This window comes from Camelus ferus, chromosome 12 (assembly GCF_009834535.1).
Source record: "Camelus ferus isolate YT-003-E chromosome 12, BCGSAC_Cfer_1.0, whole genome shotgun sequence".
NCBI classification, from domain to species: Eukaryota; Metazoa; Chordata; class Mammalia; order Artiodactyla; family Camelidae; genus Camelus; species Camelus ferus.
Genome location: NC_045707.1, coordinates 6,323,166 through 6,582,737, shown reverse-complemented (window position 1 = coordinate 6,582,737; position 259,572 = coordinate 6,323,166). Strand labels below are relative to the sequence as shown.

Here is a 259,572-nt window from a genome sequence, read left to right as displayed (position 1 = left end):
ACAGATCCTTACAGTAACTATAACACAGCAGTGGTGGTAGACATCCTCCAGCCACTCACCCTGAGCCAGGAACTAGGCTAAGCATTCTCCTGGCATCTCCTGTAATCTTCACCTTGTCACTTGCTTTTTGCTGCTGAGGACATCACAGCCCACACAATGCTGTGTGGTCTGGTCTGTTTTTCTCTGTGTTGCTCTCCTGAGCGAGTAAGCTTCTGGAGCTGCACTGGCCAATAGAACCTTCTGTGATAATGGAAATGTTCTGTATCTGTGCTGTCCAATGTCATAGCCACTAGCCACTGGTGGCTACTAAGCACTGACATGTGGCTACAGTGACCAAGGAACTGAATTTTAAATTTTATTTAATTTTAATTTGTGGCTATCTTATTGGACAGCACCGTTCTGAAGGGCCTGGATTTTCTTCTTCTCTGGGTCCCAGGGCCTGGCAAGAATTAGCCTCATGTGTTTCTGTAGAATGAATGAATGAAAGAAAAAAAAGCCTGAATGAATGGTAAATATGTGGGTCTAGGACCTTCCCCTCTTCTTATGCATTCTCTCCCCTTCAGACTACAGATTTTCAAACTCGCAGTGCTCTGGTTACCAGGGCAACCTGCTGGAAGTCCCTGTGGGTGGGGGAGGGGAGCTGCCTGGAGTTCTTGCCTCCTTGCTTTGAGGCCTGAGGGAGGACCAGTCTGACTGGGGGAAGCACAGAGGTGGCTGAGGGTGGGATGGCACTGTACTCCCTGGACAGATTGGGCGGGGGAGCCTTTACTGCCCACCCCTACTCCTTCATCTGTGAGATGCAGAAACTCTGAGCTGAAGTCAGAGGTCCTGGCTTCTCTCCTTACTTTGGCCAGTGATTCATTGTGCAACTTCTGTCAGGTCTCTTGCCCATTTGGGCCTCAGTTACCTTTTCAAATAGGGACTAGATACCTTCATGTGGTCCCTCGAAGGTCTAGAATTCCTCCATCCCACTCCCTGCCAGGCTGTTAGAGCCTTGAGAGGAAGGAATGAGAGGAGTCTCATTCATCTCCAGGTACCTGCTCCCGTTGTTGAGAGGCCCACCCAGTAATTACAGGCCTGGGTTCTGCTGCCCTCTAGTGGCCCAAAGTGGCAATGACCTCCTTGTGTCTGTACACATGGTTCTTTCCCACCAAAGACTGACAAGCCTGAGAGTGGCCTCAGAGGACAGACGGCCACCCAAGCAGAAAATCATTGTGGTGCCCCCTAGACAGGTGGCACAGGCTCTAGAGTCTCAAACCTGGGTTTGTTACAGTTATGTGCTTTTGAACAAGTCACTTAATCTCTGTGAGCTCCAGTTTTTTCATCTGTGAAGTGGAAATAGTATCAGTCAGGATGGGTTAAATTATGTTGCAGTAACAATTCCAAAATCCCAGTGGTTTATCATAACAAAGGTTTATTTCTGATTCATGCCTCATATCCACTGTGGTCTGGGTCCACTGAGGCTGTGTTCCATGTTATCTTCACTCTGGGGCCCAGGCTGATGGAGCAGCCACCTTCCGAGCCCTGTTGGTCACTGTGGCAGAAGGAGGGGGACAGTGGTGAATTGTACACTAGCTATTAAATGCTTTGGCCTGGACTCACTTCTGATCACAACTCATTAGCAAGAACTGGTCACATGGCTCCAGCCACCACGAGGAAGCAGGGAGGTTAACCCCACCACGTGCAAGAACTGAAGAGCCAGAGATATCTGGTGAGCAGCACTGCTGGCCCACTTGCCTGGCTACAAGGATGCAGTGAGAAGTGCCGAGCACTGTCCATCATGCAGTGAACTCCATCCACGTTAGCCATTGAAATTACCATCTGGTAATTCTGATTTCCTCCTTCCTTTGCCCTTGTGATGTCCTGTGACTTCCACATCATTTCCAGCTGTTTACAGCTGCAGATACAGAGAGGGAAATGGACTTGCCAAGATTCTCACAATGAACCAGTATCTGGACACCCACGTCTCCAGGCTCCAAATTCTGAGCTCCCCCGCCCCCTGCACCTGATGGGGTGGAGAAAGGGCTTTACTCTCCCAGGGTTCTCTGTAAGGGTGTTGACTGACAATGTGACAGTCTTCTGAGGGAGCCTATAGCATCTGCCCTCCTCCCAAAGCTGGTCTCTCAGACTTCCCAAGCCATTTCGGCTCAGTCAGAGTGGAGAGCCGAGGGGGTGGAACAATGAGAAGGCTGTGCCACCCTCTGGGGCCAGAGTCCGAACATTGCAGCCGTTCCTACGCAGGGACCCTGCACATTCCTGCCCCCTGCCCTCCTGTTCTGGGCCCAGCCCAGACACACCCACCGTATGCTCACAGATCCCAGATGGTGGGAGAGGAAAGCCCCCAGGGCTCTTCAAAACCTCCCAAAGCATTTAAAAACCTGCCGAACAGTCTGAACCCCAGGAAGCCTCTGAGCCTCTCTAAAATCTTTATCTCTAAGCAGATGGGTAGCCCCTGGCAAGACTTCCAAAGAGACAGGCCCCATTCGTCCAACAAGCATGCTTTCATGGAGGCCCTGCATAGCGCCAGGCAGGCCATGGACTGAGATAAGAAGATGCCATTGCTGCTCTCCACAGACACATGAAAAAAATCACAACACAAGACTAGGGCTGTAATGGGAAAAGCTGCTGGTGAGGTCAGGGAAGGCTTCCTGGAGGAGATGGCAACTAGAATGTCATCAGATTCTCTCCCTGGATGTAAGCCTTACTTGAAACACAACTTCCTGGTTGTTCAGTCTCCTCTTCCACCACTTACTCACTATGGTTTTTGCTGCAACCACACGATACCACTAACAAGTCTCAGAAAGGACTGGATTCTCCCCAGCCTCCATGGCTTTACACTGGCTGGCTCCTCCTTCTGTTTTACAGAGAAAACTCTTATTCAGACTTCAAAGCCCAGATCAGTAGTCATATCCTCCAGGAAGCCTTCCTTGATAAGCCCCTTCCCTGGGACCTCTTCAGTTCTATTTTCAGTTTCTCATACATGCTTCTCTTGCTACAATTACAATGTTGTAATTTGTCTGTTTACATATCCATCTGCTCCTCCAGTTTGTGAGCTTTTTTCAACTCAGGGACTGTATCTTCTTTGTCGTTGCATTCTTGGTGCGAGACCTAGTGTGTGACATAGCTCCGTAGGGTTCAGAACAGCTGTAGGATGTGTAGAATTTATACAATACTTTTTTTAAAATAGACTTTATTATTTTAGAGCAGTTTCAGGTTCACAACAGAATTGAGCAGAAAATACAGAGTTTGCACATAGCCCTCCCCACCCACACATATATACTCCCCCACCCTCAACATCCCTCATCAGTGTGGCAATATCTGGTACAATCAATGAACCAACGTGGGCACATTATTATCAACCAAAGTCCATAGTTTATATTAGGGTTCACTCCTGACGTTGTACATTCTATGGGTTTTGACAAATGCGTAATGACATGTAGCCACCACTATAGTGTCACACAGAATAAAAATCCCTTGTGCTCCATCTGTTCATTTCTCCCTCCCTCCCTTTCCCCAAACCCCTAGAAACCACGATCTTTTTATTGTTTCTGTAGCTGTGCCTTTTCCAAAATGTCATTTGGTTGGAATCGTACAGTTTGTAGCCTTTTCAGACTGGCTTCTTTCAATTAGTAATATGTCTTTTAAGTTTCTTCCATGTCTTTCATGGCTTGAGTTTTTTTTTTTTTAACAGCACATACATTTTTAAATTTACATTTATGTACTTTATACAGTACTTTCTTGCCAACTATCTCCTCTGACATTTGCCACAACCCAGCCAGACAGGTAGGGCAGGACAGTATAAAAACAACCAGCTCGCTACAAGTACCTGACATGAGCTGAACACCATGCCAGGTGCTGGCAGGGGACATTTATCTGGGCTTTAATCATCTGTGATTCTCAGTGCCTGGAACACAGAAATGCTTGGTGAATTCACCTGGGTGTCAGAGCAGAAAACGTGCCCGAAGAAATGCAATTTAAATGAACAATTTCATAAGATTTATTATTGTCAAGCCCTGACCTGAAGTTGCTCCCAGTACAGTCCTCTGGTGTGCCCTGGCAGATGGAAAAATCTGCCTCCATTGGTCTGTTTCTCTAGGCTCTGCTATCTGGGTCAACCCTCCCCCTTGTAAAACATCCTGAGGTCACAGTCTATTGTGTTACTCTTAACATCCCATTTGAGACATTTCTTTTTAGTATTTAGAATCAGAAAATATCTTTCGTGAAGAGTTGATCTCTCCCTTCTATCACCTAACAGGGATAAAATGATCTCTTTGTATTTCCCCTTTCCCTCTGGCTGCCAGGAAGCTCAGAGACAAGTAATAGTATTATAGCAGGAGTCAGAGTGGAATATTTCCTTTCCACCCCCCATGTATGTGGCTCCTTCAGCTGAAACTTTCTTGGGTCCTTTGTGGGAAGAGCAGGTATAAGTAAACATTTATGTAATAAGCCCTGGGGAGATGACTGGGAAAGGATCCAGGTTTAAGGGCAAAAGGCTTGGGTAAATCCTTTACCCTCTCTGAGCCTCAGGTTCCTCCTTGGCGGCCTGGGCTGAGAGGCCGTGCTGCAGCTCTTGGACAGAGGCAGCTCTCTGTGAGGAAGGCTGGCCGCTGCCCAGGCCTCGGGGAGGGTCACAGCCAACATCCTCCCTGCCAAGGCTGTGACACTCATAACCTTGAATGCATTCACACTTGAGACCCAGAACAGCCAAAATTTTTAAAGAGGAGTCAGAAAAAGAGATTTTCATGTGAAATCTCCTGACTTGTAAATATTGCCAATTAATTTGCGCTTTTTTGAAACACTAGGTTGGACAAACGAAACTTGGCTGCAGGCCAGCTCTAGTCTGAAGCCTTCCCTGGCTCAGCCAGTTAAGCCTAATACATCTCCAGTAGAGACTGTCTGGTGTGTTCAGGCTAGGGGTAGGGGAGAAGTTTACATCATCTCTTCTGAACCCTACCTTCCTTCCACAACATCCCAAGAGAACTGACAGAGGGAATCAGAGTCAGCTTCCGAGATGACCTGAGCCCAGGTCATGTTGACTGGTCCAGATGGACCCTGACCCAAGCTGGACTGTATATAGGACTCTGCCCTAGCTGTGGGTGAAGGATTTTAAATGGGCACCTGACCTAGGCTGAGCAATGAATCCCTCCCCGGAGATATTTGTGCTTGCAGCCAGAGAGAGCAACAGGTACCTCTCTCTCCAGTGGCTGGAGTGGTAAGACGTAAGACCTAAAACTCGCCAGCAGTTGGCGTTACATTTTCCATGATGGGAAAGGGGATGGCCAAAGAAGCAGGTGCACAGAAGCAGGAATAAAAAATGGTTTGAGAAAGAATCCTGGTTCCAGTTGTCCTGAGTCCCTGCTACTTTCCTGTCCTCCAGGGCCAAAACACCCAACGTCTTCGTGGCAACTACCCCTTCTTACCCAGCTAATTGAGTCAGGGTTTCTGTCCCTTGCAATCATGTGTCCTAACTCACATATGTGGCTTCTGCTTGAGCCCTTTCCAATTTTCTGATAAACGGGCAGCACTGAGCTCCTGGTCCTGGCCTCCCAGCTCTCTCCCTCTCACCTCACACCTCTACTTACTTAGGTTAGCACTGAAATCCAGAGCCTCAGAATGTAAGTTTATCCCCTCAGGGAAGGGAGCTCAGACTCTATGGGGGCTGGCACTGCCAGAGAGACTGAGGCAGTGAAGGACTGGCTACTCAGTGAGGTGCTGCTTCCCCCCGTTCTCGTGCAGGGTGCTCTGAAAGGCACTGAAATTGTCCCACCCTCCAATAGATCCTTAGGGACCCCCACTCATCTGCCCCCCTACCTCTCCCTCACCCTGCCTGCCCAGGCAGCCTGTACTCAGAGCCCCAGCTCACTCCTCTCCACACTGGTTTCCTCCTCTGTAAAACAGTGACCTCCATCGCTCTTGTTTTCAGCCCAGCATCCCTTCTCCGCCTTTAGGTAACAGCTGCTAACCACCCCCACCCCCTCAGACCACGTGATCAGTAGACCAGACTCCACCCCTGGACCCCTGGCTCCCACAGCGGGTGCCAGAGCCGCCAGGCAGTCAGGGCACCCCATCCGCTGAGCTCATGAGCCCTGGGGGCCGGCGGGAGTCCACCCCCTGAGGTTTTGCTGGAAGAGAATGCAGGCTCTCTCCCGAAATCATGGCACTAGGGCTCTGTGAGCCTTTACACCGCGGGGAGAAAATCCACCTGAATGAAGCTCACAGGGCTGGGCAAGATAGAAGGAAAGATGGAGAGATGGTGTGTCCTGGTGACAGCCTTGAGTCCTCAGGTCCAGCCGAGCCTGAGTCCAGAACTGGACCCTTTTATTGCAGTTGTTTCCAGTTTGGACTCTCGTGCCTGCAGGAGTCCTGGGTGGTTGTGAGGGAAGCCACCTCGTGTGGGAGGGGTGTGGGGAAATCTCTGAGAGTTGCAAAATGGTCTGTTGGGTGAGAGGTCGGGGCTGTGAGACTCAGAAACAGGGTGGGGCCTAGTGTGAGGCAAAAGAGGTGCAGAGAATTGAAGGAGGGGCCCCGGTGTGACCCTGAGGGGCTCCTCCTGCCTCATCCTAACTGGGCTCTGCAACACAGCCCCATGCAACTCCCGGATGGGCCCCAGTGGGGAAGAGCAGCCCCAGCCCTCGAGGTGAGAGAAGGCAGCGTTTGCCCTGGCTAACTCCTCAGATGGGGCATGGAGATTGGGTCCTGCGGCCTCGGCAAATCCCTATGAAAATGGAAGGGCAGCTGCCTCCATGTTTCCACTTCAAGGAGGGGGACTTTTTAAATGGACACACAGCCTCCCAGCTCCTCCCTGCCTCCCTTGCAGCTAGGACTAGCCATGTGACTAAGTATTGACCAGTGAGATGTAAGGAGTAAGGGGTACAGCCAGCAGGAGTGTCCCTCAAGGAGGCTGGCAGACCCTCCCTCCCTTCCCCCACCCTGCTGCTCAGGATGCAGAAGAGCCCCCTTGGACGGCACCAACCAGGACAACATCCTGGGCACAGCGAGTCAGCCGAGCCAGCCACCAGACCAGCTCTGGACAACCTCCCTACAAACTGTACCATGAGAAAGAAAGAACATTCTATTTGGTTTAAGGCCCTATTATTTTTGCTTCTCTGTGCCTGAATTTATATCCTGACTGGTTCTCAACTCCAAGGATTCCAGTTAGCATTTTGGGGGAAAGGGGATGCATGCTACTGGTTTCCAGTGGGTAGAGCCCAGAGATGCTCAGCATTCAGCAATGCAAAAGACAGCCTCCCACAGTGAAGGATGAGCAACAGTGCCACTGCTGAGGATCCACTCTACCCACCTGGAGATTCTGTGTTCCCATCCCTAAAATGAGGGAATATTGAGCTATCACGTTTTTTATGAGGACCCAGTGAGGTGACAGACACAATCTTAATTTTAGGAAAGGAGGTAGTCCTGCAAAGGTACTCATGAAGTCTTTATTACTGCAGTAAATTAAGATGGAAGCCCCAGAGGAGAGTGAGGCAGGTTGCCAAGCTATGCCCAAAAGGAGGTGGTGGTGCTCGACTGAGGAGGAGGGCTCCAGGGTGGGGTTGGGGGCCCAGGGGGCCTGGCTCGGTGGGAAACTGAGATTGTCCCTGGAGGTGCAGTAGGGACCAGGAGGGGAGGGCAGGGGCTCCTGCCAACTGCAACAGCCTTGGGAAAGGGGAGGGATAGGGAAGTCCAGCAGAGGAAGGGGGGGTGGGAATTGCTGCTGGTGGCCCCCACACAGCCCAGAACACGCACCCCGTCTCCACCACCTCCCATCCTGACCCGGAGCCCCCACTCTTCCTCTCAGACATATATGCATCTCCTCCCCTCTCCCTGTCTGCCAATGTCCCCAAAGTCTATCACACACACACTTCCTTCCTCTATTGCCTTGCCCCTTGCAAACTCCTCGCACACACTCACCAATGCCACACCTGGGTCCAGAGTGGTAGGGCTGGGCTGGACTAAGCTGACATTCCTCCAAAGAGGGCCCTTTCCTTGGGTCAGCGTTGAAGCCCACCACATGAAGCTGCAGGGTCGGTGTCATTGGCTGGAGTGGGGAGCCGAGTGTAACTGAGGATCCGACAGGGAAGTGGGAGATCTGGAGACTCAGGACAGGCCGGGGCAGCTGCCCGTGACTCCAGGGGGAGAGGCAGGTGTGCTAGGAGGACAAAGGCACTGGGGCCATTGGGGGTGTCTCCAGAGCTGGGGAGGACAGGTGTGGGGTGAACTGGCTTGACAGGGATAGCAAGCCCTGGGCCATCAGCAGCCACACCTCAAGGCACCCGGGTGCCCCATCTCTCCGCAGCCAGGGTCCTCCCGGATCACCTCTTCCTGGGAGGACTCAGGCTGCAGACGGATGGAGTGGAGGACGAGGGGTCGTCCTCCCTCTGCCCCTGGACCTCCTGGCTGGGCGGGGATGGAGAGGGAGCCCGGTGCCTGCCCCCTCAACCACTGTCAATTCAGACCTCGGGGCTCCCAAAGGCCAGGTTGTCGCGGACCATCAGCGTCTTGCGGAGGTCACGGTCCACCAGGGGGCGCTGCATGCGCCACTTGTGTGCCTCCTGCAAGCCGGGCTCGAAGTAGTAGATGCAGGCACCGAAGCCCACCAGGATGAGGACAGAGATGACCAGGTAAACAGGCACGAACCAGTCCAGGAAGTGTGGCATCGCGGTGGCCTTGGCTGCTGAGACACGGTTGATGAGAGCCAGCAGAGGTGCCACTTGTCCCACCCACCCTCCCAGAAGCCTGCATGCTGGCTTCACAGAGGCAGAGGGTCAGAGCATCACTTTACAGATGGGAGAACTGAGACCCAGGAGAGTGGAGAGCTGTGACTCAGCAGCTTGGGCCCCCTGACCAAGCACAGAGCTGCCCCGACCACAGGGGCCCACCTAGCTCCTACTCACCCTTCTGGAAGGAAGCTAGGGCAGCCCTGGCTCAATCCCTTTCTAGTACGTGAGCCCTCAGGCAAGGTGCCTAACCCCTCTGGGCCTCAGCATTGCCCCTGCAGAAGGGGAAACAAACAGAGCCTTGGGGGATTCAGTGAGGTGACTGATCCCTCAGTAAAGGACAGCTTGGGCTGCACCTCGTGCCACTTGCCAGGTGCCTCACAGATGAGTGGCTCTCGGCTACCCACACATCCTGGCCAGGTGTGGCTTGGTGAAAGCCTGGTGAACAAACATCTATCCCCAGGGGACCTGATTGAAATCAGTAGTGTCTGCACCAGCTCCCAAATTCAGGCTCATGCCCAATTTGTAACCATAAGAGTATGGACACAGGTTCCAGCCCAGAAAGACCTGGATCTTGATTTCCACATCTGTAGAATGGGAGTGAAAGTCGTACCTAGGTCAGAGGGCTATTGTGACCATCAAAAGAGTTAATTTACACAAAATGCTTAGAACCCGTGCCTTGTGCTTATTAAGTGCTACATAGTAGTTTGTTCTTATTCTCTGAGCTTCAGTTTCCTTATCTGTGAAATAGGCATAGAAGCAGGACCCACTTCTTAAGGTCTCTGTGGATGTTTAACAAGACAATGCTCAAACAGCATTTAGCATCATGCTGCCTGCTGCAGAATCAGCACTCAGTGAATAGTATCAGCTATTGCTATTCCCAGTGAACCAGGAATGGGGAAAAACGGGAAGGTGGAAGCTAGCAGGATGAAGGTGCTTCACAAACAGCCAGACTCCCTAGAATGGCCCAAAGATGCCCACATCTGATCTCTGCCAACCTTCCCAGCCTCCTCTCCCACACTACGTGCCATCGTATGGAATTGCTTGTCAGTCACTTAGGTGCACCTGCATGTTACACAGACTCCATCTTTGAAAATGCTTTTATTTTCCTTGGAATGTCCTTTGCATTTGTGTTCATGTGGCAAACTCCTAATCATACTTCAAAAGCCACATCACAGATTATCTCCTCCAGAAATGGGAGGAAGCAGGACCCATTTAACCCACCCTCAAACCCTTCCTGTGGGTGAGGAGCCCCACCTCTGCTTGCCAGGCAGCGAGAGCACTGTCAGAATGCAGTCACTAACCTTACAACAGGCCTATGGCATAGGTGTTACTGTCCACATTTTACAGATAAAGAAACTGAGGCCCAGATAGGTTCACTAATTTGCCCTGAGTTACCAACTGGGAAGTGACAAAGCTGGACCCCAACCCCTGAGTGATGTCCTGAGATTTAATGGGGAAAGATTCCTGAACAGAATGAAAAAAGCAGAGGTTCACTATGGCTTCCAGGGAGGGAAGAAAGGGGATGAATGAAATGACCTCTGGCGTAGACTGAAGAGAGACCCCAGCTTCTTAGACCTCTGTCTCCAAACTCCAACCCTCTCTACTTCCAGGTGGTCTGCGAGGTTGGCTATGACCCCAGGGGAGGGAGAGATGCTGCTCTCCCGTCCTGCATCCACCGGGAGCTCCTCCCCCACTCGCCACTTCTGAAGCACAGACAATGTCTCAAGGTGCCCTATTCTATTCATGGAAGAAAAAATTTAAGAGTGTGTCAATGGCCCAAAGTTAGGGTTAGAGTGGTGCCCTCTTAACCATCTGCCTTTCTGGAGAGCCAAAGAGAGGATTCAGAATGGCTTGGTGCTGCCTGGTTTAGAGGAAGGTGGGGAAGGGGGCCTACAAGCAGAAGGCTGCTCCAAACTAGCCTGAGTGAGGCCATGTGATTCATACCCTCTCCTCTGGCCCCACCCAGGACCCCAGCTTCCTTTTAACTTAAACGTGAGAATGGGGGACTTGGGCAGAGCAGAAGCCATTTCAACTGCAATGCTCTGGGTCTGTGGAGCAGAGTTCAGGGTGTCCCAACCCTTCCAGCCGTATGAAAAAAAATCCTAGGCATTCAGTCTGGGCAACTGAGAACCCCAGACCTTCTCCTGGCTTCTCAGAGGACTGGCCTAGCTGAAGCGTAGCACTCACTGGCCTTCTGTGTGACCTTGGACCACTCTCACCCTCTCTGAACTTCAAAGGTTCCTTGCACAGTGATGGGGTGGGAGTGGGGTTACCAGATCATCTATAAGGAATTTGCTAGCCCTCATTCCAGATAATGTCCCATCTAGGGCAGTGTGAAGGTTGCAGAGCCCCTTTCCCTGCCTCCCAAGCCGTTGGCACCACTCGATCCCCCACCCAACCCCATGTGCCAGCAGACCCACCTCAAGCCCTGCAGATGCCTGTTCCGGGAGCTCTGGACTGACCGCACCGCCTCGGCCTAAGCAGCTCAGCGTCAGCCCGTGGACTCAGTCGCAGCTGCTGTCCCCACAGATTCTGCCATCTGCAGCCTCCCTGGGTGCTGGAAGCCAAGAAAGAGTGAGGCCAATGCCCCTCCACGAAAGACAGTGTTTCTCAAGCCCAAGGGCTCTGACTGGGCCAGGAAGGGGCAGCCCTGGGTTGGCTCCGGCAGCCTGGTTCCTCTCACTGCCCATCAAAGACCCTTCCCTCTGCCCCTCACCCTCAGGATGGCAGGAGGTGGGACCTGCCTCAGCCAATCAGCAGCCTGGCAGAGCCAGGGCTTTATCCTCCGTTGCCCTGGCAACCAGCCTTCTCTTCTGAATCCCTCGCACTGTGCACGTGGTACAGAGATGATGAGATGACGGGCAGGGCAGGGTTGGGGAAATTCAGGGAGGGATGGGAACCTTGCAGCAGGCTGCTGGGCCCCATGGCTAGTGGGCCTAGAGAGGAAGTGGCCTTGACCAAGATAACTGTGAGGGTTTGGAGCTGCATCATTTGAGGGTAGAGAGAGTGGGGTCCCTGTCATGTGGGTAGGGACACAGAAGCAGTGACCAGTAGAGCCAGTGAGGGTCATATGTTATAGAGGGAAGAGCCTAGACTGATACTGAGTCTGGATGCATTGGTCCAATGTGGCATTTGTCACAGGCCAGACACTGCTCTCAGTGCTTTATTTATATTAACCCATTGATTGGTCATCCAAGGTCACACAGCAAGAAAGTGGCAACGCCAGGCTCCATTCAGGGGCTGCCCCTCCTGGTTCTCCCTCACCAGCCCCAGAGTCCCCCTGGCTGGAATATGGACTGAGATAGTCATGGCTTCTAGGCACTGAGCCCCCCATATGCCAGGCATGGCCCCCACATCACTTCATCTGGTCCTCCAGCTGGGTAGGTGCTAAAGCCCATGATGCATTGAGGCAGCTGCAGCTCAGAGAGGTGAAGCTGCTTACCCTCTTCTCCTTCAAGGTCACTCAGCTTCTCAGTGACAAAGCCAGGGGATTGGAGCAGGGGTGAGGGGTTCACCTCCCAAGCCCACATCCTCCCTCCTGTGCTATAGACAGGGCCTGCAAAGTGTCAGGTGCCCAGTGACCATTCCATAAACAGCAAGAGTTATTGTCTCAGGAGGAGAGAGCATCCCTGGAGGCCCATGGGGTGGGGAAAAGACTTCAAGGAACCACCTCTCCAAGGAGTCCATTCCCAGAAACCAAGCATGTGCAGGTGGGAAAGGCAGTGGGCGAAATGGCTTCAGGGCCTGGGTCCCCCCCACCCGACCCCACAGATACCCTGCCAGGTTTAGGACCATCTGGGAGTGCTACAAGAGTGGTGGGGTCCTGTCCAGCATATATGGGGAAAGGAGAGTGAGTTCAAGTTCACAAAGGGGTTTTGTTAAGATATAAGGTACATACAATAAAATACAAATCTTAAGTGATGAGTTTTTACCTGTGCATACACCTGTGCAAACAAAACCCAGATCATGTCTAGAATATTTCCAGCACCCCAGACAATTCCCTCCTGCCTCTTGCCAGTCAATACCCCCTTCCCAAAGGCACCCACTGATCTGATCTGTGTCACCATAGATCAGTCTTGACTGTATTTGTATTTCACATGCATGGAGTCGTAAAGCACGTGCTCTTTTGTGTCTGGCTTCCTTCGCTCAGCACAATGCTTTTGCTCTCCATTGATGATGCTGCTCGTATCAGTGCACCACAGCTTGTTTATCTGTTCACCACTGAAGGACATTTGGGTTGTTTCCAGTGTTGGACTATTACGTGCACAGCCGCCCAAGTGCTGTTCAACAGCTTGGAGTCGGAGGGCAGAGGGGAGTTGGGGGAGGGAAGAGAAAGGGGCACAGAGAAACTTTTGGAAGTAACGGACATGTTCATTATCTTGACTGTGGTGATGGCTTCCTGGCTGTACATGAATGTCAAAACTTACCAAAGTGTACACTTTAAATATGTGTAGCTTATTACATGTCAATTATACCTTAATAAATCTGTTTTTTAAAGTGTTCAGTGACCCTTAGATATTGTTTTAGTCTCTTGAGGCTTTATTCACATGAAAGTTTACGGGAAATTCAATATGTATAGAGATAAAGTCAGAGTTGATTCTGTTAAATGGTGATTAAATGGTGAGTTTCTGGGCCCCACCCACTCAGCTTCCTCCTGCCCCGCACAGTGCCCCTGAGCCATCTTCCCAGGGTTCCACAGAAGCCAATTTGAAAAACACTGGCCCGGAGGGTCTCTGATGGCCCTGCAAGCTCTGTGTGTTGATGGAAGAAGAAACTCCAGGCCTGGGTCTGGCCTTCCTGCCAGTTTCTAACCTTCCTCACAGCATGGATCTTACACACAACTATTTTCTATTGCACGACCATCGGACAAGCACCAACTCACCTTGACACCTCAGCCAGCAGTCACCTCCCCAGTAAAGTGTGGCAGGAGCTCCACAGAGAGTCTTAATGCATCTTCCTCGGGCTCCAGCTGCTTCCGAGGGTGGCTCTCACCCACTGTGCTGCCTTTGGTCGTTGTTATCTGCCCGTCCACCACTGATAACTTGCTGAAGCATGGATGACATTTCCGTGCCTGGGTCACAGTGCCCAGCACCCAGCCCGGCCCAAGGTAGGCCATCAGCTCAGGTTGATCGAACGCATCTCAGCTCAGCCCTCCTGGAAAGTGCTGACCAGAGCCCAAAATCTTTCCTTGACTCTCTAAGGGCCTCAGTCACCAGGCCCTCGATTGCCTCTCTAGCTTCATCCCCTCCACCCCTCACCCCACCTGCTTCAGCCACTGGCCTCCTTGCTGTCCCTCAGAAGTGTCAGGAATGCCCCCCACTTGGGGTCTTAGCGCTTGCCCAAATCCCAAAAGGGTTCTGTCCAAATCCTCTTCTTCACTATATTTAATTGGCTCCTCTCTCACTGCATTCAGACATCTGCTCAAACATCACCTTCTTAGAGAGGCTTCCTCCAATCTGAAGTAGCTCTTCCGACACATCACCATTTGTCCCCTACCCACCTTACTTTATTTTCCTAGGACTTACACTACCTGACTGTCAAGGAGTCCCCTCCACACCCCATGACATAGGGAATCAAAGCAGCCGTTGTGCTGCGGCAGGGGCTCCATAAAGCCATGTACTTCCTGCTCTTTCTAAGCAAGATATAGTTTGGTCTGCAATGAGAAGGATTTAGGTCAGACAGGGAGTAGGCCTCTGTTGTCCCAGATGTCATACCAGCGAGCACACTGTGTGATCGTGGTCTGACACCCCCACCACACTGAGATGATCAGTGATGTCTGGTTCATCTGGTTCTCAGGGTGGGGCACTGGATCTGCCCTAGGAAATGAGGAATGAATCACTGCTGAGAACAAATGGATGGATGTAACCAATTCATTCATTCACTCAACAAATATGTATTGAGCAACTACTATGTACTACGCACTTTTTAAAGTGCTGGACATACAAACTGAGAAAATCTTTTCCCTTGTGTATTTTATGATCTAGTTGGAGAGACAGACAATAAGCAGGTAATTACATAACTGTTGGGGAAGCAAACTGCCATGGGCCCTGAGTCCCTGCAAGTTCTTGCTGGGTATGCCAAGAAAGCAAGGCCCTGAAAGCTCTTTACCCAAGACATTTCTTAGGGTTGTGTTTACAGCAAGCAACCCTGAGGGATGAGGCAACATCTCCCCCCAGACAAAGAATAGGCATGCCTACCACTCACCATAAAAGCAGTGAATCTCTCATTTCTGTGTTCCTCTCCTATAATGCCATCCATGAGGTATACAGGCAAATGTGATGGGTTCTTTGCAGGGCTTGGGGGACACGGGAAACTGACAAAAACAAATGTAAAGCCCCAGCTACTGCTTTTACCATGAATAATAATGTCCTTTGTCCCTTTCCCAGGAGTTTCAAGACTTCTGCAGCATCCCTGAAAAGGTAACAAACTATTGTTAAACAGAAATAAATAGTAACAGTTGATACTGAACAGTTGATTAGTTTGTAAAATCTCAGATGCTGCAAAGCTCTAGACAAGATGTGAAGATTAGTGCTGTTGAGAAAAATGAGCCGAAAAGGGGAGAATGAGATGATGGGAAGGCTTGCTATTTTAGATAGAGTCGTTAAGAAAGGCCCCTCTGAAAAGGCGATATTGCAGAAGACACATGAATTAAATAAGGGGAAAAGCCAGGTGACTATTCGGGAGAACAGCATTTCAGCCAGAGGCAACCAGAGGGGCAGATGTCCTAGAGTGGGTGACAGAGGCAGAAGAGCAGAAGATGAGGTCGGAGGGGTGGTCAGAACACACAGAGCTTCAAAGGCCATGTAAGGCTTTTGCAATGTACTCTGAGTGAGAAGGGAACTCTTGGTGGGTTTTGACTAGAGAAGTGTCCTGCTCTGATTTCTGTTTTAAAAGGCTGACTCTGATTGCTGTGTGGAGAATAGCTGGTAGCCCTGGAGACCAAGGTGGAAGCAGGGAGCTAGTGAGAAAGCTGTTACAACAGACCTGACTGAGAGATGACAGCGGCTTATCCTGGTGGTGGAGTGGAGGTACTGAGAAATGGTCAGCCTCTAGATGCATTTTAAGAATAGAACCTGCAGGCCTGCTCACGCTTTGGTTGTGAGGTGCGGAGAAGAGGAGACAAGAATGACCCAAGCTTTTGTTCAGCAGCTGCAAGGACTGAGTCAACTGAGATGGAGAAGATGTGGAGGGACAAGAAAGGAGTCAAGAACATTGTGAATGGGCATGAATGAAAGAAAATGACTGAATGAGTCACTGATCATCTTCTTTGTTCCGGGAATGAAATAAAAGTCCTGCCCCGAAGGCACCACCTTATGTGCCTAGGATCAGCGCTGGAACCTCTCCTCAGAAAAGGAGGCAGCGGTCCCTTTAAGAGAACGTCGCCCCGCCTCCACCAAGCCCCGCCCAGGCAGTGTCACGTGCCCCGCGATCACGCAAAGGGGGCGGGCCACAGGGTAGTTTGAAAGCCCCGCGCGCGTCGCAGGAGCGGTGGTTTGGCCTCTCGCTGGGATGTCGGTGTTGCGGCCGCTGGACAAGCTGCCTGGCCTGAACACGGCCACCATCTTGGTAGGTGTCAACAGCCCCGCTTCCCCCGGCCGCATCTCCTCCTTGACTGCGCCCCGGCCTCCGGGTAACCAGGTCTCTCTCAGATGCTGGCGCGGGCTATCTGAAGAGTGTGGTGGGCGGAGGAGCCATACTCCGAACCAATCGGAGTAGCCGCCCTCTTTAGGCTGAAGGACGTCTCCACCAATACGTGCGCGGCGGGCTCTTTCCCAGTTTCTGATTGGTGGGGCGGCTGGGCGGGGAGACCGTGAGCCGACTGGGTGCCGGGTTTCCGAGATTCGGTTTTGCCGCTTCTTAGGGTCCGACCTACCGGAGAGACAAGGCTGTCCCAGGGGAAGTCCGGGGAGATAATGAGTGCTGTCCGAACAGGACCGGAGCGGGTGCAAATCTCAGGCTCTCACCTGTGCCTGGCGGAGCCCTCTTGGTAAAGGGCGACTCGCGTGCTGGAGCCGAAATCTGGAGTCGCAGCCGCCTTGGGTCTGTGGCCTGATCCCCAGGCCTTCCAGCGGTTCTACTGTGCCGAGGTGTCAGTCGGCTGCTTTCTCTCTCTGGGCAGCTGGTGGGCACGGACGATGTTCTTCTGCAGCAGCTGGCCGGTTCGATGCTCAAGGAGGACTGCGCCTCGGAGCTCAAGGTGTAAGTAGTCTCATGCCCAGGGTTGGGGGGTGGGATGGGGACTGTAGCCTGGGCGGGGCGGGGCGGGGCGGGGTGCGGGGGGAAGCGGGCCGCTAGAGAGGCAGGCATAGGTGTAACTGGCAGGGTGGCCAGCCCCTCGGAGTCTCTGTCCTAACGCTTGATCTGTCCCTCTAAGATATCCTCCATCACTCTGCAACATGCTTGTTCTATTTTCCTCTAGGACTTGTCACCATAAGAAATTTCCTTGTTCACATGTTTGTTTACTTGTTTCCATTCTGACACCTGAGGGCCCCAAGGCCAGCCCCTTGAGGGCAAGGACTTTGACTTTTGCTCAATGATGTATCCCCAGTACCTTGAGCAGTACTTGGCACAGAGTAGATGCTCAGATACTCCCAGATTTGGAGAAAAGGTGACTAAAAAAGTCTGTTTTCCTTTCTTTTTTCTAACTAGTGGGGAGTAGAAGCTGCTGGCGGGAGTCAAGTGACTGAATATATGTGGGTATCATTCACCATAATAGATAACTCCAGGGGTCCGTGTTGAAGGAGAATGATTCAAATCTGAGGATATTTACCCCATGGGAATTGGAAATGCCCCTTAGTAGGTAGAATAAACCCTGGTTGAGCACTTTAACGAATCTCTGATAAGGGAACATAATCTTTCCCTCGAAATAAAGCTTGTTCATAGGTCCATCTTTGCTCTTCCTATCTTGCCAGGCTCTTAGGCTATAGAACGTCAAACATAATAACCAATAATTTCAAACCCATAGCTCAAAAGTAGGAAAGGGTAAAAAAATGATTCATTTAATTAACATCAGAGTAAATGGAAAATGTGGACAAAATTGCCTACATTGAGCCAGACGGAAAGAAGTGTCATGGAAACCACTGCCAAAAAAGAGCAAGTCACATGACATGCAAAAATCTGATGAAGAACCCACTCTGGAAAAAGGAGAAGAAATCTCTTTGTTGAGTGCTTTGTGCCATTGAGAAATTTAATAATAACATGGATTTTTAAAAAATGCATTCAGAGACCAAATGATAAAACAACAGAATGAGAGGAAAGGGAGGTTGCAGAGCTAAGGCAAAAAAAGGTCAAAAATTAATACCATATGAGATCTGTCTAGTAAATACAGAGGAACAGCAAGATCAGAGTAGATGTGCTTAAAATTTTAATTCTTTACAAAGAAGAAAGATTTGAAAAAAGTCACAGCAGAAGTGTTCAAAATGTAATAGAAGAAAACTTCCCTGGAGTGAGTGAAGAGTTGAATTTGTTCATTAAAAAGGGTACATATATCTTGCTCCAGGAAAAATGGGCACAGAACACTTTATGTCAAGTTATATCCTAGTTAAGTTATTGAACGTTAAGAGTAAATAATTCTTCAGACTTTTTGGCAGGAAAAATAAATCACCCATATGGTCACCTGTTTATTCTATTGCCAAATATTTCCAGCTCTCTGAATTTGGAGCATTTAGCAGGAACCAGGATTGCTGGTTTTGACCTTTTGTGGTTGTATTGGGTTGTATGACCTGTTGTGGTTGTGTGGTTGTGTGTGTGTGACTAGTTCTGGCCAATGAGCTGGAAGCAAAAATGATTGTCTCTGTATTGCTGAAGTATTTAATTGCCAGTGGGAGACCTTCCTCAATACCCTCTTCCTCTCCCGTGGCAACCAGCAGTGTTCTAGAGCGACAGCTTCATCAGCTGAGGTCCAAAGTTATGGTTAGAGCAGAATACAAATCTGTATCATAATAACAATAATAATAATACAAATGTGTGTTTGTAAGTCTTGTTCAAATGGAAGGATAAATTTATAAGAATGTTAAATTTCTCACTTTCCTTAATAGAGAATCAATCCAGTATAGATAAAATTAAAACATATAGTTAAAAATAATACCAACGTACTAATTTTTTCATAATCTTTTTAAATTGGATTCTTTCAGGAAGTAATTCCTTATGAATAAAAAATAATTTATCTAAAGTTCATCTTTTTTTTCAGTTCTACTTTAGTTATTTTGCTTCTACTAAATTCAAATAAAATTAATACTATTATCCTTTTTAAAATTACGTCTACTGTATTCTGGTATCTGAATGTGTATATGTTATGTACATGGAGAGATGTTTAGAAAAATGTTCTAATGTTAACAGTAGTAGTATCTAGGTAACTGGACTTTTAGGAGTATACTTTTTTTAAACTTTCCTGGTTTTTATACTTTTTGGTATTCTTGAATTATAAGCTGAGGGGTGGGGGCAGATGGGTAATAGGAATATGTGGAAATGGGGAGAAGTAGAGGGTTAAAAAAAAGGACTTTCAGGTGGTATTCAACAATCTGAAACCAAGTCAGACAAGAAGGATGAGGGTAACTTGTCTGAGGTCACACAGCTGATCATTGTCAGATCTGGGATTTGACTTCTATCTGACTACAGAGGGCTTCAGTCTTAACCCCTAAGTTTCACAGTCCAGCATCCCCTCTTCCAAGCCTGGTCTCCCTTGCAGCATGCAGTGTAGATGGCTAGCCTCCTGCCATCTTCTATCCCAAACTCCCTCTTGCCAAGGCAGTTAACTAAACGTCCTGGCAGGGGAGTAAAGCAGGAGCAATCTGGATGGGACCAGCTCTGCTCTGCCCCTGTGCTCACCTGAGGAGTGTTGACCATAAGAGCTTCAGCTGAATAGGTGAGGAGCGCTTGGCAGCCTCTTCCCCAGTGAAGGGTAGCATGTGAATGAATGCTGCTTATGATGTGGGCACATATATCTTTAGTCCTGCAATTTCTTGTTTTCCAGCCACTTGGCAAAGTCCCTCCCGCTGCCCTCCGATGTGAATCGGCCCCGAATTGACTTGATTGTGTTCGTGGTCAACCTTCACAGCCAACACAGGTGAGAGCCAGAGGATGTCAGGGCTCAGGCAGACCTGGCTTAGGGATGTGCTGGGATGGTGACCTCACTTGTGATGGGAAGGAGAGAAGACGAAGAGGTTGCCTGGAGTTAACCTAGAGAGTGAGGAGGGGGGAGCCAGTGGCCAATGCAAGATGTTTAAAAGACATTGATAAATCCCCGCAGTGTCATCTGTCACTTAGCTAAAGCTCTCTGAGGTCACTCTGTGTCCCTGATAGCAGGCACAGATATAAGTGAAACATAAGGTGCTCCTAGTCCCTTAGGGGAAGAAGCTAGACTTTTGAGCAGACAGTTACAGTCCCTGGGATATGTACTGCAAAAGAAGGAAGCATTGGGCTGTGTGAGCCCAAACAAGACTCTCAGGATTTAGGTCAGGGTAGACTTTCTAGTGGAGGTGACATCTAAATAGACACCTGAAAGATGAGATGGCTCTTTGGCCAGGAGACAACAGATTCCTTCATCACTCCCTAGACACCGTTGAATGAAATCCTTGACCCAGAAGGTCAGAGTACCCTTGCTGAGGGGAAAATAGTGTTTTCATACAATTGATATGACCGAATCACTGTAACCTTATTGGAAAGCAATTTGGCGATACTTAATCTACACTGAAAGAAGTGTAGACATACTATGACCCAGCCATTCCACTGCTAGCATCTGTTCTGCAGAAACATTTGCTTGAATGTGTAAGGATATGTGTAAAAGAATGTTCATGCACACAAATGAGCTTGTTTACAAAACAGAAAGACTCACAGACATAGGAAACAAACTTATGGTTACCAAAAGGAAAAGGGGGGGATAAATTAGGAGTTTGGGATTAGCAGGTACAAAGTACTATAGACAAATAGATAAACAACAGGGTCCTACTATAGAGCACAGGGAGCTATATTCAATAGCCTGTAATAACCTATAATGAAAAACAATATATGTATGTATAACTGAATCAGTATGCGGTACACCGGAAACTAACACAACGTTGTAAATCAACTCCACTTCAATTTTTCTTTTTCTTTTTTTTTTTTTCTTTTAAGTTTTCTTTTTTTGGGGGGTGGGTAATCAGATTTATTTATTTATTTTTTTTTTTGGAGGCAGTACTGGGGATTGAACCCAGGTCCTTGGGTATGCTAAGCATGCACTGTACCGCTTGAGCTATACCCTCCCCGCTGCACTTCCATTTTTCAAAAAAGAAAGGGCAAAAGAATGTTCATGCAGCATTCTTTGTAATGGTGAAAAACCATTTAAGGGTCCAACACAGGGAAAATAGTCAGTTTGTGGTTCTGTGTGGTCATTCCAGAGAATGTAACAGGACGTCAAACCCAACTAGACCCAACTAGATGCTTATACATATCACTGTCTGTATTTTCATATGAAAAAAATTCCAGAAGAATTACACAATTAAACAAACTGTTGGTGGCAGTTATCTCTGGGGAGTTGAGACTGGAGGGTGGTGCTGGAGGCCAGGGACTTTTACTTTCTACTTACACACCCATATTTACTATTTGATTATTTTACAAACGAGTCACTTTGTAATTAAAAGTAGTTTTAAGAAATGAAAGGACAGTTGTGTGTGGGGAGGTGGTGTAGTAGATCAAAGGTGGAGTATGTGCTTAGCATGCAGAAGGTCCTGGCTTCAACCCCCAGCACCTCCACTAAAAAAATAAGTAAGTAAAAATGAGTAAGTAAGTAGATAAATAAATAAATAAATAACTCCTCCCCCCAAAAAAGTTATTTAAAAAAAATGGAAGGACAGAGTATGCCTCTAGGGCTATTTCCCATCACCCTCATCTCATCCTCTGGCCTCTGTGGGATCAGAGTGGGGGCCTCTGCTTTCCCTGTTGGAAGATTTGTCCTCCGGTTTGTTTTCTTGCCCTGGCCTGGCCTCCCAGCCTCCGGAACGTAGAGGAGTCCCTGCACCACGTGGACTCCACCTTCTTCCTGGGGAAGGTGAGCTTCCTCGCCACAGGTGGTAAGTCCATCCCTCTTCTCCGGCGCTGCCCACCTTGACCCAGGGTGAGCCGTGGCTGGACCTGTGGGAGGCCCCTCGCTAAGGCAGCCTGGGTGATGGAAAGAACATGGGCTTTGGGATCTGACCTGTTGTTGGTCTTTATAAAGCGAGTCTGAGCTGATCATTCTCCCAGGTTAATTCTGCTGAGATAATTGCTCAGAGGTGCCTAATGGCTCTCTCTGGCTTTCAGAGTAAAATCCAAACTCCTGTAAAGGCACAGAGTATTTCGCAGTTTGGCCTCTGCCTTCCTGTCCTGTCTCATCTATTACTCCTCCGTTCTTTGGTTCAGCTTATAGTTCTCTGAACAAGTCCTGCTGTCCCTGAGACTGTAATGTTAACAAGGGAAATGATACTAGCTCACCTGTATTGAGCACTCCGTGCACCCCAGATACTGCTTTGTTTCTGTATCACTTAACCTTCACAACAAACAACCCTGGGAGGTGGGTACCATTTTCTCTATTCTACAGCTGAGGAAACTGTGGCCACGAGGTTAGGTAACTTGCCCAAGGCCCACAGCTAAACGGGTAAGAGCAGAGATTCACACCTAGAAGTCATATTCCAGAGCCTGTGCCTTTAATGGTTATATGGTGTGGCTTCTCTCAAATACTTTTCCTCTTTGTCTGCCTAACCACTATCTTCTGTCTCCTGGGGGATGCCTTCCTGACCAGCCCTACAGTCTGGGCCACTGGGGCTTCCATCCTCCACATGTCTCTGCCAGAGACTCCCCACCCTTCTGCCTCCACTGACGGCGTGTCTGCCCCCCAGCTGCACTGTGACTCCTTGGTAAATGAATGAACGCCAGGTCATTCCTATATATTAATTCATTGAATCTCTATAGTAACTCAGTGGGGAAGAGGCTGTTACTAACCTCATCTGAGAGGTGAGGAAACTCGTATTTTCATAGAGGACTCTATCAAAGCCCCTTCAGCCTTATTTTCTGATTTGATGATCTTGACTGTCCCTGAAAAGGTAGAACAGGATTGCCCCCCCACTGACTGGTAAGAAACTGAGGCCCAGAGGAGGGAGGTGAATTTCTTCACCCAGTGCTCCCTAGATTACAGCCATGCGGGTGGAGATTATGGGCTGTGTCTTCTCTGCAGCTGGGCAGGAGAGCCACTGCAGCGTTCACCGGAACACCGTCGTGAAGCTGGCCCACACCTACCGCAGCCCCCTGCTGTTCTGTGACCTGGAGGTGAGGACGCTGCTCACATGGCAGGGCCGGGGCAGTCAGCACACAGTAGACATGTCAGGAATGATGCTTCTTGGAGGGTCGCCGAGTACCTGAGTGAAAGGGCACTAGATGTGGAGACAAGACCCCTGTTTGAATCCTGGCTTTTGCGCTCACTGTCCTTGGGTGGGTCACCGTGAGTAAGCCTTGGGGTGCACACACGTAAAGCAGGGTGACGCTGGTTGGATACATAGGTGTCAGTTCTGCCCTGCCTCGCTTCGGCTGGTGTTTCGCACAAGGTGAATCCTAATTGCGCAGGTAGCAAAGCAGATTTCTATTTTGCTGATGAATTTTGCTCCTCAGCCTCTTTCTGCAGCATGGATCCTGGTGACTTTCTGCTAAAGGGTGCTCAGCAGGAGTTGACGCTGCTCCCTCTGGGAGGCCAGCTAAGGGTTCCCAGGGCCTGGGCTGCCCCATCTGTGCACCAGGCATTGTCAGTTGGTTTTGGGGTCTGTCTGTTGGTTTTGAGGTTCATTTTAAAGATTTGTGTTTCTGTTCTGTTCTGGATCTTGCACCTGTTCCCAAAGGCAAAGTGATAACCTTCGAGGGAACTGAGTCAGCATGTGGTCCCTCAGCACCACCTAACCAGGAGTTCTTACTCTGGGGTCTGTGGCCTCCTCTGGTCTGAAGGGAGAAGAATTCAGGGTATTTGTGAACTTGGACGAGAAAAAAATTACTTCTTATTTTCACTAACCTCTAAGTGATATTTAGCATTATGAATGTAGGCAAGAGATGTCAGTAGTATTAGCAGAACCTGTGACTCTTAGCAATAGAAACACAGGCATTGCCACAGCTCACAGGGATGGGGGCAGCTCTCATTGCTATTCAGCAGTGCAGAAGTCATTAGACTGAGCTAGATGCCTTCATTCAGTGCATCGGTAAAGATGCACATACCACTCCATCACGAGTTGGTGTTTCATATTTGATGACTGTTTTAAGAACCCCGACCAGACCAATGCTCTGATCTCACAGATAGGACCTGAGGTCCCTGGCATGCCTGAATTACCTGCCCCTGCCAGACTTTTCTCGTATCAGAAGAAGCGGAGGAGAGGGCATAACTTAAGCGGTAGAGTGCATACTTAGCATGCACCAGGTCCTGGACTCAATCCCCAGTACCTCCTCAAAAAATAAAAATAAATAAGTAACCCTAATTACTTGCCCCACCTCATCCCCGCAAAAAAATAAGAGGTGACTTGCTCACAGTCACACAGCTCGTAAGTCAGCAGAGTCAGGTTGGTTGGCAGCTGTCTCTTTCCGTCTTAGCGAGCTGACTGTGTGTCTTTGAATAAGTCACTACCACCCACCGAACCCCTCCTTCCTTTTCTTATCTCTAAAAGGAAATCCCACTCTACTCCAGCTGAGGTGCCACTTACCTTTGTGATGGGTGGCGCAGTTCTGCACTTAGCCACGAGGTGGCAGTCTGTACCTCGTCGTGGGTTGTCCTCTAGCCCAAGAACTTCTCTCAAAAAAGGTCTGTGGCGGACTTCCTATTTCCAGCCAGCAGCAGGCCTGCTGAGAACCTAGACCCAGCATTCTCTCATAAGAGGCACCCAGTGTTTGGACAGTGAACATTCCTCGTATCTGTTTTGTCCTTTTTGGGGTGCACTCCTCTGTAGAATCAAATTTGAGCCTGGCCATATTTTGAGGCCTTTGCATGGCAGAAATAATTGGCTCCTTTTTAACAGATGAGGAAACACACCCAAGGAGGTGTGGGATTCGCCCAGTGAAATTATTCCCCAACGCCATTGATAGGGCCCTGTGCTGGTCGCTGAGAACACAGATGCCTCAGACATTGGCCCTGCCTCTCAGCATGGAGTGTGATAGCTGATAGCCTGGCGTGTGATAAATGCAGCAGCAGAAGGGTCTACAGAGCTTTGGAAGCCTGGCAGTGGAGTTCAGTCTTTTCTTCCTGGAGGTGATGGGGCAGTTGTGATGTGGTCAGATGTGGGTTTTGGGGCCACGTCTCTTGGAGTATGATGTGTGGATTGGAAGAGGCCTGGCCAGAGGCAGCAGCAGCTTGTAGATATGTTTTGGAGGCTATTGCCAAATCCGGGCCTCTGTGCCCCAGTACTGAATTGAAATCTGGAGACAGAGTCTTGGGTGAAGTAGAAAAGAATAGCTTTATATCTTGGCCAGGGAAACGGGATCACAGGAGGCTAATGCCTCAAGACTGTGAACCCATCTTGGAGAGGGGTAGTAGGGAGTTTCAGAGTAAGAGTCCAAGGAACAGAGCTTCTGATAAACATCTGTGCTGGGCAGGGGCTGCATTCCTTCCTTCCAGATGCCTTTGGTAATCGCTGTGCTGGCATCACCGTCACTGGGGTCTGGAGACAGAGCCTCCCGCCCTGGGGGTTAATCAAACAGTGATTTCTCTATCTTGGTGTCTGGAACAAAGGGTACTCAAGGGGGAGGGAGAATGCTCTAGGCAAAGGGAAATATGTAGTTTAGAAGCAGGCTAGAGTGTGCTTTAGCATGAGGGAAGCCATTTTAGGTTACTACTATGCAGTTACAAATATTGTATGGTTGCAAATGCCCCACTGTTAATCTGCTCCTTCCATCTGATGGTGGTGTTTTGGCATCTGTAAAACTCAGGAAGTATGTATGAGATACTGTTATGTAGGTACTTCTGAGAGAAGCTACAGCGGAGCCTAGGGGGGAGGGATCCGTCCCGGCAAGGCCTTATAGGGTCCTGCGTGGTCACAAGGCAAAGGCCACAGAACTTAGAGTAAGAAGATTTATTCAGCAAGTATTTCTTATATAATCTAAAGATTTATTCAACAAGTATTTCTTAAGTGCCAAGCATTATTCTAGACACTGGAGATGTAAGAGAGAGCAAAACAGGTTTAAAGCTCTTACCTGTGTTCTAGTGGAGGAAACAGTAGAGGTAGAACGTGTGCTGGTTAGAGAATGGAGACTGATGTGTCAGGTGGTGGTGAAGCACTAAGATTTAGATGGGAGTGGAGGAGGGGGCGCACTAAAAACAGTGATCCTTATGTAGACGTGAAGGAAGGTGCCATGGAGCCTCCTGGTGGAAGAGCCCACTAGGCTGGAGAAACAGCAAATGCAAAGGCCCTGAGTTTGGAATCTGCCTGTTGTGTACAAGGTCCACAGGGAGGCACGGCACCTGGAACAGAGCTGGGGGAGATGAGTCAGCGTGACAGTGGGGCCAGATCAGTAGGGCTTTGTGGGTTTTAGTAAGAATAGTGGCTTTCGCTGAGTAAAACTGGAACAGTGGAGGGTGTGGGGCCAGGAAAGGATGCAGCCTGACTTGGGTTTTTATGGGTCCCTCCACCTGTTGGGAGGAGAGTACGCTGATAGGGAGGCAAGGGCAGAAATAGGAAGATAGGCCTGGGGACTGTATCTGGAAGAGTTCTGAGTGGCCTGGACTCAGTGGTGTCCAGGGAAGAGGAAGATGGGATGGTCTGTGATGCTGGGTGTTTCTAGATGGGCCCAACAGATGTGCTGGTGGCCTGGATGCGAGATGTGGGAGGAAGAAGGGTCAGGGTCGTCTCTGGAGTTTTCAGCCTGAGCAACTGGAAGGACAGAGGTGCCTGTGGCTGAGACGGGGACGACTGCAGGTTTGGGGACTCCCAGGAACTCCGACTTGGACATACAAAGACGGAGGTGTCTGTTAGACATTTACACAGAAACAGAGCAGGCAGCGGCATACGTGTGTCTGACATTCAGAGTGTCTGGAGATGCAGTTTGAGCATCATCCTGGAGGTAGATGAGGTCACCCGGGGACTGAGTGTGCAGAGAAGAGCTGCAAAGGCCAAGCCCTGGGGCCCCAGCACTTAGATGCTGGACAAATGAGCAAGCGGCCTGTGAGATAGGAGGAAAAGCCGGGTGAGGGTGGGGTCCTGGGAGCCAGGCAGAAAAAGCCTTTCAAGGAGGGAGGAAGCAGCTGCATCAGATTCTGCTGAGAGGAGAATCTCAGGGAGAATGAGGCCAGTGTGATGAGGACAAGGTGTTACCTCTGGATTTAGAACTGAGGACGTCATGGGTGACAAATGGTGGAGTAAGAGCAGGAGGACTTGAGGATGCCTGGTCTCTGGCTTGGGTGACTGGTGTTGGTGATACCCCTTCCCCAGTTAGAGAGCGAACAGGAGGAGGCCACCCGTTCATCAGGGGAGGACATCTGAACATCATTGTTTGTTCTTCAACAAACATTCATGGAGCATCTCATTTGCCCGCAGTAGCTGGTACCGAGCCCTAGGGTGGTCTTGCCCTGCCCAATCCCACAGCTCCTCTGGGCCCACCAGCCCTTCAAAGGCCCTGACATGGGAACTGTTTGTTGATAGTGCCTCCCTGTCCCCAGTGAGGCCACCCTCTGTCCATCCCTCCTTTCCAGCCCTGTGAGTGTCCTTCTCAGGTTGCTGGTAAGGGAGTCTTTGGAGCCTTTGGAGCCTGTGCTCCCAGGCGTTGGTTGAGACTAGCCCCTGCTCACTGTGTGCCTCTGGACAGTTCACCTAACCTCGCCAGCCCTTCATTTCTTAAGGAGCCAGGGCATGGCCACGATGGCAGCCCCGCCATCCAGCCCCCAGCCCCGCTCTGGAAGCCCTCGGAACTGCCCCGAGTAAGGGAAGCAGGCCGCCTCACCGCTTTGCTCTGCTCTTCCCCTGCAGGTAGAAGGCTTTCGAACCACCATGGCGCAGCGCCTGGTCCGCATGCTGCAGATCTGCGCAGGCCACGTGCCCGGCGTCTCCGCCCTGAACCTGCTGTCCCTGCTGAGGAGCACTGAGAACCCCTCCCTGGAGGACCTGTGAGGGCCACGAGCCCCCGCGGCTGCCTGTCCCCACAGCTTGGTGCCTGACTCAGTAAACATTCGCTCGCTGTGGCTGGAGAGCATGCCAGGGTTTGACAGGCAGCTCCCTGGGGACAAATTCCTCCCTCCCCGGCTGGGCGTGCAAAGCTGGTGGGACTCCAGCCTCCCTCCCACTCCTGCCCCCACGCCCACAGAGCCCAGTGTCTCCATCCGACATGTGAATCTCCTCTTAAGACTGCGTGTGAACAAAGGGTCTGTAGCTAAAAAAAGTGAAAATCCCTGGCCTCGTCTACCACTTTGATTTCGTAGATGAGGAGACTGACTCAGAACAATTAAGAACCTGGGCCGGGGGAGTAGGACTCCCGATCTGACCCCACATCCTGGCCTCGCTGTTCTTACAGGACCTGGTTGTGGCCTGCTAGAGCCTCGGTTTCCCCAAGGTTTAAGTGGAGGTTGTTCTCCTCACCTTGCTGCGTTGTGAGGACTGAGTGCAATGGCAAAGGTGGAAGCCCGAGGCTGTGCCACGCCTGTGCTCGTTGTGTGCTTGAGTGTATTTCATAATAAGTGTGTTAATGCTTGGACAGTGCCAGGTTGCTACTCAATAAGCAGTGATAAGAACTATTTGAAATCACACAGAACTAAGTTCAAAAGCTGGTGTAAATCCAGGAATTACACTGTGAATCCTCAAATTTGTGAGAATCGAGAGAATCTGGCTGGAGGCCTGGTTTCTGGGTTGGCAGCTGGAGATTGTGCAATGACTTTTGCTTTCCTTCTCTTTTGGGTCTAATTAGAATTTATGGAAGTGCCGGGGTTAGCATCCAGAAATCCCATCGGCCAGGTCTGGGCTCAGGCTGCTCCCCTGTAGCTGGGCAGTCACACGAGAGCTGGGGGGAGCGGAGGCCTGGTGGGAGAGGCCTCAGGATCTTAGAGAGCCAGGGCCTGGCTCCTTCCACCCCACCCTGCTTGTGCCCTGGCCTCCATCCTCAGGCCTCAGGGCCATCCCTGCTTGATGCCCTGGACAGTGGCAGCACCGCAGGGCCCCTGCTTTGACGTCATCATGGCAACCGCAGCTCACGGCCTTCACTGAGGATGGGCCAACCTGGAAACTCGGTGCAGGTGTCATGAGGGTAGGGCCTGCCTTTCTCTCCTTGGGGTCCTTCCAGTCCTGGCCCAGCTGCCCCGCTACCAGCGCTCAATAAGGGTTGCAGATGCCTGGCTGGCTTCCAGGCAATCCCCAGGCCCTGCCGAGAACCTCAGCTTTGGGGATTCCAGTTCAGTCCGGGCATCACCTGATGTTCTCAGAGCTTCATGCCTCACTCCTGCCGCCCTCCCGGCAGACCTGTGAGGTTGACAGTGTTTCCTCATTTCAGTTGGCATCAGAGGTGTGCCCACACTCACGTAGCTAATCGGAGGCAGAGCCAACCTCTGGCCCCAGTTCTCTTCTTTATCTCTCTGGTCTTTTCATGCGTCTGATCGTTGAACCAAGGTTTGGGCATCTCTACTGGGCAGACCCTGAGCTGGGAACACAGAAATGGTGGACACGTGCCAGAGAAAGCAGCCATTTGGAAGGGCAGTCCCTTAAAGTGCCATTCCCACCAGTTGGGGTCCCCTTAGCACAGGAGACTTCATGGAGGGGAGGGCGGTGAGCAGGGTGAGAGCACTGGGAGGAGGATGGTGTGGGCCTGGGGCTGGAGCAGGCCTGGGGCCAGCACAGGGGCTGCCCAAGAACTCCCTTGGTATTTGGGAAGAGAGGCCAGCTTCTATGCTGAGGTTGGGGGTGGGTCCGGGCTAAAGGAAGAGGCTGGTGGTGAGCATCAAGGTGTGCACTGGTCTCAGGGGATGGGCAGGATCGGCAGAGGTCCAGAAGGCCCGCCTTCTCCAAGGACCTGCGGCTCCTAGAAACCAGCATTGTTTTCAGCCCTTCAGGAGCCTGGGCCATAAAAGGTGGGGCTTTGCAGGGCCATGTGGAGGGCAAGTGGAGGGTAGGGTAGGTCTTTGGAGCCTGGTGTCCAAGAGTCGTGTGGGCACAGCCTGCCTGCCTGTTCTGGGCTTGTTACTTTTGGCTGGAGACAAGGGGGGGGTCCTTCCCATACCCCTCCTCTCTCTGCCAGCCAGCATGGGGCACTCTCTCTCTCCGGTCCTTGTGCCATGTTTTCTTCACCACCTGGTGCCATTTAACAAGAGAAATGGCATCACATTCTCCAGCCAAGGACCTGGGAGCCTTCCAAGAGCTGGGGGAGCACGATGCTGTCACTGCTGCCAGCTCCAGCGAGCTTGGCAGGGGCCCGGCAACTGAGAGGCCGCCTCTGCCTCACAGCAGAGCTGAGCAGCCCCTGAAGGGCTTCCGGCCATCCTCAGGCCTGCTGCCCCAGCCCGGGAGTGGAGGCCAGTGACACCATCTAGGAGACAGTTTGACTGAGGGGAGTAATGGAAGACCAATCTTTATGCCCCGTGGAGCTCAGAATTGGTGCTGGGTGCTGTGGTGGGTGGAGGGAGACGGGAGAGGCTGTGGTGGGCTGCTTACTGATCCCACGACCTCAGGCGGGTCACTTATCCTTGATGTTCCTCAGTTTCCTTGTCTGTAGAATGGGATCAGGCTAACTGATACCCTTTTTCCCAGCTGGTTGTGAGGACTGAGAATGAGAAGCTGTTATTTTAAACTTAAAGCAAATGTAAGACTTCTTAGGCTGGCAATGGTTACAGGGTGGGCACTTTGAAGGCAATTACTGAGGGTAGGCACCATCCCCTAGGCTGCAGATCCGAGTGGATGGGCAGCCTGAGGCTCCTGGGGGAGGTGCCCTTCAGCTGGGCCTGGGAGCTGCCGCATCCATGCTCTCCAAGAGCACAGAGAAGAGTGGGATATTTGGGCCCCCACCGCGTGGATAAGACATCGAGGCTTTCAGAGGGGCAGGGCTAGTTCAAAGTTACAGGTTCTTTTGTGCCCTCAGGCCACCTGGTTGTGGGCAGCCACTGAGCCCAGGCCCAAGGAACTCACATCTCACATTCAGACACAAGCGTCCTGGCCCCAGTTCGACGTGTCCCAACCCTGCCCAGGAGGCAGGGCCTCCCTGCGAGGAGAGGGCTCGGCAGCATGGCACCTGTGTCTCCACCCCTCAGCGAGCAGAAGCAGGGGCAGCCTGGGGCCGTGGCTAAGGCAGGGCAGCCTGGCCACAGAGGGGAAGTGATGCAGTGGGAAAGGACCCGGCCTTTGAGTCCCACTGACTTGGAGTCTGCGGCCAACATGCAGTGTGACCTGGGGCGGCTCACTTCCCGTCCCTGAGCCCCACAGCCTGCTCCTCTTGAGATTCTTGTGGGGCTCAGAAAAACCAAAGTGCCCGCCACCGCACCTGTCCCATGTAGGCCCTCCACAGACGGTGGCCCCTAGGGTGAGCTGGCTGTGCCCAGGGGTGTGGTGGGCGAGGGGAGCGCGGGATGGTCTTGAGATAAAGCCCTGCCACAGCTGCCCCTCCCCCCTGCTGGGTCTGGCCTACCTGGCAGGACTCCAGCACCAAGGGACCCTTTCCAGAAGAAACCTGCTGCCTTAGCCCCTCTCCCCTCAGTCTCCCCTGGAGCCACAAGGGCACAGGCAGAGAATCACTGTGAAAGAACCTCTCACAGACACTGGAAGAGGCTGAGGGAGACAGTGTGGTGGGCTGCTCAGCCCTCTCACCCCAAATCTGTGAGTCCTGCCTGAATGTGACCCTATGGAATGAGGACCAGCTCTGGGAGGGAGAGTGGGTGGGCAGTCCCCAGTGCCCCTGACCTGGACAGAAGATAGCCTTCTTTGGGGCCCTCCGTTACATCTAGGGGAGCCCTGGGAGCTAGCATTCGATGGATGCCTGGTCTGAGTGAGTCACAGCCCTGTAAGGCCGGGCTCAGAGCGGGGGCCCCAGCACTTGGTCCTCTTCTTGCTGGATCTGACACCCACCCCTCCTCCAGTGTCATCAGCCCACAGATGTTGTATTGTAGGAATAGGAGCGCTCAGGGGCCGAGGGGCTGCCTGGCTTGTCCCTTTTCCTTCTGACCTTGCTTTGTTCTTTGTAAGGTAAGAATCACGATGCCACCTCCCCCACAGGGTTGAGGCAAGGGATGCGGGTGACAGGCAGGGCCCAGGGCCAGGCAGGCGCTGAGCATCTTCTGCCATCTTCCCAGTTGCTGCACTGGTCCCTGGGCCTTGCCTGCTCCTCCCCAGACATCTTCAGGGATCACTTGCACCTCTGTCCCTCGGTTCCAAGACCTCACCGGGCCTTTCCCAAGTCCATGGCCCTCCCTGCCACCCTTCCCTCCTGAATTTTTTCCCCAGCACGTCTCACCTCCTCACCTACTATATGGTTTTACTCTTTGGGTTTTTTCTCTGTGGTTCCCTGCTGTCTCCCCAGATCCTAGAACAGTGCCTGATGCATGGCAGGTCTCAGTGTCTGGAGAATGAATGGAGGTGTCTGCACATGGAGTCAGCCTGTGCACTCACACAGGGCCCAAAGCCTGCAGGAGCCCAGAGCCAGCGGCAGCCTTGTCCCTCCTGTGTGGTGCCCTGAATGATGCCTGAGGTAGGGGTGGCCCTGGGGAGGTTCCCTGCTCCTCCCCCTCCTCCCCACCCTGGCCTTATAGCCTCCATCCACCTTGCACACCAGCAGACCTGGCCCCCAAGGAAGTGGGGACTCCATTCCCTCTGGCTGTGGGGCTAAGGAGCTGGGTCTCCTTTCTGACCTCGCAGAGAGGGCGCACAGTCCCCTAGCCGAGGGTCAGGCCAAGAGAACTGCTGGGGCTGCTCTGGCCAGCATCCTCTCGGAGTGCTGGACTGTGAGTGTGTGTGTGTGTGTAGGGAGAATGGGGACCAGAGGAGAGGCAAATGGGGCTTGGGTAAGCCTGGGCAAGGATTTTATAACTGCTTCATGGAAGGGCATGACCTGCCCTTGTATAGCGTGGGTTCAGAGGGAGAGGGGCCACTGGGCTCTCTGGCCTGACCAGGATTTTGTGCTGATCTTCCTGCCTCTCCCACCCCGTCCCAGTGTCCCGAGGCCCAACATCAAATCCTTCCCACTCTCCCCGGTGAGGGGGACTTTTGGCAGTGTCCTGTATGTCAGAGCTAAATACACAAGAAAGGCAAAGGGAATCATTACTTTGGGGGCTCCAGGCTGCTATGACAAAACAAGATGAAGTGAGAGAGGCAACAGAAGCACTCAGGACAGGCCGGGGTTGGGGGGTTAGGGACAGGCCACCAGGACAATTCACACCATGGGGCCCCCTCTACTAAACGCAAACCCTGCCTTTCTGTATGCACGTACACGAGAATGTAAAAGCGAAATAATAAGACTGGGATGAAAGACTGAAGCAAAAAGAGACTCCCTCTGGGGATGAGAGGGAAAGGCCACTGCTTACTCACAGATTTCTGTATTGTTGGAGGGTTTTTTCACAAGACTATGTTCAGGTATTACTCACAAAATTACAAATAAAACAAATTTCTAAGTACAGAACGCATGCATCCCGGGTCTCAGAGCACTTTCACATCCAGATCTGGGGGGCTGGGTGTCTATGCCCCAGGGACTAACCCCCCGCCTCAGCCCTCCATTTGACATCAAGCTTGTCCAACAGGGTTTCCTCACTTCCCCAACCTTGTCCCTGAGGCATGAAGGGCACAGGCCACACTTCATAGCTGGCTGGACACAGGCCCCGTCCAGGCCCCCTCGTACGTGCTGGGTCATCCCTTTGCCCCTCCGAGCCCCTTCTTCCCATCTGAAAAAGTGACATCATTACAGCACCTGTGTCAGAGTCATTGGGAGGGTGTTTTAAGGGGTATTTTGGGGACAAAGATCAAGGAAGGCTCCCTTTCCCTGACAGACTCAAATTAATCACCTTTCTAAAAAAACTCATCAATGAATAAAAACTTGAGAACACTGAGAGAGAGATTCAGTTGGAAGGGTTTTTCAGCACAAAGTCCCTTATTTTCTGCTTGAAAATACATTGAGGCGATGATAGCAAATTATTTAAAGTAAAAACTATTGAAAGAACAAGGACAATTGTCAAGAACCATAATGATTTTAGAAACTTAAACTCCTCTCTCGGTCATATCTCAGTTAAGGTGATGTAGAAGACTTGAATTTAAAAAATCAATAAACTTGGGGGTGGGTATAGCTCAGTGGTAGAGCACATACTTATCATGCACAACGTCCTGGGTTTAATCCCCAGCACCTCCACTAAAAAAAATAAATTAAAAAATAAATTAATAAACTTGACTTAAGAGCTATGTTTGAATGAAAAAAAAAGAAAGGAAGACTACATTGAGGAATAACCTAACATTTACCACACTGGTCTGATGGTGAAATTTCGCTTCTTAACAGCTAAGTCCAAGCAGAGATTCGAGGCCTACTCCTTCTCTGTTCAGGAGGCACAAGTGGGAAGGTTTGTCTGGAGTCAAGCACCTGCACATGTCGTCCAAGGTGCCTGCTGAGTCCTCAGGACCTGCCTGGTGCAGGCACGTCGGAGGCACCCAGTCAATGTGTCAAGTGAGTAGCTCCGCTTCTCCTTCGAGGTGGCCAAGGTACATGACTGGCTCTCTCCAGCTGGCTGGAGGCCTTGAGGGCCACCTCCTCTGCTCTCCACCAGAGTCAGAGCGGCCACCAGGAGACAGGCCCGGGGCAGCCCGTGCAGAGGTGGCTCGTGTAAATGAGCCCAGACCTGGCCCCACCCTCTCCCAGGGAGAGGTTCCCCCTGCAGTCTCCCAAAACCCAGCCAGCATGGCCTGAATGTCTGGCACACAGGTTAAGAGATGCCTGGTCCGTACTAAGGGTACTGCAGGGCTGAGGTTACAGGTCACAGCACCGCTGGTGATGGGCTGAAGACTGCGGCCCAGTCTTCTGGCCTTGCCCCCACCCCTCTGCCCCATAGGAGGGCTTTCCCTGCCCCGGCTCCTCTCCAGGCTCCTGGCTCCCCCACCCCCTCACCATACACCCACACCTACACCCACACCCACCACCCCAGACCCACTTCTCCTTTGCAGATGCCCCACCGCCTACACCTTCCTGCCACAGAGTTGCTGGCCCGTGAGCAGGGGGACAGAGAGGCAGTGGGCCACGGCTCCTCAAGACCAGCCGACTCAGGGTTCTGTGTGAGTTCTCGGGGCCCTGGAACCAGAAACCTGGGGGCCAGTCTTGCTCCCCTTACTCCATAGCATCACCCTCTCCACCTAAACACCTACTAGCTTGTTCCCTCACCCTGGACCATGGCGCCAGCCTCCTTGCTGCTCTGGTGGCCCTGTCCAGTCTCCAACCCCACAGCAGCCGGGGAGAGGGTCCCTTCTAAAGCACAGCTCAGAGAATGTCTCCCCCACTCAGAACCCTCCTTGCCCCAGGCCTGTGGTTGAGGCCTGACTCGGCCCATCTGCAGCCTCAGTCTCCCTCCCTCTGCAGCATCCCCTGAAGCAGTGGCCATGTCTGTCCCCAGAGCAAGCTTCCCCTTTCCCCTCTCCATGCATTTGCCCTTGCCTGTCCTGTCACTCTGCCTGGAAGTTTTCCATCCCCCTTAAGCTGCTAAAGATCTACTCCTGCCCCTAAGCCCCTCTCTGTCCTTCCTCTGTGCACCCCCAACCCTGAGTGCTTATGGGTCTGGCATTGCCCACCCTGAGGCACTAAGCCTGAGCTCCATGCTGAAGCTCTCTGCCAGCTCCCGCCCGCAGGGAGGGGACAGCAGATGCCAAGGAAGATTGAGGGGGCTTGTGTGTCTGTCTGAGAGACCTGGGTGAGAAACAGGTGGGGCTTCCCCAAACATTGAGGAGTAGGGACAGTGCCTCAGTGAGACACAGAGCGGAGCAGGCCAGGACACACACAGCCTTTGGAAAAAGGAATTGGGGTGGGTGGGCTTCCTACTACCTGTTGGGCCTTGGTCTGTCTGTCAGTCTGTCTCTTCGTCTGCTGATCTGAGTCTCCCTCCTGCTTACCCTCTGGAGACCACCCCATCCCCAGCCCTACCCCACCTGTGCCCTCCACTCCAGCCAGTGGTTCCTCGCTAACAGGCAGATCTGACTTTGACACTCCCAGTTTAAAGCCCTGCATGGCTCCCCAGTGCCCTTCCGGCCAGTGTCTGGGGTTCTCTCACTCAAGGCCCCAGCCCAGCCCTCTGGTCCCAGCACTCTCTGGCCTTCGTATTTGGCCTCAAGGCCTTTGGTCACACTGGGCACTCCTTTGGCCCTCTCTCCATCTAGTAAACACCTGATCACCATCTCCTCCAGGAAGCCTTCCTGTCCCCTCCATGGTGATGGCCTGGTCTGATACTGCTGCTGTATGGGAGTCCCCTGGGGCCTGGTACAATATCGGCACCTCAGGACTGTGTTTGATGAACTGACCAGCTCTGCCTGAGAAGGGCAGGAGGGCTCCCCAGAAGAGGCAGGTGGGGGGAGATGGCGGGTGGGGATCACCTGGGACAATGGGCTGGCCTTTGGGAGCAGGACAGAGGAGGCCACCCAGAGGTCTGTGTCCTGATTAAGAGGCCCGTCCTTTGCTGCCTGGAGCAGGCCCTGGTCTGAGCTTCAGCCTTGTCCCTGTGCCCAGCAGACGGCCCGCCCAGTGGTTGTCTAGGGGTGATGGTTGACCGGTTGAATGGAGGAACCACAGATAGAAGGTCTGGGGGGCTGAGGCCCTGGCTAAGAGTGGTCCCACCCGGTCACACCCCAATAGTCAGGAGGGCGGGGCCATGGAGTGGGTGGTGGCCCCTCCCTGTTTCCTCCTGGTGGGACAGCAGAGGTCAGACTCAGTCTCAGCCGGGTGTGCAGTGGGAGCATGGGCTTCGGCAGCATGAGGCGAGGGGCGAGGGGTCTGAGGGGCAGGGATGGGCCGGCACCCACGCAGTGCCTGCAGACTCAGTGCTTCGACGTGCTGGTCCGCAACTGCGTGGCCTGCAGTCTCCTCCGGACGCCGGAGCCTAGACCGGGTAAGAGTCGACCGCTGGGACGACTGAGCACAGGGCGGCCCTGGAGAGGGAAGAGGGTCCTGTCACAGAGGCCTCCACCCTGCCAGAGTCTCAGGCATGGCCTCCACCTGCCCCAGGACCTGGGAGGTCACCTGATTAACGGGAGTGTGTGGCCTGGGGATTGGATGGGGACCAGCCAACGCTGCGTGGCCCTCACCGTCCCTTCTCTTCACTCCCCTCCCTCCCCTGTCCTCCCCCCCCCCCCCCGCCACCGTCGGGCTGTCCCTCCCCTCCCCGGCCCAGCCTCGCCTCCCTCCGACCCTTCCCCTCCCCGTTCGTCCCTCTCTTCTGCCCCCTGCCCTCCCTGCCCGTCGCCTCCAGCAGCCGGCCTGAGCAGCCTGGCGCCCGGGACGGCGCTGCAGCCGCAGGAGTCGGTGGGCCCCGGGGCGGCGACCGAGGTCGAGGCGGAGGCCGCGCTGCCGCTTCCCGCGCTGCTCTTCGGCGCCCCCGCGCTGCTGGGCCTGGCGCTGGCCCTGGTCCTGGTGGGCCTGGTGAGCTGGAGGCACCGAAGGCGGCGGCTCCGCGCCGCGGCTGCTCCGGAGACCCCAGAAGCCCCGGGCAGCGACGGTAAGTTCGGCGTCTAGGGGGACCGAGAGGCACTGCAACGGAGGGGGTCAGGGCGTGTGAGGCTGGGAGCCGTCGGAGGGGAGACGTGGCCCTTGAGGCACACTGCCCTTAGGGGCGTGGGGACCTCTGAAGGGGAGGCAGGGCTCGGTGAGTGACGCAGGCAGAGGGGGCAAAGAGCGCGCTCCTAGGCGCTGAGGCTGAGCCGGGAGGTCGTCCCGCCCGAGACACCCGTCCAGGTGAGGGACACAGCTCTGGCCTCCCAGACCCGTGTGAGGAAGAGATCGGAGGCTGGGGAGCCTGGTGGAGGGAGGGGGTCTGTCCTACCCTCTCTCTGGGACGGCCAGACTGGCTCCCACAGCTCCTCTCCCTTCTGTCTGCACTGCCATTTTACCGGACCTCTCAGAGCTTCCTGTTCTGAGGGCCCATCACGTGCCTCCCAACCCCCCATCCTTGCAGTGGGGCTTCAACTGACTTCTCTCTCATAAGTCAGAAGGCTGTCCCTCCAGGGGGGCTTCCAGAACCGAGATGCGGGAAGTCTGTGACCCAGTCCTGACCCTGCATTCCCCCTAACCAGAGCCCCTGGACAATGTCACCATCCTCTCCCCTGGAACCCTGGATGTCACAGCTCCTATCTGGCTTCCACCCAGTGAAGACCCAGCCACTACCCCACCTGCCCACAGCATCCCTGTGCCAGCCACAGAGCTGGGTTCCACTGAGCTGGTGACCACCAAGACGGCCGGCCCTGAGCAACAGTAGCAGCGGAGGTGGGAAGAACATGGCCCCTGCCTTCCCTGTGGGCCGTCAGCCAGGAGCTTGGAGGTTGGATTCGGTTCTTCACCCCAGCACTCACCTGCCCCTTTTCTGGGAGCCAGGCTGCTCCCGGGCTAACCCTACAGAACCACAGGCACCACAGACCACCGAGTTCAGCCTTCCTGGCATCGTGTGGAATGTTACCATTTGGCTTCAAATCATGCCATCTTTGGCAGCCCTCAAAGGTTGTGGCTGAGCTCTGTGCTTTTGAGTGGCTGGGACACTGAGTAGGAGTTTTTCTTTAAGCATGGGGAAGCCACCATAAGTCAGAATGAATCTAGGAGAAGGATCAAGTGGGAGGATGCTTAATTTGTAACTGGGTGTTGCCTTTCTTTAATATTTGCTCTCAGAGCCATCCCGCTTTGAAACTGATGTAAATTGCAGCAATGAGTAAACAACTGACTGGTTTGCTTTGGGACTTATTACAAGATGATTTTAAGAAATAGCCTGGATTATGCTGATTCTCAGATATCTGTACCCTAAGGTCAACCCTGAGCTTGGCCCAATCTGCTAGGACCTGTGATGCCATTTTCAGCCTGGTGGCAGCTTTCAGAGCTCCAGTGTCACACTTGGGAGGAAGTCTACAGCCTCTGGGGCTGGACTGCAAATTCACACTGAAGGCACAGTGGCAGGCATCTGTGTTGGAGGCCACGTGGAGTCCCAGCTGTCTCCAGGGCACACTATACAAGGGTAGGGCCCAGGATCTCCAGGAGGCTCCTTTGTTCAGAGGCCAGGGCAGGCCTGCGGCCTTGAACCAGCTGGACCTGATGTCTCTTCAGCCCCCTTCTCTCTGGGGCCTGTCATCTTCAAGTGCTTGGATCACTTGGCCATTCTGTGCTGGCCCCTGCAGTCACCTATCATCTCAGTAGAACTGTTCCTCTGACGGTGGTTCCCTTTGCTCTGGGGCCTGGAGCTGAGACCATCTCTTCCACTCCTGGACCACACTGTGCACTCAGTCACCCACCGACTCTCCTGCCAACCCTCCTACTCAGGGTTAGAACCTCCCGACCTGGACTCCACCCCGGTCAGTGTCCTTGGAACTTGTCACAGCTTAGCACCTTTGGAAGGGGCACTGGATTGGGAGTCAGAAGATGGAGTTCTGGTACCATTTGTCCTACTTATAAGTCCTTGACCATGTTCTGTTCCATGCATCAGATGCTTTCTGCCCACCTCTCCTTGACCTACTCATCAGAGCTGCCCAGCAGACACCACCCTTCCTGCCCACCCCTTTCCCAGCTCAAAGACAGTCAGTGGTGAGCAGCATTTGGAGCCCCCAGGACCTGGACACCCACATCTACGTCTCTTCCTCTCCCTCCTGAACCCATCTCAGATACCCCTGCCCAGGCTGCCAGGTGGCTGGGGTGAGGTCAGGGGGCGGCCAGTAGGCAGGAAGATGGGAGGCAGACCCAGAATGGACCCAGCTCTCCACTTCCTTCCATCTCAGGGTGGAGGGAATCTGAGCTGTTCCCGACCACTCCTATCTCCCACCCAACCTTTTGCACTACAGCCAGGGGGTGAGCCCTGGAGGTGAAACAAACCCCCTGGGGCCCAGACATGCAAATCTCTGGCACCACTGTATCCCCACTCAATCCCTGGTCCAGTCTGTTTCCTTTTCTGAAAAGTGGAGGGTTGGATACAAAGTTCCCCTCCTGGCCTATGGCCCTCAGAGGAGAAAGACTGGAAGGAAACTTAGAGAATCCTCACTCCCCCGCCTCCACTTTACAGATGAGGAAACTGAGGCCCAGAGAGGGCGAAGACTTGGCCTTGTTGTCATCCAGCAAATAGCAGAAGGGAGGTTCCCTGGGGAGGAACCAGGAGCAGAGGCCAGGAGAGAGGTGGACAAGGAGGGGTCAGCCTCCCCTGAAAGGGGTCCCCCCCCCCAGGGGCCTCCAGTCTCCAGCCCTCTGTCCTAATGCTGCTTTCTGAGGAGACTTCAGGAGGTTAGAGCATTTGATGTTCACAACAGGAGGAGGGGCGTGGGTGTCTGTGTTTGCTTTAAAAAATGTTTTTTATTAAAAAAAAATCAAGACATGTGTTTTGTAGACACTTTGCAAAGTTCTGGACAGTAATTCAGGGTGGAGTCTATGGAGAAATGACCCCAAACCCAGCAACACCAGGCCCCTGAGTAGTGGGTTCTCCTACGTTCTATACATGTAAATCCACACCTTGACTGTCATATTTGGTGTTTTCTTTTGTCTTTAAACACTTCACAAACAAAGTTTTCAACATTTGTAAAGATTCCCACTTGAGTGTGTGGTTGTTCTCAGTTTTCACTATTATTGTAACTGAGGCAGTAATGTCTCCTGCTTAAATCTCTGCCTGAGTCTGTTTTCCAGGAGACATTGCAAGCAAAGGCCCTGACCTTTTTTTTTTCAGTTGAAATATAGTTGATTTACAATTTTGTGTTAGTTTCTGGTGTACAATATAGTGATTCTGTTATACATAAATACATACATACCTATTCTTTTTAAGATCCTTTTCATTATAGGTTATTACAAGATATTGAATACAGTTCCCTATGCTATATGGTAGGACCTTGTTTATATTACATACAGTAGTTTGTACCTGCTAGTCCCAAACTCCTAATTTATCTCTTACTCCCTTCCCCTTCGGTAACCATAAGTTTGTTTTCTACGTCTGTGAATCTGTTTCTGTTTTGTAAATAAGTTCGTTTGTATCATTTTTTTAGATTCCACATATAAGTGACATCATATGATGTTTGTCTTTAACTGACTTACTTCACTTAGTATGATAATCTCTAGGTCCATCCATGTTGCTACAAATGGCATCATTTCATTTTTTATGGCTGAGTAGTATTCCTATATATACATATACCAAACTTTTTTATCCAATCATTTAGTTTGCTCCCATGTCTTGGCTATTGTGAACAGTGTTGTTATGAACATTGGGGTGCATGTATCTTTTCAAATTAGAGTTTTTTCTGGATATGTGCCCAGGAGTGGAACTGCTGGATCATATGGTAACTCTACTTTTAGTTTTTTAAGGAACCTTCCTACTGTTTTCCATAGTGGCTGCACCAAATCACATTCCCACCAACAGTGTAGGAGGGCTCCCTTTTCGCCACAGCCTCTCTAGCATTTATTGTTTGTGGACTTTTTAATGATGGCCATTCTGACCAGTGTAAAGTGATACCTCACTGTAGTTTTGATTTGCATTTCTCTGATAATTAGTGATGTTGAGCATCTTTTCACATGCCTGTTGGCCATCTGTATGTCCTTGTTGGAGAAATGTCTATTTAGGTCTTTTGCCCATTTTTTTGATTGGGTTGTTTATTTTTTTGTTATTGAGTTGTATGAGCTATTTGTATATTCTGAAAATTAAGCCCTTATCAGTTGCATTATTTGCAAGTATTTTCTCCCAGTCTATAGGCTATCTTTTTGCTGTACAAAAGCTTATAAATTTGATTAGGTCCCATTTGTTTATTTTTGCTTTTATTTCTATTGCCGTGGGAGACTGACATAGGAAAACTGCTACAACTTATGTCAGAGAATGTTTTGCCTATGTTCTCTTCTAGGAGATTTATGGTGTCCTGTCTTATGTTTAAGTCTTTAAGCCATTTTGAGTTTATTTCTGTGTATGGTGTGAGGGAGTATTCTAACTTCATTGATTTACATGTGGCTGTCCAGCTTTCCCAACACCATGTGCCTAAGAGATTGCCTTTTCTCCATTGTATATTCTTGCCTCCTTTGTTGAAGATTAATTGACTGTAGGTGTGTGGGTTTATTTTTGGACTCTCTATTCTGTTCCATTGATCCATATGTCTGTTTTTGTGCAAAAACCATGCTGTTTTGATTACTGTAGCTCTGTAGTATTGTCTGAAGTCCAGGAGGGTTATGCCTCCAGCTTTGTTCTTTTTCCTCAGGATTGTTTTGGCAATTCTGGGCCTTTTGTGATTCCATATAAATTTTAGGGTTATTTGTTCTATTCTGTGAAAAATGTCCTGGGTAATTTGATAGGTATTGCATAAAATCTGTAGTTTGCTTTGGGTAGTATGGTCACTTTAATAGTATTAATTTTTCCAATCCAAGAGCATGCAATATCTTTCCATTTCTTTAAATCATCTTCAATTTCTGTTATCAATGCTTTATATTTCTCAGTGTATAAGTTTTTCACCTCCTTGGTCAGGTTTATTACTAAGTTGTTTGTTTGTTTGTTTGTTGATGCGATTTTATTTTATTTTACTTATTTATTTTTTAAGAGTTATGTTTTACCCGGCAGACATTTCTGAGGGCTCAAACCCCTTCGAGCCTGGGATGACAGCCTCTCAGATTGCTCTCTGATGTGATTTTAAAGGGATTTTTTTTTTTACTTTCCTTTTCTGATATTTCATTGTTAGTGTAAAGAAATGCAACAGATTTCTGTATGTTAATCTTGTATCTTGCTACCTTGCTGAATGCATTTATCAGTTCTCATAGTTTTTGTGTGGAGTCTTTAGGATTTTCTATACATAGTATCATGTCATCTGCATACAGTGACAATTTTACCTTTACCTTTCCAATTTGGATCTATTTCACTTCTTTTTCTTGTCTGATTGCTGCGACTAGGACCTCCAATACTATGCTGAACAGAAGTGGTAAGAGTGGGCATCCTTCTCTTGTTCCCGATTTTAGTAGGAAGGCTTTCAACTCTTCACCGTTGAGAATTATGTTGGATGTGAGTTTGTCATAAATAGCTTTTATGATGTTGAGATATGTTCCCTCTATACGCACTTTGGTAAGAGTGTTTATGATGAATGGATGTTGAATTTTATCAAATGCTTTTTCTGCATCTATTGAGATGATGCATCATTGAGTTGAAGGTTTCTGTCCTTCATTTGGTGATGTGGAGTATCATATTGATTGATTTGCATATGTTGAACCATCCTTGAGACCCTGGGATGAGTTCAACTTGATTGTAGTGTGTGATCTTTTTAAGTGTTGTTGGATTCAGTTTGCTAACATTTTGTTGAGAATGTTTGCATCTATATTCATCAAAGATATTGGAAAGGCCCTGATTTTTTTAAGGCTCCTATTGGTAAAATTGCTTTCCTGAAAATCTGGACCGGTTCATGTCCATAATCAGGGATTATTATATGGCCCATTCTGCAGATAGGAAAGAAGAGGCCCAGAGAGGTAAAGGGATCTGGCCCAAGATACAATAAGCAGTGATGCTCCCTCAAGAGTGGCCAACTCCAGACATTGATCCAGGCTTTACTCCTTGTTTTTTTCACTACTCAAAGATTTTCCTCCCGACGGGTCTCTTTTTGGAGTGAGAGGTATCCAAGATATACTGGAAGAACTACTTGTTGGGATGGGAAGCAAGGGAAGAAGCCCCCCTCCCCATAGCCTGTTTTTGGCTCATTTTTCCTAACAGGGGGTCAGGTTTCCCCCAGATCCCCAGGGCCCTGGCAAGTGGGGGCGGGGCCAGCTGAAGTCTCAGTTCCTCCTGGGCTTCCTGCAGGCACCTTTCACTTCCTGCCTGGTAGCCCCAGCTTCAGGCTCAAGGTGGGGGTGGGGAAGCCCAGCTGGTGAGACCAGGCAGGAAGGACCTGACTCCTAACCTCCCTGTGTCTCAGTGAGGATGGCCGCACACAGCTCTTACCTTTAAAAGCTGCTGGCATCTCTTCAGGCCTGTCTCCCATATTCAAAACGTAGCCTGAGGGCCAACCAGCTGTCCAAGATTAAAGAGATCGTGCAGCAAGTACAGTATCCCCCTCAGGAGTATCTCGACCTCCTCCCTTTCCTAGGATGCAGACACTTTCTGCCCAAAGCCCCCAGCCCTCAGAAATTCCCCCTAGGAAGTGAGTTTCCCGGAGCAGACCTGAGACGTCTCAAGAGTCACCACCCGCATCGATCATTTATTTACTGCCCCATCATCACACCAGATCTTGGTAGGCCTGCTTTGCCTCAGGGCCATTTTGGTCCGTGCCAGGAGGTCAGCCTCAGGCCCTGCCATTAGTTCCTAGTCCAGTGGGAGAGACAGAGTGGGACACAAATGAGGGTGACCAGGGAATGCCCCAAGCAGGAGGGTGACTAATTTAGCTTCCAGGGAGTGCTTTGAAGAGTAGGAGGTTTGCCCTGAGGTCTTCGGAGTTTTCCTTTTGGAATGGAGCAGAGAAAGGGCATTCCTGGCCCTGGGAACTGTGTGCACAGGTGCAGAGAAGAGGGGGCAGGACGTGGGTGCCTGGAAGATTGGGCAACATGCCCCCTGTGTGCCAGGTGAGGCTGTGTCAGAACCCTCCCTGTGGCCATTCCTGCCCCATGGCACACAGGAGCACCCACCTCAGGGAACCTGGTGATCCTCCAGCTCCACTATTTGGTCCCACCCTTCCCTGTCACCTCTGAGAAGCCACCAGACCCCTCTGACCTTCCTCTGGGCACAAGGAGGGTGGGAGCCCACTCCCATGTGCTCTGTTATAGGTGGCTTAGGCCAAATTTTCCCTCACTCAGAACCTAAATCTGACCTCTCTCCAATCTGTGCCTGGGGGTCCTGATCTGGGGGTGGGGAAGGGGGCGGGGCTGCGGAGGTACGGACAACTGCCCAAGGTCACACGGAGAGTCAAGGAGCCAGGAGGACGCAGACGACCATGAGCCGGTCTAATGCTCTTTGCAGGGACTCTGTGGGGCGGGGAAGCTGCCCTGGTGTGAGGCGGGAGGTGTACTCAGGAGTCCAGGGACCGAAAGGGCCTCTGAGCATCTCCTCACTCCCCTCAGCTGCAGAGAATCTGAGGACCAGCCCCGGGCGTCCTGCCCGGATCCAGGACGCTGACAGCTACTCAGGGCAGGTGAAAGTCTATCTCGGCAGCTCCTGCGGTCAGGGGGAACTGTGGCACCTCCACTGCCAGCCTACAGGCGCCGGAAGGCGGGTCTCCGGGACGGAGAGGGTGGGGCCAGGGCGAGGGGCGCGGCAAAGGGCGGGGTGAAGGAGAGAGGTGGGGCTCAGGAACCTGAGGCTACAAGGCAGCAGGAAAGGGGCGGGGCCAGGAGCAAGTAGAGGGATGGGTTCAAGGCCCACCCACAACGAAAAAGGGACGCAACAGACGAGCGGCGGCACTAAGAACAACTGTAGACCCTCCAAACTCTGGACCTCACATGGGGTCCCCGTCCTCACGCGCGGCCCGAACCAGGAGGGTTCAAGTGCCAGGCATGGCCCGGACTTTGGGGAGAGCTGGCCTTCCCCCCACCGCCCCCACTCTCCGGCTCCGGACTCGGAGCTGACCTCGGAGTTGTGTCGCAAGAACCGGCAGGCTGGCGGGACAGGGCGCGCCTGCCCTGGACGGACCCGCTGTGTGGCCTCTGCCGAGTACTGTCCTCTCTGGGTCTGTTCCCGCGCTACAGTCCTGGTGGGCAGCTCCTGATTTGTACCTTCACTGGGTGCATGAGGAACTGGGAAGGGAAGCTGAGTCCCAGCTCGCAGCCCTACCACTCCTAACCGCCTCTTCCTCACGACCTCAGGAGTCCTAGCGCCCCCTCCCTCCCACAGGCAGCTGGAGCCTGAGTCACGAGCTGCCTCTTAGGGAGACAAAGGAGCTGCGGGCCCTTCCCTCCAGACCCCCCTCCCGGTACTTAGATGGCATCTGCACTAGCAGGGAGCCTATAGTCCCCTAGAATCTCTGCTACTTGGGTAACCCTCCACCATGGAGGAAATGGAAGCGAAATGGGCTTGGAAATGAGGACTTTGAGGCTTGTGGATGGCACCCACGGTGGCAATCACCATCTTAGCACCGCTGTGGTAGGGACTCCCACGAGGCTGCATGTTCCTGGATGTTTCTCAGTCAGAGCTGTGCTGGCTTCTCCCTGCAGCCCTACTAAAAAGGAGCTAGCAGCCCATCTTATGGATGAGAAAACTAAGGCCTAGAAAGGTTGATTGGCCTTTTTAGAGCAGGAATTCCAACCCACATTAGTCTGGCTTCAACATGAAGAATGAGTAGGAGCTCACACTGGGAGGGGCTGGAAAGGCTTTCCTGAAAGAGAGCCCAGCCTGTGGGAAGACCTGGGGGCTCATGGAGGAGTTGGCATGTCAGGCATTAGTCAGGCACTGGGTGTGCTGTCAGTGGGTAGGAACACTTCCCTGGCCTCTAGGCTGGGGTCCTCCAGGTGCTCTCTCTGTACTGAACTGGCCAGAAAGTAGGTTCACAGTGTAGGTTCCTGGCCAGACTCTGGCCCTTCCAGGCTGTGTGCCAATCACAGCAAATCACTTCCCCTCTCTGGGTCTTGGGTTTCTCTCTAGGAGGGCTGGGCAGACTGGTGAGTTACCACCTAAAACACAGACACTGAGGCCCAGGTCAGGCTTCTTAAATGTCCACGACCTCCCAGGACCCTGAGTCTTATCCAGGCACCAGGTGAGGACTCAACAGTGAGGGAAGAACACGTTTGCGTGGGTGCATCCACACCGACACACACATACACACATGCTCACGTGCGGGAAAGGCCCTCACAGTCACACCAGCCCAGACATGCACACTCACTCACACCGTGAGCACACTCAGACACCGGCACACTCCAGCTGCCGGCTTTTGGAGCTGGGGGTGGGGCAGGTGCCCTTCAGGAGCAGAGACACAGCTCCTCTGCCCGCCCCGTGGGGCTCGCTGCAGATGCCAGGGGTTATTTTAAGCCTGGATCAATAGATGATTTTTGGTGACACAGGCTTGGTGGCGGAGGGCAGTGGAGATGAGGGGCAGGTGCTCTGGTGCCTTGCTATGGAGAGAGACCCCAGAGTCCAGGGAGGGCAGCCTGGGCAAAGGGGTCCCTCCTCAGCTGCACTGCTCTATCTCTAGATCCCCTTACCCAGCACATAGCTTGGCACCTGGGGGGCAATGTCAGCTGAATGGCTGTGGTCTGTCTTTACATTTGCCTTTTCCTGCACCCCTTCCCTCCAAGGCTGTGTGCTCACATGGAGAGGGCACTGAGTGCCTGGCGTGGACCTGCTAGATGTGGGCATCTATGGTTCCTTGCTGACCATTGAACCAGACTGAGATGGGGAGGAAGCCATGGGTGTGGGGAGGAGCTGGAGGTTGGACAATAGGTCAATTCTCCCCAGGTGCAGGATGGACTGGAATATAGCTCCTTTATTGGGTAAATGGAGATATAGATATATATCCTGATTGCAGTCAACTTGGGGTGTAAGTTGAGCAGAACACTCAATGATGCCAGGACAGTGGGAGCAAGAGAAGGGCCCAGGAAGGGGTTGTAACCAAGAGGAGAGCATTGGAAGACTTGTTCTGGGCCCAGTAGGGTCATTCTACCTGGAAAGTGTCCACAGTCCTGGGGGGGTGGCGGGGGTCAGAAACAAGTCTTTTTAAACCTAGTGCCCAGCAATAGGATGAGAAAGAGGGGAGAAGTAGCCACCATCGGAGCCCCAGTAACCTAGAGGGCTGCTTGGCAGAGTATTGTGTGGGCATTGATACAAAGTGGACAGTTTGTGCCATGGATTCCATTTCTAGGGATACCAGCTAAGGAAGCAGAAAAGCATGCACAGAAAATATAGTTACAAAGTTCTAAAGCAGAATAACAAGCTGAAAGTTTGACAGCAAAAAGTAAACTAAAACCCAGTTATAAAACAGTATGAAAATCATCAGTTGTCCTTACTGATGAGATTAAGGCAATTTCATTTTATCCCTTTGCTCATCTATTTTCTTCTCTAAAATTGTAATGAAGTCTTTTAATGGGGTGGGGTCTTCTGGGCTGCATCAGAAGCATGTTTGTGAGGGGGGAGGGTATAGCTCATGTGGTAAAGCACATGCCTAGCATGCCTGAGGTCCTGGGTTCAATCGTCCACTGATAAATAAATAAATAAACCTAACTACCTCTTCCCTGAAAAAAAAAAAAAAGTTTTTTTTTAAATTAAAGAAAAAATAATAAGAAGAAGTGTATTTGTGGGTGGAGGAGGGAGGAGCAGATTGTCTTTGGCCAGGGCATGAGGAATCACCTGATGAGGGAGGGTGTTGGGGGGAGGTCACACCCTTCCTGTCAACCCACTAATACCTGAAATTAGTCTGTCAGCCCCTCATCTCATCAACAGAACTTGATCCTCCTTTAAATGTAAATCCTTCTCCCTCTTCCTCCCTCCACCTCCTCCATTTTTATAAGCTGATCCCAGTTGCTGAATGAAGAGAGGATGCAAAAGAGAGCAGGAAGGACCCAAGGAGCCTAAATTCTTCAACTAAAACTGGAGACTAGAGTCACTTCACCTGATTCATTCAGCAGATATGGCCGAGGCCTGTGCTATATGGAAACGCGTGAAATGGCCCCAGGAGCCCTTGCCCCCCCTGGTGCTCCCGTCTAGACAGTGGGAGCTTCCATATTGATCTCAGCCTCCTAGAAGGGAAGGATCATGAATCTGCCCTCCAGGAACAGTTTTTGATGTTAAAATGAGAAACTAAGGCAGAGAAAAAGCAAGGCACCCCAGCTCAGTCACATTTCCCAGTTAAATCCAACTTCAAAAACGCAGCTGAATAGTGTTCAGAGTAGGTTCCGTACTTGCCCACCCCTCTTACCCTCCTCCCCTGGGCTTGAGAAAGGAGACAAGGGTCCTGTGGGGGCCCGGGTGAAGGGTATGCCAATGGCTCTGCCCCCAGGTAGGGCTCCCACTGTCCTCATCCAAGGCAGGGGCTAATCCAATCTTCTCTCCTTCACACCTAGGGAGGCAGAGAGATCCCTAGGTGGACAGCACTGACCAGGCCATACCCATAGTCCATAGTTGGGGACTTCCTAGGACCCCCGAGGGGCCTGCAAGAAGTTCTAGGACCAGAGCGCGCGCCCCAGGGTTAGCGCAGCGCCCTAGGCTGTGCGGAGGGGACCCATAACTTGGTCCTCTGCAGCGGTTCTGCTGGGGGTTTCCTTCCTATTTGACATGCGAAAAATCGAGGCGCAGACAGGGGAACGGCCCTTACTCATGTCACACCTCTGTCTCGATCAGAACTGACGGAGGGGACGGGGGGGGGGGGCGACAACGACGCTCCGGGGCTGCTCGATCCCTTCAGTCCCCGCACCTGTAAAACAGAAGGGCTCCCGCCGCGGGCCTAATGTCCGAAGTAACAGTCCCGAGGGTGGTGAGCTGAACCCCCTGGAGCTCCAGTTCTGAGGAATGTTTAGGGCAGGCCTTCGGGGAGGGTCCCCGGTGGGGCGCCCCGGCTATGCGGGCCCTGCCGCGCTCCCTCCCCTCGCCGCGGCCGAGCTCCTCCCCCGGCTCTGCCTCCCTCCCGCCTGCCCTCCTTCCCCCGCTCTCCCTCCCCCGCCAGCCCGAGCCCGCGCGGAGCCGGAGCCGCAGCCAGAGCGCGGGTAGCGCGGAGCGGGCGACGGGAAGGCATTGGTATCCAGTGGTCCGCGGCCCCCGCTAGGCCCGGGACCCCGACACCCACCCGGCCGGGAAGAGGCCGGGACCGCGCGCAGACGAGGACCCGCCGCCCGGCCCGGGGGAAGTCCCAGGGCGCGTACTGGCCGGCTCTGGTCCGAGGTGAGCCCGGGAGGGGGACGCGCCCACCGGAGGCGCGGCCCCGCGAGCTCCTGACCAAACCCACCCGGGTCTCGGGTCCTCTCTGGAGGCTGACGGCCGAAGAGGTGTCCTCCAGGAGCCAGCTCCAGGGCGGCGGGGCGGGCGCAATCCCTGCGGTCGCGGAGGATCCGGCCAGTAGCGGGGCGGGGGGGAGCCGTGGCGCGCCGCCATGCGCCGGGCGCTGTAGCCGAAGGCGCCGGCCCGATGGAGCGGGCCCGGGCGCGGGGGCTGCGTGGCGGCCGCGGCCCGCCGGGGCTCGGACTCGCGCTCGGGCTGGCGCTGCTGCTGGCGCGGCCGCCGTCGGGCAGCGCGGGGGCCCCCGAGGCGCAGGAGCCGGAGGCGCCCGGCACGTCGGCCCCGGCCGGGGGAGACCGCTGCCGCGGCTACTACGACGTGATGGGTCAGTGGGACCCGCCCTTCAACTGCAGCTCGGGCGCCTACAACTTCTGCTGCGGCACGTGCGGCTACCGCTTCTGCTGCCACGACGGGCCGCGGCGCCTCGACCAGAGCCGCTGCTCCAACTACGACACGCCAGCCTGGGTGCAGACGGGCCGGCCGCCCGCGCGTGCCCGCGACGCCGCCGCGCCTCGGGACCCTGCCCGCGAGCGCAGCCACACGGCCGTCTACGCGGTTTGCGGCGTCGCCGCCCTGCTAGTGCTGGCCGGCATCGGGGCGCGCCTGGGCCTGGAGAGGGCACACAGCCCGCGCGCGCGGCGCACGGTGACCAGGTGAGCGCGCGCCGGCCGCCGCCGGGGCCGGGGATGCCCGCCCGACCCCCTGACGGCCCGCCTGCTCGGTGGGCGCCCCCTCGCGACCCTTCACCCTTCCGGACCTCCTTGAAACTCGGGTCCTCTCAGCAGCCCCCTCCTCCTGGGTTTTCCTCCTAGCCTCTGTCTCCAGGTCTGCCTTCCTTCCACCCCCACTTCACGGAGGGAGACAGCTGATACTGCTGTCTCTCCTTGACCTTCTGGCGGGAGCTGGGTGCTGGGCCGCCTTCCCCCGTGGCTCCCGCCTCCTTCGGAGGGGGCGGGGAGGGCAGGTCACCCAACAGAGGGCACAAGGTTCTCGCCCAAGGGAAAGGACCTGAGGCCCGAGCTGGACTAGCACGGGGTGGGGGGCGTGGGTTGATGTACGTCTTAGGTCCCTAGGGAAGGGAAGGGACATTTTTAGTAGCTCTCTTGGCCCCCTCCCCTCCTGCTTCTATCCCACACTTTTCCCTCCCTCCTTCCCCCTCTTCCCCCCACCCCAGCTCTGACTCAGGCCTGACCTTATTTCCCTAGAATTTTCAGAAGGCCTCCCCTACTCACCCCACTCAGTGCCCTCAGGTGAGGGTCAGTGTCTCCCTCTGTGTAGAAAGAGACCTGAAGTGTGTAGGAGGGGAACAGATTCATTGTCGCTGAGGCCAAGATAGGTGCTAGCTGAGTTCTGAGTTTCATGTGAAGTGGGGTCCTCAGCTGGGATAGGGACTCTGGGGTTTTGTGTCCTGACCCTGGAACCCTCACCCACACCCTGACACTCACATGCCCCCAGCCACCCCCATGCCCTGGGGCCTGCGCCCTCCTCACTCACTCACCCAGGACCCTGCTCCTTTGGGTGTGCGGGCTGCCGATGTGGTGTGCGACAGGCTGGTATTTAGAAATGACAGTGAAGAGAAGCCCAGGCCTGGGGTGGGCTGGGTGTGGATGCAGCCCTACTCCTAGACCTCAGGGGCAGGAGGGCTTCCTTGGCACCCCGCAGCACCGATTGTCCCCCAGACCACTTAGTCCATCCCCTCCAAGACAGCTGTGGGGCAGAACTGGGGCTGGAACCCTGACCTCAGCTACTGTGCTGCATCCGCGACGTGGTGGCTCTCCCCTTGGGTCCTGGATGCTGCAGGATCAGGGCCCGGGCCTCCTGAGCTCCGAGCCTCACACTGGGTGAGGGGGAGAGGACAGGGCATGTCCTTGGGTAGAGTGGGGCAGCAGGATCTGAGGGCCATGATGGTGTAGTAGAGGGTGGCTGGGGCAGCCTGGTGACACTTTCACCTGGAACCCACTTCATCCCCAGGGGACTGGGAAGCCGGTCTAGTCATGCTCCAGGAAGAGCTGGGCCACCCTAATGTGCTGTGTGGCCTGGGCCAGTGCCTTCCTGTCTCTGGGCTTTAGGTTCCCATGTGCCCTGACTCCTGTTTCTTATCTGGGGAGACCTGGAACCTAACTTGAACTCATGTGTGGGTGTGTTCTGCACTCCTGCCCTCCCCTCAAGTCTCACCCTTAATTCTGCTGGGTTGAGGTTGATGGTCAGGGAAGGCTTCTCAGAGGGCTTGATGGGGAGTTGGAGTCTGTCTTTGGAGAAAGTTTGTGCAAAGGCTCAAAGGCATGAAAATCGCTCAGGTGTTTGGGAGAGCTGGTTGGTGGGTGCTTGCTCAGGGATGAGATCACAAGGGTGGGCAGCCAAGGAGTGGGCAGGGCATGAAGGTCAGGTCGGCTCAGGCAGGTGCTCGGAGACTTTCAGACCCTGCTACACTGCAGCCAAACTGCGCCCACTCCAGATGTCCCACCTCCAGTGTGCCTCCTTCCTCATGAATCAGTCATTTGAGGCTCCAGCTCCAGGAGAGTCAGACGAAGCTAGGAGAAAATCATGGGTTCTGGGTTCTGAAGGCAGCTGGGCTGAAGGCTGCGTCTGGCTCTCTGTGGGGAAGGCTCCGTCAGATTCTGTCACAGCTGGTTGGGGGCTGGGTGTCCTGGTACCCACAGAGGCGGCTGCCCAAGGTCACATAGCCTTTGGTGCGGGGCTGCCACCACCACTGCAAGAGCTCCTGGCTCCTCCCTGCCCTCGTTTTTCCCTTCTCTGTGCTGGTGCTGGCAGCTTTGTCTCAGAATCCAGCAGAAGCCCCTGCTGTAGAGGTGGGAGTTAGGTAGGCAGGTAAAAAAGGCTTCCTGGTAGAGGAAGGAGTCTGGTGGGGTTTAAAGAATGAATAGGAGTTTTACAGGAGGAGATGGAGGAAAATAATTGATGCCAGAGGGAGCAGCAAAGTCCAGGGTCCTGATGCACCCAGAGCTTGTGTTGAGAGAGGAGGGTTAACATGGAGGGTCTTGAGGAGTGGACTCTAGAAAGAGGAAGGGAGCCCCTGGAAAAAATGGTGGACCTGGTTACAAGTGACCCTATTCGTTCCCCTACCTGCTCTGAGAATCGGCCCTATTGGGGCAACAGGTTGTGCCTGGGAGGGGAAACTACATTTGTGAGGTCAACCACAGGGGAGAAGGGAGGCCAGAAAGGTTGAAAGAGCGGCTCAGGGCCACACAGTGAGAAGTGATAGCTGGGGCAGGCCTCGGATAGACCGGAGCTGGTGGAGGGGGAACAGGAGGCTGGGAGGGCTGCTTGTCACCACTCTTTCCCCACAGGACACTTACAGAACTTCTGAAGCAACCTGGCCCCCTGGAGCCACTGCCTCCACCGCTGGGCCCACCCCTGGGTAGCTGTGTCCAGGTGCAGATGGGTGATGGCCTCCCTCGGGGCTCCCACCACAACAGCACCGGTGAGGAGGCTGGTGGGTGGGCCTTTGCTGATCTGCAGCGCACAGCCTCCCTTGTCTGAGGTGCGCCTGGGAGCAGGGGAAGGGTGTGCTGAGGCTGTGAGCTGTTTCTCAAATAGAAGTGAGCTGCTTGCCTCTGCAGGTGTGTGAGTGGGGGTGGCCAGCTCCTCTTGGTTGACAGGGTCCCTTGAGGGGTCCTGCAGCCTCCAGCCTCAGGGGCTCTGTGAGGAAGGTTCCAGATTCAAGGGTCCCCAGCTCAGACTCGAGTCTGCCTGGCCAGAGTCTGTGGCCTCCTGTAGGGCTTTTCCTTCAGGCTGGTGCCTTCCTTTTTGACTCCTGCTGACGAGGCAAGGTTGACAGCACCTCCCCTCCCCCCAGTATGGGTTCTAATCCTCAAACATTCTTCCCATTTCAGGGAGAAGCAGGTCCTGGGCCTCGGTGCCCGGCTTAAACTGAACAGGCTGGCAGGTCATGCATTAGGTTAGACCCACTCAGGGCTGCTGCTATTCATGTTATTCTGAGCCAAGTCCTGTTCCAGATACTGGAGAGTCTGTCTTCATGAGACAGATTCTGCTCTCAGCCTCGTAGGAGTAAGTTCATAAGCCATCCTACAAGTTCTCATAGAATTGCAATTGGGGAGTGAGCAGCAGAGAGGTGGTAGAGCAGGTGCAGGGTGGCCTCTTGTCAGGGGGCCGAGTCTCATCTCTTCCCTCCTCACCTCCAGGCAAGAAACGGCACAACAACGTGCCCCTGGGTTCGGCGACACTGGGACCCCAGTGCGCCCCACGGTTGCAGGGCGGCGGTAGCATGACGCTGCAGACAGACTACGCCAAGTACGCCACTCTCAAGGCAGCCGCGCTCAAGGCCACAGGTGAGTGTCCTGGTTTGTACCGGGAGTGCAGGGCCCACTACACTTCGGGTGTCCACGCTCCTAGATAGCAGTGCTCGAGGGTCCCAGGTCTAAAGTTCGCAGCGCTCCAGCCAGCTTCTGCATCGCGCCTGCGCCAATCGGCTCCCACGCCTCGGCCGTTCGACATCCCCTGATCAGGCCATCAGGCTGGGATTCTATCCTCAAATCCAGAGCCCGGGGCGTTAGAAACCGCGTGAGCAGTGGCCTGTCCGCCCCCCCAGCCCCTCCTCCGTGGGGCTGAGGGCCCCCCTGTGGCCTGTCCCCGCCCAGTCCCGCCCCAGAGGCGCTGAGGCCCCGCCCCGGGGCCTGACCCCGCCCCCGACACACCGACACCTGTCCCCGCAGAGGCCTCCCCTCAGGACTTCTACCAGCGTTTTCCCGCGACGGAACCTGACCCGCTGACCCGCCCGGCGCGGGCCCGGCGGTCCCCCGAGGACTTGCCCGCGCTGCTCGACACCTGCCCCTGGGCTCCACCGGGCTACGCGCCCCCCGCCGGCCCCACCCCATCGGGCCACTACAAAGCCTGGACAGCCGGCCGCCCGGCCCGGCCCGTCCCCCGCGGCCACCTGGCGGCTCACGCCTCCCCCGCGCCCCGGCGGCCGGGCCAGGCGCCCCGGCGCCAGTTCAGCGTGGAGAAGCTGCCCGAGGCCTTCAGCTCGCAGACCCCCGGCCTTTATGGCAACGCCAGCCGCGGACCCAGGCACTTGAGCACCAACAGCAAAGCCGAGGTCACCGTGTGAGGACAGGACCGCTGGTTCTCCAGAGACAATGCATTGCGGGGAGCCCTGTTTCCCCCTGGGGTTTGTCAGCGATTGGTGTGGGGGCCCAGGCCACAGAAAGGAGGGGTGCTGTGGGAGGCCAGCCCTTCTGCCTGCCCAAACTGGACTGGGAGCCTGCAGGGCTAAGAAGAGGCCTCCCGGGTAAGGCCTGTGGTTCTGTCCTGGGGGCTCTAGGGCCCAGTTTCCTTGTGTAAATAAACCCTTATCCGTGGCTCCCATCCCTGAGAATAAAGGAGTCCCAGCATGGCTCTGAAAGGCGCTGATGGAAAGAGGCTTTGGTCATTGACTACACAGACGGCAGCACCAGCAGAGGGCACAGCGTGTGCAAGAGCAGAGGGCTGCTCCCAAAAGCTGGCGGGCAAGTGTTCTGGGAGCCAGGGAGAAGTGGCTGGAGAGGGTGGTCAGGGCTGAATGCCAGGCTTAATGTCCACACCAGTAGGAGCCATGGGAGAGAGGGCAGTTAGGCCCCAGCCATCTTGAGGCTAATTAAGTACAGGAGAGAGGGCTGCTGGGTCCCTGAGGGTCCATGTCCCTTACCAGTGCTGAGCCCCTCTAGCCGGTCACCCACTCTCCAGCTTGAGGTGGTTGAGCCTGGCTGATCCTGACACTGTCTGGCCCTGGGCCGGCCCCTGGCCTGCAGGCCACTTGGCTAGCTTGGCCCAGGGCCACCCTCCTGATGGATGTGGGCAGTGGGCCGGATGGACAGCTGGTGCTCGGGATGGGGGAGCCTCCTCCCAGTAGCTACTCTAGGGGAAATGAGTATAGGGATGCTGGACCCAGAGCCTTGGCAGTGCCCCCACTGGGGTGCTCACCCCACAAATGCTTGGCATTGCCAGCTCTCCTTTCTGCCAGGCAGGCTCCTAGCACCTGGCAGTGGCCCAGGGCATTGGCAACAGCCTACGTGCCTCAAGTTTCTGTGCACCAGACACTGCTGGGGAGGTCGAGGGCTGGGTTATGCCCTCATTGTGTGACCTCAACAAAGCCACCCAGTTGGGCCTATCTCCCTCCTGTGAAACCTAGGCACGGTATGTATACTGGTTCAATACCAGTGGCCACCATTTGCTGCTGTTTCTTCCACTTAATCCTCACTGAAGTCCCATGGGTGTGTGGCTTTACAGATGAGGAAACTGAGGTCTTGAGACCTAAGTATCTTGCCAAGGTCACCCAGCTGACTCCAATTTAGGACTCTTCCATATTCCACTGCCACAGTGAATCTGGTGGTGAAATGGCAGCCGCGGGCAGTCTCGGGGAGGAGGGAAGGTTATGAACATGTCTGTTGACAGGGAGGAGCCCCTGCTTCCCAGGGCACAGGCAGTCTGACTGCCCTCCTGCTGGCTGGGCTGCCCTGAGGGTCCCCAAACCCACCAGCTCTTCACTGGTATGAGGGTCCACCTTGCTGTTTCTTATGGCTATTGAGAAAACCAAGGCCCAGAAACCCCAGGACAGAACAGAGCCCAGAGCTCACGGCCATGCCTGCAGTGAGGACCCCCATGGCTTCCAGGGGAGAAGGCCCTCACACCTTCAACCCAGGATGGGGGTGGGTGCCCCTGGGACTATTCTGCAGCTGTACAGAGCTGGGGGAGGAGGGTGGGTGCTGAGTCATGGATCCTGCAGAGATTCACAAAAGGATTGGGTTCCTGGGCACACATCAGCTACCCACAGCCACCCACCCTGGTGACACAGGCCCTGGCTGGGCTGTGCTGGGAGGTAGACGTGACCTCTTTGCTCATTCTGAGTCCCAGGGGCCCTGGATCTCCATCCCAGGGGGCCAGGCTGAGGCCACAGGTATGGCCTCCACTGGGAATGCTGCCATAGTAAGTGGACAGGCACCAGCTACAGCTGCAACCCGCACTTCCCCCCGGGCTGCTCCGGCCTTGGGACAGCGTAGCCTGCTGTGAATGCCCTTCAGAGAAGGGAGTGGTGGCTCAGAGAGCTGAAGGTCCTTGGCCCATTTCTCAGCCGGGCCAGATCACGGACCACATGCACTTCAGCCCCCAAGCTCATCCCCACGTGGCACTCCTGACCCCACCTCCCCACAGGGTCCAGCACTCTCCCATCCCAGCACTCCTGGTGGTCTGGTTCCTCACTAGCCTCACAAGGCCCTCACCATAAACTGGCATTTTATGCATGTTGTATCATTCAAACTGGCCAACAGGCCTACAGGGACTTGGTCAAAGGCAGGGGCTGTCAGCCCCATTCTGCACACAAGGAAGTGGAGGCTGAGGGGCTGCCCTCTCCCTATCCCCTACGGGGCCCAGCTGGGAAGTACAGGAGCTGGACTTGGATGTGACTTGCAGGCCACATCCTCAGTTCCAATGCCTCCAGGGAGATGGGGAAACGAAGGTGTGGCCCTCCCAGTAGGGGAGAGGTCTCTCTCTAAAGGGTGAACACAGAAGGGCTTAGCACCCCAAATCTCAAAGAACTGCTGCTGTCTGCTCAACAGTCAGCTCTATGTCCTGCATACAGTGACCTCTGACCCCAGCAACACCACCAACACCCCCTTTATCCTAGGCCCATCCCAGCCCTGGAGTGTTAGCCAAACAGCTGGCATTGGAAGGAAGGAACCAGGTGCGTGGGCAGGCAAGGAGGGTCCAGCGGAGTGAAGCCTCCCAGGGGCCTCTCAGCAGAGGGAGGAGCTGTCCTCAGTCCCTGACCCACTGGAGGCCAAGGCATGCAGCCACCTGGCTAGTCACCACAGCGGTCACGCCACAGACCCGCACACACCTCACGCTGGGTGGTACCAATCTGTGTTTATTGAATAACCTACATCCAGGACACAGTGAATGATTCCACATCAAGGAAGCCATAGGTGTATCCCCCTTTTTAGTGAAAAAAACAAAACAAAACCCTCCCACCCCTAAACAATAAGGAGAAAAGGCACAGTATGTACACGTGACACAAAGGCTGGCTCGCCCAGCGGGCAAGGGCCATAAATGACAGTTGTGGGGGGGAGGGCCAAGCCAACTGTTCCAGCTTACACTCAGCATCAGGGGAGCCCCTGTTGTGTGGACCCCCAGTCTGGGCTGGGGCCCTGGCCCACTTCCTATCCCAAGCAGCCTGAGGGGCTGAGAAGCACAGGGAGGGAGGGAAGACAGCCCCTCTTAGCCTCTCAGCAGGCTCCGGGGCTCAGGCAGTCCTCATGCCCTAGGAGAAATGGCCTCGGGGAGGCACCAAGCCAGGGGACCCAGAAAAGTGGGACACTTTCCTTTCCAGGACCCTCTTCTAGGCAGGGGGCTTCATTCCTAGTGCCAACCTTGGGCAATACTGTGCCCACCACCAAAAGGGACTTGTCCCTGGGGAGGGGTTGGGGGCTGGTCCTTGCCATCCTGGCTTCTTTTCAGGTCAAGAATTAGGGGTAAAAACGGACTATGGAGGTAGGAGTTGGGGTGGGAGTGGGCTGAGGACCCATACTGAAGGCCCCTGGTCCCCAGTCCCAATGGGTGGGTTCATCTCTCTCAGCCCCCTGGGCCTACCCCGAGCTTGGGCTGACATCCCAGGGGGCAGGGGAGTGGGAAGAACAGGACAATTAAATAAGATACCGTTTATTTTTTAAAAAATTAAAAAATAATGCCGACATTATTTCATCCATCCCCAGGCCTGCCCCCTGCCTCCCACCCGCCTCCCCAGGGCTGGGCTCCCTCCTTCCCTGGCTGTCCTGTACAATAAAGAGAAAACAATGAACTGGCTTTGTCAGGCACAGGGGAGGGGGACAGAGACTCGCGGAGAGAAATAAAGATGCCACAGCAGCTTAGCCCTGCACCACGGCAACCCCAAGCACACTGATATAAAAACATTCGTATAAAAAGGGGGGCATGCTGGGCACAGTGCCAAGAGTGAAGCACTGGTGCCCAGAGACCTATGTTCCCCAGAGGGAAAGCCTGATAAAAAACAAGGAAGCAGGAAAGGGGGGAGAGAAGTTCAGCGGAGAGAGCGTCTTGGGAGGACTGGAGGTGGGGCTGAGCAGCTTGGGAGCTCCCCCTGCTGCTTTAAGTGAGGGCACCCCCAATTCTTGCCCTGCCCTGTCTTTCCTCAGGCCCACTGGGCCCTGGATGTGGGCATCTGCCCACAGTAGCTTTAAGGGGCTCTTTCCAGGGGCCCACTAGCCTGAGGTGGTCCAAAAACCTCGGCAGGCGACAGCTCAGAAGACAAGGCTCATCTCATAGCTCCCAGAGGGAGGAGGGAGAGAGACCAAGAGACAGAGGGAGGAGGGAGAGAGACCGAGAGACAGAGGAAGGAGGGAGAGAGACCAAGAGACAGAGGGAGGAGGGAGAGAGACCGAGAGACAGAGGGAGGAGGGAGAGAGACCAAGAGACAGAGGGAGGAGGGAGAGAGACCGAGAGACAGAGGGAGGAGGGAGAGACACAGAGAGGCAGAGGGAGGTGGCGGGCCTGGGTGGTCAGGAGGCGGCGATGGCAGTGCCACCACCCAGCTTGACAATCATCTGCTGGCAGTCGTTGCACGAACGCCGGTCGCCCACCTTCTCCAGCGTGCGGGCGGCCTCGGCCAGCAGCACTGCCCGCTGGCCCGGGGAGGAGAGGAAGGAGAGGGGAAGGTGGCGGCAGGCCAGCAGGATGGCGGTGGCCCGCTCTCGCTGGCCGGGCCAGGCGTCCACCTCTCCTGTGGGAGCAAAGAGACATATGTAGGAACTACTTGCTGAGCGCTCGCGATGATGCAGGCGCTGTTCCCAGGCTCGGTGGGAATTTATTTAATCCTCACACCCACTCAAGGGAGGTTCTGGTGCTCTCCCTGTTCACAGCCGAGCTGCTTTGGACCTGGCGGGCACCACAAGGCTATTGCTCTGTGGTGGGGCTGAGACGCAATCCATGCAGTGGGGCTCCGGGGCCCCTGGTTCCTTCAGACTCCAGCACTGCAACATCCCCACCCTCCCCTCCCCACTCTGAGGCGGGACCCACCAAAACCCGACCAACACCACCCCCGCCCCACAGCACCTTCATGCCCCCCCCCACCCCGCCCCCAGCAACCCACCAAATCAAGCCTAGGTTGCTTTCATTCTCACACCACTTCTGAGAACACTGCAGATGTCAAATAAGTGCTGGGCTGGGCTTCTCCCCTCCTTTCCTCCCACTCTGACCCCTCCCCAGGCAGGGCCCACCCAGGCCTCCAAGCAGGGTGCCGCAGCTAGGTGCTGGCGGGCTCACCGTGCTTGGTGTTCGGAGCCGTGCGCCTTCGCAGGCTGTGCTCCAGCAGCTGGTGGGTGCGGGTGGGGCTGGCTCCTGCCATCAGGCGCACAGTGGCTTCATGCAGGAACACCTGGGGGGACACATGGTTGAGCCTGGGTCCTGACCCATCTGTGCCCGTCGGTACCTCTCCCTGTAGCATCTCGTGTGCTACCCAACAACACCCTTTCTCCTCCCACCACACCCTGCCCTACTTGCCCTAAAAGCAACCTCTGTTGTCCTCACTCTGAACCCCGACACAGCACAGGCCAGCTGGTGGGGCAGGAGGGAGACAGCGAGCTGAGAAAGAGGATAAGGGCTGCTTCCTCTACGGGTGACCGACGCGCCCTCTGGGGTTAGAAGACAAGTAGCCTGGGTGTGAAAATAGGACAGAGGTGATGCGGGGACAGGCGGGGACGGGGGACAGCTGGGCTGGCACAACGGAGGTGCAGGGTCCTATTCCCTTCTGTTTCTTCAGCAAGGAATAGAGTCCAGGTTCCCAGGTGAAAGTCTACAGCTCTGCTGTACACGAGTCACTGGGGATGGGAGGGCCAGGCTGAGGTCTCTAATTTCTTAAAATCTCAAGGTTCCTTTATATCATAACATCTCAGTGTGTGAGGAGGGTCTTGAGTGCCACCCTGGAAGGCAACAGGGGAGGCAGTGAAGGGGTAGCAGCAGGGGAGAGGCAGACGGAAGTGTTTCCGGAGGAGGCTGCGTCCGCAGCAGACTAGCGGGCCCGAGCCCGAGGCCTGCTTCCTCTTTCCCCTGGTAAGCAAGCAGTGGTTCTCACGTGATTCTATTTTGTCCGCTGGGTCTGTCCCGGCTTGTTGCACACACAGGCCACAGTGTAGCCCTGTAGGGGTCCCACAGCACCCTAGGGTGGGGGCAGCCTCACCCGAGGTCTTCTCCTGTTTTGCACCCTTCCAAACATGGCCCTTCCCTCCTGACACTTCTAGCCTTCTCACTTGAATTTTTGGAAAATAATTTGGTGGAAATATGTTGAGTATATACTCTAATTAGCAATAAAAATAAAACAAACAATGAAATGATTTGAGTCCAGTCAGCCCAGTTATTCACCTGCCCTCAGAGCCTCAGCTCAGATCCTGTGGCCACCACTGGGCGTGTTCCGTGGAGAGTTGTGCAGCACAACCAAAGCCCACAGTGGCTCAGAAAGAGAACTAAATGCAGTTCTAGGGAGAGTCGCTCTGAGGCCAATTGTGAAAGCCAGAGGAGAGCTCCTGAGTGTGTTCCCGCCCCTCTCCACCCCGGGCTGGGAGCACCCCTGTTCCCTTGTGACTGGTGAGGTGCAACCGTGCTGGCCTGTGTGGCCTCCGCTCAGCACCCGCTCCAGGGTTAGGCACACAGCAAGTACTTAACCAGCATGAGCCAAACAAAGGGATCTGAGGCACCAGGCCCAGTGCTTGACAGGTTAGTTGACCTCAGAGGGCCGACTCCACGACCCCACGTGGGTGCCCTGCCGGGTTCTGGGGCCCCGATCTGCCTCACCTTGCGGTAGGCTGGGCGGAAGCTGTGGGCCAGCCTGCGCAGGCTGCCCAGGTCCCGCTGGAAGCCAGCCAGCTCAGCACCTGATGCATGGTAGGTCTCGCCCAGGGCCTGGCTGGCCCCTGCCTGCTTTTGCCAGAGTGCTGTCCGCAGCGACAGCAGCAGGTCACAGGTCAGCAGCTGGACCACCTGTGGGGTGAGCCATGAGGGAGGAGGCAGGTGACCAACTGATCACTGGGGCAGGGATCCCAGCCTTAACCAGGCCCTCCCCAGCTCGACACCTGGCAGTCCCAGGAGGAAAGGGGGGAGCCCCAAGTGGCGCGGCCTGGAAAGCACCCCACAGGAAGCAAAAGAACAGCTGAAGAGCAAACACCAGCTCATGGCCTCTAGTCCTTTCCACAGCCCCAGGCGGGAGATCTGTTCTCCCACTTGGTGGGCGAGGAAGCCCAGGCTCAGAGAGGGGCAGCAGCTCATGTAGGGGACACAAGTGGCAGGAATAAAACCCTCATGGGTCTGACAGGAAGGTGCAGGTTCCTCCCACCTCACGGGTGACCCCCAGGGCTGCCCTGGGGCTGAGATGCTCAAAAGGTGCCATGGCCCTGTCCTTCCAGTGGAACTGAAAAGCCTGAGGTAGCAGCATAGCCCAGAGATGGAGGAGTGGGGAGGGAGGCTGGCCTTAACAGAGGGCAGCTGAAGCCCGGCCCAAGTGGCCTGTGGGGTGGGGGAGACAGGAGCCCAAGGCAGAGCTGCTGAATGCTTGGGTTTAGAACCATTGACCTTCATCTGCCACGGTTTTCCCATCGACTGGCTACACAACCCTGACACAGGACCAAATCTCTCTGAGCCCGTTTCCTCAATCACAAAATGGGCATCACCGCGCTGCTGTGTGTGTCACATGAGAGTGCTGCGTGCAGGCACCATGCCCAGCCTCAGAAGCACTGGCCTCAGTCCACACTGGCGCCATGAGGCACGGATGCGGCTGGGTACCCACAGGGCTGCGCCACTGGCCTCGCTCCCAAGGGTCCCCAGCACCAGGGAGCCAAGAGCGCGTGAAGTGCTTCTTGAGATGGTGCACATGGTCTCCCCAGGCCATTCCTCTTCTTGCCCAGTCTGGCTTTCCCCTTCTCCAGGGTGTTGGACCTGGGGAGGTCCCAGTGCTGCCCCAAACCCCACCCCAGACCTGCCCTGGAACTGCACGTTGCCCTGGCCCTGGGCCACGGTTTTTTAGCTGTTGACAGCTTCAGGGGGACATGGATGAGGATGAGGCCTCTCTCCTCAAATAAAGGTGGCACCTTCAAGAGGACAGGTAGCAGCCTGGGGCTGGATTCTGCTCTCTGAGGGCAGCCAGCCTCCGTGGGGTCCCTTCTGCTAGGCCCATTCTCCCACACAGAGGAACCCCCGTCCCCAGGGTGCCTGTGGCCGCTCTCGTTCCTCACACTCAGCTGAGACAGTGTGGTCCTCTCGTGAAGACAGGCAGCACCGGAGACCAGCACAGTTAGGCCCAAAGCATGCTGTGGCTCCCTAACGAAACTTCGGTCTCAGGCCCTGTCGGCACACCGCCTGTACTGCCTGGGTTCACCCCAGGGTCTGGGGACACCCCAGGGTCTGGGGACACCAATGACCTCTAGCCAAAAGTGCCAGTCTGGCCACCTGGGACCAAACCTGGTGAAGGGCTGGGAGTCTGACCCTCAAGAATAAACCTCCTGCCTCCCCTTCTGGAGTGAACCCACCCTCCTGCCAGCGAAAAGACGATGCTTCGCTTTCAGCTGCAGGCACTCTTCCCCTCCCCTCTCCTGATGGCCGTGCCTTGTGACCCAACAGTGACAGCAGTGCCCCCTAACAAGGCATAGGTGGAGGTCTCTCGTGGGCCGGGCAGGCCTCTGTGATGCACTGTGGAAACATTGCACGGGTATCACCAGAACATGCAATGCAACTACAATGCACCACAGCCGCCCGCTCGAGGTGTGCAGCCGGCCATGGGGGAGCCCAGGGCACTCAGTCGGCTCAGGATGCGCACGCCAGGGGGCGAGGGCCCACTTCAAGGCTGCCCGCGAGGGCCTGGGGAGTTGTTCAAGCTTGCCTGGAGCAAATACAGAGCCCTGGCCAGCTAAGGTTCACCTGGGGCTGACCAAGCTGAGGGCCAGTGGGACCTGGGACTTGGGTAGAAACATGCTGGCCCCACGTACTGAAAGGGAGCCCACCTGGACCAACAGGCCGCATCCTGGGGAAGGGGGCTGCTTGCGGGTCAGGTTGCTCTTACCCAGCAGAGCCAAGCACCTCCCCGAAGGACAGCCCCGAGGGAACAGATAAGCTCCCACTCACATGGTTGAGGGCAGGGTCACAGGTGGCCCCACTGACATTGAGGCTGCTCCACAGGTGGCCACTGGCCCTTTCACAGTGGCAGAAGGAACTCTGCTGCCCATCCACCTTCCCGGAGAGCGAGGCGTGCATGGCTCTGCAGGTGTGGAAGACAGCCTTCACCAGGGGGCTCCTGGGGGGTGAGAAGGAGGTAAGGCAGTGCGTGTCACCTAGACAGAATGTCACCCCCACATTGCCATGACACATGGATCTGTTAAACCAAATGCTGCCATAATGGTTCCAGGTCCCCAGCTCCAGATCTGAAATGCCAGCCCTGAGTGGGGTGGGCTCCCCAACCCTACAGCACTGTCCTCGTTCAAGGGATGTTGACAGTATTCACTTTCTAAGAAGGGAGTCTGATAATAAATGCATTAGACGCTGACTAGATAATGCCAGGCGGTGCAAGTGCCATGGAGGAAACTCATGCAAAGGAAGAGGGTGGCATTTTATAAAGGAAGGTCAAGGATGTCCTCTCGAAAGGTGACACTCGAGCAGAGACCTGAAGGAACTGGGGGAACGGGCACGTGGATTTCTAGGGAGGAGGGTTGTGGGCAGAGCAGCAGCACATGCAAAGGCCCGGAGTGCCTAACACACGTGAGAATGTCCAGGAGCCAGCGTGGCTGGAGTAGGAAACGAGGATAGTAGGGGGAGGGCAAGCTGCAGGGTCAGTTATGGCCACACAGGCCCTTCCCAGCCTGGCCATGGCCCTGTCTCCCCGTCTGCCTCTGACCCTGCTTCAGGTTCCAGGCCCTGAGCTCACGCCTCTCCCTTCCCCATTCCCTGCCTCTGCTGACATGGGTGCCTTTGCCTGGAATACCCTTTCTCACCATTTTCCACTTGTCTCTTGAGACTTGTTCCACCTGCTGGTCCACCTTTTCCTGTCCTGGCTGCTCTGTTTCCTGCCCTTCTGAGCCTCCTCTGGCTGTCCCGGGGTCAAGCCCTCTGCTCCCCCAACACTGACTCTTGGTTTATGAACCTCCTCCCCTCCCCAGGTGCTGTGTGAACTCTTGGGAGGCTGATCTGCCTCTGGCCCGGACCCCTCCCAGTGATGAGATGTGCTGGCAGCTTCACAAGAGCCAGTCGGCCTGGCAAAGGCAACAGCTCCCACAGGAGAGCAGGACGGGCCACTGTCTACTTGCTGATGGCCATAACCTGCCATTTTGTTCACTGCTGCCTCCCAGAGCCTAGAACACAGTAGGCACTAAGTATTCACTGAATGGATGAAATCGTGTAAGGGGTGCAGGTGACCCCAGAACGTGACACGCGGCCGAGAGGAAGGGATCAGAGACCCGGGCTCAACCACCAGGGCCGCCACCGAGAAGCCACCTAAGGCAGTCATTCAAACAACCTGTGCCTCAGTTTCCTCATCTGTAGAGTAGCCAATAATATCACTTGCTGCTCCTGTGGTGACATGCAGTACTGGCCCCATTATTTGCACCTGCTAAGGGGCCATTCCCCCAGAAGCCAGGCGTTCGGCTCTCTTGAGAAACTTAGTCTCGTTTCACAGAGCAGACTGGGGAGAGAATGGGGAGGGCGGTCCCACAGCAGCATTATCCCTAAAGAGCAAAGGTCCCCAGAGTGGCTGAGTTCAGGTGGAAGAAAGGCCTGCTGAGGGTCTGGGCTGCACGCTACGGCTCTGTTTTTAGAAATGAGGTGACTTTAGACAATTTACTCACTGGGCCTGTTTCCTCAGATGCGTTAGCTGGGAGACCACACACATAGGGTGGGCACTCACTGGTCAGGATGCTTAAAAATGGGTTATTTAAATGAAATTGGAGTCAGACAGACCTTAGGAAACCTGCCTAGACCTGATTTTCTCAGCTCCCTCCTGCCCTCCTGGTTAAGGGTCTGGTTGACTGGAAATGCGACAGCCTTGGCTCTGAGGAAAGCCCTGGTGAGGCCTTTCTGCCTTGGAGCATTTTACAGTTTCTCTCAAATGGCAGATGATGTCAGGGACACTCAGGTCCAGTCAGAAGCAGCCAGGATGTCGCTGGCTGCCCATCACTACAGGCCACGTGCCCCCAAGAAGCAGGCATGAGCCCCCAGGGAGGAACGTCTAAAGCTCTCTGGCGATGCCTTGTGCTAAGGGCCTCCTCAGTGACAGGGCTGACGGCGGTGGAGGGCGGCGGAGAGGAAACTGGATACAAGGCTGGCACACGAGGGAAGGGTCCTCAGGCCCTCACAAGCTAGCACTGGCTGCGAGCCACCACCACACTGCCTGGCTCCACCATGAGCTTCTGAAGAGGCTGGGATCCAGCCTGTGGCTCTGCGGAGAAGGGGGGAGGCTCCGGAAGCAGCGCGGACAGCTGCCGGGGTGACACACACAGACGGACGTGCTTGCGGGGTTAGGTTCCTCTGCGGGGCCATGTCCCTGTGTCTCGCTTTCTCTCTCCATCTGTGTAGCCCCCGGGCTGCCAGACAGACCCTTCACCCTGACAGCCACCCAGACCTGCTCCTTCCACGAACCCGGACAAGCAGGCTCGGCACAGCCGCGTTTGGGATTCCCCTGGAGAGAAGCAAGTGGTCAAGGAGGGCTACGCACTCTGTCACCTCCAGGGCCTTGGGGACACGCTCTACTTCGGTTAAGTGAGCACGCACAGCCACGTCGTCTCCCTGGAGCCAGCTGATGGCCATGGTGATCGCCGATGTCCACCAGCGACAGACAACGTCTGGGCCTAGAGGCAAATAGAACCAAACACTGCTCCGGCACCCACTGAAACCAGAACCTGGCGCACTGGACCTGGTTCCTACGCACAGGGTGTCACCTCTCCCTCCTGGTGGCGGGCTGGGGCCTGTGGGCTGCCCCCGCCAACGTGATCCCGGTGGAGCATCGACCAGCACAACCTTAGAACGCACTTGGTATTTTGCATTTAGAGCCTTAAAAATGTTCACGCCCATTAACATAGTAATTCCATTTTTGGCAATCCATCACAAAGAAATGGGCCTAAATAGAGACAAAAGTTCAACGAAGACGTTCACCGTGGTGCTATTTTTAAGTAAAAAGCTGGAAGCAACCTCAGCTCCCCATAGTTGTAAAAAACGTTGTTTCCAAAATATTTGCAGTAACAGGCTCATGTTAGAATCTTTTTAGTTTTTCCTCTCTGAGGCTCAGTGAATGGACATATAAAAGGCCAAACAGCACATTCTTTTCTGAACTCTGAAATAAAGGCAGGCCATGAGGTCAGTGGTCACGACAGGGCAGCTGCTTCTCTGGGATCCTTCCCCTCGTCGGGAGAGGGGCCAGAAGGGAGCTCGACACCCCTCCCTCGGCAACCTTAGAAGCCCGGGAGGTGGCAGCTCATGTGCCATCACCCTGATGGCACTTCAGAGACAGAAGCAAAGAATGTCCCAGAGCCAATTCAGCCGGCGGGCTATGCTGTGTCACCCAAGGCAATGGGCAGCTGGAGCAGCAGAGACGCCAGATGAAAGGCCTCTTCAGTAGAGAGGGTCAGACACAAGAGCAGCCCGGAACCACTGTGTACTAAAGCTGAGTCCCCAGCAAGCCCCGCTGCCCGGGCCACTTGCTGCCCATTCCAGGCATCTGGGAGAATTCCTGACCTGGCCCCCCAGCCAGGGCCCAGGGAGGACAGATATTCGCTCACCATCTCTCTTTTAGGAGAATCATTATTTCCTACCCCCAAAATGCTGCCCAGCAGCGGGGAGCTGGTGGGTCGGGGCTACACGGGGGCTGTAGATACACACCTTAGGTACAGAGAAGATTCTAGAATGTACATGCATAACCCTGAACCCCTGGGACAAAGGGGCTGTGAGGGCCTGAATCAAGCAACCTGAGCCTGTGGCGCCCCCGGCGAGATGCTTACCAAGCGCTGACTTGAGCACGGAGCTGCTGGAGAAAGGTGGGGTCACAATCCCCACAGAGTCCACAAAGGAATTCAGCAATTTCAGGTACTCCAGAGCACTGGAGAATTCACTAGAAAGAAAAGAAAGGGTCTCACATACATCAAAATGTACACAAGGACCACACGCACGGCCTGGCTGTTCTCCAGTTCGAAGACTCAGGGCACATTTTGGCCCCTTCTCCCACACTATGCCAGGCACACCCTGAGCTCTCCCCCTGCACCCCCCACCCCCTTCACACTCTCCTCAGGCCTTCCTGACACTCTTCCCTCTGCTGGGAGAGCCAGCTTTTCTCTTTCATCCCTCACCCTTCAAGACCCAATTCAACTGTCATCTCCTCCTGGAAGTTGTCTGATCTCCCAGGCAGATCTGCCCTCCCCTCTTCACTCAGGTGCACTCCATTCAGGACCTGGGCCTTGAACGAGAGTGACACTGGCATCTGTCTGCCTCTCAGGTCTTCCTCTGTGAAGGAAAGACTGTGCTCACACTAAGAATAAGAATCGCCTGACACTCAGTACTGGTCTGGGTCCCCAGGATGTCTGGGCAGAGGTGTCTGCTTTCTGCCACACCCTCCACGCTCCATTCCCCCCTTCAGCGGGCCGCCCCTCCCACCCGCAGAGCAAACGACTCAAATCCCTGACGTGCTGCAAGAATGGACTCCACTTGGTGAAGGGTGGGTAAAAAGGAGAAAAGCGGGGAACATGACATACTTGGTCTGGGAGTAAAGGGCAAAGAGGCCACGTCAGCGTTCATAAAGGGCTCTCGTGGGGCTGCCAGGCTCGAGAAATAAATGCGAAGAATCACTGGGTTTCCCTGCAGACCCCACACTAGGCACTGTTCCCTGGGCTTCCCGGGCAGATGGCCCAAGGCAGGGGCCCATCCTGGGGTCGTTACCAGCTCTCTTCTTCCTGGTCTCCGGCTTTCTTCTTGGCCTGAGGTTTCACCAAGGACTCCACAGCTCGCTCCAGCAGGTTCTTGCAGAAGGCCTGGTGCACCTGGGCGATGGGGTCCGCTGGAGAAGAGCAAGGCCCGGAGGCGGGGTGAGTGGGTCTCCCTCAGGAGCTCATTTTGTCCCACAGAGAAAACAGTGGGTGGGAGGGGTGCCCAAGGAACCTGTCCCCTCGGAATGGGCTCAAACCTCCTTCTCAAACCCCGAACTTCTTGTTAACATGGTCAGAAAGTGGGGGTGTGGTGGGAAGGTGGTCAAGTCCGATGCTACGCGGCCCTGGACTAGCGCCGGTGGGGGTGGGTGAGGGGTGCCGTGTCTCTTGGCACAATACTCACTTCTTCCATTCAGGGTTGGGAGCTGGAAGATGGTGGCCACAAGCCTTGTCAGAAAACAGAAGATGGGAAGGTGGATGCTTCCCCAAGTCTCAGGGGCCACCTCTTGTGGCTCAGGAGGACAGCCAGCAGAGACAAGGACCCAGCTGCTGCCTGACATGATTAGGAAGACCCTGCTCCTGCTTACCACAGCCTTCTCATGGGACACGTGGCCAGCGACAGTCTGGCTGAACTGATTAAATGATGCTTGTGACAGCTGACTGTCACGGACAATTTCCCCTATTGGCAGGCCCAGAGCAGGGCGTCACCAGCCCCTTCCTCCCCTGACACGCCACAGAAGTGTGGGTTTCAATTTGACAAGGATGGAGAAGCAGGATGCTTATGAACATTCTGGAGACAAGAGCCTGCAAGAGGTGAGAGCCAGGGGCAGTCCATGACAGAGACCTCCCCCTACAAAGGGTCTGACACACACCCCTGTACCTACAGAACACGCCTGACTCTCCCCAGACCCCCAGCTCAGAGAGGAAAAGTGCAGAAAGCCACTGGCTGCTCGAGTCTGAGTCAACCCGACCAGGCTCTCCCGCTCCGAGACTGGGCGAGTCGACTCCAATCACTGTCAAACACCAGCGACAGAGAGCCGGCATCTCCTCCCGACGCCTGGAGCCCTGTCCCCGCCACCACTCTGAGCACTTGATGACCGTCTGTCGCCTGTTGTTCCCTAACTGCTCCGTCTATGTCTGTCTGCTTTCCAGTGGGAGCGGGAGAGTGGAGCCAGCAAATTGCAACTCCACACATCTTCTGAGTCTCCAAAGCGCCCAGAACAAGGGCAAGATTACAGCTGGTGCTCAGTCACAATTTAGTAACGTGTGGCAGTGTGACTGGTGTCAGGACCATGGGGCTGGAATGTCAGAGACAGGCGAGCTGCAAACCCGGCTTAGCTGCTGACCAGGCCCGTGACCTCCCTGAGCTTCAGGGAGAGCAAGACTGAGGCAGCCCGTGTCTCCACGTGTCCGCAGCACAGGGCCTGCAGTACCGGCGGCTCTCATGGCTGCGAAGGTGTCCTCACCTGGGTTCCTCTGGGCACAGTACAGACTCTCCTTGGCAGCTGACTTCACCGACCAGCTCCGCTCCATGAAGAACTTCTGGCCCAGTGGGTGGCAGAGCCAGCGCAACGAGTCGGGAACAGCGCTGCGCTCGGGGCCACACAGGCTCTGGGCTCGACTGAGGAAGTAGCTCTGTGGAAGGACAAGGACCACGGTGACGCCAGGGTGGCAGGATGCTGGCTACAGCCTCCTGAGGCCATCAGAAAGCACCACCATGGTGGAGGCGGGCTGGGGCCCTCACTTGCCTGGAAGTAAATGTCACCACTGAATCCAGGGCCTGCCAGGCTCAGTGACCAGGTACAAGCCCCAGCAGGAGGGGCAGTGGGGCCTCAAGGCACTCATGGAGGCCCTGCTGCATCTTGTCCTGCTGGGTTGGCCTAACTGATGGGGACCTTGTTTTGGCCAGGCTAGTATTCAACCTGCAGAGCTAAGGGAGGCTCTCACAGGCCCCCACCCCCGCCAATGCAGCGGCACCCCAGCCAGCAGCCCCCTGGATCCTGGGACATATTCTCATCTGTCATTTTAATTACATATCTTTTAGAGTATTTTTAGGCAAAACTGTATTCTGTTTTGACTAATTTTCATCTCCTTTACCTTTGAGTGTAAGTTCAGGACAGGCACACAGCAGGTGTTAGTGTTATTTACTATCACTCTCACGCTAGAAAGCACTAGAGTAAAAGGGCATCCCTGAGGCTGGTCCAGGACCCGTGCCCGATGCCCTTCCCTCCAAGGCTGGCCCTGCGCGGGCTTCGTCCAGCCCCCTAAAGAGACCCCCAGGCCATCCCTGGACAAGCTCCTGACGTGAACACTGGCCTAGCGAGGAAGACTCCCAGTCTCCCGGGCCCCTCTTCCGCCCACAGGGTAACATTGCGCCAGGGCCCCAGGAGGAAGAATTGCAGGGACAATGCTGCCTATCCATGTTTTCAGGAATTGTGCCATTTTTTGAGTAAGGATATCTTTACTCTAAAACCCATGATTTCCAACACATAACCCCCGCCCCGATACAGGCCAATCTGAGTGAGACGCTCAGCCAAGAAGGATGGAGGGAGACAGAAGCACTAGATACAGGAGCTCAGGATGCCCTGAGAAGGGGCCGCTGGGCCAGGCAGTGGGCCTCACTCAGCCTTCACACTTCAGCCCTTGCCTCCACAGGGAGGGCAGCTGCCCCCTTGTCTGGTTCCGTCTGACGGTTCTGACCTTTACTGGGCTGTAAGTAGCCATCAGCTAACGCAATGGCTTCACAAGACCTGAATGCCAGGGTCAGAAACAGCACTGCCAAAGCGCCACCCGAGCAACATGGACCAAGAAGACTGCCTCTCTTGGGGGAATCTGGAGACTAGTGCCTGAATCCAAAAGAGAAGAACCCAGGTGGACTGCTCTGTAGCCACACCCTAACGTTATCAGAGCATTTACAGGACCAGGTGGGGCGCGTTTCACTTAAACCTCTAATCACAGGGCTGGCAGCACTAATTGGCTTTCCTCCCCTTTGCTGACCCCCCATACTTAAAAAACGGGACTGGAGAGCGAACAGAGAGAATCCTATGACTTCTCCTGACTCTCAACAAAGCCTTCACAGAATGTGAGCTTGTAACTGCACGGTCAGAGCTCAGCAGCTGAGGAGCTTGCAGGGGATGGAGGTTGGGGGTGGGGTGGTGGCAATTCCAGGCCCTCTGAAGTCTGAGAACCGGCTAACAGTCACCCCCAACTCTCTCCTGAGAGCAACACGCCTGGTAAGCAAGAGAACTTGAGGTCAGCTCCAGGCGAAACCGAGGGCCACAGGTCCCTAAGAAGGGCCCAAATGTCACCAACAGAAGCAGAAACAAAGCTGGGTTTGGTGATACTGCAAGAGGAATCCAGAGAAGCCATTTAGAAAATCATTAAGTTAAAATATGTTTTTTTAAATAGACTTTTTTTGGGGAGGTGATTAGGTAAATTTATTTTAACAGAAGGTACTGGGGATTGAACCCAGGACCTCGTGCATGTTAAGCAAGAGCTCTACCACTGAGCTATACCCTTCCCCACTAAGACACATTTTTAAGCTTAATTCTTAGAAAAGAAAAACCTTGGTTATAATACATCTCAGTGGGTGGGGGAGCTTGAGTTTAGTGGTCTGAATTAATAAGAAATTTAAATCCTAGCATAGTCACCCACAGGATGGCTTCTAGAAGGGAAATGAGAAAATAACTTTCCGTTGCTCTTTTAATTTTCTTGGCATTATCACCCTATGATCATTTTTGTAAATTTCATAGACACCAGAATTCACTTGAGCTGGGGCCTAGGAGCCGCCTTCCTGATAACTCACCTGCTAACTGCTGAACTGAGCAGCTGTGGCAGGAGACTCAGAACTGTCTGATCCCGAGGGCCACCCTGTACCCCTGGGCCGGTTCCAACTCCAGGTTAAGTCCTCCCATGCCAGTCTGACCCTGTGGTTCTCAAACTGTCTTCCAAGGCACCCCAAAGCACCACAGTGAACTCCCAAGGGTGCAACTGGATGTTACATTTTGGGAAATACAGCATTGCTCAGCATGAGTCAGACACCACACAAACTGCACACTGAGAATGAACGCCATCTAGCAGTGCTGTTCATGATCATCACAACCAGGAAGCAACTCAAAGGTTCACTTATAAGCATCAAGTCATTCAGTGGAATACATAAAGCAAGGAGAGGGGCAACCTGTAACTACATGCAACAGCCTTATGAACCTTACACGACACTGAGCGCAAGTGGCCAGGCGTACACAGACGTGCTGTACGACTCTCCTTATGTAAAGTTTACTGCGGCAAAACATCGGAGGTCATCGGGAGGCTGAATATACCGGCTGGAGGGCTTGAGGGGAGGGGCAGTGTATCGACTGCAAGGGGGCCCAAGGGAGGCTTCTGGGGTCTTGGTCATTTCTTGATCTGTCTGGTGGTTATAAGGGTGTGTTTATTTTGTAAAGTCACCGACCTGTGTATTTATAGTTTGTGTACTTTTCTACATGTATATTGTGCTTCAATAAAAAGTTTACAGGAACAACAAACAGCAGATAGATTAAACTACGGTGACAGAATTGAGAATAATGGTTACCTCTGTGGGGGAGAGCGTGGGTGAAGGCCTGGGAAGGCTTCCGGCGGACAGTGGGAGCGTTCTACTTCTGGATCTGGGTGGTTGTTACGTGGGAAAGTTCACTTTGTGAAAATTCATCAAGCTGTTAAAATGTGTGCGTTTTTCTCTATGTATGTTGTATTTTGATCTAATTAATGCCTTCAAAATACTTTTTAGGGGCAGAAAAGTGACAGATGTGATGACACTGGCGCAGAGCAGTAGGACAAACAAACGGAACACGGGAGCAGCCTGACCAACGCCTCCTGCTCTCAGCCTGGACTCACTTTGCCCAGAAAGCACACCTTGACTACCCTTAAGGGGTCAGGAGCCCCATCCTCACGCTCATCCTACTGCCCCGAAGGCCCGGTCCTTGTCCGGATTCCCTGCCCGACTCCGTGCTCCCCCTGGGCAGGGCAAATGTCACTGCTCACCGCTTCATTTCCTCTGGGAAGTGCCTGACCCAGCACAGGGACTCAGTAATATCTGCTGAATGAACGTCTTATCCAGGGTTTCAGAAACAGGGCTGAGACACAGAAAGTACACTGGGCTCTACCCTGGCCTTTGTCACCTAGATTATGGTGACACACTTCAAGAAACATTATCAGTGTCACCACAGGGCATGTAATTGCTCATTCTCAGCTCTCAGTGCTAAGAAGGAAACGAACGGGGAGATGTGGTCATTCTACTCTGAACACAGCTGATGTATTTGGCAGCCTACCCAAAGCAGGCGCTGAACAGAACATGCCTGTGTCTGCTGGAGTAAAAGAGAGCCTGAGGTCAGCAGATGCTGTGAACTAGTTGGTAACAAGGACTGAATTACCCAACCGTGAGCTCCTGAGGCTGGCCCTGGGCCAGGCACACTGGAGGCACCTGTAACCCCAGTTCCCACCCAGGGTGGTCTGACCTGAGCTCCTTGCAAGACATACACTGTTTTCCATTTCTGGGCCCACAGTGCCACGATCAACACAAGGTACAAAATAAAATACCTTTGGAGTGAATAAAAGAAGGAGACACAACCCGAAGATTCCAAGAAGAGTCACACATTAACTCCTGAGTACAGCTCACTCTGTACCACTGACTCCATCTTCTTACGCCAAGGGCACTAGAATACCTTGCTTATGCTTGTAAGGGCCATAAGGGAGGAATTTCAGTCTGTTTTGTTCACTCCCGTAAGTATTTGTGGCATGAAGGTCTACCCCTCCAGGTGGTCAGCCCCCAAGGGCAAGGCCCACATCAGTTTTTGCATCATGGATCAAGCTGGCTGGGAAGGGCACCCAGTGAAGGTTCACAGAGGGAACTGAGGACACTCACCGCCAGGAAGCCCAGCCGGCCTCCGCACCGCGTCTGCAGCCCCATGGCGGCGGTGAGGTGGATCTCAACCAGCGTGCTTGGCGGGATCTTCTCCTCGGCACACTCGGCCAGGTTCACAGCGCACAGAGCCATGTGTACATCGGAACAGGCGGATCCCGCAGGAAGCTTGCCTGTGGTGGCAGAAGTGGACAACTAACGCTGACAGATTCCCTCAACCCAAGCTTCTTCCTGCTTTCTTGAGCACAATCAGAGCAACAGCAGAACTGCAGAAGAAAGTATGTGAACTCTGTGACCTGACAGTCCCAGACAGGGTGCCAGGCTCTGCGATGTAGTAGCTGTGTGCTCCTTTATACCTCACAGGTTGTTAGGGACAAAAGAAAATGCACATCAAGCCCCTGGCAAATAGCCCCAGCCCTGTGCACATGGGGGTGGTTATCACTGCAGGTCAATGGACATGACTCAGAGGCGCGCACTGCAACATTTTCCAAAATGGTGTCAACAGCATGGCCACATCCTGCTAATACAGTTTAACGTCACAAGAGAGGAACTAACAGAAAAAAACTGATGTGAATTTATTTTCATTCAACAAGACCCCACAATATATAAGCACAGACCCTTTTGAGGGAGGGAAGTAACAAAACTGAGTGATGTCGGCCGGACACATGTTGGGTGAGGGGGTGAAGGCCCAGAGAGGCCTCACCATCTGTGAGGGCTGCACAGCTCACCTCTGGTGACCTGAAGTCAGGGGCCAAAGTGCCCTTGCTCAGGAACGGCTGCCCATCGAGCCTCTGAGGCTTTCACACTGCTGCTTGCTTTGGTCCTCACTACAGGGCCGGGAGGTGGCCAGGGCACCCTCCCTCACTCTGCTGATGGGCAGTCCCCTCACTCTGCTGGAGGGCGGAGACTGAGCCTATGGATGGCTCCATGTCATAGGTCCAGAAGGAGGCCCAGCCAGGCCTCCCGCTCCTTGCCCCCCAGCCTCTGGTCTTTTGTCAACCCCCAGATCTCATTCTGCACAGATGTTAGGTGTCAGTTTCCCTCGGAAGCACCACCAAGCTTTCTCCTTTAGTGGGAGGGAGGGCAGGGTGGGGACCATGTTGTAGTCACCTCTGTCCTCTCAGTGCCTTGCTCAGGGCCAGGCCCACACAGTGCCCAGTGAACGGGGGGGAAGGGTGATGTGAACCACCCCAGCTGAAATTCTCCTGAACCTGAAGCAGCCTCCTGATCAGAGACCAGGGATGGAGCTTGTTTACCCTCCACAGACACACTGATGGGACAGGGAAGCAGGGAGATCTGCAGGCAGGGCCCCTCTGCTGGAACTCTACCAAGACCCCACGTGTTCAATCCCCACAGCTGGCCCCAGTGTCTCTTCTCCCATCCGCTCCTCCACCCCTGGGGCCTGGTACTGCCCCACCTCTGATCTCAAGGTCCCTCAGCCTCCAGGGCCTTCTGTCACCTTCTGGTTACATCGTCCCACTGCTGCTTTCTGGTCCTCATCTTACCAGCCTCTTTTCTCAAATCCTCTCTGACTTTGCTCCCCCTATACCAAGCCTCTTGTCTTCTCCTGACCCTCCATCTGCTCCCCCTCAGGCAGCCTCCCCCTGACTGCCTGTCCTTGGCCTGCCCTTTCTGTGAGGGTCTTCTTCTGGATGCCCTCAAGGGGCCCTTTCACCATAAGCCTCTCATCAGCTCCCCTAGTCTTCATTCTCTCCTGCAGGCCAAACCCAGCTCCTTTCCTTGGACTACAGATCCAGCAGGGCCCCCCGCCACTGAATATTTCCCCTCGGTGTCTCACGGGCAAGTGTCCCAAGTGGAACTTCTCACCTCCTCCCTGGAAAACTGCTCTTCCTCCTGTTCTCCTCACCTTTGTTGGTGGTGACACTTGTTCACCCAAACTCTCGAGCAAGAAACCAGGGAACCATCTTACTGGCTCCTTTCCTCACCCTTCACATCCAATGAGTCCCCAGGCCCTGTCGGTCCCACCTTCTGTCTGCCTACCCTCTTGGCACCTGCCTTAGCTCCTACCTGGCCTCCCTGAAGCTAAGTCTCAGTCCTCTCGATCCACTCTGCCTGCCGTCAGGGTGAACCTTCTCAACCTCAGAAGCACGGATCTGATGACGTCCTCTCCACCATGCTGCCTCCATCACTCTCCCCGTGCGCAGCCCACTTGAGGACTACTGACGTCTTAAGAGTCACCCAGGTGGGGCTCCTCCTGCAGAACATCCCTCTGCCTGGAAGGCACATTCGCTTCTGCAGAGCTGGTGAACGCTACTCATCCTTCCATGCCAAGCCAGGACTTTCCAGAAAGCCCTTCCTGAAGCCCTCCCCAACAAGGACCCCTTCCCTCCCAACTGAGACTCAATCCTTCTGCTACCTCTGCCTCGCTGAACTGTAATTCACTTGCTGATCTGTCTGCTTCTCTATTGGAGCAGGAGTTTGTTGAAGGAAATAAACAATCATATTTCATTGAATCTAAGATGCCATCAATTTTAAGTTTCACCATTAATTTAAGTACCACCAAGGGAGAAACACTGCCAACTCAACCATGACATTCATTGTGTAGAAGACACAGCCAAGTGCAGAGATGTTAACATGAAAAAATGTATGTCTTAAATTGACGGACTACAGAAATGAATCATCTTTACAGCCATGGCTGTGGGTGGAAGGTTTGTCTACCCATCCTAAAAGAGCAGTGTAAAGCAGACCTCTTTCAACTGGAGCAGTAAATTAGCGAAGCAAGCCCGGGTGGAGACATGGCACGAGACACTTGGAGGCAACCCAGGCAGTGGTGGCCACCCCTCACCTGTGATGTGCAGCTGGTGCAGCCTGTGATAGGCCAGGGCTGCATCCCGGGCGCTGGTCTTCGCTTCATCCTCGAAGCCTGCCGCGGTGGCCGGGGTGGCCCGCCGATGCTGGAAGACCTTCTTGAGCAGCCAGCGCACCAGACGCAGCTTCTGCAGGCTGTAGCGGATCACGTTCCAGGAGAGGCTGCAGGCCAGGTCCAGGCGGGAGGTGGGCAGGGCCCGGCCCAGCACTGACAGGCAGGTCTGCAGGTTGGCAGCGGCAGCCGCAAAATCCCCCTGGCAAGTGGCAAGAAGGTGTAATATTCGCTTGCCTTGCTGTGGCCTTTTTGTTTTGCTTCAATACAAACTCTTACTTTCTCTTCACCCCTCCAGGTTATCAGACTATAATACATGCTCACTGAAGAAAATCTGGGAAAATGCAGAAAGCTACAAAACGTGAAAAGAAAATCACCTGCAATCTTATCCCTCAGAAAGAAGGACTGCCGACATTTTGATATATTTCCTCCCAGTCTTTTCACTAAATTGGGATTGTTCTGTGTTCTATCTTTGAGCAAATGGCATTCAGAATTTCCCACAGCAGCTTTTATACATTAGCTGTAACATGGACTTAGATGACGAACCGTGTGATCTTTTGGGCTTCCAGGTTCTCAAAGTGTGCTCCCTGGAGACCAGTGGCATCAGCCCCTGGGAGCTTGTTAGAAATGCAAATTCTGAGTGTCTCACCCCTCCCCTCCCCTGACCTACTGAATCAGAACCACAGGGGTCGGGCCCTGCAGGTGATCCTGATGTCTGAAGTTCAAGAGCCATGGTTTTCAGCAAATACACAGCTAAACTGCTCTAACCAAGGATCTGGATGAACAACTCTCTGCCACTGGAGAAGGTCTAATGGAGATACTACTGCCCTGTATTGAAGACCCTTCTCATTATTAGAGGCTACACGGTCTTGAGAAACTGAAGCGAACAATCTTCTCCTTTCCCCTGTCCTGCAGTGGGTGTGCTCCCTGCACATTCCTGCCTGCACCATTACAGAAAAGGGCCTCACTACAAAGGAAAGTGAAGACAATGCTCTGAGAATGACACTCTCTAAAGCAGCGGTGCCGTATTTCCAGCCAGGAGAAGCACCTTTGTTTACAGATTCTGAAGGAGGTGGGTTGCACCCTGCGTCCCCTGGCTCCTTGTCTCCGTCTTTCCCACGAAGGTTGGCTGCTTCCAAGGCTCAGGCTTTGCCTTTTACCTCTTCCAACTCACCAACCCAAGCACTGTCTCCCCAAGCACCATCTCCCAGCAGACGCACATCTTCCAACACACTCTGTCCCGACCTGCCTCAGCCCCCGCAGCCTGCCTCCTGGTCGAGAACTTCTTCCTACCGGGTCCTATTACCGTACTTCCAAGCAACACGGTTAGACAGAGCCCACCATGGCTTCCAGCCTCCCCCATCTTTGAGTCACTGTCATTGTCACTGTCACTTTCCCTCCATATCACATCTGAAATATTTCTTCAGTTCATCTTTTCTTTCAATTCCAGGTCTTTGCCACCTCTCACCCGGTCAATTCTGAGTCCCCTTACTTGCTCCCGTGCGTTTTGTGTTTCCCTCCCCTAACCCACCCTTCACACAGCCATCCAGAATGACATTCGTAAAACACAGACCTGAACCTGCCTCTAGGGTATACACCTTGGGATGCTTTTCTCAGGAACAGGGTCCTGTTTAAGGGGCAGGCCCCCAGCAAGCACATCTATATTCCAGTAGAGGAGACGCAGCCACGGACACAGCTGGCAGTTCCACTGACAGGCTGGTCGGCCAGATTCTGCCTTGTGGGCACCGCAGCCTGCAGGAGGGGCGGGCAGGCCCGCGGCCACCTGCTGCTGCGGGGTGTCCTGGTTCTCGTCCCTCCTGAGACGTGGATGCCAAATCTTCTTGCACTGCTGGGAGGTGCCCCAGAATCCTTCCCATAAACTCTTTTGTTGATTTCAAAAGAAAACTTTCAGCTAATTTTCCTGCTCAAAAACGTTCCTGGTTCTCCAGAGAACTGGGGGGAAAGCCCCAAATCAGTTGCTAGTCAAGCATCTCTCAGCTCAGGCCCGAGCTGCACCACAGCCTTAGCTCTCATCCCCAACATGCCCTCCACTCGACACCCATCAACTTGCCAGTCCCCAAGCAGCCCACCTACTCATGCCCTCCTCTCTGCCTGCAGGGTCCTTCCGGCCCCTGACCACTCTGCTCACGCCCCGGATTCCTTCAGTCAACACTCGTCTCTTCTGCCCCAAACTCTCACAGCACTTCAGCCCTCTCCTGTCACATTACAGAGCCCCTGTGTCCCTGGAACTATTTCCACAGAGGCGCCCTCTCCTCTGCCGCCCCTGGGGTATCTCTATACACGGGGTCTTGGATACAAGTGGCTGAGCTGCGGGCCAAGCCCGGGGGAGGAAGGGGAAAGGCGGCAGCAGAACCCACCCTGGCGAGGTCCAGGTCTGCCTGCTTCCGGTGCCTCCAGAAGGTGACTGAGGAGCGCGAATGTGGCCGGATCACTGGCTCCCCGTGGACCAGCAGTTTCACAAAGACGCTCAGGACGATCACACCATTCACCAGCCACAGGAGCAGCGTTGGCATCATCCAGTCAAACCAGCCCCCAGAACCTAGGGAGGAGCGTCTCCGCTGAGCCCAGGAGGGAGGGCCTCCCAACGCAGCCCTGGGCGACGGCAGGGCACCTGACTGACACAGCCCTGTGACAGCAGCACTGTGATCGCAAAGAGCCTCCTACCTCACTTTCCGAAGAAAGGGCGGACGTGAAGGTGGCTTCATCTAAGTGCTTAGGGTAGAAGTAATACACACACCCTAATCCACACTATAGGCAAATCTGGGATACCACAACCTCCTCCAAACACAACACCCCCAAGCCCCTCTCAGTTACAGCAGTGCAGGATGCTGATTTGTTTTGCTCTTTCTGACTGAGCTTGGGTTTGCCCTGTTACTTCCCAAATGTGACTTATGCCAGTCCCATCAGAAGCAAGCAGGTGGGGGCCCACTACAAAGGCCCTCCAGGACCTGGTGGACAAGCTGAGGGACCACACACAGGGCCCTTCCCCGGCCACAGCAGACCACCCAGCCCGGGGGGGGACGACACAAGGGGCCCTCCACCTACCTGACTCGAGCGACAGCATGCTGCGGCTGGAGCCTGCATGTGGGTGCTGGTCCAAGTCGTGGGCCCCTCCCCACTGCAGCAGGGCAGTCAGGGGGTTAAAGGAGAGGCACAGGAAGGTGAGGACGCACAGCAGGATGCGCGAGCGGTCCACCATGCCCAGCGCTACTGGGGGAGAGTCTGGCTCATCTTTGACCTTCAAAACAGGGAGCCGCGAGGTGAGGATGAATACTGCGTAGGTCTTGGCAGCATTTTACTTGTATATACATCAGAGTCAGACCGTGAAATTTAAATCCAAGACTACCAAGCTGGAGGGGAATAAAGCCAGGCGGGAACTAAGAAGCCCACGACACTCCCACTGCTGCTCAGACACCGGGGCTCTGGCCCTCCTGCCACTGGGAGAACACGTTCTCAAGACCAAAGGTAGATGAGCTTGGCTTTTAAAACACAGCTCATCACTAAAGAGAGCACTGCGTGATTCTGTTCCTGTGTAATTTCACAACAGACAAGCTAATCTAAGGTGACAGAAAGCAGACCAGAAGTTGTCTGAGGCTGGATAGGGCTGTGTGAACTTCCTGCAAAGGTACGTTCATGGCAGATAAAAACGTTCTATATCATTTTTTTAACTAGAAGAGATTCATTTAATGTTATTTTTAATTGAAATATAACTGATCTACAACACTGTGTTGGTTCCAAGTGTATGGCACAGTGACTCGATATTTTTATACACTGCAGATCTCCATGATACATTGAGTCTGTCACCATACAAAGTTCCTACAGAACCACTGACTAGATTCCCCTGTTGTGTATTTCATCCCTGCGACTCATTTATTTTGTAATTGGAAGTCTGTACCTCTTAATTTACCTCACCTGTTTCACTCACCCTCCTGACCCCCTCCTCTCTGGCAGCCACCCATTTGTTCCCCGTATCTGTCTGTTTCTGTTTTGGTGTATTTGTTCGTTTGTTTTTTTTTATATTTCACATATAAGTGAAATCATACGTTATTTGTCTTTGTCTGACTCACTTCACTTAGCATAATATGCTCTAGGTCCATCCTGGTTGTTGCAAATAGCAAGATTTCATTCTTTTTTTACGGTTAATATTTCACTGCATATATACACCATATCTTCTTCATCCATTCATGTGTTTATGGGCACTTAGGTTGCTTCCTTATCTTTGCTGTTACAAATAATGCTGCATTGAACCTAGGGGTGTATATATCTCTTCGAGTAAGTGTTTTTGTTTTCTTCAGATAAATACCCAGAGGTGTAATTGCTGGCCTGTATGGTGGTTCTATTTTTAATTTGAGACATCTCCATACTGTTTCCCATAATGGCTGGACCAATTTATATTCCCACGAATAGTGCACTAGGGTTCCCTTTTCTCCACATCCTCACTAACACTTGCTATGTGTTGCCTTTTTGATCAAAGCCATTCTGACAAGTGTGAGGTGGTATCTCTTTGTGGGTCTGATTTGCGTTTCCCTGACTGGTGACACTGAGCATCTTTTCTGTGCTTGTTGGTCATTTGTATGTCTTCTCTGGAAAAATGCCTATTCATGTCCTCTGCCCACTTTTAAACTGTTGTTTGTTTCTCTGATATCAAGTTGTATGAGTTCTTTGCACATCTTGGATATTAATCCCTTATCAGATATGTTGTTTGCAAATATTTTCTTCCATTCAGTAGGCGGCCTTGTTTTGTTAACAGCTTCCTGTGCTATGAAAAAGCTTTCTAGTTTGACGTAGTCCCATTTGTTATTTTTGCTTTTGTTTTCCTTGCCCGAGGAGACATATCCAAAAAAATATTAAGACCGATAACAAAGAACGTACTGCCTATGCTTTCTTCTAGGAATTTAATGGTTTCAAGTCTTAGTCTTCAAGTCATTTTGAGTTTATTTTTGTGTATGGTGTGAGAAAATGGTCCAGCTGATTCTCGTGCGTGTAGCTGTCCCATCTTCCCACTGAAGAAGCTGCCATTTCCTCTTTGCATATTATTGCCTCCTTTGTCATAGGTTAATTGACCATGTAAGTAGGGGTTTATTTCTAGGTTCTCTATTCTGTTCCATTGATCTTTGTGTCTATTTTTGTGCTAGTACCATACTGTTCTGATTACTGTAGTTTGAAATCAGGGAACATGCTACCTCCACCTTTGTTCTTCTTTCTTAAGATTGTTTTGGCTATTTGGGGTCTTTTCTGTTTCCATATAAATTTCAGAATTATTTGCTCTAGTTCTGTGAAAAATGCCATTGGTATTTTGATTGGTATGGTATTGGATGTGCAGACTGCCTTGAGGAGTATGGTCATTTCAAGAATATTAATTCTTCCAGTCCATGAGCACAATATATCTTTCTATCTGTGTCTTCTTCAATTTCTTTCATCAATGTCTTATAGCTTTTTCAAGTACAGGTTTTTTATCTACTTGTTTAGATTTATTCCTTGGTATTTTATTCTTTTTGATGCAACTGTAAATGGGACTGTTTTCTTAAGTTCTCTTTCTGATACTTCGTCATTAGTGTATAGAAAAGTAACAGATTTCTGTACATTAATTTTGTACCCTGCAAATTTACTGAATTTATTTATTAGTTCTAACAGTTTTCTGGTGGTGTCTTTAGGATACTCTATATATAGTCATCAGGTCACCTGCAAACAGTGACACTTCTACTTCTTCTTTTACAATTTGGATTCCTTTTATTTCTTTTTCTTGTCTGACTGCTGTGGCTAGGACTTCCAATTCTAGGCTGAATAGAAGTGGTGAGGGTGGGCATCCTTGTTCCTGATCTTACAAGAAATGCTTTCAGCTTTTTACTCTCTATCTTGATTGTTATGAGAGTTACAAAAATGTATACATTTGTTAAAACTCATCATACTGTATGATACTATAAAATAGGTATATTTTACCACATATAAATTATACCTCAAAGTTGATTAAAGACCATACTTTAGCATGAATCTATCTGCAGGAGCTTGCCTATTCTAAAACCACACATTATTTTGTTTTCTCCCCATTTTACGGAGGGAGAACTGGAGGCAGAGGCCCTGCCTGCCTGGGGAGCCCAGGGAGGGAGGGAGATTGGAACCAGATCTCCCCTGACCCCCAGGGTGTACATCCCACATCCCTCCTTTCCAATATTTTAAAACCATTTGAAAATTCCTTCTGATGATTCAGACACCCAGCTAATTCAATGTCTATGTCATATGGCTTTTTGTTGTCAAACAGAATCACACATAAAATATTTCAAAAACAGAGCTGCCTTAATAAAATTAAGTACATGATACAATAAACGGTCTGATCAAAAACTTACACTAGAAGGGAATTCTGCTTTTGAAGTCAGAAACCGCCAATGTCAAATTACCTTACAAAACCCAGGAGTTTCCACAGGTTCCTAGGAGGGTCATTAGGAGCCTCTCCTAACTAATTTCATTAAAAAACAATTGCCAGGGGCTTCCTTCCCTGATTAAAGGCCCTTGGTAGGAATGTTATCTGTTAGACTGCAAATCATAATCATTTCCCGAAGAGGACCCAGAGGCAGCCTCATCCTAAACCAGCTGATCAGCCTCCCACAGTGGTCTTGCCTGGCTCATTATGGCCAGGGAAGCAATGAGGCGCCGCCAGCAACTGCCGGCTCTCGCGAACACGGCTGTGTGTTCCCGTCCTGGATTTGGCCCTTATTCCTCTCTGATGGGCCCTTTCAGTGAGGACCAGCCAAGCCGGAGGTTGTCTCCCCACAGAGTCAGTTTTCTTTTCCTTTATTCTCTAAGACCTGGCTAATTTCACAAAATTCTTGTTTTTCTCCAGCCCAGGCCCGGACAGCTGGCCTGGACCTCCGCTGTCCCCTCCCCACTATTACCTCGGGGGAGATGGGAGAGAGTCCAGGGTCAGGGGATTTCAAAAGCTCCTTACCTTCGCATCATCTAGTAGAGGGCTTCCTGGCTCAGAGTCGATGGAGTAGGGGGAAAAGCCTGCCTGGGACCCGGAGTCGGAGGCCGGAGGTGACATCAGAAGGACATTCTGGTTGAAGTCATCGATCTTCAGGTCCACATCACTGTCGACCAGGCTGCCCAGGTCAATGCCCTTTAGGAGTTCTGTAAAGAAAACCCCGCCGGCAAGTGGCCTGTATTACAGGCCCCACCGGGGCGGGGTGAGGGATGCACAGCCCCTGCTGCCACTTCACCCCTGCAGGCACTTCACACACGTCAGTGGGCCCTCCCCAGTGCCCAGCACAGGACTTCTCCTATAACCGGAAGCTCTGAAACCCTTTTCTCAATGAGCACACTCACTGTTTTTCTGATTTGCCAGTTTCAACACCATGTTCTCCTGGCGCAGTTTATGATTGACCTGCTGCAAATATTTGATGTAGTCGATGGCCTTCCTCAGAACACCTGACTTGTGCATCTGGGAAGGAAGACAGGTGAAAAACACAGTGGCACCAGACCACCCTGCACAGTGAGGAGAGCAGAAGCCCAGAGCTCAGGTTCTGGAATAAGAGGTGCTGGGTTCAGATGTTGACTCTCCCACTAAATAGCCATACAAAAGTCACTCAACATCTCTGAAGTCACTTTCCTCCTTCATGAAACAGGGATAATGATAGTACATGAGTCACAGGCTTGCCATGAGGGTTAACGTGTAAAGAGCTTAGCCTCTGGCCCAGTGCACAGTAACAGTGAATACTAGGTATTATTCCTACTTCCTGTGATAATCCTAGCATCAAAACAAACTTTAAGGAAAACAAATGGCAAACAAAAAACCAGAGCATTGTTGGATGGTTATCTTATGTAAAGGTATATCAGCACCTTTCAGATTTAAATAGGCTACAAGGCAAATTAGAATTTCTTTCAATACAGAGGTAAAGATAAACAGATAACAGATGTAAAAAATCCCCTATGTGCCAAAGCCAAAAGATACATTCATTGAAACACCAAAAATACATGAAAAACCAATTTCCTCTATTTGCTCTTGGTCAAAGACTCAATCTCCACTTTTTCTCCTCCCTAAAAGGTTAAAATATCATTAGCCATCCCTGAATACAATTAAACATTTGCCAAAAAAGTCCTTGGTCACCATAACTGCAAAGCAGAGTCAAAGGTCCAGGCAGGCCACTCCTTGCCAACTCCCAGCAGTTAATATTTTATAATCTTGGAATTTCAAAACACCAAGATGCTTTAATAAGAAAGCACCTCTAACTATTCTTGCCTTCACTCAGCTTGGTCCTGGATCTTCCTAAACTCCTGCAGCAAAGACAGAGGGGAGATGACGGGGCAGGAAACACCATTCTGTGTGGTGCCTACCTTGGCATCTGTTCCCATGACCAGGTCCTTCAACTCGATGATTTTGTCATTGATGGAGGAACGATACCGCTTCTCAATGATGTTGTGTGTCGTCCGCCTTTCTCCTTCTTTGGGGGGCTCGAGCTGCTTGACTCCCCCGGGTACTTGCTTAATGGGCACCTTCTCTTGCCCCATCATCACAGGCATCGTGGTCAGAATGGTCCCACTGCTGCCCACCAGGGTCTAGAACAGACGCAGGGCAGAACGACCACTTGGTCAGCCTGAGTAAAGCAACCTCACAACGTGAACCTGCTGGCCCTGGCCATGTGGTGTCACCTGAAAACTGTGCGGTCTGACACGCTTCCTAGGTTAATGAAGTCCAGAAGCCTGAGGAGCTACGGTACTTCAGGAACTAGGCCCCTTCCAGAATCACTGTTGATTAATCCTGTGCCACAACAGCATTAATGTGGACAATACGCTAACCTTGATGCAGCGATGCCAGAAGCATGTCGAATGATTTCTGCTTTGCTGTCAAACCCTTAACCACCTCCGAGCCGGCACACAGTGCACCCTGTCACTCTGGTCCCAGGGAAAACTCTCTCCTGGTGCATGATACATTTTTTTCCTCTCACATGATGGTGAAGTAACTTACTGCATTTCCTTTGGCCATCAAGAAGCTCCAGGGCAGAACTGACCATCAGAGCCATTTTATTAAATAAACAGACCAACTACAGAGGCTTTCCCCCTGCCTTCCTCTCAAATCTGCTTTCCTTTCTTTTTCTCTTTTTCTCTTTCTACTAATTTTAGTTTTATTTTTATTTTCTTCAATAAGTAGCCTCAATATCCAAATGGCTAATGAATAAGCTTCTCAACTTCATTAGTCATCAAGAAATAATTCACACATAGTAAAAAGCACATGTTTTAAGTGTACGGCTTGATGGAATCGTTACGTACGTATACTGTGTGTAACCAAGATAACCCAGACGAAGACACAGACCATGTCTACCCCCTTAGAAAGTCCCCTTGTGCCCCTCCCCGCTCTTTGTAATCACTGCTCTGACTTCTGTCACCGTCTTCTTGAACTTCGTAGGAATGACATCACTGGCATGAGCTCTTTTGAGACAGGCATCTTTTGCTCAACATACTATTTTTGCGGTTCATACAGTTGTATGTAGCAATAGTTCTTTTTGGATGGATATTTGGGTTGTTTCCAGTTCTTGGCTTTAATGAACAATGCTTGCTTTTGAATTTTGATCCTTTTTTCCACCAGACTCTCTTGCCACAAGATGCTGACAGTGGCTGAGATCCTACAACTGAAGTATGGGTGCCTTCCATGTCCCCACCTTGGAGCCCCTCCCTGCCTGGGGGGCCGAGGGTCCTTCAGAAGCTAACCCTCCATCAGCAGAACCCAAGAGGCAGATGGTCCTGTGTGAAGCTGCTGCCCAGAAGCTGGGGCTCCTCTGCTGCTCCCCTCTTCCCCTCACAAACCCGCATTCTCCCATATAACAGCACATCAGAGCTGGTAATTCTCAAGGGGAAAAAACTAAGAAGGGGTGATTTTGTAATTTGACTGACACATTGCATAGAGCTTTCGTGTCTATTCAGCGTCTGGAAGCTCTGTTAATGTCTGAGGCCGAATATCCCCAAGAAAGGAGGAGGAGGTTGGGGCGCGGGAAGCAGCTCCTACCGGTACTTGAAGGGCGGCTGTCTGGATGGGGGTGGTGAGGGCAGTGAGGGCTGGGTTCTGGACTGCAGCCATGACAGGGCTGCCATCTGTCTTCAGTGTGGTCAAAACAAGGGAATCTGTCTTGATGATCTGAGGCTGGACCAGGACCTGGATAGAAAAGGAAGAATGGGAAAAGGAAGGTAGCATTATTTTCTATTTTGCATTACTTCTAACTGCATAGACCCTTCAAGAAAGAATTACAAAAGATTCATCAAACTGAGAATATAGCATAATTACTGGGTTGAGGGGGACAAAGAGTACAGCTAAAGGGGGCTCTGGGTTGTAAGGTTGAAAGGCTTGGAGCAGAGCAGTGCCAGTGGCCTAGCAGGGGCCAAGCAGGCATGGCTTGGGGTGGAGGGCGGAGGGGAGAGAGATCTGATTTTGGACAAACTTAGGAATGCCAGGAATATGGCTGAGAAGCAAAAATGATAAACCTGTCTTTTTTTTTTTAAAGATAAATTACTTCATTAGTTAGAAATACAGCCCACTACAATACATGATTTTAAAACATTTTGGTACATTTCCTTCCAGTTTTATACCCATTATATGTGTAAATGAGCCAATACACTGGCATTTACTGAGTTAATGTGAGTGCCAGTGTCCCTCTACAGATGTGATTTCTGCCAGGTGTCTATACGCAATGCCTCGTAAGGTCCAGGCACCCTACCTGCCCTACAAGCTGCTCCCTTACACCCCGCTGGTCCTTCTTAGTATGCAGACATCTCCAACCAAAAACCAGCCAACAGCCCCAACCAGAGCCTCCCTGAATCCTTGTCGGCCACCTACCGGGACCTGCTGCACCTGGGGCGCGGCAACTGTCTGCACCGTGGCCGGGGCGAGCGTCTGCAGTGTGCCATTGGCCGTCTGCGTCAGCACCCGCTGGGCCTGCACCGTCTGCACCTGCTGCTGGATGGTGACCGGCTGCACCTGGGAGGATGTCACTAGGCTTTGGACCTGAGGCTGAAGGACTTGGGAGAAGAGGAGAAAAAAAGTCACGTGGATGAGGAATGCCTTCTGTCACTGTAGCTGGAGCAATAACCAAGGATGGAGTGCCTCATAACGATCCCAGCCCCCCATCTGCTGCTGCAGAAGACGTGCACGGCCATTTACAAGCTAGGCTGGATGACAAGAGCATCCCATAAGGGCTGCATCAACTTCTGAGGGGACAAGTACAAATTATTTTAATACTCTGGGTGCTGGGGTGGAGGTGAGGGAAGCTAATCAGCAAATGACTACAACCAGCAAGGGAGTTAATGGAGGGCAGAACAAACAACACCCTGGGGCTTCATCTCCTCCCATGAAGCCAATGGAATGTGTACTTTGAGATGACTGTCTCAGCTTTTTGCTGTCACCTCCCCCAGCCCCTGAACACTTGAAGCCCACTGAAGTACCATCAGATCCTCTGAAATTAGTAGAGCAATACTGATCCCACCCAAGGCTCCCCATAGTCAGAGGGAAATCTGATGAAAAGGTGCCGGGACACGGCACAACACAGAAAGTCCCTCATTCACTCAGCCCTCACCGAGGGTCTGCTGTGAGGCCTGCTACTCGGAGACTTGGCACCTGTGTTAAAAGGCGCCTTCTTTTCCATAGTGGATGCTCAGGAGGTGTTTGCTGGATGAACAGTTCTCAACCTACACATGCTGAGATCTGCCTGGTGCCTGGATAAGTTTCAAGACTAATTTTATTCAAGTTTCCACCTCTAGTTACCAGGACAGCCCTGTGTCCACTGTGCTTGTTGGATTCTTTGACCAAGTGTTCTTGAAGCAGCCACAACAGATATGAAGGTAATGTGTTAAGGCTGAATGTGAACGGTTCCTACACCACCGAACTTACGGCCAGGTGCTGAAACCTGCTTCATACAGGACCAGATGGATAGATTCTGTCATCCCCAAAGAGGACAGAACTATTTACAGTCTACCTTGGAAGTGTCTGCAAATTGGCGCATAAACTTTTGAACTAACCAATCACTATCAGATCTGAGTTCTGAGTCACCTTGAAAGCTGGTAGCAGCATTCTGGTATATCAAAGGCTGCTGGATGATCCTCGTCTGGGGGGCGGTGCTGAACGTCGGGGTGATCATTACTGTCTGCTGCTGCAGCTGAGCCTGGGGCTGGGGCTGCGGCTGCGGCTGGGGGCGGGGCTGAAGAACGGGAGTCGCCCTTGGTGGAGTGGGAACCGTGGTCGGGGGGACCTTGACTTGTAGGGCTGGGGTCGGGGGGGTGGCGGCCGAGGGAGAGAAGGAAGGTAAGGGGGCTTGGCTGAAGGGTCGCTGCACTGAGGGGTCCCCAGCTCCAGCTCCGGCTCCACCACCACTGCTCCCGCCATTGCTGCTGCCGCTGGTGCCACCACCGCTGCCGCCACCAGGGAAGGAGTTGCACAGCTGCTCTGAGAACAAGTCGGGGAACTCTCCCACTTGATTGCTGACAAACTGCAGCATCTCTGTGAACACATGGAAAGGGTAATTTTAACTGCCATCCAAAATATCTATTAACTTTCAAATTTGCCTAAGAAACTGAGGCATGAAAATCCAATGGTTTTTCCAAGACCACAGCAGAAATGGGTCACCTCTCTTCTCGTGCAGGGAATCAACTGGGCCAAGAAGTCTAACCATGTAAGAGTGTGACAGAACTTCATCTGTCTGATGTTCTTCTCTCCCTCCACCTCCAAGCCACCTTTCTACCCACCTTCCTGATGGTCTGTATCAGACCTAACAGGAGCTACCTCTGTGCTACGTGAGTGTTGCTTTTGGAGAGGACTGTTGGTCCCATTCTACAGTTGGGGACCTGGGGCAGAAAGTGGGTAGTCGCTGCCCTGAGTCTTGGGAGCTCTGTAGCCTTGCACTGTGAGGCCACCTCCAGTCTCAGTGCTGTTCCCGGTAGCAGAGCAGGAGTCACGTGGGTCTGGCTGCAAAGCTGTGCCAGACCCTAACTCTCCTCGCCATGGGCAGCCTTCCCTCCTCACCACAGGCAGGTTCTGGGCCTTCTCTTCAAGACGAGCATATCCCTGGGCACTGTTGGTGCCCTCAGGAGCACTCAGGGATGACAAAGTTGATGACCTCGGAATCATGGAACTTTCAGGGTGGAATGAATGGAAAGATCACATGTGAAGTCCAGGACAGGGAAATCACTTGGCCAAAGTCACACAGCACCTCAGGGCACAGCGGGATCAGAAACAGTTCTCTGAACTGCAGCTTCACGGCCTTCTGTTGAACCTCAGTGCATTCACTGTCAGAGGTCAAGGCAGAACAACCTGGGCCCTGGACTCCCCTGGCTGTGCCCCCTCCCTTTGGGCAAGAAGTCTCTGGGGCCAAAGGGATGTGTCCACCTGGAGGCCATGTTCCCTTCCAGATCATGCTCCAAGTACCTGTCCAAAGGCCTTCAAGCCTACTTCCAGGGCCTCTTCCCCTGATTCATCCTCCCAAAGATTTACTGCACCTAATCCACAATGAACAACTCACTTCTCATGCCCTCTTCCTCCCCAGAGGGCTGGTCCCCATAAGGAGTCTGGGGCCTCAACTCTGTCCCAGGTAATTTTACAATTCTCTACCCTGTCCACATTCTCTCCCCCTTTCCTCTCCAATAAACTCCCAAGAAGCTACTGCTTGTTCCTAAACTGTGGCATGCTCCTCTCAGAACACTGAAGGCCACAGGATGCTCTGATTTGGTCACCAAAAAGAAAAAAAACAAACAAAACCCCCAAACACTATCTCCATTCATTCTCCAAGCCTCTACCAGCAAGTCATTCCTACATCTCCAGCATCATGAGGGGTGGGGGGGTGGGGGCAATCTGGGATATGAAGTCTTACATTAGGCAAGCAGAAAGCTAGTGCTTTCTGCAGGATAACCAGAGCTTAGCAGCTCAGCACGTTCAGTGTTTAGTCAGTTCAACGTACCGGCAAAACAGCATCTCACTAGATTAAATGACTATACAGTGGCATTACTTACCAACACCTCGACACTCTGCTCTGTCCTCACTCAGTCTGTTGTGTGTGGGAGGGAGAAATGGGCAGAATGCCACAGATATTGTAACTCGTACCAACCAATTCCAATTTCTTGTGCATGATTAAACTAAGAGCTATCCTCAAACTCAGCACAAAATTTAAACAAAACAAAATTTAGTGCTGACACATTCCAAGAACAACACAAGATTATAAAACACTTTAAGAAAGTGATTAAGAGAAACCCAATAATTTGTCGAGCTTTCCAGAACTCCCATAAAATCCCGACTCTGGGGAATCAACAACAGAGAACTGCTTTGTGAGCCAAAAGAACATTACTCCCTGGTTGATTGTTCTAATCCATGGAAAGCAAAGAAGAGCAAAAGACAAAAGAGACCTGGTAGATGGACAAAGGCTTTGGCACAATGTGGGTCTCAAAGGGCCCATCTGACCAGATGTGTGAAGGCTTGCAAGTCACTTCTCTTTACACCCAGGTTCTCACAAGTGGCTGCCCTGAAAAGACTCACTTGGCTTCTTTGTTGTGAGGATTAATAAGATAATTCACGCAAAGCGCTTGGTGAGGGGCCGACCCTCAAAAAGGTCCCTCTTAGCGGTGCTTCTAGGGCATCCCTACACGGGCACTTGGCTCCACTTGTCTGTCAAGTGCTCTCCAAAACCTTTTGTGGGGGAAGATATGGGCTGGCTGGTGAAGTAGCCTGAAGAGGTCACGAAGCAGGTTAAGTGTGTTGTATGTAGGCAGATGGATTGCGACTGCTTAAGTTAAAAAAAAATCCTTTTCAACCCACACATGATGAGCTCCAGTGGTGCTATCTCCAGCCACGCAGATGGCACCGGGCTGAGCGGCTCGGAGGGGCTGTTAAGACTGAGCATTTGAAGGAAGAAGTAAGGAAGAGGTTCTAGGAGCCACAGCTCCAGCAGAGCGCACAGAGCCCTGGGTCCCCATCTGGCCCGCAGTGACAAGGTGTGCAGAGGCCTGCTGAACAGAGGCGCGGGAGGCCGCCCCAGGCGCGGTTCCGCTCCGCACATGCCAGCTCTACCCCGTGGGAACCCTAGTGTGTCTGTGCCTCCCCCGCTCTGATTGCTCAGCGCTGTGATCACACAGGCTCTCATCTCTGCAGACAGCCAGGAAGCCTGGAAAAGGGAGGCCTGGGAGGAGGCATAGTCTTTATGGAGCTTTGAAAATGAAGTTCTGGTTCCTGCGTGATGAGCGGCGGCCCTCAGAGCGCAAGGCCAGACACAGGCCTCCTTGGAGCTGGGCTGGCAGCCCCAGGCCTGCAGACCCCAGCTCACCTGGGAGGGGTGCCCCTGTCAGTTACCACCCCACCCCTCCCACCCCTCCTACCCCTCCTATCCCCCTCCAGCCACACTCCTGTGCTTAGCTGATTCTTAAACTAAGGCTGGGACAAAGAAAATAAATCAGGGTCTTTAAAAGCAGGTAACCAAAATTAGAGGCTCTGGCCCCTGTCACCTGTGCCTGACAGTCCCAAGCTTCATCCAGAGACCCCAAGTTCACATGCACTTTACAGAGCTTATGACCTGGAAATAACACAAGTCACTGTCTGGCTCAGTCTACTGGCATCTACTTGAGAATGAGGCAATTTGAAATCTGGTCAGATTAATTATGGTCAGGAATAAAGAATCTGAAGCCCCAGTTGGGGTAACATTGCCTCCAAACTGTAGTCAAAAACTCTTTCTTGGGTGTTTGTTACATATAGCCCTGTTAGGTGCTAGAAGAACTATTTCACAAAGGTCATTTATTCTTACATTTTCTATTTATTATGGACCTTGTGTTAGACAATGTTTTGAAATATTTTCTTTTTTAAATCATAAAAGTAACATTCACTACAGAGAAATCTAGAAAAAAGTTATATGAAAAAACAAAAAATAAAAACCATCCAGCAATTCCACAGTCCTGAGACCTCTCCTGTCAATGTTCTGATGTGCGTCTTTACAGACTTCTTCTACCTGGCTTGCTGCAAACACAAGCTTGCACATGTATGCAAATTGTTTTACCAAAATGGGATCATGCTGAAGATACTATCCTGTCTTTGCTCCCTTTGCTTAATAAAACATGAAGAGTATCTAGGGTCAACCATCATGGATATAACATCACTCTTTTGGGGAGTCCCACGTGTTACACTATGTTGTACTGTGTCGTAATAATGCACTAGAACTTAACCACTTGGTGATGGTGGGTAAGTGTTTTCAACTCGTCAGCATTATTAACAACTCTGACAAAAATCTTGTACAAGAATCTTTTCCCACTTACCTGATTACTTTCTTAGGATAAATTTCTAGAAATTAGGTGGCTGGGTCAAAGGACAGGTATGTGTATTTTGGAAAGGTTGTAACAATCTATGCTCCTGCCAGTGTTCCCCCACATTTATTCCTGTCCATTTGATGGTAGGAAAAAATGACTTCTAATTGTTCTGACTTACATGAGTGAGTAGTAAATGAGGTGGAACACCACCCCTCCCCATTTTATTGGCCATTTGTATTCCTTCTTTGTAAACTGCCTGCTTTTGACCTTTGTTCATTTTTCTATTGGGCATTGTCTCTTTTTACTGATTTGAAAAACTTTCATATATTATGGATACTTGCTCTTTCTTATATATTTGCAAATATTTGCCCCACTTTTTTTGTTGTTGTTCAGGAAAAAGAATGACATAATCATTGTGAATTACCCTGTCCTTGCCTTGTAACTTGGGGAAAGTTTTACCTCTCTGAGCCAGTTTTCTAATCTATAAAATGCGGCTATCAATCATACCTAACTTGTCATGTTCTTGAGAGATAATTCACATAGAATCTACGGCATGGTGCAAGGCACTCGTATTAGCTAGTACATGTTTTATATAGTGGGTTTTACAAGTTAGTTTTGCTTTGATTTTTTTTTTAATTCAAATTTGTTCCAATACATTGGACATATCAGGGAACAATATGCACATAACATGAATTTTGTGCTTATTTATGTGTGAAAGAAACACTAAAAAATGCAGAAAACCCTACCCAGCTCAAATGAGCCACACAGGAAAACAAAACAAAAAAATGCACACACCTCAAACATCCACCAGCTCCGTCAGGTCACGTGCATGTGTTATGAATTATAACCACATCTGGGATCTGAAATTCCCATCTGACTTCAGATAACCCTCCTTCTATCACTTCACAGTAACTGACAAGCCGAATCCTTCCCATGCCCACTTCCACAAGCAAACCTCAGATCTTTTAAAAGGTAGGGTGCTATATTTATTATAGAATTTATGTATTACTTAGCCACTTAACATCTGCAAAACTATGCTATTTTTAGGTTTCTATCTGACATTTACTTTTAGAGTTTAATTTTTATTATAATTATTTTTATTGGGGTATAGTTGATTTACAATATATTAGTTTCAGGTGTACAATTAGTAATTCAAAATTTTTATAGATTATACTCCATTTAAAGTTATTAAGTATCAGTTATATTCCCTGTGCTGTACAATGTATCTTTGTAGCTTATTTATTGTACACATGGTAGTCTGTACGTCCCTATCTTTTTTCAGAATATCTATTTATTTTTTCTCTTGTCTTTTTTTCTCTTATCTGTGAAGTTTTTGAGCGTTGTGACCCTAACCCCATTTTCCCCATAAGCCCTGTGGTTTTTATTGCATAATTTTGCACAGGGCAGTGATTTTTAGGAATGTGTATGTTGCATAATTTTAATACTGCGTAGTAAAATTACATGGTTTCCGTTCCTCATCCACAAGATTATAAGAATGCTGACCTAAACATTCTTCACTTACTTTTGTTCATTTCATCTTTGACATTAGATCTGCCCAACAAACATAAGAACACAGAAGCATGGTGTGTAATGTGTACAGATCGTTGGGAATGAGATGGACCACAACGAGTCAGGGGGAGGGGAGTAAACACAAAGTCTAGTCCTCAAAAAGTATCCTTCTTGAGCAACAACTATTCTGCTTTCAAGATGATGATTCTATCTTCCCTCCTAGGATATTTCTTTCTAATAATTAAAAAAAAATCTTAAAATTAAAAAAAAATCAAAAGTAGACTTGTATGAAACTTAACGATCAATGGTGAGACAACTTTCCACTTTTCCACCATTTTGCTATTTGTGATCATCACTGCTTTCTCAGCATTTAAAAGTTATTACCATTCAAGTCACCAGAGGAGACGTTAAGGAGCTGGGCTGTCAACCACACCCTTCAACATAGAAACCCTGGAATGAAAGCAATAACATAAGGCACAAAAGGGACAGTTGTAACACTGGTGCCTAAAATCGCTCCACTCAAATACCAGCAGGCTCCTTCATTTGGTAAGAAGCTCAGAGCACATGGACAGCATTATGTACTTTGAGGAGATTCTGGGTCACCGTCCTGGGGAAAGGGAGTCTGGAGGAGGTGCCAAAATGACACAGTATGGCAAACTAGTGACTCAGGCATCCTATATTTTAAGCAAGGGATGAGTGAACTCTTTTTACTAGCAAAGAAACCACAAAGGAAAACTGGGTGGGGAGGTGGGAATTCTCAAATGCTTGTGTTTCATAACACATACAAATGTGTCATATATTCCTTTGCACATATCAAGTATTACATAATAAAATAAAACATTTGAAAATTAAGAGAAAAACAAAACACACAGGAAAGCCAAGTCATTCTCAAATGGTCTCTAGTCTGCTTGGTCGGGCTCTCTCCCCACCTGCCCAGGTTGGGTATCAGAGGCAGCCCCAGAGGGCCCCAGATCAGCTGGCCAGTCCTGGCTTCGTTACCCGAAAACTGGGTTCACTTTTTGTTGGGTGTCCAGCCACAAGATACAACCAAGCCAGAGTAGGATACAGAAGGATTTATTATTACTTGCAGCAAGTAAGGATCTTTCCCAAAGTAATCTCTTCCTGAACAGCAAAATTTGGGGAGTTTTAAGCTAAAGGTACGTGCCTATTCATGAGGGGGCTTGAGCAGAGGAGAATTCAGCATAGAACTGGGGCAAGGGTCCTTAGTTCCAGCAGAACTCGAAGATCTACTATTATGTATATCCCTTGAGGAGGCACTAGGGCTCTGCTTTATCACTGCAATACTGTTTGCCTTTTCTCTGTACTTGCATTCCTCTGTTCCCTCAAGATCATTAATTACTAAGACCTGATCAAGGGCAAGCATTGCAGTCAGGCTTAGATCACAAAATGGCTTAGGCCAAAATGGCTTCTCATGTCAAGAAGGCCACTCCTGGTTCTATTTCTTAGGGACCCCCTGACTTATCTGCTTACAGCTTCTCTGATCCAACACGCAGGGGACCTGAGCCAGCTCTTGTGTTGCAATCAGGAGAGTGATCTTCAGCACTACCTTCAATTGCTCATTCTTCCGCTTCCCTCTGCCATGAGTTCACTATGAATTTCTGGCAGGTCTCCTTCCAGTATCACAGTTAACTCTTTGCTCTACGTCCACACCCTGCCTTGATTTCAACTGCAGCCTCCAACCCAGTGACAATCGTCTTCTTTGAGTACCTTGTTGGTCTAACAGACTTTCAAAGCAAATCAAATTTCTTAAACACCAGCTTCATAGTTTCCTACCAATTGCTCCCTCCTACTCCAAGGGATTTCACTTCTCACTCACCTTAGCTCATCATCCACCCGGAAAAGTACCCACCACCTGCCTTTGGGGGTGGGGAAGGTGATCTTGCCTCACCCTTTCTGCTCGTTACCACCCTCTTCCTTAATTGCACAATTCCATTTCAAAACGACTTATAATTACTTTCACCAAGGACTCTTTTCCACCTCAGATCCAGCCATCTTTTAGCTCTTGAACCCAACTGTGATAATTATTTGCTAAAAAAAAAAACCCAAAATTTGAAAATAAGGAGTAAAAAGTACTGTGTCTCTTTAAAGTCATACCAGAGCACTCTCTAACTTGCCTACCTCAAGGTCATCTGATGCTCTACGGAAACATAAACTTATTTGACTTCATATTTACTACGGATTAGTGCACATTCTATAAAATTTGATGTTCATCTGTAGAAAATTAACAAGTTGCAAATGATTTCTGTCTGGTGAAAAAGATAATTTGAAAGCTTTGTTTTTATTGCCCTGTAGGACATTAACCAGTTATGCATCTAAATTTGCAATGTTATTCCTTTTCTACCACGTAAGTATCAGTTTCTTGCACCCTCCTTGGATCTAGCTTTGTTATCCTGCTGGTTTTCTCAATAATGTTAATAAATCTTTGACATGTGCTAATGATATATTAATATAAAAGTATGTTTTTAACTTTAAAATTTTTTATTTTGCCACATTACATACAGTAAGATTTTTTTTTAATGCTTTTCTTATATCTTGTGTTCTACAAGTGCATAGACAAAATCTTCCACTCCCAGGTACCACAACAGGCATAAAGCACTCTGGCTGTTAGAAAAACTGGCATCGATTCACTGAGATGCCCTCAAATGCAACTTTCATGCAATCTATGGAAACATGCTTTCTGAACCAAAACTGGAAGGGACACCACTTCACTATGGGACAAATATTTTCAAAAGTTGGGTTATCCTGGAAAATCTAGACAAATCTATGCAATTTCTACAGAGCTTCCACTTTTGGTGAAGCAGGTAAGTAAATGCAAAAGGTTTTAAATGTGTTGAACATCCACTGTGTGCCAGCCCACAGAGATGACAAAACACCCCTTCACCTCAAGAAGTTAGTGAAAGTGACACAATATGGCTGTGGTGATTGTCACAGCAGACAAGGAGGACACAGGGGACCTCCTCTGTGACTCCAGCAGGTCAAGCACCTTCCTGATGAAGCTGGACTGAAGGCTGATCAGGATGCAAGGTGCATTCCAGGCCCAGGGAATCTCTTAAGCCAAGGCTTGGAGGCCTGGAGCTGCATGGCAGGTGGCTGAAGCAAATGGGTCACTGGAGGCCACCAGGCGAGCACGTAGTCAGAACAAAATCACAAGTTCTGCAGCTCATGGTAATGAACTTGGTCTTTCTCCTTTAAAGAAGGAAAAGCCATAGAAAGTTGTCCAGCTATAGGATGGGGAGCCCCGCAGCTCAGCAGTTGCTCACCCTAGTTTGTACAGGGGGCTGCTGGCCTCCCCCAAGGGTCCCAAACATCATGAGCTCATTAAGAATCATTCTGAGCATATAAAAACAAACAACCCAATCAAATTGGACAAAAAACTTAAATAGACCTTTCTTCAAGGAAGACATACAGATGGCCAATAGGCACATGAAAAGATGCTCAACATCACTTACCATTACCAGAGAAATGCAAATCAAAACTACAGTGAGGTACCTCACACCAGTCAGAATGGCCATCATTAAAAAATCCACAAATGATAAATGCTGGAGAGGGTGTGGAGAAAAGGGAACCCTTCTACACTGTTGGGAATGTAATTTGGTGCAGCCACTATGGAAAACAGTATGGAGGTTCCTTAAAAAACTAAAGATAGAGTTACTGTATAATCTAGCAACACCACTCCTGGGCATATATCTGGAGGGAACTATAATTTGAAAAGATACATGCACCCCTATGTTCATAGCAGCACTATATACAATAGCCAAGACATGGAGCAACCTAAATGTCCACCGAGATGACTGGATAAAGAAGATGTAGGGTGTGTGTGTGTGTGTGTGTATACATGTATACACACATACCATGGAATACTACTCAGCCATAAAAAAAGAATGAAATAATGCCATTTACAGCAACATGGATGGACCTAGAGATTAAGTGAAGTCAAATTAAGGTAAATATCATATGATATCACTTATATGTAGAATCTAAAAAAATTATACAAATGAACATATTTGCAAACTAGAAATAGACTCACATAGACATAGAAAACAAACTTATGGTTACCAAAGGGGAAAGGAGGGAAGGATAAATTAGGAGTTTGGGATTAACATATATACACTACTATATATAAAACGGATAAACAACAAGGACCTACTGTATAGCACAGGAAACTATATTCAACATCTTGTAATAACGTATAATGGAAAAGAATCTGAAAAAGAATATATATATATATGCATTTATAACTAAATCACTTTGCTATATACCTGAAACTAACAACACTGTAAATCAACTATACTTCAATTTAAAAAAAAAGAAATCATTCCAAGCAAAAACTTAGGGCTAAATTCTGACTTGAGAGAACATCAAAATAGCTGAAACAAAAACTTCTTCAACTGATGAAGAGATTCTTCTGAAAACTGATTACAGAAAAGTCCTGGTTATGTATGAGACTCTAAAAAATCATCAACACTAGGAAACAGGCCATCTCTTAGGGACTGTGTGAGGGAAGTGTGGCGAAGAATCATATTAAAGGAGAAAAGCAGAATCTCAAAAAGTTACACCAAGAACTAACTGGAAGGCCAAACAGAATGAGGATTCTCAACTTAAAATTAAAAAAAAAAAAAGAGAGAGAACTGGCTGTGGAACCAGCAAGGCCAGGCTGTGAATCTAGTAACATAATTGCTGTGTTGCCTTTGGAAAGTTAATTAATCTCACTGAGACTCAGATTTTTTACTTATAAATACGGGAATAATCCAAACTCTGATGGACATATATTAATATATAGGAATATGTCCAGCACATAATAAAATGTATTTGATATTTGATTCTTTCATAGTTTTTTTTTTAACATAACTTGAAAAAGAGATCTCTCCAGGTTGGATTCCAATTTAACCTTTGAACAGAAGCCAACAGTCATACTATTGATGTTTAAAAGCAAAAACAGCTCAGTGACAAAGCTAATAAACGTATTTTCTAATTAGAAATCATATTTATATTTTATTTAAATGTACAGAGATGGTTATGACTGAAATTAAATCCATTTCATATTGATTCTATGCGGACAACATAATGGTAACTACTAACACCTACTTAGTACTTTACATAAGCCCAGGCTAGTATTATTATCCTACTTTATAAGAGAGGAAAATACGGTTCAGAAAATTACTTGCCCAAGCCCCCCACATAAGCTACAAAGTGGCTGAGCTGAGATTTGAATTTATATCTGTATTTAGTTTCTGAGTCTCTCCTCCATGCACACTATTTCCCCTACAAAACAAACACTGCTTGGATTTTACATTTACTCTCATCACAACTTGGAGGAAAGATGCAAGACAGATCTCCAGTGACAGAAAAGTGAGGAGAACCTAGGTGTGTGTGGAGGGGGCACTTACGTAATCCATCTCATTACCTCCGATATTAAGTTCAATGCTAATGGAAGAAGATTCATCTCAGGGTAACATGCATGAAACTCACTCATGGGGGAGTAGGGGAGAGAGATTTTTGCCTGGCTGTATTTCACAAGTATAACTTCCTCTCAAATTATTAAATTATTCTCCAAATGAGAACTTGTGCCTTGAAAAGATGCTCCTTTCTAAAACAGCATCTCTCTTTTTTCAAGTAAAGACAAACCAAAACAGACACATCCCTTAGGACGTGCATTCAACAAACAGCCGAGCCTACTGTGTGCCAGATACAGAACTGAACACCTTCAAAAGGCACATGTTCTGGCAGAGAAACCCTGTGCAAACACCTGCCAGGGCCAGGTGCTGAATGTTAGGATGAAAAAAGGTGCACGATGCAAGAGGAACTTGTTGGAATATGTTGCTTAAAAAGCTTTTGTTGTTGATTTTTACTGCAATTTCTCTCAAGTGTGTGTATGAGTATATGTGTGTATATAGACAGAATTTAAATGTGATTTTTTTTAAGCTGGAAAAGAGCTCATTAGCGTTGTCACCCATTGTTTCTGCTTTTAATACCTTGTTAGCACATCCACACTCGAATCACCCTGTGAGTGCTAATTCAAGCACTCTTTTGAATGAGTTAATATGTGCACAGCACTTAGAACAATGCCTGGCACAGAAGTGCTTTAAAGTGGTGGCGGTGGTGACTGTTACACAGGAAGAAACAAGTCCAAGTCCAAAGAGGGGGTGACCTGCACGCAGTCTTAGGCAGGTGAGTCCGTGAGCAGCAGACTGAGGTAGGAGTCCCCTCCACCCCCACCCTGGCCCCGTGCTCTTTTCGAAGCACCCTGCTCCAGAAGTCACCCCAACAACCACACTGGGGGGGCTTCCTCACCTCACAGTGACTGAGCTCTAGAACGCTGCCACACCTAGAGCCCCACCCCACATCCACCCTGCACTCCAGCTGGAACTCAGACCTCCAGTCCTTACCCAATACTAAAGTAGAGGAACCAGATCTGTTGTCACCCCCATGTTTAGAAGGCTGTCCATCTTACTCTATTTATTACTTTGAAATGCTTGCTCTTAGAAAGAGGTCAAGAATAGACTTTGAGAACAATTAAGAAAAAAGCCAATTAATAGTAGTAATAATAAAAATAGTACAGTATTGTAAACATTTACTGAGCTTTTACTACGTGTCAACAATTACGTTAAGCACTTTGCAGCGAATTCATCATTTAATCGCCACAACACTTTGAGCTGGGTGTCATTATCACCTCTACCTCACATATAAGGAAAATGAGGCACAGAGAGGTTAAGTAACTTATCCAACAACGCCCAGTCAGCAGGTGGTGGAGCTAGGATTTAAATTCAAGCTCTGAGCCACCACACTGTACAGATGCTTTGTTTCTATTATTGCATTGATGTCACCAAACAGAGCCTGGCATTAGGCAGATGCTCAGTAAGAGCCTTGTTCTCAAATGAGAGGGAACATGCCCAGCTCAGGAAGGGAAGGTGTGTCATCCCAGGGGCTCCTGTATCTCCCTGTTCCTGCCCTGCATCACACTGTTCTCTCCCTCCCCTGGAACAAGAGACTACAAGTGGAGCAACACACAGAGAGTAAGTCTCCAAGGATTGCTCCTGCACAATTCTGCTCTGTGATTCGAGAGCCTCAAGCTGCACAACACCAGGTGACTGAGTGTTGACAAGTCAGGCACAAGCCACCTCACCCCAACGGTCCTCCTCCTGGGGGCAGTCTCTAGAGCAGGGACCTCAACCTTTTTCAATCCTTAAGGCATCCAGGCAAAACTGAAAGATCCCAAAGGCCCAGCAACCTCCCCTTCCATTCATTACCACACCCTAAATCTCTCTAAGACTATGGACAAAAATAATACTTGCAAAGCCAGTCATTAAACCATGCTACAAACAGCCACCCAGCATATGCACACGCTGTGTACCGTGGTGCCGGAAGCTGCAGGACCCTGAGTGCCCTGCACAGGACCCAGCATAGAGCAAGGGCTCCAAAGTGATGGTTCTCTTCCCACCTCCCACCTCCCAGGGAAGACAGAGAAGCCCAGCCAACTCCATAAACTGTGACAAGGGAGAGAACAGACAAGTGCCTCACAAAGAAAGGGCTGTCAGAAGGCAGAGAAAGGACTGCTCCATTCTGGCAGGCAGTGAAAACTGAGCCTAGAAGGAGGAGAGTTTTATGAGTTAGAAGAAGGATGGGTATTGCAGGCAAAGGAGGCAGTCTAAGCAAAGCCAGGGCACCAGGAAATGTCCTGTAGTCACTGCAGTGGAGAGCACGGAGAACAGAGTGGCGAGACGGAGCCGCTTAGAGTTAAGTTGTGAAAGGCCTTATTGGCACCACACCGCCATGGCCTGGAAAACTTAGTGGACATCTGCCACTTTGGTTTTGTCTATCATCATTCGACCGACCCGCCCATCAGCACCCTGATCTTCCTTTTGGTGAACTCCCACCGGGTGGTCTTGGCGGTAAGGCTTCCTGCCAGTCAGCTCTGATGAATGCATGCTCCCACAAGGAACGTGACTCTTGCAGGAATGACCCCAGGAAGCAGGGACAAGGCAGAGATCACCTCCTGAACAGATCGCTCTGGGTTACCCTCAGCTGAGCTCTGCTGCTGAGCCTCTCTTGGCTCTGGCCCATTTTCCAAGTCTGGCTCTCCAGCTTTTCTGATCAGTCTGTGCACCATCCTTTCAACAACCTCCTTTTCTGTTCAAGCTAGCCAGGGTCAGTTTCTGCTGCTTATCACCAAACTCCTGACTGATACAGAACACACTGAAGCAGGAGAGAGACTTGATCAAAATTGTGTCTGAGAAAGATAACAAATAAGTTATCAAGAGTGTAGCCTGCAAATTACCCCTACAGCTGAGCACAGTGGGCAAGGCTTTCAAAACAGCTGTTCGCCCAGCCTGGACACCAATTCTGCCTCCCGCAGTAGTTAGGTGCCCCTCCTAGACTCTATTTCCACATTTGGATCTTTGGGGGTGTACCCTGGTGGACTCTGAGGTACAGTCAAGCTCCAGAACCTCTGTCCTACACTGTACTCTGCCCAGTGACTCATGTATTCCCAGAACAGGCCAAATTATTTCCAACTTTGGTTCAATTCTATTAAAATGAATACCTTGCCTTTCTAAATTCTCCTTTCTAACATTCTGTTCACTCACCCTTCACAACTCAGCTCAGAAGCCATGAGAATATTCCTGCTTGCCTTCCGTAGTGCTCCAAAAACTTGGAGTTTGTTCCTCTGTTGTATTCTGCTTTGTATTCTGCCTGCTTGCTTAGATGGCAGCTCCCTGAAGCTTGAGGCTGTTTCATTCATCTCTAATACCCTGGAGTCTAGCACTGTGCTGAGAATACACTTGATACTCACTCCCGCTGAACCGGAATGAACACATTTTAAAAATTAAATTAAAAATTGAAGAAACAACTTCTGACCAGAACAGGGGCTCCTAGACAGGCTTCCCGAGTCAGAGCATCTCCCACCTCATTCCCACAGGGTGGGGAAGAGTGCGGGAGCCGATGTTAGGGGCCCAAGTTCAACTCTCGACACCACTTTATCAGCATGGGAAACCTCAGGCAAACCATTTTTTTCTCTATGTCTCCATGTTTCCATCTGCAAAATGGGAATAAAAATCAAGCACCTACCCCACAGCACTGTTAGGAAGACAGTGTTATCAGAAGGACCTGTACAAATCTAAGGCCTCACAGGAATGTTCACACTTAGAAGCATTACCTCCACTTGTTGCTATGGATGGTGAGGGCCTGAGAGAAGCAGATGCTGGTTTAATAAGGCAGTTCCATATCTGGTTCAGCAGCCAGAATTTCATCACTTTTCCAAACTAAACCCCGAACCCAACAGACCAGTTCCACGGGACCAGACGCAGAAGCCAGATTACAAGATTCATTTAGACATGTATTCATTAGCAATTCCAAAGGCCAGAGAGATGCAGAAAGAGCTGTTTTCCAGTTTCCAAGCCCTTCAATGGTTTAGGATTAGTTTCTAAACAGAGGTTCCCCAGAGAGCCTTACTCTGTGGCCCAGGCTCTGGGATCCTGCTACTCTTTAAAAAATTCCATCATGTCAACAAAGTTTAACCCTTGAGTCTTGTGGTCCCAAAATGGAACACTTTACCCTGTACTCTGTGACTAATCCTTTGTGTCCCGCCCCCCCCATACCTACAAAAGCCCTTTCAAAAGGAGAAAATAAACATTCTAAAACTGTATTCTAAAAAAGGCCCCTTGGTCCTAAGAGTCAACTTGCAACTTGTAGTTCCTCATTTATTCTCAGATAGCCAAGGAGAATGTTATCATGTTTCAGCTCCCTCAAATCTTACAGCACTTGTGGTGTAGACATCCCCCAGCCCCACCTTGCAGCAGAAACTAAGGCTCAGAGAAGTGCTGTAGGACCCAGGGGAAACCGCTTTAAGTGCTCAGCCTGGAGCAGATCCTTTTTGATAAACACATGTGGACTGAGCAGAGGATCCTGGTTCTCTCTAGCCTCAGCCCACCACCCCACCTGGTGTTCACAACCCTGAAGACCGCTTACATCAGACAGGGATTTGGCATGAGGTAGAGGAAAAGTACATGGGTTTTGGAGCTGGACTCGTATGGTTTGAGGTCACCATTCTATGACTTACTAGTTGTGTGGCCTGGGCCTCAGTTTCTTCATCTGTAACATTTCGTGGAATTGGAGAAAGAATTAAAAGCAAAAGCGAATGATGAGACAATGTAGGTAAAGGACCACAAACACATGAGGGCGGGAACCCTGCTTACCCTGCTCATGCTGTACCCAGAGCCCAGCCCAAAACAGGCCCTCCATCAGGGTCTCAACTGCAGGTCTAACCTGACACGGTGCTGGGCACATAGCAGGGGCTGCCAACAGTGTGATTTCAAAACCTCCAGTGGTCTCAAGTACAGAAAAGTCAAATGAGGAAGTGGGAGGCCAGGACAGAGGGGTCTGTCTACGTGCAACGCTGGGGGGCTGCGGTGGCGCCAGCTCTAAGCTGGCAGACATGTGGCAGAGACGGGCAGAATAAAAGGACTAGAGTTCCAGACTCTGGCTGGGAGCTGGGGGGACAGACCCTCTCCTCCACACTGGTGAGGGAGCAACTGCCACATCCACTGGGGACAGCAGTTTGACTGGATCTGTTACAACTGCAAATGCACAATGAGCCAGAAGAGAATGTTAGTTCCTGCCCCTTTCTTTTATGTTTTCTCTCATTTGATTCTTGCAGCATTGACAGTGGAGATACCACATCCCCACTCTGACCCAGCAACCCCACTTCTGGGCATTCTGCACAGGTGTGAAATGAGGAATTTACAAAGCTATTTACCACAGCATGCTTTTAATAATAAGACTGGAAATACCGTCAAATGTCCATCAAAAAGGGAGTGAATGAATGAATTAGAGCATCCACGCAATGAAAAAACATGCAGCAGTGAGAAAGGGGGCTGGAGAGCTCTCTGACGTACACTGTTAGTGAAAAAAAGGGTAAGCTGCAGAAGAACAAAGCTGACAGCATGCTAGCTATTTGCGAAAAATAAAATGAACAGCAAAGGTGAAAATCATACTTGTTATTTCCTTCTATTTGCATTAAGTAAGTTTTGAAGGAGGTGAAAGAAATGAAAAAATGAATAACTTGGAGATTGTGGGCCCTAAGCAGATAGTGACAGGGCTGGGGCAAGACATTTCACATCTTTTTATATTTCTCATTCTTCATATGAATGTGTTACATTTTTGAAAAAATTAAAATATTTTCCAAGTGGTCCCAATCACCACAGTAATTTTTTGTTTTTCTGGCAGGAGGATGTAATTAGGTTTTATTTATTTATTTATTTTTAGAGGAGGTACCGGGGATTGAACCCAGGACCTCGTGCTTGCTAAGCATGCACTCGACCGCTTGAGCTATACCCTCCCCCGCCTTACAGTAATTTATAGCACAGGAAAAGTCTTAAAAATGAAAGGCTATAGTTGGCAGTGTGTAAAAGCTGTCACCCAGCTGTTCACTTGAAGAGTCCTCTTTGGGAAACAATGTACCAATGAACTAACTCCAAAATGACTTGCTCATCCGAGTTCAGGGCAACAGTACTTATGCTAATGAAAAACTGCAAATGATGCAAATGTTCCACAGGGAGGTGGATAGGTGTTTCCCTCCGCAGACGGATTACACTGGATTACATGGCAATTCCTCCTCCACTTTCAACATACAGCAGTCTGTAAGTGAAGATGTAACAATCTGTGTGCGCATTAATAAAGTTCAGACAAGAATCCAGCAGGAGAGAGAATCTGATATTCAAGAAATGCTATCTGATAAAGTTGCTTAAGAATTCCCTTTTTTTCCCTTTGTGTGTGTTTAATGTTTACTAAGCAGCTATTTTATTTTATTTTTTAGGGGATGGGGGAGGAGATAATTAGGCTTATTTATTTATTTAAATGGAGGTACTAGGGATTGAACCCATGACCTTCACTGAGCTATACCCTCCCCTCAAGAAATCCTTTTTTAAATTACAAAGTTGAGCAAAAAAAGACCTAGTTGAGATATAAGCAAAAATATACTTTTAAAAAAAATGCCAAGACATCAGCTGAGTATGAGAATGACAGAAAAGACTGTTCAGTGAAAGATAGGCAGCTCAAGAACTCAAGAACACTGGGCCAAAGGCCTGAGTGTGAATGCAACATTTGTCAAGGGCGAGGGCAAAAGACCCAGGAAGGAGGAGAAACCCAAGGAGACTGACTCAGTGGTCTCAGCAACTCCAGAAGATGGGTTCTGGGAAACAGAACTGGGTGAGGTCAGGAGCTAAAAACTGGTAGAAAATAAATAAGCTACGAGCAACAGCAGCTCTTTCAACCCAAACATTAGTGACAGTGATATACATTCAAATGTCAAGACAAAGCTTTTAAGTATCACAAAGGTAAAAAGTAGACCTATGCTTCACCTCACTGAACAGTTTTTCCGAAGTATGACTCACTGGAGAAACATGAAGTCAGTTTCCACCCCTCCTACTCACCTCCCTTCCCCAGTGTTGTGCTGGCCACACCCTCCCCAATACCGGGTTGACCACTCCAACCTTCCCAGTGACGTGGACACCCAGGCCAGGGGCCCACCCAACACTCTGAATTTTCCTTTCCTCATTAGACACCTTTACAGAGCCAGGTACCATCAAAGGACTCTGCCAAAGATGGAACTGACTGCTGGGAGAAGCCAGCAGAGGCCCAAGACTAGGGTGCGGGATGGGGTGCCAGCAAGAGGACCACATGAATGCAGGTATCTGACTTCGTAGGCCCTTCAGAGCCCACCAAGCAAGGACAGTGCTGACAGCTTGGTCACATTAGTGTACATCATCATGGAACTCAGAGCACCAAGGATAAAGACAAGATCCCACAAGCTTCCAGAGAAAGTATGTCACACACAGAGGGTGAAGAATCAAAATGGTATCAGATTTCTCAAGTAGTAGAAGCTAGAAAACAACTAGGCAGTGCCTTCAAAATTCTGATATAAAATCATGTGCAGCCTAAAATTCTAAACTCACCCAAACTAGCAAATTGGAGAGGTTAGAATAAAGATGTTTTCAGAGAGGCAAGGCCCTTCCCTAAACTCACTTTCAAGGTACTTTCTTAGGAAGCTACTGGAGGATGTGCTCCATCAAAACAAGGGAGTGAAAAAAACAAGAACTAGGGAACAGGGGCTTCAACATCACCCCCTGGGGTGACGGTTAAGGGCAGTCCCAGGATAAGTGGGGAACAGCAGACCTGGACAACCATAAGATGGGGCAAAAAGAGGGAAAGCTCCAGAACAGACATCAACAAGGGGGATAAAAGGAACTGACCACCATACTGAGTTTGTCACAAGATTTAGGGCTGATTTAGTTACAGGAACATGGAAAGTAAACAACTGAATAAATGGGGCTTTTATAAGCCCTAGGAAAAAAACTAACAGCAACAAAAATGTAGAGGATCTACCAAAGAGTAAAGAAAACACATGTCCATAGAAAAATCTGTACACAAATTTTCATAGCAGCTTCATTTATAAAAGCCAGAAAGCGGAAACAACCTAAAGGTCCAACAACTGATGAATGGTAAACAAAACATGGTGTATCCACATAAGGGAACACTGTGCTGCAACCTGGGTGAACTTCAGCATTATGCTAAGTGGAGAAAGCCACACAGTGTATGATTCCATTTATATGAAATATCCCGAACAGGCAAATCCGTAAAGACAGAAACTAAATCAGCTCGCTGCAAAGTGTCTTCGACCTTCTCCAAAGAGAACAGCTGCCTCTATGTGCCCCCCACCTGCTACTGTCAACTTCCTTCTGGGTTATCTAGCCTTCGATGGCTTCATCCAACTGCTCTGTCAAAGGTGGGCCTCCTAGCTGCCGAATCCCATGACTCCTTTCATGACCTTGTCATCCCTGCTGTCCTCTGAGCACTGCCTCCATCATCCACTAACTGCTCCTCGTTTCCAAGGTGCTCATCTCCCCTAGTTTATTATACTTCCTTCACCTGATCTGACCTTTGGTTCCATCCTCCTCTCTCACCTCTATCCTCAACTCATCAATGGGTGACTATGCCTCAATCTCCAACCCCAGTTTTGACCTTCTCCAGAGTATCTGCCTCCCTTTTCCTACTGGCACCTCAATTTCAGTCCTTTTAAGACAAATTTTTATCACTGCCCCCAAACCAGCTCTTCCAGCTGGCTTCTGAACCCTCCCAGGATCAAAGATTTAATGGAATCTTAAAACTCCACCTCTGCTCTGCCTTCAGGGCCAAGCTTTCAATGAGGCTCTGTCCTGTCATGTCCAGCATCTTGCACAATGCCACTTCCTATTCCCATCCCGTCACCCTCTCAGTATCATCATCTCATACCCAGACGGCTGCCTCCTAGAGCTCTCTAGGTTGCAGGTACCCTCTCTCCCCTACCACACTTACAAAGGAAGCGTATGTATTCAAATCCACAGAGTCTCTTCTTCTTCACCCAAATGGCTCCTTTCTAGGCCAGTCATCTGGGCTGGCCAGCCCTGATCCAACCCAACACCAAGGGCTGGGTCTAGAACTACTTAGAATCCTGCCTGGCTCAAGGTCCCTGGATTCATTTGGGCATTCCACAAATATTTAGTTCTAGATGACAGAAACAAAATGAAGGCTCTGCCCTGAGGGGCTGACATTCTGGAGAGGGGATGGATGGATGAGGAAATATTCAGGGATATTTGTATCTGTAAACCATAAGCCTTCAGCCTGCCCAACCCTTCTTTCCTCCAAGGCCTAGGTCAAGAGCCATCTCCTTGGTATGGTCTTCTTGGTAAGCCAGACCTTACCAAGCTCCCTAGATGCTGACTTTTACTTACTGCTCTGTGTTATTGTGGGCTGTTCGATACTCGGGCCTACGGTTTTATTACTCATCTCGAGCTCCATGAAGCCATAAAATTCTATCTTTCCTACCTTTTCATGCCCCATATAGCTCAGAAAACACAGGTGGCACTTGAATACTTGTTGACCAATGAAGACAAGGAGCCATTTTTCCCCAAATCTAATATGGAGCCCCTGTGAAGCCACTGAATCACCGTAGTAGTTTCTAGAATGTACATTTTACTCAGAAATCTATGGGGATAAGGTTAATACTTAACCACTAGGCACTTTAACACATTACAAATTAAGACAAATAGGAATCAATTTTAGAATACGAATGCAAAATGCACATGAATTTCGTTGTGTGAGGTTGTTTGCAGGCAGCTTTGGACACACTCCTTACTGGCTACCTATCCTCGGGTAAGTGAATGAACTAACCGGAGCCTCAGTTTCAGGATCTATGAAAAGGGGATGAGTGTAGTATAACCATTAGTCTCTACCTGATGACACTTGTTCAGATTAAGAACATTAATGCATGAGTGCTTAACACGGTGCCTGACACATAAGTACTCAAAACATGTTAGCTGCCCTTGTTAAGTTTCAAGAACTTTCCTCCCCTCTTTCATCAACACATCTCAGTATTTAGCAGGACTCAGTGGAAAAGTCTGTGGTTAGACCTGGGGCTTCATTTAAGGGTCTTACCACACTGCCCGGATGACCAAAATCAGAAAACAAGGTCAGGCCAAGGGGTGAAATGTTACAGAAGCAAAATGGGAAACAGATCCCTTTCAATTAGCTGCTGCCATTTCTCTCTTCCCCTAGAAGAGAATCTTCTGCTGTTTTGGTTTCTTTACCTGTATAGATTGTAACTATCCTACCTGCCTGTAAGCCTGTAGTAAGACCTTGGATATGAAAGTACTTCGTAAACTCAAGAGCACAATGCACCTGAGTTACTGATTAAGAGTATGGGTTCTGGACAATCTAAAGTGAGTGACCTTAGACAAATTAACATCTCCTGGCCTCAGTCACCTCTAAAATGGGAGCAATGAGAATATCTATCCTCAAGAGATTGCAGTGAGAAATAAGTGAAACAATATAAAGTGTCTGGGGCCTGGAATACCAGAAGAGTCCAACTATTATTCAGAGCTGTTATTATGACAACTGACCTATTTTTTGGAATCCTCACCCCCAAGCATCAGGTGAAAGCTTGATGTAGCGACACCAACACTGACCCAGGAACCATGCTCCGTAACCAGCTGGGTGACCCTGGGCAAGTCGCTGACCCTCTCCAAACTTTGGGTTCCGTGGTCACAAAATGAGAGGACTGCAAGAGAGGATCCCTGGGTCCTACCAGCTCTTCCTCTCAGCTGTTAAGGTCGCCGGAACAAAGGCCACCCGCTCCCCAGTCTGTCCCCGAGGGGCCACAACTCAAAATTCCTGCTGCTCAACTCCCTCTGCAGCGCGACAGCAGGAGCGCCCAAATCTCTATCCCAGAGAGACGCGTCCACACTCCGCCGACCCCGCTCTCTTCATCAGCAACTTGCTTCCGCAGCCGCTCGCTGCCCAAAGTTTCCCCAAGCGCCGGGAGCCTCGGCCGTGGGTCAACCCCGGGAAGATCAGGGGTTAGGGAGCAAAGCCTGGAGGCCCGACTCCCGGAATCCCAAAGCCGCCCACGCGGCGATTGACAGGTGCGACGCGGAGCCGCTGGGCGAGCTAGCGGGACCTCCCGCGGCTCGTGTAGGCGCGCGAGGGAGGCGGCGGCCGCGTGCTGTCCCAAGGCCGCTCCCGCCGGACACCCGCGACGCCCCCGGTTCCGCGCTCCTGGCCCCACGACCCTCGCTTCACTTCCGGACACGAGGCGCCCCACAGCAGATCCCACGGCCAGCCGGAGCGGAGAGGCCGGACGGGACTCAAACCCTCAGCTCCCGGAACGGCCGTGGACCCACGGGGCGACCGCGCGTGCCGGTTCTTCCCGCGCGAGATCGGGCTGCCAGGGGTGGGCGCACGCGCACCCGCGCGCGCCGCCGTAACCCCTTCCTCCCCGCGCGCCCCCGCACTTCCCCCCTCCACCCACTACTCACCGTCGATGTCCCCCAGGGTCAGCTCGTCGCCCAGCTCCGTGAGCGTCTCCATGGTCTCCAGACCGCCCAGCTCGCTGCTCTCGTCCATCGCCCGGCTCGGCACAGAAGACCCCCTGCCGTCCCGCTCAGGGAGACGTGGGGGTAGTGCCGCCGTCACCGCCCATGACACCCAACAGCCCCTGCCCGGTACCGCCTCACCGGCCGGTGCTAGCCGCCGCCATGTTTGCGCCGTGCGGGAGGGGCGGGGCGGGATTCCCCCGCCCCGACCCGCGCCCTCTGTGGTCCCGCCCCCAGACCGCGCACCCCCTTGTTTGTTGTCAATGGGACCAGGCTGGTCACGGCCAATCCGCGCGCGAAGCGGCGCGTGGGGTGATGGCGCGTCAACGATCAGCAGCTCAGATTTGCATAACGAGGCCCTGCCCCTGGCGGCCTCTTAGCGAATGCGGAGAGAAGCCTCCGAGCCCTCAGCCCAACCTCCTTCCCCTTGTTTAAAGGAGCCTCTCCTTTTTCTGTTGGTTCGGATCCACAAGCTACTCCATCCACCCGCTGGGGGTGTAAGGGTTAATATGTTCCACTCCCGCCCGCTGGGCGACCCCAAAGCAAGCCGAGAGCACATTACGTCATCTTCCCAGCTGTTACCCTCCCCTGAACCCCGTCCAGCCCACATGGGAGAGCCGGTGGAATCAAATCTGGACCCCCAACACTGGAGCCTGGCGTCTGGAGATCGTTCCAGTCGCGTTCATCCCAACTCCGTTACAAAGGCGGCTACGAAGTCTCGCGAATTGCCTAAGTGCAGAGCGTATTTTACAATCTCTGCGCCTTTGCACCTGCCGCGACCACATGCTTACTCCAACCGCCTGAGCCCGGTACCTCAGAATCTCCTGCAGTCCTTTAAAATGTCAGTGCCCGGAACCACCACAGGCCTGAGCATTTTAACAAAGTTCCGCAGGGATTCCGAGGTGAAACCCACACACGGAGTCCCACTCCTTCAACCACCTCACTTCCCCGTCTTGCAGCTGGTCACGATGTAAACAAATGTGCAAGTTTATAGGAATATACACTAAGGAATGAAAAAAGTACAAGTGCTCAGAGAAGTACGCAAGTATGGTGTTCAAAAACGTTCATCACAAAGTCCAGTGTAACTGGGAAAAACTGGGAAGCCAAATAAGGACCCAATGAATAAATCACCTCCACACAATGGAATACCATGGCATTAAACATTACATACAGAAATGTGTATCTGTTGGCAAACAATTTCACAATATATTGTTAAAAGGGAAAAGTATGTTTCCTTCTAGTCTGTGAGAGGCAGCTGTTGCTTGGTAGTCAAGACTTAAATGTTCACAGGCTGTGTGGAAGCAGACATGTGGATGAACTTAGGCACGGTGTGACTCTGCTAGTTAAATAACTGGTCTGAGCCACAGTCTTCTTACCTCTAAAACGGGGGGAATAGTGCCCCTCATAGTTGTGAAGATTGAGAGGTCATTTGCACATTTATTTGACAGTATTTATTGAATATCTCTGTGGCAGGGAAAGAGTTCCTGCCCTCTAAGAGCTTCCAGTCTGGTGAAGAAATCAGACATTGATATTCAAGATGAAACCTAAAATTATGAGAACTGTGTCTTGTATAGCCAGCAGAACAGACAACACAAAGGCCCTGAGGCAGGAGCTGATGCAAGCCAACACTTGGCATAAGGCCTGATGTACAGTTAGTACAAGGTAGCTATTGTAATTGAAAAAAATAGGGATCTGTGTGTCACACGAAGGACAAAAAGGATGGAACAGCTGAGTGTCAAGTTATGGTTATGGGAGTGGTGGGATTTAGGATGAATTTTCCTTTCTTCCTGGTATTTCAGTATTGTTTAAATACTTTTATAGTGAAGATGTATAACACAATAAATAAAGTACGTTATTCTGAGGGAAAAAAAGACAAGAATGTCTTCTTGTTTACATGCAGGAGAGTAGCTATAGATTATACTAGTCTCACCCTGAAACAAAAAGCCAAACCCTGCTGCTCTGCTCTGGACCAGGCACTGAGCTGGACAGTGCCACCCTCAACAGCACCATTCAGGGGCTCTCACAGGGCCCCCCTCACTGTGGGGGTGACTATCTGCTGGCATACCATATGGCTCACTTTCACTTGGGTCTAATGTCTTCCCATCCCAGAGTCTCAGTAACCTTCTATAGAGGGCTGCTTGAGTACCAGGAGATCAGGAAAGTGGGCACAGTGCCTCCCACTCTGCAGCTGTTCCCACGGCTCCCAGCTGGACCTGCCCTGGAAGGAGAGCAGAGTGGTTCTGTTTGTATCTTTGAAGGTGTCAGATGGGAAAACTTTTAAGTTTTCACCCATTTAAGGGTGAAAAGGAAGGGATCAAGATGGAGAGAGGTAAAGGTGTAGAAGGAAGAACCCAGGAAGACAGAGGCGCTAGATGGGGCAGAGATGAAGACAAGTAGGATCAGGCCCCTCTCTTTGCTGTGCATACAGGGGGTGCCCAGCAAATATATAGGATGAACAAAGAACCACCAGAGAAGGGCACTTGTCACTGAGAAGCCAGGCCCAACCTCAGAGAAACAGTTTAGGGCTTAGCAGAGGGGTTCAGACATTATCAAATTCATTATGTCAATGAAGCCACAGCACAGGGAAGGGATGGGCCAGGGTCACTCAGCAAGTCTGATGGGCTGAGATAAGACTCTAGGTTTCCCTTGGGCTCTGTCAGTGGTGGGGGGCTGGGGATAGTTGCATGTCTCCCCTTTTCAGAGGCAGACCCTGATTGGCAAAGTCAAAGAGACAAAGCTAGAATTCCTATTAGAGCTCCTCCCTCTGTGCCTGGGAGGGACATGACTAAAGGGCAGCTGCCCACTGCCCCGGTCATGGGTTGCACACCTCCTGACACAGGGAGCTTACTGTCTGACCAGTCCAGCTGAGGGCAGCCCTACCATCACAAAGCACAGCCTTCTGCAGAACTGCAGCCTGTCCCAGAACAGCCCCTACCCACAGACCAAGGGTTGCCCAGCACTGCCAGAGAGAACAAGTCAATTCTTCCTGCACATGCTCAATGACTGTCCCTGGATATCTGAGGACAGAGATTATGTTGCTCCATGGCTGTCTTGGGCTAAATACTCTCCCAGGAAACTTTGGTCCCTTCCCAACACTGACCCGTTGTCAAGGACAGTACTGAGAAGGGAACAGGAGGCCAAAGCCAAGTCCCTGCTTCACTGCCAGGGCCTGAGGCTCATCCTGATGAGGAAGGAACATCCTCTAAGCTGGTCTGTACATCTGAGAGCCCCTGATCCCCCCACCCAGGCCCCTCCGACCTGCTCCATGAAGGGGCTCACAGCTCCCTGAGGCCCAAACCAGCCTCGGTTAGCCCAGAGGGTTTGCTGGCTTTTATTGTGTCTCTGTAGGGGGCTAGAACCTGTGCGGGCAACTCAGCGACACACAGAGGCCGGCAGCAGGCAGGACACCTCCACACACAGCTCAGAGCCCAGTTCTGCTGCCTCCCCACACAGGGCAGCAGCTAGCTGGCCAGTGGTCCTAACCCACCGGGAGAGTCCAGCCCAGGATTCCTCCTGCTTCCAACATCTCCACAGGGTTAGGTCTGCAGCATAGCGCCCTCTGAAGGCTCCCTTGGCACCCCTCCAGACAGATCCCTGGGAGGAAATCCAGCCCTCTTCAGCCCAGTCTCTTCAGCTGGGGCTCAGAGCTGGCTTCAGGGGGCCGAGCAAACTCGACCTCTCCTCTCACAGTGGCCAGCTCTCACCACCAGTTGATGCCAAAGCATTCTCCTCTTCCTCCTGACTGGCCCCTTGAACCCTGGGCTGCTCCAGGGCTATAACTCAGACTGGGATCTCGAGATCCGAGGGCCTTTTCGGATCTCTTTCCTCTTCTCCTCTTTCTTCCGGCGTTTCTCCTCTTCTCTCAGGGCCTTCTGGAAAGGGTCAGTGCTGGAGATGAACTGAGGGAAGAGCAGAATGGTCTGATTAAGTCTAAAGGGTTTGCTCTGAGCCAGGCTGCTGTGGGCTGTGGGGACAGGAAGGTCATTTAGACACAGGCCTTGCCCTCGGGGAGCCCGCACACATGGAGATAGTTAAATGGGCTTGGGGAAAAATGCCAAGTGAGTCTTGAAAGATAAGCAGGAGCCTGCCAAGCAAACAGGGTGAGGGAAAAGGACACTCCAGGCGGAGGGACAGGTGCTGAGGTGTGAACCTGCATGGGGCATCTGAGAAACAATAAGCAGACTCCACTCATGGTGAAGGGAATGAGTGCTCAAAACAACCGTTAACAAAGAGGTTAAACTGGCAGACCCTGAAGAAGAGGTGGAAAGAAGACACGATGGTGCCCAGGTTCATGGTTTCCATAGTGGGTACCTGGTGGTACCCAGTGGGGAGATGGGAACACAAGGCGAGCTGGGGAGGAGGACTTCAGCTGGGGCCATCCCCAGGCCCTCTGCTTCTCTTCCTCCATTCTCCAGACCAGCTCATCTAAATCCATGGCTTTTGTTATGCCTCTCTGGTCAGATTCTCCCTCAAATTTGCATCTCCCTATCTAAATGCCTGACACCTCACACGAGGATGTGCAAACATGTCCCAAACTCGGCATGGGTGGAGGGGATAGCTCAGTGGTAGAGTGCCTGCCTAGCATGCACAAGGTCCTGGGTACAATCTCCAGTACCTCCACTTAATAAATAAATAAATAAATAAATAAATAAACCTAATTACCTCCTCCCCTAAAAAAAGGCAAACAGCATGACTCCATCACTTCCAGAGTCCCTGTCCTCATGAACAGCAGTGCCCCACATCCCAGTCTAGGCAAGTAGGGCAGAGACCAAGCATCCTCTCCACCACCCCCATCCACACAGCCCTTTTGCCAGGGCCTGGCCCATTTTAACCCCTAAGCCTCAAACCCATCTATTTCTCTCCATCTCTCCTATCCTATCACTACTACCATTCCCACCCCCACCTCTCTCCTGATAACTCTGGGCACCTCCAAGAGTCTCTCCACACCCATTTTGGTCCCTTTTACGCCATTCTCCTCACTGCAGTTAGATCTTTTCAAGACATAAATCTCACTCCTGTGTAAACCCTTCCACAACTCTCCATTACTCTCAGGACAAAGTTCCACCCAGCTGAATCTGCAGGCCCACCCTGCCCACCTCTCCTCCTCCCTCACTTCTGGTTCTTGGATTCCTTTGCTCCCACTTCCAGGCCTCTGCACATGCTGTGGTCCAAGCCCAGAATGCTCCTCCCAGCCCCCACTCTCTCTGCCACGTAAGCTCCAGTTCAGCTGTCACCATCCTTAGGAACCTGCCCTGACTCCCAGCTGACGCTGCCTCCTCTGTTTTTTCTCAGTGTTTCTCCCTGTGACCTCCTGCCCTTTGTGATCACCTGCTTCATGCCTGTCACCCCTATTGGATGCGACTCTCCGCGAGGACAGGCAGATCATGTCAGGTGTTGCTCACTGCCACAAGCCCCTAGTGCAGGGCCTGGCTGGCTTATAGACGGCAGTCAGTATATATTTTTTAAATGAATGATGTTAGAATATGAAATACAACAGTACCCAAAACTCAGGTAACTGTTGTGAAATGTGCCCATTTTATTTGTTCATAGGGTAAATCAGATAAATGTTTCATCAAGGTAGACATTTAAAACAAACTAGGAGCTCCACCTTGTGGAGTAATCCACCTACCTCGTAGGTTAGATTGAACCACAAGGCTGGAAGATTAGGTGAAGTCAGAGAAGTTCAGCCCAGAGGGTAAGTGGTCAGCTCAAGTTACACAGTAAGTGGGAGGCCCACCTGGGACTGGCCCCAGGCCTCCCACCTCCCTGCCCAAACCCAGTGCTTTCCCTACCACACTCTGCCTCCTATCCCTATGAGTTAATTATGATCCTCTTGGGAGGAACGAGGAGCCAGAAGACTGCTCAGGTCACAGAGAACCCCATATTTTCTGGCTCTGGCTGAAGAAGGACAAGTGAAGAGATCCTGGCCCCTCCAGCCTCAGCTAATTGGGTCAGAAGAGAAACACTGCTTATTCCCTTTCTAGGTCCCTTCCCCTCTAGGCCTGGCTGACGCCTACTTTAAATTCCTGATGCTAACCTCGGGCAGGCCCTTCATGCTGCCTGGCAATTCAGGATGTTTGCCTGGCCCACTCCCTCCTGCTCTTTTAGACATACCTTCTCCTGAGCCTCCATCACTCCTCCCTTCCTCACTCGAAGACCAAGGCCTTGCTTCCTGTTTCACAGAGAATGGAAATACTCCGAAGACAACTTTCACAAGCTCCCACTGTCACACCCACCAACCTATTTGCTTCTGTGCCCACACTACTACTCCAGGCAAGGCCATATCTTCCCCTGGGCACCAGGCCTTCCCTCTCTCCTCTCTTCCCCAGGGATGAGGCTCTAGCAACTCTCCTACCCTTGCACCATCTTCCTGTTCTTCGTCCCCAGTGGGTGTATACTACCAACATGCAAATGTGCTACAGTCGCTCCCACCTGACTAAGTTTCCCCTGGAACCCACACCCTCCTCCAGCTATTCTCCTGCTGGTTTGTTCCCCTTGAAAAAAAAACTCTTCATGATAAGCAACAAGGATACATTGTATAGCCCAGGGAATTATAGCCATTATCCTGTAATAACTTTTAATGGAGCATAATCTGTAAAAATACTGAGTCACTATGCTGTACACCTGAAACTAACATAAAAAAGAATGTGAAAAGGAATACACGTATGGATACGTATGACTGAAACATGCTGTACACCAGAAAGTGATACACGGTAAACTGACTATACTTCAACTTTTTTTTAAAGGCAAAAAATAAGTAAATAAATAAGAAAGAAAAAAGAAAAATTCTTCAAAGAGTCTGAGAGTTCACCTGTACTTGATATATCCTCTTCCTTTCCTCTCATTCTCTCGAAACCCAGTCTTCTGTCCCCACCACTCCACCAAAACCACCAAAATAGCTTGTATTGAGATCTCTGATGGCCTGTCTCCATATTGCTAAATCCAGTGGCTGATTCTCAGTCTCATCGCCCTTGACTCTCAAGCAGCGTTTGACAAACAGATCACTCCCTCCTCCATGTTACTTTTCTCATGGCCTCTGGGAAACTATTCTCTCTTGGGTTTGCTACTATCAAACTGACTGATCCTGGGGGTGGGTGGGTATAGCTCAGTGGTAGAGCACATGCTTAGCAAGCACAAGGTCTTGGGTTCAATCCCCAGTACCTCCATTAAAAAAAAAAAAAAAAGGAAGAAAATTTAAAAACAATAAACAGCCTGATCCATCTCTGGGTGCTTTGCTAGTTCCTCCCCATTCTCCCATCTCTAACTTCAGGCACACCCCAGGCCTCAGTCCTGAGACCACTGCTCTATCTGCCCTGTCCTCCCACCTCCAACATGATCAGTACCCTCCTCATGGGCATGACTTTCACATTTATAGCTCTAGCTTCAACTTCTCCCCCAAAATCTAGTCATATATCCAGTTACCTCCTTGACATCTTCATTCAGACACCCATCAGGTCCAGAAATAAGGCCTTGAACCTGAGCCAGCCCTCAACCTGGTCCCACCAGTTCGCCCATTTTGGAAAATGATAGTCCCATTCTTCTTCCCATGCTCAAGCCGAAAATCACTGAGTCATCCATCTGTCTCAGTCCACATCTGCTCCCTCAGTAAATCTTACTGGCTCTACCTGCAAAACAGAACTAAATTCTCACCATTTCTCACCAGCCCCACTGTTGTCACCTGATTCAAGCCACCACTAACTCCTAGACCAGCACAGCAGCTGGTCCTCACCAGTGTCCGTCTCCACGCTGGTCCCCAGACTACTCCCCATACAGCAGCCAGGCTGATCCTAAAAAGAGATAAATCATAGTCCCTCACCCTGCTATGTGTCTTGGAGTAAATGCCAAAGCCCTTGAGAATACCTGCAAGGGTCTTGGGATCTGGCCTACAACTCTGACCTCACGTTCTCACACTCCCCACCCCTCCAAATATGCTCTATCTCAGGGCCTTTGCACTTGCTGCTCCTTCAGCCTGAAATGTTCTTCCCCTAGAGGCAGAGCTGGCTCCCTTGCTTCTTTCAGGCCTTTTCAGTTAGGACCTTCTGTGTCCAAGTCACATGAAACAACAACTGCATCCCGGCCTAATTCCTGAAATACCTTCCCAAATTCCTCTGCCTTTTTCTCCACAGCCCTTGTCACCACCTACCAAATTATATGTATTTTTATTGACTGTCTATCTCCTCCAACTAGAATGCCATTCCCAGGAGGGTAGGGCTAGAGAGCTTCTCTAGTGGCTGGGATTCAGTAGACACTCACTAAATGTTGAATGAATGCATGTGCTATGTCTCTGAGACTTTGTGTAAGTTAGTCCCTCTGCCTGAAAGTTCTTCCCTGAGCTGATTCACCTGGCAACTCTTACTTATCCCAGAGCCTCCACCACCTACATCTGCAGACTCCCTCTCACGGGTCCCCTGGCTCATCGGGCTTCCCTCTTCCACTGGCAGTGATCACGCTGGATTGGGACTATGTTTCCCAGCTGTCTTTCACAAAAGACTGTGAGCATCTGAAGAGTGGGAAGAGGGCCAGTTCCGTCTGGACAGGGACAGTAGCCAGCGCAAAGCCTGATACAAGTTAGTGATGGGTATATTAGTAGGAGAGGACTCCTGGAACACTCACCAGTATAGAAGGAGTGTACCAGGGGAGCTGAGCAAACCTGGGCTATTGCTGGTGAACAGGTCCATGCTAGATACCAAAAAGTGAGTGAAATCTTGGGACTGTCCCCAGCCAATAAGAAGTAAGGAAGTATGTTGTATCTGTGGTTATCTCTATAGCACATTATGATGAAGCTAAACTAAATCTATCCTAGAAACCATTCTCTCATGTAGCCCATACTCTCACCCCACTCCTGTGTGAGAGGCATTAATGACTTTCAGGGCAAGGAGAGTGCCATAGCAAAAAGAATTATCTCCACAGGTGCCCCCTCATTGGGAAAGGCAATCTGCCATGGCCTTGGGCATCCCTGAGTGTTCTCACCAGGTACACCAAGAACTCAGCCCTGACTGTTCCTACCCGGGCCACTCATTTATCAGGGTTGTGACTGCAGCAAGTAACCTTGCATGATGTGTCATCTTGGTTTTACACGAAGGTTTGTTTTTACATTTTGGTTTACATGAAGGTTGGTTTTACAGCTATGCTAGTGTGGAAAACTGTATCCCCAACTCTGCCACCTGAAGCAAAGCCATTAGCTCAACAGGGCCCACAGAGGTGCCCCTAAATACTCAGGCCAGTCCACTGATTAAGAGCTAATGGTGCTGTGCAAAAGAGTTAATTTAACATAGCCGGGCTGACTGCTGTTCTTTGGAAGGCCTGCTTCCGTGGTTGGCCCTTGGCTGGCATCTGGGAACCTGGATTCTGGGAGGGCTCACACCACCCTAACTGATAAGAGTGGCGCACTGTGCCTAAACTGTTTTTGTAAACAATGTGGTTTATGCTAAACACTTGCTTTCCTTCTGGAGTTTGGAATTTTGGTATGTCCTAGGCAGAGGGTGCCTATGTGACCAGTTGCCAATAAAAACTCTGGGCACTGAGTCTTTAATGGGCTTCCCTGATAGACAGCTTTGCATACATGTTTTAATAACCCGTTGCTAGGGGAATAGTGTGTCCTGTGTGACTTCACTGGGAAAGACTCGTGGACATTTGTGCCTGGTTTCCTCAGACTTCACCCCAGGAGGTCAATTTTACTGTGTATCCTCTCACGGTGTAAACCATGGCCCTGAATATGACTACACACTGTGAGTCCTCCTAACAAACCATCAACCTGGGGGTGGTTCTGGGAACCCTTGACACAGGTTTCTATGGGCAGCAGCAGCCATCCAGCCACAGTGATGACGCTGGAAGACCAACTGCCACAAAGGTCAGTAAGATAACAATCAATTAAAAGCCATCACTCTTGCCTAGATGATACTCCTAATGACCAGGCATGTTATATTCTCACTGACTGTTGTCAGTGTCCTAGCCATCTGGTCTGCCAGATGACTAGGCTACAAACTGGCAGATCAAAGATAGCCATCCTTCTTCGGGGTCATGATCTGTGGAAACAAATTGTGGTTGACAACTGAACAGTCTGGGTCACTCATTTAGATGCCCATAGCAAGACCGATTCTCTGATGAGACCAACCAGAATCAAAATGCTGACTGAGCCTACAATGCCCAGTTGACTGGCTTTGCTGCCTACATGCATTATTGTACTAGATATGGCAATAAACCCGCCATGGTGTATTGTCATGAACTGAAACACAGCAGAGGACTCTGTATTTCTGGTTCAACTACCTAGAGTCCCTGGGGAACAGTACTGGCCCAGGAGCATTAGAATAATGACCCCTTAGTTGAGTATAGTGACTCACGTCCATGATGGGAGACACAATGTGTGTCTGGAAATTTTGCAAAAATGACCTTGTCCCATTCACATCTAACTCTTCTGGATAAAAAGCCTAGGTCACAGAAGGGAATAACTAGAGAAAAGTGAAATTATAGGTCATAGGATGTGACACATTGATTTTGTAGCAATAATCTGGGGAGTGAATGCTCTAGATCCCAGAAGGTGCATGGAACAATGAATCTTCTTTGTGCCTTAGATCCAGCACTTGGCAAAACAATCCTAGGGTCCGTCCAAGCAAGTGGCAGCTGCAGCTGACAATCAGGCCAGCTGCTCGTTGTGTCATTCTCAACCATGCAACAGGAAAACTCACATAGACACTGTCAGTTCTGAACTATTCCGCTGTGCCTGATGCCATCACGGGCAGCTCCTGAAGTCACTCTGCACAGACACACAGACCAGTACAACCTTGTTTCAATCTGACAGATACAAATCCATCTGCTTCTCCTGATCCCGAGCAGCCTTGGGTTATGCCATGTGGGGAACTGAGGCTGCAATGCTGCAGTAACGTTCCCCCCCAGGGCTCAGCCAAACAATGTAATGGTGACCCAAATCAAGTGGTAACATGTGGAGACACCGGGCATGGAATGCCTCTCCACTGGGGATGACAGATGCCTTGGGTCCATCTATTGGCCCCTTTAATCACTGGCAATGACATCAAAGATCAGCAGATCAGTCTAAACTTTCGTGTAGGTGGTAATGAGTAACAGATTGGCCTTAGACCATATTCTGATTGTCTAACGTAAGGCCCACTGGCCCCCGCAGGACTTACCACAGCTGGCTGAGGCCAGGACCCTAGAGTATGTGGCTGAGACCAGCACTGCGGTGGGCTTGTCCTGATGCCTACAGTCCTACTGATGGCAGTGTGAGACAAACTCGACAAATCTGGTCCCAATCTCCACCAATCAGATTAATCAGATGGAATAGGATATTCATGCAGGAATCTGAGTTAAGCTGAGACATGTAGGGCTGATGGACAGAATGTGGGGGAGGCGATCTTCTCTGGCCCCAAGCGTCCCTGCACATTCTTGCTGGGTACACCTGACCACTCTGTACCTGGGCCATATCTCAGTTGTGCTTGCAGGGGTAATGTCTGTCCCCAAAGTTTGCTTCTGCTTCACTATAAAGGTGGTGAATTTCCCAAGCTTGGTGTTCTTCAACTTGATGCAAATCCACTGCACGCACAGCATCTGCCTGGGCCCTTCTGTGTCACCCCCTGGGACTTGGGGAATAAGCAAAACCCACATGGCCAAGTCAAAGCAACTGCTTTTGCTGTAATAAACTCAGATGTCTCTGACCTGTTAGCATCCATGAAACAGCAGCAGTCTAGCTTGTTATCCTGAAAGCTGGGTAAAATCCTCCCCATCTCATGGACCCTGGTGCTCCTCCCTAAACCTGGGGAGAGCCAGTCCTCTAGCCTTTCCTTTCTGCCCCTCTGTCCCTGCTCTGCCACTTCTGATCTCTTCCTTCCCTCTACTGTGTGTCCCCTCTGTCCGGCTACCCTTGTAGCCTCCAGCCCTCAGAGACTACACCACTTCAGCCCCCAGGATGAGAACATGTGCAGAAATACGGGGCAGAAGCCCAGCTGGGTGCTCTGAGGCTCAAGGGCAGAGAGGCATGGCCTGACCTCCCCTGGTTTTCCTGACATTCACCTGCTGTGAATCATGCCTATTGTGCACTGGTATGGATGTATTCACAGCCTCTGACCGCCCCTCATGGCTGAGGTCCACACCCCATGAACAGACAGGGAGCTGAGGCTAAAACAAAGCCAGTAGCTTGCCCGAAGGCATCAGTGAGTGAGTGACAGTTCCTGGACCCAGATACAGGCATGTCTGACTCCAAGTCCGCCCTCACGCTCCACCCCAGGTGCCCCAGCCCCTGCAGACCCTGGCCTCCCACAGCTCAGCAGAGGCAAAGCAAACATGGCCACAGGCCCCAGCAGCTCACCTCTGTGCGGTCTACTTTAAATGGGTTCTGGAAGTCAGAGTCTTTCTCGCTGATCCCCAGCTCCTGGGCCATCTGCGGATGAGGAAAAGCTAGTCATCCTCTGCCTTCTCCTGCCTCCTGCTCACCCACAGGCCACTCCCTCCAAGCCTTAGGCCAGGTGATGACCCCTGGGTACCCAGGTCAGCACAGAGCCCCTTGAAATGGCACCTCAAGGAGACTTTTCACAAAAAATAGAACCAGGGCCAACATCCAGGCCCCACTGAAGGCAGATGCATGACTCATGGCACATTACCAGAGAGAGGGCTCCCAGATCTCCTTCACCCCAGTCCTTACCAGGCTGAGGATGGGCGAGTGGGGCCCCTGGTCAAAGACGCCCGACTGGTTGCAGAAGCTGATGCCCCAGCGGATGAGAAGGTTCCAGTTGGAGTTGTGGTCAAAGTAGTGGTGCACAATCTTTGGGAAGCGCAGTACCACATCACCGAAGAAGGCCGTGTTCTCCACCACTTGGGAGAAAGCTGGCGAGAGGACCCTGATGAGTGGTCAGGGGAGGTGCCCTTCTACAGCCTTCCTAACCAGCCCTGTGCACCCTCTGGAGAACAGAGGCAAGACCACTAATCAGGCTGCTGACTACATGTGCAGTGCATGCTAAGGGCTTTATGTCCACCACCATCGAATCATCAAAACCACCTTTAGAGGGAGATGTGGCTGCTATGCCCATTTTACAGACAGGAAACTGAAGTTGTCAGCTAGTGAGCAGCAAACCTCAGCTGCAAACCCAGGTCTGTCGGACTCCAAACGCCATACTTCTTCCCCTGTACCTCACAGATTAGAAGTCTCGTTTGCCGTGGGGACCAGAGAGGTGGGTATCATTTTGCACATGGAGGCATATGCATCTCATGAGGCTTTGCTGGGCCCAACCTCCGCAACTTGGTATCCTAATGTCCAGAGCTGGGCCCTGGTGTTAACCACAACTACAGGGTCTATGAGGGGTCAGTTCTGTTAGGATGGCCAGGGAACATGGCCAGGGGTCAGGGTTTGTTTTCTTTTTAGTATATGTCCAATTTTATTTTATTTTAAATGCTTAAGTTCTTATTTTGAAATACTTTTAATACTTTTAGACTTACATAATACACCACAAAATTCCTTCACTCAGCTTCCTCTGTTATCATCCTACATAACCACTGTACAACTATCTAAACCAGGAAATTAACACTGATACAATACTATTAACTAATCCATAGACCTCATTTAAATTTGGCCAGTTATCCCACTAATATCCTTCCTCCAGTCAACAGATCAGTGTAGACTGAGTTTAGTGTCCATGGTGGTGGCAGGTCCCCCTGACCCAGGCTAGCATAAAGAATAGTAACTATACACCCACCCCTGGTGGCAGCCCCTATTTGAGTGACTGCTATAGATAAGGCCCAGTCAGCTCTCACCAGCAATGGCCACATCAGAGAGAGAAGTGGGCTCCTCCAAAGATACACCAGGTTAGGGCTAAGATAAGTAGGGTTGGGATCCCTGGCTTCAGAACAATCTTGAACTGCAAAGAATTCAGGAATTCACTTGGTTTATAGGTAAGAGCCAGGGCAAACCACCTGTCCTCTTTCATCTGGAAACCAGAGGTAATAATGCCTTCCTCAGTTATAGTGGAGATTAGAGATTATATTTGTAAAGCGCCCAACACTCAGTATGTAAAGGCTACTTTCGTCCTGTCTTAGACAGTGTAATCTAAAAAATCTTGTTAGAATATAACCAGTTAATGGGGAGAAATTACCACTGGAGAGAAATTCTTGGAAGAAAGGATGAAGGAACACAGGATAGTCTTTTATTTATATAGGTCCCATCTCGTCTCAAAAAGATTTAAGGGGGTTGAGGCTTTTAGAACAGTAGTAAGGAGTGCTGTTAACTACTCTCGTGGGCCTGACAGTTCAATAGCCCTCAGTTTTTTCTCCTATAAATGGGAACAACCCTTGCCTTCTCTACCAGAAGGGTCAGAGTGGTGAAGAAGGCAAGGATTCCTGGAGTAGCAGTGGGCAAAGGCTCCTCCCTGATTCCCCTGCCCCAAGCATAGGACAGCATTTTAGAATATATCTGTGTCAGGCACATAGAAACTGGCTCTGAAAGGAGCCCAGAAACACTTGGAAAATCATATACTAAGTGCCCATCCACCCAAGGGGACCGCTTGGAAGGTGCCACAAGAGGGTACTTCCGGAGGAAAAAAAGTGACAAGAACAGGAGGGAAGAAGCAGCTAGAGAATATCAAGGTGGTGGAAGGGAAGAGGGCAAGATCAGGAAGACCATACCATCTTTCAGTTTCTCGTCCTGGGGGAAGGGGCCATCTGGGAGCACATCTGCAGCAATGAGCACTGTCCGGGAGTCCTCCAGCACCTGAGGGAACCCCACCTGGGCTGAGTGGCTTTGCAAAGGTCTTCCCAGACCGGCCCCAGCCCCATTTACTTAAACACTACTTCAAATCTTCTGTGCATGCAGTTCCCCTCATTGAACACTATCCCCTTAGGGAACTCCTACTCATCCATCAGTGCCCAGATCAAAGACTAGGCCTGCTGTGAATTGCACCCCCTGCCTGCATGCACCTTAAAGAGGCCCCTGAGCATCACATCAAGGATCTTGTACTGCTGGTAGACATCATTCAGCTGTGCTAGATTTTTCAGTGCCAACAACTGCTCTCGTCGCTTCACCTCAAACATCTTCTTGTCTGAGCAACATTAAGTTAAGGAGCTGGCATCAGTTCTCCTGCCTGGATAATCTAGTGGTTCTGATTCAGAGGGCCCATTCCTGGCAAGCAAGTATCTGCAAGGGGCATAGATGTGCTTGTCTGGGAACCTCCATCCCCTTCCCCCCAGGGAAGGAATAAACTGCCTGAGAAGCATATGAATCCTTCAACATATCATTCATCCATTTTGCAGAGGATTCCATACCCAACAGGCTGAATACAACCCTCAGGATCTGGCTCCCACTCTCCCCTTCCCCTGGTCTTTCCACCATCTCCAACAGCCATTCACTACTCCCAGAACCTCTGCTTCTCTCCTCACACTGTACACTCTACCTGGGATGCCTCTCACCATTTTCCATGAGTTTCTATTCTTTCAAGACGCAGTTCTTGAGTAGGAGGCCCAGTATGTCAGGGCTTGGTCTCCACCCAGGATCTCACCCACAAGGTGCTAGGCACATGTACAATCTTCACAGTCCTCATGGCTCTGAGAGATGTGCCTTGCCTTCTCAATTTAACGTTTGGGGAAACTGAGGCTCAGAAGAGGACTGACTTGATCAAGGTTTGGTTGGAGCACTTTACCTCTTCTCCCCTGTTCCCATCATAGGGTCTGCTCCATCCCTGGAATCCTGCAAGTGGCTACGGGTATCCAGAGACCTCATTTGTAGACCTTTCAGAAACAGCTCGTTAATACTACCTCTAACCTCAAAGGATACAGATCTCCAGGCTCGGGTCCAGGGAGGTCCTCAGAGTACCTGTGACTCCTGTTCCAGACAGAAGCAGGACAGAGAGGAAGGCCAGGAACTGCAGAAAGTCCATATCCAAGACCCTAGAGCTAGGGGAGTAATCCAGAGAAAGAAGGTGAGATTCAAAGCTTGGTGTTATATAAAACAGAAAGTGAGGCGAAGAGCAACCTCCCCTGACATGGCACTGACTCCGAATACCAAGAACCCAGCTTTGGGAATCCCTGTTTTCCATCCAGTCCCTAGCCCAGGGCCTGTGACCAACAAACACACAGTAAAGACGTGGGGTGGTAGGAAGGAAGGAGGAAGATAAACGTCAGCAATGGGAGCATGTTTAGGGAACAAGGATCAATGTCTGGAGCTCTGTGCTGGAGCCCTGGCTCTGCTTTATTGCAGGATCTCCAGCAAATTGCTCAGCCTCTCTGAGTCTCATCTTCCTCACTGCAAAATAGGAATAAGGTCACCTCCCTGTTGCAGGGAGGGAGGACTGGGTGAGACACTGTGCCTGGGGAAGGAGGGCCTGGTCAATATCATTCCCTCTCAATTCCCCCATCCTGGCTTCCCAGGAAGGTACCTAGTTAAGGAGGCCCAGGCAGTCAGAGATGTGAAACTTCTGGGGTTTCCCTCATCCCTGACTTCTGTCATCAGAAAGGAAGAAGGGATGCAAGGCGGAAAGGGAAACAAGGCAGTCTTGGGGTAAGAGGGCTGCTACTCACTCTCTTTGGAACCAGAGGCACCACAAGCAACAACTGTGCCTATTCAGGCAGCATTCCCCAATTATTTGAGTACCTATCATGTTCTAGAGCTTGGAGTACAGCAGTGAATCAAACAAACAAAATTCCCTGCACCTATAGGTTAAGAGACAATTAATAAACTTGTAAAACAAGCACAGAAGGATGAGGAGTCAGCGAGGTGAAATGTTAAATACAGTAGTCAGAGGAGGCCTCAACTCGGATGACAGCTGCCCAATTTTACCAATGTGGAGACCAAGGCACAGAAAAATGAGGTGACTGCCCAAAGACACTCATCGATTCCCAGGCTAAACCAAGAGTCTGAATGCACATAGGCTATCTCAGAGCTGGCCACTGTTCTACCAGGACATCTGCCCCAGGGGAGACATGCTCTGTTATCGACAGTGAGATCTCGCAGAGGTGAACAGAGGACCGCCTCTACCCAACGCAGATGAGACAACTGAAGCCTAGAGAATGGGAAGTAGTTCAAGTTCACCCAGAACCCCTACCTTCCAATGTCACACTCCAAATACAACAGAACCAAACCCTGGTTAAGACAGAACTTGGGGGCAGGGGTTATCAGACAGCCGGTAATGACTGAAGCAGGGAAGAAGCGGGTAAAGAAAGCCGAAAAAGACTGCGTGGGGGCAGATTCTGCTTCCTCTACTGTTACTCCCACTTCTCTGGCCTCTCAATCCCGCTCCCCTCCCGATGAATCCCCAGAGCTCTTCTCGGCTCGGCATGCGACTCTGAACTTATTCTGCAGGAGTGGCGCGGTGGTGGATCCTGAGCTGGGTACCTGGTCTCGAGGACCAGGGTTGCTGCCCCGATCCTTTAGGGCACCGGGAGGAGAAAGAGTCTTTCCAATGAGGAGAGGTGTCTAGCTAGGTCTGTCAGTACCACCTCCCATCCGCAGCAGCCGGTTCTGGTCCCTCGGTCCCTGCCCACCCCACCCCCCACCGCCGGGTGCCTGCCAGGCCGGCGCCCCCGCCTACCTGGTCAGGCGAGCAGGTAGGCAGACGGTCGGTGTACAGCGCGACTTCAGGATGCGCGACCGACTAGCAGAAGCGCGGAAGCTGAGTACCGTGAACAGCGGCTCAGGAACCAACGAGTGCCGCCCCGCCCACCGCGCCGCCGGACCAATGAGCGCGGGCCGCGATGGCCGCTCCCTGGCCTCATTTCCGGCCCTGCCCCGTAGGCTCCGGCGCGGATCCTGCGCGCTGTCGGCGGGAGCCTAGTCCCGCCCACCCTGCGGAGAGACTCGCGCACGTGTTAAGGTCGGGTTGGAAGAGTCAGCCTGGAGTCTCTTCCTAACGTAAAGGTCGCGTCAGTGTACTGGGGCTTTGACCCCTGTCGGCCGGGCGACCTTCCCCGCAACTGTTTAGTCAGCTGAGTGTTTTTTAAACTGCAGTTGGCAAGATCAGTTTAGTGGGTAGTGACTAACATTTTTTTTTTAAGTAACGTGCAGTGCAGAGTTGGGGCAATCCCTGCTGCTTGCCCCTCCGGCCCACAAAGTTCTAAACCAAGTTCATCGGGTCCTTCCCTGTCCAACCGTTAGGATGGAGTTCAGCCCAGTTTTGTGTAGGGTCAGTAGAGCCAGACCCGAGGAAGGGCTAGCCAGTTAAAGGCACCAGGGCCCTGGCAGACAGGCGGGAAGGCAGCTAAAGGTTCCTGTGAGCTGAGCTCAGCACAGGAGCCGACCGCTGCGGAAGGCAGACATTAAAAGAACCGCACATGTGGGTACACAAATGCAAGGTCTGAATAGGACCGGGAGGGAAAGAAACACAGGGGACCAACTTTATTCAGGGGAGGGCTGCACTGGAACAGTTCCCTCAGCTGGGAAGGCTGAGACGGTCTCGACCTGCTCACCTTCCTTGCCTGAAAACTGTACCTCTCTCCACCTTCACCTGAGGTGAGGTAGCAGGTAAAGTAACTCCCAGAGCACTTGGATCACAGCAGCACCTTTCTCTGCCCCTCCATCCAGGAGGATGGCCTTATGGGTGTTTTCAACTTAAGCAACCAGCTGGTGCTGGTGTTACCAGAACAAGTCCCATGCCCCTTCTCTTCTTGAGAAGGCCATCCATACTGGCTGAGGAGCCAGCTAGAGGGAGCCAAGTTGAAATGTTTTTGGAGAGCTCACACAGGCATGTGAGTGTATCATTTTATTTCCTGATTCTATTTCAACAATGGAGAAATGGCTCCAGATGAATAGCTGCAATTGTAATCCATTTTCCTCAAACCATTGTGCCCAGACTTTGTCTTCTCCAGGTCTCAGTTCTCTCCATTTCTGGGCTTTCAGTTCCTGAGGGTCAGTCTCTGATGTGGGACAGGGATACAGCCACCCCTCCTAGGCAGCTGGTAGCAAAACATGAGAGGAGAACAGCAAAGAGGTGGGACCAACCATGGGAGAACCACATTCCCAGGGCCCAGAAGGGACAAAAATGGTCAGACAAGAGCAGAGGTGCTCCTGAAAATAGTGGGATGGATATTAAAATTGGGACCTGAACACCTGGGCTAGGTAGTTGCTATACTTCAGGGAACTGTTTCATGGAAGGAGGAAGAAGTAGAGCCAGGGTGGCAGCTGGTAGGGGTGGGGAAGAGGCACCCTCCCCCCAACACACACATCTCTACACCAAAGGGTCTCTGGAGCACCACAACAACCCCTCAGAGGGCCTGTGACCACTGCCCACAGCCCCAGGCTTTCTCAGAGACAAGCCAGTCACCCAGCACCCACTGGGGTCAAATCCTGATGCTATCACTGTGATTCTGGGCCCTTCATTTAACCTCTCTGGTCTAAGTTACAGCTGTCTTAACACTCCTAGCTACAGTGAAGATTAGATACAGTGCATGTAATGTGACTAGCCCTTGATAGGGACTTAATAAACAGAATAAGTCATTGTTATTACTACCATTGTTAACTATTCTCACCATCCCCTGCTTGCTTTAGAGGACAGGGCGTAGACAGTGCACTTCTCTATCCTGAAGCATGATGCCACAGCCTCCCATAGCTGGGTGGCCAAACCTCCCAGATGCAAGAAAGGATACAGCATGTCCTGCAGGGGTGGCGGGGCCATGGAGGCCCTCGGGGAAAGGCCCTCCAGGGAAGCCTGCAGGGTCTGGGCCATGCTGTGATCAGCCAGAAGGCCCATGCTCTGGACCTGAGGGGAGAGGAGGGTAGGGAAGGCTTTCTCAGTGCCCACTCCATACAGGCCCTCTCTACCCTCCACCCCCTGCGCTCCTGACTGGCTGCTATGGCCAGAGTTCCTACCCTCCACAGAGAAGATGGTATAGAGGGATCAAGCCTCACAGTGGCTAAATGGCATCCCCTTCCCACCCACCTGCAGGAAGAAGCCACGCAGAGCCTGGAGTGTGCTGTTCGAGAGGGTAGAGAGGTCAGCCAAAGCCGCGCCATGCAGAACGTGACCCACCTCTTCACAAGAGAGGATGCTGCTACTCCAGAACCGCATAAACTAACCAAGGGAGAGAGGCCCCAGACATGCAGTGATTTGGCATTGCCTTCATTCAGACATTTCTTGTGTCCCTGCCATGCTCAGCACTGGCCTGGGGACACAGATCTGAAGCTCACAGAACCCTGCCTTCAAGAAGCTCAGAGTTCATAGGCAGGTGTGGGGTTGTGACACAGACGAGTGAGGTAAATGAGGACTGCAGGACATTGAGAGCTGGCCCTGCTGACCCCTTCAGTCTCCCTACCTCCCTACCCTGACCCTGACCCTGACCCTCAGCCTTGCACCTCACACTAGACTATGTGTGGTTATCCAAACATACCACCATATGCTTGTATACCTGCTGTTCTCACTTCAATACCTAGAAACTTCTTTCTCTGCCTATTAATCCTCTAAGCCTCAGCTAATATATTACCTTCACTGCTGAATGTTCTTTCATTTTATTAAAGAAATACAGGCATTAACTGAGTACTTACTACATTCTTATTCACCTCCCCCTCCCAGCTCTGGCAGAAGCAGTGATTCTTTTCTGTGTTCCCACACCAACCATTGATTTACTCATTGATCCCATTGATTGTCATTCACAGACTCACCACTTTGTTGTTTGTTCAATAGGCACTTAGCTATCTTCTACTCTTCCATTAGTAACATCACATTTTAACTATTAGTTTCCTTGTCTATCTCCTTCTCTAGACTGAGGGACCATTAAAGCAGAACATGTCTCAGTGACGTCTTTGGTACCCAGCCTAAGATCTAGCATGTGGCAGGCAGCCCCTGGTCAATGTTTCATGAGTGAGTGTATACAGAAGAATGTCCGGGTCTTTGGAGCTGAGGAGATGTGGGCACTTAGAGGAATTCACTGATCTAGCCTCTTGTAGGGTAAAGGCCCACCTAGCCCCTCTACCTTCTTAGATTAGGGCTACCAAAAGTAAAGTTTCCCTGGCCACCTCAGGACTACCCAGCTCATGACATTCTTCAGACCACAAAACCATCCTTTCTGTACTTACCAGGGTCATGAGCCTCAAGATCTCAGGTCTGAGGAAGGAATTCTCTCCAGCATCCAGGAGGGTAAATAGCAGAAAACGATTCCAGGGCTGGGAGGCCACATGGAGTGCTGTGGGAAATACCAGTCACCCTGGGTTATTAATGCTACTTTTCTAAAGGCCTTGGAACATTGATAAAGAGGACTTTCTCTTATTGGCTCAAAAAAGGGTTGCTCAGCTAAAGGTAGGGCATTGGACAAGCTGACCCCAGAAGGTTTCTTTTTTCCCTGGGCTTCTATCCACCTATGCTGCCTGGCTCAGGGAGACCACATATCCCACTATTGTGGGAGGCAGGCAACAGGAAGAGCCCTGCCACTTAAGAGCTTTGTGACCTTGGTTGGGGCAAGTTGCTTGACCTCCCTGAACCTTATCCAGTGTCCTCGTTTGTATGACGAGCATGGCAGTGCCCTTGCAGTATTGTTAAAAGAAACAAAATGAATGTGAATCACAGAACAGGGGATAGGCATCTGGGGTGGGAGGGTGGCAGGTGCTGGCCCCCTCCAATATTCTCCAGGGGAACAGCAGAGAATGGGGAGGGTTTCTACCGACGTCTGGGCTCCGGGCATGGAGGTAGTCAAGCAAGGCCTCCAGGCAGCCAACACAGGCATAGGACAACAGAGGGTCCTTCTGCAAGAAAACAACAAAAACAAAAAGCCCACAGAAGTTTATGTCAGGTTTTGCTTCCGATGGGTTTTGATGTCAACCAAGGAAAAAACATTTGGTTTTTAAAATAATTTGGATTTCAGAATTTCAGATTTGGGATTGTGGCTCTGCAGATAATGAAAAAATGTTTGTTGGTTTCATCTCACCTACACACATGGCACAGTGCTTCTCCTGATGCTCTATCTACCTCTGAGAGACTGTTTTGTTTCAGAAAAGGGTGGGCCCTGGGCCCTAGTAAGAGATTCACAGATTACAGACTCTGTAAGAGCCCCACAGTTTATCTAAGCCAATGTGTGAAGATCTTTTTTTTTTAAAGCAGCAGAACCTTTCATCAAATGAAATTTTATGCTCTAATAAGCACATGAAAAGAACTTATTAGTTATTAGGGGAATGCAAATTAAAGCCACCTTGAGATACCACTACACACTCACCGATAGCTAAACTTGACTGGCAATATTGTGTCCAGAATGTGAAGCAACTGGAACTCTCATATACTTCTGGTGGGAAGGCAAAATGGTGCAGCCAGTTTGGAAAACAGTTTGAGATGGTTTCTTATAAAGTTAAACATACATACCATATATGGTAGGCAGAATTTTAAGATGGTCCCATGAACTTTGCTCCCAGATGTTAAGCCTGTGATTAGGTTACAATACATGGCAAAGGGAGACTGAGTGGATCCAATCTAATCACACCAGTCCTTCAAAAGCAGAGTTTTCTCTGGCTGGTGGCAGAAGACCCAGAGAGACTACAAGTGTGAGAAGGACTCAACAGTCATTGACGGTTTGAAGATGGAGAGGCCATGTGAGAAAGAATGTGGGCAACCTTAGAGAGTTGAAAGAGGCCCCCAAGGAAGAAGTGGATTCTTCCCCAGATCTCCCAGATAAGCACCCAGCTTTGCAGATACCTTGATTTCAGCCTTGTGAGACCCTAAACAAAGAACCTGGTCAGGCCCACCCAGACTTCTGATGTAGAATATTGTGAGATAGTAAATGAATATTGTGTTAGGCCATTAAGTTTGTGGTTATGTTGTTACACAGCAACAGAAAACTAATGTTATTTGACCCAGCAATCCCACTTCTAGGTATTTACCCAAGAGAAATGAAAGTGTATATTCACACAAAGACTGTATTTTAGTCTTTATTCATAATAGCCAGAAAGCTGTAAGTCCCAAATATCTTTAAGTAGGTGAATGGATAAACAAATTGTAGTACAGCCCTATAATGGGCTACTACTCACCAACAAAAAGAAATGAAGTACTGATACACACAACAATGTGAATAAATCTCAAAAGCATTAAGTTAAGTGAAAGACACTAGACACACAAGACCAAATATTACATGATTTCATTCATATGGAATTCTAGATATGGTAAAACTGTAGTGACAGAAAGCAGATCAGTATTTGCAAAGGGTCAGGGATGGGGAGAGAGGACTGACTACAAAGGGACATAGGGGAACTTTTTGTAATGATGGAAATGTTCTATATCATGATTGCAGTGGTATTTACAGAGCTGTATATTTTTGTCAAAACTCATCTAATTGTACACTTAAAATCAGTGAATTTTATTGCATGTAACTCTTACCTCAATAAAACTAATTTTTTTAAATGTAAAAGCAAACAAACAAAACAATCCTATGTTGTCCTCATGCTGTGCTTTGGAAGGCAGCAGCCTGGTGGTTGAGATATGGGGCTGACTTGGGTTTGAATCCCTGCTTAGTCACTTACTACCTGTATGAACCTAGCCAAGGTTACTCAACTTTGCTAAGTGGAATAAAAAGATTACTTGGGTTGATGAGAGGGTTAGATTAGAAACGGATATAGAGTGTTTATCCAGTGCTTGGCATAGGGTTAACACTCAAAAAATGGTGAAAGGCATTAGGCAGAGAAAACACTCTCCCTCTTTAACAACCCCTAAGTCTCCTTCACGGAACACCTAGGGCTTTTAAGACACATAATTTGAAGTGATTGAGCTAATCTACTCGTCTCATTTTACAATTGAGAAAACTGAGGCCCAGAGAGAAAATACTTGACCTAAGGACACCTGGGTAGTAGGTGGCAGGTCCAAAAAAAGATCCTAGGCCCATGCCCTTTCTCCTTCTCCCATCTAAAATTAACTCAACCAGTGGGCACTTCCAGCCTCTTCTCAGGTACTTGAAATCTGGCTAGTTCAAATGCAGCCTTTCCTGTGGAGTCTTCCTTGATTCAAGTAATAGGTCATTTTGCCATTAATTATAATCTTTTGTGTTTCCTACAATCTGTGAGTGCTTAAATGGCCGGCACTGTGTCATGTTCATTCCTGTGTCGTCATTCATTCATTCAACAAACATTACTGAATACCAATTCTACGCCAGGCTTTATGCTGGGTATAAGGGAATCATTTTCCCCCTCTCTATGTTCTGAATGCTAAAACAAGAACTTCAGCTCTTTCAGAAACATGGGAGAGAAAGCATTTGCCCTTCTTCCCACCTCTAACTGGCTCTTCCTCACCCAAAGAGAGATTTATCTAAAGGTGAGATGCTAACATAACACCTACTGTGCCAGCAGGGCAGGATTAAGATATTAAAGGTCCTGCTCCCATGAACTCAAACTCTTAATATCTTGGCCAGCTGGCTAAGTGTCCCACATGGACATTATGGAAATGCAAACACAATTTCCCTGCCCATGGGCTTCTGGTCTAACCCAGGGGAAGGAGGGTAGTTTAAAAATCCTTTTGGACCAATAAGCTAAAGCAAGTATAGTAAAACATTAATGGTAGAATGTAGATGGTAGGTATATGAGTGTTCACTATAAAATTCTTTCATCTCTGTTGTAAGTTAAAAAAATCTCAGACTAAAAAAAAAAAAAAAAAAAAAACCCTTCTGAACTTAAGTCCCAGCTACATTCTACTATGGTGTTTGTCAGCAGTAAATCTGATGCTTTGGTTCTCATCTGATTCCTAATTTCTCAACTGGATTTGAACCCACAAGGGGAAGGAGGCATAAAGATTAACCAGACACAGTCCCTACCTTTGAGGACTCACAGCCTGGGGAAGACTGATATGAAAATGGGAACTTACAACAGAGAGAGATAAATGCTACACATGACAGAGGTTTGGTCCATCAAGAGCACAGAGCCTTGTACATAGATGAGCTGACAGGACAAGACTCAGCAATCACAGAGCCTGCCCAGGGCCCACTTCTGGAACATCTTCTGTCTCCTTGCATTTCCCAACTTCCCCCAACATGTGCACAGGCCCAGTGGGGGTCAATCCTTGAATATAATCTCCCACAATCAACAGCCATATCATATATGTGCTGTAATTATCTGGGCACCAAGGAGAGTCCACTCAAATCAAGGTCCCCCACCCCTCCCCCCAGGAAGTCTCTGCAACTCCTCTCACTCATTTGCTGGCTGCCCCACGATGCCTGGCCATCAGATCAGACCACATGGATCTGTGACCATCTGTCTTGGTCAAGCTCCAGAGGGCAGGAAAAGAGAGTCCAAGTCTAACAGCATAAACATCTGGGGCCTTGGTCACCCTACAATGACCAGCTCATATTTGAAAACAATAGACAATAAGCTCCTTGAATGGAAGAAAATCTTGGGGAATCATGGGTGGAAATGGGCCATAAGGCCAGGGACAGGAAATGAGTCCATATCAGAGAACAAAATTGTGCTGCTGTCAAGATCAGTCCCTTTCTGATGCCCCCAGGCCCCGAGGACCTACGACAAGTCACTTGATACTTCCAGCCCAGCTCAAGCACCTCCCCCAGAAAGCCTTCCCTGACAGCCAGCCTCGCACTCATCCTACACTAGCCTGTAAGGCACGTCCTGTGCCCTTACTGTGCAGTACTTCCCTTTAGCCCAGCACTGACCACACCGTGTCATCACCTGTTATCTACATGATACCACCCACCAGCCTGAAACTGTTTCAAAGGCAAGAATCTGATTTATCTCCATACTCTCACCACCTTTCACAGTATGTGATCCCTGGACAAACAATGATCTCCAAGAATCCTCTAAGGTGTAAAACACAAAACCCCTCTTAGGTGGGCATCTACTATTTTTGCTTGTCCAGGATCCATTCCTCCTTCTTCTGAGTTTTCTTTTGCAGAACCATTCCTCTCTTACATTCAGTCCATGTGAGTTATGGAGAGCTGATCATATGCCCCAGCCTCCAGGAGAGGGCACTGACCCAAGCCAGGCCAGTTAGAGCATCCCATGTCTCGGGCATAGTGATTGGTACATTACCAAGCCAAGCTAATGAGACTCAATTCTGGGGAGTACTAGGAAGGAGAAGCTTTCTTTCTGCTGGAAGGATATAAGCCAGGAGCTGCTGTTGGTCATCCTACCGTTCCATAAGAATAAAGCTGACAGAGAGAAATTCATAGACAAGAGACGGAGACAGAGTTGTGATGACATTGCCTGAGCCTCCGGGATCCAGCTGTGCCTGAAGCCAGTACTGACCCCTGAACTTCTCAGTTATGAACCAATTTAAGTTTCATTTCTGTCACTGTAACTTTAAAACCAATCAATCCACTCTCCAGGCCTTGGTGGAAATACCAGGCTCTTGACAGGCAGCCACCCCTTCCTGCCGTCACCCTGGGAGAAGCAGGCTCACTGCCAGAGTCCACTCAGCAAGAGCCTTACCTGCACCAGGAGGTTCTGCAGTCCGATGACCAGGGACAGAACTTGTGATGCTCTCAGTGGAGCTAGGACAGTGTCCTCAGGGGCTGGCTGTGGCTGGGCCTCTGAGGGCACTAGGGCCACCAGGGCAGAGGAAAAGCTTTGTTGCAGGGCTGTCCGCAGGAAGCGTAAGATGGCAGCTGAAAGTAGGAAACTCCTTAGACTCAGTTCCTGTCTCCTTCCCCACCTCCCACCCAGCTCTGTCACAGAGGGAACACAATGAAGATAATAATGGGGTGACCATAGGCTAGTCTGGGTGGGATGGTCCCATCTCAGAATCTAGGGGCAGGGTTTTTATCCTCCTGCTAGAGGCCCTTGGCACATACCTGAGAGCAGTGCAGTCTTTTTCTTTGGAAAGCTGAGAGCCTTCAATACTTGGTCCAGTTCCACAGACAGTGTCTGGTGAACCTGGCAGGGCAGAGGGTAAAGGGATAACCCTCACATTCTGGGAGCTTGGGCAGAAAATAACCTGCCACATTAGTTCTTCTACCCTGACACATACACCCTGCATCCAGAAGGACAGAGGAGGCTACACAGAGTATTGTGTCTCACCAGTCCTGGATTCAGGAGCTTGAACAGGAAAATAAAGCCCATACCTGGAGAACCTTGCTTCTCCCAAATTTCCCCCATCCTGAGAGTTCCTGCACCAGGGAGTCTTTTCTGGCCTCATCTGTGGGTCAGTCTCCACCTCAGCCCACCATCCACCTAACTCAGCCCTGGAGTCAACAGCTCAGAATAAAAACCCTGGCTCTGCCACTTGCCAGCTATGTGACTGTGGGCAAGTCACTGCACTGCACCTCTCTCGGCCCACCTTACTTCCATCATCTATGAATGCCACCTGCTTTTACTCCCCCCACAGCTATTGTAAAGAATAGTTGAGGATCAGCATTGTGAACGTGCCCCTTAATGTCAAAGCAATGACCAAACTGAGGGGTTAGTTGGCGTTGCAGGTTCAAAGCTGTGAGTCTGCTCTGCTTTCCTTACCAGGAACACAAGCTGCCTAAAGGCAGCTTCTCTGCTTGGATTTGTCATATTTTGGCACAAAGCAATTTCTCAAAAATACTTGTTGACTGGTGGAATCAGCACGTTCCAGGGAGAAGAACCAACTTGTACAAAGGTATGGAGATATATGTAAGATGTTAATAGAGGAAGTTGTGTGTGAGGTTATGTGGGAACTCTGCTCAATTTTTCTGTAAATCTAAAACTGTCCTAAAAATAAAGGCTATTACAAATCAACCAAAAACAAAGGAAAAAAGGTATGGAGATGTGAAAGAGCATAGTTGACTGGGAGAAGAGCAAACACTTGGTCAAAAGACAGGGAAGGAGGGTGGAATGGCAGAAAGTAAGGCTGCACAGGGGCCTATAAGCAGGGTCTCAGCAGCCATGAAGAGAACAAAAAGGCTGCTGAAGGATTGTGGGCAGAGAGGCAGTGTGGACAGACTGTGGCCACTGGGGATAGGAGAGGTGAAGGAAGGGGGAGCCGGAGGCCAGGAGATTGTGAACAGGCCACATTAGTGGTGAAGATGAATGATCAGACCTGAACTAGGGGGAGAGGAGGACTTAGAGTAGAGGTAGTTAGGTTATTAGCTTGGTGTGGGTTGAGGACCAGAGTAGAGTCAAGGACAAGGTGCAGGCTTCTACCCAGACAGGTGGCTGCAGGAGTATGGATGGGCCCAACACTCTCCCATAGAAAAGCAGGAAAGATTCCTGTCCCAAGTCGACCCCATTGGCAACTACCTCAGGAGCTATTATAGCATAGATCTGCCACAGCTTGCTGCCCACCCTCAAGGCCAAACTTTAAAACTGATTTCACTTCTACACAAATGAGTGTGCGCCTGGCTCTACAATGCAAAGACACCTCAAAGGCTAGAAGATGGTTTCTGTCTACCAGGAGCAGCCAGCCTTAGGGAGGACACACCTGAAGAAGGAAGCAGCCCCCAGAGGAGCTCACGCAGGGCAATAGGAGGACAAAGTCGTACAAGGAGGAGGGGCTGAGAGGAAACGAGGTGCTCTGTAGATATGTGCATGGCTCTCCTGTTCCCTGCATCACCTTCTCGAACAGTCACAATAACAGCTTACACATGTATGGCACTCCACAGCTTGCCACCCACCACTTCAAGATCACAGGCTGGATTCTGCCTCCTGCCCAGTCTGACAGTCCACTCCCCACACTCTGCCATGCAGTACTTCAACACTCTTCAAACGTATATGCCACATCTTAAGTTTGTGCAGCTTTAGGCCTTTGCTCATATCAGTTTCTTTGCCTAGAGTGCCTTTCCCCACTATCTTTGCCTGGTACAGTCTTATTTTCCTTTCAAGGCTTTGCTTAAAGACTACAACACAAGTTCCCCAAATGTGGGGTACACTGATTAATGTAAACTAACTTGACAACAGCTCTGCATATTTTCCCCCGTTTTGTAGGCAAGGAAATTGAAGCTCAGAGAGTTAAATACCTTGCCGAGGTTACACAGCTAATAAGCCACAGCTGGGACCAGAACTCAGGCTCTTTATCACTCCTTTGAGTGCCACTCATGCCCCAAAGTCACAGGAGTTGGAGACAAACCTGCAGACTGCCGTCGTGCTGCTGGGCAGAGCAGGAGGCAGTGAGCAGCCAGGCAGAGCAGAGAAGCGCAGTCCCAGGAGAGCCAGCCTTGACCCAGGTGAGTGCCAGCATCTTCTCCAGAAGCTCCATCAGGGTCATGCTGCTCAGGAGCACTGCAGCAGCTGTAGAGGGTTCAGCAGGGCAGAGGACACATGAGTTAATACAGAACCCCCAGCTCAGTGCCACCATGGTGCTTAGTTAGCACCTGATGGGTGCTTCATACACACACAGTAAATAAGCAAAAGGATGAGCTTGAGGCTCTAAGGGTCCCAGCTTCATTTCAGAACCACAGGTTAACAGAACCAGAAAGACCTTATGACCAACCAGTCCAGCCACAAACCCCCTTATTTATTTTTTTAAGAAGAAAAAACTGAGGGCAGCGAGGGCCACAGACACTACCTAGCACCCTTCCTCTTTATTATCCCAGCCTGGGCCCCAGCACCTCTTTTCTGACTGCCTGGTGTGGTCTGATGAAGGCTCCAATACAGGAAGTTGAAGGAGGGCTGTAGGATGTCGGTGTCAGTGGGGCTGCATTTCCCACACAGCTTGCTCACTGCAAGAGAGAACAGTCCCCAGGAGCCCCAACACTCAGCACTCCACAGCTTCAACACACACCAGCACTTGCACATTCTTCTCACACAATGGTCCCTCAACTGGCTAATTTCAGATGTCAGTCTTGGGACCAAGCACAAACTAATTGTCCCTGATATTACCAATGGAAAGAAATACAGTGACAAATGAGAAGGCATGTTCATACCGTCCATCTGAACAGACATCAGGCAAGCAGCCCACAACTGCACATTAGAACAGGCTGCACAAGTTTAGGTGGTCAAAAGGCATCCTGTGACAGCACTTGTGCCAGTACAGACTCCAGCCTGGAGAGTCTCTCCAGGTCATGTAGGCCAACCTACCACCCTTAACAGAAAGAAGATCCAGTCTCTGAATTCTTCCAGCAACAGGGCACTCACCACCTTCCCAGGGGAGCTCTGTAACCATCAACACGCAGTTCCCTAAATTTGCCATATTCTCTCTCTCATATCACCTCCACTTGGCTAACCCCTTATCTCCTATTCAGCAATCAAGATTCAGCTCAAAGTTCACCTCCATCATGAAGCCTTCCTTAATCCCTCAAGGCAAGATTAAATGCCCCTTCAAGCTCCCCCAGCCTTCGTCATTACAGTTACTACACTGTAGAGTAGACGTCTATAGAACACATCTCTTTCCTCCTGGGAACGACAGCTCCTTGCTCCCCCACCCCCACCCCACAGATATGAAGCCTCCCTAAGTCTTCATTCCCTTATTTTGACAGCCACATCACACTTTACTTGGCTTGTGGTCAACCAGACAAGCAGACCCCCCACCATACCCTCATCCCTGAACTATAGTCCTCTGCCCCCAGTGCTCCTAAGTAAAAGTACTCAAGGGTTATATTACATTTCACATATGTTTCAGCCCATTATTCCTCCCTGTTAGAGGCCCTTTTGATGACTGTTTTTGTCACATACAGACCTCCCTCCCAGCTATCACACTTGGCCTGATAGGCTGGTGAAGACCAGTACTAGGCCAGGCCTGGAGACCCTTTTCAAGTCTGACACTGATCTTCTCATGAGAAAGCCTGGGTTCCAGGCAGGGAAAAAATCATCCTCACCTGTGGCCACAGGACCTGACAGTCCACAGGTACTGAAGACACAACTATTTTTCCTATTAACTTCAACCTTTCCTCAACAAATCTCCCTGAGGGTGCTGCCTATGAACTGGTGACTGCATTAATGAGCAATAAAAGGTCCTACTGAGGTGTGAAAAGAGGGCTAGAGAACTGTAAACTGGATCATCAGATCTTGAGTCAGCTGTGGGGTAAGGTGGAGAACTGAGCTTGTGCCAGGAAAAGTGAATCTACATGGCCTGTATCCATTGAAGGCCTAATAGGTGCCAAGCACTCTGGCATTCTACGTCTATTGTTACTCCTTACATAAACTCTAAATCAGGTACACACTATTATTTTACCTATGAGAACCAAAGGATCATAGAGGCTAGGTGATTGCCCAAAGTCACACAGCTAGTGACTAAAATGAGAACAAATCCAGCACTCTTGGAGCTTGTCACACAGTGATTTTTTTTTCTTTTTTTAGTTTCCCAAACATTTCCAGAGAACAAGCACAGAAAGATCTGGAAGGTCCCTTATCAAGAAGCCCACAGGAACATACTAACTCACTAGCTTCTTCCAAAAGGATGAAAGGATAGAAGGAGCAAGGCCCGTGCTACTGAGGGAGCACCCACAGCACGCCCAGCCCAGGGCCCTAACGCACTGTCCCAAGAGGCCAGGGCACCTTGGTGAAGGAGCTTCATGGCCATGCTGTCCAGTTCTTGCTCTGACTCGTTTCTCAGCTGCACTAAGGAGAGAAGGCTCAGTAGCAAAGGCAGGTTACCCGAGGCTGTGAGGAACAAGGAAGGCTCGTCAGGGATTTTGACAATCAAATCACCTTAAGGTCAGACAGACACCCCACCCAGATGTAAATGGTTTGCTGGGATGTACCCCTACTCCCTGTCTTCCTCCTTCATTTGGGAGAGGGACAACTGATGTACCGAGTGCCAACTCTGGGTTGGGTAACCAGGAATTCATTATTTCACTTAATCTTCTTAAAAATCATGTGAAGCGGGGATTGTTACTCCTATTTTGTGGTTAAGAAAACTGAGGCCCAGGGAGACTGACTGACATCTCCAAGGTCCCACAACAAGTAAGTGGCAGGGCCAGGACTTGAACTCAAATCTGAATCCAATGCCCATGGTCTTTCCACTGTATGCTTCCAAGAAATCTCATGGCTCTTAAACACTATTATCAGTTAGTTGTGGCTTATCCTTCCCTGAAAAGGAAGTACTCAGCTCCACCAGATACCCTTACACATACCCCCATCCTCAGTCAGGACTGGACCAAGTGAGCCACAGCTCTCTTCCCACTTCCTTTTGATTACTTAGAAATTTAAAAGTACAACTTCCTAAAAATAGGAAAAAACAAACCATTCCCAACCTTTCAGTGTCTGCATACTGTACCAAATATCAAGCCTCCTTGACTCCAGGAAGTCCAATTCCAGATTTGGAAACCATCCTTCTGGATTTCACCAGGAGCTTCCAATACATCACAGATCCACCCCCTCCCCAACCCCTGCTGGCTGCTGCTGCCTCCCCAGCGTTTCCTGCTTTCTATTTTTCAACTGGGGCTGCTGTTCTTGTGACAAACAGCTCTGAGCACATGCTGCACAGCGTGGGGACACGCATGCATTAAACACACCCACCCATGCTAAACACACAGAGACATTAAACACAGCACACTCACACTACACACCCCAAACCAAATATTTTCAGCACCCACTCTCCAATGAGACAAAGAAAATAAATTTTAGTTTGATGTCACACTGGCCTGACTTTTCTTTTGCAGAGAAAACTTTGATTCTCTCTCCTAGAGCAGACCTCATCAGGGCAGAGATGCCCACTTCTGTCTGACCTTCAGGTCAAAACATGCCCTCAGCAGCTGCAGACTGACCTCCCGAGGGGGAGGCCCCATGTTCCACCAGCAGACGCTGTAAGATCAGCAGGAAGTGGCCTCGAATGAGACCACCCACTTGGACATCCTCATTCCTCCTTAAAAAGGTCCTCAGGATGATCAGTACCTTGCGGGCTATGTCCACGGGGCTGGAATAGATGAGATCCTGAGTAGGAGAGAAGGAAGCCAGAGCTCAGAGGGCATTATGGTTGGGACAGATGGACAGTGATGAGGAAAGGGGCTGGGAAAGGGCCCTAAATGATGGTGTCACAGAGTCTAAGGAAGGAAGCACTCATTCAGCACCTACTATGCACCATTCTGTCAAATAAGTCTATACTAAACACGAGAAAATAGAGACTCAGAAAGATTATGTAATGTGCCAAAGTTCATATACGCTAGTAAGTGGCGCAGGTAGGATTTTAATGCAGGTCTGCTAACTCCAAGTCCAAAGCTCTTTCTACTTCCCAGGATGCCTCTCACTTGCAAATAGAAGTATTAGGGTCAAGATGAGGGTATTTCAGAACAGGGGACCTTAAAGTGTGCCTTAAAGGAGAGGAAGGGGGGATGGAGATATCACAGGGCAGGGAGAGGATGGATTAGGACAGATTCAGGGCACAGGAAGGGAAGCAAGGATGAGGTCAGACTCCTTTTCTGCCATGGCATCTGGCTATTTCTGCCCCAAGCTTTAAGGGTTTGGTTTCAGAAGGTGGGAAGATCATTGTTTTTTGTTTGCTTTCAGAGTTATTTTAATGAGTATATGTTAAAGGCAAAGCCAGCAGAAGCCACACCAGAGGCTACCCCACTGATCGCTCCTGGCACCTTCCAGCTCAAACAAGCCAATTCCTTTGGACAGGTTAACATGCTGGACCAGTTAGGGCTGGGTGCCGTGAAATCAAGGTCACACACAGACTCCTTTTCAGGCAGGACAATTTCTGACACACAGAGAGACATGTTTACAGGGCACCCAGCCAGACAGATCTAGATGTTTGATCACTGGGTAGCACAGGGACATCTGGGCTGGGTTCTTCATAAACCTCCATAGCTGCCAGAGAAACAATTATAATATTGATAAAATAATTCATATTTGATGGTAAGATGAGAACAATTTTAACATAAAATTCTTCTTGCCCGTTTGGGCCTCCTGCCTCACTTAGTATATATTAGGCATCTGCGTTAACCAGACCTCCTTAGGAGATAATTCCTTCTTCATCTAGTAAGGGGCCATGATGACCCATGACCCTCTACTCACATTGCACATTTAGATCTGGATTGTGTAAATACTCAATAACACGTCATTTGATGTCTCAAAAACATATCACTGTGCTTTGACTTCTAAAGGGTGGTATAACCCTCAGAGCTTTCTGAAAGACTATATCCAGGTTATAATCTTCAGGTTGGCTCAAACAAAATTTTCCATTTCTTTGACTGACTATGGATTATTTTTTGTTGACATTATCGTAGCAGTCACTCAATGAGAATCTAATAATATCAGGTACTGTATTATGTTTAAACTGTAGCTATATGTTTGTTTATACATTATCTGTTTCTTCATAATAACTCTTCCAGGTAGGTGTCACCCCGATTTTTTCAAGTGAGGAAACTGGGACAGATTAAGTAGTTTGCCTCTCAAGAAAGCAGTGGCATTGTAAATTCTACTACATTATGAGTTAACGAATGGCAGGGATGAGATTGGCTTCATCTCTGTCACCTTGTAGGGACTCAGAAAACATCTCTGGAAGGAGAGAATCACAGAATGGGAAGCTAGAGGGAATCTCAGTTCATTTCCATCAGTCTTTTTACTTTACAGAGCATGAAGCTAAAGCCCAGATGAGGTGTGATTTGCTCAAGGTCACAGGGTCCAAGGCCAAACCAGTCCTGCTCCTTCACTGGCACATGGCTGCTTGACTGCCAGAGCTGGTCCCTTAGAAACCTGAGTTAGTAAATTTTAAAAGTCCAAAAATAAGGGGGCTACTTAGCATTTGGTGGTCATGGTAAATGCCAGGGGAAGGTGTACACCTCACCATATGAGTCACTGGGAAGGCTCTGGGTAGAGCATGGCCCACACTGGAGTCTCTCCTGCTCACAGCTGCCCAGAACTCTCTGGGACTGGACCGACCACAGTGACATGACCAAGCATGGAGCAAACAGAGCTTCTGTGATATCATTGTTTTTCACATCTAAACAACTCACATGAAAGGCCATCCATTGATAAGAGTGGCGATTAACAGCTTTGTTTTCAGCTATTAATTACCCATCTCAAAGACAGAAATTGGTATCAACACATATTTTTAGACTCTTTGTCCCTTCTTGTGGCTAGAAGCTGGGGAGAAATGGTAGGAATTATATACATGAACAGAAAACAAAGTTCCTCCTATCTATTCTTTTTTACCACTGATGTTTCTAGGATTTAATTTAGTGAAAAATTCATTAAATTAGGCTCCAGTCATAGTCACGATCTTTATAGTTATATGACCTTGGGCAACTCAATAAACCTCTCTGAGATTAACAAACTTTATCTGGTTCAGAGTTAGTCAATAATCAGTGAATGACAGTCTACCCTGCATAGCATACTGAGTGTTCCTACATACTCTTTCATTTGTCCCCATGTTATCTCCATTTTACATGTAAGGAAACCAATGCTCAGATAAGTCTTCATTTCCAGGTGCTACTGGTTTGTTGTGTCTGAGTCCCTCACTGGCCCATGGGACAGAGACTAGGTCTAATTCTTCCCTGTATCCCCAGTGCTCAAACAGCTCTCCCATTAAATGAAACATTGAATCAGGGTTGGTTTCTCTCTTGTTCTGAGAGTTAGCTAGGTTTACTGGAAATAACATTAGACAGGGAGTCAAAATCTGGGTTTTAATCTCAACTCTTGGGACCTTGGATAAATCTCTCTAAATCTATTTCTTCACCTATTTAAAAAGAAAAAATAAGATATCATCATTAATATCTTTCTCAGAAGATCTGAATTCTTTTTTTTTTTTTTTTGAGAGACTTAGATCTGTCTAGACCCCTAATTCAATAGGTCAGCAAATATTTATAAGTACTTATTGTGTGTGAGGAACTGATTCTGAAAACTTTATCTGGCAAGGAAAATCCAGTATCTTAGCTTTGTCCCTTGCTACTCTGCCTGGCGTCCCATCTTGCCTTCCTTCCCTATGCACTAATGCTTAATTTTTAACCCACTCCTTCTTCTCCATTACTCCTTCTACAAGGACGAATTTGAGCCAAAGCAAGAATGTGGCCCCTATCAAGCCAACATGTGTGTGATTTCACAAGATGACAGATCTCAGGAATGGAAGGTGAAGGTTTAAGTCTGAGTGAGGCATGTGTGCATGTGAGTGTGAATACGGACAGACGTAGGTACCTAAGGATGTGAGATATATAATATGCAGGTGACCGCAGTTACTTCAATGAAGTCAGGGAGTCATGTTTATTGATGATAAGAATATCAAGGGAATACCTACTCTTCTCTAAAGGGCTGTGTCATTCTTCCTGGACTAGGGAGGGGCCAAGTAAGTGAACCAGCATTGAAGGCAGGGGTTCTAAATCAATTGTCTCATATGCTAGTGTGCTCAATCAGTTTAAGACCTGCCACTAGTAATCAGTCACTAAATACAAATTGTCTAATGTGTAAATATATAAATAATAATGAGAGGAAAAGAGACAAAATTAAAGACAGTGTGTTAGAAACTGCAGACAAGCAGCAGCCTACTTATATAAATGATGGACCTGATATAAATTATAGGAATGTCTTTCCTCATAAAAAAAATTGGAATATGCAATAAATTTATGACATAAAAAAAATTCTGGGTATGCCCAAGGGAGTGTGCTGCACATGTAACATTATGACAGGAAAGAGGCTGAGTCCCTCTGCAATCAGACATCTTCATCTAGATGCCCCAGGGGTCCCCTTTGACATCAAATCTTTGTGAGCAAAATCTACTTAAGAGAAGACAGGGATGTGAGAAGGAATGGTGAGTGAGGTCAGCATTTCATAGTTATATTCCCTGAGGACTACAGAGGCACATATCTCTTAGTGAGAAGACCTCCATCAGACTTAGGAAAGGGTATAGATTTACAGAAACCAGGTACCTGCCAGCCTAAAGGACCCCTACTCACATAAGAACAGTGATAAGTCCAGAGGCGGGTGCCTCGCCTCAGTAAACCAGCTCCCAGAGAGAGCGGGCCCACCATCTCTGAATGTAGAAATGAGCAAGTGGTCACCTACTAGCAAAATGAGTAGGATGCTGGGGCTGCTTCTGAGCACATGAAACAGAGCTGCTAAGCTGGCAGGAAGGGTGGGCTGCCCAGCAGAGGGGGCATCTTCGAGCTCTTCATAACTGCTCTCTTCCCAGGAGAACCAAAGTTCTAGGACACGGTGCCCAAACCTACTCATCAGCTCTGGATACAACAGGAATAACCTGAGCAGAAGGGGATGGTGGGTGTAGATTAGGTGCAGGTCCGGGAAGCCCTCTAGGAATTTTCTGATGGCGCCAACCACAGCCTGGAGGCAAAGAAAGAAAGGGGCTAAATACACTTTGCAGAGGACCCAAAGGACTCCAATCGCCAACAAACAGCCAAGACATAACTGGGAAAAATGCACTGGCTTTTCAGTGCACCAGGATATCTTCACTGGCTCATCCCAGCGCCTGCTAGTTAAAAGAAAACCCCACTGTGCTTACCTTATAACAGCAGTCCTCAGCTGTGGGTGGTTTTGCTCCCCAGGGGGCATTTAGAAATGTCCAGAGACTTTTTTGATTGTCTTGATTGGGGAAGTGCTACTGGCATCCAGCGGGAGAGAGGCAGGGATCTCACTAAATATCCTACAATGCACAGGACAGCTTCCCACAAAAAGGAGTTAAGCTGTGCAAAATGTTAATAGTGCCATGGCTGAGAAACCCAGCTCTATAATGATACTTAACACAGTGTGTTGTAATTATCAGCATGTGTCTACTTCCCACACTAGACTTGAGCTGCTTGAGGGCAGGCACTGTGGCAGATTAATCTGTGCACCTGGCATAGAGCCTGGCACAGAGAAAGCAAAGGGCAGATGTATTGAATCATTTATTAATCCTCAAAAGCCTATCTCTTCCTGTTGCACATAAAACAAAGCTCAAATTCCTTAATATGTTATTCTAAGAATTTTATAGTTTCAGCTCTTTCATTTGGATCTCTGATCCATTTTTAGTTAATTTTTGTGTATGGTATGAGGTAAGGGTCCAACTTCATTCTGTTGAATGTGGATATCCAGCTGTTTCAACACCATTTATTAAAAAGACTATTTTTCCTCACTGAACTGCCTCAGCATCCTTATAAAAATACATGGGTGTATTTCTGGACTCTCAGTTCTATTCCATTGATCTAGATGTCTATCCTTATACCATAACCACACTGTCTTGATTACTAAATCTTTTTAGTAAGTTTGAAATCAAGAAGTGTGAGTCCTCCAACTTTGTTCTTCTTCAAGATTATTTTAGTATTTTGGGTCCCTTGTATTTCCATAAAGATTTTAGGATCAGATTGTCTGTTTCTGGACAGAAAAAAAAAGAAGGCAACTGGGATTTTGATCAGGATTATGTTGAATCTATAGATTAATCTGGGGAGTATTGCCATTTGAACACTATTAAGTCTTATTTTTTACCAGTTTTATTGAGATGTAATTGACATATAACAGTTTAAGGTGTACAACATTATGATCTGATAAATGTATATATTGTGAAATGATTACCACAATAAGTTTCATTAACATCCATCACTTCACACAGTTACAAAAGTTTTTTCCTCGTGATGAGATTTTATTTTTTTAAGAGTGAAAGATTTATTCAGGGAGATACACAATCCATAGACCCAGTGTGGGCATCTCAGAAGGGAGAGCAGCCAATGAGAACTTTTAAGATCTACTTTCTTAGCAACTTTCAAATACACAAAACAATATTGTTAGCTATAGTCATCATGTTGTACATTATATCCCCAGAACTTATTTATCTTATAACTGGCTATTAAGTCTTCTGATTCATGAACACAGGATGTCTATTTATTTATTTAGGCCTTCTTTAATTTCTTTCAATAATGTTTTGTGATTTTCAGTGACCAAGTCCTTGCATTTCTTTTGTTAAATTTATTACTATGTATTTTATTTCTTGATGCTATTGTAAATGGAATTATTTTCTTAATTTCATTTTTGAGCATGTTTTCAAAGACTTAAGTCTACCTCCCAGCTTCTCTCCACTCTTATCTCTCATTTGACCTAGCCAAGCCACACTAAACTAGGCTTCCTACCTTGAATGGATAGACTGGGTAATTTCTCACTTCTGTATCTTAAATCTTGCTCAATTTTCAGCCTGAAAGTTCTCCCTTCATCACCTCCAACTCCTCAGCAAAGCCTCTCCTGATGCCACAATCAGATACAGTCTCTCACCCTGTGTTCTTTCATAGCTCTTGACAGTCCTCCAGCTCCAAGAGAGCACTCACTGCTGTTGTTTCCTGCCTTGTAGGTCTTTTTGTCTCTTTTGCCAAACTAGTGCTCCCTGAGGGCAGGGAATTTGTTTGATTCACCCCAACCCTGACAGGGACCCACATGGCACTTGGCACATGTCAAGTGGTCAGTTCACATAGGGAAGTTATAGAGTTTAATGGGTATAGAGTTTCAGTTTTGCAAGATGAAAAGAGTTCTGGAGATGGATGGTGGTGACGGTTGCACAATGATATTCATGTACTTAATATCACTGAACTGTTCACTAAAAACAGTTAAGATAGTAAATTTTATGTTTGTGTATTTTACCACAATTAAAAAAACCCTGGATAAATAGATAAATTTAATTAAATAAAAACAGAAAATAAAATTGAGGTTAAAAAATTAAGATGTGATTATATGTTGCCATTTATATAGTTATATAAAAACTTTAAAAATGCAAAATAATTTTATATATCATGGATTCACACCCAAGAGGGGAAGTCTGGAACCCTATAAGCTATCTTCTAAGTCTCCACACACACCACTGGTAGATGTGAAGAGAGGGCCTCCAAGAACCAGCCTTACCACCATTATTCCTTGAAGCCACCAGGATTATTCCTATTGTGTCCCTTCCCCAGCTTGTATCAGTCACCTCAGGAAGCTCAGAACTTCCAGATCATCCCCTTGTTGCTCAGGACATGCCTATTTCTGATCTCATCTCCCACTATTACTCACCTCCCAAAACCCTTCCATCATGCTCTCTAGAACTCACTCACAGTTGTCAGCAAATTCCCCATGTCCTGTACCTCTTCTTTGAATATTCCCTTCACCTTGTTGCTTTGATTCTCTCTAGAAACCTGTTTTGCCTACAATCTCTCAATCTCTCTTTTCACTCCCACCTCCTTAGTTCAAAACGCTTGGCCTCTAAATTCTCTCACTTACTCCCTTCCAGTCTCCTCTACCTGCCTCGGCCATTTATTCCCATGGTCATGCCTCTGGACCTTTACAAAGAACTGCATCCATCCCAGTGATCCCAATTTCAAACATCCCATTTTACCACCACCACTCCTATCTTTCCAACTCACTCCCTCTAATATTTCAATCCAACAATTCTCTGACCCTCGTCAAAACCAAAATCTTTGGAAACACTTACTCTCTCTTATTCTCACACCTTACTTACACTGCTGTGTCAAGAGATCCTATGGTGCCAACTTCAACATATACCCAGAAGCCACCGCTTTTTACCACCTCCTCTACTCTCTCTTGCCTGCATTATTGCTGTAGCCCCCTAATTGGTTTCTGCACTTCCATCCTTGTACTCCTTTATTCTGTTGTCTCAGAAGCCAGAGTGATCTTATTTAATTCAGCCATGAATTAAACCATAAGACAGTATGAGATCATCAAAGCAATAAGTTTAGAGAAAAAAGAAAAGCAGTCAAAGACTGAGCCCTGGGGTACTACAACAGTTAGAGGTCAAGGAGATAAGAGAGAATCACCAAAAGATACTGAGACATAACAGCCAGAGAGGCAGGAGGAAAACCAGGAGTACATGGTATTCTAGATGCTAAGTAAAAGCAGAGTTTCAAAGAAAAAGAGATGCTGTTTATAGGTCAAGTAATATTTTAGTCACCTAAAATATAAATTATTGGTTTTAGCCATGTATCTATTATTGGTGACTTTGATAAGTGCATTTTCAGGGATGTGGTAAGAATGAATGCCTAACTGGAGTAGGATCAAGAAAGAATGGGAGGAACTATATTCAATATCTTGTAGTAACTTATGATGATAAACAATATGAAAACAAATATATGTATGTTCATGTATGACTGAAGCATTATGCTGTACACCAGAAATTGACACATCATAAACTGGCTATACATATATATACATATATATATACACACACACACACATATATATATACACACACAAAAAAAGAAAGAATGGGAGAACAGGAAAGCCTGAAGCATCTTGTCATACTAGAAAACTCAAACTCTGTCAAAGAGTCGTGTTAAAAGGACTTAGGAGCTACCTTGAATAGGCTCCCACTGGCCAAAGATAGGACAATTTGATCCTTAAAAAGGATAATAACTACAGTGAATTGAAATCATCAGATATTTTTAAATCCATGAGCTCATAATAATACTAAAAAAAATCTTTGGTCACTTTTAGAGAATGCTAGGCAACCAACTCATTGTCTTGAAAACTGGTAATTAAAGGGAAAAAATCAAACATTCAATCTATGCTTCCTATACAATCTACCATTCAGAGTAACTGAATAATTGATGAGAAGTTTCTTTTTATACAAGTATTACATTAATAAAGAGAAAATGACAGAATCAGGATATTATTATTTCGCAATCCCTAATAAATTAATGGATCTAGGCAATGATCACTAATGGCTGCTAACACCACAAAGAGCCTGATTAACAATGATCTGGGCCCTCACAACACACTTCGTTAGATAAACTGTCACCTGGACATACCTCACATCTCTCCCCCCATGCACAAACCAGAGGTGATACTAAGAAAAGAGCCTGGGGAGTTGATCAAGTCTGAGTTGGGGTCCTGGCTTCCCCATCAATTAACTGTGTGACCTAGAGAAAGTTACTTTATTTAAACTAAGTCCTGATTTTATTATCTATAAAACAGAAATAATAATCTCTGCTTCCCAGGACTATTGAGAGAATTAGCTAAGTTACATAGGCACTGCATGTATCAGTACTCTACCTCCCTCCACTCCCCCACCACAGTCACTCACCTATCCACCCTCCCTTTCTCTCTCTCTCTTTCTGCTGCCTCCCTTCTCTATACACACACCATCATGTATCCCAAGGAACCATGATGTAAAGAGGTACAGGAGTTTTGGTTCATACCTCGGGTAATGCACCACCTTTGTCCTGGCAGATTGCAAGTAGATAGATGGAAGCTCTGAAGACCACCAGTGGAGGGTGTTCACCCTGGTCCTGCAGAGACAGGAGGAAGCTTTGCACAGCCACAAATAACTCCGCCTCTGAGACAAACCTGTGGATCAAGGAAAGTCTGAGTAAAAAAGGCAGATATGGCTATCTTACCTTGCCACATCCTCCCTCAGCCACTATTCTTCTGCCCTAGCATGTCCACAGCCTTGTGACACCTTGTACAAAACTGTGCTATATATACTTAAAACATTGTCACATATGCACAGCACATAGTTCTATGCATTGTGCAAGGCTCTGTTAGAGGCCAGAGACTCCTCATTCACACCTAGAAGGTGAATCATCAGCCAGCTGGAGCAGCAGTGTTAAAGAGCAGGATGCCAATTCGGGGGTTCAGGAGGCCCTGCTTTAGCAGCCAGCCCACCTTTCTCTTCTTGTATCTATCATTAACATTTGCGTGTTCTGGGGGGAGGGTATAACTCAAGTGGTAGAGCTCATGCTTAGCATACACAGGGTCCTCCCCAGGTTCAATCCCCAGTACCTCCTCTAAAAATAAATAAATAATTAAACTTAATTACCTCCCCCCTCCAAAAACAGTTTAGTTAATAGTATTAAACCCTCATGCATATGATCAAATGATTTTCAATGAGGGTGCCAAGACCATTCAATGGGGAAAGGACAGTCTTTTCAACAAATGGTGCCAGGAAAACTGGATATGCAAAAGAATAAAGTTAGACTCTTACCTAACACGATATAAAAGAAAATCAACCCCAAATGGATCCAGACTTAAATGTAAGACCTAAAACTATAAAACTTCTAGAAAAAAAAAAAAGGCAAAAGTTTCATGACACTGAATTTGGCAATGATTTCTTGGTTATGACACCAATGGCACAGGCAACCCACAAAATGGGAGAGATCATTTGCAAATCGTATATCAAAGAAGGAATTAATACCCAGAATATACAGAGAACTCCTAAAACTCAACAACAAAGAAACTCAAACAATCTAATTCAAAAATGGGCAAAGGATTTGAATAGACATTTCTCCAAAGAATATATACAGATGGCCAATAAGCACATGACAAGATGCTCAACGACACTAATTATTAGGGAAGCGCAAATCAAAACTATGAGATAATAACCTCACATCCATTAGGATGGCTACTATCAAAAAAGTAAAAAATAAAAAGTTTTCGAGAGGATGTGGAGAAATTGGAAAACTTGTGCACTGTTAGTGGGAATGTCAAATGGTATAACTACTGTGGAAAATAGCATGATATTGCCTCAAAAAAATTAAAAATAGAACTACCAGATGATCTGGCAATTCCACTTCTGGGTATAAACCCAAAATAATTAAAAGCAGGGTCTCAAAGAGATATTTGTCCACCCTTGTTCACAGCAGCATTATTCACAATAGCTAAGAGGAAGCAACCCAAGTGTCTATTGACAGATGAATGGATAAGCAAAATGTAGTATACACATATACAATGGAATATTATTCAGCCCCCAAAAGAAAGGAAATTCTGACATATGCTACAGCTGATGAATCTTTAAGACATTATGCTAATTGAAACAACCAGTCACAAAAAGATAAATACTGTATGATTCTACTATATGAAGTACTTAGCATAGTCAAAATCATAGGGACAGAAAGTAAAATAGTGGTTACCAGGGGCTGAGGGCAGGAGGGAATGGACAATTATTGTTTAATGGGTATAGAGTTTCAGTTTTGCAAGATGAAAAGAATTCTGGAGATGGATGGCAGTAATGGTAGCTCAACATTATGAATGTATTTAATACTATTGAACTGTATACTATAAATGGTTAAGATGGTAAATTTTATGTTTGTGTATCTTACAATTTAAAAATTAGGAAAAATAGTAATGTGCCAATGTTGATGTCTTAGTTTGGTAAATGTACCATAGTTATGTTGGTATTAGGAGAAAATGGGTGAAGAGTATAAGGGAACTCTGGGTATTGTCTGTAACTTTTCTGTAAATCTATAATTACTCCAAAATAAAATATTTATTTAAAAACTAAAAATAAAATGTATAATAGCCATAATATAAATATTATACTACCAAAAGAGTAAGGTACATGTACTAGCATGGAAAGATGTTCAAGATACACTGTTAAGTTAAAAAACAAGCTGAAGACCTTATATTATATCCCATTCTGTGTATTTTTTTGAAAGAAGTATATTTGTGTTTTTTAAAACACAGAAGAGGGTAACAACAGTTAACTCCAGCAGATGCATAGGGAAATATTTTAACTTTATATTAAATCATTTTACTTGAATTTTTACAATCAGCATGATTCTTAAAATAAGAAAAAAAACTTTTAAAGAATCATATTGGTCAAGTGATTTTCAATGAGGGTGTCAAGACAATTCAAAGGGGGAAAGAATAGTCTTTTCAACAATTGTGCTAGAACATCTGTATAAGCCACATGCAAAAGAACTAAACCCTTACCTCACACCATCACAAAAGTTAACTCAAAATAGCTATATATAATAGGTAAAACTATAAGGGAAAAGAACTACAGAAGAAAATGTAGGAGTAAATTTTTATCATTTTGGGTTAGAAAATAGTCTCTTAGAATCAATACCAAAAGCATAAATGATAGCAAAAAAAATACACAAATTTCATCAAAATTAAAATTTGATTTCACCAAATTTAAAAAATTTTATGCTTCAAAGGACATCATCAGGAAAGTGAAAGGATAACTAACAGAATGGGAGAAAAAAATTGCAAATTGTATATCTGATAAGGAACTTATATCTAGAACATATAAAGAACTCTTACAACTCAGTTAAAAAAGGGGTAAAAGATCTGAATTTATCCAAAGAAGGTATACTAATAGCCAAGAAGCACATGAAAAGATGCTCAACATCATTAGTCCTTAGGAAAATGCTAATCATTAGTCCTTAGGGAAATGCTAACCACAACACAAAAACCACTTTATACCCAGGAGGATGGCTATAGTCAAAAAGATGGACGATAACAAGTGTTGACAAGAACATGGAGAAACCAGACCCTTCAAATATTGCTGGTAGGATTGCAGCCACTCTGGAAAACAATTTGGAAGTTCCTCAAAAAGTTAGACATAGTATTACCATATGACTCCTCAATCCTACACCTGGCATATAAAGAAAAGGAATAGAAAACGAGTTCTCAAATAGATACATGTACACGCATATTCACAGCATTACTATTCACAATAGCCAAAAGGTGGAAACAGCCCAAATGCCCATCAATGAATGAATGGATAAACAAACTGTGGTACATGCATACAATGGTATATTATTCAGCCATAAAAAAACAGATACATGCTACAAACATTATGCTAACTGAATGAATCTTGAAAACTTTATGCTAAGTGGAAGAAGCCACGTGCAAAAGGTCACATATTATATGATTCCATCTATAGGAAATGTTCAGAATAAATCCATAGAGACAGAATGCAGATTGTTGGTTGCCAGAAGCTGAGCAGAAGAAGGAATGAGGAGTGACTGCTTAATAGGTAGGAGGTTTTACTTTGGATTAATAGAAATGTTTTGGAACTAGACAGAGGTGGTGGTTGCACAACATTGTGAATATACTTAATGCCACTTTAAAATGGTTAATTTGTTACATCTATCAAAATGCATCAAATTGTACATCTGAAATATGTGTAGTTTACTGTACAGGAATCATACCACAATAAAGGTGTTTTAAAAAATGGTTAATTTGTGTTATATAAATTTTACCTCAATAAATTTTTTTTAAGTTTAAGGAAGAATAGTCCTTTGATTTTAAATTTTAATGGTATGTATAGTAATTTTTAAAACCAAAGTAAACCACTGAAATTTTTTTCAGTCAACGAACAACACTTTCAGGGATATCAAGGAATTCACATTAGCATCCAGGCCTCTGTCTCTCAGCACTGTGACTATCCATCTGTCTCAACTCTCTCTCCAAAATGTGAGCCCCTCAGGAATACAAGCCATTTCTCACTTACCCCTGTGTCCCCAGTGCCCAGCAGCAGGCTTGGAAAGGATGCCTCTGTAACTATTTTTTGAACTGAACTTGGCTACAGATGTTGGTCCTAGAACCAACCATCAGCCACCAGCTCTGAGCACTGACCTGTCCCCGTGGATGTAGGCCAGGTAGAAGAGGAGCAGGATGCAGTACTGTCTCTGGCGAGCAGCTCCCTCCACATACTGGCGATCCAACAGAAAAGCAAGGCTTTCAGGGCTCCTGCTGTTTATCTGGGGCAGCCCGTGCTGAAGGAGCTCAGACACCGCAGAGAGTTCTGGGCAGGGAACAGGCAGGAGAAAGCCACACAGAGAAAATGGGAGAGCAGATAATGAGCACATGAGTATCTACTACATACAGAATACTGCACAGGGTAGCAAGGATACATGCAGGATAAAAGGAAATCAATCTCCTCTTTCTCTTTACCAGGAGAGACTCAAGGTAACATGTGGAAGGACATGGATATATTCATTCACTTGACAATGTTCACTGAGTGGCTACTCTAGGTCAGGCTGTGAAACACGGGCCCTACCCCCAGTAGCTGGCAGCTGGTAGGGAAATACAGATAATGAGACAGATAATTGCAGGACATGTGATCGGTGCCACATTCAAGTGTGGAAAAGAAAGTGACTCATGCCACCTGTGATGGAGAGGGCAGGTTCAAAGAGGAGGGAACTGCGGAAGGTAATACACAGGCAGAGAAAGGAGAGAAGAGACTCCTTGAAACAGGAAGCAAGGTGTTCAGAGGCATGGAGGCATATATAAGGACATGCCATGTTTAGAGGGCAGCAAGTTCAGTGTGACTGGACCATCAGTTAATAGATGTGGAGTGTCAGGAGTTTGGGAACTGTGTGATGTAATTTGTAACTGCACTGTGAAAGACCCTGAATGCTGAGTATAGAATCTGGATTTTATCCCGAGAGCAGATTCCTAGATTTCTTATGGAATCTCTGTTTCAAAAAACAAAGAGTATTTTAATACCTATGAAAGAAAAGGACCTCAGGGCTTAAATTTTGAATAAAGTCAACTTACCCTTATTTTCCACATTTCACCAAGGACAAGAGAAAACTCTTATCACTGTGAGATATGCCCCACAGACTGATGTTTGGGGACAACGGCTGAAGGCCAGGGGAGTTAAAAATGTTAAGACTTGGTTTTCAGATAGATCTTCCAGCAATCAGTGAAGATTGGTTGGAGGATGAGAGACTGAAAGCAGGGGGCCAAGTTAGAGGTCAAATGAAAGAGTCCATCTTGCCAGCGCAGTGGGCCAAGTAGAGGGTGAGAATGGAAAATGCCCCACACCCATGTGGTCGCAGAGCCAGGTCAGGTTTCCTAATTCTAAGTTTAGAGCTTTTTCCACCAAAGCACACTATGATCAAGCATAATATCCTTGAGCCTCACACATCCACCTGCCCTTTCTCCTGTTGTATAAAAGAAAGAAGCAGTCTGTAAGGTTGGCTGCTCTTCCTGGTGCTCTGGGATTTGACAAGATCTCAGGGTCTGAGGGGGCAGATGTGTGGGACTCCTCTTATTCCAACGAGAGAGGGAGCTGCCAGCAGCAGGGAGCTGGTGCTCGTGAGCACAAGAGGCTGTGGTGATCTGACTGCCACCAAGGCTATGTCATCGTGCTGCTCTCTGCAGGCCAGACCATGCCTGAACAGGCAGAGCTGGGCCCCACACAGAGAGCAGTGGGCAGTACAGTGAGAGAACTAGGAGCCAAGCCACATTGGAAGGAGTGAAAATGCTCACCTGTGCTTCTGTCTCTCAGCATAGTGTCTGAGAAAGACAAAGGAGAAAGTGATTTGGGAAGGGTGGGAGGAGAAGACACAATCCACATAAATGTAAAAAGAGGAAACCCAGCCAGCATCAATTCTCACCCACAAAGAGGGCACAACATTTGTTGAATGAGTGAATAAAACAATGATTAAATTGTTTTATCTTACAGCAAGAGGGAGAGGTCTAGGATAGAGGAACTCCTTAGGATAGAGAACATACCATAATGATCATTGTCTCCACAGCTGCACCTAGGCCTCCCCTGGCATGTAGCAGAAGCTCAGTGAACATTCAGCAAAAGGAAAAACTTCCAGCTCTCAGCCCTGCATCTGCTGTTCCCCCTGCCTAGATTCTGCATGGGGTTCCTTCACCTCACTCAGACCTCTGCTAACATGTCACCTCCTCACCTCCTCATGACCACCCTATCTAGAATGTACTTCCTCCTCCCATCACTATCACTTCACCCAGTTTTATTTTTTTCATAGCATCTATCCATTCCTGACATTGTATCTATGTATTTACTGTCTGCCTCTCCCACTTCATGAGAACAGGACTTTGTATCCTTATCAGTAGTTCCTGAAATAGTTTAGCACACAGTAGGTGCTCAAGAAATATCTCTTTTGTGTATATATATATTTTTTTAATTGAAGTATAGTTAGTTTACAATGTTTTGTCAATTTCTGGTGTACAGCATAATGTTTCAGTCATACATGAACAAACATATTCATTTTCATATTCTAAGAAGTATTTCTTGAATGGAGGAACAAAGAAATGGAACAGGCTGTTCAAGATACTTTGAGCAGTTTAATCCAGAATATATAAACAGCTCATACAACTTAATAACACAAAAACCAACAACTCAATCTAAAAATGGGCAGAAGACATAAGCAAGCAATTCTCCAATAGGCATGTGAATAAATGCACAATATCACTAATTATCAGAGAAAGGCAAATCAAAACTACAATGAGATGTCACCTCACACTGGTCAGAATGGCTATCATTAAAAAGTCCACAAACAGTAAATGTTGAAAAGGGCGTGGAGAAAAGGGAACCCTCCTATACACTGTTGGTGGGAATGTAGTTTGGTGCAGCCATTATGGAAAACAGTATGGAGATTCCTCAAAAAATTAAAGATAGATTTACCATATGATCCAGCAATCCCACTACCAGGCATATACCCAAAGGGAACTTTAATTCGAAAAGATACATGCACCCCAATGTTCATAGCAGCACTATTTACGATAGCCAAGACATGGAAACAGCCTAAATTTCCATCAACAGATGACTGGATAAAGAAGATGTGGTATATTTATACAATGGAATACTACTCAGCCATAAAAACCAACCACATAACGCCATTTGCAGCAACATGGATGCTCCTGGAGAATGTCATTCTAAGTGAAGTAAGCCAGAAAGAGAAAGAAAAATACCATATGAGATCGCTCATATGTGGAATCTAAAAAAAAAACAAATAAAGCCTAAATACAAAACAGAAATAGACTTACAGACATAGAATATAAACTTGTGGTTGCCAAGGGCGCAGGGTGGGAAGAGATAGACTGGGATTTCAAAATTGTAGAATAGATGAACAAGATTATACTGTATAGCACAGGGAAATATACAAGATCTTATGGTAGCTCACAGAGAAAAAAATGTGACAATGAATATATATATTTTCATGTATAACTGAAAAATTGTGCTCTACACTGGAATTTGACACAACATTGTAAAATGATTATAAATCAATTAAAAAATGTTAAAAAAAAAGAATAAATTAATGCCATCTGCAGCAACATGGATGGACCTAGAGATCATCATTCTAAGTGAAGTAAGCCAGAAAGAGAAAGAAAAATACCGTATGATATCACTCATATGTAGAATCTTAAAAAAAAAAAAAAGGACATTATAAACTCATCAACAGAACAGAAACGGACTCGCAGACATAGAAAACAATCTTGTGGTTACCAGGGAAAGCAGGTGGGAAGGGATAAATTTGGGAGTTTGAGATTTGCAAATGTTAGCCACTATACATAAAAACAAATTTTTAAAAAATTCTTCTGTATAGCACAGAGAAGTATATTCAATATCTTGTAATAACCTTTAATGAAAAAGAATATGAAAACAAATATATATGTATATGCATGACTGGGACATTGTGCTGTACACCAGAAATTAACATATTATAACTGACTGTACTTCAATAAAAAAATTGTTTTTAAGATACTTTGAGCAGAGTCTCTGGAGGTAACAAGCAGAGAGCAAGAGGCCTGGTGTGAGGGACGATGCAGAGAAGATGGTCAAGGGGAGGAACTGGTCTTGATGAACTTTAGGGTCTTTTCGACCCTTAAAATCTAAAGGTCCAAGAGCCTTGGATTCCATGGCTTTCTGATTCTATTATCTCACCTCCCTAGGAAGCAACCTACAGTTTCATCATTCCATGATTCCGTGGTTCCTCTAGGTGGCTTTAAGCCAAGATATCTTACCATTGTTCTGGCTCACTACTCAGCGAATCAGCAAGGCATCCAGACTCTAAAATACCACGGACCTCATGAGTGGTCAAACTACAGCATCTTACCTTCTTGGGAAGGTAGTCCTGTCTTCTCTGGAGCTGAGAGGAGGTTAATGCACATGTAGTAGAGGAAACTGGAACACACCTGGTTTAGGGCTGAGTGACTTAGAGGGAGAAGAGGAAAAGAGAACAAGAGAAAGAACATTGCTACTTTGGCTAGGACAGCATTATCCCTGCCATGTACTGAAGCACCACTGCTTTGTGTCAGAGCCCAGTGAAATTCTAACTATGGCCCTGGTAGAGAAGGCCCAGAGGTGGCTATGAAAAGTAAGTATGGAACCTGCTGCCCACAGATGTAACTTAGGCACTTGGCCCATATAGGCATTCACTAAAAGTTGACTGAAAAAAATAAATCAAGGAGGGCTAGTAAGCTCCAATTTAGTAAAACATATAACCAAAAGTGTTCTTGGATCAGGGAAGGGCTGGGAGTACCAGAAAAGAGGAAGGTATTGAACCAAAAATGGGTAGTTAAGAAGAAATACAAACATCCAACATTAAGACTTGGAATCCAGGTGGATCCCCATATTCTCTCCTGAAAGTTTGCTGTTGTATTCAGAGATATGGAAGGAGAGCTAGATACTACACTGTGGTCACCTTGAGGGCTATAGGCAGTAACAAGTGGAATCTGCCAAGTAAATGCAGAGACAGGTGGTAAATCAAAAATGGGGAGGCACAGAAGGCTGCTCTAAAAACCTAACAAGACAGACTGAAGCAGCAACCCCTCTACTTTGAATAAGAGACTTTCTCCTCTGGAACTGCTGGGCTGGCAGCAATTAAGAACAGGACTGTCTCAACGGACACTGCATCAACTACCCTGTGAGGGCTTCAGCTTCCTTGTTTATAAAATGTGAGGTTAGACAAATGATCTCTAAGAGCCCTTCTAGTTTTGATGTTACAGGTGCTTATCCAAGTATCACATGGAATGAGAGTCTTATCAGAACTAGATTAAATAAAACTACAGAAGAATGTCTAGTTCATACCACCAGTTGCTGAGTAATTGACATTGTGTCAATCCCCCCGCAATCCTATGACTAAACCACACCAATCAGAAATTTCCACTTGTCCAGTGAAGAAGAACATTTGACCCCTTTGCCACTATCTTTACCTGGGATCATACATACCTCAGGCCACTGCAGAACCTGGCCTTCAGTTCCAGGGTCAGTTGTATGAAGGATGAGGCAGCTTGGGAGAAGTGGGAAGAAAGTAGAGACTTAAACCAGGCTCGTTACAGAGATTCCTAAGTCTGGGTGGTTCTAGTTTTGGAGTCACACAGACCTAGGTTCAAAATGTGCTCCATCACATCTAGTAGTGTGAATCTGGAACATTTATTTAACTTCTCTGAGATTCTGTTTCGATATCTATACCTCACAGGTTGTTGTAAAACTAAGTAAGATAAATGCATATAGAACATCTAATAAATACTCAGCTCTGAGTAGATGCTGAATAAATGTTCATCTTCCTTTCTGATGGACATTTTGCATTAGCTGGTGACCCTGGCCCAGGCCCCTGCTTTGCCTGACTCTCCCAGTCTCTCCACTCCCACACCAGCCTGCAGCTCTCTCTCTCAAAACTGATGTCTGTCCTGCCTATCCTGGGCCCCTGTAAAGGCAGGATTCTAGACAAGTACATCAAGAGCTCCCACCACACCCGCTCCAATGTTGGGGAGAATCTGTATTCTATCCTAAGGCTAATGGATGGGACATTTTTCAGTCCTCGTTTTACTTCTGGGATGCATTTGACACTCATGACCACTCCCTAATCTACAAAATTCTCTTCACTTGGCTTCCCTAATGTCATATTCTTCTGGTTTTCTTCCTTCCTCTCCAACTGTTCCTTATTAACATCCTTTGGAGTCTTCTGCTCCTCCTGACCATTGAATATTGTGCTTGACTTTGTCTTGGTCCTTTGATCACCTCATTTTACACACCCTTGAGGAATCTCACCTGCTCCCCACTAGAGAATTGGCCCCACAAGAACAGGGGTCTATTTTGGTCACTGCTACATTCTCTGCTCTAGGACAGTGCCTTTCATGTAGTAGGTACCCAATAAATGTTTATTAACTGACTGAAAGGCTGGATGCTGAAACCTGCTATACCTACTGTGAGGAAAACAATGTTGCCCGCCATCCCAGTTCTTCAAGGATCAAGCCGTGAGCCACTGCAGTCACTCAGCCCACTGACAGTGCGCCCTGAGGGGAACTCATGATGGAAAAAAACCAGGAAACATTCTGTGCTTTGGATATACTGGCCCCTAGATAGTTAAGATGCATATCTAAGGAAAAATTTCAAATGACTCTAGATCCTTGCATCTTTCCCATATACAAAAAAGCACTAGAATTCAGTAACTTGAGATGTTTGTTTTTTGTGACTAACAGTATTCTTCTCATGCTTGACTACATATTTTCCCAGCAAAAAAGTTCATACATACTCTGGCTCCTCCCTTACCTCTTCGGATCAGTTCCTCAGAACTATCTGATAGGCTATCTCCTGGGCTATAGTCCTTAGTAAGGTCCCCAAATAAAAGTTAACTCACAACTTCTATGTCATGTGTTTTTTCCATTAGTTGATATTGTATTTAAAGATCAGATCTCTCCCTTGACTTCAGACACATAGTCAATTACCTACCTAACAGCTCCACTGGGACATGCAACAGGCGTCTCACGCGTACCCACATCCAAATTGATGACATCCTCTATTGCCTTCCCAAACCACATCCTCCTACAGTGAGCCTCCTCTCAATAAAAAACACCACCATCCACCTAGACGGCAGACAGAGGCCAAGGCATCACCCTAAACTATTCCCTCTCCCTCATGCCCTACATCTAATTGTTCTATCCCTCCCACCCCACCCACCAACACAACCTTAGTTCCTAACACCAACCTGAGTTAATGCAAGAGGCTGAACTATTTGCCTCCAATCTTGCCTCCCTCTAACTCATGGTCCACACTATTCCAAGAAGAATCTTTCCAAATCAGCAATCTGAGCCTGTTGTTCCCCTTCTTTAACACTCAAGTACCTAAGATAAAGTCCAAATCCCTGACATGATCAACAAGGCCCTGCACAACTGAGCCCTGGCTACTTCTCTATGGTAGAATTTCCACTGCATGCTATGTGTAAGAAATAAAAGAAAAGATAGAAAATGATAATGATAAAGGGCAAGCATAGCACAGAGATTTAAAAAGCAGACTCTAGAGCCAGATTAGATTCCCTGAGTTTGAATCCTGGGCACATCACTTCCTGTATGACCTTCGGAAAGTTGCTCAACCTCTCTGAGTTTCATCAGCAGAATGAGGACAATCATAGTACGTACTTCCTAGAGTTTTCAGATAATTAAATGACTTAATACATGAAAGCATTTAAAACAGTATCTAACACATAGTAATAATTTAATAAAAATTATTATTAGTTGTTAATTATTACTATCATTCTCTCTACTCCCTTTTCTTTTTTTCTTTTTTCCTTTTTTGAAATATGGAACACTTCACGAATTTGCGTGTCATCCTTGTGCAGGGGCCATGCTAATCTTCTCTGTTTTGTTCCAATTTTAGTATATGTGCTGCCAAAGCGAGCACACTCTCTACTCCCTTTTCTGTTTTTGGTTAACCCCGCTTCCTATTTTCACCATCACTACACTTTCTAAGGAAGATAAAGGAGACTCTGACTCTGATTCCTGGGCTTATTCTGCAGATTGAGGTACTTACAGGGTGAAAACTGGAGACATGGGAAAGGAAGGCTTACATTTGAAAGAGAAAAAAATGACTGAGAGAAGAAAATACATACATGCAAGAAGTCCTGGAAAAGGCTGAAGGAGTCAAGAGCCACCTGGGTTCAATTTTAGGAAGGTAATTCAGTACAGTATAGATAGTAGCTTTCATACAGAGTGCTGCCACTCGTCTAGAAGGCATTTTCGAGTATGTGGGGACATTTTTCACCTGTCACAATGACTGGGGATACTTCTGGCATTCAGTGCTCAGGAGCCAGAGATGCTAAACATCTTGTGAGATCCAAGGGAATGTGAAGTATGAGAGTAATGGGGAAAGAGGTGTGCTGTGGGCTCTGAACTGGAACTTCCTTGACATTCTCAAAAAGTATCAGTTAATTTGAGAACTGCCTTTAAGGACTTTTGATTACTGGATGACATTCCCTTCCACTCAACCCTGGGTAGAGTGTGGATGTTGATTCTGAATGAATACATATGAATGAATAATAAGCCTCTCATCCACAGGCTATGCTCTCTTTGAGAACTCTGAGCAGCTGCCCAAGGTGCCTGCCTCCCTCTCAATTCCACACCTGCCAGCTCCCTACCGAGCTTCTTGGAGAATTTCTCCTTCATGTGAGGGACGATGACAAAAAGGCTGTGCAGAATCGAGAGGAAAACCTCCATCAAGGCTGGGTGAGTAGCCTGCTCCGAGTATCTCTGCAAAGAACCAGAGGGGAGAACACAGCCCATCAGGACTTAGCCTTTGAAGAAGGAAGAGCATCAGCAAACCTGGCATCAAATCTAGCAATCATAGACTAAACCCCTTCATTTGAAAAGCACAAAAAAGCTAGGGGCTCTGCAGTTACAAGCCCACATCCAAGGATTACATCTGCCACTTCACAAACTGTGCATGATACTTCACCTCTCTGGGCCTCCACCAAAAGAAGTGAAACAGAAATAATCAGTCCTACCTCCCAGAAACAAATGAGATCTGATGTGTAAAAGACACTTTCTAAACGTAATGCCGAAGTGACACTCACGTTTCTAACATACAATAATATAGTTCACAAACTGCCTTCACATTTATTTTTCATGTGACCTTTGAACAGAATCATGAGGCAGCCTGATGTGGTAAACAGAGCTCTGGATTAATAGAGAAACTTGGGCTCTATTTAAAGCTCTGCACAAAGTTGCTGTGTGCCCTTGGGTCAGTCACCCCCTCCCCTCTCACTGTATGTCTTCCCTATATGTAAACAGCCGGTGCCTCAGGGACACGGTTCTTATAGATATCTTTCATTTGGTTTTTAAGGCAACTTTTTTTTAATTAAAAAAGTAATAGATGCTCATTAAAGAAAATGTGTAAAATATAGAAAAGTTGAAAGAAAGAATAATACAGTAACTCTATACCTGGTTCCAGATATAGCTCTAACACTTCATAAATCTAAGAGGAAGGGAGAGCAGATGAGGAAACTAATGTGAATTGCCCAAGTGTTAATGCTGGTGCACGCCAACCAGGGCTGCAACCCATGTCCTGACAGTTGCCCACCTGAAGACCCTCGCGTGCTGGCTTAAAGACTTCTTCAAGGCAAAGAGGCTCTCTTCCGTTAGAACCAGAAAATGCTTCCCTGCTGCCACCTACTGTTCCCAGTGGGTGTTTTCGAGCTATCCTTTCCCAACTAATAGGCTCTTCGCTGGCTCACAGGATGTCCAAACCTCAAACAGGACAGGACTCACCTAAGGTCATCTGGGAAGTCAGCTGCCCTAGATCCTGCTCCTCCTACCACCTCCATCTCAAGTCAGATCAAAACTAGGTCTCTCTTCACAGTGGCCATGTCTCATTTTACAGAAGTCACATGTGTTCCTTACTTACGTCTAAATCACAGATATTCCTGCTGCTCATTACTAGGCAGAAAAACACATGGGTTCAAATCTCAGCACTGTCATGTACTTGCTTTATAACTATAGAAACATGACAGCCTCATCTTTAAGTTGGGGGAAATTACAGGACCTATTTCACAGCATCATTGGAGGATCAAATTAAGTTACAAATATAAGGCATTTAGCACTTCATAAACATTACCTATTTATTAGATTATTATTACTGCTTTCTAATTTTTCTTAAGTGGCATCTATTAGTTTTAGAATAAAACACTATGCTACAATTTTAAAACCAAAGGAAAAGTGGCCACAAGAACAACACTGCTGAGACCCTCAGGAGGTCCAGTTGAGTAGTTGACTCACTGCCTTGTGCCTCTCAGCCTGGTTTGCTCTCACATTCTTCTCCTCCCCAAGCTTCATGCTGTCGATGGCTCAGGGGAACCTACCAGCACCATGGGGATACACAGGGAGTCACAGGCACTGAGAAGAAATTCTGAGAAGGCCTCCAAGGTGTCTTCTTTCTCAGCATTGGGAGCTGTGAATGGATTCTCCTGGGCTGAAGGCTCACTCTGGAATTCCACAGCCAACCTGAGAAATCAATGTGTGAGTGTATCTACTACTACCAATGCAACATAAAGGTTAAAAGCATCCTCCCAGGGGGATACCCGAGCTCAGAGTCTAGGGGAAGTATCCCTATCAGTAGGTCTAGGAAAAATTCAAGAGGTCTCAGTGAGGGAGAACCTGGTCTTTGGCTACCTCTCCAGCTTCGTGCTCCCTACCCTCTCTCTCCCATAATACATGACTCTTCCACCCTACTACATGTACTTCTCTGAGCATCCCACGCTGTTTGCTGTTTCACATCTCTGCCTTTACATATGATGCTCTCTCTACCCATAATGCATTCCCCAGATTTGTGACAACCTAATGAATTCCACATATGTAAACAAAACTCTCTTCCGCAAGAGACTGTAAGCTCCTTTTGGGCAGGAGCTAATCTGATTTATCTTTTTACTCCCACTGTCTACCACCAGGCCTGGCACACAGGAGATACATTTGTTAACGTGAACTGAATTTATCAAACAAGCTCTCAGTGAACACCTAAAGGGCTAGGTTATCTGAGAAGAGAAACAAAGCTAAATGAGATACAACCTTGTCACACAGTAATGAAAGCTTCACCAGGAGGGAAACTTTAGAAATCTCCTACTCTAGCTACTTGTCCTCACACCTCCTCCATACACCCCCTCCACACCCCAAACACATGCCCAACCTCCACCCCAGCCGAAGTCCTCTCCCTATGCAGCAAAGCATCAGAGATCAAGTGTTGCTTCCAAAACTTTGTCCTTTGTCTGACTCCTTTTTACCCTCATCTTCCATACTGCTACCACCGCAGACCACAGAGGCCCCTCACCTGCAGGCATTTCTAAATCCCTCCAGAGTGCTCAGGAGGAACTTTCCCCTTCCAAGAATGGCCTTCTCCGAATCTCTACTGGAGGCATGGCCCTGAGGTGAGAAGGAAATAGAGGAAATTATTGGTCAAGTACTTACTGTGTGTCCCAGTCTTTGCTTAGAGGACTACAGACCTCTTCCTCTCACACTGGAGTCTGCCATTCCCAAACACCTAACACTTTCCAGGAGATCCTAGGTATATCCTCACAAATATAGCCATCTAATACCTCCTTTAAAAAATAGTGGAAGGTAGAATATGAGCTACCTGCCTCCTGTGAACCATAGGAGTGGTTTTTGTCCTATTATATGCAGAAAGCTGTCACAAGCTGGTAGACATTAGCCTAACTGGTTGTAATGTCCATGTTAGTTGCTCCAAAACACACAAAAATCCCTACCCCATCAGGTGTGAAGAGCTTAGTTTCCAAAGTTAATCTTGAAAAACATAATCAGCACTCACATTAACAGTATCTTTTCTGATATTTTAAGTCCATGGACCATTAAAAGCTAACAATTCTGGCACACTACACATTGGCCAGATTCTAATGTTCTAGTGAATCCAGCCTTAAATAATTTAGTGAGCATGTTTACCATACCTGCTTGGATGATATGAAAGACTAAGTGTGTAGTATGCTTGGGTCCAAACACCCTGGGATTTACTATCCAAACTTGCTAATTTTGGACCTTAGAGAAAAATTATTTAATCCCTGTCACTTCAGTTTCCTAATAAGGATAACAATTATTAAGCCTCACAGCTCTGCAGTTAGGAAAAAAAATTAACATCTCATTATAGGTATGTGTGCATGAGAAAAAGCTATAAAGTAGCATATAAAGGTAATTCAATGTACTAATTATCTTCTAAAGACACATTACAGCATGCTCTCCAGAAGAAGCAGGCTGCAGTGCACTGACCAGGGGCCTCCAGTTCAATGGGATCTGGGAAAGATCTGCACACCGGCTCAGCATGGCTTCGAGCAAGGCCTGTAGTTCCTTGTACAGCACAGGCAGAGCACTCTGATGGTCCTTCCTGCATCCAGAGAGACAAAGGAAGGCTTACTGTGGGGTAAGGGTACTCTAAGATACCCTCAGGTTCTCAGCTGATATGGGGCATGTGGAGAATCAGAACATGGGTCCAGAATCTGATCTGATAAAAATCCTTGCTGTAACACTTATCTAGCTGCATGACTGTGCACATTCCCTATCCTCTCCAGATTTCAGTTTCCTCATCTATTAAGTGAAAGTTAACAGTACTCTCCTTACAGTATTATTCTAAGGATCAAATTGGATGATATATGTCAAACACTCAGCATGATGCTTACTAGATAGTAAGTCCTTATAAATGACATCTATGTATATTATTATTGTTATTAAGGATACAGAGGGTTTTCTCACTGAGAAGGCCTCCTGGTGAAAGAAGCACTATCTAGAACTGGAGGTGCATCAAGAGATGTCTATGGCCAATGATGTCAAATAAGTGATAAGCTCTCTTGGTGAAGACAGATCAAATTTGCTCTCTGTTACCTTGATGAGGAAAACCAAGTTCAATAGGTAAATGTTATCAGGACCCAGATTTTATTTCAGGAATATAAGGAAGAACTTTCTGAGAGTCAAGACTCTATAAAGGTAGAGGGGACTATCTAGGAAGAAGTGAGTTCCCTATTCCTGGAGATTATAAGCAAAGACTGGAAATTACTTTTGGAGAGTCAATCATTTTGAGCGTGGGGTAAATGTGGAAAGTAACACTTAGGGTCCACCTGAACTCTCATATTCTATAGACTCAGAGGAGACAAGAGTCATTGACGAGTCTAATTGTGAGCTCCAAGAGGCCAGGTAACAGTTCTGCCTTTTCACTTCACCTAAACAGAGGTAGATGCATTGTAAATTGATGCTAAATAAAAAAGATGTTACATGAATGACTATTTGACAGGGTATAATTTAGCTGTATTGATTTCCTAGGGATGCTATGATAAATTACCACAAACTGTGTGGCTTAAAATATCAGAAATTTATTCCCACATAGTTCTAGGGGCTAGAAGTCTGAAACCGAGGTGTTGGCTCCCTCCAAAGACTCTAGGGAGGAATCCTGCCTTGCCTCTCAGCTTCCAGTGGTTGTGGGCAATCCTTGTCATTCCTTGGCTTATAGCTGCATCATTTCAATTTCTGCCTGCTTCTTCACATGGTCCTCAGTGTATATCTGTGTCCAAATCCCCCTTTCCCTTATAAGAGCTCCAGCCACGGGATTTAGGGGCCCATACACATCTTAATTCAGCTGTAACTACAAAGGCCATATTTCCAAATAAGGTCATATTCACAGGTTATGGGTGGGCATGAATTTTAGAGGGAAGCTATTTCAATCTAGTGCGGTAACTAAGGAGAAACCTATGTTAACCCTCATCTCTGGGCCTCCTTTTTTTTTTTTTTTAACACTGAGAGCAATCTGTTGGGCCTACTAATAGGTGCTCAGTTAACTGTATAAAATGAAGGCTTGATTTCCCCTTTCCCTCTTCATCTCTGGAAGTTCTAACTTTCTATCCTACACTGATTGTCAAGCCTGGTTTGGTCATCTTTAAATTCTTTCAACAGTTCTCACTCCTCATTCCTCCTTCCCAGAGACCATCTGAACCACTCCACCTCAGAGGGACCACCTCAGTAAACAGTCTGGGAAATTAAAGTCAAAAGTAAAATCATCTAAGGATAATAATCAGCCCACTACCTATTACTCTCCACAACTCTGACCCAATCAGCTTTCTGGCTTCTTCATGTACTATTCCCCTTCATACAACCTGTTAGCCAGACTGGCTACTGTACCCTCAGTAATCCCTAATCTTTCTTGCCCACATGTTTTGGCCAACTCTGATCCTTCCACAAATCTAAAACTTTCATCCCTCACAGCACAGCTCAAATACAACCTCCTGCTTGAAAGGTGGTACCAGTCCCCCATAACACCAACCTCCTAGGAGACTTCCAGCTCTGCATGGGAACTTCTGATTGACTCTTGCTCTTCTCTATGCCTTTGTTACCCTGTTGGTTTACTCATCTCACCCTTGTAGGGGTTCATGCCCCAGATTTAGAGATTCAAATCCAGGAAAGGACAAAGGGGGAAAAAGACCAACTGAAGCCATTATAATGTAAATGCTATGTTTGGTTTCAATTTTTAGAAGCAATCTAGAGTCAAATGACAAAGACTTAAATATGGTTACAGAAGAGACTATTAATGTGAATGACCTTTACAGCATAAATTAAAGGTACAATACAAAAATCATAGGTACAGCTGACATGGAGTAGTAGAAGGTAGGGAGGAGAAGGGAAAGGAAGAGCGGGAGTGCCAATATACTCAGCTAACCAAGTAGGCAGTCAAGAGATGCTGCTTCAAGCTGAGGGAACAAGAAATACAAGTTTAAAGTATATCATTTAAAAGTTTGAAGATATAAAATATTAACTAGCAAAAATGCCAAGGAAATGTAGAGAAGGCAAAATAATGTGAGGTAAGTCTTGATCTTTCTTACTGGTGAGTCATGAATAATGTCCTAAATTGACAAATAAAGAAATAGCATTACAAGCACATTATTTAGATTTAGGGAGATAAATCACCAGAACTAAAACCAAAATGAGTTAAAATTAGTTTCCTTTAGGAAGTAAGGACAGGGGGCTGTTCCTTTTCATTATAAACCTTCAGCATATTTTACTTTTTATCATTTAAATATATTACTTTGTTGGATTTCTTAAAGGGAAAACACGGAAACAAAGTAAAACTTCCTATATAAATAAACAAATAAATATAGGTCTCTTCCACTAGTCTTTTCAAGATATCAAGCTCTTACTAAGGAATGTGTTCCCATCTTGACCCTAGGATCTCTCAGTCTCACCATCCACTTTAACATCCATCATTCATATACTGACTATCTATTAGGAGTGAGGCGAATAGCAGTCAGTAAACTGACATGGTCCCTGATCTCTTAGAAGTTACATTATATAGCAGGGGAGACACAAAACAAATGAATAAACAAGAGCTGTCAAGTGTTTGGCAGGTGCTATAATAGTCAAATGGGTCAGTAAGGGAAGGATGCTCTGAACGAGACCTGAGTGATGGGAAGAGGCCAGTTGTGCAAAGATTCAAGGGAAGAGGATTTCAGGCAGAAGGAAAAATTAGTAGGAAAGGAAGTGGGGGGAAAAGTCTTGATTAAAACAAATGGTGCTTGCTTCAGCAGCACATATGCTAAAATTGGAATGATACAGCAAAGATTGGCATGGCCCCTGCGCAAGGATGACACGCAAATTTGTGAAGCGTTCCGTATTTTTCTTTAATGAAAAAGAACATGAAAATGAATATATGTATATATATGCATGACTGGGACATTATGCGGTATACCAGAAACTGATACATTATAACTGACTATACTTCACTAAAAATAAAATAAAATAAAATAAAACAAATGACTGAGTTTTAAAAAATTACATCCACAAAATAAATACAGAATAAAATCCTATTTTAAAAAGTACAGAGAATTGGAAAGAACTCTTTCAAATTAAAAATACGAAAGTAGAAACAAAACACTCAATAGTAGGGTTAAAAGATAAAGTCAATAAAATCTCCCAGAATCTAGTACATAATGACAAAAAGATGAAAAACTGTCAGAAAACAAAGAAAATTAGATGACCAATCCACGATGCCCAATATCTGAATGGCAGTTCCAGAAAGAGCAGAAAGACAAAATTCAACAAAATTTCGCTGACCTAAAGAACAAGTATTCCCTGTAAGCTGCTCTGGCTTTGACAAGCCTTCAAGTTCGTGCAGAGATGGGAAGTTCAGCCTGTCTGGGTCTCTTACCTCAGAAAGGCGGAGGTGGCCTTCACTGCCTCAGCCGCCACCTCCAGCACAGGGCTGCTTACTGCCTCTTGGAGAGCACGGCCAGCATCTCTGCACATGGCTGAGCTTGTGAACAGCTTGATCTCCTCTGGCTGCCTGAGAGATTGTAAATGAAGAATGAGTGTGTGGACTCCTATCACTGACCCCACCAGGAATAAATACTTCACTTCTTTCCTTCTCCAGTCTGGCCCTACAGGCCTGATGCTCCTCCACTTTGCTCACCGAGTCAGGATCTCAGCAAAGAGCAGCAGGCCCTGCTTGTGCAGATCAGTGTTGTTCATCCTCAGGCTTCCCTGTAGGCTCCTCACCACCGACTCAATCCCTACCTCAGTGACATAGCAGAGGCCAGGATTAGTGTTTGGTAGTTTCTTCACTGCCTTCCCAGGAGAGGTGAGGGCTCTGAACAGCACATTTTGCTGGCAGCCCTCATGGAGAGGTCCTGACAAAGTTAGGCTGACGGGACGGGACTGTGAAATCTTTGAGGGTAGGCACTTATCTGATTCATCTCTGTCTCCCCAAACCCAGCACAAGCCATAGCACAGGCCTTGGTATTCAAAGTATTTAGTCAATGCCTACTGACTGAGCTGCACCTTCTCTGCTAGACACACTCCTATTCTTCCTCAAAGAATCAGGCTGGACCTCCACTCCTCCAGGAAGCCTTTCCCTGATTCACTCAGGCAGAGATATAAGCCTCCCCTGAGCTCCTATACCTCTCATACTTCCCCTCTAGCAGAGCCCTAGTCAGCTTATTTATATCTCTCTCCCCTTCCAGAGGACAGGGACCCTGTTATATGTATCTCTAAACCTCCAGGTCCCAGCCTGGTGCCTGACATAGAATAGGAACCCAGAATATAAAAGAATGACTGAATGTGCCCAATCTAAAAACCTAGATGTGAAATAAAAAGTCTCAGACAAGGAAGGTATCACCAGGAAGGAAGAACAGTGTCAAAAACATTTGGAAGGGTGAATCAGCAAAACTTGGGGACTATCTAGATGGATAGATATCTGGGGCACAGGAAAAGATTGACTCCAAGGCTGAGTAAAGTTGTTCTTAAGGTGCAACAGGGATTCATTTAGTGGCCAATAGGAGTGCCTTTCTCTTGCTAAACATATATACTTTTGCTAATCAGTGAAGAGCAGAACTGTTTGGACATCACTGCTTGCAAGTGGAATCTGGTAATGAGTTTGGACTGATGGAAATGACCAGACCAGCAGCCCCCTCCAAGGTGCAGGTTAGCCCCCCATCACTGTTGCAGCTACTTAACTCCAAAGAGCCATCCACCAATGCCAGAGCTAGTCAAGGACCCACACTACCAACCGTACACCGTGTGGCACTTGGAAAAGAAGAGTGGCTCTTCTGCCAGGAGTATCAAGCAGTTGTAGCTAGACCAGACAAGTACTTCACTGGAAGAGGAAAGATGCTCAAAGAGGAACTCTGGCCAGGGAGAGGGAAAGAAAACAATCAATGACAGCTATGTGATCATGATCCCTTAACTAAAGCTAGGGCCTTAGATTTATTCAGCATCTCACACCTGTCACTTCATCTTTTCACACACCCTCTCCATGAGACATGACCATTAATTCACAGATAAACCTGGAAAATATCTTCAGGCTTATGATCTAATCTCATCTTTTTAACCTATGGGGAAACTGAGACCCAGAGAGAGGTATGGTTGGTGGTAGAGGTGGGACTGGAACTCAGATCCCCTAATCTCAGGATGGGTAACAGCATGATGCAGAGAAAAGAATTCTGAGAGCCAAAGAGCTTTGATTTTGTATCCCTTCTCTGCCAAAAACTAGCCTTGTCAATTTAAACCAGTTATTTCCTTTCTCTGATCTTCTATTATCTTATTCATAAAATAGCAAAGATGAAAAACATAGTAAAGATGAGGACCTAAATGTGGCAACATTTACAATGCATCTCAGGGCATATTTCCTGGCTCATTATGAGACTTCAAGAAACATTAATTCATTTTACCTCCCTAGTCCACAGGTCTTTCCACCACCCCACATTAGGTGTTTGTTCCTTGATGGTCAAATTAATGACAAAGATCAGTAATAAATTGCTCAAGGTCAAATTAGAAATCCATAGCAGGAGGATTCAGACTTACAGGCCTGCTTCCTAGAGTCTGTCATGTACAATGAACCTGCCACCAACCCACCCCCCTAGTATGCATATCAAAGAACCCTCAACAGGACTGCTGCTGCTGCAACTCAAGGGTCTTAGTCAGAATTCTGGGGTCCTCAGAGGAGAAAGTTAGAAAGGGCCTCCTACCTGGGATGTCAGCATGGATGAAGGCCGGTGCATGCTTTGCTGGTGAGTGGACCAGTACTGCAGTTATACAGTGGGCACTGGCCACCTGCAGAGTCTCATCTCTGGAGAGGAGAAGCTGGAGAAACAGGCAGCAAGATGTACCACAGTCACAACACTGACAGGACCAGAGGGAAGTGGCCTGAGTGCCTCAGGGCAGGAGCCTGGTTTGTCTCTGAATCCCTCCTACACTATTGAACAGGCACAAGGATGGTGCTCAGGGAGAACAGTTATGGATTATGGAAAGGAGTCTCCATGAACAGCAACAGGTGAGAAATGAAAGAACACAATAGCACTCAAAGAACACTAAAATCATCACCAAGAAGGGCTCAGGCCTTCATTGACAAAAGTATTTTCACAGCATTTATCTGGTTTTAATGTTCGCAACAAGCCTAAGACATAACAGGGGAAGGTTCTACTATGAGCTTCACTTCACAGAACATGCAGAAAAGAGTTAACATTGCAGGCCCAAGACTGTTATCCTTAGAAAGGCCTGCCTGCAGGTTGGCCACTGAGTGGGTTTGGGAAGTTGAATTTCAGGAGGGTTCCCAACACTCCCAGAACTGGTAAGAGTGGCTCACTGTGACTAAACTATTTACACAAGCAGTGTAGTTTATGCTGAACACCAGCTTTCTTCTTGGGAATCTGGAATTTTGGTATGTGCTAGGCAGAGGGTACCTACGTAACCAGCTAGCTCCCAACAAAAACCTGGGGCACGGCGACTCTAAAAGAGTCTCCCAAGCAAAATTTCACACATGTTGTCACAATTCACTGCTGGAGAAATGAAGTGCATTCAGTGTGACACCACTAGGAGGGGACTCTTGGAAGCTTGTGCCTGGTTTTCCCCCAGACTTTATCCCATATACCTTTCATCTTTGCTGATTTTTGCTTTGCAATTCTTTTGCTGTAATAAATCATAGCTATGAATATAACTGTACACTGAATCCTGTGAGTCTTCCTATTGAATCACTGAGCCTCAGCACTCAGAGGAAGGAATTAAAGCTCACTGAGGTTGTTACTTACACCAGGCAACACAGCTAGTAAGTAGCAAAGCTAAGGCACTTTCAGAAATCAAGGAGAGTTAACTGCAACCACAGATTTTAAGTGTAGCAAAAACTGGCCTTCTGGGGGAAAATGACGGGTAGAACATATAACACAAGACAAAGGAGAGTGTGCCTGATTTTAGAGCTTCAAAGGAAAAAGACCAAGTCACACACATCTGATAGAGATGCATCTAAGGTCTGTAAGCTTAAACTCATCTCAGTCATGTTAGACTTAAAAGTGGACACATAAACAGCCTTTCTGTTAGTATATAAAGGAGTTTCTAGATATTAATCTTTAACTTGTTCTCTTTTATATAGGAAATAACATGTGTTTCAGACAAGCCTCCTGATGCTAACCATTACTGATGCAAACCACTATTTTATGTACCACTAAGAAAGAAAAAAAGCTATAATTAAACTGATACACCATTGATGATAAAATGTCTCCCAGTTTCAGAGCTGTTAAAATGTAAGAAAAAAATGTGCCTTAGAAAAATGATATTTAACCATTAAGCAAAGCAATGATTCTTAGTTTAAAATGCATGCCCCATATTGTATTGAGAAACACTCCAATCCTTTTTTCCATCATAAACAAAATTAATTATGAAAATCTATCTTTAAAAAGATCTTAATTACTCACCATGACCTATCAGGACTTGCATGACCTTCCCTGCTTAATCCCTAGCCTCATCTTGGGCCACTTCACTTCACCTCCACCCACTCTCCCATCCTACTGGCCTTCCATCTGTTTCTGGAACACATCAAGCATTTCCCTTCCTCCAGCCTTTACTTGTTCCCTCTGCCTGAAATGCTTTTCTGCCCACTCTTCATATCACTAGCTTACTTTATTTATTTATTTTTTTAGCTTCAAAGTGAACACTGGTTTACTTTAATTCTTCAAGCGAAAGCTTAAATGTCAACGCTTTAGAGAGGCTATGATTGACAGCTCAACCTGTAGATGGCTTCCTCCAATACTATCTCATCTCCTCTTTATTTCCTTTATAGCACTTATCAAAATCTGTAATTACTTTGCTTGTTCATTTACTTGCCTATTATCTGCCTTCCCCATTAGACTGTGCAAGGGCAAGAAACTCACCTGTTTACATACCATGATATTCCCAGTGACTAACAGTGAGTGACTGACATAGCACATTAGTGCTCAGTATGTATTTGACCAAATAAATTAATCAACTTCTGAAACAGCGGGAACACAAACATTGACAATATATTCCCAGGGACCTGAATTTTGGGAGAATAAGTTGGTCATCAGCCAAAAGCAGGAAAGAATAGCATTAGACTCTGACAAAAAAAAAAATGCCAGAATGGAGGTATAAGAATACATACCAGTCTTATCTTTATTTAAAATTTTGACATTTTTGTTTATCATGAATTTTTTGCATTAACTTCAGTTTTTTTTAATATTGCTTTAAAATATTATTTATCCTGATTGCTGAATATTTTAGTACCCCTTAAATTTTGCACCTAAGGCAAGTACCTCACTTGCCTCACCCTAGTCCCAACCTCGCTGGTTCCTGTAGGAAAATAAAACACTAATCATCCAAAATGGCCAACGGAAGAAGAGTTTCCCAATATGGATGGAGGATGGGACCTCTAAACCAAGATTCCTGTCTCTAGAAAGTTCTCTCCCCCTAGGGAAGCACTCTTTAATCTCTGTCCCTGCCACCATCATGCCACCTTGGCACACTGTGAGGACACAAGATCTTGTGCTCCTGTTAAGCCTAGGATCAATGTTTTACCATGGATGCCACTGTGGACTCCAGGAAGGCAGCAATGAAATGAACACAGAAAATAACCCAATATGAGATTTTGTGGTTCAGAGACACAGGACTTGCTCTTTAGAGTTCATAGGCCCTGCACGAACCATTCCAGAGGCATCCCAGGGAGACAAGGAGGAATAGTTTGCTCTGGCTTTTTAATATCTACCTTATTTATCCCCAGTTGTCTCCCTTTCCCACTTCTGACCAGGGCTCCTCCTCCCTTCTGCAGAAGGAGTCCCACTATCTGGTCAATGAACAATATCCCTGCTATCAGATGAGGATAAGTACCTCTGCCAAGCCCCATGCTGAGCACTGCAGAAAGAGATAGCCAGACTCAAGTCTTGCCCAAAACTCCCAGCTGATCAATCACAATATGGCGAGGTAAGTGCTGTGACAGAGGGGCACATTCTGCCTAAAGGAGCCAGGTGACATGGGAGCCCTTATAGGCCTTGAAGGCCAAATCAGACAGAGAAGAGAGGAAAGACACTAAAGGCAAAGGGGAAGAGCACCTGAACAGGCACAGAGACAGGACGTCCTAGCATATGAAGGACCAAGGAGAAGCTGCATATGGCTGGAGCACTGGGCTGTGGGGTGGAAGGGACAGGCAAGTAAGGCTGAAGGGATAAGCCAGGTCCAGAGAAAGAGGGCTCTAGGTACCAAGCTGAGAAGCTTAAGTTTTATCCCTCAAACAACTGAGGTAGCACTCACATATTCTTCATTCTCAGACAACACAGATACGAAGGTGAAGATACAAATATAAGGATTCATAACTGAAAGAAAAACAACTTTCAGTCTTCTAATAGCACATTGTTTTGGCCACTTAGGAAATCCCAGATAGCAGGAGTGGTGGGTGAAGAAAAGGTCCAGGAGGCACTCTGGTTTCCTTGTTATTGAACCCAGAGACCAGGAATCACAAGACAACTACCTTTTTGAGCACCAAAGGCAGTGAGGTCTCTCCTGGTGGCCCCTCAACACTCCCAGTACTTTCCGCCAGTGCAGACTTGTTCATGATCATGGACACAAAGAGATCATACTTCAGCAGCTGCCTCAGCAAACCTAGAAAACAGGTTGGGAAGTGAAGGAAGAGGAGCACAGGCACTCAAATAGGCAGCCCCTCAGACATCCCCTAGAAACTTCTTTATGTCTCCATAGATATTCCTAAGTACTGTATTCTTTTACATGCTATTGTAAATGGGATTGTTTTCTTAATTTCTTTTTCAGATAGTTTGTTGTTAGCATATAGAAAAACAACTGATTTTGTATCCTACAATTTTACTGAATTAATTTATTAGTTTTAACAGTTTTTTAGTGGAGTTTTTAGGGTTTTCTATATATAAGATGATGTTATCTGCAAACAGAGACAATCTTTCTTCTTCCTTTCTGATTCTGATGCCTTTTATCTCTTTTTCTTGCCTAATTGTTCTGGCTAGGACTTCTAGTACTACGTAGAAGAGAATCTTACCTTTTTCAGTGCAGTCTCCACAGTGGCACTCACCACAATGAACTCTAATTGTCTACACCCGTCTTCCACACTGGACTATGAACTCCCTCAGATTGAAACTTGGGTTTGATCATCTTTATGACCCCATAGCCCAGCATAGGGCCTGGCTCAGAATAAACACTCCCTATATGTGGCCAAACTGTTCATAACAGAGCTCTTGGTCCAAACTGTGAGAAGAAACTGTTGCTTCCCACAGATAATACATCACCCTGTTATTCCTGCTCCAGAAAAGGCCCTCACTCAGTCCTCAATCACAGTGCCCATTTGCTCTATTCAAAATATGAAAGCTCCCTTCTCAAAAGCATTTGATAGATCTTGTGTATTTATGTGCAGAAGTAACAGAAGAGGCTGAAAGAGTACACTGAATCTCAAATAATAAGCCGAGAAACAGACTTCACTTTGGAGGCCAGAGGGAGCCATACCTGACTTTCCAAATAGGAAACTAACAGGATGCGAGTCGTGCAATGTGAAGATTAACTTGGCAGCAAGTACAGGATGCACAAGGGCAGGCAGTAAAGACCAGAAGCAAAAATATTGCTGTCCCACTTTCTTTCCTCTTCTCCTTCCAAAGGCAATGTTCTTAAGATGCCACATCAACATTAGACATCTTTCACAGTCTGTGCCTCTTATCTCCAAAACCCACGGCTTCTACCCTTTACAAAGCAGCAGACCTCTCCACCACTAGATAATTAATATCTCAAATCCTCAAGCAAAACCTCAAAAGCTTTCTCTTTTCACTCCAGTCCCATGTCTTACCCAAGCAGTTGATCTGTAGCTCCTTTGTCTGGGCACCATCCATGGTAGAAAGGAAGAGAGGACACAGCTTCTCCCGGAAATGGCCCCAAAGCATCTCAGCAGCAACTGGTGAGGAATACAGCTTCCCATAGAGGTAGCAGACAGAAGCTTGCACCCCCTCATTGGGGTACACTAAACCTCTCAACAGATGTCCCATCAGGTCACCTATCCAGAAAACAAGGGGCCAGGGGAACCTCACAATGTCAACTGCTGTATGAAACTCCAAACTATTGCCCTGAATGAGGCAGGGATGGTAAGCCCCTATAATCCCCCACAATACATGATTTCTGGGAACTTATCCAAAAGGGAAAACCAAGACTTAGAGAAGTTAAGTGATTTGTCCTTGGATAAATCCTCTGTGAGATATTTATTTGCATTTTACTAATAGACAAAAGTGCTTCTATATTTCAGAATTAATTCCTCCTCCCGCCCAAAAGTAAAGGCTCATGGTAGTACTTAATTCTTTTGTGTTAAAATAATGAATAGAAATAGCCCAGGACGAAAATTGAGAAATACTTTTTTTAATTGGCCAACAAAGAGCATATTTTGCAGATGGGGAAACTAAAGCCTAGAGAAGGAAAGTAATGACTTCCCAGGTGTATACCGTGAACAGACCAACTAGATAGAAATGTGATCAAAGCAGGTGAAAGGTAGTGGCAACTCTTCCCCACAGGTCACTTACCATGCTCCATCACAAGCTTGTCTGCCAGAGCAGGGATGGCATCCACCAACTTGCCAAGAAGGGTCAGGGTGGCCAGGCTGCCTCGCATGGAGGGCATGTTACACAGCTACAGAAAGTGAAAACATTCCGCTCTATAAATTAGGTTCAGGACATATCACCCACCAAAATTCATCTTGCCCTACCCACACCAAGTCCTGTACTGTGTGTGTCTCTCACCACAATCAATTAGCCTCTTTAGCTAAGTGTCAATCTCCCCTAGAGGAAAGGGACTGAGTCAGATTCCTCTCAGAGTCCTCAGTACCCAGCTGAGTACATGTTTGTTAAACTAAACTAAAATTAGTACATTTTCCCTCCTATGGTGCCAAAAACTGAGAGGGAAAAGTTGGGAACATCACAGAGATGGAATTCTAGTGCATTGTAAAAAAATTATTATCATCATTATTATAGCTACTATTAATATGAGCATTCTATTTGTCAGGCACTATGCCTGATGCTTTACAAGAAGAGTCAATAGTATATATTTCATCTTTTCTACTGACTAGCTGTAGCACCTTAAGTAAGATTCTTACCTTTTCCAGTGGGAAATAATAATAGTACCAACTTCATAGGGTCGTTGGGAGGACTGAATGAGATATTCCATGTAAAGCACCTAAACAGTGCCTAGCATACAGAAAGTGCTCAAAATGTTACGTGGCATCATCATAATGATAAGTATTGATATATCTATAATTAAAATTCAATCTGATATATTAATCACATGCAGAATTATAGTTACAAGGTAATTTAACATTGTTTCTAATAAAATGTTGCTCTTGATGGTGTTAAGATGAACATTTGTCTCCCTTTTGCAAAAAAATGAAAAAGTGATTCTGATATTATTCCTAAATCTAAACACATGAAAAGGCTGCTTGTTTAACTGATATCTTTGACTGCATTGAAGCAGTTTAAACATATCTACTCACTGCTTACCTTAATGATAAAAGTAAATGCCTTCAGTGCAAAAAATAAAAATACTAAGCCAAGACATAATAAACATATTTCCTTAATAAATTCATCAAGAAAATCTGTATTGTATTTAGGAGGATATAGAGAATGGCCATGGGATGATTATGCCAAAAAATGGATATCCTCACGTGGAGGCAGCATTTGGGAGATTGAAAAGGGAAGGAAGTAAGCTGCAAAGAAGACTGGAACAGGATCAGAAGACCCAGGGTCTAGCTCTGGCTCTGCCACCAACTGGTGACCTCAGGCAAGTCCTTTTACCTCTCTGGGTTTCAATCTCCCCAGTTATCCAAAGGGTTGACCCAGCTCTGACATCTAAGGATTCTGAGGGGTACTCAAAAACCCACAGCTACTTACTGACCTCTTTGTGACACTCATCCAGCAGGTAATGAACAGTCTGCTCTGACTTCAGCTGAGTTGTAAGCTGGATAAGGACTGAGCAGACACAACAGCGTTACTAATTAGAAGACAAACCCTGGCCCAGAGTTCACTTTTCATAGCCCTTCTAATCAAAGTCATTTGCTTGTGTTAGTTGGCATTAGTCTTTTCTGTCTCCTCCACTCTTCATTGTTTTATATCAGTGGTTCACAACTAGACTGCACATCAGAGTCATCTAGGAAGCTTTAAAAACAAATACTGATGTCCAAGTCCCACCCCAGACCAATTAAGTCAGAATCTCTATAGAAAGAGTATAAGCTTCTTGGATATTTTTTAAGTTTCCCAGGTAAGTCTATTGTGAAGCCAAGGTTGAAAACTACTGTTTTATATTTCTACTTTTTTCCTACTTTGCTACTTCATATGCTAGAAAACAGAATTATGAGTTAGCTCCTGTGCCAAAAATTGTGAATACTATTATCGCTCAACCCCAAACCCACTCTTCTATACAATCATTTATGATGCTTCTGCTGGTGTCTTTGAGGAGGGGTGGAGAAGAGGCTGGCTCTGCAAGTGTGAGGAAAGCTACAAATTAGATTCAGCTACTGCTGCTGGAAGGTTCTGCCACTTTCAGGGTAAAGACGCATTCCAGGGTAACATTCAAAGAAACAGGAAGAAGGCAGGAAGCAAACAGGAACAGTGAGGAAGGAGCAAGTCCTTCCCCCTCTGGCTTAGCAATCTCCATCTAGTGCTCACCATCTCAGTGAAGTTCCTGGGGTCTGTTGAGGGTTCTGCAAGCTATGCTGGCACCAACCAGAAGCAGAAGGCTTTAAGATTAGAGCCCTACTCAAGAGTGGCCTTGAGGAAAATGGTGAAGGGAAATCTCCCCACCCCTGCCAGTGGTCAGAACTTCAAAGTGGTACATTTGGTTGTCCACATTATCTAAACTGAGAGATAGTCAGATGTACATACAGATCATATTGACTGATCTGTTACAGCTGCTAGCCGTTACAGCTGCTAACTGTGTAGCTGGATGGTCATGGACCCAGCAGCAGCCAAGCAACATCCCCTCCTCAGAGGTCTGAGTTTCATATGTGGAGTCCTTCCTCCAAATTAGTAAATTTTAATAATTCCAACCTCTCCCTTTCTTCCCCAGCCCTAAGGGTGGGAGCTGTTTTCACAAATTGCCACCCCTGTGAAAACTTGTTTCTCTTTTTGCCTTCAGTTACCTAGTTAACAATTCTTTGAAGTTTTTTTTCTGTTCAAATAATTTAAGTGCTGTTTCCTGACTGGACCCTAACTGATACAGTTCTTGCTCTTTCTATAAGAACCCTCTCATCCCAATGCACTTGCCTTTCTTCTTGAGCTCTTTATAAGTAAGCCCACGCATTTCCATAGCTTTAATCACCACCTATGTGCAAACAACTTCCAACCAACCAATATGAATGTAATAAAAACAGAGTTTTATACATGTCTTTATAACAGCACTCAATCCGCTCTTGTTATTTACCAGCCAATCTCTCCTCCAGAATGTAAACTCTTAGAGCGTAGGGACTATGTCTTATCCATCTATGTATCCCTAGTGTCTGATACAGTACTTGGCACAGAGTAGGTGCCCAAGAAAGAAATGCAGAATTAATGATGGACAACTAATTGAGTTTTCTTAATCTGTCTCTAAAATGAAACATTTCATCGAGGTCTCAAATAATCAGAGCTTCAACTCAGGCTAATATCCCCAGCTTCAAATGCTGGGTACACACTACACACAGTTTCGCCTTACCTTCAATACAGAGGTCTGTTACACTCCCATCCTCCACATTGCGTAACAGTCCTTGGAGCAGAAGGAGGTAAGAGGGGGATGGTTAATAGTTAAAAGAGAAACAAACCCACAAAGGCATACTGTGAATTCTAAGACTAATAACAGCTTTAAGCAATGTCCCAGCTAAGTTCTATCCTCAGCACCAAATGCCCAGATTTTCAATAACCCATTCTGGCTTTAAAAGGATAAAAATAGTCAGTGTGGCATAGCACAAAAACTGTGTGTTCTGGAGTCTGTAACAGACCTGGGGTAAAATTCCAGTTCTGCCTGTTGTTAATTATGACATCCTCGAGCCTTGGGGATCATCCTCTCTCCCTTAAAATACTGTCCTGGCAGTTAAAAGCCTGAAAAGCCTCTAGCAGAGAAAATCACCCAGTTCGAGTTAGCTCCCTTCCTCCCTGAAAAGGCTCATTCCATAAGACATTATAATTGTATTAATAAAAGGGACCTTTTAATCCATCTCATTTTACACATGAATAAACTAAGGTACAGGATGGAAATAACCCAATTAGGGTCACACTCAGATCAACAGTCTTCAGATCAAACTTTTAATCCTGTTCAAAGACCATACAGACTGAACTTTTTGAAAGATCACACGTTCCCCATATTCAGCTTCACACTTTTACTAACCTCTAAGCTGTAGTAAAGCTAGTTATCATATAATGCATCATGCATCTTAGAAAAAGGATCATTTCTTAATCATTATGACAAAACAATTTGCTAATAAGTTAAACTGTTACATCGCAAAAAGTCTAACTTATCATTCCAAGACGAGTTCTCCAAGACCCCAAAGCAAATGTACATGTTATACATGCAAAATTCATGCCAAGTTTTCCTTTCAATCTCACCGAAAAGCATGCTTATGAAGTGGATACAGACTCTCTGATCCTGAGCCACGAGCTGCATGACCAGGGAAGCATGCCTCATGAGAGCATCTCGGAAGCAGGACAGCACATGCTTCTTGCGCACCAACTTGGGGCAGATGAAGAAAAATATTCAATAGCAACTAAGTCTCAGCTATTCTGAACCCAAACAATTATAATTTCCAAATATAATTACAAGATAATACTGAAGGGATCATCTAAACTATGAAATATGGAAAAGGGCATCATTTACACACTGGAATACATGCTTTCAAAGGTTTATACAACAGCTAAGGTTCCTAGTACACTATATTTACATAGCACTTTACTGTTTACAAATCACTCTTGTCTACTAGGTCATTTAAGCCTAATGAGTTGCTGAAGCAAGCAAAAAGAGGTATTACTATCACCAATTTGGAGATGAGAAAACTGAGGCTCAGACCTTCCCTAGGACTCATATCTAAGTCTCCAAACAGGTCTTATCCAAGGTCAGTGCTCTTTCCACTTCAACAGTCTGGGAGAGTGATACTGGGGACCCTTCACGAGCCTCACTGAGGTAGGTGAAGAAAAATGCATCCTTCCATTCAATTAATCTTCCTTTCATCAATCTTCACACTCATTTTACCTCCTTGTACAGGGAACTGGATAATAGCTGTGCAAAGTGCTCAAGACAGCAGCAAAAGTTAGGTCAAAAAAGGGGTGTGCACCAAGGACAGAACGGGAACATGGGTACAACGGACTACATCACCCCTTCAATTGGTGAGAACTGAAGCTTAGAAAAAGTGTACTCAATAAAAGGTGGGGAAGTTGCATCTTATTGCCTCTAACCTGTGCTACAAGTTTCTCCTTCACCAGTTCCTCCCATATAATGCATTAAGCTAGTGATTTAAATGAGTTACACAAAAAAATCTCAATGACATTCCTTCACCTGATAGATTAAATCCAAGCTCCTTAGCTTGGATTCAAACTCTTAAAGGAACTAGTCTCAACCTGGCTCTCTCACCTCCCTCAACTTCCCTTCAAACAAATTCTGATTCCTCACTCAAATTCATCCTTGCTAATCCCTACCTCCCGGGACAAGCTCCCCGATCTCCTCCAGTCCAAATCTCACTCATCATCTCAAGTGTAATTCAAATGCTTCCTCCTCTAAAAAAACCTTTCGTAATTTCACTCCTTATCCCACACAGCACTTCATCACAAGTATGTCCACCTTCTAAATTACCAGTAAATGTGTTCTCTTATTTTCTCCCCTACCTGTCTTATTCATCCCTGTATCTGAAGAATAGCAGCCTCAGAACTCTAGCCTGAATGATACTGCAGATGTTGTGAGCTAGCTCACTTGTTCTCAGAGTATGGTCTTCAGACCTGAGGGTGCCCAAAACCCTTTACGGGGATCCATGAGATCAAAAGTATTTCCATACAATACTAAGATGTTATTTGCCTTTTTCACTTATTCTCTCACAAGTGTAGAGTTTTTCAAAGATTACGTGACATGATGTCACAACAGATAAAATGCAAAAATATATGAGAATCCAGCTGTCCTCTATTAAGCCTGACATTAAAGAGATTTGAAAAATGTAAAACAAAGACACTCCTTTCACTATCTTCTGTTTCAGAAAATATAGTTATTTTTAGTTTTAAAATTATTTATGCCACAGAACTACACTTAAAATGGTTAAAATGGTAAATTTTACCTCACATATACTTTGCCAAAATAAAAAGAATTATGTTAACATGTAATGGATTTTCTATGATTTTTAAATGAATATTTTAAAATTTTGTTATTTCTAATACAGTAAATAAACAAAAGCTCTTTGGAGTCCTCAACACTTTTAAAAAGTGTAAAGCCATCCTGAGGGCAAAAACGAGACTCGCTGATCTAGCCCATCCCCTACCCTCCTACAGCAAGAATTCCCCTCCCGTCAATCTCAAAGAAAAGTGATCTCCCTCAACTCTTCTTGGAGGCCTCCTGGGCCAAAAAAAACTCACTGCACAGGTGAGTAGGCACTGAGGGAGCAGGCAGCCCATGCTTCAGTCCACTCTGCCTCTCAAAAAGGTCTTCCCCTCACCCCGCTTCCGCTTCTTCCCAGGGGTTACTTCCACCGAACTTCCTGCCGCCACAGAGCCCAAGGCACCCCACCCCCACCCCGCCACATTCGCAAACTCAGAAACCTTAAGGAAATGAGAAGCACCCAGGGCCTATGTGCCCGGCTCACAGGCTGAGCTAAGGTAAAATCCTGGAGAAATGGGAGAGGGTCAGCAAAGGGCAGGGCAGCCGAGAGAAGAGCGGAAGGGAAGGTGGGAACGCGTGCCAGATTTTTGAGGGGCCCTGGGAGCCCCCGATTAAGTGAGGACAGGGATGGCCCACTTGAGGCACTGAGCCAGGGGCAGGGCCTCGTTTGAAAAGGGGATGCCCAGGCCGGAGCGGGAAGGCCTGTTGGGTAGACAGGCTGAGGAGGCACAGTAAAAAAGGCTGGCCTGGTTAGGGGCTAGATTTAACCAGGCGGGTGGTCCGGTTTAGTTTCCGGGAAGGTGCGTTGGGTTCAGAGGAGCTGGTCCGGCGAGCGGCGGCCCCGGTTGATGAGGAAAATGCCTGGGCCCAGTTCGCACCGACACGCCGGCCTCTGGCAGCAGCTCCAGAGCGCAGGCCAGGCAGAGGCGTGGAGGCACGGGCAGCAGCCAGCGCGAGTCGTGCCGGTAATGGGCCTTCTCGAACAGCAGTGCCGCCTCTTCGTCCCTCCCGGGCCCGGGAAGTCCTGCCACCGCCTCCCTCACAGCCATCGCTCCACCAGCGTTCTAACGCGGCGGCACCTTTTCCCGCGCAGTTTCTGCGCAAGCGCACTTGGAAAGAGCTCTGCGCGGGCGCGCGGGGAGACGGTAATGCGCCTGCGCGGACCGAGGACCAGCTGCTCTCACGCGAGCGGCTGCCCCTGAGGGCGGGTGATGGACCGTGGGACCGTGGAAAGTGTCCATTAAATCCGACGCTGTTTGCTTTTAAAGCTTGCTGGAGTTCGTCTTCACCACACCGAAGGCTGAAAAGCAGTTATTAAGACCATGTCGTTAGCCTTGAAAAAGGAAAGAAAGGAAGCAATCCATTTCTACTATTAAAAAATTGAATAAACGATTTAAGGGATTTTTATCCAAAAGCTGTTAGCACTATTATCTTAAATTTATGTGACACCTTTCTCTCAAAGATTCTTATATAGTCCTCTTAAGATACCCTCTCACAGAGGGTTGCACAGCACTTGGGACTTTGCAAGCACAGAAGGAATACTGAAGAAAGCAGAGTTTATTGTTAAATATATTAATAACAACCCGTCAACTTATAAGAATTTATTTAGCACCAAAGTGCTCAGCAACTGGTTAATGTTGAAGGAGGTAAGTTCAAGAGGTGTTTCCTACATTCAGAAGCAATGTGACTGAGTGGGAAAAGTGCTTTCCATGGCAAAATAATTTGGAAAACGATGACTTATTTTTAACGGAGTATTACGAAGTAATGGTTGAGAAAAGTAAATATTAACATGGAAAAAATATCATTAAAATGCTAAAAGTACAAAATATGCAGAAATATATATGTATATAAAATAAATAAGCAACAAACATTCAACACATCTTACATTATAGCAGTAATACATGTTCAATGAAGAAAATAAAAGAAAAATAACATGTTGATATATCTTCTAGTCTTTTTCTATACCTTTTTACAACAGCAACATACAAAGGTGTGTAAGCTTTTCTCAGAAAAATATATCATGTACATCTTCTATATCATTAAGCATTATTCCATGTATATGTTTTTAATGTCAACAAAGTGTGTATTCTTTTTGACAGAATTTAGAGCCAGGAGCTATGCTAGGAGCTAGGGAATTCCAAAAGTGAGCAAGAGACAGTCCTTGCCCTCGGGGAACTAGAAGCCCAGTCAAGGAGACAGACAAGTAAATTATTATAATAGAGCATAGATGTATTAGTTATCTATTACTGCATAATAATCCTTGTAATGGATAGAATGGTGACCCTGAAAAAGACATCTCCGTGTCTGCTGTGGACCCAGTTGTGTCCCCCAAATTCAGATGTTGAAGCCCTAACCCTTAATGTGACTATGTTACTGAGTCCAAACTCATTCTGCTTGCTGCATGACAGGCCAATAAATCGGGAGATAAGGTGTTAGGGCAAGGAAAAACAACTTTATCCAGAAGTTTGGCATACCAAGAAGATGGCAGACTAAGGTCCTGGAGAACCATCTTCCCCCAAGTCAGAATTCAGGCTCCTTTTATACTGAAAAAGGGAGGGGATGTGGTTGGTTGTTGTAAACTTCTTGGTGTTGGAATCCTATGTTCTTGCAGCTATCCATGTAGGTCAGGTAGTGTTGTTCCTGCAAACCTCCAACAAGACAAATGTTATTTTCTATTCTGCAACTTTTTATATGTTTCTGCATTTTTTTGTACCCTTAGCATTTTAATGAGAAATGGTTAAGTGTTATACCCTTGAAGATCAGAGCCTTGAGAATGGGCTATCCTGTATGTTTCAGGCTCTAGGCAACATCCTTTTACAAAAGGTACAGAATCAGCATGACTCAGCATGGGAAACAGCACAGGTTTAAAGTCAAAGGAATAGATCTAATGTGGAATCAAATTTGTTCTTTTCTATTACAACTATATTTGGAGATAAGGCCTTAGGAGGTAACTAAAGTTAAGTGATGTCTTAAGGGTAGGATCGGAGTCCTTATAAGAAGAGGAAGAGGGAAATATCCATCTCTCCGTCTATGTACATGCACTGTGGAAAACCCATGTGAGACATAGTGAAAAGGTAACCATCTCTAAGCCAAGAGGAGAGCTCTCACCAGAAACCAAATTAGCCAGGACATTGATCTTAGACTTCCAGCCTCCAGAACCATAAGAAAACAAATTTCTGTTGTTTAAGCCACCCAGAATGTTGTACTATCTTGTTATAGCAGTTGGAGCAAACCAACATAACATCCAAAATCCCCAGAGGCTGTAGATGTTACCTTTTTTCTAAAGGATCTTTGCAGTTGTAATTAAATTAAGGATCTTGAAATGAGGAGATCATCCAGAGTATCCCATGGGCCCTAGATCCAATGATACGTGTCTTGAGAAGAGGCACACAGAGCAAAGGAGGAAGCAGTGTGACCACAGAGACAGAGATTGAAGTATGGTGCCACAAGCCAACAAATGCCTGCAGCAACTAGAAGCTGGAAGAGACAAAAACTGATTGCCCCCTAAAATCTTTGGTGGCAATGTAGCCCTGCTGACATCTTGATTTCATTCAGACTTCTGGCCTCCAGAACTGAGAGAATAAATTTCAGTTGTTTTAAGCTACCAAGTTTGTGGTAATTTCAGTAACCACAGAAAACCAACACACCCCAATATATAGCAGCTTAAAACAACAAACATTTATAATCGGCATAGTTTCTGTGTATCAGGAATCCAGGACGGCTAGGTGACTCTGGCTCGAAGTCTCTCATGAGATCTTAGTTATCTGAAGACTCACTAGGGCTGAAAAATGATTAGTGATAGAATTCAGTTCCTCAAGGGCCAATGGACTGAGGGCCTCACTTTCTTGATGGCTGTTGTCCAATGGCCTCCTCAGTTCCTTGCCACAGGCACCTTTCCATAAGGCAGTTCACAACTTGGAGAATGGCTTCCTTCAGGGAGCACACAAGAGAGTTGAAAGAAGTCTGCCCAAGATGGAAGCTACAGTATTTGTAACCTGTTCTTGGAAGTGACATTTCATTATTTCTGCTGTATCCTGTTTGTTAGAAGTGAGTCACTAGATTCAACCTACACTCAAAGAGAGGGGAATACACAGGGCGTGAATACCAGGAGACAGAGAGCATTGGAGTCTTCTTAGAGGCTGCCTACCACAATATAAGTGCTGTGGTAAGGGTTGGCACAAATTGCTACGGGGACACCTTGTGGACAGCAATGCATAGGAAGAAAAACATCAAAACATTAACTGGGTGATGGGATTATGGATTGTTTTTTCCTTTCCTGAATTTTCTAAACTCCCTTAAATAAGCATGTATGAGTTTTACAATGAATTGAAAACTAGAAAAGGTAAATGAAAGCAGAGAAAGAAGGAGAGAAAGGAAAAAAGAGAGGATAAAGGAGAGAGGAGGAGAAAACATGAATTAAATTCCCAGCTCCCGCATTCACTAGTTTAGGTTCTGTGACTCTGTTTTCACCGGCTGAGGCTGTCTACAGAGGTATCATCAGACATAATGCCCTTTGGCTAAGAAGTTTCAGACTTGATTGAAACAAATAATTAGCTCCAGAATGTCCCACAGGTGGATGAGGCAAAGCAACAAGTATAATTACTTGTTGGCAGTTGGTTGGCAGTGCTTGAGAATAGAAGAGGTGGAAATGATTTTTCCATGAAACTTGCTCATGGGCGTCAGAATCCCAGCAGGGTAGATACCCAGTGATCAGGTCCCTTCCTTGTGACCTGAAAAATAGTGCCCAGTGCAGAGCACCACCCCTCCTCTGCAGGCAGTGGAGGCTGTTTGAGCATCCCACCTCAATCACAATCAGCCCAGAATAGGTCAGAATGGAACCATGATAGAAACTTCAGTGAGCCCTACTGTGAGGAGCCAGGGAGGGGAGGTGTTTAGGAGATGACATTGGACTGACCCACAGTCCCCAAGCCTACAAACCATAGAGTAGAAATGGCTTCTGTCCCACTCAGAGTATCCCAGACTCCAAAAGAGGGCACTTATATAACATATGGCAAAGAAATCAGAAACCAGAGGGCCCAAATAACCAATTTTATTAGAGGTTATTTTATCACCCCCTTTGGGGGTCAGCAGGCCACTCTCTCATGCCTTCTCTGACGTGTTTTGAAGACTCTGGGCCCGCAGCCTACTTTCTAAAGCCATGCTGGGGCAGAAAACACCTCAAATGCTTCATAAAACCAAACTTCTGTGGGGCTGGTGGATTCTGTGGGGCACCATTTGGGTTCTCAATTTTCCCAAGTTCTTCTGTCTTGGGAAGAGCAGCCCCAGCACCACAGTGACCAGGTGGCTGAAGGTCCCTCTTCAAAGAAGCGTGGACTCTGAGGCTGTCCTCCCTTACATGGGGGTCACTAGCTTTGGGAAGCAGGGTAGGATCAGGATCTTGCACACTCAGGTTGGGAGCTAAGTGCTGGGGCTTGGCCAGGTGTGGGGACCAGGAGATCTTGTTCAAAAGGCTCATGCTCAGCCTTGCTGCAGCAGAGTGGAGACTCCTTTTGAAGCTGAAGGTGTCTGTGGAACAGGAGGAAGGCTGCTGCCCAGCTCCTCTGCCGCCCTCAGGCTCCAGGCTTCCTCTTCTCCTGTGTGTGGGCTGCTGACATTTGAGTCTGGAGAGCTCCCAAGATGTGTGCTCCTCCCTCCAGTGGTTGTAGACTGCCCTGGAGTATGAGATCCTCACTCTGCTGGGAGCCCTCTCTGCCATCTGGGAGACCCCTGGCCTGATCATTTTCCTGCCCCTGCTGTTCTCACTGGAAGGTTCTTGGACCCTTTCTTGGCCACACCAGCTCCTAGATTCTGCAGTAGGTCTGGGGTTCCTGGGAGCAGTGAGCTTGGCCTTGGGAGGAGCCTCTTTCTGGACAACCTGTGGTTCTTTGGGGCCCCCTTGTGGCCTGACTCTCTTAGGCTTTTCAGGATGGGTAGAAATGCCCATTGGTTCTGACCAGTGTGGTCTACGCTTCTCCAGGGTTCTGGCCTGTGTGGGAAGTTTTACACTTTTTCTTTCTGGGAACCAAGCGCTCCAGGACCTCTCTAGGGACATAGGGCCTGGCCTCAAACCATGGGTCTCACAACACTTTTCCTGCTGGCCCTGCAGCTCACAGGATGTGTGTAACCCAGAGAGCCTCAGCCCAACAAGGGGCAGTGGGCATGGTCCTAAGAAGTTAAAGAGCAAATAGGACTCTAGGATCTGCTGGGGGAAGCCCCACTTCAGGTGTGCAATCTTCCGCCGCATAAGCGACTCTAGGAGCAGTTGTTGGCTCTTCTTGTGAACTGGCCTCTTGGGCAGGATCGTGAGGGCAGAGGGAACATCCACCAGAGCTGGGGCAGCTTGGAGGGCTTGGCCATGTGAGACAGAGGGGCTGGGAGAGGGCAGGCCCACGGGAGCATCCAAGGACTGTGGGTCCCGGAGCTGTCGAGTCAGGCCAGAGGCCTTGCCTGGATCTGCTCCTTTGTCCCTTTGTTGGCTTCTTTGGAGTTTAGGTCGGGCCTGCCAGGAAGATGGTTTGATACCCACTTTGTGCTTCCCTGCAGGGGCTGTGCCCTGGCTGGCCAAATCCTCTCCCTCCCCACTGTTGAGCAGGAAGAGTTCTCCCTGGTTGAAGAGAGGCTTGATCTCAGGACAGGGGGCAGAAGCCACTGCTTGTTCCTGGTTCATGGCCCTGTATCCAGAGCCAGTGAAGGCTGGGGGCCCCTCACCCCCAGAATAGTCACCTTGGAGATTGCCTTTAGCAGCATCCTTTCCTCTGACCTGGTCCTTGTTTCTCCCCCTTGGTACTCGAAGCCCCCCAGCATCCTCAGCTCTGCACTTTTTCTGGCTCCCTACACGCTGGATTTCTGCAGCGTCCTCATTTCCATGCTTGTTTCCTTGCCTGTGTATCTGGATCTCTTCATCAATTTCACTTCTTACCTGTCCCTGATAGTCTTCCCCAGGAGTCTGGCTTTCTGTACCATCATCACCCATGGTCCCTCTCAGGTTTCTCTTCCCTTGTGTTTGGATTTCTGTGCCATTCTCATCTCCAGTCTGCTCCTGTTTCTTCCACTCTGATGAACCGGTCTTTCCATTAACCTTACTTTTTAACAGTATCTGGTTCCCTCCCATAAGTGTCTGGATCTTTCTATTATCCTCGTTTCTAACCTCTCTCTGGTTTTTCCTCTCCAATGTTGGGTTTTCTACATTGGTCTTTCCTCTATTCTGCTCCCAGTTTCTCCTCTCTGGTGGATGGTTCTCTCCAATTTCACCATCTAGCTGTCCCTGGTTCTCTCTCTCAGGTATCTGGGTCTCTGTAACAGCCTTACCTTCAGTTTCTCTCTTCTCTGGTGCCTGAATTTCTGTTTTGTTCTCACCTCCTGTCTGCTCCTGGTTCTTCCCATCTGATAAATGAGTCTTTCCATCAATGTCACCTCTTAACTGACTCAGGTTTTCTTCCCCAGGTGCCCACATCTCTGTACCATCCTCAACTCCAGCTTCTCCCTGGTTTTTCTTCTCCAGAACTTGAATTTCTGCACCATTCTCATATCCAGCCTGCTCCTCTTTCTTCCATTCTGCTGAATGAGTTTCTACATCAATTTTACTTGTTAATTCTCCCCCATTCTCCACCTCATATGCCTGGGTATTTGCACCACCCTTGCCTGTAATGTATTCCTGATTCTTCCACTTTGGTATGTGAATCTTTTCATTAGTTTCACTGTTTAACTGATGCTGGCTTTCTTCCCCAAGCTCCTGAGTCTCTTTACCATCTTCACCTTTAACCCCTCTCAGGTTTATTGTCCCTGTTGCCTGGATGTCTGTACTATTCTCATCTCCAAACTGCTCCTGCTTCCTCCTCCCTGGTGGATGGGTCTCTACATGAGAGACACCTCTTAATTGCCTCTGGTTCTCTGCCTCAGGTACCAGGGTATTTGTACCATCTTCATCTCTGTCCTTTTTCTGGTCTCTCTTTTCTAGTGCTTGAATTTCTGCTCTATGATCACTTCTAATCTGGTCCTGATTCCCCCAACATGGCATTTTGAATTCTCTGTTAATTTCACTTGCTACTGGTCTCTGGTCTCCCCACCATAGCGCCTTGATCACCACCCAATCCTCCTCTCTTATCTCCCTGAGGTTCTTCCTTCTGGATATCTGGGTTTCCCCATCATCCTCACCTCTTTTCAGGTCTTGATTTCCCCACGTCTCTTGAAGTTCATGTCTTAGTTGTTTCTGGATCTCTACCCTGAACACTTGGATCGTCCCACATTTCTCACTTGCACCTTGATCCTGCTTTTCCCACCCTGGCGTCTGGATCTCTGTTACATTCTCACTTGGAACACATTCTTGTTTTTCCCACCCCAGGGCCTGGGTCTCCATGCCATCCTCTTTTTTTACTTCTCCCAGGTTTTCCCTCCAAGATATCTGGCTTTGCACAGCATTCTCACCTCCAACCTGGTCCTTTTTTCTCCTCTCTTCTGCCAGAGTTTCTGTACTGGTATCACCTCTAATCTGGTCTTGTTTTCCCCACCCTTGCACCTGAGACTCCTCACCATTCTCACTTTCAGTCTGGCCCTGCTTCCTTAATCCTTGGGCCTGGGTCTCTCCTTCATCCTCCGCTCTGGCCCCTTTCCTGTCCTTCTCAAATGCCTGGGTCTCTACAGCATCCTCATTCCTACTCCTATCCTGGTTCTCCCACACTGGTGTTTGGGTCTCGGCAGTCAGTTTTACATCTTAATTGTTCCTGGTTCTCTCCTCTACATGCCTGGGTTTCAGGAAGATCCTCACCTCCAGCCTCCCTCTGATTTTTCTTCCCTAGTTCCTGAGTTTCGACTCCCACCTGGTCTTGGTTCTCCCACCTTGGTCTCAAGATTTCTCCAGCAGTTTTACTTATTACTAGTCTCTGGCTTCCCCACTTCAAGACCTTAGTCCTTGCATTCTCCTCCAGCCCAGTGTTTGCTGGGAGTTGCCGTCCAGATGCCTGAACCCCCCGAGCATCCTCCCCTCTGCTCACTCTCTGGTTCGCCCACCCTGGATCCTGTGTCTCTCTACTATCCTCTCTGCCTGGTGTCCAGGTTTCCCTTTCCGGTGCCCAGGCCTCTTGTGGGCAGCCCCAGGACTTCCAGATGGACATTCCCACATGTTGGTTGGAAGGAACAGGTAGGAAGTCTCTGGAAAACAACTGCAGCCTCTGAGCTGAAGGGAGGTTTTGAAGAGAGGTCATGGAGCTGGGGTGAGGTCTCAAGCTGACAATATGCTCCAGTGGTACCAATTCTTCCTGTGAGTGGACCAACAACTGCTCCACCCTTTGGCACATGTCCAGGGCAGGGGACGGTAGCTTGCAAATCAGGTGAGTCTGGTCATCACTGTGACACCATGGTACCTGCCATGCTTCCCGAGAACTTTCCTGAGGAATCATACAGGTGCTTGAAAAGCAGGTGGTGCAAAAGATGTGTCCAGATGGGGTGTAGGCATCCCAATGTAAACCTTGACATGGGTGCTGACAAGGGAGCGGGTATTGGGTCCATGATTCCCGGAGGCTCCTCCAGTATTTCCATCTCTTCTTTTGGGCCCATTGTTGGGCATGAGCATCCAGTCCCCTGAAATTACCAGGACTGAAGAAGAATTCAGGGGTCAGCCTGAAACAAGTGTCATGTCTCATGGAGGGCACTGCCCACTTCTGTGGTGGCACCTGTAGATGAGAACAGAGAAGCAAATTCTTTGCACTCACATTGTCACATCTAATCTTCTCAGATCAGAATTGTAATCCCCATTATCCATATGAGGCTTCTGGGGCTCAGGAAAGGGGGAGTCACTGCCCTTAGGGAAAACAGTATTCATTCAAGAAAGAAAGATAAGGTGGGAGGGGATAGCTTAATGGCAGAGTACATGCTTAGCATCCACGAGGTCCTGAATTCAATTCCCAGTACCTCCATTAAAAATAAATAGATAAATAAATAAACAAACAAACCTAATTACCTTGCCCCCTTGCAAAAACAAAACAAAACAAACAAAAACAAAAAACAAGAACAGGAAAAAAAGAAAGAAAGAACGATAAAGAGTTTACTCTAGGCGAGGCTCTGTTCTAGGTGCTGGAGGTACCAGCACTAACAAGACAGACAGTTGGGAGCCATCTTCTAGACATGGAAGACACAATAACCAAGTATACAGCATAACATTAGATATCGAAAAGTGTTTTGATGGAAATGAAAGCAGAGTGGGGGTAGGATTATCTCCTTTAGACACATTGGTCAGAGAAGGCCTCTTGGAGGAGGTGACATTTGACTGGAGACCTGAATGAAGCAAGGGACAAACCAAGTGACATCTAAAGAAAGAGCGTTGTAGGCAGAGGAGATGTTAGTACAAAGGCCCTGAGGATGCAACAGGCTCAGTTGTACAAAAACAGCAAGGAAGCCCCTGTGGCCGGAATGGAATGAGTGCCAAAGAGAGCGCGAGAAATGCAGGACAGATTATACCGAGCCTTAGAGTTGTGGTTAGGAGTTGGATTTTATTCTGAGTTTGACTGGAAGTATATTCATGAGAGCCATTGTAGGGTTTTGAGTGGCAAAGTGCTATGATCTGTTTTAAAAAGTTTGTTCTTATTGTCATTCTAAGTGAAGTAAGCCAGAAAGAGAAAGAAAAATACTATGTGAGGGGGGAGGGTGGGCTCAGTGGTAGAGCACATGCCTGGCATGCAGGAGGTCCTGGGTTCAATCCCCAGTACCTCAATTAAGAAATAAATAAATCTAATTCCCCCCCCAAAAGAAAAAAAATCACACACACAAAAATACTATATGATATCACTTATATGTGGAATCTAAAAATAAAAAGCACAAATGAACTTATATACAAAACAGAAGGAGATTCACAGAAATAGAGAGCAAACTTACAGTTACCAGGGGGAAATAGAGTGGGAAGGGATAAACTGGGAGTCTGAGATTTGCAGATACTAACTACTATATATAAAATAGATAAACAAAATTTATACTGTATAGCACAGGGAACTATATTCAATATCTTATAGTAACCTATAATGAAAAAGCATATGAAAAGGAATATACGTATGTATATGTATGACTGAAACATTATGCTGTACACCAGAAATTGATACAACATTGTAAACCAACTATACTTCAAAAAAAAAATTAGGAGAACTACCAATAAAAGAAGTTTGTTTGTTCTTGCTCATGAGCATAGTGTTAGGCTCAAGCTGGGTGCAGAAGAATTACTGTATGAGTCCATATGGGCAGAGTTAGTCTGTACTATTAGAAATCAGCATGGTTATGTCTGCAACTTTCTGGGCTGCTGGTCTGTTTCTTAATCTAGGGCTGCACATGGATTTGTTCAGTTTGCAAAAAAAATCACTGATTTACACACTTGTAATATGTATATTATCCTTGGATTAAAATTTTTAAAGAGAGAGAGAAAGAAGTTCATTCTGTTGGCTGCATGGAGCACTGACTATGGTTGGGAGAGAGAGGACAGGAATCAGACAGAAGGCGGTATCTACAGTCCAGGTGAGACCTGAGGGTGGCTTTGCCCAGGAGGGTGTGGTGAGATATTTGAGATATGGTTTGCAAGTAGAGCTCATAGGACTTGCAGGTGGATTGATTGTGAAGGGTGAGGGAGAGAAGTCAGGTGACTGCTGGGTGTGGGGCAAAATAATGCTCTCCCTGACCAGTCTGAGATCATCTCTAGTACACAGGGCATAGAACAGTAATAAGAGACTGAGACAGCTGTGGTATTAAAGGAAGGAGGTGTGTGGGACCCCCTCACCTTGATAAACTTCCTCATGCTGGGTTGGGTCCTGGTGACCTGATGCCAAAAGTGCCGGATCTGCCAGATCAGAAAAAGGCAGAGGACGAGCAGGTTGCCGCAGCACCGAGGGTCCCTGCAACTGTGATCCTCAGAGAGCAGGCCCCTCACTGGCTCCCACTCAGGGCCCTGGAATGGCCCCACCACAGCACAGGTGCCCAGGATGGGCAGCAACATGACACAGCTTAGGTCAGGCAGGTGGTGTTAGGGAGTTTGAGGGCAGGACTGGTATGGGTGACCCACCTAGTTTGGGGCAGGGTAGCCCCTCCCTTATAGCACCCCTTGTCACTAAGGCCACCTCACAAAGGAGCCTGATGCTGTAGCCTCAGCTCCAGATGATGAACCCGGCATCAGAGCTGGCTAACATGCCCTCAGTACAGGTAAGGACCATACTGCAGAACTGCCCAAAAGGAATTAAACAGAAGAACTTGTTTTAAGTGTCCCTGTCCTCTGAAGTGAAGAGATTAAGTTCACCCCATGTACGATGTAACCTGTAGTCCGCTTGATATCTTTTTTCGTGTTAGATACTTTCATCCATTTGTCCACTGGGCTATCCGATATTAAAGATTAAGTGAACACTGTGTTGAACATGTGTGTTCTTGTTTAATCACCCAGCATCCCTTTCTCTTCTCACATCGTATCTTGATTTTTTTTGTTGGGGGAGTATTTTCCCATCTCAGGATCAGTGTTGAGAGGAGTATAAATGCTACCCTGACGACTTTCACTCCAAGATTATATTCAAAATATTGAATAACAGAGCAGGCAAGGTCACCAGCCAGTCAGAATGGGCCAAGCCTCAACCCTTTAAAATAACTGGGTTGTAAGTGGTCCCTGGGGTTCCAGTAGAAGGGCACCACCTATTTATCAACTAGTTGGAAAGCATTTCTCTATTTTAAGAACCCAGTGTGCCACACAATGTATCTTGGCTAAATGCTACCCTAGCTTAGACCTGCTACTTTTTCACAGACCCAGGACAATTAAGGAGTGGAGGCATGACCTCAGTTTTGCCACCTGGGCTGTCTCTTCCAGGGCTCTAGTTATCAAGAATAGAGATCCTAGGTAGGAATAGGAAGCTGGTTAAAAAAGAAAAAAGAAAACAAAAAGCAGCCCTTGGCAACTAAAAACTGGTACAGCTCTATCAGTCAGGACTTGACGTTGCTGGGAGCTGGCCTGACACTCATAGCTGAGGCTTGATTTTCTCCTGTTGAACATGAAATACTTCCTAGACCGTCAACATCAGACAAAGCTACTCTAATTGTCAAGACAAAAACAAGACCACTGTTTAATCATGTCTGAACACAGACAAAAAAATGAACATTGTTGAAATCACAAAAATAAACAAATGTCTCCTTATCCTGGCTAACATGAGTGATGGCTATTTTGTTACTAATTATAGCTTTAGCTTCACTTTATTCCTTCCACCTTGTAGATAAGCTTATTAGGATACCAAGTCAGAATTACTTATACTTTCTGATAGCATCTAATCCAGAACAAACCCCATTTCCTTGAATCCTTCCCAAAATCACTTAACACAGCCCAAATCCTACAGTAAATCCAAACATCCTCTTATTGAGAAGTCCCATAGTTCCCCATGGTGTGTGTTCTCCCCTGTTGCAATGAATAATAACACTACAGGTGTGTTCCTGGTGGTCTTTGGCTAAAGGACAGTGGAATAAGATTTTATGGCTGGCCCTGACCCCACAATCATCTCCTCTTGAACCTCTGTGCTCCACTACAGATTCTTTTCTCAAATTCCTTTTTGCTTGCTTGCCTCCAAAGATCCCTAAGTGAAAAAAAAAAAAAACAACTTCCTTTGCATCAGGCACAGTGCCAACAGATAGATATCCAAAGTATCCAAGGTAGCTACAAGCCCTGCTCTCAAAGAGCTCTCAGTGTGGTTGGAAAGGCAAACACTGAGCAAAACAAGGCCAATGTGTGCTATAAAGGGCAAGTACAGGGGGCTTGTGGGTCCATCCAGCAGGGGCAATTACCTAGTCTGGGTGATCAAGGAGGCTTCACTGAAGAGGTGATGAACAGGAGTCAGCTAAGCAGAACAGTGGAGCACATCACTCCCAGCAGAGGGTGATGGATGGGGTTGGGGAGATTGGGGTATGCTCAAGGTAGAAAAAAAAGGTGGGTGGGGCTGTAACATGGGGATGAGAAGGGGAGTACTGGTGGAGAGAGGCCTAGGAAGCCATGGCAAGCATTTAGGGTTTTAATCACAGAGTCATGGTAAAAGACAAATTGATTGTGAGCATATATCAAGATTTATTAACTTACTAGCAAGGAAAATAGCAAGATACAAAAGGGTGGGCTAGTTTTGAGAGAACATGGAAATTGAGTTATTATATAGTTGGGAAACAGAGTTAGGGAAACAAAATTAATAAGGCTCATTACTCATGGTCATAAAAATATCAAGCCCCCGTCAGTCATTACTGAGGAGATCTGGGATATGATGGTCCAAGATGCCAAGTAGGCCAAATAACAATCAGAGATTGTTATAAAGGACATCAGTGGGAATCTCATAATTTGGAGACAAATTTTATTCTTTGACAAGTCATACATTTGCATGGATGAAGTCCGATGGGGAGATTTTCATGCGATAAACGTTCAGTCCTGGAGCCAGTTCAAACCCATCCTGCTGAGTTTTCAAGCACAGTAACTAGATGTGGTGGAAGTAACCCAAGCTAATAGCCAAAACTCCCAGGGTCCAGTTCTGGCTCTGCCACTGCCTCATTCTGTGACTGTGGACAAGCAGCTTCCCTTCTCTGGGCCTCAGTATCTGTGAAAATCACTGCATGATTCCTAAGGGTCCTGCCAGGTCTCTACTTATAGGTTTCCAAAAGAATTAACTGGAACTGGTTCTAGTTTTGGTCTAGTTTTGGCTAGGTCCAAATGGTCCCAAGATATGCCTGGCATCACGTGAAGAGAGATGAGTAAGGGCCATAAGGATCAGGGAGGACTTCTTGGAGGTGGTGAGGCGTGAGAGTAGCCTTCAGTAGTGGAGATTTGGAGCAGCACAGAGAGAAGAGCAGCATGCTGGGTCAGAGGAAAATGGGTGTCCTAGGTCATCTCCAAACTCAGTCGGACAGAAACTCAACCCCCAGCCCCAAACCTGCTCTTCTTCCTCCTTCCTACTGAATACAAAGAAAAACATTTAGGATTACCTATCATTGTCTCCATATCTTTCCTTTACCACTGTACGGTCAAAAAGATGATTTTAAAATCACAAGAATGTGCTAAAAAAATAAACTAGCGATGGAATGACGACATCATTGAAACTCTATTTTGGTGTGGGTTTTTTGGGGTTTTTTTTGTTTGTTTGTTTGTTTTGTTTTGTTTTTAACTGTTTAACTCATTGCTGCTGCCAATAACTTACAGTAGAATGACAATAAAAACAGCAAAATGCCGCCCCTACCCCGGAACTGAAGCCATTCCCGGCCGGCGCCCATTAAGGGGCGTGGCCACATCCCTCTTGGTGAGGTCACTTCCGCTTCCTGCCGCGCGCGGCCATTTCCATTCCTTGCGTGCTGCTTTCCCGCAGAGGTGATCGCTCCTTCTCTGACATCGCCGATTCTCCTTGAGGCGTGACAAGACCACAGAACCACAACCATGGTGAGTGCGTGCTCTTGCCCGAAGGACCGGGGAGCGGGAGACTCGGGATTCGAGTCTCTCACTAGCTTATTCGGGCCTTAGAATGTGCGCCGTCTCGCCCGCCCGGCCCGGGGTTAGAGCTCCCGCACTGCCTTCTCTCCTGGCCCGAGGTTAGAACTCTGGAAATCTCAGGGTCCAACTGCAGTGATGGAGATGCTTTGCATCAGTCTGTGCTCGTGGCCGAAGGCCTCTGGTGAGTGGAGGGGGCATGGCCCGGCCTGGGAGAAAGACCAACCCACGTGGGAGATAGTAGAAAGTTGGATGAGAAAACTTGGCTCCATCTGTTTTGTTTTTCTTTGTTGGGGGGAGATCGCTAGAGGATGGTGTGGAACCCTGGATTTGGATCAGCCTCCCCTACCCCACTTCCCCATTGTTGATGTTCACAAGAGGGAGAGCTCCGTGGGTCTGCGCCTAGTGCCCGCCGCGAGTTACATGTGTCAAGGATTAAAGGAGCCTTTGACGTTTGGGGGCTGTGGGGAATGTGAAGTGACCCTGAACCGCGAATTGGGGTACTGGAAAGACTCCTGCGAGGCGGTAATCTCAGAAATTAAAAGTCCTTTTGGCACATTGTGCGGCTCCTCTAAAACTCTTGGTGGTCTTCTGCTTTTGAATCAAATCGTGTGGCCTGGTAGCTAGTTTTGGTTGGCACTTAGTAAGGAGGGAAGAGTTTGCAAAGCACTTTAACTTAATAGTCAGGTTTATTCCCTTCAACGGATCTTGGATCCCGGCTGCTATCTTCCCAACCTCGCTACCCCCGTTTTGAAGCTAGTAGATGACTGAACCTAGAATTTGAAGCTTCTAAATCAGTGTTCATTCTCCGCAGTTCCTTGAAAAGTTTTGGAATCGAATGGTCTCGGGTTGAACTTAAGAGTAATTTCCCTCAACTGTAAAATGAGGATAACAATGCAAGAGGATTAAATTAAACAAGATAATGCATGTTAAACACCTAGTCCTAATTCTTGATACGGAAAGGGTGAGCACGCACTATTTGCTGGTAAATCAAAACCTTGCAGGTTTTGGCTGTCTAGTGTAGAGAAACCAAAAGCATCAAGCTAGGGATTAAAGTTGCTTAGCAGTAAGATTTTGTTCATTCACTCATTTAATTAACCCTTGAAAAAGTTAAAAGGTGAATAAATGTACACTAAACAACTTTCATTTGCTATTTATAAGCAAGGTAGTTTGGTTTTAAAGTTGAGCAGATGTTTTGTTGTTGTTGACTGACATTAAAACAATAAGGTAACTCTGTTGTTGGGGCTCCTGAGGCCTCCCCCTTTTATTCCTTTGATGTTTATTGAGTTGAGAATCCTAATTTCCAGATATGGGCTGTTGGAAACTGCAACAAAAATATCTGGCATTTAAAAATATATATTCATGAGAAGTTCTTGGAATTGAAGTGTTACTGGGTCCTTTATTATTTAAGAGGAAGATGATAGTATTGAGGAACATTAGATTTTGATAAGGACATAACTTGTGATTTCTCAGGTAGCCACCAAAAGAATAAAAATATGTAACTCCAAACCACTAAAGGGGAAAAGAGTAGGGGGAAAAAAACTGAAAGGGAGGAGAGAGAAAAGGAAACAGAACAGGTAGGACAAATAGAAGGCACAAAAGAAGGGAGATTTGGACCCAATATATCAGTATTTAAATAAATACAGGAAGGGACTAAATGCTCCAGTTAAAAAGACAGGTTGAAGTTTCTGGGGAAAAAAAAGGAAAAAGAAAAAAAGGCATCAGTAATGATGGCTAAAAATAAAGTACAAGTAAAATGAAAATGACATCATTACAAGAAAAAATAGACAAATATGCAGTTATATAGCATTTAATTGATAGATCATGAAGCCAAGACATCAGTAGGGAAAGAGAAAATCTGAAGAACACTAGGAATAAACTTGATCTAGTGATGGTAGTGAAACCAGTAAATTCTGCACCCAAATTGAAAATATGTAAGGGAAATTTGAAAACAGGACTGAACAATAATGAAAATGCCAAATACCAGAGCACATAGGGTACAACTAAAGTATTAAACCTGAAATGCTTATAATGGGGGCAGGTGGCACTAAAAAGCTAGGGAGAGAACAAAAGGACAAAATAACATGAAAGAAAGGAGAGGAAAGAAAAACAAACAAAAGCAGAAATTACTGGAATAGAAAATAGATCCTGTTATAGGGTGGACAAAATCAGAAGACGAGTCTTTGAAAAGCCCCTTCCAGTGAGCTTAATCAAGAAAATAAGCAAAAAATTATAAATAAGGGGTAACAAACGTGAAAGAGACATAATCTACAAGTAAAATGTGTAATTCAATGGTGATCATTTTGTATCGTGTAGAAATATCAGATAACAGTGCTGTGTACCTGGAAGTAACATAGTACTGTAGGTCAATTATATGTCAATTTTTAAAAAACAAGGTAGAATTTATAATTCTGGGGTTTTGTATATTTACAGACTTGTGCAAATCTTAAAAAGAAACCATATGTCCATTAGCTAATGGATGTAGAATAAAATAAGAAAATCTTAAAGTTGGTTTTACCTTAAGAGTGCAAAAGTGGTTTAACACTAGAAAAAAAGATATTAAAACTTTGGGAGACATTATAAAGCTTTATTTAAAAGCACTGAAGAGTTAAGTATATATGTTTAAATGGATTGACAGATTCTGTATCATAAAGGTGTTTTACCCTAATTAGGATTACTTCAAACCTGCAAATCAGAATGTCCTAGCAGGCTTTTTTTGTGGACATTGAAAAACTGATTCTGGAATGTATGCAGAAGAGCGAGTAATAAGGTCTTTCCCCACTGCTTCATGAAACTCCTCCAGCCCTCACCGAATTCTGCACCACCATGGTCCAGCCTCCAAACACAGCGTACTCTGACTGGATGTCTTTAGTCAGATATATTCTAAGAATAAAAAGAAATTTTGACCTTGGTGGGTTTGTGGCTGTAGAGGCAGTGTTGGTATAGCAATTCTGAAATCATTTTATATGTATTGTAGGGTGGAATAATTGAGGAAATATTTAGATGTTTTGGAAACCAGGATTCTTGCTGGAAACAGAAGATACAATATTGAAGGGAATAGACAGAACTTTGTGCTAGGTTTCTATAAATTATACCTTAATTTAGATTTAGTAAGTTTGGGCTGGAATATGGAAACCCAAATTTAGAGATTACTCCCATGTGACTAAAATGGCTACTGAGCCATGGAAGTCTGTTATAATCCATTTGCTATAATATTACCAAACATTAGCTGCCCCCCCAAAAAAAGAGGCAAAAGTACATAGTCTTTGGTATATATTATTGGACTGTGTAGTTGCTAAATTTTTTTGAGCCTAATACTTCATTTATTCCATAAGAGTGGGCATGCCAGTGTCAATTATTAAAGGTGTGTGTTTGGGGGTGGGGGAGCAGGGAAGCCAACCATTGCCTCTCTCAGTTGATTAAAGTATTTTGTGACTTGTCTGGAACAACTTCTGGTTCAGACTCATGCTTTGATGTCCCCCTATAGACTGAAGCTGATGTAAATCCGAAGGCCTACCCTCTTGCAGATGCCCACCTCACCAAGAAACTATTGGACCTTGTTCAGCAGTCATGTAACTACAAGCAGCTTCGAAAAGGAGCCAATGAAGGTAAGCCAACCAGAGAATGTTTCAGGAAGAGTGTTAAAGGCACTGTTCATATCTGGGGTCTCTGGACTAGATTTCCAGTATGGAAAGAGGGCTTGATGCTCTTGATTAGGACCAATGCAAGGACTTAAGAGCAGCAGAGTGTGGTGCATGGGCTACCACTGGGTCACAGAGATAAGCAATCAGGAATAAGCATTTGAACAATGCTGTAGGTGTTGAACTTGCTTGGTGAGTTGCGTGTGGTGTGAGCTTTCCAGAAGTATTGATCATGGCAGACTGGGATGGTAAAACCCTGATCCTTGATCAGAGTTTGAGAAGTGCTGCATGACACTGCTTCGTGCTGGTGGAACTTGGCTGAAAGCTGTTCCAGTCAGCCAGGCAAGAGATGTGGTGACTTGGGCAAGTGTGGTAGCAGAGGACAGGTAGAAGGTAAGGGGTCTGATTCAGGATCTGTTTTGACAGAATTGATGGATTTGATACAGGGTCTGAGGAAGGCATTCGGGATGACTAACTGGTGCTTGAATCCCCCTCACTTCCCAAGGCCACTATGGGACACAATTGTTTAGTCCTGGAAGTTTTGCCCAGTTTTCTTGCACATGTGTTTCTTTTCTTTGGAAATTGCTTTGTTGTGGCTTCCCTGCCCCAACCTCACATCACCTATCAGCCTCATGTCCTTCTCTCCACAGCCACCAAAACTCTCAACAGAGGCATCTCTGAGTTCATTGTGATGGCTGCAGACGCCGAGCCCCTGGAGATCATCCTGCACCTCCCACTGCTGTGTGAGGACAAGAATGTGCCCTATGTGTTTGTGCGCTCCAAGCAGGCCCTGGGGCGGGCCTGTGGGGTCTCCAGGCCTGTCATCGCCTGTTCTGTCACCATCAAAGAAGGCTCACAACTGAAGCAGCAGATCCAGTCCATCCAGCAGTCCATTGAAAGGCTCTTAGTCTAAACAGGTGGCCTCTGCCACACTCCCTGCTGACTCCTCCCCCAGAGGTTATGTATCATATTGTCTGTTAGCATGTAGTATTTCCAGCTACCTTCTATTGTTATAAAATATTGTAGTGCTAAATCTGGTTTTTGTATTTTTGTATCGTTTTGTCTTGTTTTATAGGTTGTCATCCCCTCCCCACCCCTAATCTCCCCTTCCACTCTCTCTGTGCCATCTTATCCTCCCTTTTGAAAAATGAGTTAATGCCCAGAATAGGTGGAATTAAGGTGAACACCATTCAAAGGCAGGGAAGAGCCAAGACAAGAGATCTGATTCCAGCTTTCAGGCTTTCAACTTCCTACTGTAAACAGGGAATGATGGAAGTAAACAGTATTCACTTTGTATCCCTTGTACCTGGCGCACAGAATCATTGCATACGTGTTTGAATGATGGAGGGGTTTCCTTTGCTCTTTAGAGCATTATGTATCATTTGGGGAGGAAGCATGTATTCTGTGAGGTTGTTGGGTTTGTGTCCCAAGTGTCATTTGCTAATGTTCCTCTGCTGTTTGCCTTTGTAATATGATGTTATGTTTCCCCCCAACTCCCACCCATGGCCCTGAGGGTGGCAGGGCAACAGCATACCAAAGAAATGTGCTGCAGAATTCCAGAGGTGGCCTGGGTGAGTGAGACATGGGACAGGTGGCCCAGGTCTTAAAGGAGTGGCAAGAGGTTCTGGAATGAAGGATTCTGGGCCAGTCATAGAGAACAGGAAGGTACAGCAGAAATGATGGAATCCAGGCTTACTTTGGTGAATGGAAATGTCTTTAGTGGACACTTGGTATCAGCTCTGAGAGCCCTTTCCCCTGTTTCCTGCCATGATGTGGGTCAGATGTAAGTATTCTCTATTACGTCAGAAGGACAGTGCTAATGTGTCGTTCTTGTGAGCATCCTAATAAAGAAATACATATATTCATATTCCAATTTAAAGAAAGAGTGTGATTCTTGGTAGGTGTCCAGCTAATACTTGGATGAAGTATCATTACAATGTACCTAAGTTATGTTTTGAAAAAAGAACGTGCCTCTGGCTCCAGCAGGCAAATCTGCTTAAGGCGGGGTGGGGGAGTGTATAGTTTATTTTTTGAAGGAAGGAAAAAAATTTTAAGTAGCAAGTCAATCATGATACCCTATGGCAGCCAGCCTCCAAAATGGCCCCCAGTGGTCCCCACCTCCATGCAATTCATGCTGTTGTGTATGAGTGCCCTGAGACCAGCCCACACCAACTCAGAGCTGGTCTGCAGGGCTATTTGGGAAGACACTGCAGCTTCTGCCTTCATGTCTTTGGATCACTGACTATGAGGGAAATTATAACTATGTTCTAAAGATTTTTACTTATCTTTAATGGTGGTACTGGGGGTTGAACCCAGGACCTTGTGTTAGGTATGCACTCCACCAGTGAGCTATATACCCCCACCCTGTAATATGTGTTTATTGTTGTTTTCAAGCCAATAGTGTTGGGGGTAATTTGTCACACAGCAATAGACAACTAAGATTGGGAAGTAGGTGATGAAAATGGGAGGATGTCTTGTCAAATAGCAGCAGTAAATATGACCATGTCAAAACTGCTAGGTGATGAAGAATACTGGAAGTGCTGGCAGGGCCCACAGGTGAGATGCTCCAGCTGCTTCATAGTGGCCAGAAATAAACCCCAGGTAGGACAGGCTTTCTATGATGCAGTCAGTTACATGAGGATTACACATTCAGGAGCAGTTGGGGCTCAAACGAGAAAGGCTGGATAGTCAGCCGTAGCTCCTGCTCAAGTATAACAGGTGTGTGCTTTCCCTCCGATATGGATTTGAGGTTAGAATTTCTGGATGAGGGGGAGGGAGAGGAAGTGGATGACTAATCCAGATTTCGTGGTCCTGCCTTGCTTTTCTTCTAATTTTTTAGTAAGACATTAAAGCAAGACATTACAGATGTTTTCTCTGCATCCAGCCTGGAGGCATATACGCATGCAGTTGCTTGGTATAGTTTTGGCCAAACTTATTCGTGCCCTCCAGCGGCTACCCCACCACTCCACCGCCTGCCCCGCTGCTGGCCACTGGGATGGGGACGCGCCTCCCCGCCCTTCCCTTTCACACGCAGCATCAGGCCACCGGCTCTGCGGTGCGTGTGGGCGTGTGCGGGCCGTTCCTCCCGCTCAGAGCGTGTTTGCAGGCGGAGGAGTTTCTATTAAGAGCTAGTGCCTATTGAGCACTGTGTCCATTTACATGTTTTCTCATTTCATTTTCACTATTCTGCGTTATTATAAATACGAAGAAACTAAGGCTAGAAAATGCCAGGTAGATTGCCTATGGTCACTTATAAGTATGTGATGGAGCTATGATGCAGATTTACTAAATCTGACCTATGAGTTTATAAAAGTCCAGACAAATTACGTTTGGACAGGATGTTTCTCTCCCAGGGAGCTAAAGAGCAGAGAAGCATCATTACCTCGCAGAGAAACAGAGATCACCCAACTGCTATATATCACAGACCTCAGTGGTTGTTTTTCTAACATCATTTACGTTATCCAGAGGTGTTCTGTTTGACCCTTGAACTCTTTCATTTTATTTTGTAAATAGGAGAATAGAGGGGAAGGAGTCTAGACGTGAGTTAGGTCCCACAGGAGGGCATGGAAAAGCCTGGGGACTCAGTTGGTTTCCTCCTCACTAGCCAAGAAATCCATTCTTACCTTGCTACTTGTGGTGACTAGCCCGATTCTAATCTACTTTTGTGGTGGTGTTAGTAACCCCCTCTAGAACCAGAGTTCCCAAACATGCTTTATTTAAGGGGGATGGTCTAATTTATCAGCAAGAATAAACACTTATTATACTAAATGGTTTTGCATTATTTTGCTGTATCCTCAAACGCATTTCTTCTAACTGGAGAACTATCTTTCCTTTCCCCCAGATAAGGAAAGAAATCCAAATAAGAATATAATATCTCTTTTCCAAACAAAAACAAAAGCAAAAACAGGTTAAAAAAAAAAAAAAACTTATAAAGCTCAGAGCAAAGACTCCAAAAATGAAAATCTCTTACAAGAGTAATCTGACCTCCTCCTAAACTCACCTCATAAGATGCTTGTTCTAGTCCTGAAAGACACAGGACCTACAAGCCATCCTCAGAGGATTAAAAACTGTTCCAGATGCCTTCCTTCCTTCTCAGGCCAACTCTTCAAAAGCAATTGCTGGAGAAAGAGCAGGAAAGGGGCAGGGATAGGGATCAGGGGAGGGGAGAACACAGAGAGAAAGACACTCCCCACCGCTTCCCGTTTTCCTGACACTAGGACCCCTCCTTTTCCCCTTCTTTATCTTCTTGAACTTCCTACGGCTCCCCTGAAAAATAAAAGGAATAACTCATTTCACTTACACTGGAACCCAAATTCTCAGAGTACCAGAAAATGTGTATATCTTCTTCATATAGTTGAATGTCACATTAAGAAAATGCAGCATGAGGAGAGTTGCTATTTACTCATGAAGCAAGTGGTACCAGAATTCTAAATGCTGCATTGTTATTATTTCTGAAATCTGATCTTTAGATCTTAAAATTACACATGTAAAGGAAAACAGATGGGAGGACAGAGAATCAGGAGAATATAATCTTACTAAGGCTTATCATTCCTAAAGTATGTTCACCTGTCCTTAACTGTCACACTCTCCTCTACCCTCATTGATATCTATTTTGTTTCCATTGTGATGATGTGCCTTCCCAGTGAGAGAGAAAATTAAGCCAACAGCCAGTGGCAAGTGATCTTTGGATGCAAGGCAGACACATCTTTCTCCTTTACACTAAGGAACAATATATAGTACAAAGTTAGGGCTCTTTATTCAGACAGTAGAGTAAGGCACGGCAAAGTGGGAGGGGTACACACTCCATGGCAACAGAAAGTCTCATAAACGTAAGGTCCTCGGCTTCTGTCAGGCAGACTCGTCCTGGCTCAGGAGAAAGATGTTTTAACTTTATAAAAACAAAACCAGGCAGCCTGGCTCACATGTGAAACGGTGACTGGCTGCATGGTCTCCGGTCAGTCCTGGAAGTGCCGGGTGAGCGCATCCAGCAGCTCTTGCTTCTTCAGCCCACCCTTCAGCCCGTGCACCCTGCAGGCTTCCTTCAGTGTGGGCACAGTGAGCTTACCCAGCGTGCCCCTGCTGACATGGGCCCTCAGCTCCTCTTCAGATACCACCACCTTAGGCCTTTTGCTTCCAGAACTTTCATCATCTGGGGAAACAGGTCGGGTAGGAGTGACTGGAAATGCTACCAGTGGGATCCCAGCTATACTGCACAGGGGGTCTCATATGACCTGGGCTGCAGTTAACCATTTTCCATAAAGCTGTGATGCCTACCTAGAACACCACTGGGAAGATAGGTGTCTTGATAAGGCATCTTTATTTAAATATAAAATAAAAAGTGTATCACATCTAGGAGGAAGTTAAAAGAAGTGAATGCTATCAGTTTATCCAAAACTGCTGATTCCTTTGCATGAGCAAGTCATTCATTCCTTCCTTCTTTGCTCAAAAAGCATTTACAATTTCAAACTACAATACAAAGTCATGGTAATCAAAACAGTATGGTACTGGTCCCAAAACAGACATCAATCAATGGAATAGAATAGAGAGCCCAGAAATGAACCTTCACTTATTTGGCCAATTAATCTATGACAAAGGAGGCAAGAATATACAGTGGGGAAAGGACAGCCTCTTCAATAAGTGGTGCTGGGAAAACTGGACAGCTATATGCAAAAGAATCAAACTAGAGTACTTTCTCATACCCTAAAAACTCAAAATGGATTAAAGACTTATATGTAAGACTTGAAACCATAAAACTTCTAGATGAAAACATAGGCAGTAGGCTCTTTGACACTGGTCTTTCCAATATTTTTTGGATATGTCTTCTCAGGCAAGGGAAACAAAAGCAAAAACAAATGGGACTACATCAAACTAAAAAAGCTTTTGCACAGCAAAGGTAACTATCAACAAAACAAAAGGCTGCCTACTGAATGGAAGAAGATAGTTGCCAATGATATATCTGACAAGAGGTTAATATCCAAAATATAAAGAGGGGTGGGTGTATAGCTCAGTGATAGAGTGTATGCTTTGCATGCACGAGGTCCTGGATTCAATCCCCAGTACCTCCATTAAAAAAAAAAAAAATCACAGAATTTAAAAAAAAACAGAAAAAAAACACACCAAAATATACAAAGAACTTATACAACTCAACATCAGAAAAACAAACAACCCAATTAAAAAACGGGCAGAGGACTTCAACAGACAGTTTTCCAAAGAAGGCATACACATGGCCAACAGGCACGTGAGCATCTTTGCTCAACATCACTAATCAACAGGGAAGTGCAAATCAAAACCACAATGAGACATCTTACACCTGTCAGAACGGCTATTATCAAATAACAAGTGTGGAGAAAGGGAACCCTTGTGTACGGTTGGTGGGAATGTAAGTTGGTGCAACCATAATGGAAAACAGTATGAAGATTCCTCAAGAAAATTAAAAATAGAACTACTGTAAAAACCAGCAGTTCCACTTCTAGGTATTTATCTGAAGAAAATGAAAACATTAATTTGAAAAGATATGTGCACCCCTATTTTCACTGCAGCATTATTTACAACAGCCAAGATTTAGATGCAACCTAAGCGCCCATAAATAGATGAATGGATAAAGAAGATGTGAGGGATGTGTGTGTGTATATATATATGTATATGTATGTATGTGTGTGTGTGTGTGTGTATATATGTATACTATATATATGCATGCAGTGGCATATTAGCCTTAAAAAAGAATGAAATCTTGCTATTTGTGACAACATGGATGGACCCAGGGGGTATTATGCTAAGTGAAATAAGTCAGATAGAGAATGACAAATACTGTATGATTTCATTTATATGTGGAATCTAAAAACACAACAAATGAACAAGCATAGCTAAACAGAGTCAGATAACAGAGAACAAACAGGTGGTTGCTAGTGGGGAGGAGTTGGGGTTAGGGAAAAAATAGGTGAGGGAGACTAAAAGGTACAAACTTTCAGTTCAAAATAAGTGAGTCACAGGTATGAAATGTACAGTGTGGGGAATACAGTCAATACTTATGTAATATCTTTGCATGGTGACAGAAGACAACTAGACTTATCATGCTGATTATTTTGAAATGTATAAACATACTGAATCACTATGTTGTGTACCAGGAACTAACACAGTGTTGTGGGTCAACTATATCTCAAAACAAACAAACAAACAAACTCATAGGTAAAGAGAGCAGATTTGTGACTATCAGAGGTGGAGGGTGGGGGGAGGAGGAACTAGGTGACCATAGTCAAAAGGTACAAAGGTACTTCCAGTTATAAGATAAGTAAGTACTAGGGTCAGTATGAACAACATGATAAAGATAATTAACATTGCAGTATGCTTTAAATGAACATTGTTAAGAGAGTAAATCCTAAGAGTGCTCATCACAAGGAAAAAAACATTTTTTTCTCTATTTCTTTAATTTTGTTTCTATATGAGATGATGGATGTTCACTAAACCTACTGTGGTCATCATTTCATGATGTACGTGAAGTGTAATCACTGTGCTGTACACCTTACACTTACACAGTACTGTATGTCAATTATATCTCAATAAAACTGGAAAAAAACAAAACCAAAAATAAAGCAATTTTAGAGCACCTTGTCCAGTACCAAGGTACCATGCTGAATGGTAAGAACATGCAGGCTGAGGAAAATAAACAAGCATATAAATCCCACGTGCGCAGGGGTGACGACCGTGACAGCAGTTCGCACTGGGCACTGGGGAAGTCATTTCTGACGCACAAGGGAGAAAGCACCACGACCACCACCCTCACGTCTCATCGCTCCACATCCTCGTGGGCCTTGTAGGAAAGCAAGCAAATTTGGCTTTCTTTGACCAAAGTCAGCCGAAAGGATTACAACCTAAGCCAGAACTATTCCCAAATGGTGAGGCATTCACAACGTGCTGTCCTGAAAAATATGAGTCACAGTAAAGACACTTTGGGTTCAGTGGTAGGAAAAAGGACAGTCCAGGAGAGAAAATGGTTAAGGCCCCAAACTGGAAGTTCACAGGAAAAAAAGCCCAATAAAACTACATCTCACTCATAACTTTAGGAGAACCGCAAATCAAAACAGCAGCTATTTTACCTCTACCTTTTTTGGTGTGAATATTGTTTTTAAGAAGCATATAAATGAAGTCCAGGATTGGTGAAAGTATAGGGAAACACACCCATCCCTCCTTGAATAGGGTATAAATTGTATCACTTTTGCAGAAGCAAACTGGCAATTCTTAACCAGAATTTTAAATGTCTGTACCTTGACCCGGCAATCCCACTGATAAGAATTTATCCTACGTATCTGCTCACACAAGTATGCAGTGGTGGTTTGTGTTCACTGCAGTATATCCATCAATAAAGGTCTGATTGAATGAACTGTGTGCATCAATCCAATGAAGTACTCTATAGCCTTGTTTTTAAAAATGAGGTAGGTATACGAGTGTGCATATAAATACTCGTCTAACATATATAGCTGAGTAACAAAATAAACTAGAAAACAATGTGAATACTATTCCATGTATGCTGAAGTATGTTTGTATATGTAAATATGTAGGTTTGTATAGAAATTTCTGAAGGGTCATTATAGGATCTATAGGACATTATAGGACATTATGATTCTCTGTGATAGGTCCATAAAGCCAACTTTTAAAAATAACCCACTGAATGTCCACACCCAGCTCCTTACCTTGTTTTCGCTTGGGAACTTGCTCCTCAGGACTGTAACCTGGTGGGTACACAAGTTCCTTAAACTCATCCACCAGGGAGCCCAGTCTTTTATCCATTGCTTCAACCTTGGGCACTAGAAAATAAAAATGAGAAAGATGGCCCGGTGAGTCATAAGCCCTGACTTCCCATCCAGTTCCAACTCTGTGGGGACCAGAGAAGAAAATGCCTGATTGCTAAGACAGCGGGAGGTCGGCGAAGGGTCCACGAGGCAGCTGACTTGGCCACAAAAATATTCGATGAACTCTAACATTCACTAAGGCCCTTTAACAACTGCATTTAACAAGCACTTGCTACAACCAGGCACTCTTCTAAATGCTTTAAACTTACTACTTTTTTTATTTAATCCTCCTAACAATCTCTGGGGTAACTAAATTTGTCTCCCTATTTTATAAAGGTGGCAATCAGAGAGGCTGAGTGATTTTCCTGAGATCAAATGGCTGGGGAGTGGCAGAGTTGAAAACTGGGCTAGATTCTGGGGATTCAAACAAGAGTCTATGCCCTCAGTGCCTGCAGTCTAGTCGGGAGGCGGTAAAAACAATGCAACAGGGCTGGGCAGTGCCATGAAGAAAGGGACTGTGTAGGGCACTGAGGCACAGGAGGGGTCAGGTCAGGAATGACTCTGTGGCACAGTCCGGAGAGCCGAATGTTCTTCCTCAGGCAGAGGCTAGTCAACACAGGAGAAGGCAGAGGGGCAAGAGACAGAGGGTAACACGTGGCTTAGAAGTAGGGTGAGGAGAGCAGGGCCAGAATGAGGCTGGAAAGGCAAGCATGGTGAATATCAGCTCAGAATTAGGGCTTTTCCTGAGAGCAGTGGGGAAACTGTGAAGGGCTATGAGCAGGGGGATGACGTGATTAGATTTACATTTTAGAAGAGCACCTGCCAGCTGTGTGGAGTATAAATTGATGGAGGGTGAGAAGGAAGGCTGAAGCAGTGGGGACAGCGGGGTGTGGTGGGGGCAGTGATGGGACTATAACATGAGAAGGGACAGAACTGGCTGGACTTATTGATGGAGTAAGAGGTGTGGGGGCAGACGAGGGGAGGAGACGGGGTGGCAGGAGTCTTCCCCAAGACCAACAGGGAAAGGGAGCTCTGCAGGAAAGGTAAGATTTTTGTTTCCTCTCTTGTTACCTTACAACTATACAGCCTGTAGAGCTTTTGCCGTGAGCTGTGTCAAGCCAAGGGCAAGGGTGATGAGATGAGTGTCTCAACACTTCCTCATATGACAGTGATGACCAAGCACCAAGGGAGCTCCTGCCCTGTGGTGCACGTATGAGATGGCACAGGGTCACAAACTGAGCTCCTGCCGTGTCAGAAGACCCATGTTCCAGGTTCCAGGGATCTCTGCTAGAGCTCTGGTTCTCAACCTGGGGACTTCTAAAAAGTGCTGATGCACTATTTACACTAGCCACGACATGGAAGCACTCTAAATATCCACTGGCAGATGAATGGATGAAGAAGTTGTGGTATATATATACACAATGGAATACTATCCTGCCATAAAAAAGAATGAAATAATACTATTTGCAGCAACACGGATGGACTTAGAGATGATCATACTAAGTCAGTCAGACAGAGAAAGACAACTATCGTATATCACTTATATGTGGAATCTAAAATATGATACGAGTGAACTTATTTATAAACTAGAAGTAGACTCACAGACATAGAAAACAAACTTATGGTTTCCAGAGGGGGAAGAGGGGGGATATGTTAGGAGTTTGGCAGTAGCAGATACAAATTACTATTTATAAAATAGATAAACAACAAGGCCCTAGTGTTTAGCACAGGGAACTATATTCAATATCTTGAATCTAATAACCTATAATGATAAAGAATATGAAAAAGAATACATACATATACATATAACTGAATCACTTTGCTGTACTCCAGAAACTTACACAACACTGTAAATCAATATACTTCAATTTATCTTTAAATTTTAAAATGAAATAAAATAAATGCTAAAAAGTGCTAACATGCTCAAATCACACCCCCAAAGATTCTGATTTAATTGGTCTGGGATGAGGCCTAAACAGCCAGATTTTTTTAAGTTCCCCAGATGATTCTGCTGAATAGCCAAAGATGAGAACCAATGTGCTTGAAGTAGTGGCATGTCTCAGAATCACCGGGAAGGTGTGTTTAAACCCAGGCTGCTGGGCCCCAATCTGAGTTTCAGATTCAGTCAGCTCAAAATCTGCATTTTTGACAAGTTTCCAGGAGATGGCAGGGCTGCTAGTCCAGGCACTACACTGAGAATCACTGGTGTAGCCGAACGAGGCCACCTGGGAAGAAAACAGAGAAAGATGGGGCCTGAGATCTCCTAGAGGATGCCCATGTTTAGAGGGGAAAGCAGGTCCAGGAAAGAAGTCTTACGGTCACCACAGGCATAGGAGGAAGAGTACAGTGTGACAAAGCCAAAAGAACAAAGTGAAAAACAATTTTGAGTCTTTGATAAGTTATTTATTAAATGAAAGTCCTATCACAGTGTCAGAGAGAAGTGGACACATCTGACTGGAAGTGAGCGAGGGATGTAAAAGAGCTAAGAGTCAAAGGGGTCAGGTGTCTGAGCAGCAGGATATCCAGGGACTGGGCAGCTGCGAGCTCTGGCCAGAGCCCAGAGGAAAGGACAGGGCTGGAGATACAAGTTTGGGAGCTACGCGCATGCGGCGACACCTGAGGCTGTGGGAGTGGATAACGTGACCAAAGAAAGGAGAGAAGAAAGTGCTGAGAATAGGAATCTGAGTCATTCAAGTTATAGGAAATACTATAGCAGCCAGAATTGTTTTGAAAATAGAGGTAGAAACAGTAGAAAGAGAAAACCAGACTTTCCCTCAAAAGCATAGGGCCGGAAGCCAGAATGCAAGAGGCTGCAGCCCTGGCAAGGAGCAGGGCACGCAGCTGTGGAATAACGGACAGCAACCGTGTTCTGAGCACATCCCGAGTGCCAGGGCCCACACCTTGTTAACACCTGGTAGGAACAAGATCATTATCCCCGTTTTACCAATAAGGGAACTGAGCTTCAGAGAGATTATAATTCCAAGGCCACTCAATTTAGTAAGTGGCCAGATCTGAGATTCAAATCTAGCTACATCTGCTGTTTCCAAAGTCTGTACCCTTCACCATCTTGCTAGAGACCAGGTGATTTACTTCCTGATGTGCCTGAAGGCCATGAAGGAAGGGATGGGCTGCCTGACCCAAGGGTTCCTCCTCTGCCAGGCCCGCTAATAGCCACCACCACAACACAGGCACAGCAACTCATGCTCAACGCTGGGGCCTTCTGTCCAGGGTGAGAGATTGTTCATAGCTGGGAAGCTAAGCAGGCCAAACTGAAATGTTCTGATCTTTTCAACCTCTGTCAAGAGTGTTCATTAAATAGTCTTCAATCTGTTTTCCAGTGGGCATTTACTTACATCACAAAACTTCATGCAATCTCTTATGAAATACATGAGAGAGTCACAATCCAGACTGAGCAGCGAACTCAGAGCGCCCCAGCCGAGGAGGCCAGAAGATCTCCATGCTGGGTAATGAGGTGCACCTTCTGGGGCAGAGCACACCATCTGATGGCAGCAGCAGTAAGCACAGTGCTTCAGAGCAAGGACTCTGGGCCAGACTCACTGGATTCTGAACCTAGATCACCACTTAGTACTTAGTGCCTTGGGCAAATCACTCCCTTCTCTGTAAAATAAGGACAGTAACAGCACCTACCTCACAGTCATGAAAAATAAGTGAGTCAACACACAGAAAAGCAGTGCCTAGCACACAGTAAGCACTCAGTAAATGTTACAGTTATTTTTTAAACTTTCACCAACATGCAGTCACAGGTGGCCTGCTTCAGAAACAGGTCTCAGAAGCCTGGCACTTTCTCCTCCTCTCACTGTAGAACCAGCCAAATCTGCTCCTAGGCAATCTAAGCTGGTCTAGAAAATCTCTCAAGCAGAGATGATTTGGACAACAAGGTTAAGTATTTGGAGAGTGCTAGGAAATGCATGCATGTCACTGGGCCAGAGTAAAATCGGTAAGAAACCCTCCCATGAAAAGAACCTCTCGGCTCAGCTCGGCCTCCTTACTTGTCAGGTCCACTGCCTGTTCAGGCTCCATCAAATCCAAAGCCAAGGCCTCCAGGTTCCTGAAGTGCTGCTGCAGCACTGGGTTCTCAAAGCTGTCACTTCTGTTAAAACAATAACAGTAACATGAATAAATTAAAAAATAAAAATGCAAACATTTAAAAAATAAAATAATAAAATTAAATAAACCCAACTGAGATAGCGCAGGTCCAAAGTCAGCTGAGAAAAACAAACCAAGTAAAACTGTTGGGAATCGTATCACATGAGCCACCTTCTCTCACTCCACTTTTCAATTTATTGTCTGATGCTAGAGATTCACAAGCTAATTTAAAAGCAAAACAATACGTGCTCAGCTGTCACTGGAAGCTGCAGGCAGAGAAGAAAGAGAGGAGGTAGGGCCAGGTCAGTACCGAGAAAAGACGAAGGAGGGATGGTGGGAGGCGGGGAGATAATGAACCTGCGTACTCGTTCTTCTCATTCTCGACAGCAACGTAAGAGAAAGAATCCAGAGTCATACAGTCCTAGACTTGAATCCTGGCCCCAGCTCCTAGCTGGGTGAGTCTGGGCAAGATGCCTCACTCCTCTAGGCCTCAGTTTTTTCATCTGTAAACAGGCACCAAAACTTCCAGGGTTCTTTCAAGGTTTTTATGAAGAATAAATGAGATACTGTTGGAATTGTATCTAGAACAGTGCCTGGCACATGGCAGAATCTTAACACTTCCATTTGCTCAGTAAAGGACTACACCAGGAGATTTCCTGTGGAAGAGGAAGGTCACTTTGCCCAGAGGTAGGCAGAGATAGGGAAGCACCTTAGAGACAAAAGATGGAATGTGAAAAAATTCTGTCTGCTGTCCCTTTACGCAGGTTCTGAGAAATGGTCTATGTATATGTAAGAGGAAACTACTTGAATTATATAGTCAGTCTTTTAACCCTGTGACAATTTACATTGGATTTACTTGCTGTTACTCACTGTGTGACAACCACCAAAGAGAAGGCCAATGAAGAATCCTCTTCTGACTGCTGCTTTTTGAGCCTGCTCAACTAACCTGGCTTTCTAAGCACAACAGGTCAACCAGCTGTAAACACTTAGCACAATTCCAGAGTCTTCAATGTAAAACCTTCCATTCTCTGTATAGCTTTTAAAAAGTAATAATCTATCAGTTAACAGAAAAGAGTAGAATCATTCTCTGGGTCTATGCTTAACTCAAACTTCCAATCAGACTTTCAACTCAGGAGGCAGTTCCTGAAGAAAGCCTGTGAATGACCTGTTACTCACCTGTATTTGAAGCGGAGCTTCTGAACAATAGCCTTCATCTTGTCTACCTGCTCTGGGTTTGCCATGACTTTTTCAGTAAAGGGTACCTTCCGTCTGTCATCAGCAAAGGGCAAGAAAATGAGCTGGAAGCCTGAGGAAGAAATATAATGTTTTTGGAGATTTGACTTAACAAAAGGTTTCAGTCACTGAGTTGTTATTTTTCTCTCAGCTCCAGTTCACCCTTCAGTGTCCTGTGATGGTGGGGCTGGGACCCTGCAGGCCCCAGGTCTCCTTTTCCAGCTGATTCCTGTTGGCATCTACCTAGCAGACTCCCTTTGGAGTCTCCAGAGGGAGACCAGAAAGCAGGAGTGCTCCTTCTCAGACACTCCCTGTTCCTGCCAGTGCTGCCCTAGCCAGGCTCCAGCCTCCAGCTTTTTCGATACACCCAGAGCCAGCTAGACAGTGCGCCCTCCCCAGAGGGCTATATCCCAGCTCCATCAGGCCCTCCTCTGAGCTTCAGCCTCTCCCCACTTTTTTCTCCCATCTTCCACCATATACTAATTGTAAGGGTCATCAGGCTGATCTTGTTCTGCTGACTGGTTCTAGAAAGAACAAGAAAATATAGGAAAAATATAGAGACTGGGACCAAGTGCTGGTGCTAGGTGAAGAGCCCTTGTTGGCAAAGCCAAGGGCATGGAGCAAGAGGAAGGAGCAAGTCTCTTAGCTCGCCCATGCCCTAATGTCTCCCTCTGGCACCTACTATTGACCGAGAGCCAGCAGACAAAGGAGAAACAGTGTTTGGAGAGTCTCTGCCTCATCAGCACAGAGCCGAGAGAAGAACTGACGTCCAAAGCTGTTCCTAAGCATTCTAATGACCAGGGTTAGAAATGTAATACATTCAAAGAGTCCCTTTATAATTTTTATTAGCATAGCTAAAGAAGGAAGACTACCGCTTGTTGGCTACTTTGTGCTAGACATTTATATGTTTATTATAAGCTTACTTCAAATGTGAAGCAACCTTGAGAGAAAGATGTTCCAGAATTCTCATCTTTGCAGGTAAGGAATATAAATAGAAAAGTTAAATTATTTGTCCAAGCTGACCAGCTAACAAGTGACAGAGAAGGGCCCGAAACAAAAACAAAGTGAGCTTTCAAGCACATAAGCATAAGACAAAGTCAAGTCTGACTTCAAAACCCAGTCATTCCACTATACCTCACTGCCTTGGCATACACAGGAGATCAACCAACCAACCAACCATTAAACATTACAAGGGTGCCAAACAATGGCTTTAGTAAAGAATGTGTCAGCAGTGAGACTCTATGAACTTATGTCAGTAACCTGCAAACAGTCCCTATGCAGTCAATTCTCAACCCTGGCTGCAGAGCTGCCTTGTACAGTTGTGCATGCTGTGTACTGCACAATCATATTTGACAGCCTTACCCAGCTGTTCATCAAATTCACCTGTGCAACCCAATAAATACACATTTCCCAGGCCTCATTCCTGGAGACTCTGGTTCAGCAGGTCTGAGTTGGGATCCCATGAGTGACTCCAAAGCCTGAGCATGGTTCAGAACATTGAAACTATCTTTTCCACATACCTGGGGGAGTCACCTGAATTTTCTGGTCATCCAGTACCTCTTCCTGTGGCATCAAGGCCACAAAACAAGGGGGGGTGTTCTGCCGGGGTGTGTATCTGCACACTGCCATGACCTCCTTCTCCAGACACTTGGTGAGTAGAGCACTGAACAGAGTTGAGCTCCCTAGAAAGCAAATGTCCAGGGGTCTACATCATAAAGGGATCTCCTCCTTTCTTCCCTCTTAGCCCATGTTATAAGCCTATAGTTTCTTTTTCATTTTCTTAAAAGTACTTAGGTAAGAGGTGTGGACCCAGAGCTGAGGGGAAAGTGTGGGTAGCAGAGGCATAGAAAGGAAGGAGAAGGAAAGGAATAAGAGACTAGACACCTCAAATACTCCATTTAGGACTGTGAATTTTTAACATCAGCTTGCTTTTACTATTATTTGGCTAATGACATAAGCCCCAATGGCTATGAAAACCAGACAGGTCAGACCTGGGGGGTTCATTAGCTACAGCACAAAGGAATCCAGGTCTGGAAAGCACAAATAAACACAATGGCCAAGTTCATATCATCTTTCATTGCTGACACTAGGGAAGAAGCTGGGTTTGTTTTTTGTTTTTCCCAAACTCTCTATCTGATGCCTCAAAGAAAGAATTCCATGGCAAGCAAGTTTTAAAAATGCTAATCCATTTCCCCTCCTGGACATTCACAATCCCTATCAGTGTATTATAGGTCCTAAAGAAATCTCTTTAATTTTGCTTAGTCTCACATTTCCAAAACTCATTTGAGCATGAAACACTTTCCAAATACCCATTAACACATCCTATACAGTTTCCAGCAGCCACTTAGGAAATGCTGCTCACTAAATTGCCTTTGGCATTACTCATTCATTTACCCTAGATCTAAGCCACTCACCATTTACCAGGGAACTCCTCGGGGTACACGAACAGGGAAGGCCTCAGGTAATGGTGCTTCTTCAGCATTACCAGGGGCTTGAAACCGATGAGAATCAAACCTGGTTCATCAAACCGTTTAAGCTCTTCCGTTTCCTCTTTCTCTAAGACAATCTGACGTTCCCCATAGGTCTATAGGAGAGGAACAAGCACCACATAGCGAGGCTACTCGGAGATGCAAAATGGTTGCCATGTGACACTAGCAAGTTAAAATCAGCTTTCTTCTAAGGAGAGGAAGAGGGCTTACCAGCGACATCTTCCTCCTACCACCAGGAATTAACATTTATTGAATGCCAGCCAGGCACTTCACACTTGTCACCCAATTTATCATCTGTAACAATCCCAGGCAGTAGATGTTAAAAACTCTGTTTTACAGATGCGTGAACTGGGGGCTCAATAGTTAGTCACTTGCTCCAGGTTATACAAGCAAATTGGACTTTGAACTAAACTACATCTGTCTGGTGCTAAAGGCCATGCTCTTCAAGCATTTATTCCTCCCCTCGTTTAACATGCACTAAATCCTCAGCATCATCCCTGACACACAAAGGATGCTCAAACCTTACCTATTTATTGAGAGGACCTATGTCAGGTACTCTGCTAGGTCTCAGTCAGTGTGGGAGGCAGACACACACACACACATACTACTTCCAAACTTTAACATTTGCATTTTGATTCTAAATATGCAATTAGTTTAACAGAGTCAAATTTGAGCTTTATGAAGAAAAAACAGAGCCCTCAAGATTTTCTGTAGGCACAATGGATCAAGAAAGAAACTCAATAACCAGAAGAGCTACTGCCTATGAACAGGCCAACAGGAAAAACTAATTACTTCCAAAAGGGAAGAGGAAATTTCTTGTCTTCTTCTTCCAAAAATTAGGGCAAGACACTCTGGCCTGAAATTTGTGCTCCAAAACACATCTCATGGGTTGAATCAACATAATATTTTATTTTAGTCACTTAGTTGATCCTTCTAGGTCCCAAACTTACACAAAATCTCAGATTCTCTCCCACATTTCATATCATTAAAAAGGAAGGATGACTCTTTTGATTTTAATTTTAGGTATCAAATCCCTCTGCAGATTGAACAAAGGTGAGAGGAAGAGGAAAGATAATGTTCTGCACTCTTAGTGTGTCTTGCAGATTAAGAAAGGCACGTGTGTATCATTTCAAAGCACAGAATACATTTTGGTTTAGGAAAAAAAAAAATCTGTCCCTAAAAAAAAAAAGTGCACTACACACCCAACACACTTACCCTTGCTCGTCTCCCTAGTTGACTGTACAACAGTTTCTGCTATTGTACTGAGCAAGGAATTAGACTGTTAAGACTCAGAGCAGCATGTGCTGAGCGACCAAGAGCTAAAGTTTTCACTGACATCTCTTTCAAATACTGGCTCTGACACTCAGGTTCTCAGGGCATTACTGATCTGGATGCCATATTCCAAAAAGAAATAACAACAGCATGGCTAGAAAGATGCACACATGAAAGTTATTTAACTGGTTAGGCTGACTGATACCGATATCTATATCTCCCCTCCCTTTTAACTCTTCAACGGGACAAAATTCAGTAAGAAAGCAGACCTACCTGAGCCCTCTTGGTGTCGCTAGGCAAAAGCAAACTGCCTGTATTTACATTAAATGTCCGGGTCTTGGTTTTCACTGGTTCATTTGTTTCCCGATAAAGCCTCACTGGAAGAGGTCTGAAAGCCTTCTGGACCAAATTATAAATGCCGACAGTGAGCACTACATCTTTGGTGAGCTTAAGCTTCAACCTGAAGGAGAGAAACATTTTTTAAAATCTGTACTAAAAGATTATACTTTCCTATCTAAAATTCCTTCGTGGCACCCAATCTCTAATTTGTTTAATTCTCTCCAATAGTCCAAGCTCTTCAAATACAAATATAAAGCATTTTAATAATATAATAGAGTGGGGAGGGTGTAGCTCAGTAGTAGAGTGTGTGTTTAGCACGCATGAAGTCCTGGGCTCAATTCCCAGTACCTCTATCAAAAAAAAAAAAAAACTAGGGTGAGGGTATAGCTCAGTGGGTATGCGTAGCAATGCAAGAGGTCCTGGGCTCAATCCCCAGGACCTCCATTAAAAAATAAACAAAATGAATATATGTATGTTCATGTATGACTGAAGCATTATGCTGTACACCAGAAACTGACATACTGCAAACTAACTATACTTCAATAAAGAAAATAAAAAAAAAAAAAACTAATTCCCCCAACAAAAAAATAAGTAAGATTTTTTTAAAAACCTAATAATAAATAAATAGACCTAATTACCCTCCCTCTCAAAATAATAATAATATAATTGGGTTCTCTATAATACATCTGAGGGTCTACACCACAAAAAAGCTTCAGAATATACTGCTAACTACTTAAAATAATGATAAAGAATGTACTATAATAAAAATAATAATAACTTTTAATTGAGCCATACATCAAATCACTTTACAGCTATTCTCTCATTTAAACATAATAACCCTGTAAGTTATTATATGCTATATTATACTATATTATATGCTATTTCTGTTTGTGTAGTATATTTTGCCTCTTCTTTCAACAATGAAACCACAATTTTTCTTTGGGACCCACATTTCCCCCCCCTGCAGTTTTGGGAAAATGTTCATCAGGGTGCTATACCCTCCCCTGGCCAAATGGTGGGCACATCTGGCCCAGGCTCAAGCCATCAGACTTATTCTCCTGAGATTCTGGGTCTCAAGCAGTAAGCAAGGAAGCACATGACTGGAGGGGATGTTGCTGACAGAAGTAACCCAAAGACACTGTCATTAATGTCTAGACCTAGACAAGAACCTAGATACCTGGTGCCACCCTGGTTCCTACACTACCTACCCTGTTCAGGATTCTGTTTGAATATGCTGAAATTAGTCAAGAGTCAGTTTCTGTTACTTGCCACCAATAATCTTATTATTGTCCTTTTTAAGATGAAAACACTGAGGCTCAGAGACATTATCTAACTTGCCCAAAGACATACGACTAATGAAAACTGGTATTCAAATTCAGGTATGTCTGATTCAAAGCTCATGTACTTTTCCATTATGACATATTGCTCCAGAATATTTATATCAATATTATAAGCAGCAACAGGACCTCTTGTAAATGTGTTTTATAATAATGACAATGTGCAAAAATATTTACCATGTTATAGTGTGAAAAAAAGCAGAACACAAAAATAACCTGTGCTACACATTCCTTTCAAGCACACACGGAACATTCTCTAGGACAGACCATGTGCTGGGCCACAAAACAAATCTAAATACATCTAAAAAGACTGAAGTCATACAAAGTATGTTCTTTAACCAAAATGGAACTAAGTGGAGATCCACAATAGAAAGAAATTCAAGAAAACCCCAAATATTTGTTGTGGAGATCCACAACAGAAAGAAATTCAAGAAAACCCCAATTATTTGTCCAAGAAGACAAAGAAGAAATCAGAAGGGAAATTTAAAATGATGTTGAACTAAATGAAAGTGAAAATACAACATATCAGAAAGTATAGGATGCAGCTAAATTAGTGCTCAGAGGGAAATTTAAACTCCTTTATCCCCAAAGATTAAGTCTTAAATTAATAATCCAATCTTCACTGTTGTGGAATGTTTAGTAGTAAGTATTTACTTTAAAGAAGAGAACATGCTTAAATAAATTATAGCTAATACAAAGGTATATTGGTTCACACCGTAGAAAGAACACTGGTTTGGGACAGGAAATTTTAGGTTTCTGGAACAAGGACCTAGTATGGCTTCAAGTCAATTTGGTAAAGTATGATTGCCCACAGACGAGTATTAGTAACAGAGGGACATTACTAACAACACTACCCATTTGGTAACTTCCTACTTAAACTATTCTGGATTACTAGGTGATAAACTCAGTTGCCTAAAGGCTGCTGAAGGAGAACTGACAATAAACGTAACTAATTTAGAAACCGCACAATCTGCAAAGTAATTTTTTTAAATTGTTGTGCCCTCTGTATTTTAGTATCCTGAGAAAAAGCACTCTTCAATGTCCACTCCAGCCTCAGGCTTCAAGTGACCTTGGTTCTATTTCTGAACCAAAAGGGCAAATCCATTACTCCCCCAACCCCATTTAAAATTTTTTTTAATTTTTAATTTCTTTTTTTGAGGGGGAGGTAATTAGGTTTATCTATTACTTCTGGTGGAGGTAATGGGGATTGAACCCAGGACCTTCCATATGCTAGACATGCACTCTACCTCTTAGCCAACCCCATTTTAAACTTTCACATATATAAACTAAGGTGTCTTTCGACCTTGAAAATGTCATAACTCTAAGTTAAGATAGTTATAGGATAACATCATGTGGTTTATGTCACACCGTGGCCAGGAAAAAAGGCGAGCCCACAGCCCAAAACAAGCTGCTTAATACATTTAACTTCATCTGAAATGGTTTAAGGTTAATAAGTGTTACTGATGGTTTCAGATTGCCTCAAAGGGTTGTCTTTATAGATTAAATGAGATAACTATTATCCTAGGACAGTGCCTGGCATATAATACCTATGCAATAAAATAGTTCTATCATTTTATTATAGCACGAATAAGTATAATAATGTTCTAGGCCTTAGGCCTGAGGCAGTTAGTTCTCAAACAGCTCCAACTTATTATTATTCATATCAAGTATCCTATAACAACTCTTTCACAAAATAATAAGACTAGCCAACATTTATAATTACTATGTGTGTCAAGTACTCTGCGTAAATTATCCCATTTAATCATCACAGCAATCCTATAAGGAGGTACCATTTTTACTTCCATTTTACTGAGGCTCAGAGAAGTTAAAAAATTTACCCCAGGTCACACAGCAGAGAGGCCGGGACTATAATCCAAGCCAATATGATTCCAGGACCTACTTTAACCACTATTTTACCCTTCCTGCCACCCCAACCAAAATGTGTAGATAGTAACAATATTCCACTATTTCAGGAAGGGGAAAAGGTGACAGGGTGTGTGTTTGAGGAAAGAGAAATAGTTCCTCGGGGGAAAAGGAGAGCAATGACAAAATTGTAACTGTAGCACTGTGGTGCTTCAGTTTCCTTAAAATAATCTTATGGGTTTTCTAGTAGAATTGTCAGTAATCTCTTGAAAACAGCTCAAAAACTACCAATGGTCACATTCCTCTATTGAGGAAACTAGCCTAAAATGAAAACTTGATGGTCTTTAGGAAGAAACAGTGAGGAGGCCTTAGGGTTCTAATGTCAAAGCTCTCTAAAAGAAGATAATCCAACCATCTGGTTCCTCCTAGTCTCAAGCTTGTAAGAAATTAGAGTAACTCAATTTTAACAACAATGATAATAACTAAAATTTACTAAGTTTTTGCTCTATGCCAGGTACTATCGTTATCCCCAATTTAGAGAAGAAAACAAAGAGTACCCTAGTGAATGCAACTGAGGATACTATTGGGCCACAACTGTTTACCCCAAAAGAGTGGAGAGCTATGTTACTTTGGAGAAATAGCACGCCAGCTCTTTCCAGAGATAGAGAAGCAAACAGCTTGTGCTATCTTGAAATAAAGCAAGTTTTTTAAGAGTGCGTGAACAGTTAAGACAGTGGTACAGCTGAGAGATAAGCAGCCAGGGAGGTCAAAGCCACGCGTTGCTTAGATCAGTCAGGAGCCTTGTGGGCAGCTGACCCAGGCTTGGTGCACACCTGTAGAGCACGCGCTTCCTGTTCTCCTTGGCGCGAACCTTCCTCAACAGGTCTTCGAGCTTGCTCGACTCCTCAAAGTGAACCCCTATGTCCTCATCCTCTGCTATGCTGATAATATCTCTGTAGAACAAGGATATGTCAAAGCCCCCACGTTTCTTTAGGTGCATCAAGTCAAGGAAGATACCTGGGGCAACGATAAATAAGAGTGAGGGAAAACAATTTTCAGCAAGGGAGAATCTTTTTTCAGTTGAGTTCAAGTATGCTTTCAAAAGCTCCCAAAGAACTAGATTGATTATTAACATTTTTTTACTACTTAGAAAGTGGTTAAGGGAATCAGCTACTCTAATGACTTCATACAACTTATTCAAATAACCACCATTCGTAGCAACATAAGTAAAGAAAAGCTCCCTCTGACAGAGCCCTTCAGACAGCTGATGGCCTAGCCATTTTCAGCGGGAATGTTAGAACAGGTTTACTTTATTCTTTCATTTCATCCTGAAGAGTGAAAAGCGAATACCTGACAGCAGCTATAAAGACGCAATAAAATTGAGTAACAGTTTAAAAAGAACAAGGAAAATGCTGACCTGTGTCACGGAGATCCCCGGCTTTGGTCCTGGCCCGGCTGGCTTTGGCACTGTCACCTCCGTGCGGGTCATCTTCATTGGTGAACAGCATGATCCTCTTATAGCTCATCTTGAACTGGACATTGCTGAAGAGGTTGGCACAGACCCACAGCACTTCACTCAGTGAGTAGTCAGATCCATGGCCAATTAAGTCTTGGAAATGCTTCTTCCCCTTCGGCCCCTTAAACTGGTCAAGCTCAAGGACTCGTTTAGCACCTGATCAGAGATGGGGGGGGTCAAATGGGCAGAAAAGTCAGAACAGCATCGGGGGCCACCGTTACAAGACTAACAGAAGGGCCTAGGGTCTCTTTCTCATCCAGAGCTGTTTAACCCGTATAACGAAAGTCCACGTCCCAGTGAGAACCCCTGTCCGCAGGAAAGTACACTCCGAGTCAAGATGTCATCTGCATCCTTCTCTGCAACCCTCTTTGTGCAGGGTAATGACCTTCTCACGTAAGGGAAAAGCTGATCTTAGGACACTACTGACCTGGACTATCCAATTCCTGTAAGACGTAAATATTTTTGAAATTCACTGAATTTTTGTCCTTCTTGGTACCATAGAACACCACCGCCAAAAGATCTCGATCACTGCTTATGATCTTATTGGTGTACACACTCTGGATACACTGAAAAAAACACAAATAAAAATTCAGTATTTAACTACTTACCACTAAACTTAAGCCCCATAAGTGCCTGACACATAGCAGGAGGCTCAATGTATATTTGCTGAATTTGTACGTGGCATTAGAATAAGGCATGACCCCTACCTTCAGGAAACTCACACATCAGTGAGAGGGATGGTCATTTACATAATGTACAACAAAAAGCAGAGTGTGCTTAAGTGTATAACAGAAGCATAAGCAGTCTCTACCATGAGAAATCAGAGAATTAAAAATATGGATATACTCAGGAAGGAAACTCTGCTATATGGAAATCTTAAAAAAAACCCAAAAAAAACCCAATACTAAGATCACAAAATCTGGATGTGAGTCCCACTGATCTCACTTACTTAATTGGCTGAGTTTCGACAAGCCACTTGATCAATTTAAGTAGCTTGATACCAAGAAACAAAATTTACATATATAAAATAATTACATATACAAAAGGTTTAAGCTAATGTTCAGTATAAATAGCCTGAAAATAAGTCTGTATCTAGTCTATACTAACAGCATCTTTTGAAATAAAATTTGCCTAGTTATACAATTAAAGACATCAGTATTCCAGGAAAGTTCTATCTACCCATTTAAACTAAAGCCAGCATCTGGTAAACCAACGTCTCATAAGAAGTGGTCGGTCCTGAGGGCCTGTAATTCTGCAGGCACTGACAAAATTAAGTTTCTGATTCTGCAAAGCTGAGGAATAAACCAACCATGGTGACCCCTCCTCCATGTCCTGCTTGAGACTCTACTTGGCCTCCCTCCATAGCAATTCTCTCCTTAAGTAGAACATACGGTACGTCTTGTCACTGACAGTAATCTTCATTGCAAGTAATCATTTCTATAAATATTTTAATTCAGTCTTTGAGCAGTCTACAAACTTTTACAAAAATTTCTCTAATGCCTGAAGATGTTGAGCATCTTTTCATGTGCTTGTTGGCCATTTGTGCATCTTTAGAAAAATGTATATTCAAGCCTTCTGCCCATTTTTAAATTAGGTTGTTTGTCTTTTTGTTGTAATAATCTTTTTCAATCACAGGTACTACCCAACTCTCAAATATCATTTACAAAAGGACTCATTTCCACACCGTGACTGCTGGAACTTCCTTTCTTCCTTTACAGTCTCATCTCCATAGAAAGAGGAGCCCACTTCTACTACCAGGGCTAACGCAGAAGGTGGGAGTAATGTATTCCTAAGGTTGGAAGTTCAGACCCAGAATAAAATGAGCCTGTTCTCCAACACTGCTACGCTTTCTCAGCTGCAAGTATAGTAGCCATCCTGGGAGGCTAACCACCATTTATCATTCCAAACTTTTCAAAGAGTCCATATTTTTTAAAGTGGTATTAATACTTTTTTTTCTCTTGGTTTGTTTTTTAAACTAAATAAAAGGTAATCTTACCTGGATGCTCATGTCAAAAGGAGTCAACTCATCTTCACCCTGAGAGTCAAACATGGCCCTAGAAGCATCAACCAAAAAGATCAAACTATCTCTTCCTGAATATTTATAATCTCCTATGGGGAAAAAAAAGCGGAAGGAAATATTTGCCCTTGTGTTCATATTTATCATGTTTATTACTCAAATAAAAGAAATAAGAGAATAGCTCATTAAGCAAAATTATAACCTGATGAATTATTATAAAGTGAACACCCTTAAAACCACCACCCACACAGGAAACAATCTTGCCAGTCACCGCAGAAACCCCTTCCCTGTCCCCTCCCAATTATAACATCCACCCTCCTCCCAAGAGTAACCACTATCCTGACTTTTAGTAAACACTTCCTTATTTTTCTTTACAGTTTAATCATCCAAGTGGACATCACTAAACACTGGTTTTGACTTAAAAAAAAAGTATTTAAAGCCTCTTAATCTATAGATACCTCCTCCATCTTTTGTCTCTTATTTATTTGCTGAAGAATCAGGATATTTTATCATGTAGCCCTCCACCTCCCGGATTTTGCTGACTGCATGTTTTTGGTGTAGATTAACACAGTCCTCTGTCTTTCCTACTAGGGACCTACACAGTCTTCATCAGATTCAGGTTTTCCTTTTTTTTTCTGGCATGATTACATGATAAGCAACGTTCAGTTTTTCATAAAAAGGAATATACAATGTCTAGTTGTTCCCATTTGTGACATCGTTGCTTCCTAATGCAATAAATTTACTTATCCATCTTTTCTAAAGCAATACAGCAATATGTGTCAAGAGCCTTCAACAAAAATTCTGCCTTGATCCAGTGAATTCTATCTCTTAAGAAAATAAGATATGGAAAAACCCTCATGCAAAAATTTCCACAGTATTGTTTGTTAAAACAAGAAATCGAAAATAACTAAAATGTCCAATAGGAAGTAGGCTGAACAAATTATAGCACAATTAAAATGAGTTATAAAGACTATATATGTAGTACATGGAGAAATATATCTATAATACAGTAAGGAAAAAAGGCAGAGCACAAAATTATGTATGTATGTCTAAAATTCTTTTTGAAGATGATGTGAATTTTGAAGGTGTAAATTAAAATGGAAAACTTTATATGCACCATGATTACAACTGTATAAAAAATCATATACAAGCAAAACCAGACATATACAGTTAGGAAATATGTAGAATGAAAGATATATGCAGGAAATATGCAAAATGCTAGTAGTGGTTGTGTTAGGGTGGTTGATTATATAGATTACAGTAAATTTTCTTTTATTTTTTATATTTCCTATGTTTCTCACTTAATAAAAACCACTTTAAAAATTTCTACCTAGGTGAGTTGTATTCCATTACATACATATATATGCTGCATCTTCATTATCTATTCAACTATTGATGTGCACTTAGGATGCATCCATATCTTGGCAATTATAAATAATGTTGCTGTTAATATCAGGGTGTATGTATCTTTTTGAATTAATTCTTATTTTGTGGTTGGCTTTATTCCTTTGATAACCATGTAAGTTTAAAAAGCTAAAGCTCTAAATGTTCTTAAAAACAATGAACACTACATATATGTAAATTTAAAAATATGTGTGCAGTAAAAAAATTTTTTAAAAAAAGAAATGAGCTATAAAGCCATGAAAGACATGGAAGAAACTTAAAAAGACATATTACTAAATGAAAGAAGCCAATCTGAAAAGACTAAAAACTGTACGATTCCAACCAAATGACATTCTGGAAAAGGCACAGCTACAGAAACAATAAAAAGATTGTGGTTTCCAGGGGATTAGGGAGAGGGAGGGAGGGAGGGAGGGAGGAATGAATAGATGGAGCACAGGGGATTTTTAGGGCAATGAAATTATTCTTTATGATACTATAGTGGTGGCTACATGTCATTATGCATTTGTCAAAACTCATAGAATGTACAACGTCAAGAGTGAACCTTAATGTAAACTATGGACTTTGGTTGATAATAATGTGTCCATGTTGGTTCATTGATTATAACAAATATGTCACACTGATGAGGGATGTTGAGGGTCAGGGAGTATATATGTGTGGGTGGGGGAGCTATGTGCGAACTCTGTATTTTCTGTTCAATTCTGCTCTGAACCTAAAACTGCTCTAAAAAAATTAAGTATATTAAATTTTTTTTTAATTTCTACCCAGGACTTAAATTAACCAGCATGTAGATTATATTCACCCCTTATTTCTCTTTCTTTATCCTCTGTTACTATATTGCCTGAACATATATTCCCAAACCTGGAGGCTATGATGAGGGAATGACTCTTGTAACTGTGTTGCTCATGTTTACTCTTTGTTTGCTGCAGTTATTGTAGGGTGAAAGCATTTCTATACTGAGGTCCTAGAATGAGGAAAACTACTTTCCTTGAGTGAGGAAGGGTCTTACCTGAGCCACCTAAGGTGACCAAGGATACCAAAGTCTAGAGTCACTTATTGGAGCTTAATCTACCAGTGCTCAGCAAAAGTTTAAGGCTAGGAATGTCCCATAGACTAAAGTAAGACCTGACTAGAAGAGCCTAGGGTAGATCTGCAAAATTTAAAGAGAGGAAAGTATTTGAGATTCTCTGAGGAGTGAAGGGTAAGCCATGAGACAGCAAAGGTCCCTCAGCAGAGACAGGCAGGCAAAGTCTTTCCTCCACACACAGAATGGTAGATGTTAATTAAAGTCACTTACCTAAACCTGCTTCAAGGCCCTCCTCTTGTTCTTCTTCTTCTTCATCACCCTGGTTTTTGTAATAAGACTCCCACCCTGACATATTGGTTCCTGCTCACTAGATGTAAGAAAGTTAAGATCAGTAACAAGCAAATTTGAACCGAAAAATTATCGACTCTTAGGCTACTATGAGATCTGTCCCAAAGGCTCGAGTTACTGGTGAGAAATGTGGATGCTGGATCCTGCTGCTTGGAGAGCTTGGTAATTGAGATGCAGAGGTAAATGGGTATGGGCGTCTTTCCAGAAAGCAGCCTCACCTTAGCTATCCCTTAAGGACACTTCAAGGTAAGTGGCCCAGGGTGTGCCGGGGCAGCCTGACCTGGAGGTCCAGTCCGGCCTCTGTCATCATCTGGACTTGACGGATACCCGGTCTGGGGTATTCTGTCCTTTAGCGGACCCACTTATTCTCATCCCGCCCCCAAATCTCCAACTCCTCAGCCAGGAAAACCCAGTGGGGTCTCAAACATAGGTGGTCCTCCAAGACTGGGTGCCGCCTCCCTCCGGAGGAAAGAGCTGGGACAGAGGCTGTCTCCACCCCTCGCGTCCACGCACTTCTGGCTTACGCTGCCCGGCGGCGAGGCTACGGGGACGCGCAAGATTGAGAAGGCAAAGCCGAACGACGCCAGCCCCTACGAGCAAACAACAAACAGAACGCAGCCCCTCCCCGCCTACCTTGGGCGCAAGTAAGAGATCAATTTGGGCAGAAGGCGGGGCGCCGCTCGCTTCCAACAAATGCCCCTTACGTCATCACGCACAGCGCGAACCTTTCCCGTCCAGCTGGCACGCCCACATCCACATGCGCTTTCCACACCCGTCCCCCACTAACGCCACCCAGCCGGCGAAGGCTCGCCCCCTCCCGCGAAGCCCCGCCCCTCGCCGCCCGTCTGGATGGCATGCACATGCGCGAGAGTACATCCCTGCCCCCGCCCCCCTCCCCCTCTTCTGTGAGGACCCTGCCTGTCCCGGCTCTGTCACCTCACAGTAGTCGTTGCCGGTGGCGGGTGCGGGGGCGCGAGCTGCGCAGGGCGGCCTCTCCCCCATCCTTCAGGCCGGGCCCGGGCTCGATCTCCCCGGTCCCTCCGCTCCCTGCCCCCGTCGGGTACGGGAAGGTCCAAGCCGCTGCCGGGTGCCTGAGGGACTTCGTGGCCGCCGCCGCCACGGGTCCGGATGGAGCCGCCGAATCTCTATCCGGTGAAGCTCTACGTGTACGACCTGTCCAAGGGCCTGGCTCGGCGGCTCAGCCCCATCATGCTGGGTGAGGGGGCCGGGGGCAGGCGGGAAGCAGGGCCGGAGGCGGGCGAGGGGGTGCCGGGACGGCCGGCCCAGGTGGGGAGGCCTGGACCAGGGCTTAAAGGGAGGCAGGAGCCCAGAGGATGAAGAAAAGCCCGAATGGAGAGGGAGGGTCTGAGGTTTGGGCCCCCAAGCCCCACTTTTCCTTCTTCACGTTTGACTCCAGAGCCTTTCTAACCCTTTCCTGACCTTTCCTAACCCTTCAGAGCCCCTTCACCTGGGAGGTGGGGGAAGCCGGCGCTGGGTCCCGGTGAGTTCTCTGACTCGCTTGGGGAGCCTTCTACACTCCTCCTTCCTCTGCGCGGTGTAGGGGAGGTGAAGATGCTTGTCGAGCGGTGCCCCTCGTGGTGAAAGGGACACTGCGGAGGAAAGCCTTCCTCCGTGCCAAAAGGAAACTCTTTCTGCAGTCTCTGGGGTAGATGGGAAGAGAAAACTAGAGCTGCACAGGCCACTGACCCATTAGAAGTGAAGTCAGATGTCCTGGAGCCCAAACTCAAGTATTCACCAAGTTTGGCCTGACAATGTGGTCTTCTCAAGAGTTTCTAAGTTAATTGCTTTTGCACAGATGGTAAGAAAGCAATTCCAGGGGAGGATTGGATGCTGTTATGTCCGCAAGGATTAGTAAGGAAAGTATTTCGATTTGTGCTCCATTAAACTACTCAACTGCTGGGAGAGAAAATTGGCCCTTGTTCATTGTAGATCAAACCTCTTTATAACCCAAATACCAGTATGTCTTGTGTAACATAGGAATTGTCAGGTTTATGATTTCAGATGATATTGGGCAGGAAATGATTTGAGGAATTGAAAATTGAAAAGCTTTGGCAACATCCATATGAATGGCTAGTTTTTCTTGGCTTCTTTGAAGACATTGGATTATGTTTTAGTTCATGTCCGTGAAACAAGAAGGAAGAGGTCAAGTAAGTAAGGCTACTTTTGAGTGTCAGAGTCCTTGAGTTTCTAATGTGTCTTAGTGAGTTGAATTTAATCTCTTAACCCTGGGCCAGTGAGTGTTGCTATGTTTGGCTTCACATCAGAATCACCTAGGGTGCTTGTTAAAAATACAGATACCTTCATTTCCAACATACGTTGTTAAATGGGAATAGAGAAAAATGAAGTTGGAACATCTTTTTAAATATGAAAGTGTGTGTTTGAAGCAAAGGATATATGTACATGGTTGCTTAGGCAAATTATCTGGAAGAATAGGTAAGAAAATTGGTAACAGTGGTAGCTTACGGAAAGAAAAACTTGAGGCTGGGGGACAGGAGTGGAAGGGAGACTTTATTGTAAACTTTTTTGTATCTTTTGAATTGTGTACTACATATATATATTTTCTACTCAAAATAAGCAAAGTTTTAAATATATGGATTCTAGAGCCTTATTACACAAGTACTAAGAATCTTGTAGAGTTTTGATCCAGAAATCTGTTTTTTTAATAAGTTCCTCAGATAATTTTTATGTAGCCAATCCATTATCAGACAGAAGTAGGGCCTAGATCACCGACTGTTAAAATGAGTAAGGCAAATCTGAAAGCAAAACTTACAAAGTCACTGAGGAAGGTGCTAGTCACTAGTGGATTACATCATTCAAGTTCTAACTAAACTTCCTGGAATGGAGCCATTTGGTTAGTTTCATCATAGTAAGGTGTTGCTTAGGTATTTCCTAGACTGATAAATAAAAGCCCTCCCCTTTTTGCTGGACATTTTTGGTTCTGTTATCTAATAGTTACTGATTTTGGCTGAAAGCAACCTTAGTGTCATTGGTTCATGATTCATTCAGCAGATTTATTGAGTGCCTACTACGTGCTAGTCCCAGTGTTAAGCTTAACTGAAGATGATATGATGAACAAAGATGTTCTGTGCCATCATGGAGCTATTTAGTGGGGAAGACAACAATAAATAAGCAAATGAAATAATTACAAATTGTGATAGGCTGTGCAGTACGCCAACTAGGTGCTGAGACAGAAAATAACAAGAGACCTACTTTAAATAAGGAGGTCAGGAGTAGTGACTTTTAAGTTGGGAATTTAAGGATGAGGAAGAAGTCACAAGGTAGGTAGCGAGGGAGTTGTAGTGTTCCAGGCAGAAGGGGGATTAACCAGCCAAGGTCCTGAGGCAAGAGCCTGGCCTGTTCTGGAACTGAAAGAAGGCCTTTGTGGAGTTTAGTGGGTGAAAGGGAGAGTGCCATAACTGAAGGTGAAATACTGGACCTGCCCCTTGCCACACACAACCTTTTTTAATGGATATGAAATCCTAGAAGACCTCAGCCAAATTGGAACTTCCATTTGGCACATCTGATTGCAGGAGAACATCACCTTGCCTACAAATCTAATTCTGTCTTCCTGTCCCCTTTTCTTATACTGTTTTTATGCCTTTTGCAAAAGTAATGAAGAAAGGGTTATCAAAGCTTTCCAGAGTTAAAAACTTATGGAAAATGAGCATTGCCTTACTGGTTCACCCCATCTAGACATCACTAATCTTAAAGTTGAGTATGTCCCAGTTCTGTTAGTAGCCATATATTGATTTCCCATTCCTCAATATATTTGAACCTTTAAAAAATCAATTTGTTTCCTGATTTTTGTGGTGAATTCTAGGAGCATATTAGAATTTACCATGTGCCAGACCCTTTTTCTCTGAGTACTTTCGTGTGTTATATTCCTCACCACAATTTTGTGAAATAGGTCCTGTTATTACCTCCATTTTTCAGTTAAGGAACCTGAGATACAGGGCATTAAGAAATCTGCACCCAGGTGACACAGCTGGTAAGTGGCAGAGTTGGGTTATGAACGTAGCCAGTCAGACTTCTAGAGCTCATATTCTCATTTTACTGAACCATCTCCCCTGTGTGATGTATTCGCTTATAACTGACGTAAAGTAAGTACCTAGTTCAAGTTTATAAAGGCATTTTGGTCAAATGTTTCAAATTTGGACAAGGAAAAAAATCTGGGTTCAATGTGCATGTGACGTTCATAATCGTAGATTTATGGTCATCCCTCCTAGCTTTCATTGTTCCAGACTAAATTAGCATGACCTCATTATCTGTACCCTCTTCTTTTTTAAAAGGAAAAACTTCATGAGTGGGGTGGCCTGGCTCTTTATCTAGCTTTCATAAGCTGTAGCTTATTCTTGTTATGACAACTCTTTATTATTAGACCCCATCTAGTCTATTACAGTCATAATTGGACTAGATAAAGTCCAATGTAATTCCCTTCTCCCCTGAAACAATGTAGACTCCACAGTTTTACCCTGTCTGGTTTGCAGTCTTCAAGAATTGCTTCTAGAATGCAGTCTTGCTAGAATGAAGGTATTAATGGCTCCACAGTCCTTCACTCACCATGAAAATGGTCCTAGAATTATCCTTATTGTTCTAATTGAGCAGCAGCCTGATTGTACTTTTTTTTTCCATAGTCGCTGTTTGCCTAAGATAATTAGCTATTATAATTGTCCTTCATTTCCTCCTTTTAATAACTTTGGCTGCTCTTTAAATTTCTTGACCTCTTTCTGTACATAGGCAATAAATGTGGAGGTGGGTTTGTTTTTTTAATTGTGGTAAGAGGTACATTATACTTGCAGATTGTTTTCTGATCTGAAGTTTTATATGCATGCACATATTCCAAGATCCCATTTATTTTTCTTTACAAGCCTATCTCAAAATTGTTCTCAGGTTTAAAGACTTAGGCATGTAAAGTATACATATATTTCTTGGCAGAATGCTATCCAACGAATATTTGAGATTTTACTATGCTCAGTGCCTTGCTTAATTCTGTAGTACAAATAGTAATGAAATAAAAGACATGGACTCTGTCCTCAAGGAGTTTATTTAGTTAAAAATAATGTTGTGCATATGCAACATTATTAACAACACAAAAGAGATTACGATTAGATGCCAAAAATGAGAAAGTGATGAAATAATTATTTTAGGCCTTGAAAGAAGGGAGAGGTCATGGTAGGCTGGATGGGTCAGAAGGACTTCAGTGAAAACCTTGAGCTCCTGGAGAACAGAGATTCTGTCTCCTCTGTGTGTCCCCAGTGGCCAGTCAGAGCTAGTGATCAGTAAATATTGATTATAGGAATGATTGAGCCTTGAACTCAAGCTTAAAGATCAAGTAGAATTTATTTGAATCTGAGAGGGTTTTTTTAAATGTTTTAATGCCATCTATTGTGCTTTGTTTTAGATTTTTATTGTTCATTGTGTGTACTGTTTTATATCCATCTAATGAATTAATTCAGTAATCACGCAGTTTCTCTTTGGCAAAATGAAAACTAATGTGGCTTACCAGGCCCTTCGTGATCTTTCTGCTTTTCTCCCCACCCTCAGCTGTCTCCACATACTAAGCACACTCTATAAGCCTTTCTCAGCCAGGTTCCACAAGAGAATTAAGCCCTAGGGAAAATGATCTGAGTGACTGTTTTCTCATTCCCCCAGTAGATACCTCAGAACAGTAGGGCTTAATTCTCTTGCAGAACCCCAGTGGAAAAGGCTGCTGTGCCCCGTAACAGGACTGAACCCATTCGGTTCTTCTTTACCTCTAGGCTTTTCAAGGCTATGCCCTCTGCCAGGGATACTTTCTCTCCCCATCTCTTAGCTTGGATAACTTCTGCTCATCCTTGAGGCCTCAACTAAAATGTCACTTCCTCCAGGAAACTTTCCCTGACCTCCCCACCCCCCCAAATTGGTCACATGTCTCTATCATGTGCTGATAACATCCGGCAATGTCCTGTAATAGCATCTGTCATTCTATTTTATAATTACATGTTTTCTCATCTGTGTCCATTTCCCCAGCCCCAACTGGACTGGAAGCCCCCACTGGGGGCAAGAACTCTTGATTGTATCCCCAGAGTTTAGCACAGTTCTTGGCATTCAGTAAATACAAGCTGAGTAAATGGCAGGATGCTGCAGACCTACCTCACAGCATTGCTACAAGGCTTGACTAACAACAAGCAGTGGTTAAGAGGGAACCCTCTTAGTACTGAGAAAAAGATCTCACAAATCTGTTATCCGTATGCTGAGAAAGAATCCTATACCAGCTCCAAGGAATCCTAGTGCTAAAGTATTAAGTAGTCATAAACCTACCTTTTTTGAGGATTAAAATACCTTCTTAGTTTTTAACGATGTAGTGCATTTTGATTTTGTGATAGTCCTTCTCTACCTAAAGGAAGGGCAAGCCCCCTGCCAGTAGGCATTTTTTACAGTATAGGCATAAAAGTCCACCTGTGTTATACAGATGTTTCTCTTTACCTTTTCCCACATAGATTCAACATCTATCCAGTGGTTCCAGAGAAGAATAAGCTGACTTTTTTCTTTTAAGCTGACTTTTTGAGTTAACCTCTTCACATTGCTGGTAATCTAGCAAACGACATTAAAACACTGCCAATTAGAAACGCTGTCACTGTGGGGAGGAATCTAGGAGGTGAGCTGGGGTGACTTTTGATTTATACCAGTGAGCCAGTGCTGCCTGCCCCTGTAGCCCATCACCATCATCCACCTTATGCTTATTAATAGACATTTATTTAGCACCAGCAGTATACCAGGTTCTGATCTTGAGCATGTCCCACAACCAACATGTGTCTGTATGCACAAGCTCCTTTATCTTAATTGATGAAGAGGTAGATAGAATATTTTCACCTTGGTTTTTATGTACTGACTTTACTCTTATAATCAGTGGAAGGCTGTTGAGTGCGGACCTCACTCTACATTCTTTGTTATTCATGATGAAAACAGGGCTACTATCCATGTCTTCCATTTGTTTTCACGTGCATACCTCATAGGCTTCAAAATCAATGCATTGGATGTACCAACAAGCTTAGAGACATGCAGCCATCTGACCACTCCCTCTCCAGCTTGCTGAGGAAGTCCTAGTGGGAAAAGTCTGCTTCTGTAGTATGCTAATATCCACTGAGCCTAATTCACATCCTGATACGGCCTTGTGCCCTAATTCAAACTCAAACCCCCATCTACTCACCTATTCCTACCTCAATCTGTCCGAAAAAATTAAAAAGTCAGTTCAGTCAGTCCCACTTTACAGTGCCTGTCACCCCATAGAGCAGGCCACAGCCCTCATCCTTGTCCTCAGGAGGGCAGGCCCCTGAGCAGCTACACTTAGATTTCTACCTGAGCTGCTCCAACAAGCACATGGTCATATCCTGTTTTTTCTTGTCTTTACACTGAACAAACCATGCATCTTTATTTACGTGTTTGTAAATGATGTTAATAAATATCTGTCCTACTCTACTATGTAAAGATGTGAGAATAAGGGTAACTATGAAGCACTTTAAATTAAGAAATGATCTAAATCCACTCAATCCATTTTTTTCCACTTAATCCATTTTAAATGTTGTTGGCTCCAAGTGTTTGGCAGATGGATTAATAAATGAAAGAATGAATAAAAGGATCCTTTTTCTATAGTTCCTATCACCATTCTATGGACAGATGAGATCTTAAGTGTACCTGGATGTGGTTGAATAAGGAGGAAGGAGAATGTCCAGCTTACAGACAAATTTAATGCTCAATACAGAGACTATCAAGGAGAATAAAGTAGGGTTTGTATCCCACAACTTCTGAGTTGTTTCTCAGGTGTAAAATAACTGACAGGATGATCTCTGTGGCCCCTCTCCAAAAGCCCATTATTTTGGTAGGTCTGGGTTTGAACTGATGCATCTGTACCTGCAGCTGTCCTCCTAGGTCATTGAGCATGGGCGTCTGAGAAGGCAATAGCAGGCTCAGGGTACAATATGCCAGGGTTGCAAAGTCATTTGAATAACAAGCCAGGGCAGCCAAGATTGGGGTTGAGAACTTTGGCCTTATTTGGCCTCTGTGTGTCAACCTACAGAGCTAATGAAACAAAATAGCTCGTCTCAACAGATGTGCCTGTAGCATCTCTGTTCCAGGCTCTTTGCTTGGCGCTGGATTTACAAAGATGCATAAGAAACTGCCTTGTCTTTGAGTCAGTTGTAGTCTGATGGGGGAAAGAGACATGTAAATAGCTAGTTTTTATACCAAGGTACTATAAGACCAGCCTAATTTCAAATTGTAAAGCCTAAGAGAAGTAAGAGTTAGACTTTTTTGGGGGGTGGTATGTATTATATGCCAGGCATTGTGCTAGGCCTATTTCATCTCTTTCGATCTTGGAAATGCTATGAGGTAAGACTCAATTATTGTGCTTTTTTTCCTAGCAGAATAGGAAACTAAGGCTTAAGCAGTGCTATCCTATAATAGAACCTCCAGCTTTGGTGGAAATGTTCTAGATCTGCACTGTCCCATCCTAACTACTGGCCACGTGTGGCTATTGAATACTTGAAATGCGGTAGTCAACTGAGGAACTGAATTTATTCTTTTAATTTTAATAGCCACATGTAGGCACCATACTGGACAGCTCAGGCTTAGAAAAGATCTCAGCTACAAGTTGATCTGTGTGATCTTGTTCTCTGTTACCTCTGCTCATCTCCTGCTTTTCTCCTCCTCACTCAACCACTCTAGCCGCAGCTGGCCTCCTTAAGTTCCCTCAAATACACGTAGCATGTCCTGCCTCTGCATGGCTCCCTCCCTTGCCTCCTTCAGGCCTTTGCTCAAATGTCACCTTCTCAGGGGGAGGGTATAACTCAGGGGCAAGAGTGCGTGCCTAGCATGCATGAGGTCCTAGGTTCAATCCCCAGCACCTCCGTTAAAAAATAAAATAGCTAAACCTAATAACCTCCCCCCCAACAAAATTTAAATAAAATACAAATAAAGGGGCAAAACTTTTAAAAAGAGAAAACATTTTAACCTCTTAAGGATAACCTCTCCTTCCACACAGTGCTTTGAGTTTCATTCTTTAGAAATTCACAGGGCAAACACTGAAATGTTGGAAGTGCATTTAGTAATCAGTAAACAGTTACTGTAAAATTATAACCAGCAGTGAGTGAGTGATGTTTGATAATGTTCTCAAGCCTTTCATTGCCCTTCCTGTGCATCCTTAGCACTGTTGTATCTTCGATGGACCACTGCAGACCTCCTCACTCTAGTCTGCTCTCTCTACTCTCTTCCCTCCAGTTCACTTTCTGTACCTACAGTTATCTTTTAGAAGATACAGTTATTGTTTAAACATGGATCTGATCAAGGCCCTCTACTGCCTAACAACCTTCAGCACCCCACTGTGCAGGACAGCGTCCAGTCCAGGTTTACTCTCCTTTGCTTGCACCCTTGCTGCCACCTGTCCTCTTAACCACCATCACTGCACCCTTTGCTCTACCCTGTGAGACCTTAGTCTTTTTCACAACCATGTATTTGCACATGCTGTTCCTTCTGGCAGAAATGTCGGTCCCTGCCCCTGTTTGTTCACTGGTAGAATTGCAGCTCGTGAAGGTAGTTCTCTATCTTTATTATTTTTACCACTATTATGGAGCCTGTCAACATTGTGTTTTAAGTTATTTATGTGTGTATCTCTCTTTCCATTTGACTTTGGGCTCCTTAAAGGCAAGACAGAGATAAACTCATATTTGCATTTCCATACCTCACATCATGTCTGCCACATAGAGGTACAGAATGCATGTGCCATGACTATTCAAATGGGTGGTATTTGCAAAGTTGCTCTATCATTTTCTAAAGGATTTACCTCACATATGCTCTATGAAGAAGTGGATAATAACATTTCTGTATTATTGTTTTACTATAGTCTCAAAAGATGGGACAAATTAAAAATGCAAGATTGAATTGACCCCAAATGAGAAAGAAAAGCAGACATAAAATTGGGTATATCTATACAAGTATTTCCATCTTGCGTTCTGCTTAAGGATTCTGATTATTTTCAACTTACTTAACATGGCATACCATGTCACGACCTAAGGACCTTATTGGAGGAGAATTGCATTCCTAGAAAATGCCCCAAGAGGTTATAATGGGTTGCTCTGGGTTTGACTGATGGTCTGAATTTACTGTGGCTAGGAGACCATTTAGTCTAGTTCCAAGTGGCTAAATCTCTTCTTTTTTTCTCCACAGGGAAACAACTGGAAGGCATCTGGTAAGTTGGGACCTCCTTACAGTGACTGGTTTATGAAACGAGGCAGCACCGCGCACTTCATGTTCTAATCTGTGGCTTCCAACTTCAAACCTAGCTCTCTGAGTCACAGAGCTTCAAGTTCTAAAGCAGTGGTTCTCAACCAGGAGTTTATCAGTGTCTCAAGACATTTGGGGTGTGTGGGTGAAGGCCCGGGATGCTGCTATATACCTCCTACAATTTGCAGGATGGCCTCCACAACAAAGAATGATCCAGCCAGAAACGTGTGGTGCTGAGGATAAAAAACCCTGTCCTAAAGAAAGGCAGAATGATGTCAGCCCACCCTGACCAAGCTTTCTAAGTATAGAAGTCCTGAGGGCCCCACGTGTCTTTCTTAAAACACATGTGCTTTGGTCTCTTAGACCCATCCCTGCAAGACACAAGAGGGTGGCTGGGCTCTCAGTTCCATTTCTGAGGAAACCGTAGGTCAGTGTTCTGTTTGGACTCCTAGAGCCTGCTGACATTTTGGCTGACCAGAATAACCCTTTGCTTTGTTTGACTCAGACCCAAGAAGTAATAGGAATACCTTCACCTGCAGCAGGTCCACACTTAACAGCATCTGGTTTTCCCTCAGCATGGTCTAGGTTAACTGCTCCTGTTAGTTTAAAAAGCCTGGGAACACACCTTGCTCTGCAGAGCTTTATTTCAATAATTGACTTGTTAATATTGGGGTGAACCTCTAAGGACTCCCCTCTGCTCACTGAACAGCAGTGGTTCTCAACAGGGTAAAGTTCTGCCCCCAGGAGACCCCAGGCAATGTCTGGTTGTCACAACTGGGGGGGGGGGGATGCTACTACTGTCTAGTAGGTAAATACCAGGATGCTGCTGAATGTCCTAGAATGCACAGGACATCCCCACAACAGAGGACTATCCAGCCCCAAATAGTAGCGCCAAAGTCTGGAAACTCTAATCTGAGGTATTTATCTTATGTTTATTTGATTAGTTTATAAAGCTGTTGACCTCATAAGTCGTATACTTAGGCAGAAATTCTTCTCATTGCGGTGTGGTGTTTGCTTTTTCTCAGTCCAGATTTAAACTTTCTGGCTTATTCTGCCTCTTCTGTGCGTTGCAGGCACACCTCCATAGTTGTGCACAAGGATGAGTTCTTCTTCGGCAGTGGCGGTATCTCCAGCTGTCCCCCGGTGAGTGTCTTCTCCCACACCCTGTCCCGCAGTCTCAGGTCCCTGGGTGTTCCCGTAGGCCAGGAACTTCGCTACTCCTCCATAGTTCTGGCGGCTAGGCCAGGCTGTACGGTCCTGTGCAATAGTTCCTCATGGTGGCCTTAAGACTCAGCTCCAGAATACCCTTCCCAGACCTTCCAGCCAGTTGCCCTCCTCTCTGCTCCCATGGCAGTTGTGGTCCATGTCACACTGAGCACGTTATGGTGAAACAGGCTGTTCCTGAGTCTCTGCAGGGATCCACAGGCCAGCTCCCTGTAAGCTGACACTGCCTCCCTCTCCTGTCACCATCGCTAGCTCAGTGCCTGCTTCATGGTGAGAACCCAGTCAGTGTGCAGCTGACCCATGAGGACTCTGAGAGAGAGGGAGTTGCCCAAAGTTACATGGCCAGTTACAGCGCCAGTACTAAAACCGAAGTCTCTCTGACTCTAAAGCCCACGCTTTTTTCCAGAAAATTTCTGTCTGAGCTATCTGAGGGTTGTGACAGCAGGTACTCAGGCAAAGACCAAGCAGCCATTCGTTTTATACTCATGAATGGGGAGTCATTTTTTATTTCTTCCTTCCACTGGCTTTCCACTTCCTATAACAAGTCCTTCTTTAACTCCACTCAGTTCTGCCTTGTAAATGTGTCTTAAACCAGATTCTCTCTCTTCATCTCTTCCCGCTTCTCCAGAGCTTTCACCTTCATCCAGCCTCATTTCTAGCCTGGACTTCAGCAGTCCATCTACTCTTCCTTCTCAGTCAGTTCTCCACACGAGAGGCAAAGTGATCTTTTCAAATGAAAATCTGAACATGGCATTCCCTTTTTTAAGTCAGAACTCTTCCCATTGCTCTGGGAATAAAAAGCAGAAGCTCAGCATAGCCTCCAAGGCCATGTCTGATCTGGTCTGGGTCTTTCTTCCTCGATGGCCCCTTTGCAGGTTGAGCCCTTCCCCAGCCCCTCTTTCTCATTCCCTGAACACATGCATGTTGGACAATTAAACCTGTCCTCTGACTTCAGTCCACCTCCCTGATCCGCCACTTGGTTATAGCTCTCCATCCTTCAGATGAGTTCAGTGTCGCTTTCTCAGCCAAGTCTTCTCTGACCCTTCAGACTGTCTTATGTACTCACCACATTCTCTACGTTTTCCAGCAAGACCCTTATCATAGCTCATAATTATACAGGGGTTTATGGGATATTTTTTTTTTTTTTTTTTTTTTTTTTTGGTTTGCCTTCCCTGCTAGACTGTAAGCTCCGTGAGGGCAAGAATCTCATCTGTTTTGTCCACATCGTGCCCCCAGTGCCTAGCATAAGGCCCAGCACATAGTAAGTTCTCAGTATGTATTTGTTACGTGAGTGAATAATAGGAGGTTGAATAGTGACCTTTTAGTCTCTTGTAGCTCTATGATTATTATACTCTGACTGCAGGAATTATCCTGCTCACTGTGCTTCCCCCAGGGCCCAGAACAGTGTGGGGCACGTAGTGGGTGCTCGACAGCCACTGCGTGAATGAATGATCTTTTCAGGGAGCTCTGCTCTGGAGTGCTCGCCCTCACTCCCCAGCCCATTCCCAGCTCTCTCCTCGCCTGTGATCTGGGTGCTTTCCCCTTGGCTGGTTTCCCCCGCAAGGCCTCAGTCTCTTCGTTCGTCTGCAATGGCGGTCTGTTAACCCATGGCTGAGGGTTTTCTGTAGGCCTTCCAGGGGCCATTAACTCCCTTGCCAGGGGAACTTTATCCCCTCATTAGATTAGCCTCACAGGTCAAAAAGGAACTGAATTATTGAAGTATTTGCCAACCTGCCAGATTTCTCACAATTCTTCACATTTTCCCAGTGTTACAAGGGACATCAGGTGTGTCACAAGAAACACTGGCTGCATACAGTATGAATATAGGCATGTAAAGATGACCTATCAGGCGTGAGCCATTTCTGTTTGTCCTGTTCTGCCCTCATGAGCAGGCATGTTAGGGACAAAGGGGAGAATTCAGATTCTGGGTTTCTATCTTTTTATCAACTGAATGCATGGTCAGTGCCAGGAGTCTGACCTGCAAGAGACTCAGCTTCCCAGAGCCCCACCAGAAACAGAAAGCCTGGCTTCTTAGCCATGTTGCCAGCACATGGCAATGGATTAGTTGCCAGGAAGCTCTAAGCCATTATAGCCTTGACACAAATGGGAAATAACACTCTTCACCTGCCCTGGGTGCTCTCAGAATCAAAAGTTGTAAAACAGGGCATTTGTGTTCTTCAGTGGGAAGCCACATGAAAAAATTCAGTGGAGAAAATGATTTAATGACTTTCTTTTGGCTGGCCCTTTTAGGGAGGGACATTGCTTGGGCCCCCAGACTCTGTGGTTGATGTGGGGAGCACAGAAGTCACAGAAGAAATCTTTCTGGAGTACCTGTCCTCCCTGGGGGAGTCTCTGTTCCGGTGAGTGGAGACAGGGGTGGTGGTTAGCTGTGTCTATCTCCCCAACTAGATAATCAGTCCCCAGAGGGAAGCCACCAGTCATTTCCCCCAGAGCACTCACCACAAGGTCTGGCCCAGTATTTGCTGAATAAATATGAAGGGAAGGCAGTTATCACGCCACAAAAAGAGCTCAGCATTGCTCCAAAGGCGCTATTCCATCCCAGCATACCTACTGTGGAAACTTTGAGGAAAGGAAGGGTATTTATTCCTTCTGATTAAAATCAGCTGCTGCTATTTCAGCATATGCTGCTCTCAACAAAGTATTTTGTCCTGAAAATCAAAAAAAGGGTTTGTAGAGAGGTTGGGATGAAATACAAACTTGAGCAGATTTTCTCTTAAAGAAGCTTTAGCCAATTTCAAGTGTTAAACTCTAACCCTGGAGCTCTGCTTTAGTGACTGTAAAGATTCTTCTGAAACTGAAGGAGCCAGATGTTTTTATTTCATCTTTCCCTCAAAAATCTGTTATGTAAGGGCCCAGAGTGGCAAACCAAGCGGTCCTTTTGGAGTGTAAAGTAGAATCACGGTCCTCAGATTCAGCTGTGCTCACCATTCTGTCACTTGGTTTGAACTGTTTCATGTACGTGCTTGCTGACTCACATCTGTGTCCCAAACCTTTCTCACAATGTACAGAGGTGAAGCCTACAACCTCTTTGAACACAACTGTAACACCTTCAGCAACGAAGTGGCGCAGTTCCTGACCGGGCGGAAGATCCCTTCTTACATCACTGACCTTCCCTCTGAAGTTCTCTCCACGTGAGTGGCCTCTACCTCTCCCCCGCCTTTGAAATCCCCATTCCCCCCTCCTCTGGCCCACATCTGCCCCCTAGTCTCAGCAGAGTCTGCCCAGCTAATGGGGCCCTGTCATGATGACAGCTTCTACTCACATATGCTCACCTTCACCCTCCTTGGAGTTGGACCAACTCTGCCCTGGTCTGAGTGCAACTGCAGAACTTAGAAACCCACTTGACACTGGCCCCAGTGCTTGTACAGAATCCTGAACAAACTGTCTTTCCCTTTATACATGAGGCATGCCACTCCCCAGAAGTGCCCACTTAAAAGGCAGTTTTAGATAGATGGGCCCAGAGTAGGCCAGAGAATTAGTCAGGTGTCTTGTTTTGAAACTGTTGTTAATCTTTCTTCCCCTGCATCTTGAACTATTTGACGCCCTCAAAGACAACTTCTACTCACCCTCCTACTATGTGGTGCACAATTAGCCCTCGGTAGATGCTTTCTTCAAGAACATTCTGTAGCCCCTCCCACCTGATGTGGCCAAGCTTCGTGGGCCATCATCCAGGTGGTGTCCCCTGAAAGGACACACACACACCCAGTGCCATCACACCCCTCCCTCCCTTTGCTGCTGATTGCATTCAGGCAGCCTCTACCCACTCTAGGACCGTGTCCAATTGCTGAATGACTCAGTTTCTCCTGAACTGTGGCCCTGTCCAACAGGGATCCTGGCAGGTTTAGCAGGCTCAGCAAGGTGAACTATTCTTCACACCTGGGTAGGAACCCCTCAGGAAAAACTTGCATAGGAAATAAGGCTGATGTCAGTGTCAGGCTGAGTGAGGAGAGCCCCGTCTCCCACTCCTGGCCCTGCCTTCCTGTTCCTTGGTGGGTGTGTTAAACCCCATAGCCTTACTGAAGAATCTAGGTTATGGGGCCCTGAGCAAACCCGAGTAGCTGGAATGTTCTTGCTGTTACTATCCGATGGGTGGAGTTCCTGGACTCGTCTGAATTAAGATTAATATTTCTCGGTTTCATCTGTTTATGCTTTAAAATACTTTATTTCCTTTGAACTTGGGAATGATTTCCAAAAATGGCAATAGCCGCCGAAGAAAAAGAAAACTAGTAACAGATGCACTGTGGACCACCCGATTTAAGATGACAGTAATCTTGGAAAGTCTCTAAGGCTACGGTATTCGCAGTCTTTTTTCCAGCTAAGCTGCTCTGAGAGCAAACTGGGAGCCCTTTACAAAGTGGCACTGACACCTTCTGTCAGCCTGCACTGGTCATTTTTCCTGGATATTCCTGGTACTCCCTAGGAGACCTCCGTTCCCTGAGGAGTCCAGTTGTGTTCCACCCTCACTCCTGACTTTATCTTTTTCATATTCTTTTTCTTTTACCTCAGCTTCTTCGCTTAATCTTCTTGTACCATAAGAGCTAAAGACAGAAGTACAGAAAGCTCTAGTTTCCAGTCTATAGCCAACCTGTCCAGACCACAGCCAACCAGGATATGGCGGTGATGGTGGTGAGATGGTAGCATTTACTGAGGAGGGGACGCCAGGAATAAAAACGTAGAGCAGGCTATGTGGAGATCCCCTCTGTGAAAAAGGATGTATGAGATAGGCGATAAAGTGAAATGCAGTGATAGAGAACTTCCTGGCGTGGCAGGGCCACTGCACACGTGGGCCAAGCCGGGCGCGCTGGCCAGCTGTGGCAGTCTGCGTCAGGGAGCCCACCCCAGCCCCATGTCTGTTTTCTCCGCAGGCCCTTTGGACAGGCCCTGCGACCCTTCCTGGACTCCATCCAGATCCAGCCTCCTGGAGGGAGCACAGTGGGCCGACCCAACGGCCAGAGCTAACAGGACTGCATGGGACCGCCCTGCCTCACCAGGGCTTTTCCTTTTTAAACAAAACAAACCCTACCAGATTTCTATTTTATCATTTTACATCAGAGCTAACAACCAGGGGACGGCTTTTTAAATTTCCCAGGGAAGGAGATCATCAGGCTGAATGTAGGACAATGCTGCTAAGAAACAACAAAATGCCACCCCTTCTAATAGTATTATACTAATTTATTAAGGCTGTCTTGTCTGTGAGTTCACTTCTAATGCTGCTTCCTAAGCGGCCTACAGACTGGAGAAAGGGAGAGGATTTGTTTAAGCAGAAAGCAAGAGGCAGAGTCTGGGGAAGCCCCAACCAAGAACCTCTTTCCAGAGAATGCCCACACTCTACCCAGGTTGCCACCACCCATGGGGCCCAGGTGAGTTTTATATTACCCATGACCTGGAAGCGGTTACTCTCTAGCGTTAAATGAATCGAAGGACTTGGTGGGACCAGTTTCAGGATGACTTACCCAACCTAAGTGAACTCTTTAGCCACGATCTTCTCACCTTCCCTCCCCTCCATCAAGCAAGGCCATGGGACCAGGGCTGGAGCAACCAAAGCCTCAGGATCAGCAAGTGTCAGCCCAGAGGAAACAGGATAAAGCCATTCCTCCTTCCACCTAGACTGATTACCAATCCTCTGACGTTGATTTTGAAGAAGCTGCCTTGCTGTCTACGGGCTGTTCTTCCTCAGCATAGCTGACCTGTCAGTTAACGAAGGTTTGGAGCGGCAGAGGCCCAGGCCTTTTGTCTGCAAGTAATAATGTAAGTTATTTGCAGTCACCGTGCCCACCCGCACCCAGACCAATATGCAGTATTCAGCTAGGGAGCAAGGGGAAGTGATTCCCTGCTCTTGGAAAATGTCCCTGATGTAGAAAGAATAATGCAGAATCAAGGTGACAAATTTAGAATTGTTTCTGATAGGGATTTTTACATTATCCTAAATGTGTTTTGAAGGGACGTATTATTTCTCTTGTCATTCTGACTTTAAGAAAGCAAGGTTGAGGGCATGAGTGGGCATTTTTATAATGAGCTGCTGCTGGGAACTTACAGGCGGGGAACAATCTGGAAGTTTCTTACCTGGAGAGGCTTTCAGATTCTCTTTCTTCGTGTGAGCCTCCCTCAAGTTGGGAGACTGAGTGTGGAGAAGGGACTCAGAGCTGCAAGGTATCTGAGTCCCAGCCCTGGCATCCTTGGGCCCCTCCTGCCACTTCTCAGACTTGAATTATGTTCTCTTTCCTGGAGTCTGGCCTGCAGCAGGTGCCTTTCCTCTCCAAAAAGCTGCTGCTCACCTCTGGCCTCGTCTCCTCCCATCTCTGCCATTAGCCATGGCAGTTGGCATCATCAGGGTCTCAGCTAGAGGAGAAGATGTTATTCTCCCTTAGTGTTTGCCTGTGACCTGACCAGGGGCATGTTCATGATGGCTGACGGTAGTGCCAAGTGGCATTTTGGAACTTTTAAGATTGGAGGCCAAACCAGTGAGCACTTTAATTCTCGAGACCCACTGACTTGCCAGTGTGCATGCTAATGGTACATCAGAGCGGAAACTAGCAGGGGCTATTATTTAATGTTGACCTCCTGGCAGAACTGGGCCATGGAAAATGGGTTTCAGGCTGGGTTTCTCCTGGGAGGGCAGCATGTTGGTCGAGGCCATTGCTCTGCTTCCCAGCTGTTTCTCCCCTTTTTCAGCTTGCCTTGCCCAGCCCTCTCTCTCTTCCAAGCTCCTGCTCCAGACCTCTCTGCTCAGAGCACTCAGCTCCAGCCAGAGGGTGATGGGCATCACAAGCTCCTTCTCATCTCTCTTCTCCACCATATCCAGACTCAGCTGATTTCTCTTCCCCCAGTAGTCACCTCCAGATGCAGGGCTATACCAAGAAGTTAGCCTAAGTGGCTCCGGTGAGAGACTGAGTCACTTGCTTCATTGAAAGCTGCCCTTCATGCCCAACAGCCGTTTGTGCCAATGCCTGTGCCTTAGGGTTTGTGGGGAGAGGAGGGGTCAGTAAGCCATCTTCTTAGAGCTCTGCAGGGAGGCAGGCTCTCCCTCCCCTACCCAAGTCTCACCGTCACTACCTGGACGCCCAGGCTCAGGCTAGGACCCCCCAACACCATCCTCGCATTTCTCTATCCCAGAACCTCAGGAGCCTGCTCATTGTGACCAGCCAGCTCCATACAGGCGTGCGCAGGCAAGCAGAATGAGAAACGAGCCGTGTGTGTGATTGTATCGCACAGTGGACACCTCCATCAAGGTCCATGGTCTAAAGGGACAGGGAAGGAGGAGGAGGGATGAGACCGTCACCCCTTCCCAGAAATAAAGTTTGTTCCTTTGAGATTCCTTTTTGTCCTTGAAGTCAAACTAATAACTGTATAATATGGAGGTGTTTACTGTTTTTCTTTGGTATTTTTTCTAATGCAATAAACTCATTTCTGCCTGCTGCCATTTGTGTCGTGCTTGAAGGTCTGGGTATGCAGCCAACATGAGGCAGCTGCAGCCTGATTCTTCATCTGTCTCCCACTGAGCTTAACTTTGCTCAGTCTGGATATGCCGCCTTTGCTTGGTTGTAAGACTTGTGGATAAGAAGTGACAATAGCAGAAAAGAGTGTATGACTTTCACCATTGCTTTATCAAGATGGGGAAAGAGCCCAGAGAGGATTCCCCTTGCCCAGGGTCACCTTGTGGCTGGTGGTGGAGTAAGACTCAAAAACCTGGTCTGCTGGCCTCAGCTTCTGAGATCTCAGAGGACGTCTGACCTCACCAAGAAGTATTCACTTCTGGTTTCAGCTTGGCTATAGGCTGGGTCTGTGGCCTCAGGGATCTCTGCCCACCTTTCCCTGACCTCACTGAAGAGGTGCTGGGGCGGGTGGACAGCCCTCTGAATGCCCGCAGTGCTTCCAGGCACGCCAGCCGAGCTGCCGGGGTCTGCAGGTTCAGTTGGCCCACTTTGAGTGAGCACCTTCTGCCTGGCTTTCTTTCACACACCACGGACTCAGGATGTGGGTGTTGGTCCTGTTTTACAGGTGGGGAAACAGGTGCAGAGAAGCTAAGTTATCCAGGTGGCGAGTGGCTGAGCCCTTGAATCCGGGCCATGTTCTCACCGTCCTCCGCTGAGACCTCGTCATTAAGGCACTGTGTCTTTCCAATGTGCTAGCTTAAAAATAAAACAGAAGGTTCTGTCTTTCTAGAGGATACAGAGGGCAGGTGGCTTTGGCTGACATATGTGCTTCCCAGGAGCTGACATGTGGCAGGAGTCCTTTGAAGGCACCCGGTCTGAGACCACACAGCCTGGGCTTAAGTCCTAACTTTGCTACTTGTGGGCCAGTCTGTTTGTCTCGTTATCTATAAAATGGGGGAAATGGTACCTACCTCACAGGGGTGGTTTGAAGAGAGTAAATGGGAAGTACTTTGCCCGGTGCCTGGCACAAATTAAATAATCAATGAATGTCGGGCTGAGGGCGAATCCATTCAACCCCTACTGCCTGAGGATTTCTGTAAGCCAGCTCTGAGCAGAGGCCAAATCTCTCTGCTGAGGACAGTTTACAAGATAAGGTACTGCAGACGTGCATCACCTGCTTCTGGGGGAAATGGCAGAAAACAGCTATTTTACCCTTAGACTTTGTGACTTACGACAAAATGTGGGGTGAGTTCATTAAAGCCCGTAACCTTCCCCGGGAGCCTACCATGTGTGAAGCAGCACCGAGCTCAGTGCTAGGGGTACAGTGGTGAGCGGGACTGACAAGGTCCTGCCCAGTCAGGGGTTAGATTCCGGGGAAGACACATGGTACACAGGTTTGGTAATCTCAGGTTGCAATAGTGCTAGGGAAGAAATAAAACCAGGTGGCAGTGTAGTGTTGAGGGGTGGGGAGGGGGTGGAAGTTGGGGAAGGCGTGTGTGACAAGGTGTTTAATCTGAGACCTAAACGACAAAGTGCAGATCTAAGGGAAGAACGGTCCAGGCAGAGGGAGCAGCAAGTGCAAGAATGTTGGAGGGGCTAGTGGTTGGAGCACAAGAGCAGAACGGGTGGTGGAAGTGTTGAGGCTGGAGGGGCTGGTGGGTCAGACAGTGTGGGAATGATGACCTGATCGATTCGCAATGTTGAGAATGGGGGTGAGGGGGTGGCAAGAGGGGCAGCACAAAACCAGGGAGGAGGGTAGTGTGGTTGTCAAGCAAGAAGTGAGGTGTACTGTGCACCTTCTGTGTGCCCAGAGCTGTGAAGAAGCCCTGGAAATTGGTTTGGTCCCTGTTCCCCAGGATCTTCCAGTGCGGGGAGGAATGAAACAGCCCCTGTGAAACCTGCAAAGGCAAGAACTGCGGGACTACAGAGTCACTGTCAGCCACTGGCCCTGCTCCTTTGAGCTTTCACTAAACTATGCTGGCGTTATTAGGATGTGCTTAGATTTCTTAATTTGTTTTTTTTCCAAAAAGAAAACAATTTGGTTATATGAGTATAAAGATAATATATATTTGGAAAATGTAAGCAACCAATAACAGTACAAAGATGAGAGAAAAAAAGTCACCTAAAATTCCATCATCCTAAGATACGTTAACATTTTGTGAACGTCCTTGCAGACGTTTCTGTGGATTCGAAGGCACACATGCTAGACATGCTGTGTTGTACCTGGCTTTGTTCTCTCAACATGGAGTGAAAACCTGTACTGCCCAGCAAAGTGGACCGAAAACCACCTTGGAGCGGGGGTGTGGTGTGCTGGTGCTAGTGGGACCGATAGAGGAAGTTCTGAGGAGAGATCATTCCAGCAAAGTTCCCCAAAGCCTGAGGGAGCTATTAGGTAAGAGTAAGATGCTCGTCACAGGTGTGTGCGTGGATGTGGAGTCTGCTCCGGAGGGTGATGATGGTGTAGGAGGATTCCTGCCCAGGCTGGTGGGCCCAGGTTCCTCACGCTCACACCAGGACCTTGGCCTGAGCGTGCAGACAAAGAACCTATCGGGGGTCTAGCACAGCACTGAGTGTGAGTTCTTCACCACGAAGCCTGACTGCTTTGGGAGGGGACAGAGGTTCTGGGACTAGTCCTGGTCCACAAGTTTGCCTGGGAGCCCAGGGTCCCCTGCAGAGATCTCTGCCCCACCTTTTCCCCCCAGGTGGAGAGAACCCAGGAAAGTCAAGCTGCAGTGAGAGAGATGGACACCAGGTGGCGCTGTGAACTCATGGCTCAGCTGGCCACCAAACTCCAAGTCTTGGGTACAGGTCACCTGAGCATGCCCTTCTCCCCACACACCTCAATTCCCCCCTGGGGCAGCAGCCAAGCTCCTTGTACTTATTTATCAAGGCTCTTCTCGAACTTGTCCCCAGACCTCTCCACCCCCCACACCCTGCTGCATGTGTGGGTTCCTAACACTGCAGGCGGTTTCCACCTCCAGCGTCGGTTTACCAATTATTGGACCTGGATCCCTTCTCCTTACCTATCAGAGCAACCTGCACTCAGCACTAAAGGCCCAGCACAAGCATTTCCACTACAGAGCCTTCCTGACTTCTCCCTAAGGCAAGGCAGACCTTTCCCTCCAGCAGGTGCCTCCCATCACACTCCCATCAGCTGAAACCCTTCAAGGGCAGGGCTCTGATTACCTGAGTGCCCAGCACCCAGCACAGGGCCTGGCACAGAGCTGGCATCTCTGAGTGAATCAATCCACCAGTTCAGTCCTGGGAGGGTTGACATTTCAGGGGAAGCACAAGTCATAAAAACTTGGACACAGGCCAACCTGGATTGAGCCTCTGCCTCAGAGACTTTGATCAAGGCCTTCCCCTCTCTGGGCCTCAGTTTCTACACCTGATAGTTTCTGGGCCAGATAGCCTCTAAGGCCCCTCCCAGGGGGACGAGGGAGGCTTGAAGGTGAGGAGTGACTTGCCCAAGTTCTCACAGTCCTGGGGCTGAGTTCTGATCTGCAGAGATCACTAATACCAGGTGTCAGGGGAGGGCTGCTGCCTCCGCGCACGCACACACACACAAACTCTGCCCCAGGTGGCGCAGTGCCATCCCTGTCCCCACTGGCTTTGGCTAAGGGAGCCCCAAGGGGGCCTATGATAACTGAGCAACAGCCTCCACCCCCTCCACAAACACCACTTCTGAGCATGCGCCCCTCAGCTTGTTTAAATTCAATGGACTTATTTGTTGTGAGAACTATGGAAGCACTGCAGGCATCTTAAAAAATGGAGAAAAAACATCCACAGTCTCTCCAGCCTCCCACTGCCCATGAACCGAGATGAAATTAAAACCAGCACCCAGCCCTGACCTGTTCCCTGCAGAGCCTCTTCAAGCACCTCTCCTTCCCTGCACCCCCTGTCTTCCAGACAGCCCGGAGAGGCTGGCAGCGGTGGCCCTATTTACAGATGTGGAACAGGCCCAGAGTGGGAGGCACCTGTCCAAGGTCACCTGGCTGGGGAGGGGCAGCTCTGGGAACTTTCAGTCTGACTGACCCACTACACCGGGCTGCCCCTGGGGCTGCGACTGCCTACCCTCAGTCAGAAGGCCACACTCCAGGCCGGGAAAAGAGGGTCAACACCCTCTATGTTCACTCAGCAAAATATGGCCTTCTACCAACAGCCGGGGTCAGGGGAAAGTGTGGGCTTTAGGGGAACGGAACTGAATGAGAACCCTAAGTGTGCTGTGACTGGGAGATCCACTGCCCTTCTCTGGTGTCAGCACCTACCTCTGGAAATTGAGTATAAACGTACTCATCTCAGAGGGTTCTTGCAAAAGTAAGTGAAACACGCCAGGTAAGAGGTACACTGCCCAAACCAAACATGGAAGTCACTAACCTCCAAACCTCAGCCACTGTCTGGCCCTGAAGCTCTGAGAGTCTTCCTTCCTGAGCAGGATCCTGCCAGGCTGGGGTCTCAGGCCTCCTGCTTTCAGGCCTGGCTTCCTTTGGTGCTCTGGAAACATCCTTCTGGCCAGTCCTCCCAGTCCCAGTTCCCCAGTCCTGCTCCTTGCTCTCCCTGGGGCCTGCCATGGGCCCCATCTTAGCACTAGTTGCCAGGGAAGAACCTCCCTCTTAAAGGGACACACTGATGGTCATAAGGGCTGCCCACCTGGTCCTCCTGCGTCCGTGCCTCAGGGCAATTCACTCTCCCTCTCTGAGTTTCAGTGGCCTCATCAGTAAAATGGGTTGCGGTGAAAATCCAGGGAGAGACTGGGAAAGGTTCTTGTAAGAAAACCGTTCCCTCCAGAGCTTGTCTTTGTCTTTGGAAAAGAGGATCCAACCATAGGAGAAAAAAAAAACACCATGCTCTTTCCTGTGGGCCCCACCCTACAGCTTCCAGGCCCCAGCTCCTGGATAGGACCCAGGTATCTGCATTTAACCATGTCCCTAAGAATTCTTGAGCAATGAAACAAGTATTGACTGTGAGATGTTAGAGATGAATCTAGGCAGTCCTAGCCCTGCCAGCCAGCCCCCAGATCTAGAGACCAGATCTAGGTGGAACAGGAGGTGCAGAGAAGAGTTCAGTCTTCCTTCCCATGGAGATGGTTTTGTTTGCTGCCTGCATCCAACAGAAGACAAAAGCTTCTTAAGGGCAGGGTTCTTGTTTTCTTCCCTACATTGTTCCTGGGACCCAAAACAGTGTCTGACACAACAGATTGTTTAATGATTAAACTAAACTCTGCCACAGGGCCTGGAAAGAAAGATGGATTTGCCTTTTGCCTCTCCAGTATGGCTCCTCAGCTCGGCACAATTATTGATCCTGTCTTTAATTTTTTTTTTTTTGATAATTTGTTCATCATAGATTTTTTGTACTAATTTTGATGTTTTAAAAAATATATTAAAATGTACTGTTGGAATCCCTGCAAGAACCTTTGTACTCTTCTAATAAATTCCCTCTTTTATTTAAAAAAAAAATATATATATACTGTTTGTTTTGATTACTGAGCTTTTTGGTGCCCTCTTAAATTTTGTGCCTGAAGCAAGTACCTCACTCACCCTGGTCTCAGCCCTGCCAGCTTGCCAAGATGCTCTGTGCAGCCCTGGGCACAAGGCTTTTTCCTTTTTCTTTTTCTTCACCAAGAGAGGACAATAACACCTCCTAGAGATGCTGTGAGAGTGAATGAAGATATGTGGCCAAGTGTCCAGTATGGTGGCTGGCACATACTAAAGATCAATAGATATCCATTATTAC

At 47.4% G+C, this 259,572-nt stretch overlaps 11 protein-coding genes, 1 long non-coding RNA gene and 2 other non-coding genes across 21 annotated transcripts; 6 read left to right on the top strand and 8 right to left on the bottom strand.

Annotated features, from left to right (window-relative positions):
* Positions 1-7,414: 7,414 nt before the first annotated feature.
* Positions 7,415-11,421, bottom strand: LOC116667799. The gene is made up of 2 exons (XR_004324879.1): positions 11,138-11,421; positions 7,415-8,668 (listed from the first exon to the last, which is right to left on the bottom strand). It is a non-coding gene; the product is annotated as an uncharacterized LOC116667799 (long non-coding RNA).
* Positions 11,422-16,155: 4,734 nt separating this feature from the next.
* Positions 16,156-28,077, top strand: CENPM (centromere protein M). The gene is made up of 6 exons (XM_006174695.3): positions 16,156-16,283; positions 16,837-16,916; positions 19,690-19,782; positions 21,684-21,763; positions 22,903-22,994; positions 27,656-28,077. The coding sequence occupies exons 1-6, from the start codon at positions 16,227-16,229 to the stop codon at positions 27,794-27,796; spliced, it is 543 nt and encodes a 180-aa protein (XP_006174757.1). The 5' UTR covers positions 16,156-16,226; the 3' UTR covers positions 27,797-28,077.
* An 8,163-nt stretch (positions 28,078-36,240) lies between these two features.
* On the top strand, positions 36,241-40,566 carry TNFRSF13C (TNF receptor superfamily member 13C). 3 transcript variants are annotated; one of them, XM_032492338.1, is made up of 3 exons: positions 36,241-36,717; positions 37,081-37,323; positions 37,898-40,566. In XM_032492338.1, the coding sequence occupies exons 1-3, from the start codon at positions 36,567-36,569 to the stop codon at positions 38,077-38,079; spliced, it is 576 nt and encodes a 191-aa protein (XP_032348229.1). In that variant the 5' UTR covers positions 36,241-36,566; the 3' UTR covers positions 38,080-40,566. The 3 variants fall into 3 exon arrangements, with proteins under 3 accessions (XP_032348229.1, XP_032348228.1, XP_032348227.1); XM_032492337.1 differs by having other exon boundaries at positions 37,078-37,323; XM_032492336.1 differs by having other exon boundaries at positions 37,000-37,323.
* A 4,480-nt stretch (positions 40,567-45,046) lies between these two features.
* Positions 45,047-55,084, top strand: SHISA8 (shisa family member 8). The gene is made up of 4 exons (XM_032492334.1): positions 45,047-50,354; positions 53,010-53,143; positions 53,865-54,011; positions 54,396-55,084. Exons 1-4 carry the CDS (start codon positions 49,831-49,833, stop codon positions 54,788-54,790), a joined length of 1,200 nt encoding a protein of 399 aa, XP_032348225.1. The 5' UTR covers positions 45,047-49,830; the 3' UTR covers positions 54,791-55,084.
* Positions 55,085-57,560: 2,476 nt separating this feature from the next.
* Positions 57,561-112,295, bottom strand: SREBF2 (sterol regulatory element binding transcription factor 2). Of its 2 annotated transcripts, XM_032492332.1 has the most exons (19): positions 112,033-112,292; positions 89,433-89,879; positions 88,224-88,405; positions 87,399-87,545; positions 85,733-85,954; positions 84,725-84,839; positions 84,348-84,529; positions 80,450-80,642; positions 79,762-79,943; positions 77,309-77,585; positions 74,506-74,675; positions 70,073-70,241; positions 68,620-68,737; positions 67,689-67,798; positions 66,410-66,542; positions 63,832-64,000; positions 61,513-61,698; positions 59,989-60,100; positions 57,561-59,446 (listed from the first exon to the last, which is right to left on the bottom strand). In XM_032492332.1, the coding sequence occupies exons 1-19, from the start codon at positions 112,118-112,120 to the stop codon at positions 59,226-59,228; spliced, it is 3,423 nt and encodes a 1,140-aa protein (XP_032348223.1). In that variant the 5' UTR covers positions 112,121-112,292; the 3' UTR covers positions 57,561-59,225. The 2 variants fall into 2 exon arrangements, with proteins under 2 accessions (XP_032348223.1, XP_032348224.1); XM_032492333.1 differs by lacking the exons at positions 57,561-59,446; positions 59,989-60,100 and adding an exon at positions 60,163-60,378 and having other exon boundaries at positions 112,033-112,295.
* Positions 112,296-113,137: 842 nt separating this feature from the next.
* CCDC134 (coiled-coil domain containing 134) lies at positions 113,138-129,767 on the bottom strand. The gene is made up of 7 exons (XM_006174697.3): positions 129,612-129,767; positions 127,859-127,977; positions 127,006-127,127; positions 126,715-126,799; positions 124,742-124,923; positions 124,409-124,480; positions 113,138-115,988 (listed from the first exon to the last, which is right to left on the bottom strand). The coding sequence occupies exons 2-7, from the start codon at positions 127,959-127,961 to the stop codon at positions 115,863-115,865; spliced, it is 690 nt and encodes a 229-aa protein (XP_006174759.1). The 5' UTR covers positions 127,962-127,977; positions 129,612-129,767; the 3' UTR covers positions 113,138-115,862.
* Positions 129,768-130,606: 839 nt separating this feature from the next.
* Positions 130,607-189,195, bottom strand: MEI1 (meiotic double-stranded break formation protein 1). The gene is made up of 31 exons (XM_006174698.2): positions 188,992-189,195; positions 186,367-186,490; positions 185,480-185,530; positions 183,686-183,759; positions 182,323-182,428; positions 181,602-181,805; positions 180,270-180,400; positions 176,488-176,602; positions 175,531-175,647; positions 174,435-174,534; positions 174,174-174,308; positions 170,258-170,372; positions 169,311-169,402; positions 168,349-168,490; positions 166,630-166,741; positions 163,446-163,506; positions 162,331-162,428; positions 158,090-158,258; positions 153,925-154,072; positions 148,823-149,098; positions 144,592-144,757; positions 143,381-143,485; positions 141,496-141,606; positions 141,015-141,175; positions 138,778-138,859; positions 138,416-138,591; positions 133,669-133,750; positions 133,088-133,194; positions 131,955-132,086; positions 131,662-131,774; positions 130,607-130,971 (listed from the first exon to the last, which is right to left on the bottom strand). Exons 1-31 carry the CDS (start codon positions 189,160-189,162, stop codon positions 130,926-130,928), a joined length of 3,822 nt encoding a protein of 1,273 aa, XP_006174760.1. The 5' UTR covers positions 189,163-189,195; the 3' UTR covers positions 130,607-130,925.
* Positions 165,790-165,896, bottom strand: LOC116667849. The gene has a single exon (XR_004324903.1). It is a non-coding gene; the product is annotated as a U6 spliceosomal RNA (small nuclear RNA).
* Positions 173,538-173,644, top strand: LOC116667858. Its single transcript, XR_004324912.1, has one exon. It is a non-coding gene; the product is annotated as a U6 spliceosomal RNA (small nuclear RNA).
* Positions 189,196-191,950: 2,755 nt separating the features above from the next.
* Positions 191,951-194,959, bottom strand: LOC102521352. The gene is made up of 3 exons (XM_032493862.1): positions 193,877-194,959; positions 193,470-193,600; positions 191,951-192,043 (listed from the first exon to the last, which is right to left on the bottom strand). Exons 1-3 carry the CDS (start codon positions 194,778-194,780, stop codon positions 191,951-191,953), a joined length of 1,128 nt encoding a protein of 375 aa, XP_032349753.1. The 5' UTR covers positions 194,781-194,959.
* Positions 194,960-195,021: 62 nt separating this feature from the next.
* LOC116667819 lies at positions 195,022-197,479 on the bottom strand. Its single transcript, XM_032493861.1, is given in 4 exon segments — positions 195,022-195,032; positions 195,197-196,808; positions 196,810-197,048; positions 197,473-197,479. Coding segments are annotated over 4 exon segments (1,869 nt in total).
* Positions 197,480-203,392: 5,913 nt separating this feature from the next.
* SNU13 (small nuclear ribonucleoprotein 13) lies at positions 203,393-209,087 on the top strand. The gene is made up of 3 exons (XM_014568081.2): positions 203,393-203,519; positions 207,055-207,175; positions 207,859-209,087. The coding sequence occupies exons 1-3, from the start codon at positions 203,517-203,519 to the stop codon at positions 208,119-208,121; spliced, it is 387 nt and encodes a 128-aa protein (XP_014423567.1). The 5' UTR covers positions 203,393-203,516; the 3' UTR covers positions 208,122-209,087.
* A 2,853-nt stretch (positions 209,088-211,940) lies between these two features.
* On the bottom strand, positions 211,941-235,737 carry XRCC6 (X-ray repair cross complementing 6). Its single transcript, XM_032492327.1, is given in 14 exon segments — positions 211,941-212,357; positions 215,896-216,009; positions 220,005-220,105; positions 221,278-221,407; positions 222,855-223,016; positions 223,749-223,761; positions 223,763-223,918; positions 225,369-225,555; positions 229,468-229,651; positions 230,052-230,306; positions 230,578-230,716; positions 232,147-232,259; positions 234,866-234,962; positions 235,577-235,737. Coding segments are annotated over 13 exon segments (1,830 nt in total). The 5' UTR covers positions 234,948-234,962; positions 235,577-235,737; the 3' UTR covers positions 211,941-212,163.
* A 35-nt stretch (positions 235,738-235,772) lies between these two features.
* On the top strand, positions 235,773-253,883 carry DESI1 (desumoylating isopeptidase 1). Of its 5 annotated transcripts, none has more exons than XR_004324352.1 (7): positions 235,773-236,159; positions 245,165-245,186; positions 246,295-246,364; positions 248,696-248,805; positions 249,475-249,597; positions 251,977-252,214; positions 253,580-253,883. XR_004324352.1 is itself a non-coding variant. In XM_032492328.1 (6 exons), exons 1-6 carry the CDS (start codon positions 236,072-236,074, stop codon positions 252,071-252,073), a joined length of 510 nt encoding a protein of 169 aa, XP_032348219.1. In that variant the 5' UTR covers positions 235,773-236,071; the 3' UTR covers positions 252,074-253,883. The 5 variants fall into 5 exon arrangements, 3 of the variants coding, with proteins under 3 accessions (XP_032348219.1, XP_032348222.1, XP_032348220.1); XR_004324353.1 differs by adding an exon at positions 251,332-251,826 and having other exon boundaries at positions 235,777-236,159; positions 251,977-253,883; XM_032492328.1 differs by having other exon boundaries at positions 251,977-253,883.
* The last annotated feature ends 5,689 nt before the right edge of the window (positions 253,884-259,572 follow it).

Coding starts and splice junctions, on each gene's coding strand:
- CENPM (XM_006174695.3), top strand. CDS start 16,227: ATGTCGGTGTTGCGGCCGCTGGACAAGCTGCCTGGCCTGAACACGGCC. Junction 16,917..19,689: donor TGCGCCTCGGAGCTCAAGGT/GTAAGTAGTCTC, acceptor CTTGTTTTCCAG/CCACTTGGCAAAGTCCCTCC. Junction 19,783..21,683: donor AACCTTCACAGCCAACACAG/GTGAGAGCCAGA, acceptor CTGGCCTCCCAG/CCTCCGGAACGTAGAGGAGT.
- TNFRSF13C (XM_032492336.1), top strand. CDS start 36,567: ATGGGCTTCGGCAGCATGAGGCGAGGGGCGAGGGGTCTGAGGGGCAGG. Junction 36,718..36,999: donor GACGCCGGAGCCTAGACCGG/GTAAGAGTCGAC, acceptor TCCCCGGCCCAG/CCTCGCCTCCCTCCGACCCT. Junction 37,324..37,897: donor AGAAGCCCCGGGCAGCGACG/GTAAGTTCGGCG, acceptor CCCCCTAACCAG/AGCCCCTGGACAATGTCACC.
- SHISA8 (XM_032492334.1), top strand. CDS start 49,831: ATGGAGCGGGCCCGGGCGCGGGGGCTGCGTGGCGGCCGCGGCCCGCCG. Junction 50,355..53,009: donor GCGCGGCGCACGGTGACCAG/GTGAGCGCGCGC, acceptor CTTTCCCCACAG/GACACTTACAGAACTTCTGA. Junction 53,144..53,864: donor CTCCCACCACAACAGCACCG/GTGAGGAGGCTG, acceptor CCTCACCTCCAG/GCAAGAAACGGCACAACAAC.
- SREBF2 (XM_032492332.1), bottom strand. CDS start 112,120: ATGGACGAGAGCAGCGAGCTGGGCGGTCTGGAGACCATGGAGACGCTC. Junction 84,840..85,732: donor TCATGGGAACAGATGCCAAG/GTAGGCACCACA, acceptor CTTCCTTCCCAG/ATGCACAAGTCAGGTGTTCT. Junction 79,944..80,449: donor CATGCTGTCGCTCGAGTCAG/GTAGGTGGAGGG, acceptor GCTCCTCCCTAG/GTTCTGGGGGCTGGTTTGAC.
- CCDC134 (XM_006174697.3), bottom strand. CDS start 127,961: ATGGACTTTCTGCAGTTCCTGGCCTTCCTCTCTGTCCTGCTTCTGTCT. Junction 127,128..127,858: donor GGACCCGAGCCTGGAGATCT/GTATCCTTTGAG, acceptor AATGTTGCTCAG/ACAAGAAGATGTTTGAGGTG. Junction 124,481..124,741: donor ACTCGCCCATCCTCAGCCTG/GTAAGGACTGGG, acceptor CCTCATCCGCAG/ATGGCCCAGGAGCTGGGGAT.
- MEI1 (XM_006174698.2), bottom strand. CDS start 189,162: ATGGCTGTGAGGGAGGCGGTGGCAGGACTTCCCGGGCCCGGGAGGGAC. Junction 183,760..185,479: donor AACAGACCTCTGTATTGAAG/GTAAGGCGAAAC, acceptor GTGTCTGCTCAG/TCCTTATCCAGCTTACAACT. Junction 168,491..169,310: donor GGATTTAGAAATGCCTGCAG/GTGAGGGGCCTC, acceptor TTGATTTCTCAG/GTTGGCTGTGGAATTCCAGA.
- LOC102521352 (XM_032493862.1), bottom strand. CDS start 194,780: ATGAACCAGGAACAAGCAGTGGCTTCTGCCCCCTGTCCTGAGATCAAG. Junction 193,601..193,876: donor AAGGGTCCAAGAACCTTCCA/GTGAGAACAGCA, acceptor ACTCTGCTGCAG/CAAGGCTGAGCATGAGCCTT. Junction 192,044..193,469: donor CCAAAGCTAGTGACCCCCAT/GTAAGGGAGGAC, acceptor TGCTCCCTGAAG/GAAGCCATTCTCCAAGTTGT.
- SNU13 (XM_014568081.2), top strand. Junction 207,176..207,858: donor TCGAAAAGGAGCCAATGAAG/GTAAGCCAACCA, acceptor TTCTCTCCACAG/CCACCAAAACTCTCAACAGA.
- DESI1 (XM_032492328.1), top strand. CDS start 236,072: ATGGAGCCGCCGAATCTCTATCCGGTGAAGCTCTACGTGTACGACCTG. Junction 246,365..248,695: donor GTATCTCCAGCTGTCCCCCG/GTGAGTGTCTTC, acceptor TGGCCCTTTTAG/GGAGGGACATTGCTTGGGCC. Junction 249,598..251,976: donor CCCTCTGAAGTTCTCTCCAC/GTGAGTGGCCTC, acceptor CCCTCCATCAAG/CAAGGCCATGGGACCAGGGC.